Source organism: Vanellus vanellus, assembly GCF_965231255.1.
Source record: "Vanellus vanellus genome assembly, chromosome: 8".
Classification (NCBI taxonomy): Eukaryota; Metazoa; Chordata; class Aves; order Charadriiformes; family Charadriidae; genus Vanellus; species Vanellus vanellus.
In genome coordinates, this window is record NC_138913.1 from 18643649 (window position 1) to 18932006 (window position 288358).

Consider the following 288358-nt stretch of genomic DNA (forward strand, 5'->3'; position numbering starts at 1 on the left):
CTTGACATGGGCAAGGCCTTTGGCATTGCTTTCCACAACGTTCATATGAACAAGCTTAGGAAATTAATAAGAATATGTTTCATAGAGTGGCAAAACTGGTTGGAAAAAAACAAAGAATAGTAAGTAGTGTTTCAATTTCAGATTGCAAGAATGTCTTCCAAGTTCCTGGATTTTACTGAAATGGGGCATTTGAAAATGATCAGTAAAGAAAAGAAGATGAACTGGTCTGGTAAGTGCAGTAGGGTGTTTTGTCTCAACGTGGGAAGGGCTCTGATGAACAAATATTGGTAGGAAAAAAGTAACCTTAAGGACAAGACAGTTGTGAAATAAACAATTTAATTCAAGTGTATATAGCTAAGATTGTTTTTTATTTGTATTACCACAGCGCCTATCGGCTGTAGTAAACATCAGAACCCACCGTTGTCTGGGATGGGAGGAAGTAAATGAGATCAGCTTGAAGGAAGGAGTCATTCCAGAGCTCGGGAGGCAGCCGGAGCAGCGGCAGCAGAGGGAGCCGGTGCGGCGCGGAACGGGCGGCTGCTAGGGCGGGGAGGGACAAGCAGGATCGTGGGGTGGTGGAGGAGCAGTGACGGGCTGCTTCAGCCTGGGTACGGGGATCGAGGAGTGTGTTCAGGCTGCTAGAAACCCCGATGAGTTTTCAGTTCAATTAGCATCACCAGTTATTTCTGCCCGTGATACAGGTTTCAGCCGTATGTGAAGTCCAAAGGTTTATAAAAAGTGTTAGCACGCTGCTGCCATCAGCCCTCCTGTAACTGTGAATGTGAGAAGTCGTTAGAATTAAATACTTCACTTTTGCAGGAGCAAATGAATAGGAGATCAGAGAATGTGGATGATCTTCCTGCTGTCCATTAACTAATTTACAACCATGTATCTTAGTTCTAATCAAAGGCAGTAAAAAAATCCCACAAAGACTAGCAAAATACAAGTCGATTTTTTAAAAGTCAGCCGTAGATATAACCTCAGCTGAGAAAACACACAGCTTTTTTCGCAATATGAGAAATGACAGGCTTCGTTTTTGTTTTCTATACTTTGATCTTAATAGAGCTTTAAAGCTATCAGCTTTAATAGAGCTTTAATATCAGCTTAATAGAGCTTTAAAGCTGTCAGCAGCTTACACTTGTGAAACAGTGAATCAGAGGCAGACGGTGAATTCTCCTGACCACGGAGTTTGCCTTTCAGGGTGTTTGTCCAACCCCGGGCAGTGCCATTCCGTCGGCATTCGCACCCCTCAGGCGAACTGGAGGCACCGACAGACCAGCGATGCCCGTCGGGATGTTCATTAACGCGCCGCTCCCGTTATAAACCAGGCTGCTCGGTGCCCAGCGCCGCTCCCCGCGCCCGTTCTGCCGCCCGGAGGCGATGGGGCACGGGCGCAGCTCCGACCGGAGCTCAGCCTTGGCTCTAGGGACGGAACAACGCCGGCCTCGCTGCACCCCGCAACATGCCCCAGCGCCGGCCACCGCCTCCCCGCGTGGCCGTGGCCGTGGCCGGGTCCCGCGGCGGGCGGGCGGCTGCCCCCTGCCGGGCGGCGGTGGCGCGGCTCCTCCCCGCCCAGTCCCCGCCCGCCCGTTGCCCGGGGAACGGGGGTAGGGAGCAGCCGGGCGGCCGCTGCCTCCATCCCCTCCTTCCTTCCCTCCCTGCCGGTGCCCGCAGCGGAGCGGCACCCGCATCGCACGCCTTGTCGCCATGCCCCGAGCCGCCCCGCTCCTCCTGCTGCTGCTCCTCGCCCTGGCCCAGCGCCGCTCCTGCCTTCCCGTGCCGGCCACCGCCGCGCCCCCGGGCCGGGACCCCTGCCTCAGCCAGCCCTGCCGCAACAACGGCACCTGCTCGCCGGTGCCGGCTCGGGGGCCCGCCGCTCCCCGCCGCCTCCAGCTGCTCCTGCCCCAGCCTCCGGCCGCCTACAGCTGCGCCTGCCCCGCGGGGATCACCGGCACCTTCTGCCAGGTAAGGTGCGCGCCGAGAGCGCCCTTGCGCGTCCCTCACGAGGTGCCCCCGCCTCAGAGACTCCCTTCCCCCCCGCCCCGCGTCCTTGTGCCCGTCCCTGCCCTTGGGTGTCCCCGCTCGGTCTGCGGCGGGCTCCCTCCCGTCCGCCTCACCCCCACTCCGTCTGCGGGCGTCTCTCCCCGTCCTGCCTCGCTCCTTACCCGATCGCTGCGGTGTCCGTTCGCCGGCCCGTCCGCCCCGGGGGGCGCTCAGCGGCCGCTGACCGTTCCTCTGGCGGGCGGCGCCCCCCGGCTTCTCCCTCCCCCCCTCGGCGCGCGGCCGCTCCCTCCCGCCGGCTCCTCGCGCGGCGGCCGTTGGTGCCGTTAACGGTCGCCGCGGGCACCCAGGGCTGCGGGCGGCCTCGGCTCCCTCCCGGGCTTTCTGAGGGGCCAGCAGCGCTTCGTGCCGGTGGACGCCTAAAGCCGGTGCCGGTCGTGCGAGCGGCGGGCTTGGAGTCGTGCCGTGGGCTGGTGCCGGGCCGAGGGGAGAGCCGTTATCCCCGGGCACGACAGGGACAAACCTCCTGCGTGAGAGGGGCTCGGTTAGAGGTGAATGAGGGTGAGACTGGGCTCAGCCGGCGCCTTCTAGGTTAACCTCGGTACCAAGGCCACCCCCACCGTCCAGTCCCCGCAATTTACTGGGTATTGACTTATTTTAAGGTGAAAAGGATGGTCCTTGGAAGTGGATGCTGTATTGCGCTGAATACTAATCATTAAATTGTGTCTCCAGTAGTCGTTGTCATAAGCTAGGTGTGCTTGCTCCCATATTTTGGTTGCTGCTTGGATTGATTTTGAATTCTGAACGGTCAGAATGCTCAGAGTAGGGATAATGATCTAAAATATGGAGAGGCAGTAAGTCATATCTTTCTAAGGTGCTTGGTTGTATCGGGTTTTCATGTAATAATACAATCTAATTTAATTATTGTCACGTGAAGATCGTAATTTTCCCTTCTAGCATTAAGGATGAAAATCTTTGTTTTCATGTTCAGAAATTCACAAAAACTTAATCTTCTATATCTTCAGATAAGGAAAAGCAAGCACAGGGACAAAGAGGCTTGTTTCCTGCATATGCATATGATGCTATGGGTTACTTTCTGTGACAGCAGTGTACAAAAGGCTACATGGATTGGCTACCATTTCTTTGGATAATGCTCTCTGGTTTAAGTGGATTTGACATAGAAGCAAACGAATTCAAGTAAATGCAGTCTGCTTTTTTAGGTTTTTGTTACTGTTTCTTGGTCAATAGTACCCAAACTATACTATTGAATAGATGAAAGGGATAGTACGTTTACTGGAGACTTAATGTGTGAGTATAAAAGTCTTCGTAAAGTAGGAACACTATGCACGTAGTTCTGTGCTTGCCTTGAAATGTCTCAGTTGATTCAGTTGAACAACGAAAGTGAAAATATTTACACTAGTGAGAGTCTGTAAAATCAGTGATGAAAGTGGATTAGATTTCTCTGGCTAATTTAAGCTGTTGTCCTCTTAAGAGTTTACTATGTTTCTATCACTACAAAGAAAGAGAGCGCTGTGTGTTTGCTTCTGCTTGTTGCTGTTAGACTTAAGTGTCTGGGATCCATGACTGAAAGATTAATGACCTTTTTAAAGACTTAGTAAAATGTAACACTTGCTGGTATCATACCTTCTGTGAAGTGTTGTGCCTGGGGAACTGGATTTAATTGTTTTTCTAATAAAAAGGAGAAGCAATATTTTCATAGCACTTATGCTTTCTGTTAACTAATAAGAGGAGGCTTACAGTGTCCTAGCTCTTGTTTCTTTTTATAAAATACTGCGTGATCACCCTTGCAAGGGAATCTGACAAACAAATGGATGCCACTTCTAGCTATCATGTTAGCAGTTGAAGTATAGGTGCCAGTTAACTATGAAAAGTTAATATGTTTTTGAAATGTAACTTCAATTAACTAGAGAGCAGGCAGGTTATTTAGAGGGGTAATATAAACACAAAGTTGAGGCTTTGTTCATTTTATCAAAACATGCAATGAATAAATATTGCACAAGTGCATTAATTCTTGTGTTGCACCATTGTTCAGATGTCTAATGGCTTAAACTTCTACAAAGAAAAGTAAAACCAGTTGTGTTTTCCAATTGAATGAGAATAAATAACTGTAAGGCTTTTGAAATAACTATAGGGTTTTTTTTTCTCATATCCCTTAAGAGTTATGAGAAAACTCTGGGCTAAATTGGTGGTGGATCATTGGGATATACGTAGACAGGGGGTTTTCAACTTACTCCCCTGATTGCTATTGAACAGTTGGACTTGCAGAGGGCAATACCAACAGTGGAAAAAAGAACAGGAATTCTTATGCTTAAATACCCAGATCATGGAGGGTAAATTTTCATTTTTTTGAATTTGTGATGGAGCTGGAATTTTTTCCCTAAAAATATATATTTACTTTCACATTACTTCTTGTAACAAAGACAACATTTTGCTAATTCTGCTCAGATATGCTGAGATATAGAATGAAAGGAAAATGTTCTAAATGTGTCTACAAGTCAACTGGGTATAGTGAAGTTGATAATGTAGAAGGATTGCTAACAGTTAAAGTTGGAGATTGCCCACAAATTTTTACTTTAACTGGTTTTGTTGCACTTGAAGATGCTGGTGCTGGCATGGGAAAAGTGGCAAAGAAGAAAGCGGACATCACGTACACATGAGACATTTCTGAAAGCCCAGAGCTTTCCTATTGCCAAGTGAAGTATTTAACTTGGACTTAAGCCAATTCCATGATCTTACGTTATAATTGCTTTAGTAACTCATTATTTATTTAACAACAGAAATTACAGGTCCTCTTAGTGTATCAGTCCCATGAATTATGCATGTGTATATAGCTCACATTACTTATGGTTTGAATACACTTTGTTTTGCAAACTTCAGGTTTGTTTTGTTATGGATTGTCTGGTTTCACATTGCAGGACATTGCTCTAATCTAACTCCATTTCTTTTCATGGTTGTCAATTTTTTTCCCATTTGTTTACCATATTTCTAGTCTGTGCAAAGAAGAAACAGAATTGATGTGTCGAAGTGTCTTTAAACTTTAGTGCGAGCAAGGAAATCACATGTATTCCAAAGGAGATGGTACAAAAATTATAGTGAATTCAACTGCTCTTCTGCAGGAATTTGAAATTGCCCAGATCTCAGCTTTACACTGAGAAAATTTGATGAAATAAATTGAAATGAACTAAGTGACAGATATTAAAGTTCCCAAAGCTTTATGCTCCCTAAATTTTTACTTATATTTTACTTTGAAAGGTGAATGTTAACCTTTATTGCTAACGACTGGTCTAATGACTACTCTGTTATTTCTAATGACACGTATAATCCAATACAATTGTTTTTCTTGATCAGGGAAGTTTTATGTAAAAATTGATTTGTGTCAGTGCCCTATGAAATAATTTTATAGACAGAAGGTACTAAATAGGAAATGAAAAATTTCATGTTAGGCTGGGTCATTTACTTAAAAATACAGAATCTGAACTTAGTTAATTGCATTAAATTGCCTGATGTTTATTTGGTTCCATGCTAGTGCTAATTTCATTAAAAGACTACCATCTGATGACAAATTAATTTATTAATGCATTTTTAAATACTGGCGTACATGCTTTTGTTTCAGGTGCTTCTCTTGGTTTTGTTTGTGTGTTTTTTTTTTATTATTTTTTCTTCTCTCCTTTGGTTGATAATTTTCCTTCATTCTTTTACTTTAGTGCATTTTAATATGCTTTTAGTTATTTTATAGATTGTGATAGTAACAAAAACTAGAAAACAAGTGGTGTCCAAGCATAATAAACCAGCATTCTGACTTCGCAACAGTTATCTTCTATATAGTCTGATTAGCGATGACTGGATGTTCCACTTCTGAGAGTGATGTGGTAGCCACTGATGTAATAGCATTTTTGAGTTAGTATTGAAATTATTATTTTAGTAGAAAAACAACCTCTTTGGTCTTGAGTAGGATTTGTTGTGTTCATTTTAGTGGCTATCTTTCCACACCTATCACTGAAAATGTTTTTTAAATGTAATTGTGGATGGCTTATTTAAAATGGAATTTTAGAAATGTGTAATCTGAGTTTAAAAAAGTCAAGGAAATAACTGATATTAAAAAGACTGATACACATGGTCAGTAGTTTATCCTTTAAATTTTGTTCTTAGAATGATATTCCCCCCCTGAATTTTTGCCTGATCATGTTTTTCTTCATTCTCTCCTTTTTTGTACTTTTGAATACCGGGTGAATTTATTCTTGTTTTTGGTCATGGTATTTGAACATTTGTAGACTGATGCAGTGATTCAGTTTTTAATTCTGTGCCCCCTGCTTCTATTTTTTATCCTGTGTTGGGGTTTTGTTTCTTTTTCTTTGAATTTATTTCTGTTCTCACTACATTTCTGATAATGTGCTGTTTAATGCTGAATGCAGAAATCCAGGGTTAACAAACTGCTACACAAAGAAGGATTATTGTTTCTTGAATCAATGGTCTAATACTTCAGAGTAAGTGGTACAAAATTTCATTGGCCAGGTTATTTCAGGTTGCATTGGACAGGACATCCTTTACTCTAACTGCAAAATCACCTTCATGTGAGTATCCTGATTAATTCTTCACAAGGTCCTGTTTTATATTAAGGGCTGACATCCCTTCTGAAAGGTCTCTAAATAATCCTTGAATTCACAATGAGTTCTCTAGCATATTTAAAATGCTAATTTTTTCCCATTCTTTACTCATTAATGAAGGGTATATACTTAGATTATGTGGTTATTGTGATACAAGTGTTTTGTTACGTGACTATTCTGTTTGCTGTTTTATCTTTAATAAGAGTAAATTGTATAGTTAGTAGATGGCCTGGAGTTTTCATGTTTTATTTGGATGTAGTTTAGCTTGAGTTCTGAGGTACCATGTCATTTCATGCTGTCTAACTCTGCTAACTCTTGTGGTGTTTTAAAGTCACAGAATTTAAATATTTGCATTGGTGCATATACTGTGTGTGAGAAGAGGCTGCGAGAGCTCAGTTTGTTTTTCATGGAGAAGAGGAGTCTAAGGGGGAACTAAGTGCCATCCTCAACTACCTAATGGGTGGCCATAGAGAAGATGGAACAAGACTTTTCTCACACATGGTCAGTGAAAGGTCAAGAGGTGACATGTGTGTTAAAGTAGGGGAAGTTGCGGTTAAATCTAAGGAAAAAATTCCTGACAACGTTTGTTGTCAAACACTGGAACAGGCACTTAGAACAGCTGTGAGATCTCCATCCTTTGAGATTTGGGGCTTGAGTGCCCAAGACCCCAAGTACATTGGCTTAGCATTAGCCTTGGCCTAAGCAGGGGTTGGACCAGAGAACTCCCTCAGGTCCCTTCCAGCCTAAACCATTCTATGATTCTGTTCTGTGATTCTATATATACACACACCTGTATATATATATTTTTTTTTTTTCCTAGATTTTGCATTTGCCTGTTACTCTTGCCCTGTGCCTGCCTCCCCTTAGCTGGATATTCTGCTAAATTATTTCCATGTTATTATACATTTATGTTTTGCTTCAAATTTAGACTGTACCTGGAAGCTGACAAACTTGTGTGCATTACAAACAGGAGTTCTTAAGATGGCAATATTACTGATAAGATATGTGAAAAATCTTTAGTATGAATGTCAGGTCACTTTGTGTACAGGTCACAAATTAGTATACTCCCATTTCATAGTAATTGCTGAGCTTTTTTCTTCAAGTAGCAATTTTATGTCCCACAGGATTGATAGATATTATTTGTTTTCCATGAGTTTTTGTGATCTGTAAGTGAAGTGTTCAGGTACTCGATGAACTTTGATCTCCGTGGTCACAGTGGAACTGATGAAGTTCCACAGTATGGTGATGTGAGGTATCAAATACGGGGAATGACAATACAGAATAAATGAATATGAAAAATAGTTTCTCCACCCAAATTATTTTAGCTGTTATAACATTTTTTTTTTCCTCTAAGTGTAGTACAAATATATTTCCAGTCAGAAATTTAAGCTTTTTAAATTAGCATCTTGCTTTGAAGCATATCATGTGAAAATTTGTGAGCAAGACAACTATAATTCAGCAATTTCCAAAGCAGTCAATGAAGAATTGTGCTGTGATTTTTGCCGTGGTTTCTAATCAAGTTATTCTAATTTTCTGTAGAATAAAACTTGAATAATGTAAAAACCTAAACTGTCTCAATTATGTAAGTGGTTATTATTTGGGTATCATCTGCATGCTAACCTTTGTGAATCGTTGTATTCTCTCTTTCAATGCCTTGAAATACTCCCTTTAGATCTGCTCAAAATAGTTATTTTTAAATGCTAGTCAGGTCATTACATAATGCAAATTATTTGGTTCTCAAAAGTTCCATCATATAAGTGGAAGGTTTAAGTGTTGGTTTTGTTTATTTTTTGTTATTAAAGATTGCAGAGAGGCAAATCAGGTGTAAAGTAACGGAATAATAGTAGAATATATGCTGTACTAAGATGCTTCAGCTTTTTCATAAGTAATATTTCATTGCAGTTTATGTTGATCTGAGAGAATCACTTTGCAATTATATCAGTTTTAAAAATAGTGTTATTTTACTTTCCTTTGAAATACTTAACTTGATGTTGTCATTTGTATACACATAGCTCTGGAAATCCTCTTAATTGGAGCAGGTTCCCAATGTACTAGAAGAATACCTTATCTTAAATACAAGACAAGAAATGACAGAATATGGATGGGAAAAGAATTAAACAAGAATGTTACTTAAAACACTGGAATTACATGACTTGATTCAGTATTACAGAAGGTAGAAATGCTCTGCTCTTTTTGAGGGCTCTCATAGAATCATCTACATGCTGCCCTTCTGAGAAGTACTTGCTTGAGATCAATAATTTCAGAGGTGGCATTTAGCAGGATTTCAGCTTGATCATGGGATCATGAGACCAGAAATCTTAGAAGATGATGCAAGAAATTCCACTTTAATAAGCAGACATGAGTCTGAAAATGGTGTGTACTTAACCCTAAACATAGGTTGGTGGGTTTTTGGTTGGGTTTTTTTTTTTGATACTTGCTCTCAGAGTTCACTCTGTTCCTGTTAAATATCAAATACCTCATTTATTCCTGGTAACTCTTTTTGGCTCTGATACGTTTGTGCTCCAATGAATCCCACGGATTAATTGCACGGAAAACATAACTTTATTAGGTTTTATTTTCTGTCTTTCAATTTAATTGAATTTCCCTGTCATATTTTTTTCCCTTTTGAAAGTGAGTTATTCTGCTCTTCCCTCCCTGTGCATGTAGTGAACGTTGTTTTTCTTTTCTGCAAAGTCCTGTCTGACCTGAATAGATTGAGCTAATAATAATATTCCTGTTGGTTACTGGTTAATCTAAATATAGTCGGTTTTGTACAGTGCTAAATCCCATTTTTTTATGTATGCTGAGAGGTTACCTGTTCTTTTGACAACTGCATTAGCAAGAAGGCTTCAATAATATCAAAATGTTTTTATTTTTTCTTATCTTTTGGTTGATACAGGTGAACTGAGCTCAGTAACATGTCCAGAGGTGTCTGATTATGGTGTGGTGATCCCAAAATGAAAGTATGCATATTTAAAGTGCATCCATGTCAATTGAAAGCACGTTGTTTGGCAAGAGTAGGGTTAATTTCATCAAAAATTTCTTAGTGGCATATAGGTCAATATCTGAAGGTAAAAGCAGTTTAGTATGTGCATTTGACATTATAGAGCATAATTTATTAAGTCTTTAATGATTTCTCTGTTTTTAAAGCCAAAAAATAGTTTTGTTCAACTCTCTGTTTCTGTATGTTTTTGTCAATTTGTATTTTACGGGAGTAATGCAAACAATGGAATAAATGTCCTCTGCAGGGTAACTTGTCACTCATCAATATGAGCTACACAAAATGTAAATTATAATTGTATTATTACAAAAAATATCTTAAAGTGCAATACAACTGTTGCAGTTTTCAAACAGTTTTGTAATAGTGGAAATGCACGTCAAGATATACATTGAGAAAAGAACTCTTTAATTTGTTCTACTGGTTAAGTGTAAACTCCTACAAAGAAGCACTCTTGCATTCAAAAGCTGATTTATATGCCACATAAGTAACCTGTTTCAATAATACGTATCACTGCCCTGTATTATTTTTCATGTTTGTCTTGGTTTATTTTGCAATTATACAGGCCATAGTAAGTGTAACAATTATGCTGTATTATTTAGTATTATATTCTGCAGTAAATCTGAAATAATAGCTGTAAACTCTGCAGAGAAGGGTCTGAAAGTGATACATCGTGACTAGGAATGGGAATATCAGGGCTTGGTGCTTGGAATTCTCACTGCCTTGCTGAGTCACGGTGGGCAAAACTCTTAGACCTCCTTACTTGGATTTCTCCTCTATAAATGCAGATAATTCTGGGTGTTCCAAAGGTTAATTTGTGAATGCATAGAAAGCTTTAAGAATGTTGAGTGAAAATCACTTAATAAGGAAGTATCATATTGAAATGCCAGATTCAGAATTACATGTCAGTGGCTTATCTGAATATATAAATTGTAAGGGAAAAAAGGCTTCTTATTAAAAAGAATAATCAGCAATTTAGACTACTTTGGCAAATATTCAGGCTAGCAGTCTACAGCTTCATTTAGTTTTGTAATGGTCTTTCCTACTGGAAGGAGGGGCAATAGATCAATGATCAGTATTTCAAAGGCTTCTGCAGCAAAGGTGTTTGTGAACAAGCTGCTCTTGAAAAAGGTGAGGACAAGATTCAATTTGACTGTGAAAATAGGGTTGTTACACTGAGGTAAGATCACTGAATGTTAATGATTGTGGGAACTTTGTTGTACTTCATGTATTAGTTACAACAGCAACTGTATTGTGAGTTTGAGAAGACTATCTTCAGGAACAGTAGCTGTAAAAAGAGTAACAAGATATGATTCCTTTTACTTAAAAGTCTCATTTTCAGTCTAGGTTGCCCTTATGTTGTCCTTTGTACCAGACCTAATAAAGCTGAAGCTTGCTGTTGATAAATGCACAAGAGAAGGAATAATTTCAGCTAACCATGCATATTCTAAATAAACTGTGGTATTTTGGGAGGACGACCCATATGTTATGGTGTTGGTATGTTGAATAATCCTCACTGAGCCTGGGTGCTCAAAATGCAAATAATTTAAAGATGTGCAGATAATGTCAGAAGAGAACAGAAGGTGTTTTAGAATGCTGTTCCCTTCTATGAATGAATAGTACTTAATCCCCTGAAATCAAGTTCAGGTAACTTTACTCAGAAGTAGGAGAGGGCAGAAATAGATATGACCAAGAGAAAGGGCAGCAGAAGTGATTAGTAGATGTGGAAAGATTTTAATAACCTGGGAGAAAAAGCTTATTCACTTTTACACAGAGACCAACAAGTAGAATCTGAATAAAAGGTAATCTTGTGACAAGGACAATGCTTTTAGCATTAGCATTAGACAGTTAAATTCTTCTGGGCACCAGCTAGTCAATAAATAAGGAAAATATATGGACAAATTTCTGTAATTTTCTGGACCTGATACGTTTCTGTGATCTCCCTTTGAAGTATTTGGCAGTGGCATTTGTCAATAAGGACAGTAACTATCACCATGAACTGCATGGTGATTCTTACATTTTTTAATTAATTCCTAATGATTTGTGCTTTAAATTCAGCAAATCTGTAAAAATTAATGAAAATTTTATTGTATTTTTGTTTTAAAGTTTTTAACACATGTATGGTTCATTCTGCTGAAGAAATTAGACAAATTATTAAATATCTTTTATCAAAATCAAATTAATGAATGAATCTAATGGCAAACTAAAATATGACTTAGATTTCATACAGACTTAGTCTATTAATAACTTGTGATCGCCTATATACATGTACTTCTATTATTATCTAATTTGCCTATATACATGTACTTCTATTATTATCTAATTTTCAGGCATGTATAACTGAACATCATTAAACAGAAGGAGGTAAAGATGGCCACGCAGAAGTCTGATAATTTATGAGTTAAGTGCCTTTTGCATTGAGAGTCCTAATTCTGCTGTCTGGTTGCAAGAGAGTTGTTTTCCGGCATTTATTCTCACTATGGAACACCAAGGTTGTGTTCTTGTGTGTAGGGATCTAGGAAACTTTCTCATTTCAGGATGCCTTTGGATTTCAGTGAGTTGAATTACATGAGCTTTACTGACATCTGTAAGACCAGATGCTTGATTAATTCTTTTTAAGGCTACAGCATACTGTGTGATGATGGCATATGTGACAACCGAAGAAAATGGTGTTGAGACCTCTGGGAAATTAACATGTTTAATTGAAGGAAGGACAAATTGACTTAATTTACATAAGTGTAATAGGACTCCAATGTTAAAATTTGGCTAACTTGCCTCTTAAAAGTAATGGAAAGATACTGGGTTGATGTTACAGAAATTCTTGATAATCTTTCTGAGGGTGTGGGGGGATCTGGCTTGTATAGGGCATGCTAAAAATGTGGAGCATCTTCTTTAAAGGCCTGCTTGAGATTCCACTATGACATCTCTTAAAGGCGAAGTAAACTGATAGTAATTTCTTTGTCTATAAAAATAATAAATGTAAGTTTAGAACTAGTTATTTTAGTAACCGTTTGAGCCTGGGTTTCTTGGTGCTTCTGAAAAGTAGCAAAGAAATTCTCTGAGGTGAATGAATGCAGGAGAAAGGTCAGCTGTGCCACTGCTTTCAAAACAATTTTCTCCCCAATTAAACAGCTTCCTTTGCAACACCAAATTTTAACTCTTTCTGCATATGAGTGAGAAAGGACAGATTAATAGTTACAGTGATTCTGCTTTTTCACAAAGGCCTGCTTAAGAGCAGTATGATGGATTTATCAGTTACAGGTGTGCTCTCTGATTATCAAGTCCTGCTAGCAGTAGCATGGAGCAAACCAGGTATGGGCCAAAACTCCACTGTATTTGATTTAGGAATATGGATGATTTTCTGTTACTTATTAGTGAGTGAGTGATTTAACCATATTTTTTGTTTATGTGAGATCAGTTGAAGGATACTCTGGAATGACAGCTGTGCTAGCTTATTGTGTAACAGATATATAGCAAACACAAGGGTAGCATCGTAGTTGATTTCTGCATGATGTATATGTTTTTCACTTTGTAATCAGTACTCCGGCAGCTTCCAACTTGGGATTTCTAGTTCTGGGGATGATATTTCTCTTTTTCAAAATACACTTACATCCAGTTCTATTCCGTATTCTCAGATTTTCTAAGCTTCTTGCCTAGGGTGTGAAAGTAGACACCACTTGGAGGTGGGCCCTTTACTGCAAGCAGCTATTGAGCCCTAAGAACTGCTGGATGGTAGAAGCTCTTCCAAACTCTAAGCAGGGCAGCCCTGTGAAGCTGATAAGTCTTGAGAGCTTCAAGTTACCCTGGCAGTCTTATGGCTTTTAAATTCTCTTCTGTGACTTTGAGAGCAGGGCTGCAGCTCAGGGCTTCAAGGTGCTGTGGTCCCAGACCTTCAAGCAGAGCACTAGTGCTGCTGTAGAGAGGGTAGCTTCACCAGAAAGCTTCCATCAGAAACAGATCCATGATTTGGCCTCCTCTGATGAGAGGTGCCAGCACAAAACTCTCTTTATTCAAGAAACTGTCATTTTCTGATAACCCCTATGTTCAGTCAGAAGTTTCTACTAACTGTAAGAAGTGTGGTACAGTGGTGTCTAGTGGGAAAGATTCCCACGTATTTAATTATGTATTGATTTAGATGTTAACATTGCCATTATCTAATCTAATTTTGGAGATAACTAAAACTTCCGAGTATCAGTTGTTGATGTACATAATTTCTTTTTCTCTGGCTTCTTAAAATAGCAGAAGAGGTTCTCTACGTTTTTCAAGAGAATCATAAAGGTGTTAGGTTAATTTTGGAAACCTTTAATATATGGATACATAAAAGCAAGGCTGCAAAGATCAGGGTTTAATTTTGCTAACTATGTTGTTGTGTTCATGCTATTGATGCTACTAGTGTTAATGCTACACTAAATAAAGTTGGATTGAGATGGTTTATGTGTGTTTACTGTGGGGTACAACTATGTAAGCATGGGCACCTAAGTATGTGTCTTAAAGTAGCTGATGCTCTGCAAACTCATTTCCTGTTTTATCCTGTAGTATCCTTGCCAGTTTGATTATGGAAATAAACATCAATGAAATTAATTCATAAGATATAAAGATGCTGCCAGTTGAAGGCAGTATGAACAACAAATCATCTTTTTAGCAGTACTAAGATGATGTAAGTTTTGGGTATTTCTTATGTTAGAATCTGTGGTTTATTTTGTTTAATAAAATATTTAGTTACCTTTTTCCATACTCTAAATCCAAAGCATCTTTCTTTTTCATTGCACCAAATTCTTTTTTTTGTCTTATAAATCTCAAGCTACCTTAATAATCCTGCTGGTTTGCAGTTACTTCAGACCTTCACCGTTCTCTCTCTTTTGCTCTTCCCCCCCTCTCCTTCTGGTCTTCCCAGTGTATTAGAAAAGCCGCATGGGAAAATTGCTGATGGAGCTTGTATCCCTTATTTTAGGAGAATTTACTTTCTTCCTAAGGACAATAGTGTCAAACCTAGAGAAAACAAAAGTTGATGTAGGGATGTTATTGAATTGTGGTATGAGTAGAATAAGTCATTCATTAGTCCCTTTAGCCCTCATGAAATAAGTGGGATGGAGAAGAGTATAAAATATGATGCTGTGTGTTTGCATTTCTTTACTTAAGACATGAAATACAGCCAGTGACAGGAAAAAAGCACTACTTAAACTTTATGGGTTGAATATTAAGCTTGTATAACAGATAAACTGAAATATTTGCCATAGGTATTCGTAATAGAATGAGGAAATCAATACATTCAGGCTTAATTACAGCACACTTGTAGCTGTGTTCTGGAATTTGGCAGTTATAGAAGCTTTGATTTAATGTGCAAATATACTCTAAGCAAGGGAAGCGTGCATTGCAGTGTTTGCTAGTTTAGAAAGGAAGAACTGGGCTGGGGTCCTAGTCTGTCATCCACATCTACAGCAGAGCTGCTCCCGAATCACCAAGCTGCCCTTGCCTTTGACCTTCGTAGTGTTCGGAATAGTCTTATGGATACTAGCTAGACAAGTAAATAGATACAACAAGCAACCATTAGAAGGCAATCTCTTTGAAATAATTTCTATGTATGTTTTTCTGGTTTTGTTCTACCTTTATAAGAGTAACATCTGTTCAATTCCCAATCTGTTCAATGCTTTGGCATCTGTTCAATGCTTAAGACTTTTTTCACTGTAGTTGCAGGAATGTAATTTCTGTAGCTTCTGCTGATGGCTTTTAACTTTGACTTGCATAAATAAAGTTTAAACTTCTAAAAATAATTTCTATTTTCTTTTTAGACAAAGAGGATTCAGATGCTGAAAAAGCCTGATAGCATCTTTTCTTGCTTGAATTGCATTTCAATGGCATTGTGGGATTTTCATTTCAGTACTGACAGTTCTTTAGGTATAAGTAAGACAGTTCTTTAGGTATAAGTAAAATGATAGTTGGTTTGAATTTTCCAGGTGAATTCACATAATTTATCTCAGAGAATTTGACTGTTCGCCTTATCTTTAGCAGCTGCCTTTATTCCACGTCCGAATAAATGCATTAATAATGGTGCATAGTGTTCCAGGTGTCTTTCTCACTCTCACAGGTATGAAAGGATTATGAATTTCTGTATGCCTATTATATGTTATGTACCATTGTTCAAGTGGATGCAGTAGCCCAAATTACTTTTACAGTTGTCTGTATGGATTTCTAAATTTTATTTCCTCTTAAAAGAGCATTGTTCAGTAATACAGAAGCAGACATAGTTAAACATCTGCAATAGGATTTCACAAGAATATAAATAGAACTAATTTTTGGCATCAAGGTATGAATCAGAATATACAAGAAGCAGATAGTTTAGAGAGAAAAGAGTAAATTTTCATTGCTGATGGCTTTCCAAACATAATAATGATATTTTGTTCTCCTTGCCTTTTTTTCTGTAGAAAATGTGATTTGCATTTCCATGGTGAATGAGAACTAAATAGAGGGATCCAGTTAGTTTTCATTTACTCTTATTAGACAAATTATGGACTTTTCATAGGTAAAATATTATTGCTTAGCAGTAGTAATTACAGTAGTGACTTAGCACTGTTAGAAATACTTTCCAACTTTTCAATTCTGAAGAATTTAGTAAAACTTGCTAAGCACTTGACAAACTTAATAGGTTCCCTGCCTTTGACTAACTACTTAACCCTGTCAAATTTTAAGTAATGCTTTTATTTCAGATTGGTTTTTGGATCTTAATCTTTTTGAGATATTATATCCTCTTTGGCCAAACTAATGTAGAAGTTGCGTACCTCTTTGGTAAGGTCCTAGTGCATAGTCATCTGCATCAGTTTGGAAGTTAGAGTGGATTGCATCTATTCTTATTCCAGAACAAATGAGATGATTCTTCTAGAAAAGAAGTTGTTTCTCTAAAATTCCTTTCTGTGAATACTCTGGGGTTCAGTCTTTATCATTCTTCAGTGCCAATAACTTTTGGTTTTATCGATCAGATTGAGGTTTCTGAGAGATTAAGGCTGTTAATAAGTTTTTCCAGATGTGGTTGTTCTACTGTTTCTGTTTTCTTCTGGAAAAGTATTTCTGGAGCAAGTAGATGGCTTCTGTCACTGAGTAAGCTGAGGAGGATGGCTTGTATGGGACAGTGGGAATTATACCTGCAAATTCTATGAAGCACAGAGGCATCATTGTGAACAAATTTGTTTTCAGTATTTTACTGTTAAAGTACAAAAGCTTTGTGGAAAATCAGATGACAGAAGTACTGTGCATCTCTTACTACTGTCGCAATTCAGCTTCTTGCTCTGTTTTAACTAACTAAAGCATATAGCAGCTTCCTTTTCTTTCTATACTTGAGATAATTCAGTGCACCTTGGTAGTGTAAGTAAAATGTGAGATTCAAATTTTGTATGGTTTTTGGAATAGATTTTTGAATAATTGTTGGAGCTGTGTGACAGTAACTGCTTCCTAGCAAGATTTTAAATAATTATCTACAATGATACATTTGAGCTTGGCAATTGTACTAGACTCCCATAACTCCCATCATTAATGTGTGTGTATAAATATACTAAAAATGGTGAGGAAACTGTGGTGTAATTTTTTGACAATGGGTAGGGGTCCTGCTGACATTCTTAAAGAAGATTATTTCTCATTAACAATCAGTTATGTGTAGGTTGTTCAGGTACTCTGAAATGACTTTATTTCAGCAGAGCAAGCTCAGAGGCCTTGCTCTGAAACCTTGAGTCATTTGTTGTGCTATGCTGTATAGAAGTGGTAAGCACAGTTTGTTCTAGCTACCCTTGTCTTTTATGCTTTCACTGTGCATTGCTATAGGGTGAGTTCTGTGTCTGATTCTATGTGAAGATAGAAGATTTGATATGACCTGAGATGAATGAAGGAAGAAAGAAGAGTCTGTTTTGCAGGCATATCTGAATTCATAAAAACATTTTCCATTGCTTTCAGCCAATAGCAGATTGGATCAATAGTCTGTGATAGTGATCAATATCTGCAAGATCACATTATTGGTCAATTCATATAAAATAGTTCTGGCTACAAATAATTAATAGAGGTAGGAAAAAATCCTGCCTCCACCCTACTTTTTCTTCCTTGCCTCCTGCCTTATCTGTTAACATTGTCTTTTTGATCTAAAGGTTTTGAAAATTGGTATTGCAAGGCTTGGCTTATAATCTGCCCCTAGAAATTTTCTCAAAATTTTCTTCAACATCAAAAGTTTCTGTGTCTCTATAGTGTCGGAAAGAAAATATGTTCATATTTCACTCTGCAAATCCTGATATTATGAGAAAATCGTAGATCTTCAGACCACAAAATGGGTTCTGTAATTTTCATTTCAAATATAGTACAAACTTTCTTGTACAATCTAACGATATGGTGACCTTTTAGAGCTCTTAGAGGTGCTCTTCAGAGCTGGTAAGTACTATAGTTTTCCCCTGCTGATACTAATTTACTTTGATTATAGTCCATTTCAGATTTATTCTTGAAATTTTTTAGTATATGATCTAGCAATCTGATGGATTTTGCTCCTGTATTTAGTTGAGGCAAGGTCTTAATCTGGTCCCTTTTTTATTTTTACTTTTCCCACTTTACCTTGTCACAGGATGTTATTCTAGCGAATTGTTTATCTAGTTTGGCTTAATTTCTGTGGAGTGGTTCTGCGTCCCTGTAAATATTCCCTTGTGTAGACTATAAACTTCTGGAATGCTCAGTAATAGTTAAAAGTCTTCTCATTATAGTGAAACACTTTCTCTCTGTAGTAACAAGCACACCAAATGCACATTTTATTTTTTATTTTATTGTGGGTTTTTATTTGTGCACCTGTGACAATGCAAAGGATCTGCTTTCTTCAACAGGTCAGGTTGTTTAACCTTCTCCTTTCCTTGTATGTGTTTTGGGGGAAAGGAAGTGTGTACAGAAGGGCTGCAACTGGAGTGGGACATCTTTGGACAAAATCTTTCTTCTGCTAGTAGTCACTTTCCATTATCTTTATTATTGGGGAAATAGCATACTCCACATGGAAGAAAACTCCAAGGTACTGATGAGGATCATGTGGAGTCACCTACATTTGTCTGTATACAGCTGAGCTTTATTTAGAATGGCTAATGCTGATCAGGAGCTAACAAAGCTCCTGACTCCCTGCCAGCTCCATGCACAATTACTCTGGTCCCTGGAGTGTGGTGCTGAGGCACTGCAGCTGACTAGTAATGCAGCATCATGCCAGAATTAACCCTGCTGAGCCAGCTCCAATGTTTTCCCCATCTGTAGTCTGCTTATTTTCCACCCTGAAAAATCTGCTAACTGAAAGGCAAATGTAGTCATCAAATTGTCCACATGATATTCCTCTTACTTTGTATAATGTGAACCAGTTCTAATTTTGTGTCCTAGGAGATTTCACAGAATGGTCTTTACTAATTACAATAACCTACAGATGCAGAAATCTTTTTCTGCTTGTTGTTTCCTGGTTGCCAGGTCAGCTCACTAGAAAGTTTGATGCACATCCAGCTTTCTCCCAGGTGATTGCCTACAAATTACAAAAGTCAATATTTGGATGTCAGCAAATCACATTTTATGGACTTGGTTGAAGTCAAGGAATTTTTATTGGGAGTTGGGATTCGCAAATAGTAAATAAATATTTTGGAAATAAGAATCCATATTTGTGTCTGTTTCTCCTTGCCCCCCTGGGTCCCGTGCCATCATTGACTTCTGTAACTTGGTCTGCTACACAGAATGAGTCTTTTTCAGGAGATTCATGTGTGCATGACTTGCAGATCATGTGTGCATCATATGGAAAGAAGTCAGTCTTGGTGTTTGACTACTCTAAAAGCTTCATTGTTGGTAATTAGAGACACAGCGCTTATCGAAAAGGTAGACCTTGTTCAATTCTCTATTCCTCTGCAATTAAACTTATTGTAGGTATCTTGATTGTTGAAATGTTTTGGAACAAGAATTTTGAATGAGCTGTGAAAGCTATCATTTAGATTCACAAAGTGTATCTTAGCATTTGTTCATTAATTAAGAAGTTAGAAATGCCTCACAACTTTTAAACAAAACATGCAAAAATGATGAATTAGAATATGTATATGTAAGAAGTAACTAATTAGACAAACAACTTTGTATAGGTATGATGGGTCTGTGTTGATAACAAAAGGTTTTAAACATGATGTAACAGCTGTAGTAATTAAAAAAATGATTCTTAATGGTTATCAGCCACTGAATGTCATCTCTTATTTATGAAAACATATCAAGTCTTATGAGGAGCGGCTGAAGGAACAAGGGTTCTTTAGTCTGGAGAAAAGGAGGCTGAGGGGAGATCTTGTCACTCTCTACAACTACCTGAAAGGAAGCTGTAGAGAGGTGACAGTCAGTCTCTTCTCCCAAGTAACAGGTGGTAGGACAAGAGGAAATGGCCTCAAGTTGCTCCAGGGAAGGCTTAGGATGGATATTAGGAAAAAATTCTTCACTGAAAACGTTATCAAGTATTGGAACAGACTACCCAGGGAAATGTTGGAATCACCATCCCTGGAGGTATTTAAAAGACAGGTAGATGTGATGCTGAGGGACATGGTTTAGTGGTGGCCTTGGCAGTGTTAGGCTGATGATTGGACTCAATGATCTTAAAGGTCCCTTCCAACATAGACAATTCTATGATTTTAAAACTAGAAGCTAAAAATACAGAATCACAGAATGTTAGGGGTTGGAAGGGACCTTCAGAGATAGAATCATAGAATGGTTTATGTTGGAAGGGACCTTGAAGATCTAGTTCCAACCCCCTGCCATAGGCAGGGACACCTCCCACCTAACCTGATTTCTTAAAGCCCCATCCAGCCTGGCCTTAAACACCTCCAGGGATGGAGCTTCCACAACTTCTCTGGGCAACCTGTTCCAGTGCCTTACCAACCTCAGAGTGAAAACTTTCTTCCTAATATCTAATCTAAATCTACCTTCTTACCGTTTGAAGCCATTCCCCCTCGTCCTATCACTACATGCCCTTGTAAAAAGTCCTTCCCCAGCTTTCCTGTAGGCCCCCTTTAGGTACTGTAAGGCCACTGTAAGGTCCCCCGAGAGCATTCTCTTCTCCAGGCTGAACAACCCCAACTCTTTCAGCCTGTCCTCATAGGAGAGGTGCTCCATCCCTCTAGTCCAACCATGCTCTAATCACCCTCAAAGTAAAGAAGTTTTTCCTCGCATTCAGAATGGAATTTCCTGCGTTCCAGTTTGTGCCCGTTGCCCCTTGTCCTGTCCCTGGGTGCCACTGAAAAGAGTCTGGCCCTATCCTCTTCACAGCCACCCTTTAGATATTTATAAGCATTGACAAGATCCCCCTGGACTCTGTGCCACTGAGCAATTCAGCACAGTTTTAAAATCATGGTTTTGTAACTGCAGAGTTTTGCAATTGATGTCTTTTGATTTAGACATCAGTCACTGTCATGGCACTATGTCTTAGACTACTTTGACAGGACTTCCTCCTTCACCTTCTATGTCAGTTCAATCCTTTGTCCAACTGGTAAGACCAGTAAAAGTGGCCATTAATATCAGTTTTGAGGCTGGTGCCCTGACAGACTTTGAGGTGTTTATCTAGCAAAATTACCCTCACATCTCAATAATTTTAAGTCTCTATAAGATTGTGCTAAAGTATGTCCTACTCATTAAAGTTCTTTGTGTCCTTAAAATTAACCTAAAAAATTTGGGTAGCTAATTATTTACAAGTACTTCTGTTTATCTGGCTTCTAAAATGTAAATGATAGTATTAAATAAAACTGTTGCATTACAGTGAAAAGCACTGATTGAAAAGCATTGTTCAATTTATCTTGAAACATAATTAAACTGTTCATTTTTCCATTTTGTGCATATATATAATTCTGAAAACCAAAGTATTTCTTTTGTTATTGGAAATAGATCCATATGGTGATAAAACATGTCAAAACCAATTGGATTTCTCCAAAGAAATCCTTCTGCACTGGACAAATAAATAATGGACCCTATATTCTTGCCTCACACCAGTTTTCTCTGGGGAAATTATTGGTGCTGTCTCAACTGAATGGTTGAATGCTTAGCTGATATTTTAGGAAAGAAATAAACTTTTTCAGTTCTAATTCATCATTTGGGAGAATTGCTTATAAACACTCTGGTTATATAGCTCTCCATAAAGTAACCGTTCTTGCATTCTTAACACATGCTTAAAAAAGCATTAATTTCATATTGATAGTCCAAAAGTATAAATGTGATGCTTTGTTTGTAGGTGTATTGTAAACCCCCCGATCAAAGGAATGTTGAAAAGTAAGTTTCACGTGCTTGCTTTATTTCAGAATACAGACTACATGATTTCAAACTGCATGAGTCCAGCTGAGAATCATTGCTTTATTTCAGTAGATTTTCCTGGATTCTGAAATAATGGAAACTAATCAGCACCTCTGGGTCTTAATTGTTTGAATCATTCATGTGTTAACCAATGCACATGCAAAGCAATTAAATGCTATCAGTGTGAAGTCTGTTTATACAGCTTTGTTGTAAGATCCAGAGAACCTAAAATAGTAAAGTCTAATAATAGAGCACCTGTAATAGAAAGGCTTGATAGTGTGGATCAATTCTTTACAAAGAGGGATTCCCAAACTGCACACAGATATTTTAATATTGCATAAGATAACTGCTAAATTCTAATATTGAGCAGTCTTCCATCACTTTTTGTAGACTCACCTTTATTTAAAATTTAGTTAAGCTGTGGTCCTTGATGCTCCTCTGGTATGGCAGGAGCACCAGTCCTGCCTGAGCTCTCTGAAGTGAAACTGTTACCAGCCTGGTTAGCAGCGGACCTTTTGTTCATTCAACAGCAAATTAATTTCCATGGTTGAATCTCTTACCTATGAGGAAAGAGGATCCATGACAAAAATTCCACCGATAATGGTTGGAAAATGAACTCTTCCCATCATCAGAAGAAAATTTCAGCATTAGGAGCACCATCAATTCTGCACCCATCAAGCTGCCCTGTCCTGTTCTCTTTGTCCTCCAGCCCAGGCAAGGCTGCTCGTTGCTAAGCAACTGTGGGTGAAGTCCTCTAACCTTGTGCTGCTGCTGCACAGCTCCTGTCCCGGGGGAGCTGGAGAATCGGTGGGGATAAAAATACCTCGCTGATTGTAATAATTCAATGATTAACAAAAGGTCTCAGTCTAGGAAATATTTTCATCAGTAGCCACAAATTCTAATCTCATTGCAATGCCATCTGCACACTTTCTTTCCAGTTTCCTGAAATATCCTTACCATATTATTTGCATTTTACAGCTGTTTGAGATGTGCACTATTAGTAAAGCAAATTTAATGTGACCTCTTATGTTAAAATAAAATGGAAAAAGGTTTATGAAATTGGGAAATTTTTAGTTAGATCTGATGGTTTCCTAATTTGTCTGTGAGTAGGATGAAACAAGTGTTTTTGCCAAGTTTCTTTTATTGTAAAAACAGTAACAATAGGTCATTCTGATATTGCTGTGTGCAGGGAAAGAAAAAAGTTATTTTCCTTTTACAAATGGGTGAATGACTGAAATTTCGAATGTTTAACCACTTAATTTTCAATCTGCTGATTTCAGCAATGACAGAAGTCCTTAGCATATCCTTGATTCTGTACAGAGAGTTTATTTCAATCTTCCATTCATCTGATGATCTCTTGCAGCAAAGAAAGGAAGGTGGAATTAAAAAAGAGAGAAGGAAGTTCTCTTACACGAAGGCCTTGCTTTACTTACTATGGTATTACTGCAGCGGATGATAGCAGTCAAGTTAGACAAGGAAGAAATGTCAGTTTAAGAAGTTATATTGACTACTAAAACTCAAACTATTGATTAATTTCTGCAACAGTAGTTTGTATGCATTTCTGCATCTGTGTTCAAAAAGGGTAAAAACTGTTTATGACTTTATATTCAGACTTACCTTTATGAAGTAAAATAAACAATTTTGGCAAATAGACACTAGCGTCTGCTTTGGGCTAGAATGCTAGGTTAGCTGTCCAGCTTCATTGTCATGTTATCTGAACTCAGTGCTGCCATTAAGCGTGAGTTATTTTGCTGGATTGCACAATTTCAGGTAATAGTGGTAGTTTCTGTTGAAAACCATCAACTGTTCCAGATTATACTGTCCATTATCAGGAAATAAAGTTTTCTGGCTTGCACTTGTCTCATGAATGCTTAGTCTTGCTCAGATGCAGATATGTCAGTGTTCATTCATTGATGTTGTAATGAACCAAGCATGTGTTTCCTAGACATTTCTAAAAATACGAAATCTTTGAAGTTTTATCAATGTTGTAAGTAAAAATTCAGGGTTGCTTTTTGCCTGAAAGCTGCAGTGCTTAATGACTTGTGTGCTTGAAATTGTTTAAAAAAAAAAAAAAAAAAAAAGTTGTCAGCAGCATACTCAGTGACACAATTTCTATTCCATTGCATTTCATGTGAGACAGGTTTATATGTAAGGTATTACATCTAAATGGTTTACATCTAATCGGAACAGGATTATGTTTTTAAAAACAGGCAGGCTTCTTTCCCCGGAATTATAGGAAAGCCAGTCTTTCTGATTTTGAAACCTAGTATTAAGGTTTTTCTAGTTCTGAAATGTACTCTTCTATCTTGATGACTAATTAAGGATTTCAACCTTTGCTTAGTTGGCAAATTATAGCTTACTTTTATAGCTTACTTTTTGACTGCTGCCAAAAGTGTATGTACTACTGCACTCTACATTATCTTTCTTGAACTGAAACGATTTATATCTTGCATCTCTTATAACATTAATTCTGTGGCCTGTTCTTGTTTGCCCATCTGACAGATAGGTACTTTTTGGTCTCCCTACCTTGTGACTGGAGGACTGAGCCATAATTTTTTTGAACTCTACTCACTGAACATGGATGAGGCATTCTGAAGTGATATGACACAGTTCGGATGATGAAGTTATTCTTAATAATTAATAGTATTACCAAATAATATAAAAAATATTAAACTGGGGGTGTATATGCATTACTTTTACTTATAGTTTCAAGATGTTATAGTCAAAGTGTACTATGACTGTCTCTCTTTTGTGCCAGTGTGGTGGCACAGTGTAGTGTCCCTTCTGATATCCCCTACCTTGAACAATTTGTGAGATTTTGTTTGTTCCATATCCAAGATGGTGTTTGGTGGTAATTCCTTGTTATTCTCAGTTTATTTCTGGATTTGTTTATCCACTTAATAATAATTCTCAATCTTGCTCTATGTTATATAGCAAATAGAAAATGCTAAGAAACGTTCCTTTCTTAGTATTATAGTAATGATGATAATTCTAATAATTCTAGAAGTATATTATTTTACTCATCTCTTTCTGCCCCCAGAAGTATTTGACTCTCCTTTTTGTAATAGATGCCTCAATGTTATTGAGGTAGTAAAATTTACATTTTTTTTTGCAGTTCTAGATGGCTGTCACTGTCTTGATTGCTTCAGGCTTTTTGCTTTTTAATAGGTAGGCATAAGATTAAATTTTGTCAAATTTGTCTGTTAAAGAATGTTAAGTGAGGAAGTTAATGAGATAGTAACAAATGCTTTTAATATCTTCTTAACAAGGTATTTACATGTGATTTGCCAATTACATTAGACCTGATTTATATTATATTTATAATTAAAAATATAAGTTTAATGAAGGTATATTTGTAAGCTGGGGAACATTTTCTGCTGTGGTGTTTTGTTTTGGTTTCATTAAAAAGTAAATGGTCCTACACATAAGATTCAATAGATCATGAATTCTCAATTATGGGTTGTAATTTGAATAGAAATGGGGAAGTCTGGCATTATAGTTTATGGAGAAATTGAATCCCAATGTATGTCAGTCATGGCTAGCCTATACTCAGTTCAGTAAAATGTAAGTAGTTACCCTTAATTATTTGTAGTTAAAGAAAAGAAAAAAAAAAACTCCCTACTTTTTCACACCAATCTGCTTGAGAGCTCATTATTGAAAAGAAACTTTGTGCTGACCAAAATACTGCCTTTTAGATTACTTTTGCTTCTTACATAATATTTTTAGTACCAGTGAGCATTATTTCACATTGAAATCTGGATAATATTAATGGCATATATTTTTTCATACTCTTAAAAAAAATAATGAACATTTGCTTTGCATAGAATACCAGCAGCTGGATAGACAAAGTAGTATGCTGTAGTGAACAGAGAAAGAATTTTATTGTCAGGATGCAAATGAGAAAATTTAGATTCATTTTTTGTGCCTTGATTTGACCATCATCGTATGGATGACATATGCGTTTATGTTTATGCAAGAATTTGAGTTCAAGTCTATTAGAGAATTCCTAATAAATGATGTATAATATAATTTTTATAATTTTTTCAAATCTTTTGTGTTGGGCCTATTTATTTCTAGGAGAAACTAATGGGATGCTAATTTTAATAAAAAGTAATCTTCTAAATTGCTTTGTTTACTAGAAGATATCTGCTTGACAGACGGTGAAAACAAGTACATATAGAAAGATCTTTCTCCAACATTTTTATTCTTTAAGTCATACTGTCCCAACAAGAAACTAAAACGTCTTTCACCCGGTGATTATTATGTTGCTGTTACTGCTTTTTGCGCACAGTTCCACAAGTGCTAAAACAACTTTTAAAGTCAAACAGTTTTGTTGCTGTCCTTTTATGCAACCTGTTTTTGGGCAGGAACATTACATAGTGTCCCAATCCCAACTCAAACAAGTGGCACTGAAAAGACAAATTGGATAATGGATAAACCCTATAAAACACCAAACAGCTTACAAATAATATATTAATATTGGGCTGGTGAAAAATTAATTTAGAAAATTAATTAGCATTATGGTGATTAATAATGTTGAATGTTTGGATAGGAGGCTAATATAGTATTGATATTGCAGAAGGTAATGTGGGACAGGACTGAATAAGTCGCCAGAAATCATTCATTAAAAAAAACCTTCAGAAGAAATTGCTTTCCAAACTCTTGTTGCATGCTGTCATAACAAATTCGTTTTCATTTTTATTTTTTCAGAAGATGTATGCACGTTTTAATTTTTTTGAAATGGAATAAAGTAGCATCTTGTGACATAGCATATTTTCTGAGAAACTAAGCTCTACTAGAGGGGAAAAGCTAATGAGAATTTTCTGGAGCTGGTAAGCTCATGACTGGAGGCTGTTGTCTTGGGTTGTTGTCTTGTGCTTGCTCACAAAGCATGCAGATGCTATTAGGAAAAGTGTGTCTTCGGTTACCCCTTTTATCAGACTATCAGGATTTGATTTCTTCTACATGTATGGGTTCATATAACTGGATCAACTAATTAACTGAATGGTCTAATAATGGAAAACCAAGCCCTCAAAGGAATATTCCTTGGCTAATGTTGGCTAGAGTTGTGGTTGTTACCACATATTAGTTGAAAAGTAGTAAAAGGAGGGGTTATTTTGTGGACTTTCAGCCCTCAAAAAGGAAATATAGGCGTTTATCTACAAGAACTTAATGTGACAGCAAAAATTTTGGACCCTTTTTTTCCCAACCTGCGTTAATATTCATGTGTACCTTTATCTCTTTTTGCCAGCTGGCTCTTTATTCTGGATATCCATATAAGAGTTAAACACTGTTAAATGTAAATAGAGAAATAATTTCAATTAGGTAAATGATTGGCTGTAACAAAATGTGCTTTTGACTGCATGGTTACTTCTGCATTTCATGTAGGCTGCAGGAATATTTGGTTTCAAAATAGGATTCATTTTTTATTTTGCTTCCTAAGCCACTGACTTTTTTTCCCCTGCAGACTTTTCATAGGTTACCTGAGGTAATTCTTGAGACATTTAAGCTCCAAATATAGAATGGCCACAATAGAATTCTAATTGAAAGCTCTAAGTGTGTTCCTACATGTTTTATTTAACAGCTTCTCAATTTAGGGTCACATGTTTTGGATTCCAGCTAGTTAAATTTTTAGCAGTCTTTAAGGATGTAATAGAACATATGAAGCTCTTGAATTTAGACTTCCTTATGGTAGATATTCTCCGGTATAATAGCTGAAAAGCAAAATGTAATTTTTCCTAAGCTACCTTCAGATAGAACTTTTGAGTTATTAAACTGTTTCTATTGGATGTAGATTCCCTAGCAAATAATAATCAGAGAAGTATATTCTTCTTGGGCTGGATAGTTTTAGGCAGGCAGTATAAAATATGCTCTAAAACTCTTATGCTCATGTTGAGAGCTGTTCAAGATGATTTATATGTGAAGGGGTGGAGTTTGCATAGCCTATCAAATTTGTGTCACTTAAGCTCACTGCAATAACCTCCCAAATAAGATTCTAAACTTGCAGCCGTCGTATCAACCAAGACCATCATTTGGTAATAATCCTGCTTGTAATAGTTCATATATGTTGTTGTAGCATCTAGAAAATAACCCAAGAATGAGGAACCTGCTGTACTTGTATAAACACAGAAGGAAAGAATGACTCCTGTGTGAAAGAGATTCCAGTTTGTCACAAAAGACAATGGATGGTGTGACATGGAGACCTAGCCGTGTTTGCTTCATGGCTGGTATATCATGACAGTGCAGAAAAAAAATGCAGTTAAAGGCTTGGTTCATATGGCACAAACATGAAATATTTTGGTTTGTCTTCCAAAGTTACTGGAAAAACTGCCTGTCTCCAGTCTAATAATCCTCTTGCCCTATCTCCCCTCTCGCTGACTTCCCCCAGCCATAGAAGCATAGGATTTTGAAGGCAAAAGTTCTCTTTTGTAGGATTATATAAAATTCTCATATAATTTGAATGGCACAACTTTACAGACACAATTTAAGTTTAAATAACTATTTGAAAACCTATTATAGAAGAGTCCTTGCACAAAAAATGTATTAGTAACAAAACCTATTTCAGTTAACCTGGCATGACTTCTGAGTATGGCCAGTAACCAGATTCCATGGGAATTGCATGCATTCTGCTAAGCCTGTGTCAGAGATTCATGGTTGCTGTCTAAATGCTGTTTTCTAGTTAGTGTATTTTTTCAGAGTTGAAGTTGCTGGTTTTGGTCTTGCTAAACACTGAGGATTACATTTAATCCTTTCTGGCTGTCTGACATGTCCTCACATAGATGTGTGAGGTAGCCCTTTGCAGGTGCTTTCTCTGTCTTTTTACCTTTTACTTAAGTGAAATAAGACTTGGTTGCTAGATTTATTCCATATCTTAATACAGCAAGTGTAACTCTCTTTCCCAAGTGTCTGCTCTTCATTGTCTTACTTGACCTAGAACTACTTTTCTACAACTACCTGAAAGGAGGTTGTAGTGAGGTGAGTGTCAGTCTCTTCTCCTGGGTGACAGCCTTAAGTTGTGCCAGGTGAGGTTTAGGATGGATATTAGGAAAAAATTCTTCACTGCAAGGGGTATCAAGCATTGGAACAGGCTGCCCAGGGGAGTGTTTGAATCTCTGTTCCTGGAGTGTAGATGTGGTGTTTAGGGGAACGGTTTAGCGGTGAATTTGGCAGTGCTAGGTTAACAGTTGGACTTGATGATCTTAAGGGTCTTTTTCAACCTAAATGCTTCTATGATTTTATATTTTCCAGATAAATAATACTTGATAGGTTTTATTTGGACTCTAGAATTGATCCTAAAGAAGAATCAACGGATGCAGTGTCTCAAGCTACCTGTTAACTCTGCACTCTTTCAAAGAATAATGGTCTGGTTTGTGGTTTATTACTAAAATGCAAGCGTGAATGTGGGATTGTGTGTTAAGAAAGCGTGGGGTAAAGGAGGCTTTCCACTGTCTGTCAGCACTATTTTCTACCTGTTTTCCTGGTTGGAGGGATTTTTGGTCCATACTTTACACACACAATGCAATATGTTAGATTAGCTACTTTAATAATTGAGTTATGAAAATTATGATTATTAATTAATAAAAACTAACAGGTTAGTTTTTTATATTTCAGATGTTATATAAGTTCATCTACAGTATATTGCTCCAACTACATTCAATTTCACCCTGTGATCCCACTTTGTATGTTGATGACGTGAAGACTGATCCAAGTTTGTGAAGGGAAAAGCATGTTGCTATCCGGGCAGAAAAAGATATAAAAGTTTGCTTTTAACTGTAAAGAAAGAATTTTTCAAGTCACTGTGTGTATGCTGTCCTCAGAGTCATGGGATCCTGGGCTTCAGGAAGAGTGCAGTCTTGTATTCTGAATACTTAGTACTTTAGCTAGTAATGTGTGTATGATGCGGAGCTATCTTATTTGTAGCCCTGAAATGGTTGCAGAAATACAACTTGTACTGAACACAATTCTTTAATTAAAATATTGGAGGCAACATATGGGGAAAAAGGACTTTTTATAGATAGAATAACCTTTTCATTGATAATGCTAATCCAAGTTGGTATAGACTGCTAAACAAATTTTGAGTAAACACTTCTCTTAAGTTTCACAAAATTAAAGTGTGTTTTATTTCTTGTTCTTTGGTACTTTTTCATTTTGTAGTTCCCTTCATTTGGTTTCTTTAAATAATTTTCAAGCGCAACAACATCAAAAGCTGTCTATATTAAAGATTTTATATAAATGCATTTATTGGCGTTATTGTCTGTGTTTTGACTTGCAAAACACAGAGCAAAGTAGCTGGTCCATTGTAAATGAGCATCCTCTTTCATTATTTCCTTATTCAGCCCATTGCTTCCTTCAGTATGTATCCTCAAATGAAACTTTTTGAAAGTATCTGATTAAAAGTGCCAGTTAAAATACTTGTTTTATTTAAAAATACACATATGCTTTTTCTTCTCTGCTTTTGTAAAGTGTAGAGGTGTGACTGCTTTGGTTAGTTATGGCAATGCAGAGAGACGTGAAGTCTTACAGGGACATGAAATAAGGAACCAAATTGCCCAGCCTTGAAATATGACAAGGCAGACTTATTTCTACTGTAGTAAGGTAAAATCTAAAAATCAAAACCCAGAATCCTTTCTTTTTTTTTCTTATGTAACGGATGATATTATTAACTTGGTAAACTTTCTTAAACCCTTCAGTAAAAATTTAAGGAAATTTTTTTTTAAGCAGGCTGAGCTTTCATATATTACTGAAAATATTACTAAAGAGGGCAGCTGTAGTTTGTGAGGCTTTTTTCATATTGCCTACTTTTTAAAACTCGAGTGCTTTTATCTCATCTTTCTTACACACACTTTTGGTGAAAATCATCCCTATTTCTGGATCATGATAGCATCTTTGTTTTGGCCACTGTTCTTGGGCTAATGTATGTCTTTTCTCGGAAGTGCAGCTCTTTCGGTACACTACCCTCGCAACGTGAAACACACTTTTGCCGCTTTGGAGGCGAGACACTGTTCAGTAAAGATTACTAGTGACTTTTGTTCCATTACTACATTAGAGTATGTTGAGACAAGGTATCTCCAAAATATGCCATGAACACAAGGAAATGAGTGAAAAAAGAAAAATGTTAAGATTCCCGAAATATGATATAGAAAATAAAACCTTTATTTAAATCCAAATACAATCAGAGGAATATGTCTCATAGAGCAGGAATCAATCTGCATGCTGTCAGTAAGGTTGGTAGTAATGAACTGAACTTACAACATTTGTCATCTTATCCATTTCCTGCTGTCAGTTAAAAGATGAGGAGCCCTAAAAGAACTGATTTACAACCACTGTTGTTAATTTTGAGCTGTTGTGTTTTCTGCTTTCCACATGGAAACCTAATGAACTGCATGCAAACTGCAGTATTGCTCATTAAATTTTAGGAATGTTCATTTCTTGTGATAACTCTATGTATTTATAATAAGTAATTCCTGTTTATAATACAAGACAGTGTCATCCTCAATATAATATTATAAGGCAACATGCAAATATGTTTGAGTGTCTTCTAAGGATATGCCAATTTCCATTGGAATATGGTTTAGGCATTGTTAGGAAAAGTAGTCAGGAATGTATTTGCTGCTGAAATCAGTGGAATGGAGCACATTATCAAAAAAAGGTACATGCATTTTTTCCTGAATTAGGGCTTTGATGTTTGTTGCTAAACAGGCCATTTTTAATGAAATAAAAAAAAAAAAGGGTGGTGGTGGTGCAAGCTCCAGTCCTGAAAAAGTTCCTTCCGCATTACACTTAAGTATTATACTTTTATGTCTGCAAATGAACTTGGAGGCATTGGTGTATAAATATATTGGTAAATATCTTTCTTTCAGAAGGTATGTATTTCTGAGAATTATATGCAGAGGCAGGAGGGTTACAGCTGTAACTACATTTATTTATAAATTATATGTACTCTGTCCTGTAGTTATTTTTGTAAGTGTATGGATACATTTTTTCGAAGGAAGGAGGAAAGATTCTTCCCATGTGTGGGTTTGGTTGTTTTTTTTGTTTTTTTTTTATTTTATTTTATTTTATTTTTAAACACTTACTAGAGTTAGAAAGGGTGCTGTGTTTGTGATTGCAGCAAAAATAAGGAATAAACAGATTTCTGGATTAAGTTAATGAATTAGCCAAGGTTAATTGCTGCAATCTAAGATGCTGACCAAGTGGATTCTAGTAGTGTTTTTAAAAATATTTATAGCAATTAGAAATTACATTTTGAGATACAGAAATACCACCATCTTGTTTAAGCCTTCTTTTCTTACTCTGGAACTACTGAATCATTGTAGTCCAAATTTTTGAAGGGTTTGATACTTCTAAGAACACTATTAAGGGAAAAAAAAATAAAAATCACTTCTTGGTTAAAGAAAGTAAGATCATTTTTGAAAGGTCATTTTCCTGGACCAAATTTTTATAACTGTCAGTTCCAAGTAGTAGCTATACCTAGAACAATTCTTCTAGGATTTTTTTCTAAACCCTCCCCCCAAAAAACCCCTATAGAGTATGTTATAAAACCTTTGTTTTCATGACACATGCAATTTAAACTGAATCAGGTTTTCTGTAGGCCAGCTTAATAATATTTTATAAGCAAAACAGCTTTTAAGTGGGAAAATATAGATAAAATTAATCTAATTTGTTTTTTTTAGGCACAAAAGCTTGGTTTGCAACGTTTTATAACAGTTAAAGTGTAGATGACATTCGTATTATCCTAAGTTTTGTTCACTGAATTACACAAAAAGGAAAATTATCTTTGGGGTGGCCTATTTCAGAACTCTTTAGGTTGAAGTTCTGTCAGTATGGAGAGAAAACCAAGACTGAGCGGTTGTGGTATCATAAACACTTGAAGATTAGCGTGTTAGATACATCCAAGAAAGTGTTTATGCGCAACACAGGTCCCAAGGATACTCCAGATTTCAAGACAATAAGGGAGGACGACTGAACTATTGTCTTCCCACTTTTCATTCAGTTAATAAGATGAAAGTACTGCTTAGAGTTTTCAGTCTTGCTGAAATTTTCTGTGCTCTGAGACTGAAGTATTTTGTATTGTTCTTTCCTTGTTCTGCTGATCAGTGTTGAGCCACTAGAATAGAACATCTTGTTACAGGATATGTCGAGTAGTAATCTAAGATCATTACTTAGCTGGTTTTTGGATGATGTCTGTGTATGTCCTTTCTAGAGTTCTAGGAATTCCATGGATTTTCCATAAGTAGACTTACTAATTAATTTTTTTATACGGTGTATGAAGCGTAACCTCCTGTATTCACAGGCAGTGTCAACAGAAGTTACTTCCCCCCACCCTTTGTAAGCACATGAAATCTGTGAGGAATGGTGCCCGGACTTTAAGTGATTTTTCCTCATTTGTGTGGACAGAAGAGGTTAGGAGGATAAAAGTAGCGATTTGAGATTAGTTTTTTTTTTCTAAATCCTCCTTATTTCTGTTGAGTAGAACTTCACGTTTTTACCAACCCATGTTTTCGAAGCCTTGGTGAGGACAGCCCATTTCTGTCTTATTTCAAAGGAACACTTTCCTGCTTGACTTTAAAACTACAGGCTCTTGCTACAGCTGTGGCTTCAGTTCATCAATTGCAGCCAGTTCTGAGTGCTGCAGAATTCTGATAATGAGAGTTTTTCATTTTATATAGGTCACTACGAGGACCCAAGAACAGAAATCAGATAATGGGAAGCAATTGGAAAGAAAATGTGAAAATCCAGTAACTGTGTCTTTTAACAGAGAGCTAATTGGGTAAAACTTTCATTCCAGAAGTTTGATTAGCAAAGCCTCAATTATAATTTAAGACATTATAGTCTATGGCCTTTCATTTCTGGATGGAAGATATTTTGTGAGGTTCATAGATTCAAGTCTTTTAAAATGCAGAGATTCACTGTATATGCCAGGATTTTTCATATAATCCAGGTGAAAACAAATGTTAGTGAATTTTTAACATTTTTGCAGGGATAATTACTATACAGAAGACTGCATATTGGAAAGGTACTCTCCTCCTCCCCCTAATTTTAAGTATCTTCTGGTTGACTTAGAAATGTAGTAATTTGCAACCAAGGATATCCTGCAGTGTATGAAATCTCTCCGGAGAAACAAGGGTTTTTTGAGTAGCAAGTGGATTAGTATCATTCATTTGTATGGTTTTCTTTGATCTTTGAGGATTTCCAAAAGTATGATGATCCACTTAACAGAGGATCCAAATGTAATTCAGCAGATCATTAGTAAAATAAGTATTGGTAGTAGCTCTAAAAGGCCAAGTCAGGCTAGTATTAAACTATGACTTAGCATTATATGAATACAAAAGAGATTTAGAACGTAGTTCAGAAAATTAGTCAAGTGTAAATTATAATTAGTTGATATTCCAACAATGAGGGAGATTCTGCTAAGTGCATGACCATGTGAATAAAACTTACAATTAAATGGTTGTGTTCATTCATTGAAAACAAACTGATCTGAAGAAAGCACAAGATTTCAACAAGGAAATGATGGGGATGTGCGTCTATTGTGAATATCAAGTTTTGGTGCAAATGTTGGATGCAGGGGCCCTCTATCAAGTTCCTACTTTGCTTTGTTTAGACCTGTAATTAAAGAATGTATGGCTACCTACAAAGCCTATGTATGACTGTCTTTTCTGTAGGAACATTTCTGGTGCAATAAAAAAATATCCTGCTGGAGACTGAAGAATGGGAAAGGCACTTGCCTGGGATTTGGTAAACTTACTTTAAGTGCCTACTCAAATAAATACATAATGACCTGTCTGAAATAAAAAAGTGTTAATGGGTGAAGCAGAGACCTGCTCCAGAATACCTGTTATGCTGAAAGCCAGGACACTAATGTAGGGTACCTGAGTGGGATTCAAGTCTTCAGTCTCAGACCTTACCAGCACAGTAGATAATGAGAAGATATTATTTTTTGAAATCTAGTTATTCTGGCTCATCCGTCAAAAACTTACTGTAGCTTCAGAGTAAGAGAAGAAAAATGTAAATCCACTTTTATTTGTAAAGAAGTAAGCATAAAAACTCTTTTATACTTCTTGTGTCTTGAAAGATAAAAGGGGTCTGAGTAAAAAAACGTTAAGTTGAAAGTATTTTAAAATGGAATACATTTTGGGAACAGATAGACAAAAAAAGTATAACTGAATATTTCTGGTTTATGTGTAAAGTTCTCATAACCAATGTGGAATTTACTACTGTTCTAGCTTATCGCTAAGAAAATGCTTAGAAAATTTCTTTAAAAGAGAAATGATGAATGTAATCTTTACATTTCAAGGATTAATATGATGAAGTAATATTGTGCCTAAATGTTATACAAAATCAAAATTTGTCATTATTTAGCTGTGGAGTTATAGCAAGTATGTAGAAAGGTACATATTTCTGCTAAGACATAGTTTAAGAATATAGCTTTGGATGGTAGGGGAAGAGGAGAGTGGGAAGTTTTTATCTTTTGCTAAAATAGGACAAAAATTGTATAGTGAGCTGCAGTGGAAAGTGTCTGAACTGAAGATTTCTGAACTCAAGAATGAGTTACAGCAGCCGTTGCTTGAGAGTTACACGTTCCCTAATTACCAAGACATGCTATAATGTATTCTGCTGATATCAAAGGATTGTGAATGGATTAAATTCCTGTTTAGTTAAACAAGCACTGGAGTGAAATGTGACGTTCTCCCATTTGATCAAGGTGGGAAGGGAGGGTGAATACAACAAGGGAAGAAACACGCTGGAACAATAAATGGAGCAAATGCAGAAAAAAGCCAGATGTAAGATAGGTGCATCTCATGCTGAAGATGTCTCAACTACTCTTGACCCTGGTCTAGTAGACAGCCCATATCTGACATTTATGTGATTCACCACTTCCATCTGCCACCCCCCACTCCCCTCCACCCCTCGGCCCTTGCATAAAGCCACATTTCTAAAACAGATTAAACCAGCAGATTTTTACTGTCAGAGCTTTTATAGGATGGACCTACACTCTAAATCATAGAAACGTGGCCCATTTCTAAACAGTCTCAGGCTGATGGCGTCGTTTTTGAGTGCCACCTGTGTAAAGAGAAGTTCTTTTACTTTGTGTTATATAAAAGTAGAGAGGCTATTTCACCATGGGTCAAACAGGCTATTTTTCTCTAATTTAAAAAAAAATCCCAAACTTGCTATCTACTGTGTTAATATTTTGGAAATTACCAGAATGGTGGTTCTAAGACTCTGAAATACATTGCTGTAAGAAATAACAAAAAGGTATATAAAAAAAACAGGGAAGTTTCTGATGCATTTTTGAAAATGCTTGCAATTTTTAAGGGAGGTGACAGTGATAAACACTGAACAAACAGGAACATTTTATTCAGTAGAAAGTGCAATCTTTTTGTTTCTAACTAGGTTATTCACGTATCTAGTATTTATACAAATAACTTATATTTTGACTGTTTCTCTTTCGAATTTTGCTTTTACTATCAAATATTTTTTTTTTGAAACAACCATAATTGTTATCTTTCAGTTTGTTTACTCCTAACCCTTCCATCCCTAATGCCGTTTCATGATGCCCATGCACACTGTCTGGTGCTTGGCTTTTGGCCTGTGGGTAAATATCAGTTGTAAGAAAAATGAAGGATGATGTCCTGTTTGGTTCAGTTTTTCACTGCAGGGATCAGAGAATCTGTAGTATTAGCTAAGTAGTGAGCAAACTGATACATTCCAGATGAAAATTTCTGTGATTTACCAGGTTTTTTGACTTTTTCATATCAACTTTAGGAGACTGTTACTGTATTTAAAGAATATGAAATGTATTTACTAGGAGTTTTTTCCTCAGCCCTGGGGGAGTTGCTTGCATTGTTAGATCATTTCTGTACTACTATCTGCTACGGGGTGTAACTTGTCATATTATTGATGCTTCTGAAGCACTGCTGTTCATTTCTGAGTGTGTACTAATGATTTATCTGTGTCAGAAGTGCTTAGACTGCCATATTAAAAATGATAAAATGTACAAGATGTAGACAATCTAAAAAAAATCTGCTGTTTGAACATTCATGCGTGTGTATATATAAATTAAATTAATTAAACAGAAAGTTTTTTAAAGTTTTCATCCAAAATTTATTAGTGTAATAAAAAAAATGTGGGGAAATGACTTTCAATGCTAAATCAAGAGAGTTTCATCTATTTATGCAGATGCTGGCATTAAGAACGTAGGTGTCATGCATTCCTTCAGTTGAAGAGTGTCAGTATTTCTTAAAGATTATAAATGCTGCTGTCTTGTCACATCATTAGGTATCTTATTACTTGCTTTGTTATTGAATAGCTTATTCCGTCTCAGGGCTTGATTGTTTTTTATAGTTATTAACTAGTAACTTTATTTTAGCTTTCCTTCAATGTAAAAATACTTGATACTAGTTGAGATGGGGTTTGTAAAGAAAAATAAGACATTTTGCTAGGATTGATACAGTTGGAAAATCCAGACAAGTTAATAACTGCATCTAATAATAATCATTGAAAGGATAAATCATATAGTTAATTTATGTGTAATACGGAGTAATATGCATTTTTTTCCTCCGTCATAACTTGGAAAGAGCTCTTTATGATAAATAAAAATTGCAAGAACAAAAGGCTGCAGTCCTCTTTGTAAGCAGAACAGGGAGTTACACGATTAGTGTGAAAAAGTGTTCAGCGCACTGGATTTGCTGGTCTGGGGTAATATAGCTTGGCCATAGGATGACTGATGAAGATGTAGAATGTGTCTACTGTGATGGAGATAAAAAGATAATTCTATTTTTGGAAATATTTCTATAATAAACAGAGCAGGCTTAACAGGTGGAACAGATGTGGTGGATTTTATTTAAAAAAAAGAAAATGAATGAATCCAACCCCAGTGTGATAGTCAGTGCTTTGTTTTGCAAGGTTATTGCAATTTGAGACCTAATAAAAATTGGTGATGAAGAGCAATAGTAAATCAGCAGGCAGAATTTTCTGCATTAAATAAAAGAACAAGTACAATTGCAGTAGGGTATATCCTAAATTGTGAATATAATTCTATTTTCAGCACTCTGGAATGCAGTTTTAGTTCCAAGCTGATTATATCATGGGACAAGAAAATATGAGTAGTTATCAACATATGGAAAGTTATTCTAAAGGAAACAAAGTAATTATATTAGGCATTTTAACAGATGGTTTGTCATCCAAAAACTGCTTTGCTTTGCTTTGCTTTGCTTTTATTTTTTTGACTTTGCAATCAAAGTGTGGACAGAAGGAATGTATCCTAAAGAAATTTAGGATGGGATAGTGCTATGCTTCAGTATGCTTGTAATACTGGCCTTCCGGGTTCCAAATATTTACCTGGTAGATCTCTGTACATGTTTGTAGTGGAATACGGCTTTGTTTTTTATGTGGCAGATGCCACAGGAAGGAGTTATAGGCACACCTACAGCACTACTTGCTGTAATTCTACTGGCTTATGAGGTAGGCGGATTCTGTGGTTAGTTGTTCAGTTAAGATAGACAAATTTTTTTCAGTTGTATTTTCACACACAAATACCATTGTGTTTCGCATAAGACTAAAATAATTATTTTGCATGATCTGTTTCTGTGGTGTTAGGAAATATGTAAATATTTCAGTTCTTTTTTTACAAATAACAATGCGATGAAGTTATAATTCAGGCAGTTTAAAGGTTGTTCTTTTCCTTTTTATGTTTTCAGGAGAAGGATTCCATGCTTTATCAAAATTCAAATCCTGTTGAGATCATAAATTAAAATGAAATTGCTAATTATTTTGTCCTTACTCGTCATTTTTGTGTGAAAGAAATTATTCCTGAATGTTTTCATAAAGTATGCAGTCTGTTCCGGTAAAGGCTAATAGAAAAGTAACAGAAGTGTGACAAATCAAGCTGGAAACATATTGGCAAAGCGATGTGACAAAGCTTGTGCAAGAGCTGCCTGCTTTTTTCTTGCCTTTTAGTCTCTCACTTTTTTCAAATTCAATACTAATATACAAGCCCAGGAAGACAAAGATCCCTTAAAAATTCTCTCACTTGCGGGCTTCTCTTTACTCTCTGAATCTATTGAGGGCCAATGTGATGAGCCATAGCCGAACTGATATTTAACCTGATTATACCAAGTCACTAAATTCCAGTAAAACTGTCTTGGGCACTAGTTCATTCCTGGTAAGCTGTTTTTTGAAATTAAAATAATTAAATAAAAGTGAAGCTGTTGGAGAAGTGACAGCTTTCAGTATAAAGTATTACGTTTTGTGTATACCTGTGTTTTATATACATTTGTTCTGGCTAATTATTTATGCAGGTGTTGACACTTTGAATTGAAACAGTACATTTTACTGCATGCGTTGTGTTAGGCTTTCTAGTCATCTGTTCCTTTGTTCCATTTGATATGGCAAAAGCAGATAGTGAAGAAGAATTCAATCTTGCTGAAAACAGTAATGAGCAAAACGGTTTATCTGATTTAAATGGGAATTTAATGTTTCATTTACTCTTTTTTTGCTGTTGCTGTCAGAGAAAGTCAGTGATTCGGCAGAGGAGACCATAAGAGTAAAAGTAACTTTTAATGTATTCCTATATCTCTCCATCCCTGAGGCTTTAAACATCATTTCAGTACCATTTCACAAATCCAGACCTATTTTTTTAAGGACAAAGACCATGAAGATTAAGTACATGTCTGGTTGTGGTAGTCTTCTTTTGATTTTAAGACCATAAATAGTATTTTGCTTCTGTCTTTTCTTTTTTTTTTCTTTCGCCCTTTTTTTTTTTTTTTTTTTTTTAACCTACTTTTGGTCCTGGAATTCCAGGAGGTATTGACCAATGATGCATGTCAGGAACAATTAACAAAAATTGACTGGAGTTTCTCCTAACCAAATGCAGGAACGTTAGGATAATGAATTGTTTACTGCCAAGAGATATTGTTCCTTACAGATGAGTAGCAGATTATTTGAGCAGGGAGAGAAAACTCTATGGATTTGGTAAACTAGCAAAGCAGACTGTAAGGTTGTAAAGGAGGGATACTGTATCAGAACTGATCAGAACTGTAAGGGGGGTATCAGAGTTGTTGACAGATTAATTCCTAACGCCTGTTAGGCAGAGTAACAGTATTTTCTAAGATATTTATTTATTCTCTAATTCTGAGTCTTATTTTGATGTTGCAACTGACACCTCTTTACTCAAGGATGCAAATATACATAAATGCACATTGCTCATTAGTGGCTCAGTTCCAACATATGTTATATCATCAGTAGGATAAAAAGAGATAAAAATAGGAGGGTCTAAAAATCTGTAGTCCTTACGGAAATAATTGGAGAAGATTTCCCATGATGGTACTGCAATTATAATATATTTTAGCATTTCTAGAGAATTTACAGAAGATTTGAACAAGAAGCAGTATTAGTATGCTGGTGAGTTTCAGAAGAAAGCTTTTCGGAAGGTGAGCAACAGCCTGATTTTTCCAGAACAGGAGGGAGATGGGACTAGATCATTATCAGATTTTTCTGTTCCAAACCATAGGTCTCAATAGTCCTAAAAATTCTTTCTACTGTGTGCCCTGCAATAGATGGATTTTTGTGTTCCTCCTACATATTTACCTTGTAAGGAAAAGTAACAGTGGAAAGCTTACATAGTATACGTGCATAAATAACATTTTTGGCTTTAATGGTTTAGAGTTTAACTTTTTTTCCTCTTTGTCTCTTAAGACTAACATTTCAGAAAGTAGTACTTGTGCTACTTTACTTTTTGTTTTAATGTAAACGATTGATAATGTATGAATATTTTGCAGCTGAATGCTTCAAGAACACATCTGTAGGTGGATATTTCAGGTTAACAATACAGTTCCAAGACTAGCAAGTATTTAGTGCTGAGTAATTTTTTAAATGTTTGCATATTCTTATGTAAAATAATTGTGGTGTTCTATCCTTGCAATACAAATCTATTTTGGGGGGCTGAAAACTGCGGCACTAGCCATATCTCTCCGTCCATTTCATCTGTAACTCAGTGTCTTGTTGCAATAGAGAAAAGAATCCTGAACCCATGATTCATCATCTTTAATATTAGAAAATCAGGCTGATTCTGCGACTAGATGTTTTGATTAATTAAAACTTCTTTCTCTTGTATTGTTCAAATACATGTTTTGGTTTCCCCTGGTCAACTCCTCTTAGCTTCTTTTGTTCTTGCTGTAGACTGTCTTCCCCGGTATTTATTTCCTATCCTATTTCAGAGTTGTCCCCCTTCTACATCAAATAAGAAACTACTTGACAAAATAACTTTTTATTTAGATTAAAAAAATAATCTTATTTCTCAGAAAACTATTTTAATTGTGTCTTTAATTCAAGAAGAATTTCTGTTAGGCAAAAGGCAAGTATGTTGGAAGAGGTTTACCGGGATTGTTGGTTGATCACCTCATGGTTTTAAAATTTTTTTGACTTTCAGTGGAATCTTGAAGGAACACTCTAAATCTGAAAGGTTTCCTGAGTGTAAGGAAGCAAAACGGATCCAAGAAATATGAAGAGAAAATTATTTTCATTTTCTTGTCCATATGTTTGTTATCCTTTAACTACTTGTCTTAATTAAAACAATTTTTCAACCAACTAACAGTCAGGGAACTGCGACTAATCACAAAATTTATACCACAATGAGGTTATGCTGTGTTTTACCATTTTGCAAATACAGCATTAAGAATCTTATCCTACTTCATTGCACTTTCCATCCTCAAAGGGAATGGCAGTTGTGTAGTGTCTTAAAATATCATGTAACCTGACACACTAAGATACGTAGGATATGGCACTGCAGGGATTTAATGAGCCATTTTTTTATCCGTCACAGAAGCTTTCTGCAAGGCATGCCCATAGCATTGGTTTAAAAATGTTACATTTTTCCAATCTTTAGGTTTTTTTTAAAGTTTGTTTTAGTATAAACATATTTGCTGAAGGTCAAGGGCAAAATACTGATGCAAGATGTGTATGTGTTGTTTTCAATAATTTTAACAAATATTTGACATTTGTTAAAAGGTGCTATCTCATACTGTGATGTAAATACATGCATGTACAAATTGAATTTTATGTTGAGTTGGATGGGCCCCCAGAGATATACTATTGTGCAAAGCGTACTATACTGTTTTGCTGTTTGTAGACTCAGTGTTTACCTGCCTGTTCAAATGTTTCCTAGATCACTATCTTTCAATACAGTTACAATAGGAAAAGTAGCAGTTTTAATATTGGGACTAATACTTATATCAGAGCTAAGCATTATGAGTGACGGTATGCCAGTGCCTCACTAATGCACGTGACCTGGAGGCAACGTGCTGGGTGATAACCCCAGAAATAACCTAGTATTCTTTTATAGGAGCAGGAAATATTTCCTTGAGTTCTTGTAGCTGTTTCAAAAGGAGGTAAGTGCTTCAGCCCCTAAAAACCTGATAATCTGAAGGAAAAGAAAACACTTCTCCTTACCTCTGGACTGCTATCAGACACTCTTGTGTGTCTTGCTACCTATTATATCATACATCATTATGGGAGAGTACCTTTCAAAGGCCCTGGTGTTTGCCATCAAAAAGGAATGTTTTGTTGTAAGAGTTAATGGAATCTTGCAAAAAAAAATTCACAGACAAGTATTAAAAATGTGAGCATACATACAGGACTTTAATTAATAAAAGGCTGGTAGAGCTATCTGCAGGAAATAGAATTCTGATGCCATTGTTTTAGTATTCAATACAAAGCTGCCCAGCATGATTGTGATTGGATCTGCAAATCCTTACTCTCCTGATTTGTGTGGGTAATCGCCATCGTGTATCACGTGTGTGCTGGAGAATGGTGATGTACAGAACCTCAGAGGATCTGCGTCTAAACCAGTAAAGGCAATCAATTTCGTCCTTGAATGGAGTGAGTAGAAAGAGAGTTATGTGTCATATAGATAGGAAATGACATATACTGGCAAAACAAATGAGGATCCTTGTAGGAACTGGTTTTAATATTTTCATTACTATGATGAAAGGACCAGAGAAAAAAGCAGCTAATATCACTGCACCAGTGTATAAATCCAAGGTATACCCACATCTCTGGTACTCTCTCCTCACATCAAAAAAGGTCAGTGAATGATAACAAGGTATATGAAACAAGTTCTGAATATCTAGGACTTTTCTTTTTCACCTCTTTTCCAGACACAGTTGTGACAGAAGTCTCTCAAATCACGAGCAATGTGAAGAGAGCAACTTACTTGCTAAATATCACAGGTTAAGGAGTAGGGACATAAAATTACCAAAGAGAAAACTTAAATCAGATGAAAGGAGTATGTCCTTGTTCAGCACAGAAGTTCTACAACTTAGTTATTGCTGTAGAATTTTATTAGATGCCATGAAGTATTGCTGAGTTCAGAAAGTGATAAATCTAATTCATAGCATCAAAACATTAAGGGACTGGGCCAATAGACATAAATTAGTATTGGAATTATTAGCAAAGACAGTAGTCATTCAAAGGGAGTAATAAAGGGTTTGGAGAAGTAAAAACATATGGGGAATGACCCGTGACAAGTTTCAATTTGTCTGGACACAGACTAATTAATGAGGTTAAAGCATCAAAAGAGAAATTTGTATGAGTGAGAGAAATTGTAGAACGGCATTGCTTAAAAAAATACTCTTGTTTCTAAGGTTTATAGTGGACAGCAAAATGACAGCATGTATAGAGTGTCATTTGATGACAGGTATAGGGTCATTTGATATATGACCTTGTGAACAAAATTCATAGGAGAGTTTATTTAGTTCACAGCCCTGCTTTCTACAGCACTAGAAAAACAAGCTTTTAAATATTGTATCTGATTTTGTAGATTCCAGTGCTTAGAGCAACTGAAAGAGAGACTTAAGCAAAAAAACCCCTATAATAATTTATGTCCTAAATGGACAGGGCCCTTTTGTTTGTGCCGTTTTGTCTCGAGGGGACACAAATCCCGTAATTTCTTTCAGGAACTGTTCATTAATATTGTAATGCATTTGGTAACAGCTATGGTCTTTAGGGCAACTTTAAAATTGTACATGATGAGTTTATTGCTGAGCACTAGAACTGAAACTTGACTCATTTTACCATTTCTACATGTATCTTTTATCATGTTGAACAATGAGTATACATGGCATCCTGGAGACGCAAGTAAGATGATCTTACAATAAACAACTTTCTACTTGTTATCTCTGATGTGACAGAGAGAAGAAAAATAGTAAACACACTGAGGAGTTATTCTCCTATTTGTAATGACAGACTCCCTATAAGTTGCTGCAGGAGACCTGAGATTGCATATCGCTGTCCCAGAGACGTGGGCTAAACACCAAGTTTCTATTTCCCTAGACCGAGAGATTTTAGAGGTTTAGTCTCCTGTTTGAATTGTCCTAGCAGGAAGGCTCAGTCCTCTGCACTAAAGAGATGAAAAGTCTGTGTATATAGCTAGAAGTAGTGAGAGCAATCTAGAAGCTGAAATTACAAGAAAATAATCAAAACCTGACATAAGAAAAAATGTATTGGCATAGGCTAGAAAGATAAAACCATGAACAACTGTTACTGTGTATATCATGGGGAAAAAGATCATCCAGTTTATTTTAATACAAATTTTAGGAGGTCTTTTGGACCACAAGATAAATTTGGTTTTAAAAATTAGCCCCCAAAATGTTGTTCTACTGACTGGGCAAAACAGCTATTTCAGATGAGGTTAAAAGAAGCACTGCCTCTAACTGTTGAATATAAAGACCTATTTTATGCATCTGGCTTGTTCTTGAGGTTCAGACATTTGCTGCTGTTGTCATACCTTAACAAGTTACTGTGTGTTAGCTGTCATGAAGTAATTGAGTTCACTCTTAGTCTGTCATAAAATGTGAGATAGAACGTTGTAGTTTAAACTGCTTTCACAGAGCAAAAATCACAGGGGCAGAGAGTGTGACGATGGGAATGATTGTCAACCGAGGGAGTGATGGTGTTTAAGCAAGGAGGAGCAGAGAAGTTTTGGGCTTTTATCTCTGTTCCCAACATTATTCAAATATTTATTCCAATTATTTCTTGCAGTAAAGTGGTAAGTTCTTCAGGGATTAGGAACTGGATGTTGATTTGAAACTCTTTGGGCATGGCTCATTATGTGCAGGCAGGTGCTTTGGTATGAGATAAAGATGATGACTTTTCTATACTGCCTCTGACCCTGTCTTAAAAGAAAAAATTACTTGTGACCAGAAAACTATTTAGGTTCCTCATCCTAGAAGGAAGGCTGTAAGTCGTTGTCTGCTGTAACAACTAGGGAACCAAAGGCAGCTTCTTCACACTGTCATCCCTTTTTACTGATTCTCTTTAGACGTCAGTTCTGCTCAGTGTGTTGTTTATACTAAGTACTTGATGTGTAACCCCCAATAACTATATTAAAAATGTAGCTCAGTCTTGGAATTCTAATCCTGAGCTTGAATGATTAAAATCAAATATATATTAATATAGAGAGGAAAGAGTTTTTAAAATAGCGATCATGGGGAGTAGCTTAATCCAACACAGCAATACAGTGCTCAACTATTTGATCAGGTGCATAAGCGTTTTCTGTTTTATTGATTGCCAAAGGTCTCAGCAGGCAAAATGTGTCCTTTCTAATGTATTGTGGCTTGAAATTATAACAACTACTTCTTTTCAAACACCACAAATTGTAATTGTTTTTTCATACAAATATGGCATCAGTGGACTGCTGATTATATCACATCTCCTAGATACCTTATGGATGTGTTTATTATCTTTTTCTGTTTTCACAGCCTCTTGCGGGCAAAAAGCTGTGAGAGTAGACAGTTGTCACATCTATTGAATTTTTCAGGATTTCATGTGGTGTTGATGGTTCAACTGCGTAGTTTTACTGCACAACTTGCTGTTAATTCAGTCGTCCTCTTGTTCTTACAAGAACTGTGTGCCTATTTTGCTGTATCTCATCTAGAAAATGTCTGAAGCCTCAGACTTCTAAATCAAGAAATGCCATGAGTACTTGAACTAATGAAGTCTTGTTTTATATGAATTTGTGTCTTGAGGTTGATTGAAGTTGATGCTAAATAAAATGAGAATGCTGTTGCTGTTCCTGTGGTTGAACTTTGTAAGGGTGCTCTATCTTGTACCTAGCTCGCTGGATAATAAAGCGTGAGCTTATGCTGCGTTCTTTTTGCTAGTTAGAGTACTTATACAGGCTTGATCCTCTATCTGGTTGCTTGTTCGTGCAATGGAAGTAAAAGAGGTTAAATTAATTACTTTTGAGATATCTAGAAAACTATCAAATTTGGTTTATTCACTGGGGTCAGAATTGGTAAGGATGGACAGGCATATAGATTCTGTAGAACTTGGCATAACTGAATAGAGGCTATAGTATGCTGTGTTTTAAAAACAGATAAAAATTTAGGAATTCAAGATCTTCTTACTTTCAGTAGGATAAGTAATTTCTTTAGTCAGGTTTGAAAATCCCAGTAGCAGATTGTTTGGGATTTTTGTTTCATAAAGATATTTAAACTGTATTCTTCCCTGGGCAAGTCCTGATCTCATCATAACTCAGAGTATTCTTGGTGAAACTTTAAGATTTTGAAGTAATATTATTGGCCTTGGATTACAATGTGACCCATATGCTTAACATCAAATTCATTAGAATTAATTAATCTTTTGTTTTAAAAAAAGTCTTTTAAAATCTTTTGCTTGTAAGTTGGAACGTTTGCTTGTTTGTTTTTTATAGAATACTAAATGCTTTTAGGTCAGTTACTGACTTCTAGAATAACATAAGGGAGTATATTTACTTAATTTCAGCTTCTTGCAAGTGAATAATACATTTGAAACTAGCAGAAAGTTCATTCTAGAAATATGTTATGAATTTTCATATCATTACATAGTTTAATATTTTGTGCACCCTACTGTTTCTTGAGAAACAATGCTTCTAAAAAGGGAAAACAATATTAAGAATAAAGACATTATTAACAATTCTTTCACTGTGTGATGTTTTCATAATGAAGTAGTAGCATAAGATCTAAACAAACAAATGTATTGTGTTACTGTAACAAAGTTAATGCTTTGTATTCGGAATTACCCCCTAGTTTTACCACCAGTAATGAGAGTGCCACTGGGGTCCCATTTAACCAATTATATTGTAGGTTGCCAACCATCACCAAGACTAAAATGAGACGATACTGAGGTAAAAAACGTCCTTGCTAATCTTCACAGATCTATTGGTACATCTTAGCTCAATTACTTATCAGAAAGGATCTATCTTCAGGATGGATGTTCTGACATAATTTTGTTTTTAAAAAGCATCTTTGCTAAGCATGGGTGTTGCTGAATGCCACAGTAGGTTGGCTTAGTTTGTCTACTTGAAATGTAATATTAAATCCACTATATCTAGACAAATACAAAACAATTCAAATGCCTTTCCTAACAGGATAAAGGAAAATATATATATATATATATATATATATATATATATATATATATATAAAAGGTATTGAAAATAATCTGGTGAGAAAAGCTGAGAAAAACTCTAAGGTGCTTCTCAATAATTATTTATGCACACGCTTGCATCTAGCAGTACTCTGTGGTTAGTGTGAAGTAGATATTTTCCTTTGTTGAGGGAGAGGGGAAGTGATCTCAATTTATTTTGTAGTTATTTCAGTATGGCTCTAGGTAAGAATGTGCCTGGGGATAGGTACAGCAAAGCAGTTGATATATGGTAACTTATTATGCAAGGGTAACTTAGCTATTTGCCAGAACTCTGTTTTTAAAATCTATCATGCTGTTTAAAATTTGCCTTGTTATGTTTGCTGGTTTTTCAAATAGATTTGGGCAGCCATGCTTTGGTTCTCAATTAAACAGACAATTTCTTTAGGCATTTTTTTGCCGCTTCACTGAAGTAAAGAGAATGTTTTATATCCATTTATTACATTCACTGGCAGTTTCATTACTCTGAATATTCAAAACTCATAGAATGAGAATGGCAGCTTGGAAGCAATCCAAAATGTTTATGGTTAACAGTGTTTCAAAGAATCTTGTTCTGAATTATCTGATAAAGGTTGCACTTCTTTATTAGATTTATTGATGCCTTTCCTGATGGGCTGCAGCATTGAGTGGAATTGCTAAATGAAAACAGTAAATGTTTACTTCTAGAAAGAAGTTGCTTACATTGTAGTTTCAGTAAGATAGAGTTCTTGGCATTAGCCTTCTAAATCTTGATTAATTCCAATTCTGTGTTGCAGCTTGCAGTTAGTTTCTAACTAACCGATGGAGCTGCCATGTTAATGTTTTATGTAATATATAAATGTTTTGTCCTCCTTACAGTGTTTTGAGTGACGGGAAAGCAAGCCCCGATTGCTCTGGTTTCCAGGGCTCTGCATACAGCATTTGCTGTTATTTTGTGGCAAGGCAGTTCTTTGAAGTCCCTCCTGCTCATGGCTCAAATTGCTGTCATTCATAGCATATGGCTACTTGTTAATACAAAATGGCACTGTGCTGGCACATTTTTTTTCTTCTGACAAATTGTGACATTCCGATTTGTGCATGGACTGGCCAGTATCTGATCAAGGTGTAGGTGGTCACTGCACCCTGTGAGGCAGTGTTCCACTAGGACATAGCACTAGTTCTCCACATGTGGTGGAAGAATTACCAAAAGTGTCCTTAAACTCATACACAAAAGTAATTGCAGGCAGCTTTTCAGTAACAGCCATTTAAGGTAGAGATACCACGGTGCTCATACTGGTTAATTTTTACATTCTCATGAGACTAAAAAAAAATCTCATTCATCCTAACTCTCATAATCACAGTGTATTAGCCATTCTTTTTATTTCTCTATTTAGTCACAACTGGAAAATTAATTTATTCTCCAATCTACTTGTTTTCAAGCAGATCTTGCTTTGGTGAAGAGTATAGTGTCTAAACATGCAATATCAATATGATTTTGCTGTCTTATGGATTAATTAGAAAAGAAAATATAACTGGGAATGTTTCTTAACTTTTTTAAGTTCTCTGAACACTTCTGTTCATCTGAGCAAAGAAGTGTTCAGAAACAAACTGAATAGCCACAGAAAGAAACAAACCTAAACCTATGGTAAAGGGAAAGAGAGAAAGAAAGAATAAGAAAGAAACAAACCTGAACAACCACAGGTTACAGATTTAGCCTTGCTGTGCAGAGATTTATTTCTTTACTGTGTTAATTTACATTTTACTGCTGCTTGAGAGTTCCTATCTACATCTGACTCTGTGCTTCCCATCCTGAAAAAAATTGCTTTCTAACCAGACAACACAGGCAGTGTGAGAATGGAAATGTGTTCTCCATTTTATAGTCAGGAAAGAGGCAGAGAGAGAGTCTGACTGTTCTCAGGTCACACAGGATGTCCCTGGGAGAGCCAGAAATTGAACCCACACATGTTGCTTGAGTCCCACTGAGTCACAAGACTGTCTGTTTTCAAAACAGAAGAAAATGTATTTGTTCAATATACTCATCTCAGTGCTTTTTCTGTGGATGCTTTTTGGGACATCTTGGTTTTTCTTCTATTTCGCTTCATCCTGTTTTCTTGTCTTTAGTTTCCTAGTTTCCATTAATATTTAATGTGCGATAGAATGGGATTTAAAACTTCACTGTGTGAAGGATTGAATGAGGCTGAGTTTAAATAATAGTTTGAACATAATTAAACCATTCTTTCAAAGAGATTACATTTCTAGATAATCTTTATTGCCTTTGCAATGTAAAAGATTTAAATCTGTTTCCATCTCTTTGATAAATTGATGCATATGCAAAGATAGTACAATATTTCAGATGTGCTTGTAAGGAAAAGCTTTTTTTCTACTTAGTGTATTAAAACCAAACTGATAATAGTTAGACTGCAGGTTTCAATTATTTTCTTTCTGAAGTATTCAGAAGTTGATAAATTTTAATGTACTATGCATAGCTTGAAATTGGTGTGTCTGATCCTTTTTCTCTGCTGGTGATATGTGGTGGATCTTCCCATGATCTCTTCCTGGAGAACAGTTGTTTGCTTTTGTGTTGGGGAATTTCTTTGGCAATGTAGGTGCAAAGCCAGTTTTTTACTGATTTAAACTTCTTCCAAGATCTGTTTTTACCAGAGCTAATGAAGAAACTAGCTATCCCAACCAACTAAGGTCACTTTACATATTTGAAAATGACAACATTTCATCCTGTAACTGGAAAAATTATCCCAGGAAGCCATTGAAGAGTTGGAAACTTTTGGACTGTGTGGGTTTTAATATCTGAAGGCTGTTTCAGAGGTTGTGAGTGCTACTGGACACATGTAAAATATCAGCCTTTGACATTGTTGTGGCAGCTTGACTTTGTTAACAGGTTGACATTCACTATGTAGAATAGATTTTTAAACAATCCACTGAATTAATAATATGAGGACTGGATTTACTGTTTTTTTCCATATTTTACTGATGTTGCAAGCTGGTATAAAGTTTTCTGTGATTGTAGGTAACAGTAATAAAAACTGAGCCAAAAGCTAGTTTTTTACGAACATATCTAAGAGGAGAGTTGCAGGTGGAAGACAGGTTTTGCATAGTCTTTAGGAACTTATCTATAGCCTTCTCTTTAGGCTCACCATTCTATTTTTTGAAGCTCTCTGGAGGATCCTTTCTGACTGTCTCCAGGTAGAACAAGTAGAACCACTCTGAAGAGATGCTGAATGAGCACTAAATCACAAATTGGTGTCACAACGAATAATACTGGCAGAAAGATCTTGCAGATTTACATCTTGCAGTGTTTTATCATAAACTGAAACCTTAGAAAACAGTTGGACTGGCTGGCAAAAAATCTGTGTTTGTGAGTGTGATTCTTAAACAAGCCTAGTAAACAAGCCCAGGGTTACACCCTGTAACCAGTGGTGTCCCCCCAGGGGTCAATACTCGGTCCAATTTTGTTTAATATATTCATTAATGATCTGGATGAGAGGACAGAGTGTATCCTCAGCAAGCTTGCTGATGATACCAAACTGGGTGGGGTGGCTGACACCCCAGAGGGCCGTGCTGCCATCCAGCATGACCTGGACAGGCTGGAGAGCTGGGCAGAGAAGAACCTAATGAGGTTCAACAAAAGCAAGTGCAAGGTCCTGCACCTGGGGAGGAAGAATGATAGGCACCAGTACAGGTTAGGGGCGGACCTGCTGGGAAGTAGCTCAGAGGAGAAGGATCTGGGGGTTGTGGTAGACAGTAAATTATCCATGGCCCAGCAATGTGCCCTTGTTGCCAAAAAGGCCAATGGAATCCTGGGCTGCATAGGGAAGAGTGTGGCCAGTAGGTCGAGGGAGGTCATTCTCCCCCTCCACTCCGCACTGGTGAGGCCACAACTGGAATACTGTGTCCAGTTTTGGGCTCCCCAGTTCAAGAGGGACAGGGAACTGCTGGAGCGAGTCCAGCGAAGGGCAACTAAGATGATTAAGGGCTTGGAGCATCTGCCTTATGAGGAAAGGCTGAGAGAGCTGGGACTCTTTAGCCTGGAGAAGAGAAGGCTGAGGGGAGACCTTATTATGGCGTACAAGTATCTAAAGGGTGGGTTGAAGGAGGATGGAGCCAGGCTCTTTTCAATGGTTCCAAGTAACAGGACGAGGGGCAATGGGCACAAGTTAGAACACAGGAAGTTCCATTCAAATACACGGAAACAGTTCTTTACGGTGAGGGTGACAGAGCACTGGCACAGGCTGCCCAGGGAGGTTGTGGAGTCCCCTTCTCTGGAGATTTTCAAGACCCACCTGGATGCAGTCCTGAGTAATGTGCTCTGGGCAATCCTGCTTTAGCAGGGGAGTTGGACTAGATGATCTCTAGAGGTCCCTTCCAACTCTGAAAATTCTGTGATTCTGTGATTTGTACCATATTCATGCTGCTCAGTCTGCCTTTGGAAAGTTAACTGCAATATGAAAGGCACCTTGGTATGCATCAGTCTTAGGATTCTATTGGAAAAATACTCCAAAAATTATAGCTGTCCAGACATATGAAATAATAATTACATGCAAATACATTTTGTGGTTTTTAGCTCAGCTTTGTCAACTGCAACTGCTGACTGTGCCTATTATAGTCACTGAGTGTGTTATGAAAACAAAGAGACTATTAAATGGAGGAATTGGAATGAAAACAAAAGACCCAGATACTAAATATGCTTTCTTAATCAAGATTATTGCAATTCTATTGTGTATATTCTATTGATTATTCTTATTTAATCATGAGCTATATGGATACATATTACTTGCTTCCTCCTTCTGCTGTGCAACAGCATTTTAAAATACTGTGAACTTCACAAGGAATGGCTAAAAAAAGGGCCCTTTTAATTGTGTCCACAATATAGTTATGTTCAGCCTCAGTTATGAGACCAAGGATATTTTTTACTTTTTTTTTTTTTCTGTGAGCTTCAAATGTATCTTGAATATTAAGCCTTGAAATTTTGCTACCTTTTAATTCTGATGTAGCCATGCTGTTCAATGTGTCAAGATGTTTCTCGGAGCCCTTGCTATAACTATTGCTGCTGCTTTGGAGAGGACTAGAGGAACCACAGAAACATCACAAATCAATCAATTTTGTTTCCTCCTCTCTTTTTAACTTCTAATCAGAATGAACATTTTTAGTTCAACAGAAAAATTACATGCGCAAAGAAGTATGATTTTTTTGATAGGCTTACTGAAAGAAAAATAAGCTTTAGAATTAATAGCAGCTAAGAAAGGGGAATGATAAGTTAAAATCTTGTGAAGCACTTCATAAAACTAAATTCTGAAAAAGTGTGTGGCTGAAGTTCTACATCTAGACTCATCTTTTTTTTTTTATTTATTTTATTCTTCATCTAAATCAAGGAGTCTTGATTATTTTCATTTCCATTGTGTGTGGAAGGTTAGTGGCGATTCATAAGGCACAAGGTGCATTTCAGTGTGTGGCATGGGCAGCAGGAAGCAGTGCTTGTCATGAAGCACATCTGTTTCCAGTCAAACAAGCTCAAAACAGTTCAGAGCAAATAACATGTATCACAGACCACTTTTTATTATTTTTGCTTGTAAAGTGAGTGGATTCAGTAAGGGGAAAAAGTGCCCTTTCATTGTTTGAAAATGTTATTTTTTCTTTCTTGTTACTAGGTTTGCAAATAATAACATTTCAGGTGTGACAAGAACAATTAAATTTCCTCAAAATAGAATAAATACTGATTTATTAATCAAAAACGGGTTAATGTGAATTTGGTTTAATTGGGAAAGAATGAGTAAAGATCTTATGCAACAACAGGATAGCTACATGTCTCAAACTCAGATCTAGTCCAAGCAACTAGAACATGAAAAAACTGTTGCAAACAATTTTTGAATTGGGCTTTGTTCACACTTCAACACTTTTTATCTTCAACACTCTTAAAGGAAAAGGAAATTTCTGTGAAAATCTCTACTGCTTGGCAGTGGGAACAAGCTTAAAATGTAATTGACAAATTATAGAACAGAACTAGGTTTTGTGCCTTCCTGGAAATTGTTCTTTTCTTTTCTGTCAGTTAAATATTATTTTGCTGAGAAGCCACCTAGAAATTGTTGTTCTTTGAGAACTTGTATATTCTGTTGATTTGCAGGAGAAGGAGACTTGAAGGAGGTAAGGCCACCTGATCATAAAAATCCGTATTTCCTTGATACTCGATATATTAAGAATACATAAACTCAGTATGAGTTGTGTCCCCATACAAATTAAATAACATTCAGAGCTGTAGCAGAACCACAAGGTAAAAGAGTAGACCATATATTTTGGACTGTCTTCTGTGGCCTTTAACTCTTCTGCATCACTCAGTACAAAATCTGACATTGATCGTTAATTGTCTCCAAAGTTAACTTTCATAATAATGTTGCCTCTGTTTTCTGTCCAAAAAATGTTACAGATGCTGGGGTATACAAAAATTCCAGCCAAAGAAATAATTCTAGCTGAGGTAAACAATAGTACCATTTTCTATAAGAAAGCGTAAGATTAGGATTCAGTGTCCCTGACACCAGGCCTTTGAACGGATGGAAAGGTAAAATTCCCAGTGTAGACCCAATACTTGTTTTTGTGACACTAATGGTATATAAAGCTTATGTAACTCTTATGATAATTGAAACAAATGTGTAATTATAAATGACTGAGGTGCTTTATTGAGAAATATAATAAGCAGCACTGCTTATTCAGGGAAGGACTGGAATATTGTACAGGGAAGAACTGGGTAATCTTTAGGACTGGAGCACTTGGGTGAAATTTGCATTTAAAGACTGAGAAAATGTCTGTTTCCAGTGGTGGGTTATCACCACGATGTGAAGACAAATTGAGGGAACTGCCTGGCTATCTTAGTTGGTCAAATGATGATAGTGAGTCAGCAGTGTGATTTAGGCCTGACTAAGGCAAACATTTCTTAAGTAAGATCAAGGAAGCTATTTCCAGGACAAACAAAAGTATTGATGCATTTGCAAAAGGCAGTACTAAACTTTGGAGTCAGGTGTGCACAAATTAGCAGGTGAACCAGGGCTTGTCCTCCGTGAGGAGACTGAGCAAGAATGGCTTATTTAGTGTGTAGGCTGAAATTTGAGAAGAGTTTGTAGATGTATTTTATATATACATTATGGACGTAAATATCAACATAGAAGAGGGAAAAGACGTTTAATCTGAAAGTCAATGATGACATAAGAAACTGAGTACAAACTAGGCAAATTTAAGTCAGAAATTCAGGCAAGCATCAGACACGATTTTTCGTACATCATTGAGCTCAGTCTTGTGTTATACTACTAGAAATGCTGTTTTAAAAATAAGCACATTTCCCCCCAAATTTCTAACTGCTGTTAGAAAGTTTTCAGCACCAGAATGAGTCAGATTCTGCGACTGCCGTCCACTAAACAAAGTGGGGGCAAAAGGCCCAGCTGTTTTAAAATAGAAGTTGTGTCTGTGACTGGGATTGTGACATGTGGTTAACTGACAGCACAGAGCTTTTTCTAGACCTGGTGATCTGTATGAATTCTGTGCCCTGGTCCTTTTTCTGTTACTGTGCTAAATTTCTAGATGTTTATTGTTTTCCCTGGATAGGTTACTCTTTTAAGACTGTGTTTGAAAATTCTTGATTATAAATAGTGGCCATGTTCATACTTCATGTTTATCACTTTGCTTGAATGTGTCAACAGTGAATTAGCATTAAATGATCTGAGAAAAGTGTTTAACATAATCTATACTCTTTAATCCTTTGAATTTACTTCCTTGAAGATACATCAAAGATGAGGTCAGTTCATAAATATGTTTAGAATATAAATACAGGAGGGCAAATTAATCCTGTTTTATGGGCTTTGTAAAGCTCAGAAATAAATACTTTATATGTAGTAATACGTGCAGTTTATATGCATTGACCTATACGATATGTTTTTCCCAGTTTGTTTCAGATCCTTGTGCCAGCAACCCCTGTCACCATGGCAACTGCAGCACTAGCGGTGATGGCTACCTCTGTCTCTGTAGCGAAGGCTATGAGGGAACAAACTGCGAACACTCATTTCACAGCCTTCCATCCTCTGAACGGACAGAATCAACGTCACCAAGACAGAGCAGACCAGTCTCATCCACCTCGGAACCTGACATTGTTCTTCCTCATTCAAGAGCGACTGTGATGTTACCTACATGGCAGCCAAAAGCGGGACAGAAAGTTGTAGATCTGAAATGGGATGAAATAGAGGTGAGAATACTCTGTCTAAATGAAAGTGCACGGAAAAGAACTTTTAAGGGTTATCTTTGTCAGGTTGTCATTTGTGCATGATTTCATGGATGTCTACGTGAGAGGACTCATGTAGATACGATTACTGAGTTAATATACCAGTAAAATTAAACGCAAAAAAAAAAAAATTGATACTTATTAAAAGTAATGGGCTTAAGTTGGCCAAATTGTATTAGGTATTTCTTTGAAACGGGATAATATTGCTCCTTCTAATCACCCATCTATAATAATATCACGTATGTGCAAAATGCATCCCAAAGAACAGTCTGCCATAGAAGTGAGTGTCTGTTTTGGGGGTAATGGTAGTGCCTTTTCTTTGGTTTTGTTTGGATCAACTTAGTACGAAACACTAGGGGTAATGAAGCCTGGTGAAGAAATATTATTTCAGCAGGCAAAGAATTAAAATCTTCGTGACACCTTTCTCTTAATGAAAAATGCATTGTAAAGTAATTTCATTTGAGTTTATTCAAGAATAAATAGGTTAAACATCAGCTGTATCTGTTTTTGAAGTGTTTCAAGGAGTGTGATTCTTCTGAGGTGTTTTCACACACTACATAATGAGAAAGTGAACAGGCATGAGTTTAATAGTGGAAAAAGTATATTTTTCATCATTCTTTGCTAGCCCAGACTTGTTTGTTTTTACTGTAACATTGATTTAAATCAAGTTTGAAAGTAAAGTCAGCATATGTGAAATGTCTGTTTGATGTGTTATGAATCTCAGATTATATCTGAGGTAGAAGTAATTATAGGGCTGTATCCTATTTCATTGGAAGTTCTGGTGGGCAATGTCTGGAGAAAAGAGCTTTATTTCTTGGAATTCCATCTCCCATATCTATTATTTTACAGTAGAACATATGCCAGGCACCAAGTATGGAGTTTGGAGAGATCACTGAAGCAGAAACAAACAATGATCTGTTTTCATTACTTAGTTTAAATGCTGTGTCATCTCTGCATGGGTGCTCCATGTGTCCTGATCAATTAAGGGCATGCCCTTCTCTGTACCAGATTTCCCTTCTGTGTCTTCCTCAATCTGTGGTCTGGTATTGTATAAGTAATATTTCTGCCTGGTTTGCATTTTAGGTAGATTCACTAAGCATTTCAGCCAAACAGATCATTCAAAAGTGGGTATTTCAATAGCTGAAATTCACCTTTCTCTGTGTCTTCTGTTAACTGAGAAGTACAAATAAGTTATTAATTACAGCTGCATTGTTAACACTAACATGGAAATTACTTGCTACCCTATTATGAAATTACTTCTGTTATTATGTTTTTAATATATTCTGATGGGTCTTGTATTTTTCACAGTCTGTCTAGTGCAGCATGATGACCTTCTGTTCTTTGGAATTCACAGTGAGAGAGAGGCTTTTCTGAAAGAAAGATACTTCAGTTGCTAATTCAAGACATTGTCTCTGATCTATATTAAAATAAAGTGAGTTGATTTGCCTGAAGGTCGGTGTTCCTAAGCCTCTTTGGTGGAGGCTTCAAGAGTAGAAAGTGAAGTGTTAAGCAGCAAAATACTCCCTTTTCTCATAGCTTTAAAAGCTTTGCAAAGCTTGATCCTTTCTTGCCCTCTTAAAATGAAAAAAATAAAGTAACTGTAGGTTTTGTATGGCAAAAATCTACTGTTTTGATAGTCCTCGAGATTCAGAGGCTACAAAGGTTGCTATTATGTTGTGGGTTTTTTCTTTCTTTCTTTCTTCCCCCCCCCTTCTTTAAATCTTCCAAGTCAGCCTGTTTTTCACACTATTCTATACTGATACCACAAGTGAACTAATGTTCTTCATACTCTTTTGTCTGTCTAGTCAGACAGAAATTTTGCCAGAATCTCTCCAAATGCGAAAGCTCTCACTGTCTTGCAAGGACAAAGTTTCCATGGAAGCTTTTTCAGGAAGTTTTGGAGACTCAAAAAATGAACACACGAACACTCTTTTTGAGAGTGTTATGTATGGTTACAGTCGGATGTATTTTTCTGTATTCCTTAGACACTATGGATATACTTGGCAATGCTTGCTTGACTGAACTTTCTTGGTAATGTCTGCACCAGTAGACAACATACAGATCTCTTTGGATACAGTTTCATTTCTTAGAAAGCTCTTGCTCCAAGAAATTAATATTTTCCTGATATGAAGATTAAAGGCTACAAACACAAATCACAGAAAAATATTCAAGTCTCTTGGTTTCTTTAATATAATAGGAATTTATCTTTGTGTTCAGTTGTTGAAAGAGAACTTGTTTTCCTACTTTGGGCAACTAACTTGTTTCATTTGCAAGAGAGATACATCTGGCAACCCACATTTCCCCAGTCCAATGATCTTTTGTTTTACAGTGTAGAAAAGATATATATATTAGCCAATAATAGAAGAGAAAAGAAACCATCTCATTAATAACACTCAAATAACAGATTCGGCGAAGGTGTCTGTGTAGAAAATCAACTGTAAGAACAGCAATGACAACCCTACTCTTATATACTACTTTTCCTTATTAGCTCTCAATTTTTTTCAAAGGAAATCAGCAGTATTATTCATGTTTTACAGGTGGACACACTGAAGCGCAGACCAGTAAAGTGATTTGCCAGGTGCACAACCAGGAATTAGAATGCCAAGCACATGAATCCTAGTCTAACCTGTTATTTATGCTGCAATGCTACTGCTCAGATTCAAGCTTTTGGAACTAGTGATTAGAGGCTGCAATAAACTTGTAATTCCCCTTGCAATGGGGACAGCATTTGTTTTACATGTGTTCTTAGTCAGTAAATTATAAGACTTTAAAAAGAGTATAGCTGAATCAGCTAAAAAATCCTGAACGAGAGTGGTCCTGCTCTGCAGCAATGGAATATGCTTAAGGAATAATTCTGCTTGAAACAGAGACCTTTGAATGTTTGACTCTTTTATGTGTTGCTAAATGTTTGTGCGTTTTTCGCCAAAGTATGCTATGGGTGTGGAAGGAGCCTGAACAGAATCCTGGAGGAGAGATCCATTTGAGGTTGCTAAATACACAGGAACTCCATCCTTAGAAATAACAGCCTAGGAAAATCTTTGACATGGAAATGGGTGGAGGCTGGAGGAAATATGCTTGCCCTTTTCTTATCCTATTTTCTTGGGATGCCTTCTTACAATTGCTGTTGGAGTTAAAGTACTGGAATAAGTAGACTTTTGGTTGACTTAGGACAGCTCTTCTTATACCTGTATATGAAATTTGTTTCGAAAGCCTCTATTATTTTTCTGTATGTTGGAGTGGGGTTTTGTGAAAGCTGCAATGTCACTGAAGTTTCAATGGCAGTTTACAGGAAAGAGTAGTCAACTGGCTCGTGGGGTGAATTTTTGCTCACAGAATCACAGTGCAGGTGAGGTTGGAAGAGATAGCTGGAGATTGTCTAGTCGAATCCTTTTGCTGAAAGCAGGGTAAACTAGATGATATTGCTCAGAACTCTGTTCAGTTGAATCTTAAATACCTCTAAGGATGGAGGGTCCACAAGATACCTGGGCAGCCTCTTGAAAAGTGTCTGAAAGTTATCTGTTAGTCTGCAGAAATATTCATTAATATCTGCTTAATAGTGTAGTGCGGAATTGCTAAGGTTAATGTGAATTTAGTCATTACACTTAAAGACCACTTTTAAGTTTGAGGAAAGTGTGGCCTTCTGCAATTCTTTAAACTCAGGGGCTGAGATATAGAAGAAATGGAAACATGTAACGCGGTAGCAGAAAGGCTGTATTTTGCACTGTCCAGGAGTAGTCTGCCAGTGTTGATAAGGCCTTGTAGAATTACAAATATCTGGTCAGCTTTCCAAGAAACATACTATGAAATTTCATATACAACGAATATCTTCAGAGAACTACTTTCAGTAGTGAGAGGCTGCGTATGTGTATCCTAGCATAATGTAGGCTTAGAGTTTGTATTGTACTTTTCTTAGACTCATTGAATTAAAGGATAATACACTTAATTTACCAAAGTAAGAAAGGCACTCATAAAAATTTTGCCTTGGGATCTATGTCTGTATTTCAGCACTTGTGGAATTAAGTGTATATCTCTTTATTCTAGTTGGTGTGTAAGGCAGGAGAGCACCTGTACAATTCACACTATTTAATTTTTCAGAGAACTTGTAATATGGAAGAACAGTCTGTCATTCTCTTCTTAGGTACCACACCTGATTTTCCTTTGCAATCTCATCTATACTACTGCTATGGCCTGGTAAGGTAATCTTCTAGCCAAGTCACCTCTGTCTTGGTAAGGTCCAGGTAGACACTGTAGGAATAGGCACTCTTCTGGAGATGTCACTCTTGCTTTCTCAAATAATGGTCATCTTTTACCCATGTAAAGACTCGGAAAGTTAACACTGTTAAAACATTTCAAGCAGAAATGTAGTTTTTATATATTAGGTTCTCTTCTAAAAAACAAGAACATGATTTAGATGGAAAAGTATAGATGTATGTCAAGAGGAATTCTGTATTTCCTATCAGCAACTTTAAGCATTTTAAAGTCTAAGTAATATATTGAAGAGCAGCTTTTAAATATGTTCTGTGCTTTTGTAGGAGCTTATCCTTGTAAGCAGCTCCTAAGCATACTTTGGGGTCTGGAAGGTGCATGAAGATTTTGTTTTCTTTGGTGACTATTTTTAAAGTAACTGCATCATTTGTGTTTTATCTATTAGTCTGTTCCCCAAGGAGCTTCCTTGCTGGCTTAAAGGTTATGTACTATCGAGTGCTTCAGAGGAATTTTGGAGGAGTTTGATGTCATTGCAGTTATAAGTAATGTTTTTTTTTAAGATTGTCTTTAAATGACTTTAGATGGTCATGGAATCACGGAATTTTCAGAGTTGGAAGGGACCTCTAGAGATCATCTAGTCCAACTCCCCTGCTAAAGCAGGATTGCCCAGAGCACATTACTCAGGACTGCATCCAGGCGGGTCTTGAAAATCTCCAGAGAAGGGGACTCCACAACCTCCCTGGGCAGCCTGTGCCAGTGCTCTGTCACCCTCACCGTAAGGAAGTGTTTCCGTGTATTTGAATGGAACTTCCTGTGTTCTAACTTGTGCCCATTGCCCCTCGTCCTGTTACTTGGAACCATTGAAAAGAGCCTGGCTCCATCCTCCTTCAACCCACCCTTTAGATACTTGTACGCCATAATAAGGTCTCCCCTCAGCCTTCTCTTCTCCAGGCTAAAGAGTCCCAGCTCTCTCAGCCTTTCCTCATAAGGCAGATGCTCCAAGCCCTTAATCATCTTAGTTGCCCTTCGCTGGACTCGCTCCAGCAGTTCCCTGTCCCTCTTGAACTGGGGAGCCCAAAACTGGACACAGTATTCCAGTTGTGGCCTCACCAGTGCGGAGTGGAGGGGGAGAATGACCTCCCTCAACCTACTGGCCACAGTGGTCTGTTTATATTTTTTACTTTAGCCATCTCACTTTTTAGTTTTTAAAGAGGAATTAGGATAGAAATGCTCTTTATTTTACCTTCTGAAAACCATTTAAGCATATCTCCCAGTGAGTTCTGTTTTAAATATCTCCTACCAGTTCTAGCTTTTTTTTTTTTTATAAGAGTGACACTTACAGATCTTTTTCATTTGAGTTTCCTTTCTTATTGTAATTGTCTTTGCCCTTATTCTTCATTCTTTCAGTTTTGCAGAGAGCTCTGTTAAAACAGAAAAGAGACACACTTAAAAATCTTTATACAAATTTCCCACAGCTGTGGAAAGACTGTGTAATTTGTTTCCTCAACAGAGGGATCTGGACAGGCTGGGTCAATGGGCTGTGGCCAATGGTATGAGGTTCAACAAGGCCAAGTGCAGGGAGAGATTTAGATTGGATATTAGGAAAAAATTATTCACTGAAAGGCTTATCAAGCGTTGGAACAGGCTGCCCAGGGAAGTGGTTGAGTCACCACCCTGGAGGTATTTAAAAGATGTGTAGATGTGGTGCTGAGGGACATGGTTTAGTGGTGGTTTTGGCAATGTTAGGTTGATGGTTGGACTCAATGATCTTAAAGGTCACTTCCAACCTAGATGATTGTATAATTTTGACTTCCTAGATTGAAAAATTGTAATGAATGTTATCTTTTTTTCAAAATTTATTTGAACAAATACAATAAAATTGCATCTCACTTTATTTTCATAAACTACATGTATTCATATTACATGTAGCGGAGAACTCAACAATGAATTGAGTATTGTAGACATTTTTGGGAAGTGTGGATACTGAGTATTTCTCTTGCCCGAGTCAAAATCATCTGAGTCCTAAAAATTATTTGCATCATATGCTGGACTTGTGTTGTTCAGGTTTTCAGAGGTGTTTCATAGTAATGTTTAAAATACAAATTTGAATTTTACTTAAACTTAAAAATTAGATTCTGGCATTTTCTTTAATAGATGATTAATTAACTGAAGTGTGTCAGCTTGCATTTTCACTTTGCCAGTAATGTTGATGTAAAAAGGTTGCACACGTATTCTAGATAACTGAAAAAATAACATTGCAAGATCTGTCTCACAATTTGAAGAAGCAACTGGCTGATTTTTTTTTTTTTTTAGTGTGATATTTCATAGGCAAGCTGATGAAGATACCTGAGAACTACTTAATTAAAACTACTGATGATGTTAATGTAGGCAATATAGAGACTCAATTATACCACATAAAATATTACTTATTTGAAATAAAGGTATCACTGGAAACACTAATGGTTTTCAAACTGCCTTTATGAAATTACTGCTTCACAAGATATGAATAATTAAGGAGTCTGTCTGTGATTCCTCTGTGTTGTATGTCATCCTCTATGGTGTCTTGATCTAGTTAATACGGTAACTGATTTCTATGCCTACTAGGCATCATAGATTTGGCAAACACATCCTTTCACTCTCAACTATGCTTGTAATTTTTTTCCCTCTGAAAGCACTGTTGTCCAAGCAACTTTTACTTGGAAAGCATAGTTATAGACAAGTGGGACAGTATTTTTTTAAAGTAATCTGTGTTTGGGAAAAAAGATATTTCAATATAGTGGAAAGACAATATCCATATTTGCTATTATAAATCCTTCAAGATTTATGATATGATTTTCTTGGATGTGGCAAGTATTAAAGCTTTAATTATTATTTTAAAAGACCAGAAGCCTATTCATCTTTTTCTAAACGTGATCACTTTTAAACAAAGATGCCTTTAGAAGTTCATGCTTATGTGCAGGAATTTTTTGTTTAAAAAAAAAAACCCTAAAAGGGTGTTTGTTGATAGCATAAATATTTTGGTTCATCCTGACGACTTTTAAAAGATCACTGCTTGACTATTAGTGTTATTTTTTAAAAATTCTTTCATGTTTTCTTTGGTCAGATTTTCTGGTTTAGTGTTAAATAAAACTATTTTCATTTTCAGATAACACCAGATGTGGCTTGTGGAAACGCCAGTTCCAATACCTCTGCTGGAGGCCGGCTTATATCCTTTGAAGTTCCACAAAATACATCAATAAAGTAAGAATATTTGTCATATGTGATGAAATATAAAAATGCTTTTATTTTAATTTGCCTGGAAATTTAAGATAACAGTTTTTCAGATAGGCAGAATTGTCAAATGGCTGAAAGTATATGAAAGAACCTCTAACAGTCTTCAGGCATCTAGCAGTGGCACGACAGCACTTTGCTTGGTATAATTTTTTTCCCACATACTTAAATGTTTTAAAAGATGCAAGCATGTAAACTGTCTCTGGGCTATCAGAATGCATTAGAAATTAGGGCAGATGTGTTGAAGATGTCAGTTTGGAGAAGATACGATATTTCTGTTCTCCTTCATGCAGTGAACACTTACCTTCCCCCCTTCTCCTCCCCTTAAATCTCAAGATGCACTTGCTGGTAAAGTGTTATTGTTGACTATATAAATGCATGCATTTTGTGCATTTATATTTGATTTCTGGATTATTGCTTTGGGTGTCATCATCAGCTGTGAAATCTTTGTGTATGTTCTTCAAGCCACATTTCTCAAAAATTTGAATTTATTTTGTGTTACTCACTTTTCAAACTCATGCTTTTTTGATCAAATACTTCCTTTGTTACTTTTAATTAACAGAACCTGACTTCCTAGAAAGATCTGATTCTGTCAGCTGTGATGAGGCATTTTCTTACTGGAAATTTTATTTCAAATAAAAATCTGCTAACGTAGTTCTCTGGCTCACAGCTTTACTGCAATTTTAGACTTAGGTTTTCCCAAAATAGCCTACTTTTCTCATACTGTCATCTTATCTTTCCGAATCCCAGCTTTCAGTTAAAAAAGGCCATGCTCACAGGAAAAAACAAACTGATACAAGCAGACAAGCTGCAGACAGTTGGGAGCAGTAACTGTTAAACGTGGAGGCTGTCCCACTCTTCCCACGGGACTTTAAATTGTGCTCATTCATGAGCGTTAAGTCTAAGTCAGAAAGATCTGTGAGTGTGGGTGCTCTGGCTGGCTGGAATCTGTAAGCAAACAAGTGTCTTTTCTTGAAATCAGCAATGAGCTGGCGTTTGACAGCTGTGTTTTAGACCCTTAATGGAGGGACCCCTTTTTAAAGGAGGTTGGAGGGTGCACAGTCATTTTTGGTCATTTTTTACACTATATATCTGTAGTAGCATTTTATATCTGGGTAGATTAACGCAGGTCAAGGTCTATCTTCGTTTCATTGTATTTCCTGTGTTAAAGGCCCAAGTAATGCCTCTGGTTCAATGGCTATTCATGAAAGGAAAATAATTTCAGTTTAATAATTTTATTTTGTTTTGATTGCTAGGTATGACCTAAACTGTGAAACTTGTTGCTATCCTGTTCTAAAAGTGAGATGATCAGCTTTGGGGGTAGTGGTGAGGGTTGTTCTTAAAGAGGACCCAAAATACTGACAAAAATTTGCTTCTTATGATGTCTAGTTGCAACATTTTTTCAACTTGTGTCAAACATGACTACAAAACTTCGCATTTCTTCTTGTTTTGAACTCAAATAAGTAGCGACAAGGGAGAAACTGCCTTGTGTTTTTAGCAGGATTGAAACAGGAGATTGTCATCTCTGGGTATTTGGAGGCCTGTTTGCAGCAGGAGAGAATTGTCAGTTTTCAGCAGCTGGATGCAGTTGTGTTTGAATTTTTGGAGGATTGATCAAACTCATTTGGGATTCCATTAATGCAAATATGGGGGAACTGGCCAGAAACATGACAGGCTTTATTTTTCCTTTATGGAGGTGAGTAGGGGAAAAAGTATCCTGAGAGGAAAGAAAGACTGACATAGATACAGTGCTTCCTAATGGAGCAGACTGTATATATGCAATTGTAGATATTACTTTATCCAACCTGTCAATATTCAGGAAGGCACCGTGGACTCAGTGACCTTGGGAGCATTACATGACTCATTTGATTTACAAGAATAAACTGTTCTGAACCTTCGATCTGGTTTGTCAAACACATGAGGATTTCTACTAGGATCCATCTCCCTGTATTGAATGAGTATTGAATGTTCCTCAGTAAACAAGAGGGCTGGATGTACTTCTGTTACAGAAAATGGTGGCATTGTAGATGTAGAATGGAGGTATTATTCAAAAAGACATAAATATAAAGGCTGAATAAGGATGCTTTACTATCATACAATGTTTATGTAAAACTCCTCTTGGGAACTAAGATGGTGTCCTTCGACTATTAGAAATGGAGACTCTGTATGGTTAAATCTGCTATTACAGATACTATTACGCAAATCTTACTATTGAAGCATTTTTCTTATTTTCGTGGATATGCTAAGAAAATTCAGGCCTTTTCCTGATTCCATACTTGCTACATTTAAGTTTTCCTTCTTTGTTGATAAGCTTTTCTTCTGCAGTGATGTACTTCCTAATAACACCAATTTCCCTCAGTGTAAATATTCTTATAATTTCTTTTCTTAGAATAAGGCAAGACGCTACTGCTTCTCTTATCCTGCTATGGAAGGTCACAACCACTGGATTTAAACAGTGTTCACTTATTGATGGCAGAAGTGTCACTCTTCTCCAGGCACTGGGTGGACTTGTTCTTTCTGAAGAAATGCTTGCATTAGGAAACAACTACTTTATCGGTGAGTAATGTGCTGACTTTCTGTTTATCACCTCTAGGTCACAGCTGATGGTTTACCCAACAGTTAGAGAAACAAAGGTAATTCTCTTAACTTGAGTCCTGCTGAAAGATCCAGATGTGATATTGGGACTGTGTTTTAAACATTGGTTCACTGAAAGCAGACAAGAGGTACACTAAATTCTTACATGAGCAGCATCATTCAGTTTAAAAATTAGATAGTGATTTTTGCCTGATACCTCTAGATGATGCAATGTATTTTATATGTTCTATTTTAACCAACTGTAAAGCTTTTGGTAAATGCTACAGTAAAGAACTGAATGTTTGAGGTGTTTGTCAGGTAATGTATGAAGGGATACTTTGTAAAGAAGCTTAAGTCTGTACACAGTAAATTTGAAAAAATATATTAAAATATAATAGGAAATCTGATCTTCTAACAGTGTTTATTTGCACTATTTTTTCTTTTCTAGTTTTATCCCTGTGAATATGAAAACTTAGAAATATACTATATGTTTCACTGGGCAATTAAATATTAAGCATCCTCGTGGAAGGGGTATAATGGAAATAAGCCGATAAGTTATTTTTAAGCGTATGAGAAATAATACTGATTTAATGCAATATTTATACATAGACACAACAGACAATTAAATTGAGCTTTCTGGACATATGGCTTATTATACCAATGACATGAAACCAAAGTCATTATACTAACATCGTTTATTGTAATCTTCTTGAAATGCTGTATATCTTATAATGAAGTATAAGCTGCCACAGATTGGTATTCAGCAACTTATCATGCTAATAAATGTAAAATTAAAAACATTCTGATGCAGAACTATGGGCCAAATTCTAAGTTTGCAGGTAATACAGAAAAAAAACCCAAACACAGTAATAGTGCTATGTTCTCTCCTTTTTGAGGTGTCTTAGCAAAGATATTGCTTGAAGGTTGTCAGCATAATCATTTAATTACTATCAGCAGTGGTTTCTTTTAGTGACTTTTTTTTTCTTCAAATAATTGTCCATTTCCTTATGTTTTCTTTGTTATTTACTTCCTTCCAAGATACTTAGTTTTAGCTTTTTTTTTTTTTCTTTTAATCTAGTTTTGCATTTAATTTATTAGAGTTAAAACTCTCCTCATGTGTCTTCTCCAGGAATAAATTTTTGCATTTGCCTTGTGGTAGTTAATGTACAATAAAAGTAAATAAAAGCTTGCTGAAGACAGGATAATTTGTAACTTTTATGCAGTCATGAAAGGACTTAAAGACATAGCTTGGTCTATTGTAGGCCAAAATAGAAATAGAGGGCCTAAGTTGTTCTGTGAAGGCTCCACTTGACTGTACGTGCAGTACAGCATAGGCTATTAATTTAGATAACTGAAACGAATATTGTCTTACTCTTTCATAGTTTATCTTCTCCTACTTGTCTCTTTGTAGCTGTCTTTTTCTGTCGCTTGGATTTTTACATTGACTTTTTACTGTGTGCTAGGTAACATGAAGTGAAAGTATACCTTTTCCCTGATGAATATAGAACAAAGTTTAGATCATAAAAATTTCCTAATGATCTTATTTCATGCAGTACAAGTGAGACCTCTTTTTTTACTTCCATCTGTTTTTTGATATTTCTTTGGTCTTTCTTCTTAATTTCCTGATACTGAAATTCTTCGTTGTAGTGTAATTTGATGAAAATGAATATGAAGCATTCTCTCTGCATATCTTTTAGTCCTGAGGTGTTGCAACTCTATACTATGATATAATCAAGTAATGAGATAACTCAAGTGTTTTCTGGCATAAATTATTTTTTGACCTTAATATAGTTACAGATTTTCCCAGACTAATTTCCTTTTAATAAAACACTTGAGCAGGAAAAGGGTGAAATACTAAAGAAAAAGGGAAACTGAAACATGAATTTGTTAGTTTAAAAGTGTTTGTGACGTATCAACATTTATTGTGAGAAAGAGAAAACAGAGTAGCCTCTGGATTTTCTTCTCAATTGTATGGAAATATTCTGCTTACTTTCCATCATCAGTTCTCATCCAATAACGCATAAATCTTGGGTGTAAAACTTAAAAAGGAACTCAGTCATTTTGTGTGAAAAATGCTGTTTTTTTTCTGAACTCAACTGAAATCCATAATTCAGCTAAGGTCTATATAAAAAAAAACCTAAATCTTTACTTCAGATTTGGTCCAGAGGTATGGAAATGGTCCATGAATCTGACTCACCTCATCTAAGTTTTTAGTTTTCAAGAGTTTAGTTTTGAATAAGATCAAATGAATAATTTTTTTCTTATAGACAATGTTTCATATGTGTTTTGATATACATGACAAACTTATTCTAAGGTACAATAAATTAAAGGGGATTATTTTATGTAAGAAGCAATAATGTGGCGTGTGCTTTTGTTGATATGTAAGCTAGAACAATCATGAGGCCAACAGATACTGTATGATGCTGTAGGCATAGTAAGGCATCACAGTAAGGCTGTGGACCATGCCAGTCAATGTATTTACTTCATGTACTTTCCCCCTCCTTCCCCCAGTCTTTTTCCTGTTTATTCAAATGAGTTTTTAAAGGATTCTTCTCTTAATTTGTGAATTATGTACAATGCAATTTTTTTTGACCTTTTAAAAAAATTCTAATTAGAACTGTAAAAGAAAAATGGGGAAGATCTGAGTGCGGGGAGTTATTTTGTGGTTTGCTTTTGTGTGTGTGTGTGTGTGTGTCTTTTCATCTACATCTTATCTGAGTCACTTCACTGTGTTGTCTACAAGTTTGTTACTCAGCAAAATACTTTAATTATCTTTTGCAAATCTTTCTGAATAAGATGGTTATGTCAAAGGTAAAACATTTAGGGAAATATTACTTGGGTCACCATGAAGTAACACAAAACAAGTTTGAAATTGTTTAGACAAGATTGAAAAGACTCAAAAGTTGGCAGCAATGTACTGATTTGATGGTCATGTGATTCAGGGCACAATGTCTAGAGGCTGGAAAGAATTCTGTCTCTGAGATCTAAAAATAGATACCTTGATCACAGTGCTGTTTACCCCAGAGACAGCACCTGCACTGTATGAGAATGAAGGGTTTGAAGAAAGAAGAGTGTAATATAACGTTAAAAAAAAAAAAAAGAGCAGTCTGTTTTCTATAATGTGATCTATAAAATGGTTGCTGCATCTGCAAACTGTCTTTTGCAGTGCAGGAAAAGTGTTATGATACTGTGATTATGCAGCATGATTACATTGTTAAATTACAGCATTTACCCCATTAAAATAAGCCCCAGTAGAAGGGAAAGAGTACTGACTTGAAGACCGGCTTGTACCTTCTGTAAAACATTCTTACCATGACTGCTTTGCTTAGAGTATTTTTAATGAGTTTGTCTGTAAGATTTGATACTACACATTTGCCAGTCTTCTAAAATAATTTATTGTGTTTTATTAGAAAGTATACTTACTAGCCAGTGGGAAAAAAGACCAATATCCTTCAGGTTTTGAAGTGAAAAAGCCCCTGAAAGTACTGATTCAGTCAGTAGGTTAGGTGGTCAGTCAGTAGGTTAGGTGGTTTAAGCGTAGGATGAAGCACACGGCCTATCCCAAGGTGCTGGTGGCTTTTAATGTCAAGTTATTACTAGACAAAGGTAATCACTAGATAGATGATCTGTAGTACAAGCCAGGTGAACTGTTTATCTCTGCCCAACTGTTTGCAACAAAAACGCTTCATTTGATGCCAAGAGAATTTCAAAAGTTTTGTGGCCAAATCCAGGGCTTTAACTTTTTTTTTTTTTTAAATAAAAAAAAGTATTTTATTGAAGTCATTTCTGAATAATAAAGGTTTTAATATCTATACAGAAAAAGATCTGTTCTGTGGAGTACTATGAGTGGATATCAAGATTTGCCAAAGAGATAATTGGCAAGTGAAGGGAGAGGGAATTAATCCTGTTTCTAAATAAGAGATGGCAATAAATGGATCAACATTTAAAACATATTAATTCTGGCTTTTACTTCAATAGAGTTGTAGCTTCACACTATTTTTCCCAATGTTCTTTGAAGTTAATGAGTGATTCTTGTATATACCATTTATCATATTTATAAAATGTCTCATCAGTATTTGTTTTAATTCGGGATCTTCATATCTTTCTGCTATCAATAATGGTAATAGAATATTAGAAAATGTGTAACTGCAAAACTTAACCTTGTTACAGTCACATACCTATTCTTCATTGCAATACATCTTGAAAAATTGAAATCAGATTAAATGCATTTTACAAGTCTGAAAAAAAATGAGATAAGAGTACTCTGATGCACTGTCAGGTTGTGCACAAGTCTTTCAGACTGAAGTTCTCATGAATGTTAACAGATTACAGCTAAGGATCTCTGTGGTGAGTTGAAAGTGCTGCTTGTTCTGTGTTTTGGGGGGAATTGAGTCCACCCAACATTGTGCACTTCTCTCTTTCAGGGAGAATATACTGGATTTGGGAACATGTACAGGAACATGTATGTCTTTTTCTATACAAGTTTGTTGCGAGTGCATAAGATTTACTAAATTGATTAAATAATGTCTCTCTTGAGAAAATAAGGCATTAACATTTTGCTTTAGAAAAATAAAAAAGGCCTTACTGAAGGACTTTGAAGGGCATTTTCAGCTTGTATGGCAGCTGTCTCAAAGATCTTCTATGATCTGTTGCGTGCATCTTTTTATCCAAACTTGCAATCACACACTGATGGAGAACTGGAACATTTATCCAGAAAACACAGTCTGCTATCAAAATAGCTGAAAAATACCCCAAACCAACACATAATAAAAACATTAAATTTTTTTTTTTTTTTTAATACTCACATTTTAGAAGTTTTACGGTGACTGTATACCATCTGTTTCTTCATGAGTCAGTTAATTTACTCTGGCACTAAATTAATACACCTGCTCACTAAGGCAACAAATCTCTGCATCATGACTCGAGATACACCTGTGGATGTGAGACTTAGTTGTAATTTCACACAGTTTCCAGTCTACTTGGTAAACTAGTACAGTTATACCTGTAGTGGTATGCAGTTAGAAAATTATATTTAACAATCCAATTCTGCTAATAATCAAAACTCCCTAGCTTTTTTTTTCGTTGGATGAATTTGGAAATTGGGTAGTAAAATTGTGTATTGCGTGATTATCGTTTCAGTTTTAAGAAGTGTTTATTTTGAGGCTTTGAGCACAGCGTAGAGCATGAAGTTGGCAGTGCTTACTTTGTGCGTGCAACCTATTTCCTTCCTTTCTCTTAACAACATAAAAAAATGCAATTATGTTTTCAGGTCTTTATCATGGTTATTAGGATATTAACTCTGTTGACAGAACTTGCTTCTCATCAGCTTCAGTGATAAAATGTTGGAAAAATTGCTTTTCTGCCTTGGTGTGCCTACTGCTGAAGCTGCAATGATGGAAACTGCTTCAGGAAAATACTAAAACAGACAGTTGGGGGTTAGTGTTTTGCCACCATTTCTCCATAGGTAATATGATAGAAAAGTTTGTATATCTATAGTTGTTAAAAAATGCTTGTAAATAGCTTGAAATGACTTGCTTTTTGACTTTGTGCTTTATTTAGTAATTCCATGATGCAGTTTAAAAAGCAGCTTTCATGAGGTGTTGCTATGTTAGTTGTATAGTTTCTCATCTGCTTATAAAATAAGAGGAATAAATTTGTAAGCAAATTTGCAATTTCGCAGATAAGACCTTACAGATAATAAGGCAGAAGGTTTAACATTTAATATGATTTTTTTTTATTGGAATGGAAAATAAATCCTCCGGCACAATCTTTAAATTATAATGCTTATTTTCATCACAGCAAACAAAAACTGGTATAGACCAGGTGTGTAATATGTTTTTCTGCAAGATGCCCAGCCTTTTAGATTAATACAATTTAACTAACTGGTTTAAACTATAATTATAAAGTATTTCAAAAGTATTTCCTTAAATAAAATTGGTAGCTGTGCAAACTCACTTGAAAATGGACGCTATAGCATCTTTATGGTGAGATGAAGAATACCGATGCTATTCAAATACCAGCACCTATAAGGCAGCTTGCTTGAATTCCACACAACTTTTTGAAGTTTTGCTTAAAAAGGAACATTAATGGTTGGCTCCTCAAGCACAAGAGATCTGGTCCATTTTAAAAAGCATGTGAAGCATATGTATATATGTACAGAGAATATAATATTTTCCTATGCAAAATGCTGTCCTACCTTTCTAATGCAACAAAGTATTTTCTTTAATGTCCTTGCCCTGAGCAGTTATTTGCTGTCTTGATGCTCTTTGGGTTATTTAATGAAGCTCCTGGAAACATCTCATCATACATTAACACGTGGTCACCACTAATAAGACTGCAGGTATATTGAACAGGCAAAATGAAACTTCATGTACAAAGTACTGTATTAAAAATAAATATCTAGAGAGATATTTTGAAACAAGTCAGTCTGATTTTCTAGCTCTTCTTATCTGGCTGTAGAATTTGAGATTAGGAGGCAAGTTGTAACTGTCTTTTGGATAGTGTGTTTTGTGTTCTTACATTTATTAAAACCACACACATTTTTGCATCGAAAGAAAGCAGTTTGCTGCATGTTGAATTGTTTTTACTTAAGCAAAAACGAAATAGGACAATTTTATTTCATAATAGGAGATGTGTGAATTGAATTCACTGAAAGCCACGTAATCAAGTTACTCAAGCTTTAACAAGTCGCCATGTGTCAGCTGAGCATCTGTGTGAGCTCCTAGCCCATGGCATATGCACAGTCATTTGACTTAACCCTCTTTCACTCTGGACTAAATTAAGTCACATTGCCTTGCACATTACACGGTTGGAGCCTTCCTGCAGTTCTGCTGCTCAGCCAACGTGCAGTAACGTGTGTGTGTGTGTGTGTGACTATTTAGTGACTTTTGTGCAAGTCAGCCTTGCTGGTGGGAGAATTCGGTGACAACTGCTCGAGTTAATGGGGTTTTCATTTTTATGTGTACAGTTTGCCTGGAAGGGCCCTATTGTAGGCAGTATTGAATATTGTGCTCAGCTGTGAACATTTCCCTGGGGTTCTGGGCGTAAGAGCTAACCTTGCAGAAAATGGCCTTTTCATAAACAATAGCAGCAGCAGAAGTGCGAACAGCGTAGAAAGTTCAATGAAGTGTTAATTTCAATGACTTTTTTAAAAGATGGCTTTATAAGGCAAAAAGTTAAGCATTCAGCTGAAATCCAAACCATTCTGAAGAATGCTGTTAGGCTATATAAGAAAGGGTATCTTTATGATGATAATCAATATCCTGCCCTGCCCTTCATTATTGAGTTACTTGTACCTTGTCTTACATATAAGTAGATGAAAACATTAGACTATTTACTTTTTTATACATTGTATTATGTTCTAAGCTAGCATCTAAATAATTTTTACTCTTTAGAGTAGTCTTTAATTAATCAGTAAATTATGCAAAATTAATTTTTATTCACTGCTACTTCTAGCAGTGGGAAGTTATTTTTCTAGTCTGCCTTTGGAGGTTCATCTGCTCAAATTTGTAATACTTGGTGAAATACCTTTTGTTTGTTCATTTATTTTTAAGATTTCTCTTCCTTCAAGTATGACTTTTGTAACCGGTTCACAGTCAAGATATTTACATTCAGTTGATCACATGGGGGTTTGCATTGTGAGATCTTGGACAGACTGCTTAACCTGATCTGTAAAATAAGGGTACTAATGCATAAGTTAAAGGAAAATGTGAGGCACATTTTAATAACGCTTGTAAAATGCTTTGAGATCTTCAGCTAGTAGTGTAACATACTGCACAGTGTATTTAAACATAGGGTAGCCACTCATAAATCTTGAAGTTAAACCCGGTCACTATAGATAAATCCTAGCTAACCTTGCCATCCAATCTACCACAGCTCCCCTTACCGCAGTCCCAGCTATGTCATTTGTATTCCACCACCCTTAACTGCTTTTGTGAAGTGTGGTATCAGAGATTCTGGTGCTCCACGTTTGTGCCCAAAATCGTTCACTACCAGCTTGGCAGCATTGTGGAGATGCTGATAAATTAGCACATAATAGGGAAATTGCGATACAGGAAATCTATTAGAAGATTAGTCTTGTCACCTTTCACTGGGCTTTCACAGCAAGCCATGCTGTCCTTGAAGCCATGACAGAAGGTCACACTCTAAGCTACTGTCACGTCTCCTTAATAAGCTGTACGCAAGTAGTTTCATAAGTGTAAGTGTACTCTTGCTAGCTGACTATTGCACAATCCTATCACGGGTTTTGGTCCAGTCAAGATATTAAGTTGGGTAATTGTTTGGTAACAGTGAAATTCAGAAATTGCCATTTATTATAAAGGGAATGCAATGGAACATGTTTGGGGATTTTTCTACGCTAAGTGAATCCAGCTCGTTTGCTTGGTTCATAGATACATTTTAACTGTCAATCCTGCAAAACTGAGTTCCAGCTTGGAAGTCAAGCTGTGTGCTATTTCTTCCCAAAGTTTTGGTAACAATTTTCTGACACCCAAAGTTTTCTTTGTTACACCTGTGTAACGCTATCATTGTCAATCTGCCTCTGATAGAAATGCAATAGTGTTACTGAGAATATAACCTGACCTGCAGCACATTTATCTTTATTGCTGTAATGGTGATTATGTCTGAGAGGAAAGCATAGGTTTGATTTGCAGAGCCCAGGATGAGTTTTCAGTGTCGGTAGTGAAGGAAGAAAGCATATCTATTTTTAAACTGAATGTGACTATGATATCAATTTGGAGAAGAAAAAAAATGTGATGAGAAGTTTTACTATCACTTATCAACAACAACAAAAAATTCTTTAAATTGCTGTTTCATGTGACTTTTTGAAAAATGAAGTATTTGAAACAGTTCTTGAACTGATTCTCACTAAAATCTATATATACTTTCAAAAACGGTATCTGACCGAGGCTTCTGTGACAAAGCGCAGTAAGTATGCTGATCTGTATAGAATTTGGGAGAGTTGTATGACTTACAAATAGTGCTATTTGTGGGCAAAATAGCATTTTTGTTATTGCAGCTGTATTTTTGTATCCCCAGATGCCATGTTGCCTAGCAGTATCATTAGAGAATGATCTCAGATGTTCTGTACAAGTATCCTATAGTACTGATGGCATGGAAGCACAGCATCAAAGATTGTGAATGTCATTGACTACCTGTTTCTCACTTCTTGTTTTCTGCTTATGTATGATAATCATCCTAAGGCAAACTAGGGAAGCATTCCTGACCCATTTTTTTTTTTTTTCAAATTCTGTGGAACAGTATTAGTGTCAGGGCCCTCAGGGTATTGATAAGCCTTAATGACCCTGCCAATTAGGGTCATGGAAAAGGTGATAAATGATGTCTGTTTGTGAATCAAAAGCATGCCGCTACTATTTCAACATGTAAAGGTAATTTTTCGCAATCAAGTGCATCATCAAAACATCTTGTTATGCTTGTTCATTTATTAGGTGTCTAAAATGAGTTGACCATGACTTCCATGAATGAGTGGAAAGATTGAGCACTTACATTTGCTAGATGAATAACCACTATTTGAGATTGTGATACACAATGCCATGAGAGGTAAATCAATTTGTATAGTCAAACTGAATTTACTATTTTACGCTTAGATCAAAAAAGACACTTGTGCATGGTGGTAACTTGACCCCTAGTCTTGAATGTTAGCTATACCATGTGATATATGGAAAGTGTGAGTGCTATCAACATGAAATAATCTTTGGATAAAATTTGGACATAATTTTAGGAGAAAGGACTAGAATTCAAGTCTACCTTTGTCCTTTTTCTGGCAAGTACTGTAATCAAAATTTAGTTCTTTTTTTTTCTTTTTTCCCCTAGCTTCCTTTCTTGAACTTATTCTTATGTCTACAAAGTTCTATGGCCACAAAAGAAAGGATTGAGCATATTGACCCCTCCCGTTTAGCTTGCTGGATAACATTTTCTCCTGTGATGAGAGCTGTGGTCAAGGAGAAAAATCCCCTTCGATCTTTTACACTTTAGGTTAATTCTATAACTTTCTGCTATCTGTGAATGAAATAGCAGACATTATTATGTAGCTTCTATCATGGGCTCCTAAGTCTTATAAGTTATGGTTCGATGTACCCTGATAGCACTGAAATCGTGTCTGGAATTATTATAGCTTCATTATGTTACTACATGACATGAACTGAAGATGTGGTTCAGGCATACTCAATATCACTGCTTTGCTCCTGAAGGATTGATACTGTCTGGTTTTCTTCCATTTGTATGTATCCCACTTTCCTGTTTTCCAAATAACAAATAACTGACTGTACTGTGCACTGGGAATAGGGTGGAGAAATGACGTCACCTTATTCTGGGGTCCTTTTTTCGTTTTCCTACCCATTAGTGCCAGGGTTATATACTGTGCAGGGAAGCTGTAGGCACTTAGTGTCTTTGAGAAATCCACTGCTTTGCAAGATGTTGAAGTTGGCTACTGACCCCAAAAGCTTTTGGTGTGGGAAAGTGTTGAGAGAGAGAAAGAGAACAGATGGAAACTGATAGACATCCCACTGCTGTCTCATTTCCTTGGGAAACCAGGCTAAAAATAAGTTGAAAACTTTCAGGGACTGATGCTTCATTGTAAGTGAGTGCCCAAACCCCTTGGCAGTCATTCTTTCTTATCCGAGAAACCTTCAGGTTGGACTAAAAGCCCTACACTTTTGTCAATTGGAAATGTAATGTATGGAATTATTACTGTATTTCTGCTGTAAAATGCTAATCTATTCTTTCAACCATAGCTGAGTATATGTTAAGATTGGAATACAGAAAAATACATTTGGGGCAATTGAAACAGGCGAGTGTTTGTGTGTGTAATAGCATTGAGTGCATACCAAGAGTTAGTTGTTATTTGTAGTTGAGTCTTATTCCTTCCATTAGCATGATATGCAATAGGATAATGTTCTGAGTTGGTGGCTTATTAGCTTCAGTGTTCCTTATTTTGGCAGTCTACTATGGACCAGCTTTCTGACCTCAGTCTGCCGTGCATAGGACAGTATTGTTCAGAAATGGGGCTTGCAAAGGGAGCAAATCAGTTTGTGTAGTCTAGGAAATCTACAATCAATCAACTAATGTTTGAGAGGTGGTAATCTAAATGACATGATATGATCTTGCTGAAAGCACCTGGACACAATGCTGACACCTGTCATCTTTTATTTTGACTTTTCTCTTTATTTTTCCTTCTTAACTTTCTCGATGTAAGAGAAACAGCACCATGCATGCTCTGTGCTCCTAGGCATAAGTAGGTGAAGCTACCAAGGTGGAATAAGCAGTAGTGTATTTTACCATGCGTACTGCCAATGAAATCGTTCAGGCGTTTCTCAGACTGCCGACTATGTGTGCACAGAGCTTGAAAATACCTCCTCTGCAACCTAAATGACTACTCACATCATATTATGATTTATTAGGTTTTCAAATTGTTTCCATGATATTACTGTAAATAGTTCAACCCTGAATTCTTCAACTTAAAATGCTCTGTTGTCTTTGTGTTTTAACTAGCTTTAGAAACTCAGCAAAATTAAACTGAACAAAATTACCTTTTGCCATAAACTGCTGTAATGTTTTTCTCCAGACCTTAGATGAAGGGAGCTGTAAACATGCTTCTGAAATTATTCTTCTACCTGGAAGTTAAAATTAGAACTTAAAACTCACTCTAGTTCCATTGCTGTTATGGGAATTGGAGAAGAAATTAATTGAAGTGCTATGACCTGAGTTAAGCAGGGAGTCATATTTAGATGATCAGACAAGCTTCCTTTAGCCTTAAAACTTAGAGATCTCAGAAAGTTGTACGCAACTCACAGACTGAAAATAAATAGCCATGTTTTTATTTTTCTAGTCCTTGGAAATTAGGTGAGATAATTAGAAATTACAGGAAAATATGTGGCATTCTAGTGAGAATAATGATTTTTTTCAGTGGTTTGCCTAAGGGCTTTTGATACCAAAATAGTAACAAGACTCAAAAGAAGGTTGATTTAATATTCCTTTAGGGAACTGTCCTGAAGAATATGTAACAATCTGCTTCAGACAAGCAAATGTGAACCCAAAGACTAAATAGCACATTCTTCTAAGCATTCACATATAATTGCATGACCGCCAGTGACAATTGCATTCAGTTTTTAAAGAAAATAATTCTGGCTGCATCTTTGAACAGATGGGTAAAAATGGAGTGTTTATTAAGGCCAGAATAAATTGGCTTGCTTTGAAGAGGTCAGCAGATTACAATAATCTTCAGTAGCCAAAACAGACCATTAGACATTTGGAACTATACCCAACACATTTTTCTTTTTAATCTGGTCTTTTAGAATATTCAGCTAACTTGTAGATGTTAAACTCAAGCTGATGACATCTGTATTGGACATGAAATATTCCTGCTTTGAAGATATGGTTTAGGGATCATTGTTTCTTGGATAGACAAGGATGCAGCATTTTAAAAAGTGAAATCTAAAAATGAAGAACAAAGAACAGAAGTCTTCCATAAGATTTTCTATGGAATTTGTAGAATTAGTCATGCTTGACACTTTCATATGCAGAGTATAAGTAACGTTTAGCAGCTGTTCTGGAAAGAGAATTCACCTGTTCAGAGTGTTTCATGAAACTTTAGTTTATTACTGTTCATTATAAATATTTTGTACTATATTTTTTTTTTTTTCTGCTTGACTAAATATCATGCTATCTCCAGTCTATAATGCAAGAAGCTAGACTGTGCCTTTGAAGGTCCTTTGAGGTTTAGGCTGTAAATGGATTCTAGAATTTAAAGTGGAAAATATTAGAAAAAACATTCTATGTCATAGACTTCCTGCATCTATTTACTGTCATTCTTTTTAAAATTGAGGATAATTGGATTTTATAAAAGCATCAATTTTTACTTAAATTCTCTCTCTATTAATTTCTGAAGACAAGTATAATCCTGCAATGGCTCTGCGTCTGTAACTTTCCATACTGATACTACAAACAGTCTTAGACCCTTAGAAGTCTACCTACATTAAGGATAGTGAAGTCAAATTTGACAATTTATGGAAGGATCTTTGGGGTTTTTTTATGCATATATTCTGCATACAGTATATACCCTGTATCAAACTGTCCTGGTTTGAGGTAAAACAGGACCAATTTTGTTTAGTAACTTTACTTCTTACCTGGGCCTCTTCTAACTACTGAAATTGGCAGCATATTGTGCAGACACTGTTTGCTCCCAGAGTGATCAGACCTATGTTTATAGCAGATGCTCAGGCGTGATATGCAGAGAGGGTCTTGCTTATACTTACTGCTGTAACATCCGAGGCCAACTGACTTTATGTGCCCCATTGGAGGGTTGGAAGCAGAGAAGCGTAAAGGGGTCCCACCTGCAGGGAGGAGCGGACAGGACAGGTGACCCAAAACTGACCAACAGGGTATTCCATCCCATCTGCCTCATGATCAGCATAAAAGCTGAGAGATCTAAGGGTCAGCCCTTTTTCTTCAATAGCTGATGTCCGAGAAGGACTCTGTTTGTCTGCCTGTGATCCCAATCCTGAATCCAGACCTGGAATCCAGTTCCCATCCGTCACTGAGTCTGGGACTTTCCCAGTGCCAGCTGGTGAGGTGATTGTCACCCTGGGAGCTTGACATATTCATTATTTCCTTTTTATTTTATTGTTAATATTTCATTAAAGTAGTTTAGCTCCTTTTAAACTCATAAGTCTCTCTCTCTCTCCTACCTTTCTTTTTTTGAAGAGAAGTAGTGGGGAGTATCTGTCGGTTGCCCGGTAGCTGGTTCCACTCAAACCACGACACAAACTGATGCTTTTTATGTCACTGCACGTTTATTCTGCCACAAGCTCCCAGAACAAAACAGCTAACTGATGTCACATGTGGAAGGGCTGTAACCCAGGAGTCTAATTGCTGTGGTGGAACAATGCAGTTCATGCACAAGTGAAGTATAGGTGCTGGCTATATGTATTTTGACACGAACTCTGACTTAATTATGTATGTCGTGGGCTGTGTATGTGCCTCAATTTATCTTTCCTGTTGTCTTTCATTTTATTTTCTGGGTATATCTGTTAGAAATAGGGGTGATAATGATGTTGTTATGCTCCAGCGTGATTTAATAGCTTCCAACCATTTTTTTTTAATTCCATGCAGTTACAGGCACTAGCCAGAGATTCATGAATTTTCATATTCCTTGTCAAATGTTCCCATATTCATGTTTTGTTAGTCTATACCTAGTATATCACCTTACAGAGTGATCAGATCATTCAATAATACTTGTATTGCAAATATTCGTAAAAAATGCAGCCAAAGGGATTGTCCGTCTGTCACCAGTGTAATGCAGTTTATGATCTGTGTGCTTTTTAGCTCTGAACTAACTTCTAGAAATTCACTTAAACATTTTCCTCCACTGACTTGATTTTAATATTCCTTGTCATTAAAAAACATAAGGAAATATATTTTTAACTTATCAAAAAGATAATAGGCAAAAGCATTTGATTATTAGAGACCTAAAATACGACGGTGGATTAGAGCTCTGGAGGTAGATCTGTTTCACCAGCCTGCCTTCCCTTTGTTAATCAATATAATGAGTGTTTGTTTCCAAACGGTATTCTAATTTGTATGTACATGCATTAAATTTAGATAGGTATGCATGAAATGTGAGCAATGATGTTCTTAGTTGACAGTTTCTTTCAATTCAGTTTTATTTATTTGTCTAGCAGTAGAGCATTAATATGTATTAGTGTATTTTCTCATATGGTAAGAATAATTTATTTTTTTTTTTAAGGTTTTTTGAACGATTCAGTTACTAAATGCATTGTGGCTCTACGCTTGACTGTGATAGTGAAAGTCAGTACCTGCATGCCTGTGGGAAGCCATTCAGATAACTTCCAGTGTTCGGGGAAAGGAAAATGTATCACAAAACCAGAAGAGGTAAGGTGAATCTATCAAGACCTTCCTGTAGTGTGAAAATTCCTTGATAATATAAACGCAGGATAAATTGTACTTGGTCCTCTGAGTGTGTGTGTACCTTGCTGTTGTGTAATGTGCTTCAAAAACTCACATAAAATCAATTATGCACATTAGGTATAAGCCAATGTGTACTGCATCTTACTGTCACTGTACAAGAATACTTCTTTGTGAGATGAGGAGCATGTGGTGGGTGCTTGGGATCCCCAATCTCCAGACCAGTGTGTTCCAGTTTGTGAAGTCTTCAACCTTCTTTTGGTTTTAGGTCTGACTTAATCTAGTACTTATCTCTCCATGTCTCAATAATTGATCACTCAGAAATCACCAATCTGTGCAGTGGAATTGTCTGAGCATAATTATGAGAAGAAACAAAATGGAGTAAATGTTTGGAAGCTTTCCTGTGCGGCTTTCCCCTCTACATGATACTACATCGAGAGATTATAACAGCGACAGCAATTCCACTGGCCACTGTGAATTATTTGTGCCATCTAGTAACATGAGAAAATAAGAACCAACTGTGTCAAATTTGCAGTGTGTATACAGCTTTTACAAAACCAGACTGAGATCCTCTCTTCTCAGTTACCTTCTGTACGTGTGGATTTATTTCATGGATTAAAAGTAATTTACAACACAAATAGGCACAGTTAATCTTTGGTTTTATTAATATTCATTAGGGAGATAAAAGCAATAGTAACTGTTGAGTAAATATTAACAGCTGTGAGCCTGCTGTGAGCACAGAAAATTTGGCATATTTAAGGAATTCACTGTTAGTTCATCTACTACCATTTTCTGGTTTAAATTCTCAATAAGCATGTTTGATAGAAAAATGACATTTTGAATTGTAACAACAATAATTAAATTGCTACGGTAATCTATATGTGTGGCAGTGCTAACATCTGGAAGAATTAAGCATCTACTTTATTTCTCAAAAATGAAATTTTAAAACTCTCGAGGTAATGTGTGAACACAGTTACTGCAAGATATGTTTAGAAGTAAGTGCTACTCTACCACACCAGCTGGCTGGTATACAAATAAATTATTCATTCAGGTATAGTGTCCTATTTCACAGTCCAGTTTAGTTTTTCTGCTTTACTATATTTAATATATTTATTTTACAAAGTCAGCATCTTGAATTTGATTTATGTAAATAATATGTTCACATTTACTATATATAACAGCATATCAAAATTTCTTCTTTTTCAAAGTTTGTCAAGTTGAGAGTTAAAAACCGATAAATAGTCTTATTTTCTTTTTTCATGTTGTTTGTCCATTTTTATGACTCTAATGTCTTTCTCTTATTGCATGTCATATGTCACAAAATAAAAATGAATCACTTCTATCTATGCAGAAGCAATAATGCTTTTCTGTATTAAGGAAAATGCATATATGGCCTTTAAAAAGTACCCATGTTTTATAAATCTTTGAGACATGGCAAGTAAAAAAAAAAAGATTTTTAAAAAGAAAGACAAATTGGCTTCATGGCAAGAAAGAGGAGCTATTATGTCCCTCGAAAAAAACGATTAATCAGTACCCGTGCATCCCCACCTTTAATCTTGACATTGAAAGTTTTCTGTGTTAAAACTAGAACTATTAGTGATAAATGACCTTTCCTCATGCACATGTAGGATGGTGCTTTCCCTGGAAAATTAATAGAAAAATTTAGAGTTATTCAGAAATATGTCATGTTGTCTGTTTGTCCATGGTGTTTTTTAAAATCAGTCCATTTTCCTTACTCTTTAGCTTATTAGTTACATACTAGAACTGATTCAAGCCCAGCATAAGCAACACAGGTTAAAACAGAAGGTGCATATTTCATCAAGCAGGGTGTTTTTGCCATTGTTTAACTTACCTCAGGTGAGATATGCTCTAAAATGTCTTTGTGATTTCCCTGATGATGGAGCAAACAACTGCCAAAATTACATGCTTGACGTGTACCAACCGTTGTGTCGGTTTCCCACAAGACACATCTTATGCACTTCTTTCTGTAGAACTGCAACTTTAATTTTCTTTAGGTTTACAACATGCCCTTTGTGATTTGCTGCTTGTTTTTATCTATAATTCATTCTGTTTTGCACAATCTAGTCTTGCAGGATGCAAAGCAACTTCTTAGAAGAAAGCTTATTCATGGTATTAAGCCTTTTATGAACAGCACTCTGCTGGCTGTAGTCATTGCTTCCAGTGCCAAGAAGATTAATGATTGTCTTTGTGTTTTTATTTACTTCATATTTTTATTCCAGATCTAATTTAATGTAAAAGAATGTAGTAGCACATCTGCTTAATGGGAAAGTTGAATGTAATTAACAATCTGCAGTGGTACAAGTGCAGTAGCATACTGTTATCTATGGAGAGCATAAAACCATAAACAAATGCATTCTGGTCTAACCTGGAAGTCTTGGCCAGTTTTTCCTCATTCCTTACTGATACGTAACTTAGCTTTTATACAACTAGATGCTTTTTACAGAGTGTGGATATGAAATGGAAAGCTTTTAATGGCAGAGTTTCTTTTTCAGTTATTGTTGTTTTGAAAGGAGCATAAAATTCACCACTTTGAACAAAGTTCTGTGAAGTGAGGTGCTGCTAAGTCAGTGATGCCTTTTCATTCATTTGTGTGAGCTTTGTTACCCTGCTTTGCTGCCATGCTTGCCATTCTTCCACAATGGAAGTAGGAATGTGTCAGAAGGGTAATAGTTGTCTTGGCATCATCACAATATAAATACCACTTTCACATTTATATACTCAGCTTTACACCAGAATAAGTTGTGCTGTGTCATTCACAGTTAGCTGTGAACGGAAGAGGAAAAATCTTGGTATCTCCCCAAAAATATCTTGATCTCCCAAAGAGGGAGATCAGAAATTTGAATTTCTGTTTCTGTGTAGGACTTTAAAGTGAACTTTGGCCATCCATTGGGTTTGAGAGCCATAATTTTGCTTACATGTGGGGATAAAACGGTTTCTTTCACAGATTGCTCTGTTCCATAACTTTGGCTTGCCCATGTAAAATACAGAAGAGCTGACTGTGTAAATATGAAATTTTGTTGCTAGAATTAGAACTCTTGAGATTTAAACAAAAATAACTGGTCTGTGCCCCCACTGAGAAATAATGTATTGAACTGAATAGTGATGATTTCCGTCTTCTATCTGGGCTAAAAGCTTTGGGGTAGATCCACTTGATTATACTTGTAGAAAGGCTAATTATAAAAAAGCCTTATGTATACCTAAAGGCATGCTCTGCTGCATATGGACTTAGTTTCCTAAGTACAATATACTCCTAAATACAAACTATGTAATTATCACACAGCAATATTTTGCTCAAATACCATATTTTTTGTAATAAATACCGAAAGTCTTTCTCAACAAGAGAGAGAGTAGACATTCATTTTGTTCTGGTCATCTTAACAGCTTCTTTACCATAGTTTAGAAAAAAAAAAAAAAAAAGAAAAAAGGTGAGCTTTTATGGTCTTTCTAGTCTGAAATTTAGAATCTGATGAGCACGAGATTACTCTGCTTAATTAAAACAGGGAAAAAAGTACTATATTCCAACTATATTTATAATATGATACTTACAGACAATTGGGTTGGGTAAGAGCAATTTATTTTAAAGAATTTATTTTATTGCCTTCCAAATTGATATATGATAGATTTGCACTCCCAAGTAAAATAAACAGATGAACCGTCTATTGATAGTAGATGGTTTTGGAATTCTTAGATAGTGACTTTAATACTAGCATTATGGCACCGTGTAGTTTCTTCTTGACTTGGTTTGCCTTAAATATGCTATTACATGTCATCTATTCAGAAAAAAAATATTAATAGTATCATTTGGGAAAAGGGAAAATGTCATGCCTAATAAAAACGATGACACCTAATCTTCTCTGCAGAATAACGTGTTTGCATCTCAGAACTGTTATCTGTCATTAGCCATTTCAGTTTGAAGTGTTACCATGCTTTTCTTTTCTGCTTTCAAAACCCATTTTGTTAACTACACTTTATGGTAAATTGATCCTTATATCATTCTTTTAGAGAGGTATGAATATTATCTAAGCTTTTCTTAACTTCCTAATTCATTAATATTGTGGAAGCAATGACTGATTGTTGCATTGTTTCAACATATTAATAGTTACAATATAATAATCAGCTTTGAATCCATTGCTTTGAAATTAGATTTTAGTGCAGGTAGGGCCGTGCTGTTTGTGCCTGTGTGGACAGTACAGGCATTCCCTTCGTCTCCAATGAATGATTCGCGTAGTGATGTACTTTGCATCGTACTCTCAGATCTAGCATAAAACAACCAGGAACCCGAGCCTGCCTGACAAACACGGTACCTCTCTGTTCTGACAGAGTTAACTTTGATGGGATGTTAGACTCCTTGGTTCTCTTGCTTAGGCGTGTTTTTAGCGTCAGATAGACGCAGATAAGGCTGTTCTCATTTCCAGTGCATACGCGAGGACCAGAAACACATTTAAATGAGATCAAGACTCCGATCTCGTCAAACGGGATACAGAATCTAGGTACAGTGACTATATCTTTCCCGGTGATCCATTCTTGTCTATTTTAAGAAAAAATGCCATTTTCTCATAGTATGATAACTCACTTTGTTCATATAGAACAGGTGAGTTACTGAGACAGGCAGCAACCTTGATTTTGTATTAAATCTAAACTCAACATTCCATTCCAGGAATGACAACAAACACTTTAAGTCAGTAACATGATTTGGTATCAATAAGAGTTAGAAAAGCTGTGAAGGAAGCTGCAGGCAACAGGTTTACCTGGGTCCCCATCCTATATATGCACAATGGTACTGCATGGCTCAGATGATAAGAGATGCTGAAGACAACGCTAACTTTGAATCACTGATCACTCTCGTCTTTAGGCCCCGAAGTGACTCCTGTGCTGATGTGTTTTCCACCAATGCTATATAGAAATGTGGAAATACTTACTGTGTATTTAGTTAACTTACTTCGAACTAAACAATTATTGTGCTATGTGGTTATAATGATTTTTGACTGTGTTTCGTTTGCCTATCTTCTTTCTGCTGAGCCACAGCCTTGTTTGGAAACCTGTCATTGCTAATGTGTGAGATATTCAGAGCTCTTTTGTGAAGAGGCTTGAGCAAATATCAGAGCATGTATAGATTGTACGCTTAGCAGGGACTTCTGGCACTCCAGATAAATAATATACTGGTCATTTTGAGTTTTCGAGATGTGTGGTATTAATCCTTGTTTAAAGTCTACCAGTGGAATATTTTTAAGGAAGAATAAAATCTGGGGTTTACTGAGTAAAGTTTTTTATTTGTATGAAGATGATTATTTTCTTTCCTACGTAGGTCACAGCTGTTTATTCATATGAAGCAAAGACGAGTAAAAAATAGAGGGCAAAATACTAACCACGTCTCTTTGTTTCTAGTTCCATGCACACTCTGTACTTTGCATTACAATGTTTGTGCATGGGACAGCTGCGTTCCAGCCCTAATGATCTGGCTTTGAAACGTTTGAGAGTGAGTGATGTTGCCATCTAGTGTTTAATGAACAAAGGAAGTTAGTTATTTAATCTAAATGTATACCCCAGATAAGAATGCTTTCCTTGCTTCCGTTCTTTGAGACTTCTTTGGCAATGCTGGAGACCTAAATTTTTTTTTAAATCTAATCTTAATTATTTTATTACTAACAAAAATGTACCATGTCATGCCTACTGTAGGTATTTAAGTTCTTTAACAGGTCTAGTGTTCTTGATCTGTTATTAAGCAGCAAGGTTTGGAGAGAGCAACAAATACGTTCCGAAGAAGAGCTATTTTAACAGAATTGAAGGGGTGTGTCACTACTGAAGTACCACTGAAGTGAGCCCCTGGGACCCCGGCCCTGCCCTTCACGTAAAGGGTGCATTTTTGTAGTAGAATTTTGTTGCTGTAAATCTGCACATTACTTATTCTCACAATTATTCCAGTCTATAAATTTAATTTCTGGAATGGAAGAAAAAATTTATAGTGATCTAGACATCATGGATCCGCTCCCAGCCTCCTCATCGAGCTGAAATTCCCTGACCGCATTAAAAAGTCTAGCTGAAGAATTGGTGCTGGTTTAGTATTTCAAAGAGTAACTTTATGCAGCTGGTGTATTTATGGCAGCTGCTGTTGTTACGAACAGGGAAACAACAAAAACATCTTTGCTCAGTAGAGTATTCAATGAAAGCATAATCTTTGAAAATTCATTGTGAAGTACATATCCTGTTTGCTTTTAGGCAACTTTTTTCTGTGACTGTGAGGCTGAGTATCAGGGTTCCCTGTGTGAAGAATTTGATGCTTGTCAGAGCCAGCCCTGTCAGAACAACGCAACCTGCACTGATGTAGCACAGAAACACGACGGGAACAATTTCACCTGCAGCTGCCCGGCTGGTAGGTTTTGTGTTACGCTTTGAATAATGCATTTCTGTTTTAACATTCGGTGCATATCTTTTGCAGAGCAGTGAAGTGTGCAAGTATGGAAGAAGGAAAATACAACAACATAAAGGCTGTTTTTAAAAGGCTGTGGAATATTCTTCATCAGTGAACAGCGCCATTGAAAGCACACGGCTGAACCATAGCCTAATGAGTGAATTATAACTAATAGAACTTCACCTACTAAGACCAAAATCTAGTTTATGTCAGCTTTTTCTTACTCTGTTTTTTTCTTTTTACTAGAGATTTTTATGTATACATTATAAATAACCTTTCGATAAGCATGCTTTCATTTTAACTAGTAAACTCTTTTCTTCAGTTGTACCAATCAAATGGAAGAAAATACTCTCCACACTATGTAGTTATTGCATTGTTCCTCAGAATTAACTTAAATTTTGAAAACTTTTAAAAAAATCATCAACTAAACTGAGTAACTCGTGGGTTTGATTAATGAACAAGTGTCAGTTCTCTGAAGTTATTTTAAGAACATTTGCTTTAAAAAATTTGATCAAATGAGTATAGAAATCTTAATTGAAATTAAAATTAAACTAAATACGATGATAATATGCTGCAGGGTAAATTAAAGATACATGCTGACAGAAAAAACCTTACTAAATGGCAATTATAGCAAACTTTGCTATCTGAAATGTACATTTCAAACCCAAACTCAAGTATCATAATATAACAGTTACTTCAATATATATTTTCCAAAATTATTTAAAAAATAAAAGTTCACTAAGATTAGGATCAGTAGCAGACAGTTTATTTTGCTTCCTACAGACATTTTACTTTACACTTTCATTTCTATAATACTGGTCAGTTGATATCAGAGAGACGGCGGATTTATCTGAACAAGAAAAAACCCAGAAAAATTAAAAAAGAACAAAGATGCTTCCAGAATAGGCCCTAAGTTCTGCAGAATGTAGAAGCTATATCATAAGAAGCAGATGGAGAAATTAATGATTTTGTCAGGTTTCTAATGATTGTGTCTAAATGGTTATTGACTGGCTTTAATGCTGGGTGGGTATTTGCGTGCATTGAATATATGAAAAAGGTAAACGTAGCAGTATTTCCTTTATTCTGGTCCAAAGCAGGATCATGGAGTGGGTGTTCTGATATTTCTTTAAAGATGGGAATATTCTTATTCTTTACCCTAATGCATGGCAGCACAGACTAGAGAAACTTCTGCCTGGGCTAGATTATGCGTAAGTACCAGCCCAAAAATGACAACGCCAGAAGCAGGTGGATGCAAGCGATGCTTTAATGTGGCCGCTATGTACTATCCTCTGAACTGTTTTGTGAACTTTGCAGTTCAGAAAATCAGGGATGGCAAATTATTAATGCCCGTTGTTCTCTCCAAAGGCCAAGATGTTTCCTTTTAACTATACTACTTCTGCCTCTAGGACTTCCACTTTTTCTCTCTTTGATTAAAGCCACTATAGCTAATGTGCAGCAAGAAAGGGATTTATATTTGTATTTTTACATAATGCCCTGGATTTGCACTGCCCTGAAAACAAGATGTGAAGTTATTATGCAGGTGTACTCTATTCTATTTCATAAATTTGCCAAAGGATCAGCTGTCACTTTAATGAGATATGTAAATACAGTTGAATAATGATTTAAATATAAGAAGAGAAAGATCAGAATAGAACAAACTTTGAATGTTTGAAAAATTCCTACCATTAGTGTTATGTTGAATGTGGTTCATTCAGAATTCTTTTGGATTTTGACAAGCAGTTTCCAATTAGAAAAGAAAAAATATATTAGTTTGTTATGTTTGTGTTGTTCGCTTTTATTGGGATAGCTATCTTGGAAATTGTTCTACATCAAGTAAGATTAGGCTAAATTTCTTTTTTTAAATTCCCTACCTCAGAAGAAATATAGGAATGATTCTAAAAAAAAAAACCAGCCCAAATTTCATGACGTCAAAATTTGTACTGGAATATAATTGTAATAAAAAGTATTTTTCAAGTACTTCAAAATTCTTGGGTTTAGTTGTGTAAAAAAAAAAAAGCTTTAGGGGGAATATTTATGATAATTCTGATGTGCTTATTGTAAAGCCTAAGAGCGTTTCCACTAGGGAAACTTGATATTTTCAAGGTCTACAGCTAAGTTTTGCTGAGTAACATACATATAATTCCCACTTATGTGCAAGACTCCAAAGGTATCACTGCTGTTGTTACACTCAGTCCAAGTCATGATGGTTTGTGCTTCTCTTGGTAAGTTACATATTATATTGCCTTTGTAAGCAAATGTTATTTTATTTGTGTAATGATATAAAATCTTTTTTTTTTTTTTTTTGTTATTATAATCCCAGATATCTGCATCAATTGCTTATGTATTTTTTTTTTTTTTTAAATTTGGCCTCTCCATATTTGTAAAAGCTCCCTATGAGTTAAAATTGTAGTTACTATTAGGGAAAGGCATTTCAATTTCTTGCTTCATAACATGTTAACTCAATTGTAGAAAAATTGATACCAAGAGATGCCAGGAAACAATGACTAAGTTCATGACTATTTCTTGAAGAAAATGTATTTCTCTTACATATTTTGGAAATATAACATGTTTCTATTAATGTCTTTACTGTCTTTCAACCTTGGATTTTAGCCTTTCAATGAAAAAACTATTTCTCTGAAATATAATTTATGCCTTGTTATTTTCATAACTGTTTCTTCTCTTTGTCTCTAGAACAACTTTTAGCTCCTACTGGGGGAAAAATAATGTCAAAATTCTAAATATCTTCTTCTACAAAACCCCTCCTACTTCTCATGGTATAAAACAAAGCTTACAATAGATAGAATGAAACTTTTTTTTGTTTCCATATGTGAAGGATTCTCTTCTGAATGACAGTGTAATCGCGTCCCTCTGTAAATCCTCAGTAAGCCAAATATACTTAAGTTCATTTATTTCATTCTGGAACTTGCAAGGTTGTGCTCAGTGGCCTTCACACACTATGTTTAGGTTTAGCTTTTAAGTTTTTTAAAACAATTTTTCTTATTTTTTTTTAAATAGTAAATGTGTAAGGTTATTCAAATTGCTTCATCATCGTTATCTTCAGCGGCTAGTGTTTCTATCCATAATTTTTTTCCCCAAAATTTGTGCCCACACATCAAAAAATAGTCAGGCAACACTAGCTGTTTTTATATAATTATGAATATTCCTTGCATATGGAAAAATACTAAAGAAAATTGTAAATAAGAATTTAGTTATAGTAAATGTCTTCATATGCAGGTTTAAGAAACGTTTCTATGTGAATAGGATCATGTTTTCCAAATCTTGATAGAAGAAAATGTTATGAAGATAAGTATCAGCACAAAATGAATAGGTGTAATGATTCTTAAAGTGTATCTCACCAGAAAACCGCTTCCCCCAACCCCCCCCCCCGCCCCCCCCCGGTGATTGCTTAGCACCTCTTATTTTGTAGCACTTGTGACATATTTGCTCTGAATTTCTTGAATCGTATTGTCTTTCAGATGGACAAAACATGCCCTCTAGATAATAATAAGATGGGACGTTTATTTTCGTAAAGCTGACATAAAATATTTTCTCTGATGAGTTTTCCTGTAAGCTATAATGACAATTGCAGGAAGTCAGATTCTTGTAGCAAGCTGCAGAGCAACAAAATCATTTATGCCTTTCTGTGCCAACATTCTTTTGGATACATGTTGAATTCCAGGGTAATTTTTAGCTTTCACAAACTTGGTAACAGTTTGAAGATGGAAAAATGTTTAAATGAGTTAAGCATATGCAATACTGTGGTATTATTCATAAAAAATCAGCTAAATGTGAGAACTTGAAAAAATATGAAGCCTATCTATGAAAGAGATCAGTTGATGTAGTCTTCTCTGATACTTCATTGCTGGTTTTGTTAATTCTATGTTAATTTGAGACCAGTCAGAATTACAGAAAATCACTAGGTATCCAGAGTGAGGCTGATGTCCATAATCCAGTCCAGAGGAGCTGCCTCTCGAGAGCACAGTTCCGGGTTTCAAACCACTTATTTTTCTCCAGTTTAGGTGATTTATGGGCGTTAATCCAGACACAACATACAACAAAGTTTCTTTTCTCAGGTTTTGCATTGCAGAAAATGGGATCATAATATAGCATATAAAAGCAGTAAGGTACACAGAGAAGAAAGTCTTATACATCCTTTTCTATCGTAGTGCTCTAGCAATTCCAAATATAACAATCTATGTTGAGAGCTATTTTATGGTGACATCAATAGATTTGAACAAGTATTAGCTTGCCCAAAAGACTTTTAAATGTTAATTTGGATTACATTAAAAAGAATTATTTGATCAAAATAAGATATTTTTTTTCTTTCCCTTTTCTCCCCTGCTAAGCAAAATCCTTATCCAGGCATGTCCTCTATCTCACCTTGGGGTCTTTACCTTAGATACCTTTTCACAGAAGTGTATTAACAGTGTCACCTAGTCATAGCTTACTGGTCTTTAACACTAGCCATTGTGTTAAACATGCTTGTTATGGAAGATAGTTACAATTTTATGTTGGGTTCCATTTAAAAAATAAAACGCCTCTGTGTGTAGTTGCTTCTTCAGTCACGCATCCAAGAGAGATTCTTGGAGGTAAATAAAAATTAGAAAGGGGATTGTGTGGTATTTATGAAGGAATTTAAGTTTGGAGTGTTTAATCACTTAGATTGTATTTTGTAAGTGTGTTCATTTTGGGGGGATGTGGTATAGACATCAGACATATGGAAAAAAGCAGACTTATGGTCAAATAGTACAGTACACACAATCTGTAGCTTGTGAACTTATAGGAGCTTATTTGGAAGAGTTTGCAACTGTGCTGAGCAGTTCTTCACAGCTCCCACTTAAAATAAACACTCTTTTTGAAGCCCAGAAGTAAGAGCAAATGACAGTCATTCAGCATATGCACAAGTAATTCATAATGTCAAGCCTTGTTGAAAGTCTTGTTAAAGATTATTGACTTGAGATTCAAGATGCCTTTGAAAATAATTCAAAAATTACTTCTGTCTTGGTTATATGAGGACCCAGTACTAACCTCTATTATACTAGTGTTGTCAGAATATTGCTGCTGGTAAAATACAATTGATATAATCTGTAGATATCCACTACTTATATATGTTTCTCCAGTGAAGTATACGTTCTAATTAAAATTCTCATTTTATAAGAAATTAGAAGATTGTCCTGGATTCTATTTCTCACTTTGTTTAATTTTATTCAAGAAAACTAATGGTACTGGTTGAATGACCATTAATACACTTAGTGATAAAACATCGTTTTCGCTATATTTTCTGGATGTTGTGTGCTGTTTTGTAGGTTACACCGGAGAGCTGTGCCAGTCAGAGATTGATCATTGCATCCAGCAGCCATGCCAAAATGGAGGTACCTGTTCGTCCAACATCAATGGATTCAGTTGTCAGTGCCCAGAAGGTAAACAGCAAAGACCTATCTAGTACCTCATACAAATTGGTGTTCTGTGCAGTATACCTAGCTTAAATTTGCAGTTATATTTGTATGTATTTTTAAATATTTTTAAAATTGTGCCTTAGGCCATAGTTATAAGCAGGGAAAAAAACCCCAACCCAGACAAGAAATCTTTGTATAATCAGCAGTATTGTATAAAGTATGTCAGGAGCTTAGTGTTTCGGTGTATGTGGCGCAGAAACGTTCTCTCATTCTCTGGCACCTCTACAGAAATCAGGCTCCAGCACTGTGAGAAAGGTGAATCTGAGGATACTTAGGGTGTTGTCCAGTAAATGTGTGAGAAAAGATGCCTCCCTTGTAGTATTTGCATATTTCTGCATAGGGGTCAGTTGGCTAAAATGTCTGTAAGAGCAATAAGTCAAACCTAAAGGAATGATTTCAGTACCCCTGAGTTTTATTTTGTTCTCCTTTCTTTTTGGACTTATTTCTCTCTCTACATGAAAGCCTTTCAGTGATTCTCATTGGTACACACTGTAAATGTAACAATGTGAAATGAGGACACTACGATGCTAGTGTATGCTTTTGTAACTGACAGGAATGGCAGATGACTAAATTGCTCATAAAAAAATTATCAGGAGTGAAAGCTCTCAATTATGAAACCTTCTCTTAGTTATTTATAATTAAGATCAGAACCTTGAACTAATTATATTTCTGTTCTTACTTTATCTGTGGATGTTGGCTTTATTCTGTCAGGAACTTACGCTTGCTCTAAGGGAACAAGTCTTTGATAAGCGTTTTGGTAATATACACTTGCTTAATAATGGAGATTATTTGTGATTTCTTTAGATTGATTCCTTGCTTTTCTAGAGTGTCATGCTTTAATGAGTGACCCACTTAACAGCCGTGTTGAAACACAGACACCCACCTTTTGACAGCAGTACAGATCTTCCATTTGGAAGAATTTTGAAAATTGTTTGCCTTATAACTAGTAGCAAAATTCAGTGGGAAAATTGTTAGATGTTAGACTTGGTCAATAATTTACTTACATTTTTCTTAGGAAATCTGTTCAAGTAGCTTTATGGATTCTTCGCAGGAAATGATCTTTACAATAACAACTGCTTGGAAAAATAGCTCCTGGGATTTTTGGTTGGTTTAGAACTGCCACATTTGTGTGTGGCATACCTTAATTGCTTGCTCCCGATCACCTATGAATCAATGGGCTGACCACCTCTCAACTTCTCTCCTGCCACCATTTGAGACGCTGGCCATGGGACAGGGTGACTGGTGGGCTGAGGTGCCTAGACGGCCGCGTCGCCCATCCCCCGCTGTGGGTGTGCTGTCGTGCTGTGGCTGGGGTACGGTGCTTGTAGCGTAGCTCTTCGGTGCCCTGCTGAAAGGCACTTGTGCCTCGGTTGCTGTGCGGGGTTGTGGCTGCCCTCCTGCTCAGGGAGCTCGCGCCAGCGGCAATTAGCCTGTGAAGGGAGCGGGACAGGCTGCCAGCTCCGCCTGGCCTGCGGGCCCTGGCACAGCAGTGATGCTGCTCTTGCAAGAGCACCAGCTGGCTGTGCCAAGGGCCCCGCGCCATTCCCCTGTGCCGTGTGGGAGATCTGGAGCACGGGAGAGGAAAACCTTCCCTTCATCTCCCTCCAGAGGTGTTTTCTCCAAAGAGGGTGACGGAGAGGTTATTTGATGTGCCGCTGCTTGTTGTGTAGCATTCTTACTTATAGCAGCTTTTCTGCTGCAGAAGAACCAAGTCACTTGCACCTCTCTTTTCTCAGTTTTACTTGTGTTTGGCTATCTCCGTGTTGTGCTGCTTGGTCCCACAGTCTTGTTGCCTGCTTTGTTTCTTGGATACTTGTCTTCTGCTTCATTCTTTGCCACTGATCCATATTTGTGTTTGATAATTTTCAATTGTTTCTGTTGTGTGCTCTGCTTTAAGTAGGCTTATTTTGGCACTGTCATTCTGCTGTCTTAGTATTTAGGTTGTATGCTTTGCTCTTCTTTCTTCTGGGCACGTTGGTACCATTTTCTTAGTATTCTGGTATTTTTGTTTGTTGGCAGCTCTGTTCTTATTATGTGTTACAAACCTGTGCTCCTTTTCTGCTGAGGATCCTGAGGTTTTCTCTGATTTCTGTTTTTTCCTTAAAGAAACAATGTGCTTTTTTGACCCTTCCACAGGAAAGAAAAAAAATAATACTTAGCAACTTCAAGAAGTACCTCTCTGCTCAGAGACTTTGTCGATAGGCAAACATGCTTTTTGGGTCACCTGTTTGAAACTTTCTATGCAGAGTTACCAGTTGTAGTCTCTCAGTGTCATGTCTGTGTTTCTGAGAGCAGCCATGTTATAGAGCAACGATAGAACTGGGGGAAGAGCTGTTACTCTGATTGCTTATTTATGTGTCTAACACGCTCCATGGTATAAATGTTTTCAAAAAGTACTGGGGCAACACAGGAAAAAATTGTACTGAAATACATTTGCAACTCATGTTAGAATCGGTTTCTGTACATTGACCTGTATTATTTCCAATGGAGAAAAAGCCTGTGGAGGGGATAGAAAGTTTCGGGAATCACTGTCTGGACTGCCCAGGGCTATTTCCCCTAGAAAGATTAGTGTTGTATGCACCATGTCTGATTCTCAGTCACTTGGACATGACAAAGTCATTCTTAGGTTTGCAGGAACAAACACCATCTTGTGTGCACGGTCCCTGTTCTTGAGTGAGGCTGTGATAACTCAACAGTAGCCCAGAGGTTCTTCCGGACTCCCTAATAATTACTGTTGTTTCAACGAGCGAATGCTTCCCATGAAGTTCCGTAGCTGTGCTTCCTACCCATGGCCTCACCATAGTGAGGGGAGAGCATTGGTGCAGAAGTGACACAGTGTGCCTGCAAGGGCCAGTGCTAGTGCTCTGGAGTAGCCTACTGGGCATTTTAGGTAACAAGGTGTTGCTTTTCCATCTTTTTCTGGAAGATCTACTCATGACAATGAGCTCAGGAATTCAGATATTTTGTGGAGGGAAAGAAAGGGTTGATTTAACAAAATATATTGTCTATATAACAAAATATGTTGTCTAAATTTACTAATGACTGCCTTTCCCATGATTCTTCTTTCTTCTTTTGAGGTATTATTCTCTTGTAGAGGCGTATTTTGAGAGCTTTTGTTTGGGTTTTGAAGAGATTTGGTTATTTTTGTAAATACAACAAAAGATAGTTAATTGAAAATCGCAAATGCAGTCACTTGCAGATTTGCTATTTTTAGCATGTCCTCAAATTTTCCATTTAAAAAAACCCTACCAAAACCCCACGATAGGTTTCTAATTTAAGTGAGGTCTCTCGCTCTGCTGCTATTCTCCTGCTGTGCTTAATAGTAATTGCTTGTTGAGAAGAGGCCTTTCTTTCTGTAGTGCTAATTCAGCCCAGTGGGGGAAAGGTAGCCAAGGAGCTTGTATCTGTGTAAGAACCAAAATACTGGAGATATAATGCGATTAGTCAGAAAAGGATAAGAGAAGATGGAAAGTATCACAAAGGGAAAAGAAAAAGATGGCAGAAAAAGGAATGAGATGGAAACAATGAAGAATGATGTCGAGATTGTGCATTTCTTTTACAAATGAGATCTGCGGTTCATGAAGAAGTGTGTGATAACTTACAGAAGGTGAGTCTCAGGCACTGAAAAAGCAGCCTAGATCAGATATGAGCATTTCATGATTATTCTTTAGACAATTTTACTGTCTTAGGAGGCCTTTAATAAAGAAAAGTTCTTTATGCTTGCAGAACCCATTTTCTGTGCGATGTAGATTTTCATGTCCCAAATATGTCAGAAAATAAACTGCTATCTGAAGTTATTGAGTCAACTTGTATTAAAGAGAAAATTGGATTTTATACTCAAATTTATAATGAAGAAGTTTAATACTAAGGACTGAAGAATTTGTTCAAAATTGTGACTTTGTTATTGTGAAGAGGATGTTTGGGATGTACTTACGATGGAGTAGGGATCTTTGATCATCTTTGAAACTTCATCATAATAAACATACACTTAGCAAATATTACCTTCAAAAGATCATGCAAAGAAATTTCTAGACATCCTAAAAACCTACTCATAGTAAATATCTGTCAACCTGAACCATGGCTATTTCAAATTTATATTTGGAATGATTCCACAAATATCCATATCACTCTTAAATATCTCCTCTGCTTTTCTTTCACTTAGTAATATGTAACAAAGTACTGTATTCACAGTAACATTAATTCATTTTATTTGAGGTACTGCTCATCATTTTATAAATTCAGTTACTTCCTTTTCTTTAAATCAAAGAGAAATTATGTACATTCCCAAAGCACCCTGAAGTGGAATTCAATATGCAGATAATAGAAAAAGCTGGTTGGAATAAGCAAATGTAATTACAGTAAGTGTTTTAACAATGGAGAAACTACTTATCCTTGCTTTTATAAGTATTAAGTTCATTGAAAACTTTGTCAAAAGTTAAAAAAAAAAGTGTATGGAAACAGTCTGATTGTGTGATGAGGAAATGCAAGTTTCACTAATCTGTTTCTTACACATGCAAATTTTGTAAAGTTGATAGAGAAAGGCTTGGTACTTGTGTATATATACGTATTTTATATATATTAAACATTCGTAGAGCTTCTGCTAATTTTGCCTGTAAGATACTATTAAAATAAATTGGTTGTGGAAAAGTGGTAGTTTTGAACAAAGGCAGATAATAGTGAACAAAGTGCAGATCAGTTATTATAACAAAGAAATAAACTTCTGTTGCAAGATGTTTCTGAAGTTCTGTGACATGCAATTTTAATGTCTTGATGACGTGTACAGATGAACTGCATTCAGTGTTACAGGGAGATATTGATCTTTGACAAAAATAGTAAGCATTCAGCTGGCTAACAACGTGAAACAGGCTTGGATTCCTGGGATTTTGCTACTTTCTCTACGCTGAGTTCACCTGCTCTGACACAAGTGGCAGAAATCTTTTCAGTCAGATTAATATATTTTCGAAAAATACTCCAAAGCAATAATGGATTTCATAGCCATCCTGTAGAAGGAGATAGAGAGAAAACAATGTTATGATTAGAAGTTTAACATCTAGATTACTTGAAATTCACATTTCAGGACTGATTTTGTTTTACTATTGACAATTTGATTTGACTAGCTGAGGGAACTACAGCTAGGCAACATGTTGAGCAAAAGTGCCCCGAAATACCTGCACGTCTTCCTGGAAATACTGGAAAGCAGCAAGTTTATGAATGCTCTTATTGTGGTTTCTGTGGTTACAAAGCTAAAGTTTGACAGCTATAGAAGATGCGAAGTTGTGATTCATATGTGTTGATTTGCAATAGCAGCTAGAAAATGCACATTGTCACCATGAATTTTAATTGGCTGGGAGAACAGAAGTTATTTGCCTAGATTAAGAATAGGTTAAGTTTCAAGGTCTTCACTTTTTCTGGGCTTCATTGTTCATGTAAAAGCCTTTTTCTGTATTGTATTTTGCAGATTTGATTCTAACTCCTTTAGGTTTATGTATAATAATCCTATTTATTATCTCGATTCCAGGAAACTAGGTCACACAGCTGTTGCGTATGGAAGTTTTCCCAAGGTTACTAGTGATAAGCGAATGCAGAATTCTTCATATTGCCATAAGAGAGTTTAATTTACCTGAAGAACATTTTGTTGTTAATTACATTTTTTTATGGCTGTTTAGTTTCTGGTACTTTTTGCTAATCTAATGTTTTTACCTGGCATCTTCCCAAATTCCTCCTATGTTTAATAGACTTCTTCTTAATGCTTTGACGGGTTTACCCTCTGTTCTTCTTTATCTGTTAAGACTTAGCTAGGGTGAATTTCAATCAAAATCTTACAATTATATTTTAATGATTTGTTTTCTTATGAGGAGTACCTTTTTTTCCCCTTTACAGAATTCCAGTGAAAATCCATCAGACATCTTGTATTTCCTCATAAAACAATTTTCTAGGGAAAATAATAAGTTGCCCATATTTCTTTTAGTATTTATCCCTGTATTTCAAACCTAAGCTTTTGTAATCCCTAGCACTAGCAATTCACAGGCTTAACTTTTCACATTTGTGTAATTCGTGCAATTAGGTCTAACATAACATTCAGGCAAGTGGGTTGTTCTGCAGACTGTATACAAAGCAGTTGTGCAGTATCTTCAGAAAATGTTTAACTTCATTGATTTGTACATGGCTCTTTTACTTTCAATAGCCAAGTAATTAAAATCCCACCACGATGAAAATTCTGGCTTTTATCCAGAGCTTTTCTATCTCTGAAAACACGTTCTGATCTAGTTTCTATCATTGCCCTGGAGGACTGCAGCAATATATGAAGAATATCACCTGACGTGATACTCTTATTCTTCTTGACACCTTGCCGAATGGTCTAATTCGTGTAAGCACTACTATTGTATTGTGGTTTTTAGCAGTATAAATCTTTTCTAATCTTGCTTTTCCCCTTTACTTTCTGCATTATGCCTTTGCTAAATTTTGCATTCAGATGTTTCAAATCACCAGTAGTCTTTACATTTCAGTCATGTCCTTGTTACACCAATAATGACCTAGATGCAGGGTTGGGTTTGCACTAGCTGGCTGAAGAACAGTTCACGGGATATTTATCTGCAGATAAATAATCCCGATGTTTTTTTTTTCTCCAGCATTGGATTCTGTTTTCAATCAATACACCTCTGAATTTGATTTTTGAATTTATTGATTGCATTATTTGTTTTCAACAATTTTATTGATATGGACTTAAATGTATATTCAGAAATGCCAAAGTAATAGATCTTCAATTCAGATAATAGATCTTCAATTCAGATGTGTAACTACTGTTCCTTTGAATATTTTTGGATATTTAACTCATACATAAGATTTAAACTTCCAGAGTCAACTAAACACATTTCACAGTGCAGTCAAAGATAGCACAAGGGCAACATGTTTTAGCGTATTTTAAACCTGCATATGTTCTTGAAGTGCTTTGTCACTTGAAACATTAGCCATCTGGCAGTAAGCGTCTCTTTGTAGGGAAGATTATTGCAAAGGTTGTAGTGGAGCAGCATTAGTATCATTGTGTGACCTCAGACCTCCTTGAGCCTTTCTAATCTGGTTTCAGAGTTAGTGTAGAGATTTCACCAGACTCATTGGCTCATCTCCTCCTAGTAATAGTTAAAAGCCCTTGCAGATTCTTTCAAATCTGTCTGTGATTTTATGATAACAGGCTTTTATAATTTGTCAGCAAACCATTGCTGGAATTAGATTCTTGATTTTAGGGTTTCCATTCTTTTCAGTTTCTGATGGTTATGCAGTTATCACCTACAGGAGGGACTTCTAATACAAGATCCCATAATATCTATTTTTAAGCTCTCCTCCTTCAACGCTGGTTTGCAGGTGGTCCTGATAAAGCCCATGAAGCCATCAGAGCCACAGGATAGCCAAATGGAAAGAACAGAAGGCTCTTGCCTGTTCTTTGCCTGTGCCCTGCCAGACCTGCTTTTCTTTTCTGGTCTATTGCCGAGTTACTTATGACTATACTGTTAAAAGTTCAATCTGTACGTTGTTTCCTTTTTATTACTTTTTTTTTTGTTGTTGTTAATTTGATTATTTTTTCTTTGTTTTTCATTCCATAGCTCTGGCATAAGATTTATGAATGTGTGAGGGAAATGTGGCTTTTTAAGTCGTTTGCCCAGTGCCTAATATTTTGAGGATGCTCCTAAAATCCTGCTGCCAACAGTGCCCAAGAATATCCTGGTTTTGTCTGGAACTCACAGGGCAGTTGTGGCCTTTCCATTTTTTTCTTAGTTACAATAGTCTAAGTTTTGTTAATTCTCTGAGTAGATCCCCGTAGTACACTTTGTGTGGGTTACTCATCTTTAATATCTATTTTCCTTTCTTTCTGTAGGAGTTCACTGAGTTTTTGTGGATTTGTAAAAGATGGAGTTTGTTTCCTTGAAGAAGCCCTTAGGATATTTAAAATTAATTGTTGGTCTCCTTTTTTTGTGTGTGTGTGTTGGAAACTTTAACATCTTTAGGCTGATTATCTCAGCCCTCACTCTTAAATCTTGGAGCTCAGTCAAGTTGACAGATAGTGCTCAGTTCCCTAGATCTTTCTGGCCCAGGTTTTCAACAAATCTAACCGATCAAGAGCAAACTATAGGATTTAAACCTTTTAGTAAATGTTTGGGGTTTTTTGTTATACTTTAAAATGTAAATTAATCTATTTCTTATGCACTTGTTTTCAGAAATGCCAACTCATGATTACAGTGCTAGAACTACAGTTAAACAAAGTTACAGTTTAACTCACCTGAATGTGAATTATGAATAAATAGAAAAGAAAATCAAAATGCCCTGAAAGTAACACATCTATCAAAATAAACTCAAAACTATTTCCTAATGAATTGTACCTTGCTGGAAATGTGGAATGACATTGTTTAGAACAAAAATATTTACCGAGTCAGTAAAAGATAATGAGATGCTGTAAAGTATGTATTGAATGCGGTATTTGGTCTCACTTTTGGTATTCATCATGAGCTTTATACAATATAGGGATTCACTTCTAATATATCATCTACTTTTAATCCAGCAGCAAGACTTTATAGATAGGAAAACTGTAGAAGTAAGGCCAAAAATCTGCTTCGTTCCAACAGGGATAAGATTTCAATATTAAGCGTTAATCCAAAGTGTCACCTGTCATTGTTTTCATGCTCTGAGTTGCTGGCAGGCTGCTGTATAACTGAAACATCTCCTCCATCTTGATCCTTTCTTTCACCATCGGGCACATTTTGTGTTTTGTGGGTTTGTTTTTGTTGCTGTTTTTTGTTTTTTAAATTTGTCTTTCTGTCTTTCTGATGGAATATTTTCCAAATCCTAGAATAGTTTTTCATGCATTTACTTATTTTCTTTGGTGTCTGAAATGTTGTTACACTCTCCTGGGTAGCAGTGCCAATGTGGTCTGTTCTTTGTCTTTTAGATTGGCACAACTGCAGTGGTTTACACTTTCTATTGGAGTCGATTGGTAAAGTTGGCTTGATGGGTCTTGAGTGGAGGCTGGCCTCTTTTGCTCCTAATTTCTCATTCCCAGTGATTAGTGTATTGTAATTTTACGAGCTGCTTGACAATGCAAGATATTCCAGGGAATTTTGAGCCTGAAAAGTGGTGGTCTGTATGAATGCACCAAATACTCATCAAGAAATATTAGAGTTGAATCAAAAGAACAGCTTGCTCTTTTATTTGGAGGGGTGCTAGAATGTCAATGTTCTTTTCTGACTTGCTTTCGGTACAATAGCCATGCTTCACATGGCTATATATGTGACCTACATGTATGTGATAAAAACTATAGTTAGTATACTGCAATTTGTTTAAATGTTACTATTTTCTACATCTGATCAAAACAGCTCTCTTGCAAGGATATCCTTTTCTTTATGTTTAATTTTTACGTGGTGTTGCTTCAATAAATCGTTGTCTCCCCTGCTAATAAGAAGAATGTTCTTGTAAAAGGTAATCTTTTAAATTATTGAAGCTCAAGTAAAGTCATGTGCTGCTTTAGAGGTTGTTGTTATTAACAAATGCAGAAAGAAAAATTAAAAAAAGGACAGTTTTGGTTTTTCTCTTTTTTCCAGGCTAGTCTGTTCCTGATCTTTAGAAAATGTCTTCTGCTTTTCTAGCCGGACACATTTCATAAAGTGGATAAACACTGTCAGATTCAATATTTTTGCACTTCACTGCCTTAATCGTGTGATAGCATGATTCTACCTAAAACATCTTGTATCATACCTTGTTAATGGGTAAAATTAGAGTTTAATTTATATAGAAAGTCTGTATTTTTGTAATTTTCATAGAATAAAAAAAATGGATAGATATGTCAATGGCTTACTTTAAACTTCCTTTAGTTATTAAAATTGTATACATACCAGAATGTTTACTTATCAAAACCATTTACTTCTTTCAGGGTTTTTAGGAACCTCTTGTGAAGACAAAATAGACCCTTGTGCGTCATCTCCCTGCCAGAACAATGGAACCTGTTATGCAGATAGACTTGCCTTCTCCTGCAGTTGTAGTCCTGGATTTACAGGCCCTACATGTGCTCAGCTGATTGACTTCTGCGCTCTGAATCCTTGTGCACATGGCATTTGTCGCAGTGTTGGAACCAGCTACAAATGCCTCTGTATCCCTGGTTTGTACCAGTTACATGTTTTGTAAATCTAGTATTTTTATATGTAGAGTCCAACATATACTTCCTTTTTTTCTTTTCAGTATATAAAATACATTAAGCAGATGTTCTGTCTGTGTAGAGTAATGATAGGAATCTACACATTACATTTGGAAAATCAAAAATTGCAGATTGAGCACTGAAAATACCCACTGATATCCATATGGCTTGGTTGATATTTACAGATCTATTATAAAACCGTGATCTGCAGTATATATCTTTTTAAGGTGATGTATCAATGTCACTGAAATTACAAAATTTGGTAGAGAGAATGGAAAACGTGACACTGATCATTTGGGACAGAGTGGAAGAAAACAAGGTAGCTGAACAAAGGAAGAGAAGGAAAAAAGAATTGGTTACCTCAAAGGGTTTAGTTCTGCCACCCATGTTTACATAAATTGTCTCTTTTCAGAAGTTCCAGTAATGCTGTGTAGGTGAGCATAGTTAGTAGAATCAGCTGATAACTGTTTGATAATGAAGCCTAACAGTGCATGCTGTCTGGCTTATAGTTTGCTTAGCTCTAGATTTTTTGCTTGTTGTACCAATGTAATAGAATATTGGGGTGCTTATAGCTCCCTTTATACTTTTCAGCAATGGTAATTAATAGGTGAAGCTGCAGTTAGAGTGAATGATATCTTGTGCTGCACATCCACTACTGCTTTAACACAAAGTGAAAACCAGTAATTTTTGTTTTCATGTGAATAATTTTGGCACTTCTTAAAAAACGTCTATTCCTATGAAGCTATAAACTTGAAAACTGCAGAAGTTAAGGGGAAAATAAATCCCTACTGGTAGTACAAGGGATAAGCTAAGGAGTGATATTGGATAGTTAGTAGCTCTACATATACATAACGCTGTGACGTGCATGTTGTTCTGTGCAGTTCCTGCTGTTTGCCTTGCCTGTGGGAAACCAGTTGCAATTCCCCTGCTCTTTTTCCTTCCTTCTCAGTTAGCAGGATGTGAGGATGTGGAGGTATCCTATCAATCACAAGGGTTTCGCCTGAAGTAGGCAAGCACTCCTATAGGTGGTGAGTCTGAACATTAGTGACACATCCAGATGTTTTCTTTTTGGCCTGTGCATAGAAAGAAGTCACCTTCATTCTCTTCCAAAAAGAATTTTCTCCTTTTTCTCCCTAGAAAGAAGCCCACAGTCTGTTCTTAGAACACTTCAGATTAGGCTAGTCAGGCATAGGACAAAAAGAGAGTAAAATAACAATTTAATTTTACTTCCATGTATTATTGGCATTTTGAGGAAGAAAGATGTCACTCCTTCTGCTTCTTATAGCTTTAAAGCAAGGTGAAACACAGAGAATGCTTCTATTTTCCTTGAAGAGTGAGCTTTTATCTAAGACTCTGTAGCCCATAAAACTGGTATCTCATCTGAAGAGAGATTCCTGAAGACACAAGAGTTACCAGCTAATGTCTTTGTCTTGGATGGGATATTAAGTGCACACTTCAAAGCTTTGCTTTCAGTAAATGATGCATGCGATCTTCAAGAAAATTCCAAATGTTGAGAGTAAAGTTTGAAACTGCTTAAGGATGAGAGCATTCATCACTTCGTAGGAATAATGGATTCATTTTTGACAACAAGCCATCACTCATTAAATCAATAAATGTGGGAAGAACGGGTTTCAGCATTATGAATACCTCCGCGTAAGGCATCATGTTGTGTGTAGCAAGATTCTTATGGATATATGCTATCCTGAGAGGGAGGCCACAACACGGTTTTGTTGTTTCACAGTTTTATTGAAATTTTCTTCTTGCAGTGTGTTTTGATTTTTGAAATGAAGATGCTTTTGATAATAGGTTAGACAACTGGCTATATAGTACTTGGCGCAGTTAAAAAGCTTGTGTGCATATAATACAGTTGTCCTGATCCAGAGAATGATATAAGAGCGAAGCCTGTTTTGATGAAATTTTATAAAGCCTGTTGAAAAAGGTAATTTTTGGAACTGAGTTCAGTGAGTAGTCCTAACTTTTCTAGGCGGTCTAGCTTTCTTACATTGATTCTGATAGGTCTGAATTTAACTGGTATAGAAAACACTAACCTTCTGTGCATTTTGTGTTGAGTTGTTTCTCCACCAGAACGAATTAGTTTTATTTGTGGAATGGGGAGTTTGTAATGAAATCTACTAATGCTGCACTTTTAGAAGGTGTGAGAATTAATCGCTGCTATTTAGAGACACAAAGGACCATGAGTTGTTGTTGTTTTGGAGTGGTACTCACAAATAAACAGAAGGTAGTGGAAATTTATACTTTGGATTTGACAGATTTGTAATTAAATTACATACCTCTTTATAAAGGAGAAAAATATGAAAGTAAAATTCAGGTAATACCATAATACTGTTATCTCATAAATCATTTGTTGTCCAGCAGATGTGAATTTATACATACAGGATATTAAGAATCTCATGTAGGAGCTTTAACCATGGAGATGTATTAACTTATATAAAAGAAAGAAAGAGCTTCCGTTTGACGGACAGGTTTTCGGGAAGCATCCTCAATTATTCTGCTTGCAGCTTTTCAGAAACCAGAGGGTAGGTAGTTTTTTTGTGGCATGATACGTCCAGATGTTTAAGTGACCTCAAATGTTTTCTGCTCAGATGTTTGTGGGAATGGTGTGGGCAGTTTGCATCTGAACCAGAAGAATGGCATTGTGTAGTATAGAAGAGTATTTCCTAACATGTGGTTTGTTTTATATATTTCAGGAGGTGAAGATGATAATTCTTTCATTACAGATTTTCAGTCTTCCTTTTTGAAGTGTTTAATTGCTTTGCTGTTCATTTGCATAATAGAGGAATCCTTAGAGAAAAGGATTGGGTATTGAGATGAAGAGTAACAGGCCTAATCATATTTAAATAGAGCTAGCATATCCTGTCTTATCGAGAGCACAAACTAGAATTCATATCAGTTGATAATTAGTTTCATGTCTGACAAAATATCTTTTTGATTGCGGGTAGTTGAAATTGCCAGGTGCTCTTTTCCGAAATTCATTTTTAGAACTGAGAATTTGACAGTTTAATATTTACACCTTCATTTTGGATATTCTCCTCACCCAGCCCCCAAAGGACTAAATGGCCGAGGGAGTGAACAGGGGAAAAAAAGTTTGAAATTAAAAGCACTCATCAGGTAGGAATATGAGAGTTACTTGGCAGCATCAACCTATTCCTTGACTGGCTAGCAAGTATTTTGTTAACTTGTTCAGATTCATGAAAGAAAACTGCTGTTTTTCTAGCTATTGAATGGTACAAGCAGTTTGGGCATGGCCAAGAAAATTCTCGACAGAGGATGGAGAAGCTATTCAGATGAGGAGCTGCCTAATGATGGGCAAGAAGGAAAGCGATCAAAATGTATTGATGTGGTTTTGATCTTTAGGTGGTTTTAAATATACGACTGAAACCACAGTTGACTGCAAAAACCAGAGATTGATGAAGAGCTTTTTTTTAAGATTACCAATGCTGTGTATGCTCTGGGAAGTTCCAAAAAGAACTGTCAAGATTCAAATGCTTCGAATTATAGAAATTGGAACACAAAAGGAGATATTCTACCCTTGTATACATGATGGGAAGATACATCAAGTCAACAGAAACTTGAATTTCCCAACTAGTGTAAAAAAGAATTTCTTCTACATTTCTAGTATAAATAGGGATCCGGTTTCCAAAGTGGAGTATCAGGAGCTGTCCAGCGTGAGTGCCCGTTCCTAAGTCGTCCATGCTAGGAAAAACTGGGCATTTCTTTTTCCAAGTAGGCCAGGGAAATTTTAATCTTCTTCAGCATGTTCTTTGCCTGTGGTTCAAACAACAAAAAGCTGGTTAAATATTCTTGGGCAAATAAAAGCTATTTTTCTGAAATTTGTCACCTTAACTTGATTAGAAGTATTTGGTTAGCTTTATTCAAATTAATTCTGTGTCGCACAGGACTTAAAAGTAGTCTCACATGTCTCATGTTATAGAAACTTATTTTTATTTAAATAATATTTGTGTATTTAAAAGTTAGCCAGATGAGAAGCCCTAGAGGTTGTATCTGAGACCATATATGGTACTTCCTTAACTGAACTCTTTTGTGTTGCTCCACGTGTAAAATTTAATGGGAATTATTTAAAAAAGCAAGTTCTCTTTCCAAAAAAATGTGTAGACTACTGTAAACTTCACTTTTGAAAATGACAACTTCTTTTAGAAGGACTTGTCTCCACAAATAATATTACTCACTTCATATCAACTTTGTCATTAATCTGTCAGTAATTTAAAAACTTGGATAACTCATTTCAAAAGATCATTAAAGAACTGCACCTAAGTGGTAGTAAGGTAGGAATAGTCAGAATTGTTTGTTTTCTTCTGTTATGCCTTTTCATTGTTATGAACATACCATTATGGGTTTTTTAATTTTTCTTTTTTTTTTAACCTTAGTAGCAGGATTTGGACCAATTACTTTGAGACTTTGCTCATGACTTAAAGGCATAGTAGACAAATAGGAGTCAACTTCTTAGTAGACCAGCATTTAGAAGGCATCATAATAAACACTTTGTCAGTGGTTTGAGTACTTATTTGAGTACTTATTGCGTGTAAGGCAGATGAGCTATTAAACTTGTTCCAATTCCTAAAAAGCCCCCTAAAGTAGTGAATACAGAGCATGGCCTAACACATTTTTGGTATCTTCGTCACAAAGCAGTTTGATAGGGTGGATGAGTTACGTCTCTGATATATTAAAAAGCTGGAACCTATTTAAAATTTTGCCTGCAGAGACTTTGATGGTCTCTGTTACAATTACTTGTAAAGTGGATGAATAAAATTTGTGTGCGGTTTAGTAACATTATTAAGGACTAATAATAAACATACTGAAATACATAAAGATATTACCATACATTAGGAGGAAAGAAATGATTTCTGCCACTTGACCCTGAGGCTTTCTGGCTTGCAGGCTTTCAGCATCTGTGTCCCAGCTCCTAGACTACTGAGTTCTTTGTACAGGAGTGTTTCATTTTCAGACACATCCCTGAATTCATATACATTTTTTTTTATATATATGTTAATGGTAAGTTTATTAAATGACACTTTAGAACTCTCTTCTATATTGATTATATGGTGTATCTGAAACATACTGCTTTAAAAACTTTAGAACCTGCCACTTTTTTTTTTTGTTTTGTTCAGTTCTAGGATGCCATGTTCTCTTTTTTTGAGGTATTTGACAGAGGATATAATTTCTTATTACAGAAGCAAAGTGCTACAGAGTTTCACTTATGTGTGACCTGAATGCCATCTTTCCTTTACACACTGTTTCTACTAGGAGGCATAATGTCAGCTGGATTTTCATCTGTGGTACTTCTGCCTCAAAAATTAAACAGGAGAGGAATTTTATGGTTCCATTTAGCCCAAAGTCTGTGAAAGTCTCCTTGCTTGGTGGTAGGCAGTTTGGTTTCCATGCTTTTTTGGCCAGTACAGATTTGAAGAATGATAAATAATAGTTATTATACTTGTATGTCTGCACAATTTGTGGAACACACATAACCAGGCATTTACTACTGATTTTTTTGTGTTTTGGCTTTCATTGTGAGCGTTGTTAAGGATAACCTACGTCATCTAATAGCTTGTATAGAAAAGCTAATTTGTATAAGTTAACTTGGAAAGCAGTCTAATACTTTTGAATGTTCCCATTTCCAGAATGGAGGGAAAAAAATGTGCAAGTTATTTCTCAGTTGAATATGCTTATTTTTCAAATGTGTGCTAAGAGGGCTCTGTGGAATTCAAAAGTCTATGCAACAATACCTACTTTGTGTTATGTGTGTGATTTTTCAATTGCACATGAAACTTTACCTTTAAATCTTTAACTCTATGCTTACACACCTGAATTACTAATACTTATCACCTGGCCCTTTACAGATAACAAAGAAATACCCAGTATTTGGACACTAGATTCATCATTTGTGATATGTTTTCATGCTTAGCCCATGTTAAAGAACTAATCTTGATAAAAATTCTTGTGTGTATGTGTTGGATTTCTCATCTAGAGGACGGTTCATGAAATCAGTGGGATCCCATTGTGTCTGTTCATAGAATGTTTATTTAAGCCCTGAATCCCAAAGCAGTTTCTTCTCCTCTTAAACTTTTCCCCTCTTTAGGCTCCATTATTTTAATAGAGCTGCTGTTATCAATTCCAAATGGAAATATTTAACATAGTCTTTTAAATTTTGTCTGGTCCCAAAAGAAGAAATCTATCTAGAAATTGAATAACTTAATATCACAGCAAACTTCTGCATTTGGCTTTCTTCAAGGCATAGGGGTATGGAGTTTGACACTGCAAAGCACATGTACAGACATTAACACCTGCCCTCTACTTTATAAATATATATGACAGCACATATAGAACATTGGGAAGGGGGGGAAGAGGAGTGTCAGAAAAAATTCCACAGGGTATGAAGAGTGGTGTCAACTTCAGAGGCAGTACTGTAGAGTATGTTTCCTCTGCACTTGATTTTTTGCTCATGTAGCTTAATAGATGGTTATAGGAGCGCAGGTTTATCTCAGTGCCTTTGCAGAGGCAAGTGCAACATTTATATGTAGCAGTAGCAATTTTTCTTTTCTCTGTCTCTTCCCACATTTTGGAACAGGGCAGGAAATGCAAGCTCTGGCAGAAGTGGCTTTAGGTTAATTCCAGTTCTAAACTGTCTGTGAGCCCTTTATTGCCTCTGTTTCCTCATCTTGTTTCCACTTCTACGTTAAGACAACCCTCCACACAATCTGGCCGTGGCTGGTAAGCATGCCTTCCTACCATCCTGCCATCTGGAGCAGCTCTTCTCTCCCTTATTTAATTGCTGTATAAGCTCAGACTTTAACTGAACACATTTACTTCTTGACTATATAACACGCAACTGTTTTAGTGAGCAGCCATGTATGAACTGATGCTGTTCCCTGCAAAATAGAGCTCTCTTGCATTGTATCCCATTATGCCTTCCCATAAAGATGGGATTTTTGTCCTGCTGCCTTGATTTGCCAAAGTGTTAAGTGTGGAAAAGCCTAGGGAGTCACTGTTGAGGAGCTAGAGTCTAAGAAAGCCTCAAAAGCTTTCAATTTTGTTTTTTTTTTTTTTTTATTGATTTATAAAGGGAATAGTAAGCTTATCCCTCTCTCTCTCTTTTGTTAACCTGATAGTTCAGATATTCTCAAGAAGGTGACAAGCACTGCTGTGTCTTTTGCTCTGTCAACTGCTCTCAAAGGCTTTGACATAAACCCATGGCTTCTCATCAGCCTGGGTGACACAGATTATGTGTTCTCTTTCATGTTTTCTCCCTTTGCAGTTTTTAACATAGCCCTGTGCAAAGAGCGACCTCGGCATGTAGCTGTCTGAAGACCACACCAGAGAGCATCTGGCAAATATCCTGGCCTCTTCAAGGCAGCCTCCCTGTTGCTTAAGAAAGAGAAAGAAAGACTTGGGAATCCAGAGGAGAGTGGCAACAGATCTGTCCATGCCCTTGTAAAGACCAGGCAGAAGGACAGTCACATAGAGGGAGGATAGATAACATAGGGACATCTTTATTTTAGTTTGGTTTGGGTTTTTTTTTAGCTTCCCTATCTTCCCCAGTCTCTGAAGAGAGCACATCAGAATGGGACCATCACTGGCAAGTTCTGTTTGAGTTCATGAAGGTGATGTTATTGAAGGCATATCCAATTTCTAGTGACCTGGAAAAAAACAGGTTTGATATATTAGTTACCCTTTCTGAAGCTGCAGTGCCCAATGTTTTGTTTTTTTTTTTTTTTTCCCCTGCTCAGAACAGAGCAGCTGGAGAAATGCTGTTAATGTAGGTATTGTTTCTTTCTTTCTGAATATGTCCACAGAAATGTTATACCACAAAAGATGCAAATAGCTGTATTAGGCGTCGCTTGTGAACTTAAAAGCAGCAGAATCATAATGTTAGTAGAAAGAGAGGAAGTGACTACACTAGAGTCTGTTATTCTGAAGTTATCTAGAAAATTCTCCTGTTTCCATCTAAATTCATTTATGAAAACATAAAAGTTATTTATGTGGTCTTGAGGATATATATATGAATTCAGCATAATGCATGGTTTATATGTGAGTATAATTCAAAAGTAGTAATACAAAGAGAAACGCTTGTTAAGAGTGATGTTGCCTCTTGGCTCCATGAGAAGACCCGCGCCGTTCCCTCGGGACCTGCTCCCCCAGCAGAACCTTCTCCGTCGCAGCAGTTGCAGCAGGAGGAGGCTGCTGGCACAGGGGTGAGGACGATGAGGGTGAAATCGTGTGTGGGCGAGATCTGCCCTCTCGTGGAGAGAGAAAGTATCTTTCCCTCGGTCTGTGCAGCGTCTGGCAGCGTGGGCTGTCTTAAACCTAAGGAGGTGATACGATAGTTCGTATTGATTTTGGAAAGCAGACAACTATTCAGTGACAGATTTCCCTCTGCTCCCTTTGAAAGGTGAGAAGCGTGTAACACGTGGAAAACTTCTTTTTTTTTTTTTTTTTCTCAAAATATCTAATTACATCTGTGTTCAACACAGGGAATTCCCATCTATTTTTCTTTCAAGTTTTCTGATTTTTGGTGATTTCTATGTTGGCTACAGATGTCACCGCATAAGGATATTTACCTTCATTGTAAGCGAGAGAAACTTCATCATAGGCTAATAAGAAACCCCACAACATTTAGCATAATTAATTAAGTATTGCCTGGCTAACAGCTTTGGAGAAAGTGCTTTGGAAATGTTTCTTAAGAGGCTACTAGTCCAACTAACTATTTATTATGAAAAGACATTTTTTTTTGCAAAATCAAATGGATAATATTGCATATAAATCTTGTGTAGTACTAACATCTGTTATATCTTCACACAGTTTTATTTTTAATTGCCCGTTGGGGAGGGAGGTGGAAATGATGTCTGGAGGTGCCATTTGTCCATTTTTTCCTGGTTCTGTGAGAATTTAGGGGAAAATCTAGACCAGGAGAGTGAATATAGGTTACCACTTACTAAGATGAAAATCTGCACCTCTCTTTGGTTCTTTGTTTATGAAAGATACCCTCATTTCATGTCTGTAAGTTTTGCTATTAAATAGAGATTATCTGAAGAAATACAATCACACTGCAGAATCTAAACTTTGTATTTTAGATCTTTTTCCTGGCATCTTTATTCATGCCCATGGCATCTTTGTTCATTGTATGCTCGTTCATCTATTGCTTTTATAGCTATATGTAATGAGTAAATAAAGATTTTAAAAAGCACATGAACACTCTTCTAATGCACAGTATTATATTATAGATTACAAGTATGTGTTCGTGGTATTATATCACACTAGTAGGAGTTCAAGGGGAGTAACAGCTATGATAAAGAAGGTTAAATATTTAACTGATTTAACCAAAATTAGTCCATGGTAGGGGTGTGGGATGAGTGTTCTCATATATTGTTAACATACCATGACATATCTTCTCTGTATGACCGTTCTTTGTGAAACAATATTTTTAATATGAAAGCATATTTGAAACTGCTTTTCTAAATGTGTAATATAGACCTTCATCAGAATGAAATTTCAAGAACATTGAACAAAGGTGACAAATAGAGGCAAGATTTTGTTTAAAACAAATAACAAAAATTCCCAGTCTACAGTTTTCAGTTTTCTGCGGACAACAGCACAGGCTAGATATTCTATCCTCACCTTTTCATGGATGGGTAAAAGAGAGATTGTGCTATAGTTTCATGAAGCCAAACCATTTACTAAAACATCTGAAGCACTGATTTGTGCTAATTATCTAGTCAATTCAGTTGATGTTAACTGTGTGGTCTTTGGTTTGCTGGAGAGGGAGGTAGGCTGTGTGATGCCCCAGGTGGGATGCTCTGACTTGCAGTGATTAGCAGCACGTAGCTACCACTGAAGGGATGTGGAAAATGCAAAAGTCTGCTCACTCAATTATTTGCTGTAATTTCCAAGAAGGGGGTAAACATTATGAAAGATGCATGTTTTAGTAGAAAGAGATGTACTATTTCTATTTGTACTTTCAAAAAGCTAAGAACATATTTCATTTAATATATTAAATTCTGAACCCTCCCCTAAAGGTAATTTGGCTAGTTATGAAGCACTCCCTGTGCCCCCAAAGAAGGGGGAAACTATTTAGAAAGACTCAGGCAAATTGCCTGGTTCTTTTTTCATTGGTCAAACACACTAGCAGTTTTACAATTCTTCTGTGCTAATGCTGGTCTGTCAGGCTGAAAGCAGTGCTTATGGTGCATTCAAATGCATTATTTGTACTTACTAAGCATTATGACCAATCTATTCTCTTTTTTTTTTTTTTATTGTTGATGTATTAATTGCCTGTAAATTTAGACATTGTTTCTGGAGTTGGAAAGCCCCTACCTTAAGAAAGAAAAAGAAAAAAAGAAAGAAAAGGGAAAAAAAGTGAAAAAAAGTGAAAAGAAAGAGGAAGCTGTTAAAAAAAAAAAGTAACCTAGTAATTAAATAAGCTTCTTGGTATCAAATATAATAGTCTTCAAAATGACCAGGCATGTGATTCTTCATATTTAATACCAAGTAACCAACATGATCAGGCAAACATATTTTAGCATTACAGCTAGTTTATTTCCGCTGCTACACTATACCAATTTATGCTTTTACTTATTATGAGTAGGTACTACTTTGACCTGATACACTATATCTAGAAAGTAATTTCAACTACTGTTAAGACTGATGATCGTATGACACGCTAAATAATGAGAAAAGTGCTATTTTAAGTGGATTAACTCCTTATTTCTTACCTCATACAAATGACTCGGTGGCCATTAGTAGATCTCATAGCTTTCCTGTGCTTCTATTTTCTTTGTCTGCATAATCAGACCATAATACCTGCCTACAGCTTGGGAATATGGTAAAAATTAAGTATCTTAATGCTTCCACAGTGTTTTGACATTGTAGAGCATTAAAGTTAAAATACATTGTCATTCTAACTGCTGTTATACAATTATCACCACTTAGATGAAAGGTGGCTTTGATGCAAGGATGTGAGGCAGCTAGGAGATACGTTGACACTAGTTCATTCCTTTTTACGATCAGAGAGTGGTTATTCACATTGTTCCTGGTGGGCTTGGTCGCCAGCCTGGCTGTGGTTTATCTCAGGGGCTTCGCTCAGAACATTGTGCTTCCGGGATCTTTTCTGTAATTTCACCTGGGGAGAAGATGTCCTTAAAACCAATGTCTTAACAAGGATCTGTCTGCACAGGATATTTCAGTTAGCAAGCATCTGCCCACAGTCTATAGTTGCATAATTGTTAATTTTTACTGGGATGTGTTTCATAGCTTGTTTTATTTCCTCTTGGTGTGATTTAGGTTACCACGGCCTTTACTGTGAAGAGGAATATAACGAATGCCTTTCTGCACCCTGCCAGAACGGAGCCACCTGCAGAGACCTCGTCAATAGCTACGAGTGCGTGTGCCTGGCTGAATATGAAGGTAGGATGGGGTTTGGTTTTTGAGTTGCTCTATGTAGTTGTCATGGCCGGTTCTGTTACAAACAGAGATATACAGTATCCTCCACTGAGCAGAAATAAATCCCACAACTAAAATTCATGGAAACAAACTTCAATGTAGATCCTGATCCCATAATCTTTGTTCAAACGAGTAGTTCAGATTTAGCTGCTCTGTGAGGAACGCATGTCCTTGTCCAGGGACAAATGGCTTCTCTCTGTTCTGGGGTGTACTTTTTTCCTGCTGTTTTTAAGATATGTTAGAAAGTGATGAGTTTTTAAAAGAAAGCATAACTCTTAAATAAAATTTTTCATCAGTTATTGTTAGGAGCCATTACATGGAGGCCCTTTCAAATAATTTTTTAATTTATTTTCTCCAGTGAATTGAGTTAAAAACATAGTAATAAAAGATTAGCATTTGAAACAGATTAGCACAAAGGAGTAAAAATGGAAGTTTTATGTTGATTGTTCTTTCAGAAGACCATAAAACCCAGATACAGTCATAGGTCTGTGACTGCTTTCCCATGCCAACTGCAGCTATTCCTACATATGTTCAAATGGAATCGGTCTTTGGAATTTCTTTAGTAATTTAGAAAATAGAGCAGAAAACGTGTTTAGCTACACAAAATCATTTCCCTTGCAGTGGATTTCAGCTTTACACAGAGCAGCACGTATCTGTTGTCTGTGATGTGTCCCTCTGTGGAAGGCTAAAATGATACTTTTTTGTGTATTCTGTTTCAAATCATGCTGTGAGAACATGCTCACAGCATAATGTTAGTATTCAAAAAAATATATATTTTACATAGCATGACTATGTTTTAAAGAACATTACCCCAGCATTTCCTCATTAAGCATATCAATCCTTATCTGTGTTGATAAGTAACACTCACTTAACATCTGCTTGAGGCTAAATATGTATTTCATGCTGGTGATTGCACTGCTCTTTGACAATAGATACAGAATTCATCATTTTAGAGGCCTAGTGAGGAAATGACCCTCAGCTTTTCATGACAGTTTAAAGAGCATTTAACCATAATGTTATGACTTCATGTTCTGTTCTCATCCGACCTGAACATGCAGCTGAAAGCACTGTGTGTGCAGCACATTTTGCTTTAAATGAAAGCAGGGGACCTGGTCCTGTAAGCAGTTTTTGCTGATTACTGAGCTTTCTTCATTCCAGTACGTAAAGTATTCAGTGCTTAAAGTATTCAGTATTCAGATGCTCAGACTAGAGTGCTCTGCCTTTCTGCTACTGACAGGCTGGCCAAATGACTGCAGCAGGTCTGTGGCAAGTGAGTACGCGTGTGTGTATGTGTATATATATAAAATACGTACATATTTAAAATAAATGGTTTTATATATTTTTTTTAAATTATCACTATTAACTTGATTGTTTTTATATAACTCATGTAAGCTTGCATTGCTGTACATAACTGCAGAGTTGAATGCTAGAGAACTAAGTTCATTCCTTTTAATTGCTCAGTCATTAAATAAATTTGCTTGTATACATACATCTTATATTATTTGTCCAATTTCTTCCTTTTTGTATGGATTGTTCTTTCTCATACTCTTTTCTCTAAAGACTCTACGTTGTCAGTAATTTTACCTCTGTCCTGCTCTTCAGTTTGTTGAAATTCTTGTAACAAGTATAAGAGTGGGAAAACCTAAGTGGTCACTTTGGATTCATTCCCAAGCAAAAAATGCTAATAAGACTTAAATTTAGACTTAAACCTTACGTTAATGGATAAATTTAACCAGGTATTTTAAATGGAAGCTAATTTCACTGTAGTAGATATGTTATAAATGAAGTCCCACCAATCATTCAGTATTTACATTTGTATATATATGGCTTGCACTGTCTTCTGCAAGGCGAAGCTGCTGAATTCACATAGCCTACACCTGAGAATCAAAGAGCGAAGGTAGTGGCATGAAGTTGAGCAGCCCAATTATTTACTTTTAGCTATACATTTGAGTAAATTAATTTCTCTTTTTATTGCCTTAGTTATACTCCTCATTTTCCTGCAAAAGTCAGAGAGGCATCAGAATGCTTAAATATATTATTAAAGAAGTTATTGCATAAAATTCTTACTGAAGACAATTATAATTTACAATTTATGGAAGAATATTAGATAGCTGATCAGATTATGCTTTATTATACCATTGGTTTTTCAAAGATACTCCAGCAGTTCTTGTTAGCAGAACTTGCCCTACCTCTTTTATTCCAAAGAGTCAGTGGGTGGGAAGAGCAGAGAGGAGGCATATGTGTAAAGTTTAGCCACCATAAAATATATGGCTTTAGTCTTATGACATTAGCCTAATGGGACAGGTTTGGAGGCTGCACATTGTGCTCATCCAGGTGAAGTTATTGCATGTGCTGATTTCATGCTGTCAGTACAGTCCATGTTAATGGCAATTACTAATTTTACCTTTTCAGGAAGGCACTGTGAATTATACAAAGATCCTTGTGTTAACATCAACTGTCAGAACGGTGGCACTTGTGACAGCGAAGGTCTAAATGCGACATGTATTTGTGCACCTGGATATACAGGCAAGTAATTTGTACGTTACACAGAACATCTAGTTGTCAGTGTTCACTGTGTCCAAAAGATGACAAATACCAAGTAAGACTGTGTCCCTTCAAGGAAACAGATTAATTTGGACTTAGCTGAATTGTAATCAGTTTAGGGAGAATGAAAAGTTCTTGTTATTACTTGCAACTGCTTTGAATTTTAAAAATTTTGCAGCAAAAAAGCTTGTTACTAAAGATAATTCACTAAGCTAACAGCTATTTAACATGCCTGATGACCTTACTGCTTGAGACTAGATCGCATTTTAAAAATAACATTTTGAAGACTTCCAGGTAAGCCAATATACTAATTGGACCCTGTTGAAACTGGAAAATGTTTTAACGCTGACCTTAGTTACTGCGAGCTGAAGAAACAACTCATCCCGTTAGCTTAATATGCAATTGCTAAAAGCCCTAAAGTGCTTGTTATGAATCAATTTACACTTTCAGACTCATGGTAAACAGCCCATTTAGTCCTTTGGCCTTGTATTTAAACTGACATGATTGGTGTAATCCAAATACCTGCTGTCAAGAGAATTTACAACCTGATGCTCTGTGAGTCATGTAAGGTAATAGCCAATGTGATAGTAATAGATAATCCTATTCGTAGCTGTTTTGTAAATCAAATCGTGCTTTTTGACTGGTGCTGATTGAAGGGCATTTTTTGGAAAAGAGTTAGCTTTCCGTTGTACAGTGGCTGTTTCTCAGAGGCACTGATTATCTAAATTACTGCATAAACACTTCGGAGTATACAGGATAAATTGTTACACCACATTATCTTGGGATGAAATTTATATTTAAAGAAATGATACATAATCTGGGTGAGGTTAGTCAAGTCACTTAGCCCTCAGACTTTGTTTTCACCTGGTTGAATGAGGATAATGTTTCCTTCTTGGAGGCTACGCGAGACTTATTTCTTGAAACAGTTACGGAATACTTTTGATGTTCTGAGAATAAAGATGCTATTGAGCTATAAGGTGTTTTGCAGCAAATTAAATGACTGATGATGTACCTGCTCCATGAGGTACCTGCTATATAGAAGTTTGTGTTTTGTTGTTTGTTTGTTTTTTTTTCCAATATAAGGTGAAGACTGTGAAATTGATGTAAATGACTGTGACAGTAACCCATGTCACCATGCTGGAACCTGCATAGATCAGCCTGGTGGTTACACCTGCCATTGTCCACATGGATGGGTTGGTGCAAACTGCGAAATACGTAAGTTTTGCAGCTTTCTAAAAATTTCTAAAAATGATGCATTATAATAAAGACATTTATATTTGTCTTTACCTATCTGCACAAATACTCTGAATCATCTGTAAATTATCAAAATTCTGTTAAAGGCATTTTAATTTAGGCCATAAGATTTCAAAAGTGGCTATGAAAGAAAATTCTGTTTCTGGGCATGCTACTTTGAGATGTGTTGGGCTAGAGATGCTATCTCACAGCAGTTTGCCTTTTAATTGCGCTTATGCTTCAGAGCTTACTTTCATACTCACCTTGGGTAAAGTGTTCTTCCATAGTGCTATAAGCATGATCCAAAAAGACTTGTATTGACTTCTGAGTTCTAGTGAAGTTTCAGCAAAACAATTTTGAACTTGCTTACCTAAGGAAACAAGACCTGTAGGATTGTGCTGTGACTTGTGTATGCATGCATTTACCAACTTTTTCAGGAATAACATTTCCAACCATAGGCCAATTTCCACCAAATTTCTTAGAAAGGTAAAGGTGTCCAAAACAAAATATCTCCTAAGTATTTAGTGAGATTTAGAGAGGTTCCATTGGTGGGTCTAGTGAAAGAAGCTGTTTCCAGTGTTATCTCGCTTGTTAGTACTGAGAAAAGCTTCAGTATAAGTGCACCTTTATGGAGCAGTAGAGAGTCCATGAGAGGAAGAAAGTATGAAGCCCAACTGTGGAAGAGCTAAAATGGAAATTAGGCTTCATTAGTTCTGCTGCTCACGGAGCTACTTCGTATTTCACTAATGTCTTGTTCTTGGGCTACAGGTGTTGTCTTTACTAGGGAATTTAGCTGTGTATTCTGCTATGTGTATTTAGCTATGTATATTAGCTTCTCTCTGGGCAGAGAAGAACCTAATGAGGTTCAACAAAAGCAAGTGCAAGGTCCTGCACCTGGGGAGGAAGAATGATAGGCACCAGTACAGGTTAGGGGCGGACCTGCTGGGAAGTAGCTTGGAGGAGAAGGATCTGGGGGTTGTGGTAGACAGTAAATTATCCATGGCCCAGCAATGTGCCCTTGTCACCAAAAAGGCCAATGGAATCCTGGGCTGCATAGGGAAGAGTGTGGCCAGTAGGTCGAGGGAGGTCATTCTCCCCCTCTACTCGGCACTGGTGAGGCCACAACTGGAATACTGTGTCCAGTTTTGGGCTCCCCAGTTCAAGAGGGACAGGGAACTGCTGGAGCGAGTCCAGCGAAGGGCAACTAAGATGATTAAGGGCTTGGAGCATCTGCCTTATGAGGAAAGGCTGAGAGAGCTGGGACTCTTTAGCCTGGAGAAGAGAAGGCTGAGGGGAGACCTTATTATGGCATACAAGTATCTAAAGGGTGGGTTGAAGGAGGATGGAGCCAGGCTCTTTTCAATGGTTCCAAGTGACAGGACGAGGGGTAATGGGCACAAGTTAGAACACAGGAAGTTCCGTTCAAATACACGGAAACAGTTCTTTACGGTGAGGGTGACAGAGCACTGGAACAGGCTGCCCAGGGAGGTTGTGGAGTCCCCTTCCCTGGAGATTTTCAAGACCCGCCTGGATGCAGTCCTGAGTAATGTGCTCTGGGCAATCCTGCTTTAGCAGGGGAGTTGGACTAGATGATCTCTAGAGGTCCCTTCCAACTCTGATAATTCTGTGATTCTGTATTTAACTGCTTGAATGGTCAGGTACTGTGGTCGTAGATCCCTTCAAGTCATTATACAGATACATGTTTGTGTGAGGGGATTTACACCACTTAGCACAGCTAATGTTGCAGGCATAGGTGATAGATTAAAAGAAACCCCCCAAAACAGAAGAAGGGACTCAAAAAGCTCCTGTTGTACATTCATGAGAAAATACCTACACAACGGCTGGAATAAAAAAATGTTTTCTATATCTCATTTACACAAGGAGCATATGGAACTTCTCTTTTTACTCTCTTTTTACTTATATGAAACATTGACTGCTTTTTAAGTTGATTTCTACTCTTGACGTTAGTCCTGACTTTAACACAGAAGACAACTCTCTTCACACCTGGACTGACACACAAGTTTTATCTTGACAGGTTTATGACCTCCTCTCCCTGTAATTGTTGGTTGCGAATTCAGTTTCAGTGCTTTCTGTTGAAAGCAGAGACTGCAGAAGAGCATTGCTAGCTAGTCCAGAGATGGTGACAGCACTGCCTTTTTGTTGTCTCTGTGAATGGCACACACACTTCCCTGTGTGGTACAGAACCCTCATGACGGTGGGAGCACCATGTTGTGTGCTCTCTGTGTGCCATACTGCTCGTCCTCAAAGATGCTCAGATGAGCTTTTACTGACAAGGCTGTTGTTAGTGATACCTGAAACACGCACATCCAAGTTGATCAGCAAGGCTGTGTAATTCCGCCTGCCTTAGCTAATAAGTAGTGGGTTGACAGACAGATGAGTTTAGCTCTTGGAGAAAGCAATAATCATCCTGGAGTGCCTCCATGTAGTAACAATTGCGTTTCTGTTATGTTATGGAGTGGGTAGATGCCAAAGGGCAACAGACGAGCTTGCATGCTTTCTGAGCCTTGCAGATGTGCTGGATGAAATCAGTGATGCTTGTTCTGGAGTCCTCCTTTGGCTGCCATGCTCTAGTCACTAGGATTTTGGCTGTTTGCACCTCAGATACATAGTGAGGTGCATATAAACACATGGAAAATGAGAGAAGCACAACAGAGGGTGGAAGGAGTCTTTTCTACTGTGCAGCTACTCAATTATTCCTGCTTCCCCCTGTGAGGGACACATGCCCCTAAGCACTATATGTGACAGGTAGGTTTCAGCTCCCATCTGTGGTTGGTCAATATTAACTGTTTTCTGACCTCGTTTGTAAGTGTACAGGAGAGAGTGGATAAAACTATGCTTAAACCTTCTTCTCTTGAGCAAGGGGATTGTCTCTGTTTAGTGCATATTTCTCTACACGTAGCATCTGTTTATGATTGAACTGCAGTGGCCTTGCTTGCTGCTCAAGAACTTGGATTTTCTGCTCGTATTACACATTTGCAAACTGTAAGTTAAATGATGGGAAGAAGCAACAGCACTTTGTTGCTGCTGTTTCAAGCCTTTTACTGACTGGTTTGTTCTTTTATCTTGTGACTGCTACGACAGGAGGCAGGGATTTATCTGAGTGTTAACTGGAATTGATAACACTGCAAGGCTGATTCTCAACTAGAAATATTAGATCTTTTCCTTCCTTCTCAATATTTGGAGAATAAATCATATAGTATTGTTCATGGCAATTGTTCTCAATTGAACAGGTTGAAATTACTGTATCCAACAAATCAGGATAGCTAATAGCGTATATATATGTAATAATAATATAGGAGATATAAAAAATGCGATCTAGACAATTCCAGTTTGGTCTTGAAGGAATGAAAACAAGAAAAAAGATCTTTTCATAGTCACATAAAGATACAGTTTAAAGAACAATGAAGTTTAAAATTTGAGGGTTACCAATAGTTTCTTCAATGAGCTTAACATCAGCAAATGTCTGATGTTCCCTTGCTATTTAAAGTCACTTTGACAGATCATCAAAGTAAAATGATGCATTGTTGTGGGACACCATAATATTTCACAATAGTCAGATATAAGTATGGACATGCAGCCTCTCTAACCAATGCAGTGGCTTATAACCAAAGCTGTGGAAGCTTTCCTAAAGCGCTTGGATTTGAACAGGTATAAAAAAGATTATGCAAATAGGGAGGGATTGAATTTTGAAGAAATCACTTTGCCGAAAGGATTTAGTCATTTGACTAAATGGATCACATTTTATCTTTTGTGATTTTCTGTTACCAGCCATGAAGGAGGCTGTTGGTACTTAGTCTTTTTTGTAGAACAACTCTCTATTTACTATTAATAATTCCCCATTTTTTCACCAGCTGTTTTATCTGCTTGAAGTGACTAACTTAACAGGATTTCAGGGTTATCGTCTTGTCAAACTGTACTCTTTAATTTTCAAGTGCTATATATACAACAAACTAGACAGGAGATAGATGTATGTTGCCTGGATGAACTGTGGTATTTATTATATCATTTAATGGTCCTTACCAGTGATAGCAATTCCAATTAAATAGGATTAAATCGTCTTAATTATTAAGAGGATCTTTTTCCTTTCAAAATTAAATGTATTTGCATAAAAAGTTAATGGAGCGTTCACTGTAAAATTGCTTACAAAATGTCTCATCTAATGCCTGATGGTTATTTGTTAATATCATTACCTTTGCCACTTTTGTAATTATTAGTGTAGTTACCAAGGTAAGCCAAACCATGTGGTTACTTGAAAATTAACATTATGAAGTACTTGTAGTACAGACCGTGCAGTGCACATTGAAATCTAATTTTTAATTAATTTTATGAACATCACTATGACAACAATACTGTGGTTTTGAGCTGTCATATGTTCTTTCTAATCTTTGGAGTATAAGCTGTTAATCTTTGTATTTTTATCTGGTGAGGAAGAAAGGAGGAAATTTCTCTCATCCTTATCATCCAGAGATGGAAGACACGGAGTCTAAATCAGAACTGTCTTGCCATATATCTGTGCACATTATATCTGAATTTGGCCTAGTCTGACAACCTGACAGAAACCACTGAGTGTGACGAATGTGCTGCAGAACAGAAATAGAAACCCATCCCAAACTTCACAGAGCACAGCTCCCTCATATCCTGACCGGGCAAATTGCAGTAACAGCATTTTAGATACATTAAATCACTGAACGACTCAGGCTGATCAAAACTCTACCGATCTCTGAAGCAGATAACACAAGCAAGCAGTCCTGTAAACTCAGCTCCCGTTTGCAGACAAAAAGTCTAAGCGGGCCCAAGATCAGAGACGCTCCAGGACAACCTTTCCTGTTGTAAACAAAGAGCAACCATTCCTTCAAACTCTGCCCAGATGAATCCCACGTGTTACAGCTTCAGGCTTTCTCTCTACCTTCCTCTAAAATGCACCCCCTCCCCTTTGTAAATTCCCCTGTATTTCTACCACCGATGGAGATGATATCCACAGATGACACTAAACTTGTGATTTCAGCTTAGGTGCTTGAATCAATTACCTGACATCATCAGCATTCTTAAGAGGTGGCTTCTAAGAATATCTTAAATTCCCAAAGCACGTGCTTGATAGCCCCGTTCCCAGGCTGCTTGTGGTTAAGTAAAGGGAGTTTCTAAAACAGTGCGAAGCAGAAGTCCATTTGAAAAAGGAACAGTCACTTGCTAGAAGTAACTTTAGCAGTGTCAGATTTCTGCAGCCAGAATGATTCAAGTCTGTTCTTGATTTGAAATAATTTATGAGACCATAGGCTTAAAAGACTGCCAGAAATGAACCCTAGAGGGAAGTACAGGTTAATTAGAAATACTCTGACACATGCTAGAGCAAAACAGATCTGAGGACACAGGCTATTGATAGACAGTCTGTTTGGCATCGATAGACAATAGTTTGGGCATCAAGAATATTTATAAAGAAGATCTGGAATACATAAATACAAGAAACCTCTTCCAGATTGGCTTGGCTTTAAGGTCTGCTTTGAGAACTCTCAGGGAAATTATGCCTGAGAGAAGACAAGTGGTCTCAGTACTGTAGCACACTGGTTTTGTCCTTGAAATGCTGGTTTTGAAGCCTCCGCAGTCTGGTGGAGATAGGCATAAGAAAAGCCTGTGTTTCAAATTAAAAACCAAGCATGTTTAACACATATTAAATCACACATTTTAGTAGAAGGGTTCATTATTAGAACAAAATGCACAGAGAACTGGTGGATTACTAGAAGCTTTTACATAAGACCTGTCTGCCTTTAGAGAACATACAGTATAACATAATGCAAGAATAACTAGATGACTTTCTATGACTTGGGTTATGCAGGAGATCAAACTAGGTAAGTGTTCCTATATGATCTTAAAAATCTACAAAAATGATGCAAGGATCAAGATAGTGCTATTCAAATTTGTTGCATGTTAGGCATGGTGACATACCCATAACGGAGCCTGGGAAGGTTCAAATTACACATCCCCCTAGCTTCAAAAGTCTCCACAGAAATATTGAAAGTGAATACCATAAAATAATTCTATTCAGCAGGAAGGATGTGAAATACTAATTAATGGTAACCTTTTATTTCTCATCGGCAGATCTGCAGTGGAAGTCTGGGCATATGGCAGAGAGTCTAACAAATATGCCTCGTCACTCCCTCTACATCATAATTGGGGCTCTCTGCGTAGCATTTGTCCTGATGCTGATCATTCTGATTGTGGGAATATGTCGCATCAGCCGCATTGAATATCAAGGCTCTTCCAGGCCAGCCTATGAAGAATTTTACAACTGTAGAAGCATTGACAGTGAATTCAGTAATGCAATTGCTTCTATCCGACATGCCAGGTTTGTTCTGGGGATGGTAATTTAAAAGAAATCTGTTACAATGCCTAATTTCAGTCCTTGCACAGTGCTTCTAACTGCTGTTGGCAGAGAATGGGCTGCTTTGCTGTGAAAAGACAGGATCACCGGCATTGCTCGTTGTTCTTTTTTGATCCCTATTCTGTTCTCCTCTAAAGTGTGATAATCCAGCACAACTCCTTGGAAACAGAGACAGTTATTCTGAATTTATTTGGTGTAACTGGTGAAGAGGGACAGATGCAGAATTCTTAGACTGTAAGATCTTCTGTTTGGGATGTATATATCCTTTAACTGATACATACAAGTAATAGATAGCAAAGGCACAATGATTTTTGTGACTAATTTACCAGATTATTTAGTGACACTCTCTTCAATTCACTCACTTTTGTGCTCCTGTTTGCCTCAGAATTAGGATCTTTCTTGCTTGCTTTCCTAGAGATAGTAATCTTTTGAATTTTAATCTTAATGGAGCACTTGCAAGCCAGGGCATTGAGTGTTAGACTAATACAAAAGTAGGACTGGAAGGGATCCGAGAGCTCAAGTGTAAGCTATTGCACTGATACAGTATTAATTATACTTAGCTCACTGCCAACAATTGTGTTTAAAAAACTCCAAAGCAGTTGAAATGAGTTAGAAAGGGTTTTCCTAAAATCCAATCTAGATTTTCTTTGCTATGAACTAGGCTGCTTCGTTCTTACTGCTCTTCAGGTTGTCAGGAAACATAATTTATCATGGCTCCCTTTACACTAAGCTGACCCATTCTTTCAGTATCTCTTCCTGGATCATGTCAGCCCCTTTATTGTGTCTCTGGGACACGCCCCACATTGTCTTTCTCTTTTTTTGAAGATCCTTTGTGCCATTTGCCTTCCTAGCCAGTATTGGTTTTTCTGTATTTGACATCCCTCTTAATAGGGCAGAACTTTTTCCCATTTCTTCAATTTGTCAAGTTCACTTCAAATTCCAACAAGAGTGTTCGTGTATGTTGCCAGTAAAATGCTTTTAAAAGAATGAAGACATTCCTGTGCATTGACATGCAGACATGCATGCATATTGGTTGGTGATTGCTGGTAATTCATTTTCCGAATGCTCCAGTTCTGTTTCAGTACAAATTAAACAGATTAATTTGTACCACCACTGAAGTCGTCAAAGTTATCTGAAATGGATGAGGACATCCCACAGACTCCGTTAATCACATTGTAGCTTTGGGCAGTAGCTCTTTAAACTGTTCCAACTAGATTTACAACAAAGCATTTTTCCATTGTCATAATATATTAGTCAGTAAATATTTTAAAAAGAAAGATGTGTACAGGTGATTTAACATAGCAACAAAATCAGTGTTCTTTTAAGTTGTCCTTTGCCACTTAGCCTCACATTTCTTCCAGTAGGAGCTCAGCATCTCCACACCACACGTATCCTGAGAACTCCTTTTTCCTTTAGTAGTGTAGTGGGAAAGGAGGGAGTTGCTTTATGGCCCATAAAAAGCTTTATAGTTTTTTATTATTTGGCCTTTTGAATGTCTACTGTTATGTACTATACATCTCCAAGGGTGGAGACCAAGGTGCAAAATGATACTGTTAATCTTCCAAATTGAACACCTCCCTCCTGCTACTGCAGCAGTGATGAATGTGTCAATCCTGTTCAGTTACTATTTGCTGAAGTGGTACTTCGCGCTTCCCCAAGGACTGGAATTGGTCTTCTGAGGAATAGTGTGAAACACCTGGGTTTTATTTCTTATTTCTTAAAGCAAATTGGGCAGCTGTCTATCTAAGGGTACCAAGGGGAAGTGTGTCAGCAAGGCAGAATCATTTTCATCTGATTTTTCCATCTTTTGTAGTTTCACCAGCAGGTAATGGAAATGGTAAAAGATTTCTTGTATGAAACCTTTCAAATCTTGGAAGCTGGGCTAGTTCAGGTCTTTATTGCTGCGGTATAGATTACTCTGAATGTATCTCTGTTTATTACTGAAGGCAGAAGTTTAGAAAAACAGGTTTGCATCAGGGTTAAATAGCCTCCAAAGAAGTTCTTAGATTCGGATACATTCATGATGTTTTTTCAGATCCCTATTATGTAGTTAAAAATTATATTATTGGAACCTGTCAGTAAAGGGTTTCCCTATCTTGGGAAAGGTGTTTCTACTTAATGCAAATAAATGTTTTCATTCCAAATAATTCTCTGTGCCTCTCGGAGAATGGATGCCTTATAAAAATCCAAGATAGAGCTGCCAAGTCAGGTAATTCACAGAGGTTTAGTGGGAAGATTATTGTGTTTATTTTGGTTTCAGGAAGATATAAACCACTGCTTTGGTCATTCCAATCCTGGAAAAAGAGCACATCTTTTATAGTTATTTTTGCTTAAAGTCTTAAATCTGTATATTAAAAATACCAAGGTCTGAATTTTCAGAATTGCTGTATTTAAGAGACCTAATTTCAAACAACAGATTCTCAGTATTTTCTTAAAATCATTCCTTTCCTAGTTAGATACTTAACCATATTAGCAATTTTGGAAAACGGAAGCCTAAGGAATAGTGAATAGATTATTTTCTTTAAATGTAAGGTTTTATGTTAAAGTCACTAGGTGTCCTGGGAGTGTGGATTCCTATTGCATATTCAGTAAATGACTTTAAAATTACTTGTTCATGTTTCTCAGCAGGTCTTTTTCTTGATAGCTTTTTCTAATTTGATCTTTGCTAATCAAGGTACTTGCTGCAGGAGAAAACAAATGTGCTCAGGGATCACTACTAATAAATGTCTACTTCTAGGGAATGTTCTTAGAGTCAGCAGATCAGAACTAGATAGTTTTATAACAAACACAGCTCTCTTTAGTATCCATTATGCAGAGACTAAATAAATACTCCTTTTATGTTAAAGATTATACATTTTAAAGAGAAGACTGTAATGAAATAGTTGACCGTTGGCTAAGGCAACCATAAGACTTAATTGAAATGGAACCAGGATCTGTTGTTGAAACTATCTGGATCGTTCACTTTAGAAAAGCATCCACACTGAACTCATAAAATAGCTGCTTACAGAGGCTGTACATTTTTTGTATGTCTAGATATCATTAGCAGTAGACTTCATGCACTACTTACAGTGTAGATTCTTTAATTTTAACTTTCACGTGCTGACTCTTCTTCTGTCTATGTGCAAGTTGAAGAGTCTGCTTCATCAGACTCTGATTAAGTCATCTTGTCACAGCAGGGTAAGCTTCTCTTCACTGTACATTCTCCATGTTCCTGTGTTTGAGTCGGCTGTGTTAGATTGCAACGTCCTAAGCTTCCAGAATGGGACGAGTTTCAGCACATGCTTATTTCTTACCATTTCCTGACATAGATTTCAGTCATAAGTTTCAGTCAGCTACCTCTTTGAAAGTGGGATCACATACACAAGTACTCTGAGCTCTACAGCACGTGCCAATGGCTTGGTCTTCTGCCAGAGTCTCAGCTTTGTGGGAACTCTAGGATGACACTTCAATTATACTAAGGAACTCAAGACCATGTGCGCAAGTGCTATTTTTTCTCTGAATAATGCAGAGGAAATTATTCTTCTCATTATTCTCCTCCTGTGGAGGCAAAAATAATCCTTTCCTCCTGTAGGTATGCCTTTAAAAAAAAAAAAAAAATTCTGGTCTTGTCTTTCTTTTGTTTAAACGTTATTTGTGTACTTCTTCCAGTAGTTGCTGTTTTAGAACAGAGTAGTGACACGTGGTTTCTTTATTCTGCTTCTGGGAAAACTCCAAACTCCAGCCTATGCCACAGAAGTTGGAGGATACCATTTCCTTGGAGTTCAGCTGTTGAATGTTCTCAAAAGTCTTCTACTTGAATAGAATTGTTGAGGTTAAGGACTCTCTATGTTTAGCCATCTGTAGAAATGTCCTTCTAAGGAAGTGGAGGGGCAACCCTTTTCCACATCTGAAGTAGAATTCGCAGTCTCTCTCACACATACATATATACACATGCATGAGGCTGCCTGTGCCAAGAAGAATTCCTACATTGAATATATACTGTCCTCAAAACTATCATGGAACCCTCAGTCTCTCCTAGTCAAGATGCACAGGTTTCTCTTATTCAATGTTTCATCACAAAGTATATTTTCTAATTCTCATGTCATTTACCTGACTTTGTGATCATCCCTACACCACTGAATCATTGTCTCTTGCAGATTGTATTGGCAATTGTTTTATGCTTTCTTTTATGTCATCCATTAAACGATAAAATAGCATCCTTGTGCAATCCTGCTAGATACACGCCCATTGAACTAAGATGTCCCATTTAACAATTCTGTTCTGAGTCCTCCGAGGTTTGTGTTAACTCTGTTTAGTGTTACTAGCAGGGACTGGCTTCTGAACTGCCTGATCAAAGCAATGTGGTCTACCAGCTAGATGGTTCAGCCAGGCCACAAACAGCTAGCACATGTGCTGTGGTCTTTTCTCAGCATTTTCTAATTAGCGGCACATATCAACCCTGACCTACACAAGAGAACAGCTTTTGTACCGCTTCGCTGTCTGCAAAAAACCCTGTGTTCTCTACCTGTCAGAAAGGGCAAAATTTGACATATCATTGGTGAGTGTTCATCATTTTTTTGTATCTACGCAAAACTCTATTTCCATTGAACCCTTGAGAATCTCCTTGATGGAGAAAAAGGGTGATTCAGAAATAATTGTTGCTTCTGATTTAGTAAGATGCCATAACTTGATTCCTTCATTCAATTCTTGAAATTTTGTCTCATTTACAGAAAATCAGGTTTATCCATCACGATGCTGATGAGCGAACAGGGCCTGTCTGTATTTATTAAAGTAAACTACAGAAGAAAGCAGACATTCATACATGGAAATGTATCTAGTGTGTCCTTATTGACCGCTGAAGTACTTTGAAAAAAATGAAATTTCCACCATATAGATCATAATGCTTCCAGTCATTTTAGTTTTGTCAACAATTCTAGATCACTGAAAACAGTGACGGATTAAATTGGAACAGTAAGGAAGTTGCATAAAAACCTTGAAAAAAAAAATCAATTTAATTTTGGTTTGGTCTAAATATTATCCTCAAAATCTTAATTTTCTGAATCTCACCTTCCAGTATGCACAACTTAAATTAATATAGACTTAATATGGTACATAAGAAGGGGATACATAGAATCCTTAGTGTGAATCACTACATAAATAAGTCTTTCTGTTTCTGTGTTAATATTTTCTCTGATCATAAGGAAAGCAGACTTGACAATTTTTTGCCCCATTTTCCTGTGATTTTTATTTTATTTTATTTAAAGCTCCTGCAATTGTAGTCAGAACACTGTAGCAATTTTTCCACTTTCAAGTTGCATTTTTAGCACTATTTTTCTATCTTAATAAATGATCACAAGGGGTGATAGACTGTCTATGCGATGCAAAGGCACCTAAAGGAGTTCTGGATGTGCCAGCACTGGGGCCACAGCGGGTCTCTGCACAGGCAGGTACAGCCTGATTCTTACGGTGATGGTTGACCAGGAGGAGCATGCTATTGCTGGTGAACCTTTGCTAGATTAGTGTGTTTATGTGGCATTGCAATATCCTAACTGCTATTAATTTTGCCAGTGTTGCAAAGAGCGTGCAGCATGTTGATAGTTTAAACGTGCTTCTCAACTGGATGGCAGGTGAGCAAAGACTTCAAGTTCATTTTTAAAATGCTTTGTCCACAGCTTGCAACTCAATTCCGTGTACAACTGTTGCATTTCCAAATGCAAATGTGACGTGTTCAATTTTGGGCGCCACAGTATAAGAAGGACATTGAGGTGCTGGAGAGGGTCAACGAAGCTGGTGAAGAGTCTCCAAGCCTTTTATGAGGAATGGCTGAGAGACTCAGGATTGTTTAGTCTGAAGAAGAGGCTGAAGGGAGACCTCATTGCTCTCTACAACTACCTGAAAGGAGGTTGTGGAGAGGCGGGTCTTGGTCTCTTCTCACAAGTAACAAGTGACAGGACAAGAGGAAATGGCATCAAGTTGCGCCAGGGGAGGTTTAGGTTAGACATTAGGAAACATTTCTACACTGAAAGCGTTATCAAAGACTGGAACATGCTGCCCAGGGAAGTGGTTGAATCGCCATCCTTGGATGTATTTAAAAGCTGTCTAGAGATGGTGCTCAGTGACATGGTTTAGAAGCGGGCCCGGTAGAGTTAGACAACAGTTGAACTTGATGATCTTGAAGGTCTTTTCCAGCCATAACAATACTATGATTCACGATAGTTGTCTGTTGTTTGTTTATTTTTTGTAAATATACATGACTGGACCTTAATGCTGGTTGTTAGAGCAGGCTCTAAAATAAAATGCTGGCCTTGCTGAAACTGTATCAGTTTCACTCTCGCCTTCCACAGCCTTCCCATATTGTGATACTGCTGAATTCCGCAACAGAATTCCTGTAGCCTTTGATGAGGAATCTGTTTCTTGTTTGCAAGATATTTTTTTTTGATATACACATATGTCAAAAGTCACAGTTCAGATATTTAAACTTCTATACTTCTGGTATGTTTTGATACAATTTAAAATTTACCTAGGCTCTCTGGATTTGTTTCTGACTGTGTATCATAACTCAGTGGTTTGTTGCCATTAACTCACTCATACTTCTGTTTGTCACCAAAAGCTTTCTTTTGTTTCCAGGTTTGGCAAGAAATCCCGACCTGCAATGTACGATGCAACCCCCATCGCTTATGAAGATTACAGCCCAGATGACAAACCTTTGGTTACACTGATTAAGACAAAAGATTTGTAATCTAGTGTATCTTTTTTTGGATTATTTTTCAAAAGGATGGGCTACTAACCTAATTTAAATATTTTTAAGAAGAAAGCATAAGTAATTTAAACCATTAGATGCTTCAGAATTTTCTGTAGAATATTTAAAACCAATTTTCTGCAGCTTTTAGTTTGGAAAAATATTTTAAAACAGAATTTGTGAACTTCATGAATTACATTTTAATGTACCTTAAGCTCTATAAACTATAAGCTTATGATAGTGTGTGCTTTTTTCTTGGTAGACACTATTACTAAACCCAGATGAGTTTCTTGTGGTTGTTACAGAGCAGAAAACAATAATTAATGAGGAGTTCTTTATGACATGTCAGTGCCAGCTTTCTCAGTAGAGGTAGGAAAAATGTGAAGCATAATATGATATATAATATATCCATTAATTAAAAAAGTCTAAAATGTTTGTGTTGTGAAAAAGAAACTAGTAAAAATTATTATTCCTAATCTGAATGAATTAGCTTTTGCCTTATTCCATGCATGGATAGATAATCTATTTCTCCATTATTTCCTGAAAGTTGCTGAAACATACTCTTGAGTTGATGTTTGACATTTTTGTAATAGTATTCAGGCTAGGCCTTGTATAATAATTAAAGTGCCTCTTGAGGCAAAGTAAGGGCATGATCCTTTAAACATTGAAATCAATGAGAGAACTTCCATTGACTTCACTGGGCATGGGATTGGATCCTACAATTGGACTGAATCTATATTTTTCTTTAAAGGTTAAAGTTTTTTATATTGTGAGTAAACTAAGCATATGGTTTGGGTTGTTTGTTTCCAAAGGTTGTTGATGTACAGTATCGTTTCATGAAATATTGTGTATTTCTCATAGTGCTTCTTATTTAGGATCAGTATGGGGTTTTTGTGGCTGTATTTGACTGCTTATGGGCTTCTTAAAATTCTTGCTTATTTCAGAAAATATTGAATAAATGTTATCAAGTGAAGATTGCAGCTGTTTCTTTTGTTTTACTTCATTTGAAAGTGCAATGTTATCTATAAGGTTGAAAGAAGACATTCCAGCTGTTAATTTGAAAAGGATAAAATTTACTTTGTTAACAAGGTAATCTCTCAAAAGTGAGACAAATATAGCACTGGAGTAACGATGCAGCCCTGCAGGCCGGGCCATATGAACCACAACCTGTTCCTGAGTGGATCGACTGCAAATCCCGGCTCAAAGTTGTAGCAAGAGTAAGTTTTTGTTACAGAACAACTTGTTCATGTGAGTAGGCTTGATCTGACTTTGTGTTTCAAAGAGGCCTGCCATTGGGGAAGCCACGACCACGTGGCATAGGGGCAAATTGCTGTGGCTACCTATAGATCCTGCTGCGTGGTGCTCTGCTAGGGCCAGTCAGCACCGGTATGTTACAGGCTGATAAGCACTGAAGGGCTAAGCTCTGCTTGACCTCTTAATGTCGGGAAATCTTGGAATGCATCCAAAATCTTCGCATTTCACATAAATGATGTTTCTAGACAGAAAAAAAAGATGTTCCCAGGAAAACACAAGCTTCTGATCCACCTGTGTGAGGACAGCTGTTGTCAAAGGCAGTCCTTCCCTTTCCGTGCTACTGCTGACATCTCCAGACCTCAGATCGGCCACTAAAACCAAACATAATTAGGAACTAAAGATAAGAAAGTTGCTACTGGTTTTACTGTCTTTTTTAGGTGAGCAGTGTGCATCTCGTATATTGCTTTTAATTTTGAATTTCATTATTATTACTGCTTCTGATTACAGTCACAGCAATTGAATTATTTTCCACATCTTGCACAATTAGTGTTGACAAAAGGCAGACAAATTATTGTAAATCAAGTTGTTAGTGTTGCTAAAATTTAATTTTTATTGTGATATTACATTCTAGTTAATAACTTAACCCCACCCCCCAAAAAAAAATGGAGAGTATATGCAGCAGATATAGACCATATTTGAAATGTTGTAAAGGAAAGCAAATGAAAACATCTTTCAGTGGAACTGTTACCTGTTAGAGAAGCACTGCTCAAAGAGTCTCTGACTGTTGGGAATGGCTGGATGGTGAATAAGCAGGTTTGTAACACCGTGCTGTGTGGAAATGCCAAATGCATCTCAGAAATCCAGAATACCTTTCCTGATATCCTGTATCTGCTACCACGGGCTTTCAATGACATTGGCCCAAGGCAATAATTACTAGTAAGAGACATAAAAAACCTAGATTCAGGCCTCCCTTTCATCCTTCAGGCACAGGTTTTTTTACGACAAAGGTTGTGCAACTGCATCTGGTGGCTGCCAGACCAGCTCCTTTCATTGGTACAGTTTGCTGCTGCTGCTTTACTCCAGGTATGGAAACTTTTTTGTGGTGACTTCCAGGAGTGTTTTAAGAACCCCTTAGAAAGAAGGGCCGGGAAAAAGCTATATCCTATGCTGGTTTTCGTAAATTGTTTGGAACAGGGGCAAATACATTTGTCTTATAATTGATTTGTTAATGGGATAGAAAAGAAATACTAATTCTTCAGAGTTTTCAGCCTTTTCGGTGGTAAAATATTGGTTTATCTTTGAAGATCTACGAATCTATATAAAGCACGGAAACAAATGACACTGTTCTAGGGAACATACATATTCATAGTCCATATTTTACAAGAGAGTCGTTGCAATGAACAGAAGCCCTTCTGCATATAAATCACACCTTGGTAGTGATTCTTGACCATCCTATATTTCTCTCAAGTGACTGACCTGAAAGATAAGTAATTTGTGAGGAGCTATTTTCCTGTCAGCTTGCAGCCTCTAGCTTCTGTAAATCATCCTGTGCTTCCCGTGAATTGTGCTTTGAAAATTACGTTTGCTCCTTCCAATTTATTTTATTGAACTCTGATGGCGTGTTATGCATGCACTATGCCTGTATCCGCGCACTTCTGAGATACTTGTGAGGCACTGCACTGCCTGCCAGATGGAGCAGCCCTCAGATCCGAAGGGAACAAGCCCATCCTGAGCTTTTACCCCACCTCTGAAGCTGCTAGAACAAGTTGGTTACTGCCTTTATATGCCAGACCATGTCTTTCTGAGGATATACATGAATGCAGACAAAGGACACTGGTTGTTCCATATCCTTTTCCCATTCCAGAGGGGGTTTGTTCTGTATAGGGAACAAATATAGCTATATAGCAAATACCACCTGCTGGTAATATACTACATACGGGGGTTTTGCTGTAAATAATCCAGATGCAGAAATGGACAACTGCATGTGCTCTTCCCCCTGGCAATGGACTAACAGCCTCCAGCTCCTCCTGCAGATGGGGACAACTCTCTGGGCTTGTCATTAGCCCCCAGTACTTGTGCACTCCCTAAGTTTGGCCCTTTGTCGTGGTTTAGGCCAAATCCACCACTGGGGACCCGAGGGACCCCAGACGGGACCGACAGATGCTCCCCTCTACCCCTCTACAAAGAGAGAGGCAGAGGAGGAAAAAGAGACTTACGAGTTTAGAAGAAACTAAACTACTTTAATGAAATATTAATAATAAAATAAAAGGAAATAATGAAAAATATATACAAAACCGTATCAAGCTCCCGAGATGACAGTCACGTCACCGGCTGGCACTGGGGCAGTCCCAGGCTGGACTCAGTGGCGGACGGGAACTGGATTCCGGATCTGGAGTCAGGATTGGGATCACAGGCAGAGAGAGTCCTCCTCAGACGTCGGCCATTGAAGGAAGAGCCCGTGACCCTTTGATCCCTCAGCTTTTATACTGAGCATGAGGCAGATGGGATGGAATACCCTGTTGGTCAGTTTTGGGTCACCTGTCCTGTCCGCTCCTCCCTGCAGGTGGGACCCCACTATGCTTTTCCGCTTCCGACCCTCCAACGTGGCAAATAACAAAGTTGGTTGGCCTTGGCTGTTATGACAATAAGTGTAAGCAGGAGCCTCTCTGCATACCACGCCTGGGCATCAGCTATAAACAATTGGCCTTATCACTCTGAGAGAGTGAACACTGTCTGCACAATATGCAGTTAATTTCAGTTGTTAGAAGAGGCCCAGCTAAGAAGCGAAGTTACTGAACAAAATTGGTTCTGTTTTACCTCGAACCAGGACACCCTTTTTATTTCCTCTTCCCTCTGGAAATAAGAGAACTCCCTGAGTGTTTTTCTCCCCAGCAGCACAGACGTATTCTTACACGCTTCTTGGGGTGGTGCGAAACTTGCAGTTACAGCTCAGAGTTGTGTTACATGTGCTAACAGGGAAGCGCCGTGATTTACATGGATTCTGGATGGAGTCAGTCTGAAATGATGAAGACAGCATCCCTGACCACGGGGTTGGGCTAACTGCAGTATGATATAAATACAAGGCCTAAAGGAAGAGTTGAGCACAACAGGTAGAAAACACATGTTGACTAAAACCATAAAAATTATCTCCATTAAAACCTAGGGATGCGACCCTAACTTTAGCTAAGAAAAATTAGAGCATTGCCACAGCTTCAGCCTCTCTTTGTACCTTGTCTCTGGCAGGTGCTTTGGGCATTGGCGTGCCACCTCTGTGGGCTCCAGAAGGGAGGGTGTAGCTGAACCCTTGGGTGACCATGGCTGGAAGAGAAGCCCTGGTCCCCCACCAGGACCAGTTTTCAGTAGCAGACCTTGTACTTGGGAAGAAACTAGATATCCGTCCTTTCATCTTCTTCCAAATGGTGAAAAACAGAGTTGCTGAGGGGCACAGGCAGCTTGTGAGGCAGGCAGGGTTCCCCTGTCAGCGCGGGAGGCCATGTCCCCATCACGGGGGGCTCACTGCGGTGTGCTGCATGTCCCTGTGCTGCTCCTTGGGCGAGGGGCCACGGCCTTTCTGCCCTCCGGTGCCCAGCCATCCTCCCGCTTTGGAGACCCATTTGAACCCTCCGCGATGTGTCCCTGTGCAATGCAGTGACAGCCCGGGCCGGGCAGGCGGCAGCAGAGGCTGGGAGCAGGCGGTGGCACTGCCATTCCCCGGGTCGTGGAGGAGTCTTGTTTGCTCTCAGCTTACCCCGTTTCTGTTAGCAGAACTGTCAAATGGGGGCTCAGGGGAAGGCTAATGGCCAGAGAAGAGCTGGGGGGGGGCGCAGGTGGTCTGTGAGGAGCTGGAAGGAGACCTGAGGCACCCCCTGCCACTATTAACCCTGTGCGTTGTCACTCCAGGCTGGGTAACGCCCCGCAGCAAAACCACCCATCTGATTTTGCTGCAAATGTCACCAACTGGTACACTGGTGTGAGGGAAATGAGAACCGAGAAGAGATTTTAGCTCAGTAAAGCACGTCTTCGGATGGTAAAAGTCTCTATGTGCTCAATTCCTTTGGAATTGAATTTGAAAATGGTATTTGTGACGTTTTGGGGGAATTTGGTTTGGTGTCTCTCTGAATCTGAAAATATATAAAAAAAATCTGACCATAGGAGTATCTAGCACTACAGCAAACATTGCTTGCTTCAGCAAAGTCTCATGAGGTGAAACTTCAATCGCAGCATTGGTGTTTTCATCTTAGCTCAGCTTTATTTCTGGAAATGGCTTGGCTTTTCTCCAGCCGGGCTTTGTTGAGAAATGCCTCGACAGATATGACATTCCTGAAGATGTATAGTTTCTCTTTTGATAGCAATAGACACCTGATGAAGAATAAATTCAATGCCTCTGAATATTATTCTCTGTTGTTGATGGCTCAGAGGAATTAAACAGTCCTTCCTCACTTGTGTTGCCGGAGTTATGCTTACTGGGAACTCCTTTGCCCCTTCATGTGGCTAAATTCTTCTGTGTCCAGAATTTCTCTGAGATTCCCCTCTCATTTTGCCCAAAACCGCTCAGCTTTTGCAGTACAGACCAGCACACTGCATCAGAGTGAGCCGTGCCCCATCCTTACAGCTGAGCAAATCCAGCCCATTCTCCCCTCAGGTGCCCAGTTTCTGTGCGAGCTGCTTGTTGCATGGTCAGCTTTGGGAACCTGCTGTCGTGTTTCCAAGCTTTGTGTGCTACTCAGTACTGACTGGGCTGAAATCTGCTATTTGGGTGTCACTCTGCTCTCATACTCCTGATCTCAGAGGGAGTGCAGAAGTACAGGCCTCCCATGGACCGCTTCTTCCCACTTGAACATGGGAGGCAGATGAAAACCAGTTTAATTCAGGAAAGGGTTTAGTCTCTCAGGCCATTCCATTCTATGGATGTATATAATCATATACCTATATTATCATAATATATTATAATATAATAATGTATTATAATGTATAATATTGTAATATATTACATAATAATAATAATAATAATAATATATAAATAAAGAGTGTGTTACCAAGAGCTAATGAGTTCAGATGTGTTCCTAACATAAGAAATGGGAGCCTCAGGGCAGTCCAGTGTGTGCCCAAACCTTCTCAAACCTGTTGGCTACTGTGAGGGGATGCACCGTGTTACGGCTTTCAGGCACCTTTTATTTTATAACAAAAAAAAATTAGTGTGAGGGATTGTTTGTTTAAAATATATTTTATCTCTTGGAGTTTATGAACCCTGTGAAATGCTCTGTATGAGCAGATGAACAATGAGAGAAAGGCAAAGCACTTGGTCACTTCCAAATGAGAGATATGGAGCCGATCTGCTATATCTCCTCTTTACAAGTTTATCCTCCATTCCGGAGATTTTGGCTGAGCATCTGCCAAAATACTGTAGTTGTGTAGGGTCAGGAGGGATGGCTTAAGGCAAATTTTACTCTAAGCCACCTTTATGTCCATCTTAAACATCTCATTAGAGAGAAGGGACTGGCCCGAGTCTGAAATCAGAGCAACCAGAATACTGCTGCTACCTGAAATACCTGGAGGTTGTTACAAAGATGGGCAGAGTGCAACGTGCTCTCAGCTCCCACCAGCTCCTTCTCAGTCTGACGTGCCGTTCGTTGGAGAAGAATCGCTCAGAAGTCATCTTTGTACTTCTTGACTCTTTCCTCTCTGCTTGCACTAGAGGTGATCCCTCTTGTGCAACTTCTGTGCTGCAGAGCACTCGCTGTGGGACCCTACATCTGAATTCTTTATATCCATTTTCCCCCCTCGTATTTTGGAAAAGCTCCAATTAGGTGAAGGTGATTCCTTTTGATGGGAAGTGGGTCAACCAGTGAAAACAAACAACACTTCAAAGTGATTATGCCACATCCAGCCCCATCTGGGCTCAGTTGGCTTCATTCCTTCTACAGCGCAAAATGGATAACAAAAATGGTCTCTCTGGAAAAGTCAGATTTCTCTGTTATTATGAATTCCAGTTCCAAATCCTCCTTTTAAGAAGTTTATGATAAGATGACTATTGTAAATAAACTTCCCCTTTAGCAAAGAATAAATCATCAAATAGGCTTTGTTTGGTGAGATCTTTGGCAAAGGAATGTAAATAAATAAGCTAACTGAATAAACTTCTTTATCTGATGTGCTGAGCAGAAAAGGCAGCAAAGTTAATCATTTAGGAAAATAAGCCGGTCTGCTGTGCTCGCTTCAATAACAGACCAGGAAGAGTCTAAGGGAAACAATCTGCTCTAGCTTGCTGACCCTGGACTTTTTGCTAGAGTCCCACAGACCAGGAAAGATCATGTTTATGAGTCTGGAAGCAATGCTGCCTCCTCAAGGAGATGCCCTTCAGTCTAGATTTTTTATTTGCTTCTTTTCCTGCGGACTGGTCTACTTCTTTTCGGAGGTAGCTGCTTGCAACAGAACGGAGTTCTCTTATGAAGCCAGCTGTGACTTCCCTTCCACCTCCTGGGAGTAGTACACACACGGACAATAATCTGAATTTGCAGTGTCTTAAACTTCAGACTCCATTCATGTTTTGTGCGTGTATGCATGTGATCATACATGGATGTCAGTTCACCAATGCTCAAAGAAATCGGAGTGTGACTGTTCTGGTTTCACCACAGTTTTTTTATTGACTTGCTTGAATTTGAACTAATCTGAAGTAAATCTGCCCGGAATCTGAGCCTATAAGCCAGATACAAGTTGTACAAGTTAACAAAAATGTATGTAGCTGCTATGGAAAGAGAAAACAGCTTAATGCAATTTAGGTGATTTTGGCATGTAGCAGCTGGAACTATGACTAGTTTGTTAGCAGAAGACTTAGTTCTCACCCCCAATCATAATGGTTTGAAGGGTGATCACTGCTGAAAGGTATCTCATCACCCTTTGCTTTCTCCCTTTGTTTGTACTGTATCTTCTGCCTTGCCACTCTAGGGCATTAGCATCTTATGGAGAAATTTAATCATTGGCACCATAGATGAAGACAAGCAAGAAAAACAGATGAAAATTGTTCAATGAAGAGTTCTCAGCATTGAATCTCTTTGGCAAGCCAGACCGGGCTGGGTAGATTTTTGCTGAGTAGATTTCTCCCTAACCTTATACAATTTTTATTGGCTTTGTCTCACAGTGGGGAGTTTATACATCTATTCAGTTTTCTTGTTTTGTTTTGGTTTGGGTTGGTTTTTTTTTGGCCAGTGTGACTGGATTTTCTTTCCATCTGTGGAAACACTCTAGTCTTTGGGAGATCTTGGTAACCCTAAAGTCTTAACGCTATATATGGCAACAAGTCAGGCAGGTCAATTGTTTGCAAAGGTCAGTTGTGTTCCGTGGGGAGCAAAATAGAAGTACTCTGCCTAGTGGCATTTCCAATTTGATTGGATCCATCCCTGTTATCTTTAGATTGTATGGAATACATTTTTTAAAAAACTCCTGAGAAAACTAGCTTTGAAATTAGTATTTTGGTACAAATATGCTATTTTTTTTCCAGGGAAGTGAATGATTCTGTGTATCTTCAGTGTTTTCCAGTTTAGCAATTTAAGTATTTAAGTGTTTTGTGAGCCCTGTGACACTCTCTTGACTCATCTATCTCTGTAAGTCTTTGATCGGTTAAACCTCTTCTTCCCATAAATGCTTTGGTTGATGAAAGGCTGCATCCGGTATTGCATCAGGACAGCAATATCTCAGCATGACATTGCTCAACCAGGACTGCAGTGTTTGGCGCCTAAATGATGCATTAATAGAGGTGGTGGTCTGTAGCCTGTGTGAATGCCCCTTTTTGTCCTCAAGCCATGGCTTCATATTGTTTCCTTGTTTCAAAATCTCAGCATTTGGCATAGTTGCATTTTTGCCCCTTCTGGGTTGTTTGACATAAAAAAAATAAAGTGGAACTCTTCCTGAGGGGAAAGTATCTACCACTTCTAATAATAACAAAGATAGGACATGTTTATGTCAAAATACCAGCGCAAGATGCTTCTGATGATAGTCAGACCACATGGATTTGAATGTATCCGTAAGAAAAGAAGCAGCACAGCCTTGCTCCTCGGGCTGGTGGCTTGGGACACTTCCAAGGTTGGAGTGAAAGCCTTTGCAAACGCAGCAGTGGCATTGAGCGCGCTGTCCTACAGCTGTAGGAGGAGGAGACCACAAAAGATTCACAGCTTCTCACCATGAATCTCCTACTGATTATCAGCATAGCCCTTAAATCCACAGGGCAGCGATTTGTTTAAATTCAATTTGCATGTAATTAAATTCATCTCCTATGCACTAAGAGAGGTAATGATTGTCTCTGAAATGTTCCGAGATCTTTTCATGAAAGGCTTTTATATGTCCATGATTCTAAAAAAAAGTTTCCCAAAACTTCCCATTTAGCTAATGGCTTACACTGTGCTTTAGAGCCTGTGAAATTTATGAATCTGTATGAACTCTAACAAATAAAATCTCAGCCAGGTTGAAAAATATGATCAATGCCTTGTTGAATCTGGAAATAACATTTATGACAGACCTTCACTGCCAACCCTTGTATATTCTTTGCTTAGTGTATCTACCTTTGACAACCAGCAATTTATTAAAATACTATCAGGAAGGCTGCTTATAAATAGCTATCCCATCTGATGGCTTAGCATATATTCTTGTTTTAAAAGAATTGAAATATAATAGAGTATTTACCTGCAATATCTTTCCGAGAATTATGTGCTATGCCCTCAAGCCTATGAAACCAAGATGTAGAAACTCAGTTCTTAGCCCCTTTCATCTGCATATCTGACCCCTACAAGCTTCAAAATAATGCTTTGGTAATGAGTATTAGGGCAATTTCATGCATGATAAAGCTCCGTTTACCCCAGCCACCTTCCAGAACGTTGGCTTTAGCTTCTCTTTAGAAAAATAATGGCTCAAGTGTACAGTTTCTTCAGTCTCCTAAAAGTCAGCTTATTTTCTATACCGTGCTGAGACAGAGGGAGCATGTACAACAGGTTCCAGTTCTGACTCTTTCTCCAAGAGGATAGAGCAACACGTGGATAGGTTACAGAGAGCTGAAATCAGTTTTAACTTGCTGAAAACTTTGTGTTTGTAGATTCTATTATATGGCATTGGTATTTATTCTACAGAGCTGTTTGACTCCCTATATTGCATCTGTCATGTGAAGAAGGCAAGCAGGCAATAACTGTCATGGTACAGAATAATTTCTTTCAAGGATTTTGTACCTAAGATGTGCTGTCCATAATGTCTTCTTTGTGATATGTATGTGACACCAGTACCTCCTATTAGTTTAATTTGAACATATATTTCAGTTGTTTTCCCTTTGTATGGCATTTGCTGGAATGGTCTGTCAAAACAAAACTGGCAAAATGTCATGTAAATAAGAAAGGATCTGCTTTCACATATGCTTATTATGCCATTCCACTTCCATCTTCCCATGAATTTGAAATTGCAATTGTTCTACATATAAAAGATGATGACCAGTTATTTTTATCTCCAGTACTCAGCATGCTGCTTTCCCTCTTTACCCATGCCCTGTGTTGTCCTGCGTGTGATAAGGACAAAGCCGTGAGGAGATTTTGACAGTGTTGAATTAGGTGCAGAGTTTATCAGTTTTCCTCTGTCTTTCACCCATTTCATCCCCACAGAAAGAATATTTTACAATTCCATGAAGATGCCTTAATTCCTGATAGCTTTGAACAGTTGTTTTATTTTAATACATCCGAGATTTAAAATAGGCTAGTAAAGTAGCAGTATTGACAGGCATGTTAGGTTTAAATCAAAATGTCGCACAGCTGTGATTTACTTCGTGATATATGTTGCTGAATTTTGAAAGAAATAATTTGGAATAGATTATTGAACAGTAAATATGGTGACGCTTTGATGACATTTTAAAGTTTCATGCAACACAGTACAAAATTTCTCTACAAATTTGTCAATATTTTCTATTTTTTCTCCACTTCAGGGGACGTGAAAAGCAAAATCTCCCAACAAACCCACTAGCCTACCCTGGCAGTAGGGCTGGCCCTACCCATGCTTTTTCAATTGTTTTTCGAGAAGCTCTGATTTTGCATGAACAATATAGTTGTCTTCTCTTTTTCCATCTGGCAGCACCTCTCAAGAAGGGCAGAAATTGCGTGCAGAGAAATAATATCAGACTTCAAATTACCAGTTAAATGTGCTCTTCATTCAAAAGCAACTCAGCCTTGAGATTTCTGAGAATTCATTGTCTCTCTCTCTTTTTCGTTTATGTGTCTTCTCTGATTTACATCCCTCTTCTTCAAACTTCAGTGTCAGGGGTGATTTACGAGTGCAATTTTCTGCGTAATATTCTGCAGCAATAGTTGGCAAATCCCTTCCCTCAGCGTGGGGATGTATTCCTCTTTGTTACAAATCAAAGAGGCACACATCCCCTAAATTTCTTTAAAAAGACAATGCTTAATGAGCTTTCCGAAAGGAAAAATGCAAATCCCATCTCATAATAATCCATCTCATAATTACACATAGATATGTTACTTGTACAAAAACTGCTCCAGCTACGCGGCATTGGCATTTTGGGTGAGATCCATTGAGCCCCTCTGACTGCCATGGGTCAGTCAGTTTAACCCGTGTCTTGCTTTTAGCTTGAAACAAGTTCCCGGACGGGGCTGCGCGAAGCATGTGAGTCCGGCTGCATTGCTGTACCGGGGACTGCTCATGCAGAAGTGTGAGCATGAGCTTAATGAAGGACTTTTGAGGTTTGCTAATTTTCTGTTACATATTTTTGCCTCTTCTGGGGTTGAAGACATTTTACATGTTTATGGAGTTCTCTGAGTTGCAAAACTTGGTAAAATCTTGTATGAAATGTTGACAGCATCAGCCTTACGCCTTCAGTGAGGGCTCTGCATTCACTCTGGTTCCTAAAAACTTAGAAAGGACTTGAGTCCCACTAAATTATTGTGCTTAAGAGGGTGATTCTTGGGCTTGTCTGGATGATTTGTAAATCTATATTTATAACCTCTGCAGGTATTTGCCAGCAAATTGGTTCACATCCACCCAGCAGCATACATGTTAAATATCTTCCCAATAATCAGTGCAGTGCCCAGGTCATGGACCAAGAAGGAGGCCCACCACAGCCCACTTACCCATCTGTCTTTTCTTAATTAGGACTTAGGTGAATTGAGCATGGTTTCATCCCTGAACTCTGCCCTCTTTCCTGTCTCACACATTTTATAGTCTAGAACCACTGCACAGCAGGGAATATGGTGTCCCTCATCCTACAACGCTTTTGGTTTTCTGCCCCTTTATGTGCTTTGACGTAATCAGACATTAATGTTTTGTCGGTACCAGTTGTTGATTGTGGAGGACAATGAGGTTACGTTAAACAAATGACACTGTTACAATTACACATCCTATTACACCCTCTGCCACAAATGTCTCAGTAGTGTAATGTGAAAATTATTTGTTTTAGCTGTGAGAGAACCTTTGTATGCACAGATGTTTCCAGGAGAATTCGGGCTGTTTTAACAGTGGCTCTTTACATCCCTCTGCTCAAGTTGGGGAAGGAGAAATGTCTCCCAGATTGCCACATAGTTGACCAGTCTCCTCCTTATGCCTATGAATAACTAGTGGGTACGTGTCACTGAAATAGGAAGTGTGCCTTCTAGTAAACTTCCTATTTTTATGGATAAATTTGAGTAGTTGGAAATTGTGAAATCTAGATGGCAGATTGCCAAACCTTTTCATCGCTATAGTGATGCTATGCAAACAAAAATTTTGATTGTAGACTGTCAAAAATCTCTTTTCTTGGTAAATTTTCTTACTCTGAGGGAATATCCAGTGCATATAAAATTGCTCCAATACTTATTTATCATCTACGATTATTCTTTCCTTTTTATAATTCCATTGTCTTCAGTATTCTCTCTATAGACAAGTTTCTCCTCTTGCTTGTTGTTAAAAATGAGAAGTAATTCAAATTAAGTTCACAGAGTCTCATCTGTGCAACTCAGAGAAGAGTCATGGGCAGGAGCTATAAGAAGTCGTGGATTTAGTGTGGTGTAAAACTTATGTGGGATGATCGTGACCTCTGTACATAGTTTTGAAGGTACATATTTCTCTCTGTCACAGACAAAGTATTTAATATTCATCAAGGGTAATTCATGAATAAAACCAATACAGTCAAAGTTGCACAGAGCTGACAGGGGTCTTAACCGGTCTTGTTTCAACTTCTTCTGGACCTAGGAGAGAATGAAGACTTAAGTATCTGGCATGTCCCAACCCAAAGATTTTGTGCTGGTCATTTTCTGCTGCTTACAAGATTAATTGGTGCATCAAGAGTGGAGTGGGTCTTGAGCTTTTTTGGGTATGTTAATGCAAGATTTGCTGCTGCTAGAGGCTGTCTGGGAAATGTCATTGTCCCTGCAAGGAGGTGTCTGGCTACCAGCTGTGTCACTGGCGCCACGGTGGGAGCACTCCCGGGGGAGGCAAGGACTTCTCCTCCCATCCCATCTCTCTGGTCTTTCCTCTGCCCCCAGCATGTCATCGCCACCCCCAAACCCCGCTGTCCTCTGGCCTCCTCAGGCTCTGAGCCTCTGGCTTTTCCCCGTCTCATCCTCCCTCCTCCCAGTCTCGCTTCCTCGCGGGGATCCCTCCGGACACGCACACATCCCGTGCTTGGAACCCCATGCCCTGGGCTACCTCAGCCTTTCCCAGCACTGCAGATGGAGGCGGGTGACTGCCAAAATGTCTCCCTGCGCCTGCCCTGCCTTCCCCCCATCCCCACGCCCGTGTGCCCCCCGCCTCCCACCGAGGGACCGGTGCCCGGCCCGCAGCCTCCCACCCGCATCCACCTCCTCCTGCTTTCTCCAGGCGCTTTTCTCGCCGCCTCCGTGGCCCAGATTCGTTCAGATGGCCTGAATTCCCTCGGCCCGCGGCTTCCTGCTGGCTGGCTCGAGGCCGGCATGGCACGGGGCCAGGAGGCCGCCTTCACCCGGGGAGACAGTGCGGCCATGGCCCCCGAGCCCCAGCCCACCTGCCGCTGCCAAAATCCACAGATTCGTCTTTTCTTTCCTGGTGCTGGTTAGCGAAAAAGGGGCATGGTGGGTGCCGAGTCGAGGGGGTTGGCAGCTCCGGAATGTTGACTTTGTGTTGGCCGGGAGGCTGATCCCCTCCCGCTCTGCTCGCTCACTGGGGGCTCCCCTGGCTGCACTGGGTGTCTTTATACTATGAATAAAACTCTCTTGTCCCTTTATTATCATATATTTCATCCTGTGCAAAACTGATGCGGTGTTTTAAATCCATGTAAGACCTTTGCAGCAACCTCCCTCCCGCAGTTGTTGGCCTGCCGTGGCTTTGGTGGTTTATTTTCATAGCTGCTGTGAGTAGGAGCAGTACGGGGCCAACACAGAGGAGAAGTGAGACCAAACATCTGCCTTTCTAAAGGTGAGGCCAAAAGGTGAGAAGAAAAAAAGGATATCACATAAATATGGCCAAATAGGTCACTCACTACCTGTGTGCTGCATGCATTTATTTAGTCCAGGCAACTTCCAAATCAACCTCCAAGTTATTTTTGGTAGAGGAAGAGAAGTAGCTATCCTGCTACTCAGGGAAGGTGGTGGGGTAGTTACAACTGAAGGGGTAAGCAGAAACACAGCCTCTTTTGACACCAACACAGATCATTAAAGACACCTGGTTGCAACGGGAACCCCAGCAAGAGCTTCTCAAACAAATTGGAAATTGGGACTTCAGTACACCTGCCAAGCCCAGCCTGGATGGGCAGGAGAGTATGGCGTGTCCGAACCAGGGTGATCTCCCTTCCCCGGGATCCTTACTCCTGCCTCGCAAATCATTGATGCCACATTGCTTCAGGTTTATAGCATTTCCCGGTGCCATTTTCAAATACTTGCAACGGGGATAATGAGCCAGACGCACTGCGAGCAGATGCGGCCTCGGCTGAACCACCTTTGGTGAAGCTGCACTCCCGTGTCTGCGCAATCACCCCACTGCACCTGCAGAATCAGAATTAAAATGAGTCCCTAAACAGCGGTACTGCACCACAGGGATTATAGAGTAAGCGAGTATGTAAATAAATTTCCCTTTCAATTTACCAAAACACAATACTGAAAGGAAATCAAAGACCCTTGGAGATAGATATGTGGTCTGCGTTGTGCCAGTATTTGAATGAAACATCTTTGCTGTTCAAGTGCTGCTACTTTAACAGCAACTGTGCTTTGGGCAGCTCCCAGGTAAGGAATGCAGAGCCAGATCTTTGGATGCTGCTGTACCTACCAAAGGGCGGGTATCTGCCACTTAGACGTAACCGTAATTTAAGTTGCTTCTCAATAGCCCCTGGACCCTGCAGATGATTGAATCCCTTCAAAATCCAGGTTTCTGTTGCCAGCATTTGCAAACTGCTGATGCTCCGACGCTGCCCTGAACTACTGCTTGTCTCCATCCCAGAAGCCTGGCCATGTCCTCCCCGAGCACTGCCCGCACTGCGGCTCCCCCACACCAAGTCTCCAAAGCACGGCACTGCCATGGGAGCTGGGAATCTCCAACCTGGGTATTTACTCTACCCTACTGATACGACATAAAGTTGAGATCATGCCATCCCACCTTATTTTGCCATCTGCAAGAGATTAAGTTCTACATAAAAAACATTTATTGTTAAATTGAATGTTAAAATAGGACAGTTGTTAAAGAAAACACTTTGAATTACTTGGATATTTTGGGTTGTTTAGGCACAAAACATTGTTTCAGAAAGATATCAGAAAACTCATACAATGTGTCTGGTGTCCTTCATCTATGCAAGGATGCTGCATCTGCTCCGAGAGAGTTGATAACATGTTTAAGAGTAAGAAGCACTGGTTTTAGATTTAGATTTTGGAAATATGATATTAATTTCAGCACTTCACAGAACATTAAATTTGCTAACTAGGGAAACCCTCACTCTGCAAAAGCAAATCCAAGGTAGACCAAATTCTTAAGGGAAAAAAAAAAGAGATGTGTTTAATGACTTGTGTACGCTTTGTAAACTTGCGTAATCAAAAAGAGGATCTGGGAAACAGGACTTGCGAAGTCTGCACAATATTTGGGGAAGCAGCATTTAAATAACTGAATGACTCTTCTAGTCATGATTCAGTGAAAGCTGAAATGGAGCTTCTGAAGTCCAATAATTCATCGAGATCAGCAATTAGACAATTTTAGTTAATTAGAAAGGCAATGTCTACCGTTAAAAAAAAAGTAGTTTATTTTTGTTTTCAAATGCAGAGGAGCCATGTTGCTATAAATACCTTACATTAGGGCATGAGATGGTGCAAAAGGAAGAAAAACTAAATAACTGTGAACCATTAAGAGAGAAAATATCCTGGAGTTGCTGGAAATGCTTCAAATTTACTATGTGAATGAAAGTGAAATAGGTCCTATTGCATCAAATATTCCCTTTTGAAATGCAAGAGCTCCCCCGGCTCCAGTATTTCTGCCCTGTGAGCACAGAACTGAAGGAGACTGAGAGAAGTTGGACCAACCTGTGTAATGTGTTGCAGTCTTCGGAAAGAATTGTCTTAATATTAACTCATTACATGAAGAGAAACTCCACAATTTGGCACAGTAGGAGGAAAATTAATTGAACACCACTCCCCCCACCCCCCCACCCCTGTATCTCCTTACAGGCACATTCTGGAACACAGTACATCCTGGAAATATGAATTTACACTATTTATTTTAGCAAAAGCAAAAGATCTCTGACTGGCTGGGCGCAGGACTTACCTAATGCAGCACAGCTTAGACAACCAATAAAAAATGGTACTTGGATTAAAATATTAGAGAGTCTAGGTAAAAATGACCTCATCTTAGCGAGACTGACATGAAGTCACTCGAGTTTAATTGATTGTTTCCTGAGCTGGGCTCTGGCTGGTGCCCCGGCCACCCCAGCAACGCCCAGTCCGGCCGAAAAGTAAGTTTCCCGCAGGGGCATTGCGGGGCAGGTCCAAAAAGGCAAAAGCAGGGCTGAATGTCCTGACACGGCCGTAGCCCACGTGATGGTGGAGTACTCCTGGAGACTAACCAGTGCCGCTCACTGTCTCTGTGAGGGGTGAGGCTCAGGGAGGGTGCTGGTGGGGCTTGGGGGGCTCACAGATTGCTTTCTAATCAACCAGTTTGATTTCAGAAATTTGCAATCAAGCTGCTCCTCTCCACTCATAAGCATATTCCCACCTTCCTCTCATACAACCTCAGCACAAAGCCTACAGCATTCATTTTCTCTGTTTTCATATCCTTTTGGAAATTGAGTAAGCAACTGTTTCTCCTTGTTTGTTCTAAGAGCATGCCACCCATTTCACAGTAAACACAGATCTCCCCCCCAGTTGTTTAAGTTTGTATAAAAGTCGTGTAAACTCAGAGAGTCACAGCCTGCAGCTGGAGGGTTGGCCTCTCTCTGCTAATTGCAGATCCTGAACTTCCTTTGTGCGCCGCTGCTGCTGACAGCCCGGGCCGTGCCTGCTCCCGGCTGGTTCAAGCAGCGATGGCGGGTGGATTTCCCCGGGTGGGAAGGATCCATGAAACCGCTCCAGAGTTCACTTGAGGAAGAGCGAGGCTTTTAGAAAATGCCCTTGTGCGGGAGCGTCAGCATCAGCCAGAAGAAACCAGAGGGTGACAGGGACACTGCGTTTGCTTGGCGAGCGGGAAGGGGAGAGCTCCGGTGGGGGTCAGGAGCTGGTGCAGGGTTAGTGCGTCCCTTCCTGGAGAGAGGAGGGTGATGCATCCGTAAATGAAGCTGCAAGACTTGAATCTCTTTAATTAGGCTGTCACTGCTAAGGGACGTATTGGTGAAGTGTTTTCAGAAATAATTTAAAAGTTCACGTTCATTGATGCCTCACTCTGACCAGAAGCAACCTCGCCTGGGTCCTGAAACGCGTCTCAGGCTGTTGGTCCTCAACACTAGCCTTACGGCAGAGCCGCCCTGCAGAGGGTAATGGCTTCTTCACAGGTGAACCTGATGCCTGGCTTTTTGAGAAGATGCCCTTAAGTATTGCTTTGCTATTTAAAGCACCGGCACCAAAATGGTATCACGCTTGCCCCTCGGGCTTGCGCGCCCACAGCAGGTTTGGGAGCCTGGCTGGCAGGCTGCGGGGGGTTGGTGGGTGATGCTCGGGACAAGCATGACACACACTCCTCTGCTTTCTTAACAAATCTTGCCGGCACCCAAGTGTGAGGTGCTGCCCAGGCGGCTCCAGGTCAGCAGGGAGGGCTGGAGGCAGCTTCTGTGCCTGGAAAAATGTTCTTTGTTGCAGTTCAGGAGCCTGCGGAGACTTTCCCTTTTCTGTGGCATTTCTGATCTCTACAGGGAAGGGCGATGCCTGCACGTCCCCGAACAAGCCAGGGGCAGAGCGTACGCGTGTCCTTGTGAGCGCTGGGGCAGAGCCATGGGAGACCACCCACCCCACCGCCCCCACCACTCCCCTCAGGGTCTGTGGCCGCACGACGCTCCTGGCACTGCTCCCTCCATTGTGCGTGGCAGCCGGGATGCGGCTCTGCCATGTCTTAAAACATGGCCCAAGCACCGAAGTCCTTCAAGCACTTCTGGAGGTTTTGCCTTTAACCTGCTGGATAACAAAAGAGGGCTCAGGTCTGGCTTTTTTTCCTTTTACCGCTTAAAGGGACGTCCCGTGCCGGCGTAGGGTGCTGCTAGATGACAGCTCTTGGAGCCAGTAACAGCATCACCCCCCTCGCCTGGCAGGTGCTGCAGAGCAGATCCATCCAAGGAGATGGAAATACCAAGTCAGATAATTGTGAGGGTGACGTGAACGTTGCAATTCATACGTTATTTTAATAACACTGACAACAATTTTCCTTATACGTCTGTGTGGCAGCTGGAGCTGAGAGCGGTTCTGCCGCCGTGGCGTGGCTTGGGTAAGCTGTGGTGTGGGTGTACCCCAACAGGCCTGGGGCGAGGCGGGTGGGTGCCGCGCTCTGGGACAGCAGGAGATGAGTTTTGGCACCTCCGTGTTTGGAAACAAATCTGTTGACTGCTAGTGCTGTGCCTTAATCTGCTGCTCCCTGCTCTGCCAGACTTCGGGGGTGGAAATGGTCGGTGACTCCCGTGGCTCAGGCCTCGCACAGGGTGGGGGGCAGGAGGAGCCCGAATTGGGCTGGGGCCTGTGCTGCACTGCGCTCTGAGGCGAGGGCGAGCGCGATGCCGATGCTGCAGCTTCCGCAGGGCTGGGGCACCTCCCCAGGGCGCTGTGTCCCTGCTCCGCCATCTGCACCCCAAAAGCAGCACCAGAGGTTCAGGCTGGTTATGGGGAAAGGCGGTCGAGATGCTCCATGGGGTATTTTTCCGCCCTGTAAGAGGAGGAGGCAGAGCCCAAAGCCTGTCCTTGTCCTGCCGGAGCCGTCGATGTTGGGTGCTGTCAAACAGTGGGGCATGGCCTTGATGCCAGCGTGGTGCTGACCCCTCGGCCACCCCGCGACTGAGAGGACAGGAGGCATTCTGACCCCGACCGGTGGCTCCCCGTGCTCCGTGCCAGCAGCAGCCCGGGCAGGGGCAGGGGCAGCGCCCTGCTGACTCGGCAGCGGCTTCAACCTCCTGCAGAACAGGAGGGAAAAGTTTGAGCCGCTGTGAGGATGGCGGCCTCGGGGGAGGGCTCTCCTGGGGGCCCCCCTCCATCCTCCCAGCCCGCGCACGGCCAGTGCAGGCGGCGATTTTGGCACCTCTGCCCGCAGAGAGCGGCGCCGGCGGGGGGGGGGGGGGGAGGCGGGGGGCGGCGGGGTGCGTCGGCGGCCGGGGGGCCCCCGCGCCGCCCCCCTTCCCTCGCGTGTCCCCGTGGGAGCGACTGCAGGTGGCGGCCACCCCGCGGGGGACGCTGAGCCACGGCGAGCTCCGCGCCGCGCCCGCTCCCCGCGCCGGCCGGGGAGCCCGCGCGTGACCCCCGCCCCCGCGGCGGACACGCGTGGGCGGGGCGTGGGCGTGGGCGGAGCGGCGGGGCGGGGCGGGGCGGGGCGGGGAGCGGCGCGGCGCGGAGGGGAGCGCGCCCGCAGAGAGCCGCGCTCGGCGCCCGCTCGGCAGCGCCTCCCGCCGCCGCGGCACCATGTGGCAGCCGGCCACGGAGCGGCTGCAGGTAGGGGCCGGGGGGGGGGGACGGGACGGGACGAACCCGCGGAACCGCCCGGGGAGGGCGGGGGGGGCGGTGGAATCGGGGCCGGCGGAGCATCACCCCCCCCCCCCCCCCCCCCCCCCCCCGGTACCGGGAGTTTGTTGCAACTTCTCCCGCCGCCTCCGCGCAGGGTGGGTGTGCGGGGCGGGGGGGGACGCGGGACGGGACGGGACACACGCGCAGTGCGGGGGATGGAGGCGCTGCCCCGGCGGCATCCCGGGTCCCGGCTGCCGCTTCCCGGCGGCTCCGGGGCGCTCCCGGCGGGGTTTTGGTGCCGGCAAGCTGCGGTCACCCCGATCCCGGGAGGCGGCGCGGCTCCGTGAGGTTTCGGTGGGGGAAGCGCCTTTTGGGGGCTTCTTCCTGCGCACCCCTCAGGTGAGGGGGAGCCCCGCCGGCCCGGCCGCCGCCTGCATGGGCGGTGTGGGACGGGTCCCTCCCTGCGGAGCGGAGCGGAGCGCGGGGGACACACAATCCCGCGTGAGCCATTTGCCACCCTCAAATCTCCAGGGCCGGGTCGGGTTCCCCCGCGCCGCCTCCCCGTGCCCCGCCGGTGGCCCGTACCGTCTTGCAGCGGGTCGGGCTCTGCTGGCCCTGGGCTCTCTTTTCTTTAATGTATGCTTTTATGCATATTTCATATTCGGGATGAAATCTGAGATAGGCAGGGAGCAAGATGAAATAAAACTCACTTTGTAGTTCTGCTGTGTCGACTTCATATAGTTTTCCAGAGCAAGTGTCTGGTGAGAGAGAACTGGACGTTTTAAGTAAGGATCAATGGTCTTAGCTGGTGACGAGAAAAGGTTATTATTGCTTTTGCAATTCAAATCGAGAATTTGCTTTGGTATCATCAAGCAGAAAATTCAGTGGTTTTATTTGTGTTGATAGTAAAGCTGAGCAGCTCTGTGAGCTTTAATCCGCAGCAGCCAGTAACGGGAATAATTCCTGTTCTTAAAAAGACATACTTTTCTCTGCAACGAGAAACTTGATTTTCAGTAGATGGGAATGATGTGATTCATAGTTCATGGATTCCAGGGTAAAAACTGTGTCAGCGTGTTATTATTTATTTGTTTCCCCATGTTAGCCGGAAAGCTCTCTGTATTGAACACAAGCAGGAAGATCGCCTGTGTTAAGAAGTTAATGATCTTGGGCCGGTTGTGGAGGCGCCTCTATCGCCTGTACTCTGGAGCATGGTGTCCCCTCGGGAGGGGTCCCCGGGGCGCAGGGGAAGAGGCAGGGCTGCCTGGAGGGGGGATGCTCGCTGGGCCTCTTGCTTACCTGTTGCAGCACAACACAGGCTTGTAGCGAGGGGAGCCCACGCTCCTCCCTGTTACAGGAGGGGAGCCACGAGCACCGAAGTTCTCAGCAGTGGCCACTGACTTTGTGCAACCTACTGTTGGTCACCTCTAGCTGGAGACTTCAGGCATCCTGAGCCTCCCAAAATGCTAAGCGCCCGTAATTGTGTTTCTTGCCAACAGGAGTTGCTGGGGAAGCGTATGAAGAGCTGTCGGTGCTCTAAAAAAACAAGTTAGAGGGATGCAAAATTGCAGAATGAAACCATGCTTTGGCCTTGTACCAGGGGGTGATGCTCCACCAACTCCTAAAACGGGGAGAAGGGGAAAGCCTTGGAAAATCCACAAGAAGCCCATAATAATGCTGTGTTGACCCAAGAGTTTAAATAACAACATAGTGAACAGCAGACAAAATGAATGCAGTGAGTGGAAGGATGCTGAAAGTAACTAGGATGTGATCCTGTAGTTGGGAGCTGGATCCTAATCCATATACACACGAGCCAGAGTTGCATGGGAAATAGACTATCTAATATCCCCAACTCCTTTGAATTTATTGTTTTTTTCTCTGGAAGGATTTTGAAACGTGGTCACTTCAAGTAGCCTGATCTCCCCCTCTGTCCCCAAGAAGTGTATGTTGTGCATTGGCCGGAGCTGCTGGCGGCGCTGTCTGGCCTCCCCTGAGGAGAGCTTGTGCAATGCAATAAATACAAGTGTTTTCCCTTCTTTCTCCCCCTCAACATCTTAATTCAGTTTCAGGTGTCCCACGTTGCGCTCTTTGTCCCAAGCTCCCTCTTTCCTGGTACCCAGCTGCTGTAAAATAAATCTTGGTATCATCAAGGTGTTGAAGGGGGGCCCTCTGCTTGTCCCTGGCTGGCAAGCATGTGTTGGGAGGGCGCTGGGCATGGGATTTTGGTTGTAGCAGGGGGGCATTTGGTCACTGGCTAGAGTAGATGACATCTTGTGGTCTGTATTCGTGTGTTCTGTGATTATGGGTTATGCCAAGTCACTACTGGAGGATATTTGGGGAATGTATAATGGCAAGTCCAGCCCTGTCTTTTATAGGTTCTCCTTCAAGCTGATGTGTGGGTGCGGAAATTGTGGAGCTGGCACAGCTTTCTTAATGTTTTCATGTGTGAGCTGTATGTGGCGTAATTTTGACCCAGATGCATCTTGCATTGATATCCAGTCATGGTGGAGCGCAGCTCTGTCCTAAGTAAAACGGCAGTGAAAATATTTTCATCTTTCAGAATATTTCTTTTGGCCTGGTTCAGTAAGGGAAAGTATGAACCAACTTTGGAAGTGACTGCCTGTTGGTGTAGGTCTGTCCTGCCCTCATTGCCAAGGGGAGCTGCATGTGTTTAACTGAAATGGGAGCGAGCATCGTGGCGTGAAGACTTCTGTTGTGTTCCGACATGGTCATCTATGGCTCGCGGGTCTCCTTTCCCAGTCTCGTGCAGTGTATAACAAGGCTGTGTGTTCCTGGTCTGTGGCCATTCATGTAAAAGCTAATTTTGTTCCAAATGTGCTCGGTCCTGTCAAGTTTCACAGTTTGTGCTGAAATTTTTGGCATTGACTAAATGGGTACAATTCCAGTAGTGAGGTCAGCAGCAGAGCTCACGCATACGCAATAGGGATGAAGCGCGATCAGCAGCTGGGTTACAAAAATGCGGTGAGCTGGGGCATGAGCTGGACATCTCCTCACTGCTGTCTTGGCCACTTGCTGCTGAATTGCAACCTGAATTGCTGAATTTTGGGGGGCACCGGTTTCTGACTTTGCTGGAATTAGCTGTGGTCACTTGTGTTTTGGTTTGGGTGAGTTTCCCCCCCGCCCCCTGGTCACTTGGTTCTCCACTTTACTTCTCTGTGATGGAAGCTTTGCCTGTTACCCTGCTGCTTAATGAAGAAGCCTCGCTGTTTCTGGAAGATAAGTTGAATTTAATTCAATGGATTAGAGGAATAAGATAGAAAAATGTAAATATCCAGGTTTCTGGAATTTCCTTGAAAATATAATACGGGGAAGCCTGCTTGTTCTGCTGCTGTTCCTTTCTTTTCCTTTCCACTTTTGTGATCCTTTCACCTATAGTGATGTCATAGTTATGTATATTTTCTCCAAAGTTCACGGGGCAGTCAGGTACATGGGAAACGGCACAGCTGGGACCCTGCAGGAATATACCATAGGGATCAGCGAGTCTCTGGTGTGGTACTCAAGAAGGTTGTGATTTTACCGGTAATACAGCCATTAACATTATTCATGCTTAATGTAAAAGAGATGATCTGAAGCTGTGTCTTTTTTGAAGACTTCTTCCCCTGTAATTTCTGTGGCAGCATTCCTGGTTTGTGGTCAGTAAAGTGTGGGTGAACGTACCACACACGTGTGTGCCTCTCCGTCTGCTTCGCTGGAACCGCAACCAGGGGGTGCTTCAGGTATTTCAGGGTTGTTCTCCCTGCTGGGAAGGTGGGGACTCCAGCCCGGAGCTCCCTGTACCCGCTGGGTATGGTTTTCGTGTCTGCGTTTGCAGCAGAGCTTATCGATGGTTAAAAGCAGTGCGCTCTGATTTTTGGGTCGATGTTTGTGGCAGCGGCACTGGTTGAAATGATGCCAAAAATCTTCTGAAATTTTCCTTTAAAATTATTTCCAAATGTGCCCTTTGTGCCGGGTTCGGGACACGAGGGTCGGGAGCCCTCAGCGGCGCAGCTGGGATTGTGGAGCCGCCGGCCTCAGCGGTGCTGCCATGAGGACTCTGAAGTGGTTTTTGCAAACAAGGTCTGCGTGCAGTTTCGTGTGCCTGTCTGAGAGATGACTGCTCTTTGCGTTGAAACCTAAATTTTCCTGGAAGCTTGATGCCAGGCATTGTTTCTAGATAATAAATCCCAGTGGGTGCATAGTTTCCGAGGTCGTGCTGTTTATAAGCCCTGTTAATACGTTTCCCTGCTTCCCTGGGCACGTGTGGGTGATGGGGATCGCCACGTCCAAATGCGTGTGCCCTGGAGCGGGGATGCAGCGGTGCTGGCGGTGCCTGGCCGCGCGCCGTAGTGCCGGGCCTCCCTGAGCTGAGCCGTGCCCACGAGCCCTCGCTCTGGGGAAGCTCTCGCTTTTCTGCTGGGGGTGGCGTGGCTGTGGGCTCGCACAAGCAGCGGTCGGGTCGTGGGGAGCAGACAGGGGTGCCGTGTCGTGGAGCCTGCTCCCATCCCGTGTCCTGCCCCTGCCTGTGGGTCCACGTGGGAAAACGCTGCTCTTCCAGATGCTTTTCTTGAGCACGCGGTTGCCTCTTGCTGAGCATTCACTCGGTTTCTGCCATCATCTGGGCCTGCCCCAAGGCACTGGAGGCAGCAGGAGAGACCCCATTGCCGCCCACCGCCTCCCAGCCCGGCCGGCTGCCTCCCTGCTGCGGGGCTGGACATCGGGTGGTGAAGCGGCTTCAGAAGGACGTGCAAATGGCCAAGTGTTCACGGTAAGACTTCAGTGATTCTCTGTCTGCTCATCTGGAAATTCGATATTCTTAGCAATACCCACAGTTTGGGGCCATTTCTGGGCAACGATTTAATAGCGGATGGCTGTAGTGTATTCTCCTGTGGGTAGACTATATTTCGGTCATAAAATACAGTTCTACATCTTTTTTAATTTGCTGTGAAATACGGCAGGGGAGAGCTGCAGGTAGGCGAGATGAGATGAAGTGAAGTGGGTGGTGGAGCATGGGAGCCTCAGGTTCTTCTTTACTGGGGCAAGTTGGATTCCCTGAACCCGGAGGCTTCATTTTGCCATCATGTAACTTGTGCAGCCCCTGTGAAGTCCGTGGGAAATACAGTTGTGTAAGATCAGTTTACCGTAGTCTTTGAGTTGCTGGTGTAAGTCACCTCCTCATCATTAAGATATAGCAGTAAAACCACAGTGCAGGTATTGATGGAAGTGAAAAAAGTGAAAGCAGCAGTACGGGGGGTGTTGCTGCCCACTTTCTGGCCTACTTGCGAGCACTGCCCTCCGGGGCTTCATAAACACATCGCTTGTTTTGCTGGGATTTGTTGCTGTACCCCGTAACACTGCATTTCGAATTTACTGATGCTTTTAGATTTGGGGGTGATAGACGCTGTTGCTAAATACATGCATATTGCGTGCATCCGTCACCCCCTGGTGTAGACATCAAACACCTTTCCCATGTCAGGAACGGTGAAACTCTTCGCTAAAGAGAAGACAGCTCTGGGCAGCGTTACCCGTGTGTGAACGCTTCGAGGTAGTCATGGGCGCAGTGGTTTTATGACAATGTTTGTTTGTGTCTGTTCAGATGTAGTGTGGTTTTAGGTGCTGTTGGTGCTTTCAAAATGAACTTCTCGTCTTTCTATTATATGCCTGGTGTTCAGATGCATACATCTAATAAAAAGTGCGGTACAGTCAGTCGAAACTATAGTTTTCAAATTTTTAAAAGCATATGGAAAAACTCTTCTTTAAACCAAACACAAACAGGTTGCAAGCGTAAAGCATGCAAACAGCGGTCGAGGCAGAAACCGCTGCAAGACATGTAGCAGGACCAATACTACTACTGAGCTCTGGTTTTATTAAATATTATGTCAGAAGGAAAAAGTGAAAAGTATTTGAAATTTAAGCTTGAGTCACGTGGATGCAAATGTCCGGGAGGTCTTTCAGCCCAGCGTTTTGGCACTATATAGCTTCAGGATATCTTTCAAGGCATCAAAGTTTTTGCACTAGTTTGCTGCTATGACTTTACAGCAGTCAGAGATCTTTAAAAGAAAGCTCTGTGATTCCAGCAAGCTCATCTGGCACCACTTAGCTTGGGCAGTTCCTTTTTTCTACGTTATTTATTCTTTGTAGAAAATGAATGGCTCTGGAAAAATGCTAATTTTGGGAAGCATTCTATGACCAAAAGAATCAAAATCAGTGACTGCCTTGTGGAAAGCCCCCTGGGAAATGATCTTAAGGGTTCGTTTATAGTGTACTGCTGGTTTCTGTTTGTGAAGCTGACAGCCTGTTTGATGACCAAGAAAAATAAAGTAAATAAAAAAAAAAAAAAAAAAAAAAGAAAAAGCAGTGATTTCCTTGAAGGAAGACAATCTAAAGCATTCAGTCCAAGTAGTTTAGAATTTTAACTCCCTGTTTCTTACTTTCTGTCTGTCCCTGGTGGCAGCCAGCAGGACAGTCGGCAGTGGTGTGTCCACAGCGTTACCGTTTCCTTCCAAGCGTGGTTGTGTTCGCAGCAGACAGACCTTGAGCTGGGCGGTGGGAGATGTGCTAGGCTGCTGAGGCTTTGTGCCAGCCTCCTCTCACGTGGCTCAGTACGGCAGTGACTTCGTTTGCGGTGTGGCTCTGTGTGCAAGCGAAGTGGGAGTCTGGCCCAGAGACGTGTAGATGTTTAGATGAAAAGTCCCTTTAAGCAATGTCCAGTACTTGGCTCCCCCCCACTCCCTCCCCCGTGCTTTCATGTATAATAATTGAACTTATTTGCACTTCAAATAATGGCTGGGAAGGTTACAGGTTACTGTCTTCTGGGCTGTTCCTGAATAAGTGCATCAGAACTCTTCAACCAAAGGTTTTAAATGCGGGTGATGGTAACTGTGTCCGGAGAAGACCTAATACAGCTTTTCATGATTCATTTTTCCTGCTGAAATATTGAAAATACGGAGTAGCAAATATAAATCTTTGATGCATAGAACCTTAAGAGGAAAAAAAAATATGTTGTGTATTTCTGGTATTTGATACTCTCTTAATGATGGCTCTTCGACCAAATTCCCTCGCAGTGCTCTGTTGTGCTGAGCACTTCAAGGGAGGGGGTGGGAGGTCTGGAGCAGGTCGGGGGACTTTTTTAGGCTGTTTCACTCCCCTCTCGCAGCTTAATGGCTGGTTGTGCTTCCAGGGAATGTTAGCAACTACATTTCTGACCTGAGTTACTAATAATGAGTTTTACTGACCAAGCTATGGTGCGAATGCAGTGCTGTTTGATTTGGGATCTCCGTGCTGTAACGTGGGTGCAGTCGGTGCTCTTGTGCCATACCCCTTCATGGCGCTGGGTCTGTGTCATGCCAGACAATTTTCGAATGTCTCCTCGTGTGAAAACGTTTTCTCCAGTTATATTTGATGGGAACTGCCAAAAACACTGAGAGCAGGTAGAAAGTTAATTAAATGTCCTGAAGCACAGATTTGTGGCCACCTCTTTCTTCCCGTGCCAGGCTCTCTCTGGGTTTGAGAGATGGTTATTCCATATGTTTCGCATGAAGCTTTCAGAATGATCCTGGAGTCCAAGTATTCAGAGCTTCCATTTAGGGCTAGGCTTTTCCAGAGAGCATTTTACCTGGTGGACTGAGCTCTTCTGAAAACTTGCCCGCTCATTCAGTGCCTGGAGAAAAGAAGTGGTGTTCGGAGTCTGGTCCCACTGGGGGAGTAGCTACCCTGAAGATCTTGCAGTGGGATCTGGTCCAGGCTCCACTGTGGTCAGTATCAACCTTGAGCCTGATGGGATTGTGGAGCAGGGCAGCAATCCCGCCCATCTGGCTGTCACAGGAGATCCAGAAAGTTTGTACAGTCTCATTTAAAACAAACCTTTCTTCATGCTATGGAGCTTCTTCCTGAAAGTGTCTGCTGGCTGGAAGTCAGGGCAGGGGAGTTTGGAGTCTGCTGGGGACCACGGGCATGGGACCTCCGTGGTGATGGTGGCATACATCATCTGAGCCTGCAAGTTTCTAGCTCTCCATTCCCTCCCTGAGCCTGGGTGTTGAGAGACAGAAGGGATGGGCGGACTCAGCGTTTCCTCTCCGAATGGCTGCAGGGGGAGGCTCTCCGGAGCCAATCTCAGCGGCTCTGCGGCTTTCCTAGATCTGGGGACGAGCTTTCCTGCTGTCAGGAATAATCTGCGCTTTCTGAGCCGACGATGGTGATACTGACCTGAAAATGGTATAGTTTCTTGGGGCGGGGGAATTACCCCTCCCTCCAGTCATTCTGGTTAAAAAAAATATGCTAACAAACCCTCTGTTATTATTTATTAAAACTATTCAGTCCAAATTAATATGCTGAACTCTGTTTCTAGTGTTATGTTAAGAAATCTTGTCCTCGGTGTTGTGGTATTCCCTTCTGCTGGCGAGAGGAGCACCATGAGAAGAGTTGTGTCATGGCGTGCTGGTTCTTCCGGCTCCAGCTTGGAGCTGGAGACTGTAAAGACAAGCTGCAGAATTGTTCGAATAAAATACATCAGACTTCAAAAACAGGGTTTTAATTCCCCCCCCCCCCCCCCCTATTTGAGACTACTTTTTATTTAACAGAACCTTTTGCCCATTTCTAGTTTTTCTGTCTGGATTTCCCCCCCCCCAGTTTTTGACCAGAAAAGTACTTTTTGAACCTGAGCGAGCACCAAGCTGCGGCTCCCTGAGCTGCCTGGGCGTCCGGGCATAGCGTGTACCTCTCCCGCGGCTCGCCGCGCTGCGTGTCTGCAGAAGGCAGCAGTGAATTTCTTTCATCTTCCAGAAAATTGTCAGTTTAAGCATCAGATTAGCAGGAGTGAGTCAATACAAAGATTGGAGAGAGGATTTTGGCTGCGCGTTGCTTTGCAGCTAGGGATTTCAAATTGTCTGAGGGGCTGAGTGATGTTTTTCGTGGGATCGCTTGTGAGGGGACTGAGGAAGTGTTACTGCCAGGTACAGAAACAGGCAAGTTAACAGATTTCTTATATGTAGCTATTTTAAGGCAGAGGTGAATCCATACCTAGAAGCATTTGCGTGTGTGTGCAGAAGATAAAGTGAGATATTTCTGTGGCTGGCTTGCTTAGCCCATAGTGTCCATATTGCTTTCTGTGCTGCCAGTTCCAGCACTGCTGAATGATATTGGACCAGTTTTAATGTGGGGTGGTTTTTTTTGCTTTGTGGTTTGTTGTTGTTTTGTTTTTATTTAATTTTCTTTTATTTTATTTTTTTCCCTGGTCCACGGGAATTTTCTGTGCCTGACCATAAACTTAAATCAGAAAATATAGAAGCTTGAATCTTGTCTCAGTGCTTTTAAGAGGGAGCCTGTACAGCGTGGATCTGCACAGCCTTCAATTTTCACAGCTGTGCTCTGTTGTTTGGATTAGAATCCAAAGGAAGGATATTTTGAAAATTTTATGCCGGTCCTCTCGATAGTTTGCCTGAAAGGGCCTACTGAGCTTGGTACCACGTCTTTGAGAAAATCCCGATAGTAAAGACAGCTTTGGTGTTTACTGCTGAAATGAACTACTGGAGGGATGAGCAATGCTGTTAAAGAGTGCCGAGAGGTTAATTTTTCTGGCAGCCAACGAAGAGTGAACCCAACAGTGATTCTTGAGACACCCGAAGCCCAGTAATCCTCTGGCTGAGGACATGGCCAAGGGGTTGGCCCCGGCTCTGGGCAGCACGGCCACCAGCAAAGCTGCCCGCTGGGAAATGTGGTTGGGATGGTGGAGAAAGCGGAGCCCTCTCTGTTGTGTTCTTGTTGGGGGAACATCAGTGCTGAGGTCTGCAGAAGGGATGTTACGTTGTATGAGATTGGACACTTCACTTTGATAAATGTATGTTAAATCACTCACATTCAAGAATGCAGTTTTATCTCCTTTGAATCCATTAACTTTATCTTGCCATTTGAGATGGCAATATAACTTTTCAGTGGTTTATAAGGCACGTTAGGAAGCAGTTGTCTGTGAGTGATTGTTTTGTTTTGATCTAGTGTTTAGAGGCTCTTTTTTTCATTAAAGAGCCTGAAGCTCGGTGCTAGGACGTGTAACATTTTCAAAGGGCAATGATTTAATCTTGTACCTCTAAAATACAGAGTTGCTGTAGAAAGAAGAGTTGCGCAGTTTGAAAGGTTACAGGAGCCCAGGTAGGTCCTGCTGTTGCCTTTTCCCACAGATCAGTGTTGCAATATTCGGTTCTTTCTCTTTCCTGTGGCTTCGAGGTCAGGTGTGGCTCCTTGTGCCTCCCCTTCACAATCCTGCTGCTTCTGGCTTGGTAGTGGGATGGATGCACGCTTCCAAGCAGTTACCCCCCTGCAAAGACTTGGGATTTTGTTTTCCTCAGCAGCTAGCACGGATGGAGTTCAGATGATTTCCCTGGGGGTGTCCAGTGGGGGCTGGGGCCGCCTGCTGTAGGGAACAGCCCCATCAGGAATAGCGGGCTTGCCGCAGGGTCTGCGGAGGCCAAGGGTGGCCTTTCTGTGCGTCACGGCGAGCCCGGGACCAGTCTCTAAACAACCCAGACGACTGCCTTTCATGGTCAGGGGTGATGAAAAGCTCTGGCACTTCAGGACAGTGAAAAATATTCACTGAAGTTGTAGTTAGTCACTGCTTAATTGTCCCTTTCCTGAAGCCGCTCTCCCACATCCTTCTCGCGTTTAAAATGCTGACAGGCTTCAGGCTGCAGCCGCGGTGGAGCTCATCTGCCCTAAGGAGAGTCACGTTTGAAGAGATTGCGAGCGCTAGCTGAAATGAGCTAAGGCAAGATCTTCACCTGGAAAGAGACATCCCAGAGCTGCAGCGCAGGGATTTCACCCCGGTGGTCGGACAAGCTCCCACTGGTTTCCCGCGCCTGGGACTGGGCTCCAGCAGGTCAGCGCAGGGGTCCAGCTGCGTGGGGCAGTGAGGTCTGTATAGGTGAACGTATCTGGGAATGTTTGCCAGAAAGGTGGAATCTAAGGAGGCTTTGGACTAATGTAAAATGCTTTGTAGAGATATAGAGGTTCTGGGGGTAGGAGGAGCAGTCGGCAGCTGGGGCTGGACCAGTGAGGTCCGTGAGCAGTGTGGGGTCAGGCACAGCCCGGGAGCTCCATCTGCAGAAACCTTGCACTGAAACAGCTCACTTCTGCTTGTTTTAAATTATTTTCAAGGGGCTTTTTTTTTTTTTAAGTTAGGATTTTTATTTCTCAGCATCAGAAGTTATTCATGCTGCTTATGTGATATTAGAAAAATAGGCGCGTGCAGTGGGCAGCACTGACCGGGGAAATGCCTGTACCTTGTTTGCTCTGAATTTTACTGTGCCGGTTCTGGAAATAACAGCCTGACCTTTCGTTCCTCTGTTATGGTCTGAGGGTGTTCTTACATGGATGTGGAGCTTTCCAAGATAAACGAAGTGAATGTGGTTTGGCATTGAAATCGCCAATGTTGTATCAAGCTAGAGAATTTCAGAAACCATTAATGTCTAAAGAGATGTCATTTTGTTCCCTTGGGGATAAACTTTACCCCAGTCTATATGCAGGTCTTTTTTTTTCGGTCCAAATTCAGATCTTGATAATGGTACGAGTCTAAGTGCCATTGCTAATGCCAGTGGAGTTACTCTGCATTTCTTTTACTTCATGTGTTTCTAAAGAGTTCAAATCTTATCTGATTTTTTTCTTTTTTTTTTTTTTTTTCTGAAAAGTAGATATATGTGACAAGATTTAAAGTCTAAGAGCGCTGAACTGAATGTTTCTGTATTACTCTTTTTGGAATGCATGTGTTATTGTAGTCATTCTGGACTGGGCCCTCATGCTGTTTGGGTAAGGGGCTGCTACGGATCCGACGGGATCCGGCGGTGAGCTCAGAGCATCACTGGCTGTCGGCCCCATGGTGCCCGGAGCCGCCTCCCGGCAGTGTGCAGCCTGCGCCCGGCTTCAGCAATTATTTTCAATTTCCAGCTGAAAACCCTATTTCTCATTTGTGAATCCAATCTGTTTCTGAAGCCTTTTCTTATTTTTGTATTTTCTCGTGAAAACTTATTATTTGCTTCTTCAAAGGGTTTAAAATGCCTGCTCTGCTTTTTTTCTTTCCTCCCCCTGCCCAGCATTTCTCAGGAACAGAAAAGTGTTTCTTACCCTGCAGCTGTCATTACAGAGCTGAAGTTAGAGTAGTCTGCCTCATCCTGGGAAAAAAAAAAAACATTGTTCCCAACATTTTCTTAATCTCAAATCCATATGTGGGACAATAGGAAACCGCTGTCGTATTCTTCCCTATTTCCCCAAAATCTACCTGGTAATGTTTTTATTTATTTTCTTATTAAACTGCTTTCTGGGAGGTTTTTCAATCTGGTCTTCTTATGGAGTTTTACAATTTGGTATACACCTGCATAAAATCAGACTGAAACATTTGCTTTAAAAATGACAGTCCTTACAGTGCCGCACATGACTTCCCATATAGCTAGTAAAGTGATGTTGTGAGTTTGAGGAGTCGGATAACAAAGTTAGTCATTGTTAATCATTGCAACTGTGCTGCAGAGCCATCAATGCAGAGCGATTACAGCTGTGTAATACAGTTTTCAGAAAAATTACAGTCTTTGTAGCATCCCAATTAGAAGGTGTCAACACGCAGCAGTACGGTTTTGTTTAAGATACGGTTTTATTAAAGCCCTTTTATTAGGGCTCTCCGGCTAAAGGAGCAGGTAAAGAGTCCCTTCGCAATGCCACCTCGTACCTGACCAGCGGGGTTGGGTGCCCAGGGAGGGAGCAGGGATGTCAGGACCACTCCAGGGGATTCGGTGATTATTTTGCAGTGGGAACAAAGTGGCACGGCACAGCTTGTCCATCTATTATTCTGCCTGGATGTGGAGGAATGACTTTCAACCATATCATCACCCCCTTATGTAATTAGTTCTTCCTCCTGGAAGAAGGTGATTGCAGTGCTAGTAATGCCGAGGTGACGTTGTGCATTAGATCGTCTAAGCTGTGCGGTGACATTTCCCTGGTGAACAGAGGGTGTGATGCTGTTGATGCCGGAATAACGCCCCGTGCTTTGCCCGGGTGATTCACGATACTTGGCAGCCTTAGTCACTGTGTTTGGCCCTTCTAATCCTTCCTGTGTGTGGACATGAACAGGGTACACAGATGCTAAAGCCCTGATCTCCAGCAGAGCAGGGAGTTTGGGCTAGCAGCACGCGCCGTCATAGAGAATTGGGCTGTAATCTTGTGCTTTGTAAAATTCTCATGTATGCTGCAGTGCTTTGTACGGGTCCAGCCTCCAGACAAGTCTCTGGGACAGAGTTCGGAGGCAGGAACCTGCTTGAGAGCGCTGTCTTACTCAGTGCCTCCAGTTGCTCACCTGCCTTGATAGGTCTGACCAGGAGCAAACGGGCTCCATAGCGAGAGCGAGTGCTGTAAATGCTGCGCGGTGATTTACTGCCGGGGCTGGTTATCCCATGCGGTGTTTTACTACACCCTGCGTATAGATCCAAGGTGCTCTAGGAAATATTTAATGCCCTTCTGCTTTGTACACCTGGAGTTCAAAAGAGAATGTGTTTTTTTTTTCTAGCTAATCGTTCTCTCTTGCAAACTAATTGTAAGTAGAACAAAGCAAAAAGAAAATGTGTGGAGCCTGGCCAATTCTTATTAATGTCTGAACCAACTAGTGCAATGCAGTGTTATTTCTCTGACTTGATTTTACTGAACTTTTGTGGGATTTTGAAATTTTACCCTGACTAGCTTACCTTAATTTTCACTGTGTGGCTGCTGTTTTTTGTGTTTGGTTGTTTTTGTTTTTGTTTTTTTTTTTTTTTTTTCTCCAAGCCAGTGGGTCAATAAAAAGAATTATTTTAAACAGTGGATGTGAGATAGCTTTAAAAAAATAATGGGAGTTGCTACCAGCATTTACGTTATAGATACTCCACTGGAAGTTGATAGTGAAAGGTGTAATTGGCAGGGTGCTCACTTAAAGGGGTCGTATTTACAAAGATTTGGAATTTATCTGCATTTCTGGGCAGTTTTTGGTGCTGGAGGGATGTGTCCTTCTCCTTCGGAGCTGGCACAGGGCAGGGCATGTTGGCTGGTGGGGAGGCTGCCCAGGTCCCCGCCATGCGAGAGGGCATTTCCTTGCTTGCCTCTCTTGGCTCTTTTGCCCTTTCCTCCCAGAGCAGTCAGACCTCGGAAGCTGTGTGGCCATCTGCCGGGATACTGGATGGCCAAAGGCTGGGTCCTCATCCGAGGAGCTGAAGAGTTACAATGGGGATTGAGAGGATTTCAGTTTCTAATGCGTATGTTTCCATTAACATTTTGTTAACCCTGTGTTAACCCTTAACACTATGTTGATTACTAGTATAAATATTTATTCTTGGTACTTAGCTACAGATACGTGGTAGGATTAATGCTAAATTTTTAGTACTTAGTACTCAGTAGAAGTAAAATCAGTTTGTCAGATTGCTTCCTTTTGTGTGCCTTTTTAATTTTATTCTTATATTTAGTTGGCAAAAGAGTATGCATAAACAGGGTTCAGATGGCCAGAGCCTCCAGAATCTCGTTATCTTAATTGAAAACTGTCAGCCTTTGACATTAATAAATGATTTAGCCAGGACATGATTTAGTCACTGGGGAGAAATGGAATCGAATGTTACAGCCATCCTTCACTTCTAGATGATAATGATAAGCTACAGCCCACAGCTCTTAACAATTAATAGCTCTGGGCTTAGGACATTGTTTTCGTATATTAGAACATCTCATTTCTGTCATACTTGGGAATGTTTTATTCTGGAATACCTTCACTTAGAAAAACGGGAAGGCGCACAAAGGACATCCTCCTGTATCCTCTAATGGTGCTCTTCAGCTTTTTACTGTCTGCAGATGTATTGCCAATGCTCTGCCTCTGCTTTTTTAAAAATCAAACTGTCTTGTTTCTGTTGACCATTCTTCACTTACTGGAGGAAATAAGATGTTTAGACAATGTGTGGGGATTAGCTGTCTATTAAACTACCACAGTAAACAAGTAATTAATTCTCAACAAAATGTACGCTGTGCTCTGTGCATGGATTTTATGGAGTCTTCTGGAAAAGAAAATATTTTTCTGTCTAAAAAGCATTTCCTACCCAGTGACTAGCTGTAAAAGAAACAGCTTGAAAATATTTCCTGGCCAAAGGAAAGGATCGGTACATACTTTTAGTTTGCCATTGTGGTTAACATCACTATGTGTTTTTCTAGCACTTCCTCAGTTTTTCTCAGTTTTATGTACCTAAGTGCTAATAAACATAGGTGCAGAAATAACAGTCCATCTGAGCCAATCTGTTTGATCTTTTCTTTTCTTTTTGTAACACCAATGCTGGGAATTTGCAGAGGATAATCTGAGGATTCAGGCTTGGCTTTGCTCCTGTTTGAAATCACTGTTAAAATACTGCCGACTGCTGCTGGATCAGAAGCCTGAGGGTTGTGCCTTGGGTTTTTTTTTTTTTTTTTTTTCCTTTTTTAAAAAAAGAACTAGATCAGTGGGCAAAACACAGCATTGGTGTATCGCAGGAGATAAGTGGCCGAGGATGAGCGTTGTGCGTGCTGGAATGTTGTGCATGGGGTGTGCGCCACACGCAGTTGTGCAAGCGGGAGTTTGCCATGAGACGTGTTTCAGAGCACAGCCTGTGACGGACGGGTTTTGATGACCAGCTTTTGCCTTTAGAAACAAAAGCGTAGTGTTCATTTCAGCTTCTAAACCAGGTTAGCGAACAGCTGTTCGCAGCACTAGGCGATGGTTTGCAGAGCTTAGAAAGTGTGTTTTATGTCATCACCAGTCTGCAAAGAAAGTTGGGGTTGGCAATACTGGTGTTTCCAGAAAAGGAGAAAGCAAAGGTGGCAAACACATATGTCCTCAGCATTTCTGCTCAGCCTCCCTGTCAATGCGGGGTTTTTGCTGTTGTCTTTGGGCTGTGCCAGTTGCGTTTCTCCACGGGCCAGCGCAGGGGCTTCCGCCGCTTTGCCGGCGGTGTTTCGCTGTCATCGCTGCCCCTTAGCAAGCCGCCCTGCACGTACCCCGAGCCACCTCTGACTCAGCACCATGAAATTATTCCAAATTGTGAGTACCCTTTTCCCTCGGACCTTTTCAGGCTCACTCCCTTGTTTTCACTCCTGCCCTCTCCCGGCCATCGCTCAGCAAAGCCATGCGATGTGCGTTTCCTAACTGGGCTCTTCTGGACGGCTCCACAGCGTGGCCGTCTTCTCGGGTCTCCCGACATCGACGGTTCAGTGTCATTTTGCTGTTGTGTCGTACTGCAGATGACTGTTTAACTTCCTGCCCGATTTCCTTGCTGATTCCTGGCAGAGCTGTGTTTGCCTTCTTTCAAATCATGTATCGCTTGAGCCTGACCCTCACAGTCTGGGATTTCTGTAGTGCCTCGTTTTCTATAGATGTGTGATTACGTGTGATTTTCTGCCTTAAATTGTTGTTGTTGCATTTTTTTAAGTTGCCTTTTATCTGTTACTGTTGCAGACGATATCTAAAACTGTGATTCGGAGATCCTCAGAAAACCTGGAGGCAAATGAGGAGATTCCTAAATTTATTCATCCCTTGCACTCTTTCAGCCGTGACGGTTTCCGTACTAACAGATGTGTTACAAATCTGGGAGATCAGGGCTGAAAGCGAGAACTGTTAGGGGTGGTGACCTCTGTGGTACCAAAAACCAGGCTAGACAACCCCTGTGGTTCTTCGGTAGCTGCGCTCTTTGGCAAAAATAGGTTTGAAATGTTTTTGAAGGCTGGGTACAGAGACAGACCATAAATAGATCCTGTTAACTTGCTCTCCTGAGTTGCAGAACATCCCTCAATAGGTCAGACCTAAAGACCACCAGCTATTCATGCCGTATATATACGTGAGTGTACTGCAGTGAAATTATTGCAAAACTGGAAATAAAGCAAGTGGTAAATGGAAAAGCTGTGCCAATCAAAATAATAAAAAGAGGGGGCATGCCCCTAATAAATGCTGTAATGTAATTGCTGTAAAAATGTGCACGTATTTCCAATAACAAAGGTCTCATTTCTGCAAAACTTCAGCCATGCGCGTATTCTTACCTGCTGCGAGCAGTGGCCGGTGCCCACAGGCCCGTGAGCTGCGCGGTAAGCAGGGGTCTGATTTCTGGCGGGACTGAGGCCTTGCGAAGCGTTCAGGGTTTCAATGCACATGTGTCTTTTCCGGAATTGAGAACAGCTTTTATTCCCTGGGCTGAGCTGGCAGCCGGCACAGAAGGCAGTCTGCTTTATGTTTATCAGTCCAGGGAGAAGTCCCCCTCTTGCGAGCGTACTTCTCATCTGCCAAGAGCATCAATAGAAAGTTTAACTATCTTCCACTCTTTTTTTGTTTTTTTTTTTTTTTTTGGTATTTGTTTTTAATTACTTAAATATGGCCATTCAGGGAGGCATTTAATTCTTTAAATATGGCGAGGAAGGCATTAGTGAATTAAGGGCAGAGGGTTTAACCCTGTGATTTCCGAAGCCTTGCTGGTGGCCGCGGGTGCCGGTGGCTGGCTGCTGTGTGCCGATGCGTGGTCTGTCCCGGGAGGTGCTGCCGGAGCATCCTTTCTGCTGTGGACCAGCCCTGGGCAGGGAATCCCGCATCCCGTCCTGCCGTGTCCCCCATACCTCTGGGTGTGGGGATGCTGTCTGTGTGCTGGAGCCTTTTTGGGGTACCTGCAGAGGTTTTACCCCGGGGACTGTGTTTTTTGGGGAAACCCCGATTTAAACTGTTGCTCTGTGCTGCCATCTATGCAGTGTATTAGAGAGAATAAGCAGCCTGGTCCTGATGCATTTGTTAATCTATTCTGTTCATTTTTAATTAGTCCAATTTAAGCTGTGATGTATGTGTGTAAAAATGGGCCTTGATCATTTCAGGGCTTGGCTGAAACCCTGTGATCCAGGGCTGTAAATAAACCCCTGGCAGGGAGTGAATACCGAAGGGCTTTAGAAGGGTCTTTTCAGATGATTCCTGTGCCCATGTGTGGAGAAATGGGGATGTGTAAAAGGTTTCCCTTGTAGCCGAGGAAATTTTAAAAGTCTGTAATGGCATATTTAACCACCGGAGTTTTTAATTATTAGAGTTCTCGCAAGCAAATTTCTTCATAAATTGTGATGGCCCATTTCACTAACCGAACGTCAGGTTTATTACTATATGAACTTGATAATTAGTTTGTAATCCGTGCATAGGCATTTCATCCTGGCGGTTTTCTTGCAGAGAATAATTTGCCTTTGATTTGTTGAGGGTGTTTTTTTTTTTTGTGAAAACAGAAGTCCCATTCACGATGGGCACAGCAAATGTAGTAAAACACTATCATAGCTGGGATTTGTTGTACGCTATGGATTTATGTCAAGAATGTTAATGATTTGTTTATGAATAAGCGAGCCTGTAGTATTGTGAAACAGTATCTGGCAGGTCTGCTGAATGGACATTTTGAGAGCAGAGGATTCTTGAACTGAATAAGCTGTAGATATTTGTGTGTCTCAAACTAGTCATAAGTAGGCTTATGGATTTTAAACAGAAGTGTTTATTTAATGCATTATTGTCGTTTACAGCGCTCATCTGGCATGTGTATGGGCCACTCGATAGCAAGCAAAGAGGTTGTTAAGTATTTTTTAAGGGCAGTTAATCTCCTTCTAGTGGGCTTTATTTTAAATGCGAGGTTTTCTTCCAGAAAGCAACACGAAGCCTTAAGCAGAGTGGTGTGATGTTTGCAGAGTCTGTGTGGGTCAGGAAGGTGCTCTGGATTTGCAGTGTCTCGCTTGGGTGTAGCATCTAGTTTAGCAGAGCCACCACTCAGGTTTCCTGATGGCATTATTACTTGGCTGGCAATGTGTTGTATGGTCCCAGACACACGTCTTCCTAATGAGGGCTCGGGAAGGGTTTACCACTTTCTTCTGATCTCTGCTTTCTTGGAAGGATACCTACTGATGAGTAGGAGAGGTGGTTCATTCCCATCTTAGGTGAGTCCAAAGGCGGATATCCCCTGTGTGTTGGGGGGTGCTTGTAAGGAGTGAAGCACAGTCCCCCAAAAGAATAATTCGGGGACTAGATTGAACCTCATCCCAGGTAACAATTCCTTGCTTTGCCTGGTATAATTTGCATGGCCCAGGTGGGGGATCTAGCCACTGGGATATCAAACCAACTGATCAACAGCTGATGTCCAGCAGCATACAGTGAGAGCTCTGTCATTGTTCTGGACTCAAGTCCTTAAATTAATGTGTGAATTTCTGTGCTTTGTAAATATCTTAAAGTTTCAAAAAAAATGATTGCAATATTTCTCCTTTCTCCAACCATCCTTCCTGTAATGAGTTTTATACGAGGTTAAATGGGTGCAAATGCTTAACGTGAAGAAAGGGTTGCCGCCCAAGCGGGATTCAGGCGTTTTTAAACGCAGTGAAGCTACTTGGAAAAACTGCAGGTAGAAGATGATGCGTTTATCGCTGTAGTAGGAAGCTTTGCCGTGTGACTTCATGCACTATGGGCAGCTGAGCCCAAACCCGAGGGACTTCAGTGCTGGATTCGGGAGGTGTCAGAGGCAGTTGGCGTTGTGCATCCAGGCTGCTGTGTGGAGCGTGACTAAACTCTGCCCGATAAATTATGGCATTTCTTGAAATAGTGCCTTGTACTTTTTAATGAGCTGGGCTATCAGCTCTGCATCAGTGGATGGTTAAAATGAAGCAAGAATTGCTTTAACATTAAAACTGTGCCTGGAGGACTTCTCTGAGAAATTGCTTATGATTATTAAGTGAATATAATACGGTAAGACAACCTTGCTTCTTTGCTGTGCTTTTTTTCATACTGAGTGCAGTTTTGAAAGTTGAAACATGTACAGATGGAAAGTAATGTTGAAATGGGAATGGCTTTGGAAGCCGTGCAGTGTTCCCTCCCTTTGAATGTGGGTGGGGAAGAGAGGTAAGACACAATTTATTGAGATGCAACTTTTATAGAAGAATTGGATTTCCTCTAAATACGGTTTGATTGTGTGCCAAATGGAAAAGAGGCTGAAGCCAGAGCACTTCATGCGCCGAACTAGAGAAGAATCTCTTCCAAACCGAATGGGCTGGGGAAAAATGAGCCTTGTATTGCTTGTTCCTTCTGCCGTGTATGCATATGTGCAACTAAACAAATGGAAAGACAGCCTCCCTCTGTGACAACTGATGGGGATGACGGTGAAGCAGCTGTGGGGGACAGGCGGGCTAGCTACAATCTAACCTACTATGGGGCAGCAACACCCCGGGAGTGTTTTATGCAACCTAGGGCAGGTGGTGTGGGTTGCCGTGGGTAGCTCTGCCACGCTACCACTGAGATTTACCCCAGCATCCTGTGTGTGTTATTTCTTCAACAGTATGTTTGTTGCTTAAGCTACTTTTCAGAATTGTCTCCTGTTTCTTCCCCAGAATCGTCTCGTCTGAGACGGTATTTCAGCAAATATCTAGCCCACAAGCTGCATGTTACTCCCTTTCTCCAATACAGCAGCACACGTTCAAGGAGGAAGGCAAGGAGGGAAATGGTACTGGAGTTGATGAACTAATTTGTTCTCTAGATAGATGCTTGCGCCCTTTTCCCGCTCAGAGATGTACCGCACCATTAAACACTATTAAATATTGGCAGCTTCGCAGTAAACTGCATTTGTGATTTGTCTACTATGTAAGCAGAAAAGGCAATTCCAAATCTGCTTCAGGGACGGCTTTACTCTGTTGGGTTGGGAATATCAGTGATAGCCACCAGAGTCTGTTTATTTCAGACTATAATGGTTATAAAACATGAAAGTGGAAGTGCTCGTGTCGTAGGGCAGGGGTTGGAATTAATCACTTTTCTACAGATGCTACAGGGAAAACAGATTATAACCACAGCCCTGTTTCACGTGCTGGCTGAAGCTGGGTCACTTTTAATCTTTATAGTAGCAATGGAATATCATGGTTTTCAAATGATTTCTAACCTTTATTTCTACAAAGTAATTATTTTTAAAAGTTGGTGTTTAAGCATATGCACTTGTATGGTTTCTTTCATTGTGCCACAGTCCAAACCCATGGCTGTCCTTTATGGGTAACTACTGCCTACGCTTGCTTGGCTTGAACAGCAGAAAATGCTGGTAGTTTGTGTTCCTGTTTCTGCAGGGAGATGCTGTAGCTCTTCAACCTCTGATTTTCTCTGTTGTGCTTATTGTGGTGTGGATGATGCTGAGATGCACGTGACACCCAACCAGCAGTTAGAGGTGGGAAACAGCAAAACTCGGGGCACTTCAATTGTGGCGGTTGCTGGGTCTCACCCAGGAGGGAACAGGCTTTGCTGAATGATCAAAGGTCTCCTACGCTCCTCAGCTGCTCAGAATGGAGCAGACAGATGTTTATCTAGCTGATTGTCTTGTAAAACTGTAGATTTAGCTTGTGCAAATAGCTGTGCATGCAAAACTTGACTGCTGTTATTTCGGAAGCTTTTCTACTGTCATCTGAAAATCTGTTCCATGCAGAGAACCTGGGATCCAAAATTGAATAAAAATCAAACAAGGATACTTTCTGCTCCTAAAGCCATCTAAGACTGAAAATAGTGTAGTTGGATTAAAGGTTGGCATATTGAAGGTGAACTAGTGGTGATTAATTGACGTGGAGTTAAAGTTCCCTCTCAAAATCTGTGCCTTCAGTTAACAGCTTGTCCAGAGTTTCCGGTTTTGAGGTTATCTGTTTCAAGTTTTGCTTCTGGACTGAAATTGCATACTTTTTTTAAAATGAAAACATTTGGGTTGTGGTGATCTCCCAAGTAACTTACCAACAGTACAAACATTTTTACAGACTTTCTTTTAAATACTGCTAACACTTGGAAAGCAAGAGAACAGCCCTCCGTCATCTAGCTCAGAATCAACCCTGAGGAAGAAAATGTCCATTTTGAGCGTTCGGCGCTGACTGCCCTCCGAGTTCCCAAGTGGAGACCTAGAGGCAAAGCCTTATTTTGTGCCCATGTGGAACCTTTTGTACTGAATGTTCTTGACTAGTGTGTAGGCAGAGGAGCTTTGCAGTGCGCAGCCTTGAGGATCTCGGCAGCTGTAATGAGAGCTCTGATGGAAGTGAGTGGCGATAAGGCTGAAGTCTTGCGTAACTGTTGCGTTGTTCCCCGTATGCTGTATAGCTTCACCAGTAGAAACCCTCCGCTGCGGTTCAGAGTGCTCCATCGGAGTAGCTGGCCTTGATGAGCCTAGCTCATGGGTTGGCGTTTGCTTTAATTGCTTTCTAAAAGTAAGAAACTGCTATAAACACTGTGGGCTAGGCAGTTACTTTTCCTAGAAGTATTTGGGGAAGAGGCCAAGAAACTTAACAGATTCCCTTGAAAAGTCTTCTGTGGATTCTCCTTCCACTGCAGAATTGGGGCTGACCCATACAGAAGCGGCACTGGAGATTCATGTTGAATCCCTGTGTGCGTGCATCCATCTGCCTCGTATTTGCAGTCTACCTGATTATTGCCATATCAGTAAATGCTCAGAATTGGGCTACCCCTCACCCCACCTTTTTCTTTTTGGCCAGATTACTGTCATTGACATCACTTAGTTTGGCTTGGAGATTTTTTGAAAGGACTGTATGGCCATTATACATGCAAATAGCTTAGATAAGCACAGTTGAGAAGCCATTGGTAGGGCTGCAGCATGAAAAATTTCAAGTATAAAAAAATGAATTATAAGGTTAATAACCCTTGTGCTTAGTGGTCAGAATGCAAATAACAAAAGCCGCAAATCTGGGTGGAGAGACATGCTATAAAAAGCATTATCACAAGATTAAGCTGTAGAAGACACATTTTTGCATGGTAATCTACTGGATTGATTTTGACAATTATTTATTTGTGGCAGTAGTGGTTGTGAAAGTGGACTTTTTAGCAGTCGCGGTATAATTATAGAGGACTGAATTTGTAAAGCTGCTCAAACATTTTGCATCACAGTCGTGTGGGTTTTTTTCAGCCAAATACGTGCCTTTTTTGATTAAAAGAAATATTTGTCTTGAAACTCTCTTTCCCCAGAGGAATGACTAATTGGTATTCACAAGATTCAATACTTTAATATTTTATCAGAGGCCCCTAAATTCTTTCACTCCCTTCCCTTTCAGGGTAAATAATTTAGACTTCAGATGCATCAAGTTTGATAAAAGCCACCTTGTTAACATCTGTAGGACTACAGCTCGATGTGCTCTGAGGGATGCTGGAATAACTACATCAGTAATGCTTGTAAGTTAAATTGAATGGGGCAAAGGAAAAAGACAGTGGGGAAATGCTGGGCAGGCAGTTCATTTATTTTAGTTTTGTTGGTTCTTTCACATCTGTTTAACTAGCTGCCCAGCACAGGTCCACTGGAGACTGTAAATGTCATGAGTATTCAGAATACTTCAGTCTTGTTGTATTACAGGAATATATATTAGATCCGCATCTAGAGAAGCTCCGGGCTTTAACAGCCCAGCCCCTTCTCCCTGGTTATTGATGTTCTATATTATTTCATTTCCCCTAGAGCTTGAAACATGTTAAAATATTGCTTGCAATAATTGACACTGTTTGCACCAAGAAACATTTAACAAAAAAAACCCAAAACCAAACCCAAACCACCTCTCATTTACATTCCTGTTTCTTCTGCAACTTCATGTCTTAAAGTTGAGCTAAAACTTGCAGATTCAAAATTGATTGGCTCTTTTCAATGCAAAATTATTTAAGTTGTAAAGTGTCTGAGAATGGATGCTGTTTAAGGTGGTCAGCATCGATGGAGGGGGGAAGAAATTGAGGCTGTACTGAGAAAAAGGATGTTTGTCTGTTGCTCTGCGGCATTGTTTATTCTGCAGCTGTTTTCTGTATAGAAAACTTGCAAGTCATTGCTCTGTCGAACAAAGTTTGGAGCAGATTGGGCAAAAGCGAGGGTATAATTACTGGAAAAAGAGAATGTAGCCTTCGCAACGTAAAGAGGTTGAATGATGACCCTTGTACAGGCCTGAAGTCTTCCAGTTCTGCTGGTCTTGCTGGAAGGGAACGTTGGATAGTTTTGTGCTCTTCTGTTTTCTTTAGTTAATTTAATATTTCCATCATTCAATGATCTTAATTTCATTGGGGATGTTAAATTATAAGACTAAGCAATTTAGTTACTACTCTAAAAAGCAGTAATAATTCTTCATGTACATACATGTGGTAGCACTTGTAAAGCAGCAGTAAAGATGGGGACTAGTTTTGTTCATGTTGAACTTCAGGTTTGTTTTGCCACAGACTTCTGTGGAAGCAGGGATTTTATTTATTTTTTTTTTTTTTCCCATGGCATATGGGATTCCTAAAGACTAGGATTTGAGTATGAATGAGCACGTGTTTCCAGAATGGAATTACTTGAGCTTGTTTAATCAATTGTGGATTCCTCCAGAGTGATGCTGCAGCGCTTGTGTGAGGAGTTAGCTCTTTTTAATTGGTCCCATATGTACTGGCGGATAGTATATTAACCATGCCTTGGGGGGATAAAGGCGTCTGGTTGAATATTATGGTGCATATTTTATTTCTTTTCTGGAGGGATTTGCCTTTTTTGGGGTGGGGTTTTTTTTTGGTTTGTTTTATTCTAAGAGCTGTAGATATGTGTATAATCACTAGTGTTTTGAAACATAATACTCGGCTGAGGGATTAGTTACACTTCTGCAAAATTATCTGAACTGCGCTGACAAGTAAAGAAGAAGAAACTGAGGTTTTACAGAGAAGCTGGAGTTTGAATCTCTCTGGGTTTGGGTGCTTATATTGTGAAAACTTGGAAGCTTAATCTCCCTTCTCGTCGAGTGATAAGGACTTGTCCTTTGAAAATCAGCAAAATGGAAACATCAGAAAAGATTACTTTTGGAAAACCTTGAAAACACCGTGCAGATTCAACCTTTATATCTGGATGACATGGATATGAGAGGGCTGTCTTGTCCGTAGGTGCCATAGGTTAGCTCCAGGAAAGGGGAGCACTGTCCTGAGCTGCTTTACTTGACTGATTCTGTACTGGAAAAGCAGAGTAATTTTGCATTTGGCTGTTCTGGCTTAGTTTAACCAGTAAGGTAGTTGCAGGAGAAACAGGAATGCAAATGCATTGGTTTGGTTTTCTTTTGTAAAGGTTTTTGGTGCAAATCCATCAATTATCCAACTCTAAAGCTTTGCTGAATTAATGAGATGCTTTGTAGAAGGGTGCATTTGATCACTTGCTTTAGACTCCCTTATTCCTGATGTAGGCTCTCTGGTGTGCTGCTCTTACTCATGGCTTTAAGAAGCGGGAAGACCTACTGTGTGAAGTCCCCCTGAGGACAGAGGTTATGCATTTGCACTGCTGTGGGACTCAAATTTTGTCTATATTCTGCATCATCTGCTTAAAGGTTTGCGTAGGCATAAATCCTGGCAGAGTTCCCCCATAATGAACAGATGAAATGCCTGTGAGTGTAGTTGGTGCTGAGGACCTCTCCTCGGGAAGGTGCATGTGATGGGACCGCAGTGCTAGCCAGACGTGGTTCCCTTGGGGGTGCTGTGGAGCACGTACTGATGGTGCTCATGGGGATGTGTGGAGAGAGGGAAGGCTAAAGCCACCAGGCTGCTTTCTTTGCCCTCTGCAGGGCTTGGGCAGATGCACCCTGATGGGGGCTTTCCAAAAAGGCTGACTCGCTGAAGAAGCAGGTCTGTTCACTTGGAGATGGCTTCTGTCCATGGGAAGTAGGAGGACCCCCTCTCAGAGACCCTCAAGAATGCCAGGCTTAAATGCTGGGGGTGTTCAGGTCTGGAAAAGGCAGTGCTGTAAATTACCATCAAAGGAGTCAGTGATAAGATGGACAGCTTTAGAGAAAGGAACGGATTCTCATTATCTTGTAGCTGTAAATACAAGAATTCATTAGACTTATCCCAGAAGTTCATTTGGTTTATGTTTAAGCAATACATAAACATTTTTGGCAAGAATTTGTACCCTTTGTTTCTGCATAGTATTAGGCACAATGTTACCTCTAGCAAATAATTGGAGCAAATTGCCTGTTTGTGGCAGGCATCTACGTCATCCAGTCTGTATCCCTGTCTCGGTGAACAAGCCTTAGAAAGACAAGAGAGAGGTCACTGAACTACATAACTGCTTAACAAGTTATTGATTTATTGCAAAAAAAAAAAGAAGGAGAAGAGTGAGAGAGTGAAATACTGGTTTTGAAAGGGCTGTGTTGGGGAATGCAGTGTCTGTCTGGCAGGTATTGTATGAGACGGGCTTGCTCTGCCAGGCAGTGTGAGGAGAAAGAACTTTTTAAAGCATCCTCTGACACAGAAATTATTGGAAAGCCTCCAAGAGCAAATTGAAAAAGCAACAGCCGCCTTCATGCTGCAGGATTCCATTGTTTTAATATTGGGCCAACTATACCGAATAATACATCTACTGGAAACTCATGTTAGGGAAAAAATATGTTGGAAAGCAGCTAAGAGGTCAGCTCAAAATCAAAGTGAATGAACTTGACATATCTATGCTGCTGCGTGTCCTATTTTGTTCTTTCTCTTCTTGTCAGCTCCTATTTCCTCATTTAGTTCCACTCTTCCCTTTTTTTTTTAAAAAAAAAAAAAAAAAAAACAAAAACAAACCACAAACAACAAAACAAACCAGAACATACGAAAAACCAAACCACCAACATTTGTCTTGTCTTGGGCTTGTGTTCTGGCTGCCATTTGTCCTGAAAACTGCCGGGGCTGATAAATACCTGTGCTTGCACAGAGAAACTGTGGCCTACTGATACTTTTGAAATTGTAATCTAGCTTGAAATTCCAGGCTTGCACACAGACACGGTGCTTTTGGGGAGGTACTGCTGCTCTGGTGATGAGCAGATGAACAGCAGATAACTGGGATGACTTTATTTTCCTTCAGTACTGTGTAATGGAGCTATGCTTCTCAGGCTGGTTTTGTTTGCTGGACTTCTGAATGTAGTTTGAAGGCCGACGTCATCAGGGATGGGATGGAAGAAAAAGGCAGAGTTGTTACTGCAAGTGTAAATGTTTTTTACAATGATTGCATTTAATGAAATATACAACACAGCTATCTGTTAATGGGTTTGGGTGTCACGAGAGCTAGTTCAGTCATGACAAAGTTATTAAAACTTGAAAGTTAACAGTGATATATGGGGCCTAAGGTTTGGGAAGCAGTTATTTATGAGAGCAGCTCAGTTCATACATTGGTGAAAGTCATTATGCTTTATTTCTATTGATGCTAATAAAAATGTTGTTCTGGTATAAAATATATGCCATGAACACAAGGCACTGGAAACGACAACTTATTCCAAAATATGTTTAACACTCATCAGTAAATAATAAACTGTAAAAGCCCAAATCCAAACAGACATATTTAGATGTTCATCTTCCATCCGCGTGCCTGATTTCCACTGGAATAATGAACTAGGAATTCAGGTACTGCAATGTAGAGACTGATCGAAGAACTTTTTATTGTAGTACTGTGACTTTTTACCTTCCTTACTGATGTTTTAGGGACGACTTATTTTATTTTCATGGTTATGAGTGTCCTGAAATATCGACTCCTTCCTACTCTGATGTGGATCTCTATACTGAAACTTCAGGTTTTGAGCAACGACAGCTAAACTGGGAACTTAGTCTCTGAATATCCTGTATATTCAGATTTGCTTAGGTTGGGGGGGTTAGTTTGGCCCAGTGTAGAGAGATGTTAGAGGATCAGTCATGAAATTCTCATCTGGCTCTGAAGTTCCCTGCAGTTTGGAGGGTGTTTGTATCTGGGATTGTGTTTTGTTTGGGCAGCGATCCTGCTGATCGGAATCGCATAAGCTTGGCAACAGAACGAAGGCATCCAGCCAGAGCAAACTCAAAGTACACAGGGTCTGAGAACAAAACGTTTCACATGAATTAAATTGTGAGGAAATAGAAATTCTTTAAACTTGTAAGAAAACAAGGCAATGTGAACCTCATCGCACAGGCAGCTGTGTGATCAGGGCTATTGATAGGGAGTGACAGTTTTATTTATGAAATCTTGATAGTTGTGTGTTTTTAAGAGATATGTCTCATCACCGCAGGAGGAAGAATATTCCCGGAGAAACTGGTATTAGAGTGAGATGGAATAACTCTCAGTGCTTGCTTGCAAAGATCCAGTAGCATCTTTGCTGAAAGGCATTTTGACACTCAACTGATTTTGGTTTCCTCTGTACCATACACTGCAGCCGGGCTAAAAAGGTTTAATCCTGAAAAGGTTCCCTGTGTCCTCATCCTGAATTTCTGTCTGCAGTCCTGTGTCCCCCTTCCCTTTCATCCATCCGTTTTTTCTGTGTATTACAGGTTTTTCATCAGAGCTTTACCCTTGACTCCCTTGTTAGGTTCAGCAATGGCAGGAGAAGTCCAGGAGGGTCTCTGTGCCTGGCAGCAGGGAGCATTGCCGGGGGCTGCCTCGCCTGGTGCTTTCCTTTCCCCAGTCTCACGCTTTGCTTGCTTTGATGCCGTCTTCTGCTCTGTGTCTGGTCATACAGATTTGAGCTTACCCTAGTAAATGCAGATGACGCTCTTCCGTGCCAAAATGCTCCCTGTCGCCCCCGTCTCTACGTTATCTGGCAAGGGGACATGAGAGGGAGAAATAGTGGCCGGCACTGGTTCGGTTTCTAATGCACAACCATGCAGGGTGGCATGTTCCCAGATGCTTTGCCCCCCGAGATCGTTAGGGGTGCCATGCCCTCAGTGTGGGCATGCTGAGTCACGCCGCGGACCTGCCCAAGCTCCTCTACTTCCAAAACGCGCCACAGGGTGCCCGCAGGCAAGTCCGTCGTCCCCTTGTGCCCCTTGCCATTTCTTTGCAATTGAGAGATGTACATTCAGACATAGTTATCTGCTTTTCACCTAAGGAGTGTCTGTTATCTGAAAGAGATTGAATGGATTTAGTTTGATAGGCTGGCGAAATATAGCTCTCGACATGCTAGATGAAATAGGCTTTTAATAACCAGATTGCTGGAGCTGGATTGGTTTTAAGAAGATTACTTGGGCCGGATCTGCTTGAGTATAGAGTCGTGACATGATCTTGGATTTGTGCGTGCCAGTCGGTGTTGTGTTACAGAGCAGGCTGCTGATGGGATGATTTCTGACTTTGATAAGCGCTTCCATCCCCTCCATAGAGGGCTTTATTGTAGTGTTCAGTACAATGTTTAGATGAACTGCTAGTAAAGAATAAATAAATACAGCACAGTAAAGTTTAATATGGGGGAGGGGAAAGTATTTAAACTGTATTAGAAATATTTGTTTAACGAGAAATGCATCAGATGTGACATTTATCTGTACTGGATAGCATTTGCTTTTAAACAGAACAAAACCTTGAAGTGGATTGGTTTTCATATGAACAGTATCAGAATTCTTTTCTTGCCAAAAAGCCAGAGGCTCAGGGTGGGGTGGTCCTCAGGTGACAGCTGCGCTCATGTCACTGATAACCATATGGCTGAAGGACTACTGTGTTGTGATCTCCTCTGACCATGAGTAAGAGAGTGGAGTCTTGTATCTACAGACTGGATATGTTGGTAGTCAAATTCCACTGGGGATAGGCAAAAAGGGACATTTAGACTTTCTAAAATTCTCTTGCAGTTTGTTGCACTTGGTTGTGTCTTTCCCCTACTAGGCTGCTGTGTCTTGCTGTGGGATGCTGTTGAAAAGTTTTGGTTTCATTCCAGAACTATATGTATTTCAAAGCTAGAAGAAGTACTTGAACTGAAGTAGTAAATTATAGAGGTTATGTTTGAATTTCCCAGCGACTGATCTTTTGCTGATGGTCTAACGTGGATTTCACCTGGGAATTCCTTTGTAGGTACTGTAGCAGGATGCGTTGCACAGAGAATTGCTTCTCATTCTGGCAAGCCCCTCTTTCAGAGGCTTTGAACTTCTAGAATAACTCTTTTTCACAAGTTAACACCCTATCATTTTGGGGTTTGCACTCAAATGTGTGTCTTTGGCAAAATTTGGCCAAATACTGGTCATGATGCCAGTTTCTGCAGTCATGTGTTGGTTGTAATGCCGACATTAAGAAATAGTGGGGGCTGAGGGCCAAGGTGCTGAAGACTTTCTTACATTCACCATGTTGCAACCTGATTAGCGTGTAAACAGATTGAGTTACAGTCCCCTCTTTCTTGACTTTTTTTTTAATATTCGCATCTAATGTATAACTCTGTCATAGATTTATTGAATCTGACTCTTTATTTCCATCATGAAAATGAAGAGATCCACTAGCCCAGGCTTGACTGCTGAGTACTCAATATTGTGAATGGCAGTGACTCTTTAATTAGGACCTGAAGATGAAGAGCTGTACAGAAGTGATAAGCATTATTATTACAAATTGTCAGTCCCTACTTTTCTCCTCCAAGGCACGTTTAGTTGTATAGAGCCACAGTTGTTTTCTCCAAGGCATTTGGCCTGAGTTGTGGAAGTCACTGTATTTTTGCTGAAAAACTAAACCAAAACCAAAATGCTGTTAATTTTTAGTTTTAACAGCAACAGAGATTGTGCTTGGACTAAATACATAGCATCTAAAATTTGCAAATTGAATGTTGTGAAATAATGATTTTAGAGCTAATGTGCGACTGTTGAGCTGGTAACAAAATACATGTTGAAAACAATTTAGAAGTTCTTGATTCTTATGTTCAGTTAACCTGTAGCTAAGAGGGTTAGTGATGACAAGGTTTTCATTGAAATAGGGAGCACTTTGAAGGTCACCAAGAAGGAAAGTGTATATTGTACCTCTGTAGTGACAGTCTTGGCCTGCTAAGGGTTTGGGCTACCAGTTATACACCCTTCAGCTTTCTTCTATGGGGGAAAGGATGCTGTCAAGACTGGTAAACAAAGCAAAAGGAAATGTTGGAACTTGCTGCAGCATGCTTAAAGTCTTATGTAGACGAGCCAGGAGCTCCTGGGGCAACAGGCGGTGTTGCCTTATACGTCAGCGAGCAGCTGGAATGCATGGAGCTCAGCCTAGGGATGGATAAAGAGCCAACTGAGAGCCGATGGGTCAGGATTAAAGGGAAATTGGGAGCAGGGGACATTACACTGGGCGTCTGCTACAGGCCACCCGACCAAGAAGACCGAGCAGATGAAGCCCTCTATAGACAGACAGGGGCAGCATCACATGCACAGACCCTGGTCCTCATGGGCGACTTCAGCCACCCCGACATCTGTTGGAAGGGTAACACAGCCAAGCATAGGCAATCCAGGAGGTTCTTGGATCGCATTGATTACAACTTCCTTCTCCAAGTGGTTGAGGAGCCAACGAGGAGAGGAGCTATGCTGGACCTTGCTCTTTCCAGCAAGGAGGGGCTAGTAGACAGTGTCAAACTCAAGAGTCGAGTTTGAGATCCTTGAGGCAGTGAGGAAAGTGTGCAGCAAACTGACCACCCTGGACTTTGGGAAAGCTGACTTTGGCCTCTTGAAGAATCTGCTTGGTATGGTGCCATGGGATGAAGTGCTGGAGGGAAGAAGGGCCCAAGACAGTTGGTTAATATTCAAGGATCACCTCCAAGCTCAGGCGCGATGCATCCCTACAAAGAGGAAGGCAGGCAGAAAAGCCAGGAGACCTGCATGGATGAACAAGGAGCTCCTGAACATGATCAAAAGGAAAAAGGAGGCCTACAGGGAGTAGAAACAGGGGCAGGTAGCCTGGGAGGTATACAGAGGAACAGTTCAAGCAGCCAGGGATCAGGTTAGACAAGCTAAAGCCCAGATAGAACTAAATCTGGCCAGGGACACTAAGACAAAAAAATCCTTCTTTACGTATGTCAGCGAGAAAAGAAAGACTAGGGAAAATGTGGACCCTCTTTGGAAGGAAACGCAAGAACTGGTTACCTGGGACAGAGACAGAGCTGAGGTACTCAATGACTTTTTTGCCTCAGTCTTCACTGGCTAGGACTGCAGCCACACTGCCCATGACGCAGAATGCAAAGGTGGGGATTGGGAAAATGGAGAACTGCCCACTGTAGGTGAAGATCAAGTGCGAGACCATCTGGGGAGCCTGAAGGTGCACAAGTCCATGGGACCTGATGAGATACATCTGTGGGTCCTGAGGGAACTGGCAGATGAAGTCTCTAAGCAACTCTCTATCATATTTGAGAAGTTGTGGAGGTCTGGTGAGGTTCCTGCTGACTGGAAAAGGGGAAACATAACCCCTGTTTTCAAAAAGGGAAACAAGGAAGACCCAAGGAACTACAGGCCAGTCAGTCTCACCTCTGTGCCTGGCAAGATCGTGGAGCAGATCCTTCTGGAAACTTCTAAGGCACATGGAAAATAAGGATGTGATTGGTGACAGCCAACATGGATTCACCAAGGGCAAGTCATGCCTGACAAATTTGGTGGCCTTCTACAAAGGGGTTACAGCGGCAGTAGACAAGGGAAGGGCAACCGATGTCATCTACCTGGGCTTGTGCAAAGCATTCGACACTGTCCCACACAATATCCTGATCTCCAAATTGAAGAGACATGGATTTGACAAATGGACCACTCGGTGGATAAAGAACTGGCTGGACTGTCTCACTCAGAGTTGCGGTCAACGGCTCGATGTCCAAGTGGGGACCAGTGATGAGTGGCATTCCTCTGGGGTCAGTACTGGGACCTGTACTGTTCGTCATCTTTGTTGGTGACATGGACAGTGGGGTTGAGTGCACCCTCAGCAAGTTTGCCGATGATACCAAGCTGTTTGGTGAGGTAGACACGCTGGAGGGGAGGGATGCTTTCCAGAGGGACCTGGACAGGCTGGAGAGTTGGGCCCAAGCCAACCTCATGCAGTTCAACAAGGCCAAGTGCAAGGTCTTACATCTGGGTCGGGGCAATCCCAAGCACAAATACAGGCTCGGCAGGGAATGGCTGGAGAGCAGCCCTGAGGAGAAGGACCTGGGGGTGCTGATTGACAAGAAGCTCAACATGAGCCAGCAGTGTGCGATCACAGCCCAGAGGGTCAACCATATCCTTGGCTGCATCAGAATAAGTGTGGCCAGCAGGTCAAAGGTGGTGATTCTGCCCCTCTCGTGAGACCCCACCTGGAGTACTGCCTCCAGCTCTGGAGTCCCCAGCATAAGAAGGACATGGACCTGTTGGAGTGTGTTCAGAGGAGGGCCGTGAGGATGATCCAAGAGCTGGAGCACCTCTCCTATGAGGAGAGGCTGAAAGAGTTGGGGCGGTTAAGCCTGGAGACGAGAAGGCTCCAGGGAGATCTTATTGCGGCCTTCCAGCCCTTAAAGGGGGCCTACAGGAGAGCTGGGGAAGGACTTTTTACTAGGGCGTGTAGCGATAGGATGAGGGGGAATGGCTTTAAACTGGAAGAGGGCAGGTTTAGATTAAACATTAGGAAGAAATTTTTCACTTTGAGGGTGGTAAGGCACTGGCACAGGTTGCCCAGAGAGGTTGTTGAACCGCCATCCCTGGAGGTGTTCAAGGCCAGGCTGGACGTGGCCTTGGGCAACCTGGTCTAGTGAGAGGTGTCCCTGTCTATGGCAGGGGGGTTGAAACTCGGTGATCTTCAAGGTCCTTTCCAACCTAAACCATTCTATGAATCCTTGAAAAAGCAAAACTATGGCTTTGTATTAAGATAATTTTCTGATGTTCTTAGAGGCTTTACTTAAATTTTATTTTGAATGGTTTCATGTTCAGCAAGTAGGAAAATACAATGCTGATTACAGCTCTGACCCTTTCTTTAGCAATACAGCTATTTTTCTTGCTCAAGGAATTTTAAAACTTGCTGCCAGTTTCTTACTGATCTGTTGCTTCTTGCATTTCTTTCAAACGTAAAGTCTGTATCAGTAGCACAATCTGAATGGATAAAGGACGAATGATGTGCAGTTTTGAGCTGCTGTTATATTCATGCCAGTTAAGAATCTCTTCTTTTGATGATTTTAAGTATAAGAGCTACCAAATGAACCTAGTGGTTCTGGCACATGAAATGTGAATGGTATAATGTTCCCTGAACCTTTATTGAGTGAATTGCCAAAGTTATGCTTTTCAAGAACTTTGTGAACTTAAAGCACTTTAAAGAAATATTCTGGGTTCACAGCAGTGGAGAGCTAATGCCTCTTCTCAAAAAATACATTGGCTACTGTTATAGGTCAGCATTTGCCAACAGTTTCCGCAGGAGATGCCAGGTTGGAGTGGAAACTAAGAAATGGGTTCAGCGAAGCACTTTATCCTGTTCTTGGCTTAAAGCACATGAATAATCCCATTGACTACCCACGTGTGCTTTACTGGGACTGCTCACACAGGGAAAGTTAGGCATGTGTTTAAGTAACTTGCTGATTTGGGGGCTCACTGTGTGATGTCTCCTGGCAGGGACTTGATTTTCTTATGGCAGCCATCATATGACCCGTGTGCAGGGAACACAACGATGTCTCCGTTAGCCATGCAATCCAAAGAAAAAGGCTATTTCTGTGTCCACCCCCAATCCATCCTGCACTTCTCTGGCAACTAATTATCTGTTTGCTGCCAATTGTGCTGTAGTGTTTTTGGCACCCAACCACTCCAACTTGCTCCTCATACAAGTATTGAATAGCGTTTGCAAGGCAGACAGTAGTCTTTTTCTTGTTTAAGACTGTATATGTGGTGGTTAAAACATGAAAAAAAAAAAAGTAGATAATTGTCATAGCTTTCCTCAGTTTGAGTCAAATTGTACTCTCTCTGTCAGTAGTCCCACTGAAGTCGATAGAGATGCTAGCAGAGGAGAAGAACCATTTCAAAGATGCTAGCAGAGGAGAAAAAAACATTTCAAAGGTCCAAGCTCAATACTCAGAGGGGCTAAATGGAGCTTTTTCATCTATTGAGTATCTAATGGAAGCACCGTTCTTTATTTGTGAACTTCTGTGAATGGATCATCTATGGAAATGGAACTCTTTCAGCACACAGGGAGGGAGAAGTAAAATGCTAGGATAGGATCTTCTTCCACTTGATATTTCATAAACATTATCTCTGGTTTGATCCAAAATTGGTCCACCAACAAAATAGTACAACTTCAGGTTAAAAATAGATTTAGATAAGTTTTCCACCTCTGCCTTCCTCTTCCATCTCCTGCATGCCCAAGGCAGCAGAAGACCTTGGAGACAGCAGTTCCCCATGCTTGAAAAGGGGCCGGTCACAGGCAGGGAATTGCTGCGACCTGCACACAGCATGGCTTCAGCACCCTCTCCCTTCTGCATATTTTTTCCTCCAGAAATACCATATCTGCAGTAAGTTAGCAGACCTAGAGCCTATATATAAAAGCAAGTCAAGCTAATAGACAGATCTACAGTTGTAGTAGACAGCAATTAATTAGTGGGATCCAGCAAGCCCAGTGCTGTGGTTGGTAATCAGTGGTGCTCCTTCAAATTCAGGATCTCAGACTTTGAGCTTGCTTTACACTTGTCATGGCTGGTTATCTGCTGTTTCACCTTTGCTAACAACTTTACCAGAGAAGCCTAAGAAACTCCAAACAAAAGGCTGTTAATTGCAACTGAAAGGCAAAAGGAAATAGGTTTTCTCAGTGAGTTTAGTAATCCTGGCTGCCAAAGAGCTCTGCTATCTACAGAAACGTGTCAAAGAATATTCTTTAACGTACAGTCATCTTAAATGGAGTATTCTTTTGCTGGAACTGTGTTTGGAAGAGTGAATGGGACAACGTGTAATATGAGCTAGATGAAAAATAATATGAGTAGATTTCTTCACTGGGATGGAAACTTGAATGCTTGCACAAACAGCACGGAGGCCCTAAACTATTGCTGTAACAGGCTGTAACTTCATGTGCGAGGTAGGAAAACAAGTACTATTTTCACAGACTATTAGTGTTTATGCTTTGAATATACTTATGAGAGTGCTTAAGGTGCTGTAGATCCAGAACTGTAACAATTAGTAGACCTAAAAACTGATAAGCTAAGGATTAAACTGTTTTAGAAGCGTATTAACGGTCTTTCAGTTAGCTAATGATGAAGTTTTTATGAATTATGTGGAAAGTTTTTTTCCAAGAAGTTCTCATGTATTTTCAATGGAATACTCAAATCCACAAAAATCCAGTATAGTATCTATATAGTTGATTCATCCCCTGTGTATAAACAGAATATTAAATAGGCACTTTCCTCACCTAAAGCACAGGACTGAAAAGCAAGGACCTGAGTTGATTTTCTAGCTCTGGTAGAGACTTCTTGTACAGTTCTGGGAAATCACTTAGCATCTCTCTTTCTGCAAGCCACATCCCGTAGTGTTTGTCTGACTTGCAGAGGTGAAGGGGAGGCTGAGGAAAGTGGTGACTGCAAAACAAGTTCAGAATCTGCTATCAAAAGACAGAACAAATGGTTTGGTTTTGATAAAAGTAATCCGGAGTCATTGCACATATGTCTAATAGCTGCTGATTTATAAGAGACAAGTTATGAAGCTTTAATAAATGTGTATTTTTTTTAGACAGTGCTGCAGTGTGTTACTAGCTGGGAATATTATATTAATTTGCTTCATATCTGCATATTTTCCCCCTTAGTAGTTAGCAAAAATGTTCAGCTTCTCAAATGAAGTTCAAAGAAACATCTGAATGTTGAAAAATTTCTCTGACCCCCCTGATTCCACAAAATTGATTTGGAAATCTTTCAAGGATTAGCTTTACTCACTCTAAGCAATTGCTAAGAAATTTTTCATTTGGCAACATTACTGTTGACTTGGATAGTTCTTCACCCAGGCCTGGGGAGTTATTTCTTGTCTGCTACAGCAAGTGACAAGTTTTGAATGACATCCGTTGGTTAGTACCAGTAGTGGCATTTACATTGGAGACTAGAGGAACTATTGCTTACAAAGGAAGAGAACTTAAAATTCACATGCTAAAGGCAAACTGATGAGACATTCCGCTCAGTAGGAATGGTAACATCTACAAAGGTCAATGGGATGTGATTTAAGTACAGAGGAAAAACAAGAATGAATGAATCCATAGTTCTTTGAATGGGTCTTTGATCCCCTGTTCTTCCCTCCATATTGTCGTTAATCTATGAATAGTTTTATAATATGCCTGGGAGTGATCAGAGGTTGAATTTAGACCCTTCTTGGGATATACGTGGATTCTAGTGAATCGTCTCATTTTGTGTGTGTATATCTTTTTAAATTAAAAACAGTTTCCACATTGCTAATATTAATAATGGATATTCGCTGTTTTAAGTTATAGAACTTGTTAACTCTCCCCATGGAAACTTCCAAGACACTGAACAGCAAGTGAAACATGCAGACGTGTCCACCTACTATCTCTCATTTTTCTGTGCTAGAACTGGAGATAATTGCTTTTCTTTCTCTGTTTAGCACTTTCAGACAATGTTAAAGACTAAGTTGAATGTCCTAACTCTTCGGAAAGAGCCTCTCCCGACGGTGATCTTCCACGAACCAGAAGCTATTGAGCTGTGCACCACAACTCCCCTCATGAAGACCCGGACTCACACTGGATGCAAGGTACTCGGGAGTGTAAACTTAAGGAATGAAACCATTGTGGAAGTGCCCCATGTATGTGTGAGGACTCTAAAGAGCCCAAAGTAACCAGCATGGTCATTGTTGTTGTTCTGGAAACCCCATTAAGTGCTACTATTACAATAAGGTTGGCAGATCAACAATGATACTGAACATTTCTGACAGAAATTCTGGGCTTCAGTAAAAAAAGGTTTGGCTGCGTGGCACAATGCAGATCACGGAGAATTTCTAACAGCCTGCACTGAACATCACTTGGAAACACCGTCACTGTTTCTCTCAATGCTAGTGCTGAGATAGGAGGTGAAGGGCCAAATGCTGTGTACTTGCATTTAGCAATCTGTACTAACAGAGGTATATACCTACTGAAACAGGGTTGCAGCTGAAAATTCAAGGTTAGTTTTTTGTTGGTGTTTTTTTTTTTTTTTTTTTTTTTTTAAAAAGGGGGAGGTGGAGACTGTTCGATCTTGATTTGCTTAGGCAACAAGATGAATTTGGCCAGTTACATCAAAGCACAGCTTCTGAAAAAGTGCTTCTTCAAACTTTAATGGCTTAAGAGTTTCAAGTGTGTTCTGCGGTAAGAAGCCATATAAAAATAGCAAACAAAACTGCTCTATTTGCATCTTCTGGTAGAGCTGTTTTCCTTGGTCGCAGAGCTCGCCTAGCCTTGCAGAGCCACAGGCAGCCTTGCAGACTGAGCTGGGGAACAGTTTGGCTTGTGCTGCCAGTCAGGACTTGGTAGCCAAGTCCCCTTTGCTTGGCCCAGCTGTCAATTGTAGGGAGTATCCACCCACCCGTGAGGGTCTTGGTGAAAATGGAGATAGAACTGGGCTTCAGTCTCCACTGATCTGTAAAGTGTCAGCTCTAGGAGTGCCGTTGCCTGCTGCTACATGTACTGGATAAGGTCCAAAGCGCAATTAAATGTCCTAACCCCCTCCCCTGCCAGTGTGTCTACACACACGCGTGTGCACACGCTCTTCCCTGTTGGAGGATCTGATGTGAGTGAGATGAGGTTGGAAGAAATTGCTTCCTGGTGTGTTCCCTTGCTTCTCTTGGCATGCTGTGCGGATGGCAAGGGCTGTGGGCATGCTGTGAAGGGCTTTGCTTGGGCACCTCCAGGTCTGGCACTCCCTCAGCAAAGTTTCTTCTTGAGAAGTATAATTTTTGTTTGACTTTTTGCCTGTCACAAAAGCCAAGAAACAAGATCGGTGCTGGGTGTTGAAGCAGTGCTGCCCTGTGCTGATGCAGAAGAATGGAGGGCAAGTGACCCTAATATGCTTTGTACAGTAGCTCATAGCATCTGCTCTTCTGTGGTGATGTCTTGTCCTTTGTGTTGACATCTAATGAATTTTTAGAGAATATTAGCTATCATAAAAATGGTTCACAAAGTATCTGGCTTTCACCCCTAGTGAGAGAGGGTTCAGATATAATAATGCTTTCTGAAATTGGTTTATCTCTGTGAGTGTGTGTAGAATTTAAATGAAACTTTTCACTTAACCTACAGTCCTTCAACTGGAAAAGATGGATTGCAGAGAGATGTTGACCCCCTCAGTGAAGAGAATCTCATTCTATATTTAGAGATCTCTTTTATTTATTCATTTATTTTCCCTGCAATGTAACATAGTAGTGGTGACTAGGGAACATGTGCTGCCACAACGCTCTCCTTTTCTTGCTTGCACTGTTTCTCCTTCTCCCCTTCTCCCTGTAGTTCACCTCCTGCCAGTGCCGGAATCTTACAGTGCTGTGTTTTGGGTGGTGGCCAGCCCATCTTCAGGTGATTCAGCAGTTGTGATTTCCAGTACCCACCTTGGGAAGATGATTCCCCATATATTTTGTTCCTATGGCTAAGAAATCCACTCCAGTCAGTAACTGAAAGGCTATAATTTTATCCGTTCTCTCTAGTCATGATATTTTTCTTTTTCCCCCTCTTTTTTTTATTTTTTTTTTTTGTCATTCTTCTCTTGCTGGGCTTGTATCCTCCAGCTGTTTATAGGTAATTAGCCTTCCTCTCCTCTTTCCCCTCTGATTATTAGTTTCTTGCTGAGTGATATGATAATAGTGTTGCCATAAAAAAGCCAGTATTTTATAATATGAATTTTCGCTCTGTGTGGTCTGATCTATCATTGTTGTTCCAGCTGTAAGGGGGGAGATGCTGTGATGTCGCTGGTACCACCAAGCCTCTCTGGTTCTGAGACATGGGCTTTTCGGCAAGAGCACAGCGTCCAGATTTTACTTTCTTTCATGAGTCACACTCTTTTGATCCTTAATCGTTTTATTCCTCTTGACTGAAATCCCTCCAATTTTTTTATGTAATCCCATTAATGAGATAGCATCATTCTTCTGACAGAGGCTCCAGACATCTAATTTTATTGCACAGTTTTAACATAAGCCTCAGCTGGCACCATCGTGTTATGGGAACTTGACACATGCAATTGCTTTTCTGTTCAGAGGTCCGGGCATTGGTTTTCTTATGCGATTGCTCTTTTCCTTGTCCTTTTTTCACAAGACAGGCTTCTCTTTTTCTCATTCATTTGGTGTTAGCTGCTGAATCCTGAAGAAACAAAACTCTTTTGCTGAAATCCAATCTCATTCTGTAATTGAATGGGATGGTTTTAAGAACAGCAGAGAAATATCTTGCTTGAAGGAATCTAGGGGGAACCCCCCCAAAATCTGGAAAGTTAAATAATTGAACAAAGTCAGAGATCTTCTCTTTCCCACACAATTCTAGATCTGATGCAACTTTGTTACTATTGTGTTTCTTAAAATATATTTTTTTACTTACAGCAGAAGGCTTAAGACTGGTTCCTCCTGTTACTGTGGGTCTACGCCTGCCTGCTCAGGCTGGCTATGCTGTCGCCGTTCCTACTGTTCTCGACTCGTAGGCATGATTTCACCAAACAGGAGAAATAGATAGTATTTGCATTGATTTGCAGCACAGATCTTTAGGTGTACATGTTTTGGAGTTTGCACTGCTGGTTGGGTGTTGAGACAGAGGTTGGCTCAGAGGCTCTAGTTTCCAAGGGGCACCTTCTTGCCCCCCTTCCCTTCCTTTCCCCACCAGTCCTGTTTGCAAATGGGGAGCGACAGCCCTGTGCCCTGGGGTTGGACTGTCGCAGCCCCACTCAGTAGACAGCCTAAAACAGAGCAGGATTGCTGGGTACAATGAAGCACTCGGACTCCTGGTTTTTCCTGAGGGTTCATTTGATTTCCTTTGAGCCATGGTGTATGTTAGGTGAGAGGCAAGTCTCTGGCCCCAGAGGTACCACAGCTTCTTGTCCTTCTCCAGCTGAGGCTGCTGGAGCAGGGGAGGGGGATGCAGTGCCCAGAGGGTTGTCATCTCTCTGGCAGCCATGGTTGCGTCTTGTCTCTTCCCTGCGACAGATGTAGTGTTTGTGAATGCTGGAGCACCAAGTGTTGTGTTCAGTAGCTGCTTCGAAGAATGAAAAAAAAAACAAAACAGCTGGCTTATATTATACCTGTAAATGGCAAGTCTCAGCTTAAGCTAAATGACCCTGTACTGGGGAAGGACAAAAAAGAGTGAGAGTAAGTCTTTTGTTCTTCCTAGCTGGACCACACTTTCAATCACAGGTTCCTCATTTGCTCTTATTTAAATAGAGCATGTTTCTGTATTGCAGACATGAGTGTGATTTTTGTGTATATAAAAAAGTATCCATCCTTGTTCAGATCCGAAGGATTTGATTAGACTGTGGCTGTCCTGCTTGTAGGTCTTTCATGTCAAATGTTGTGTACTCTTGTGTTTCTGCTGGAAACCTCCTCCTCCCCTATCACAGCACTAAGTGCCACCAGATGGAAGCTGAAAATCTGAAGTATCTCCAGAAAATAAGTTGGTCTCTAATCAGAAATGCGTGCTTTCTCTGTGCCTTTTAACAGATTTTGTTTAAGTTCGGTGTGTTTTATTCTTCCTTAATGTTCTAACCGGCTTACACTGATTCTAATGTTTCTTGATTTCTGTCCCTTTGAGCTATGGTGGTGGCATGAAAGGAACTGCCTAAACAACTCTCTCTCTTCTGCTGTAGCTTTTCCAGGCACTGCTGCAGTAATGCAAAAGGACAGAGGTTAAAAACGCTGCCTGCGATTTTTGAAGTGGTGTCATAGGTTTAATTTTTTTTTTTTCTATTGGAAGGCTCTTCAAAGTGAAGTCAGTGCTGAATAATTGGTAGCTTGTTCTTATCCACCTGGGTCAGGCGATCTTATTCCTCCAGTTCCCAGCCGTGGACAAGTTTTTTGGAGCAGCCTGGGAGGCTGAGAGGAGCATAAAGAGTGCAAATAATTGCATTCTTAAGAACATGCTTTTATTAAATGGGAAAATATATATTAATGATATGGTGTTTGCAGGCGTGATACTTGTTGCGTGCCTGTTTTATTGGATTGATTTTATTAATTCAGGCTTTGTAAAAGGTATGATGTTGAAATTTCTATGATGGTGTATCTTAGTTGAAGATTGACAGAAGTCTGGTTTAGTAGTTTTTACAAATGGCGTTAGAGTGGTACCGGCATTTTAAAATCAAGTCTGGCACATATTGATAGAGATTTAAAAAATAGCCAAGAAGTCATATAAATAAATGGAGCTTGGTCTTTCAGAATAGCTGAATTGCTTCACTCACAAAGCAAAAAGAAAATGGTTCTTGTACTAAGCTTGCTGCCAGGAGGTGATTACGGCAGGGTTTATTCAAGGTCTGTGTGGCAGGAAGGGGCCATGGCCACAGTTGGGCCTCCCTGGCGCAGCGTGGTGTTGGCAGGTACCCACCGAGCTTGACTGTTGTGACCCTGGGACACACCTGATGTTGTTACGCCCATTGACTGGGTCTGAGGTGTCTCCTGTGAGAGCGGGGCAGTGCCTGAGCGGCCTTGACCTGTGCGGTGCCAATGGCCTGGCCCTGCATTCCCGCGGCCGACGGTTCCCGCAGCTCCCTGCCCTCTCCCCGGGGCTGCCTGCTGCCCTGGCTGCTGCTTTTCTCCTGGCCGGGCTGGCTGCTGCCAAGGGTCTTCATTTTCCCTTTCGTCTCTCTGTCTTTCTCCCCAAAGTAACTTTCACCGTTGGAGACAGGCGCCATCAATGGCGGGCCCTACTAATAAATCTCTGTGCGTGTGAAACTGCCTCAACGTGCTGTGAGCAACAGGATTTGCACCAGCGTGGAAGAGACTGGAAGTTAGTCCACAAGGCAAAAAGTCATATTAAGTTTATAGGATGAATAGCGAGTAATATTGATCATGATCCGATTATGATTCGTAGAAATAAAAAGTTTCTTATTGGGATACTTATTAAATAAATAAAACATTGTCTTAAAATTGCCCTGCTAGGCCTGATTCTGATTCCTTGTTTAAGAGAGTCATTTAGGAATAACGTCTGCTCAGATATTACTGCCTATTTTTGGTTTTCTTGCCTTTTAAATTTTGATTGCAAAGGCCTTGCAGCAGGACTGTCTTGCAAAATACCACATTTCTACTCTACCCTAGATGCCTCTACAGCAAATTTATTAATGTAGTGTTGCTGCTTTTATTGGTCGTTTCAGAATAGTGTTTTTGCCCAGCATTTCTGTGCTATGCAACCTCTGCCGCTTGTGTCCCATCCTAATCAGCTCACTCATGGCGGTGGCCAAATACATTACGGTTTTAGCCTTCAGGACACAGTGTGATCCCCATTTCCTGGGCCTGGTGGCCCCTCAACATTCAGAAAATGCCCAAATTGCTGAACCATCCTCCCAGCTTCATGCAGCCCAGCAGCCCACACAGCGTGGTTTTAGTGATGGCAACCACAGCCTTGTGCCTCTTCCCCTTCATTGCTCCCCAACCCCAAAATTTTTGCTCCCACCAGCTAAAGAGTAGGTGAAAGTCTCCCCTCTGCTGCACTGTGACTGCGTGTGGGTTGGTTTTGTGTGTCTTGATATTGAATCAGTCAAAATTAATGCAAAGAGAACATTGTCTCTCATTTCAATACACAGAGACCAAGGTGTTCTTTCCTGTTTGTATCGTCCTCTTGGCTCAAAAAGGCTGAAAATGTGTCCGAAGACTATCTGAGATGGGGAAACACAGATGACATAAATGGGTGTTAACAATCTAGTGTTTTACTTAGATTTCCATAGATAATTTAAAAACCTTACTCCTCTTGAACATTCATTGCTATTTTGGCTACTGAAACTATCTGTTTGGAAGCTGCTCATATTCTTAAAACCACCTCACTTTATCCTTATAAAGCTTAATAAAAATGTTCTCTTTGCAGCTATAGCATGATCATGGTTGTTTTGACTGGAGGCTTATCCAGCTGTAAATACAAGTCCAGCTAGCTGCCTGGTCTTCATTACCATTTTGTAAGCCTGTAATATTAAGATGGCCATTAACTTTAATAAAGAAACAAATTAAACAAGTGAGACAAGCTAAACTGTACCATGACTCCCCAGCCTACTGTTTTCCACCATTTTTAATGTGAGTGTGAAGCACAGAGCTTATTTTCTTCTTGCTTCATTAAAGGCTTTCTGTTGTTATCCTTAAGCGTTACATATTTTGTACTGTGAAGTGAGAGCTTGTTCTTCTGCTTCTTTCTCCCCTAATCAAATGAACCAAAAGGATGCATGTGAAGTCTTGCATGGGGCAAATCTTAATAGCTTCAGTATAGTTAGATATAGTGCTTGTTGGTGAGAGAGAGAAACTTTAATGATGTGTTTTCCAAAAGTGAAGTGCACCAAATAAACTAATTCCCCAACAAGTATTCTATGTGAAGATGGAGTATTTTGTTTACTTTTTCTTCGTGTTACAGAAATGGAAAAAAAAAAAAAAAAGCTTAGTACTGAAGTTAGGGAAGTGTAAACTGCTTGCAGAAGCCTTGCACATGGCTGTATCCCAGAGTGCTTTAGAGAATTTGCCTGAGTCTTGTTCCAATATTGAAAATGGAGACTTGCATGTGCTCCTTTCTTTCTCAAGACATGACTGTGGTAAGGTCCTGTCCTGCACCTATGAAGTTAATGAGAGCTTTCCCGTGAACTCCGTTGGGAGCATGGTGGGATATAGCCATGCAGGATGGCAGCTGCCTTCAGGCAGCACACCCTGAAGGGTGTTTGGCACTGGCTACTCTCAGCTTTCAGCTTCAGAGAGGATCTCTCCTGCATATGGGGTTTTTTTATTACATGCATGGGAAGCCCATTTACATCAGTGAGGATTTATGCTTTAAATGAGTGCAGAGGAGCTAACAGAAATATGAAGGGTAGATGCAAGCGGAGAATGTTGTTAAAGCGTTGTAATGCTTCATTTCCTGAAGTCCAGGAGTCTTAGGTGGAGAATATAAATTGGCTAAAGCAATTGAATTAACCTTAAACTGAGCCTGCTTTAAATAAGGCCTTCTGCAGTGCTCAGTTTTGCTGTGTTGGATGTATTTTGGCATAATTTTATTTGCTAAACTGGTAAAGTGGCATTGTAAGACTAATGGATTCTGAGAGCGGTGGAAGTTATGTCCTGTCAGATATGTTGGTGGGTTGTTTCTTTTTTTTTTTTTCTTAGCATTTGCACCGGTGACATTTTTCAAGCCATGGTTCAAGTAAAGGGCATCTTGTTATTCAGGAAGTTCTTACATCCCATCTAAAAATGGTCATGTATTTCAGTCAGCTTCATGTTTCTGCTTTAACTACCTTTATATGGTTGTTTTCTACATACAGTGGAGTAACTTTGCTCTGAGTAGAAGTATATTAATTAAATGAGAACAGTTTTGCCTATTTCTGTTGACTTTTGGATTTTCATTAAGGATGTCTTTCCCAAACCATTTTAAAGAGTTCCATGAAAAGAGTAAGACTGCCACCTTGGTGGGAGAGTGCTGGTGACAGGGAGGACAGGAGGATTTCTGGGAGCTGTCCTCCATGTTGGTGGCCAGCATAGGACTTGAACTGCCCTGGGGGCAGGGCCTTTACCCTGTGGTGCCCCTTGGATTTGCTTCAAGAGGGAGGGAGCTCAAGGCTGAGCATATTGTGAGGAAAACAGGGGGGAAGCTGGGTTTCATGAAGAGATTTGTAATGAAAATAGCGGGGTGTGTGCGCATGCTCAGGAGGACTAGAGGATCGTGTTCCCCACTCCTTGGGCTGGGTAGGAGGCTCCCAGTTTTTAAGGACTGTGCAGACGATGCCCAGACCAGTACCCTGGGTAGAGAGGTCCCCCCCAAGTCCTGACAATTAGAGTGCCAGGGGTCTCCTCGGTTGTTGCTGGGAGCGAGGCCCAAGGTCCCTGGTTTTGTGTTCAGAGTGACCTGGTCCCAGGGCTGTCTTGTCTTGCATGAAGAAATAGGAGCAGAAGTGTTGCACCAGGTACGTCAGTTGCTCAGATATATGTGTGTTCAAGCCCATTTTCCTTGGCATTACGCTGCAGAAAATATCCCCTAAACAACAAAAAAACGCTGAAAAATGCAAGGAAATAAAAAGTCGGAGCATCCATTAGCACATTGTGCTTTACTCCTCCCCTTGGTGCATGTATTGTATTGCTTGCACAACTATTGTGTACCTTACATTTCTTCATAGTGCCATAGTTTTGTCCCTGTAGTGGATGGCGGTGAGTGAAGAAAATGGGTGACGATGCATGATATGGAGCCTGGGAAAAAGAGCTTTTAACATAAACAGAAGTCTCTCTGGCTGGAATCAAGCACTTCCTTTGGCTTCAGAGCTTTGATGTTATTAGTTGCCTTTGATTCAACAAAAGCTTGAATTGGAAGTCATCAGCCCTTAATTTTGTTAGCAAATGGTATTTATCAGCAGAAGTAATCTAAATCAAACCTCTTAATGTAAAACAAAGCACTAAACAGTTTATATTTCAATTGGTTATGGAAGAGAGAGTGATTGACATTCAGAGAGCACTGTGTAAAATGCAAATATATAGAAATTAAAAATGCTCCCTATGACTTGGTTGAGAATGAGCACTGTCCGTTCCTGAATTTTGCCCTTGCTTGTAAAAGCAACTGAGAAACTTGTGAGGTACCAACGAGGCCAGGCACTGTGTGCTGGTGAATGCTCAGTAGCTCTGTACTATGTATTAATTGTACTTCTGTAGTATTTCTCACCCAGAAAGATCCCAAAACTCTTTCTAAAGCAGCTCTGTTGTCCCCTGCTGTTCAGCTGCCGTTCTCAGCTGGCAGCCCTGTTTGCGGGGATCGGATCAGCTCAGCTCGCCAAAGCTCGGGGGGAAGGCTGCACGGGCACACTGTACTGCGGATAAAACATGCTAAGGGAAAACTAAAAAAGATGCTGAGAATTAAAATGCATACTTCTATCAAGTAGTAATGCATTGAAAAAAGGTACAAAAAAGCAATATATATTAATGAAATTCCCTTGCATAAAAAAGCCATGGAATACTTTTGTATCTTGAAACCCACTTTTGGGTTTTGTTTTTTTTGGTCAGTCCTGAAATCACACTTTTCAGGGTACTTGGAGCTGTTGTCTAATTATAGCTGTCTTCGTAGGAGATAGCATAACAAAATAGTTTTCTCTGAAATAATATTTAAAAACAATTTAATCTCTCTACAGCAGGAAATATTTAAATTTTGAAGTTCTAAATTTCCAGAATTCCTTAAGACATAATCTTCAATTACACAAATATATAATGCCATATAGTACATGCCAATATGTTCTATCTTTTGCAGTCTGGCACAAAGCCAAGATACCAGTGTAAAGCACAGCGGCAACTATAAGGTCCTAGATAGCTACAGATGTGTTAGGATATTTATTTTTTTCTGCCGTAGAAAATAACGGTGCTCATCACAATTGCTTAGGCAAAGCCTTCTGGTCATAGGAGCTAATTGCTTCCATAATAATTAAGGTTCAAATAGCTAAGACCTAATAGATTTTGACATCTAAAAATTAAAATGAGATTGAAATTTATTATGGTGGTTACATTGAGCAGATGCTGCAGTCAGTGTCGATTGTTTTGTTCTAGTGTGTCCTTGAGAAATGTTTCCATCTTGGTGCGGCTGTTTCAGTGTAAGGATGGAGCTGTGATTGTTTTGCTGGTGAGCACTGGGATGCTGGTACTTCTCCATGGCCATTAGGGCATATGGGCCCTGCTGTGAGCTGGCTCTCAGGAGGAGGAGGCACCCTTCCTTCATAGGACATGAAGTTATTCTTTAACAAAATCAAAGAACTTCTGGCTCTGCAGCTGTTGTTCCCTCATATTATTGCAGTGGACACCTCCTGGCTTAGCAGCACGAAGTGCTGGGACAGGTGCTGGCAGATCTTTTTAGGTTGGCTTTTTTGCAACACAGGCATGCGTGCTTATTCTGTGAAGGTATTCTGTGTAGTTCTTCCCCTGAAGCCATGGATATTGTTTCTTTGATTTCCATTAGAATACTGCAAAATTTGCATTTGGCAGTGGGTACCCGCTGCTCACACTAGTTTGAGCCAACACAAGGAGCCTTCTCAGGAATTTGTAATCTCTTCTTACAGCTGTACTATGCCCAAAACCATCAGTTCTTATTTTGGGGCTCATCCTTGTGCTGAAAGCTTCCCACTGAAGCAAATGACATTGGCAAAAAAGGAAGCTGAAGTTGGATTACAGATCCATTCTTCTGCAGGTGAGGTATCGTTGGGCATGTTCGTAGATGCACAGGCTGCCGGAATGTAGACTAATGTTGTAATCAAAGAAATATCACGTCATCAGAGAAAATGTCCTGTGTGTGCCACCTCTTGTTTCTGTTAATCCCAGGAGTAATCCTGTTCTCCTTGTACTATTGCAATATAGTCTGCAATGCAGTGTGATGTATAAATACATGAACTTGGAAGAAGAAAGAAATTTTTCCATTCCTGGGGTTTGATGTCAGTGTCTGAGACTAATAACTTTTTTTTTGTTTCATTAAAAGATATTTTTGCATAGTTAATTAATTTAAAGTTCATAACAATAACCATCTTTAGGCAATACTTGTGGGCAATTTTAAGGCTTGATGTATGTTATCTATTCTGATCAACTACCTTTGTTGTAATCTATTGGAATATTTGACTTCAGGCTTGTGGTAATTCAGTAAGCTTTCTTCTCTGAGATTCTAGGTTGTATAGGAATAACAAGTGCAACAGAGGTATGATTCTTACTATTTTTCCTTCTTAAAATTCATGTCTCCCCTTTCTTAAAGTTTACAATCTGGTTTGGAAAAATTGGTATGGAAAATTCTAGGTTAAGAACTTCCCTTGTACTACTAACCCAAGAATCTCTGCTATTCACCTTTAATCATTTCACAGCAAGATTCTATTAAAATGATACATATTGTCGCAGAAATAATATCCTGTATTTCATAGCAACGTAAATTTGGAATTAAGTTTATCAAGTTTTATCAGTGAATGAAAAACTAATGTTGAATTGGTAGTGTCCTGTTAAATTTGACAGAATAGGATACTCTCTTATACCCACGGAGAGTATGGTCTATCCCCTTTTGGGAGCTGATGTTCATTTGCCTGATAGATATCAGGGTTGCTTAATGATTGCTAGAGTATAGCACACTGGGGAAAAAAATAATGAGTTAATCAGCTGAAAGATGGTCTTAATTCATTATGCTCTTCAGTTTGTTTTTTTTTTTTTTTTCACCTGTAAGGCCATGATGACATGATCTTCTGATTAAAGTGCTCTCAAGATTTAAATGGCATGGCAGTGACCTGCACTTGATAATAACAAACTTGGGACGTGGATAACCTTACATTTAATAGGTGCCCATACACAAACATTTCAAGTAGAAGGAAACTACTTTAACTTAAATGAGCAAATTTTGGGACGAGAGCAAATTGAAAGTGTCTTTATAACTGTACTTTATAAAATTTACTGAAGATTCATTGAACTGTTTGCTGAGAAAGATTTGACAATGAGTAGCTATTTGGTGGGCTTTTTTTTCATCCTGAGGAACTTGTTTTATTTCAGGGTCTGTTGTGGTTTTCCCTGTGTCCTCAAATTTATTTTTCAGTAGCAGAGAGGGGAAAAAAAAACAAGTTTCAAGTCAGAAACAGATTTAAATTAATATCTCCAAGATCAAAGAAGGATCTGTGTAAAGATTGGTCTAGTTAAGTGGGAAAGGTGATAAGGAAAAGACAAAATAAAATAAGGTAAAATAGTATGTGTATTGTGATTTTTTTGAGAATGTCATTGAAGTTGATTCTGAGTATCCTCTGGGACAGGATGGGCAGAAAACAAACTGGTTCCAGTTCTCTGTAGAAGCTGCTTTTCTGACTGAATTATCTATAGGCTGGGAGTAATTCCCCTGTGCTGATGTCTGACTCATTCTTACAAATAGCACAATAACACACTTCAGCTTTGTCAGCTATTTGTAACCACAGTGGCCAGAATCCCTATGGGAATTGTTGTTAATGGAATGCAGGTTTTGGGTTGGCTTTGCTATGGTATAAATTGGCGTACTTACTTTGACTTGACTGCCATGCTAAGTTATATTGTCTAAGAATTTGGCATTTTAGCTTGACATGTGGCTTGGAATTGGCTAATGATTGAAAGCAGTCTGTTAAATGAAATCAAAGTAATTGAGTACAGTATATGTGAACCAGTGCTGTTTGTCAGTTGTTATTAGGCTGAAGTGTTAAAAATAATAAGTAATTCTTGAAATGGTTTTTATGAAACAGCTTGATAGTGATTTAAAGAAAGGTGTGTTTTCACCCCAGAGCTTTGGCTTGAGTTGCTTTCAAAGGTCTTCATACAAGGCCAAACAAGTTGTATGATTCTGCATTCCCAAGTGGGAAATAAGATATACATCTAATAAATATGTTGTATATATAATTTAGTTTGGAATAGTTTACAGCACTTCCTTAGAAATACTGAGGATAAACTGAATGACTTTAATTACCAGTGACTTATTGATGAACTGCTCTAAAGTTTGTGTTCTGCATGACTTTCCTTATCTGTGTATATAGTTTTTTGTTTAATGTTATCACTTTTATGCAGACAGTGCGTGTCTCCAGGGTGAAACTTGTACCAAAGCGAGAGACTAGCGTACAGCTATTGCTGTAGCTGTGCTCCAAAGAGGGTTTGACATGGGGTGGGTGGGTGAGTGTTGGCTGGAGTGGGAGGCATGTCTCTATCGACAGCTCCGTGCTGCTCCTCCGAGGGAGGATGCGGTCGTGTGGGCACTGGCCACCCCTGATGTCCCGGCTGTCCCATCCCACAGCAGCTCCCCTGTGCAGGGACACCATCAGGGGCAAGGGGCCTGAACAGCAGCCCAGCAGCTGCCCAGCGTTTCTTGGCTGGGTGGTGCTGCATGGCCTCTCCATCGAGTTTGTTTGAGTCATTACAGGAACTCGCTTGCCTGACCTCCAGCCAAGCCCCGACTGCCCCAGGCATGGCTGCACACTGACACTGGTGTGTTGCACGACCAAATGCTCTTGTGCATATTTTCATAAGGTGCAAATGTGGTCGGGTTGTTCTTTTTTTTTGGGGGGGGAGGGGGGGGGGGGGGGGAAGAACACACTAAATAAAATCTGGCAAGTAAAACATACAGTAGGATTTCTGTGGCCTAGTCCTGCGCAGCAGCTGTAGCTGTGTCAACTTTTTGGGTTCTGTGTGTGGTAATGTCACAGGCAAGTGAGTCTGGGTTTAAATAAGTAAATAAATAAATGGGAATCACACAGACCCCAGATCTGGAATTTCTGTGGGCATCCCTGGGATGGTCCCCCCACCTGCCAGGGTTGGGCCTGCCTGTCATCTCTGCACACCCGGGGCCCTTTGCTGGTGTCTGCCTCGGGGCTCTGTGCGGGGCGGCTGTGTGTTTCTCAGTGGCTGCTGGCTGTGTCAAGTGGAGCTGGGCTGGTTTTTGTGTGTTCTCCACCTTCAGGTGGCCCCATGTTTTAGGGCTGGGTAGGTCCCTCCTGCCATCTGGGTATGGAGGAGAGTGAGGACATGTCCAGCCTTGTACCCGGCCTCGAAGACCCGCACTGGCCTCTGCACTCTGACCCAGGTTTCCCCAGGCCTTGGCAATGCCCCACAGCAAGAGGCCAGGGCCGGTACAAGTCCTAAGGCTACCGTGTGTGCTCAAAAATGTCTTGCCATCTTCAAAATGAGTAGTTGCCTGTGCCCGAGGCAGTGGTGTGAGCACCTGCGGCTTTTCTGCAGCATCTGTCATCTTGATAACTAAAGTCAACAGCAGTAAGCCCCTCCTAAGCCCAGAAAAGAAACAAAAGAAAGCCCTCTGGGGTGTCTTTGGGCGGAGGGAAGGCCAGAGCAGCCATCCCTTTACTTAGATCCCCTTTGTTGGCCCTTTCAAGGAGGCTTGCGCATCGATGTGGGCCTGAAATCAGATGCTGGTAACTTGTGGCCATTTGAAATACTCTCATCAAGAGTTTATGCAGTGGGAATTAAATTCCTATCATTTCAGACAACAGAGTTTCAATTTGAGTCCTCCACTGCGACACTAGAGGACTCTCTGAAAGTCTATTGTGAAACCAGAGGAGAGAAGTTTAGGTAATTTAGCCCCTGGACTTTGTAGCATCAGCCTTGTGAACAATCATGAGGCACTCTTCCTGTCTCTTTTAAATTTGTTAGTGTGCCCTCATTTTGCAGTCGAGTTGGCATCTTCTGCTGTGTGACTCAGTATGGCATGGCTGATGGGTGTCTTGCTGGGGACGGGTGAAGAGCATTGGGGCAGGGGCAGGCTTCTGATGGTCAAGAGCCCCACTTGACATTTGTGCTGAAAGGCAAATGGCCAAGGGAGGTGCATCTTTCAATTAAATATTAAAATACTACTCTGCAACATACTTCATAAGATGATTTTTATTCCAATTAGCTCCTCAGTAATGTAGTGAATTTTATTTTGGAGTTAGACATAGAGATTATGAATACAGAGATCCTTCTGTATTTTTTCCCCCTCTTTGAATTAGGTTGTATGTTTGCTCTTGGTTAGCAATTACCTTCATGTCAGTATGAGTGCAGGAGGTTATAGAAGTGCATGATGTTTCTCACATTGTAGCAGCTTTCTGCATACCAACCCCTTTGCCCTTTTGACTACATGGAAAACTATAAATGTGTCATGCAGGAAGATTTAAATGAGTGCTATTAAGGTCCCAGACACTCATTGCAGAGCTGCAATTTCTTAAGAGCTGTCTGAGCTTTACCTTACGTGCAGCCATCACAGTCATGCCGACTGAAATCCTGCTAATTATTTTGGAGACATTTTTGTGTGACATGTCTTGAGAAAAGAGTCTGAGCATCTGTGAAACAGATGAAGTGAAAATTCCTCTGGCGTCTATCAGCAAACATAAGCAGGTGGAGCACATCCAAGTTTCTGCAGCTGAGGGAGGGGCTCCAGAAAACACTGTCATTTCCAGCACAGAGGGAAAATCAAAAGAAAAATAATTACTTAGATATCTTAATTTGATGGTGCCGTGTCATATAAGGCCAGTCCAGGAACAGCAGCTTTCTGCTTTATTTCAAGAGCTATTGTAACTCAATTGTCAGGTTTGTATAGGAAATTAACAGGACACTGCACATCCTCTAAGATGCAAATTGCTGAATCTAGAGCTGTGCACTGCAAAGAGTGCTCATTTCTCAGTTTGAAGGGTATTACAATGTTTACACTTCTTGCCTGTCCAGGGTTAATCAAGGTAATTGCTGAAGTACATTGCTGCATCAATCTCTTAATTGTAGTAGTCTTGAAAATCACATGGTTCATATGTTTTAAGGCAAACCCCAGGAATTTAGAAATAAAAAATACGCTGTTGGTGCCCAGTAAAGGAAATGTGTGTGGTAAGAAGGTGTTTAGGCTGCTCAGGATGAAAGGCCAGCTGGCATCAATTAGCACTTTATGTATATGCACTTTTATGAAAATAATTTTTACTGAGCAGGTCTCAAAGCCCTTTGGTGTCACTTCGTTAATCCTCATAACAATCCTGTGCAGAGCTGCACCATCATACACATTGGCAGGCTGGAAATCGGGGAGGTTTAAGTGACTAATCCATAGCTGCACAGTGAATCAGTTCCGTCCCATCCAGTCTGTCTTTGCAAGGCAGCAATACCTTGGCTCAGAAAGGAAACCAAAATACAACATAAAAGTTCTAGCAATGGTAATGTGGTGCATTTTAGAACATCCTTCATGAAGCAATGCCTTTAAACAGTGTATGGGATAGAAATACGATTTGTTTATTACATGAAGGACAACTATAAATTGACATTAATTGACTTCTCTACTTCAAGTGCATTGTTGATGTACTTGGATAATTGCATAGACAAAGAATGACATTTCCCAGTACATGAAAGGAAGCCTTGCCTTATTCTCAAGAAAAAAAGAAAGACTAGAATTTATTTTTTTTTAATAAATGCTTTCTTCTTCTAAGAGCATGACTACGCAAAAATGTGAGTGTGCCAGATTCAACCCTGTGTGTGAAATGAGCAAGTGTCCTTCACTACTTTCTCTGAAGTTTGCACCCACTTAAAATGGTCTTCAGCCTGTTTTTCATAGTAGTCTTTAAAGAAAGTGCAATTAAAATACACAACCATGAGATTAACTCAGTAGTTCCTCGGTGGCATGATCTGCCCCTTGGATAAGAGCTTGGTACCTTGCTCTATGACTTTATGGTGCTTGGGTTGTCTGTCCCCACCACACGTGGGGTGGGGAGGAAGTGTGGGAGACTGCAGGCTGTAGTTGAGAGGGAGGTGTCAGAAATGTCACCCCTAAAGTGCAGGGCCTTTCTCTATAAGATTCTACAGTGATAAGGAAGAGTGGTTTTGGTTTTTTTCTTCCCCTGGAAGGTAGTCATAAAGGGAGCAGGGAATTCATAGAAAACACTGCCTAGTTCCTAAGTATCTCATGATACTGTTGAAGTCAGACAGTATACAGACAAATTATCCTGTAGTCATGCCTGATTGTACCCTCAAGATATGAACAGTTTTTCTTTATTTCCAGCTGACAGGAGGTATGACTGATGGTATAAATGAGGATCATCATTGTGAATGAGCTGGAGATGCCCTGTGGTTTAACCCTCGGGTTTGGTTAAGCTGGTTTCTTGGTTCATGTCTCAGGGCTATCTTTCCAATTAATTCTCCCAAAGCTGATGAGCTGAATGACATAAAATGTATTAGGGTGCTTGTGTCAGGTGATGGTGAAAGTGCTGCCTGATTATACGGATACGAAAAGATGTTTTTAATAGAGCACTGTATATTCATAAGCAAATTCCCCGTTCATTTTATGGCAGTATAACACCACAGAAACTGCACTAAGCTCATAGAATTGCTCTGATATCCCACCACTGCAATATAAAGCACTGTTTTAAGTTCCTCCAAGATGAGAGGAGTGTTACACCCCCCCCCCCCCCCATTGTGTAATATAGGAGACATATTGTTCATATTCTACCAAGTGAAATCTGTTTCGTATTTCTTTTGCTGAGCGTCCAGATCATATAAATGATTGTGGCCATTGCTATATAGCACAAGCCATGGTCTTTTCACGTCTGGAACAGTTTGACATAATCAACATGTATCTAAGATATTTAAGATGCTTATTCAGCATCTAAAAAAAGCTATGGCTCAGGCTGCTGTTCCCAATTGTAAAATTCAGGGATCCTTAGTAGAAAACAACCCCCCCCCAAAAGCCATGCATTCCTCACAGACAATATATATTAACTTAATCCAGTGTTTCATTCTCCCACTTCTAAACATACAAGAAGGGTAAGATAGTGTTGGCCACTGTTGTTCTAATCCCCTTATAAAGTGTGAATAATGCTCAGATCCCTGACTTGTCCCTGTGTCCAGTTACCTTGCACACCCAATGATTGGCTTCAGGCAGGAGATGGGTGTGAGGGTAGTTTCAGGTTTCACATCATTAAAAGTGTGCCCCTACAAATCTTCTGCTCTGACCGCTTCTTGGTAAGGGCAGGCAGCTTCAGGTTAGATTTCAGATTTTGCATTGAGGATACAGGCCCTGGCCATATAATACTGTCCATCTGAATTATTTTGTAGAGGCCACACAGAAAAATTAGGAGAGTGGTTATGCTGGATATATACTCTGGTATTGGTACTATGACTAAATCCTCATGGTTTCTATGTGGTGAAAAATGAAGTTACTTCACTTTACCAAAGTTTCGGTGAATCAAAATTGGTTTACCTGTTTCACTTCAACATGGGGGGATGACAGAAGTGGCCATTGCCTTTCCTCCAGCCCTTTGCTTTGTTTTGTTTTGGTAAGACAGGCACTGCTGTATTTACCTTTGCCTACATCTAAGCAGGCATTTAATCAGGTTTCATGTATTTCCTGGGGCAAAGGTATACATGCAAAAGGTCATATGCACACAAGAACAATTGCAGTTTACTATGTGATTTTCTTAGCATCCTTCAAGACAACTGAAATGGGCACCAAGGCGGTTTTGCAGGACTGTGAGCTATATGGATTTGTCTTAGACAAGTAGCATTGGCTGGAGATGTTGATTTCACATTTATGAACAGTCCTTTAACAAATTCTCCAAAAGATTGGTTCAAACAAACAATTTTTCAATTGATTTTGTTTTTTAAAAACAACGAAAGTAAATTACGAACATTATAAGAATCGCTTTCCTTTTTTTCTTTTGAAGCCCACAGAAATAATCCTATCTTGGGGCGCTTTTGTTCCTCTTTGCAGAGTGCCATGAAGAAAATCAGTTATTGTCTTTTTTTCTTTGTCACTTTCTTTAGATTGAATAGAGATTGATTGCTCTTCTGAGATGATAAAAAACAGGCTGTGTCATTCTATGATATTCTGCACTAGCAGCAGTGGAGAGTATGAAACAAGCAGTTTAGTGGTGATCTTGATCATCAATGAATGTAGATTCAATTAAATCAATTTATTATATTATTTCCTGTTCATACAGTCAGTTCTGCTCTGTCTAGAACCTGCTTTTTAAATTATAGATTTAGATACAATTTTTAGTCCTGTTTGCAGTTCATAATGAATCTTCCCTTGATGTTGGTAGTAGTTAGATTTAGCTGAAGGGTACTACTGCATTTTATGACTCCTGTTTGTTTTCTTCTTTTCTGTCCATTAAATAACATACCTTTGACAAGCAGATGCTGATCTTGGCATTTTGTAGATACGCAGATACTAGAAGAAACAAAGATAAATTGCTCATTAAAGCTATTAACAGAAGAAGCTGAAAAGCAGAGGAGGACAATTTGAAAATTCACAGTGATCAGACACTTCTCATGATACTTGTTTATTTTTTGATATTCACATATGCAAAGAGGCCCAACAGGCACAGTAGTGGTTGTTTACTGGTAGAAATACTCCCTTGCAACCACAGTTGGGGTAACTGCATCTGTAGGCAGAGCCCACTGATGTTTGGTGTATTTCATGTCCTGAGTAGTCTGTAGAACAGAAGTTATAAAAATGGCTTCTTAGGAATTTGTTTCCAATGGCTTCTCTCACTATAAGGAAATGTTTTTGTTCTTTTGTTATGTATTTTTATATTTATTTGCTTCTTGGCATTCAGTTCCCCATAAAATCAACATCTATGTTTAAAAATATTTTTAAAGGCAGGCCATCATAAAACACATATGGAGGTGATGGTATTAATTTAAAATTATATGTTCCAAAAAAACCCACAGAGGTGAACTCATTTGAGAAACAGTCTCTCTCCATACAGCGCAACATATGTTTATGTAAAGAACGTTACTAACTATCTCTAGGGATATTACCAATGAGAGAGGCAGCAAAAGTGAAGGCTCATTCACATGTTTGGAGGAATGGTTTTAGTTTCATGTAATCCTGTGGTATGTGTTTGAGGTACATGGAGAAGTATAACTATTTTGGCTAGTCCAGATTTGCCTCCCCACTATTTGTACATGCTGAGATATTTGTGTCTCATCCACACCTTGCTTATATGGGGTAAACCAGATGGACCTGGATCATCATCTTGTTCTGTATTTGACCTCCAGCAGTGGGTGCCTTGCAGAAGGAGAAACTGAAAAGCAAACAAGGCAACGGTGCCTGCACCTGGCTGATTGTTCAGTGTCTAAAAGGGTGTGGGATGAAGTAGCTTGTGTCTGATCTCAGCTGGTGATCATCTTATGGGTCCTCTTATCCTTCAAGCATGAGATTTGATTACCTCAGGTCTTTATTTTGGTTCTGTAAATAAAACACCTGCTGTGTTACCTAACTTTGTAAAATTACCCAATTTTATAACCCTTTAACCAAGGAAGTACACTTGGTTAAAAGAGGGGGCCTCTTTGTCTCAGCCAGTAGTATTAGGCCAGACGAAGTAAAAGTGATTTTTCCATCTGATCTTGGCATTTTGTAGATATGCAGATTCTAGAAGAAACAAAGATAAATTACTCATTAAAGCTATTAACAGAAGAAGCTGTTATATATAACAGCTGTATATAACTGTTATAAGCTGCAAAAGCTTATAGACCTGCCACACACAACTCCTCAGGTAGAGGTGTCCTGCTCTGCCTGTGCTGTTCCCAGTATAAAATATGATGCGTATGTATATTCAAAGTTAAACGGACCGAAATGACTGCACCTGGTGGTGATCTTGTAAATGGTTTGGTCATGCGAATCTAGAGGGTAAGTCTGAATGAGAGGTGCATTCAGATCAAGGCTGAGATATTTGAAGTGCCTCTGAATCCTTCATGTTAAGCAGAACATTTAGAAGGATACGGTCAATCATAGGAAATAGCTGCAGGTTTTTACTGAGTGCTTAAATCATGGGTTACAAAAAAAAACATCAAATCCTGTGCATTTGTAACCTGATTCTCCTTATTTCTTCTTGGATGTAGTTCTACAGAAAATGTGATTTGAAGTACAAGGGGAATTAAAAAGTTTTGCTTGCAGAAGGGAATATTGTAAATTATTGATAAATGACTGGGCCATAGGCATAGCAATCCTTATTTCCAGTGCCAGTCCTGAAATGCAGCAGCACAGTTCAATTGTATTCTGCAGTAAATTTATGCAAATTAATTGTCTTTCATACTGATGAAAGCTGTTTTCACTCTGGGCAGGATGAAATGACTCTGATGTCTCATCCTGTTTTTTCCTCCCCTTTTTCCTCCACCCTGATCTCTGGGCGCGCGCTCTCATTGTTTTTTTCTTTTTTTCCCCTGCAGTTCCTCTCTGTATTCCAGATGACGAACCTGGTTTTAATTTTCATGTGTCATGTCTGTCTCATAAAACACACACACTGGATCATATGACTGTTGTGCAATATTAGAGCACTGTTGAAATGAATATCGCATAGAAGGACTTGTAAAGTCATCTTGAAATAAAATGTACTAAGTTTCAAATTTGAAAGGGGCAATAATTCCATACAGATGACAGAAGTAAAGATACACTGACCATGAATAACAAGTACATTTAAAAACAGTGCTCGCGGCTTTGGCTGTCGTCACTGTCACAACAACTGCCCCACGCGGCCCTGCTGAGCACGGGCAGGTGCGGGTGGAACTGTCTCAGCCCCTCGTGTGGGACATGGTGGGACTGTTCTCACACACTGCTGTGGAGCCATGTTCAGTGTGGCAGTGGCCCTTGTGTTGTGCATCGAAGAAATCTGCCATCCAGCATTGACCCAAAGCATCATCTTTGGATCGCAGTCAGTGTCCAATTATGAAACAGCTACAAATAATTTAGTTATGTTGTTCTGCCCTGTCCTAAGGCTCTGTGTGACTAACAATTTAATAAGGTTTTACTTTGCACATGCAGGCATAGCTCTTTGTCCAGTGTACGAGTTCGCGAATGCAGTTTCAAGAAGTCTGTGGGAATTAGGCAAGGGAAGAAGATCCTTCATGGATGTGGGCTGTAGACTTGAGTGACCGGTTTCTCTGTAAGGCTTGTGAATCAGGGACATCACGATGTTATTCATTCTTTTTTGCAGTTGGTGCTGCTTGTTTTTTGAATATGTTGCAGCAGGAATAATTGTGGGAGTTTTAAAGTAAGTAATCCAGATGAAAACATCTTTTTGCTCCCAGTCATTCAGACAATAATACACTTCCTAACATGAGACCACAGAATGGGGGTTGTACAGGTAGATAAATCTCCACTGATTAAGTGGAAAGATGTGGGGATTTTAGTGATGCATGTTGCTGATGAGTTGCCAAGCTGATCTGGAAAGAGCTTGTTTTCCTAGGACTCCTGCAGCATCAACTCCACAGCACGTATTGCAGCAGGACCCAAACTGTTTTCAGGCTTGTTGTTCTGCGAATGGTGAACTGGAGCCAAAACCAGACCCTCCTCCTCCATCCTCTTCCCCTCCCCTAGCTGAAGCAGCACAGCAAAGAGCCAAGCTGATGATGATCTGAAGGGTGAAGGAACAAGGGAAACTGTAAAACATGCAGGATGTTATAGAAGCGTGTTAAGAGACCTTGCCAAAAAAAGCAATTTTTTTTCACGTAAGTATGAACCTTTAGACACGGTGCAAAACAGAAGGAGAGAAGCTTTTGAGTGCCCACGTGGAGGGGAAGGGCTGTGCAGCTACATAATGACTGACAGGACATGATCATTTCAGGCTGACTGTTTCCTTCAGGATAATTTTGTATTCCTGTGTTACAGAAATAGGAATAGGGGCAGGGAGGAGTTCACAGAGAAGTCTGTTAACCTGGAGTACTTACACAGAGTCTCCTCATGTTACTGCTGTTGCTACACACATCTGTCTTAATTGAGAAAATGTCCTTTGCTTTTCTCTTGTGTTGTTTCTTGATTTGCTGTCGTGTGGGTGTGTTAAATTATAGATAGCTTTCATGAACTGAATAACAAGGAATGGTCAGCAAGGGCACCCGCACTGTCACATTGCTTCATTTTTTTTCCTGAGTTGGCTTTCATAGGCATGGGTTGGGCCAAGGCATGAAGGGGCTGGAGCTGAGCAGAATATGCCCTTTAGGTCTGACATGCCTGCTGAGTTTTGGTTGCCCCACACACTCTTACAAACTGCTTATTTGATGAAAACAGCTGCTGACCACCCAAGGTTTTGCTTGCCCCTCTCCTTTGGAGCTTGTCCCTTCTCCATTGTGTTGCTTTCAGGTTTAGAAATCACTGGGAGCAGAGGTGTGGAAGTGCCCTGCAGGGCTTTGCTGCTTCTGGACATGCAAACCAGCAAACGAGAGAAAGATCATAGCCTTCTGAATTTGTATGAGAGATCACCCGTTTATTGCAGAAATGCAGCCCTGCGATACCAGGGGGTGAGAGCATCCCACAATGACACAGCTCGGAGAGGCGGAGGCTGCCTGTCCTCTGGCCATGGTTGAGGGCTGCTGCTGCCGTGGCTTTGCCAAGAACTTTGAGGTATTTCTTCCTGGCACACGCCAGCTAGGAGGGCTGAGCTGTTTGTCTGCACATCTGTCCCTGCCCTCTGCAGTTGCTAAGACTGGCACCCAAACAGACTGCTGAGCCAGAGGCAGGAGGCTTTTAAGGTCATATCTCATGGTCCTGAAAACCTCTAGTTTTAAACCACTTAATTTTTGGTATCTCTTGCAGGACAGTCTCCTAGAAGAAAACAGGGCTTGGTGAAAAAATCTTGTCTGGGCAGAAATGCTGATTAAAATATAGCTTGCTTTATGGAGGTGCTTTAATAAGTAGGAGGCGGTCTGGTGTAGCACGGACTGGAAGCAATCTTTGTAAAGACTAGGAGTTTTCGGTTCTTGACATGCATCTTTGGTTTTTTAGAAAGACTGTAGTTGGTATGCTGGGCTCTGAAGAGCCAAAAGCAAATGGAAAGGTCATGGCTCTGTCTTCTCCCTCCTCTCCAGGTTTAGGAGAGGAGGAGGCGGCAGTGCAGCACACAGTTTTCCAACTGACCAGAACAGGCTACGGCAGCAGCTGCAAAGGCTTCTCATTCGGGTGGAAAGGTAATTTCAGCACTTCTGTGTGCTGATGTTTTGCAAGCTGCACTTGTTTCAGAGGCGCTTTTTCCACATGTGCATACTTGGATAAAGCAAAATATTTTTGCTTGGGATTCTTGGACTCCCCTTTGCACCTCTCTTGTTGTACAAGGATTCTTGGAGTTCTTCAGGCTTTTTGTAGAGTTTCTTTGCACTGACTCAGAGGAGGATTTCACATATATGGTGGCAAATTGTAGTCTGACAGGCTGGTGTAAACCTGGAGTCATTCCAGGACAGTAACTGAATCAAAATCTGGCACGGAGTTACACTGCTATTTATAGATCCTGAACTTTCCATGGTTTTGTTCTAATTTGCTTTATCTTGCATTGCATTATGTTTTAATAATGCTGAGAATAAAACAGATTTGTTTTTATAGTGAGCCTATTTTTAGAAAAATTGTGACCGTCTGACTATTTTTACATCTGGGTCTGTGTTGTGTACGGGCTTACTTTCTCCATGTTACTTCTGTATATCCAAGGATAGGAGCATGCCCATGGCACTGTGGACATGGTGACAGCTAGTGGCAGAATTGGCTGCCCTATGTGACAGAGCATCATCCATGCCTATTCTTGGGCCTCTTCATCCAATTTCTCTTGATGAGGATTTTTGCTTTGCAGGATAAATGGCTATCGCATACCTAGAAGAGGTGGTGTTTGCAGGCTGCGTGAATGTAGAATAATGCAAACCTGCAGAATATCTTCTTTTAGGATGTCCTGTATTACTTCTATTTCCACATGTTCTGGCTGCTAGGAAATGCAGGTTGCAACCACAAGCAGTTCTCTGTGTGGCATGCAGTTAGGATGATGGTAACCAACTACAACCATATTTAGAGGTCTGTCTGTGTGTGTCATCTGTCCATCCTCCCCACCCCCCCTTTCCATTTTCTATTACCAAGTTTACTCTGGGTTTGTTTGGTCTCCCTCCTGCTTTTCCCCCCAAATTAATTTGGTGTCAAATCTGTTATGAAAATATCCTTGTACTTTTTAACCAGTACATAAAATAATGAATTGGTTTTGATTAAAGGATTGCCCTCATTAGGGTCACCCTTTAGTTAGTGATTCTTCCACACAAAAGTCTCCTGCTGAAGACAATAGAAATTCTGTGCACAGACCCACTAGGGGCCTGGGCTGCAGCAGCCTCAAGGAAAAATCCTAAATTCTTTCATGATTACGTGTTTTGACTATAATGTTTCACTGTTGTCTTTGTAATTTAGCCATTCTTACAGCAAGTTAAGAATGTTTTTTGTTTTTTTTTTTTTTGCTTGGATTGCTATAATGATTTCTGCAAAGCTCATTGAATTTGCTTTCCTATGTGGTTATGTCCCATGTGGGGTTTTTAATTTTGCCCCAAGCTCAGCCTAAACTTCTTCATTTAAATGCATTTCACATCAAAGTCATGGCAAACACAAATGTTTTCCTTGGTTTTTAATGACATTAAAAAATCGGCAAAACGTTATTTAACCCTTGGCCTGGGTTCCTCACCTAAGGAGAGTTACTACCAAAGTTACCTGAATTTGCAAAGCTTGGTGGATAAAATGATATTGTTTATGGAGTTGGAAATAAACAAATGATGACTTGGGAGAAGAAATTCATCAGGGAAAGGCTTCAAAGCGTTCTTGAGTCAGCTCCTGGTTTTCTCTAATCCCCTCTACCAATAGAGGTCCTTTTGATGCACACTGAATGATGCTTATCAATTGAAATGGAAATCTGTTATTTACGTTAGGGACTGATGGTTATCAAATAAGCATCCTTGATGAAAGACCTACACTTCAAGGAGCTCATCCCCAGCAGCTTAGCAGCAGAAGCTTGATGGTTTTGTCCCTGGAGGCAGAGAGGACCAAGGGTGTTCCTGAGGGTACCCCCACCCCTGTTAACAGTAATCTAACGTGTGCCTGAATTTTCCACCTTTGCCAGAATGGAATCAATTACTCTTTCTGTCAGTGCAAATCCAGTGCTGTTTGAAGGGCGCTTGGAAGATTTGTGAGGCATTCGATAACTTCGAGGATAAATTGCTTTCCTGCTTAGCTGGGGAATCCTTTAATTATGCTGTTGGAGGCTTTGCATGGCAAGAGCAGAGCATCAAAGCTGGGTAGAACATCAGCTGGTGCTTGGAGGAGGAAGGGATACACTTTCTTCTCTGTCCATATCTAACTGTGTGCAGTCAGTGCTCTGGATAGGCAGTCACAGCAGGCGGTGGGGAAGTAGGTAACTACAGTCAAACCAAGCCACATTTTGGTTGGCAGGTAGTAGAGTGTAGGAAAAATCTTAATTTCAGCAGATTTCTGTGTCAAACCCGCCTTCAATATTGCATAGGGAGTAGGTGTGAACAGAGCATCAGGAATGCAGTGCACATGGTCTGGCTGTGGTCCTTGCCTGCTGACTCGTCCCAGCACCCCACTGCTTCACGTCACCCTGGAGAAGAGGGGGGAAGCCTGGGGCTCACCTCTGAAAAGCAGTTCCTATAGCAGATCATCAAGCCTGCAAATGAACAGGCTGGCAGTCTGCTGCTTCGGCCACCGTCCATGGCAGCATATATTCCTATTTCTGTGCAATTCTTTCTAAAGGCGTTATCTATTGAGCACAGTTAGTTTCTCTCAGTGGGAGCCAGAGGTTTTTGGTGCAACTTCTGTAGTCTCATGAGGAAGACAAAACACGGAAAGTATTTTCCACCACTTTCTGCAGAGTTTCTGTCAGCATGCGATTGCTGGTATGCAGCTCTCCTTCCAGTTTTCCTGCAGGTTGCCACCTGGGTAGTTCCCCTCTGCCCCGTTCCACGTGGCAGGGGGAGCATAGAGGATGTGACCATCCTGTGATCCACCACTGAGTACCTTGCAGCCAGATTTGTGGCTATCCAGCCAGCGCAGGCGGGACGCCGTGCTGCGGAGCAGTGAGGTACCCAGGCGCAGGGCTGCAATGCGGGTGCTGGTGGGCAGGAGGGGAGCATGCGACCTGCTCATAGCAGTTTTCTTGGCTGGGTGTCAAAAGCTGGGCAGAGCTGGTCAAAAACCATGAGCCAGGCTTATTTCAAAAAGAGTTTCTATTGTTATTTAGCTATAATGTATGTTTTACTGAGTCATAGCAACATTATGATCTAAATTAAGTCATCAGCCCACTTGGAAAATGCCCTAGTATTGGTTTTACAATATCCTCAGTTTTTAAATTCTTATCCATAGCTCTCTGGGGAAATCCCTGAGGAATCTTTGCAAGCCTAGTTGTGAAGTCACGTGGGTTTTATTGATTTCCACCGGATAGATCTCTGATTTCCCATTTTATGTACTGTATAGAACATCTTCACTTACCTGTGCTGTCGGGGGTGTTGGCCAGCAGTGAGATAATACACATTTGTGGAAACAAAGATTTATTACTTTAAGTTTTGAGAGCAGGAGGCAACTATATTAGTTGCTATGATATAAAACAGCCCATACCAAAATGTTTAGGACTGCTGTATGTTCTTTACAGAATGTATGGAAGTGAAGAGCTGGGCTTAATGGCAACTTTGTTCAATAATCGCAGTATGACTCATATTTAGCCAAGGTGAATCAAATAACCTGTAATGATGAAATAGGGATAGGACCAATTTGTGACAGTTACAGCTTTAGTTTAACAGGTTATCATGCATGAAATTAGTTAAATAACTAATGGGTCTTCATGCTACGATAACATCTGGTTTTGTTTTCTCGGCCTACAGTTCTTGGCTTTATCCAAACAGAAGATTCACCTTCTCGCTGACAATCAGTTGGATTTTCCAGCTGCCAAGTCACAGAGCAAGCTCATTTCAGGCCTTAGCTTTCTGGCTGTGAATCCAAAGTAATTCAGCTGATTTCAAAGAAGTTATTTCATATATGTCTGCATATATATCTGACGGAAAGATTCATCCTTTCATCCCATGTAAAGAGATCCGCCTATCTCCCCATATATTGTACCATATGAGCTAATCTTGGCAACGGACATTTTATCTGTTTCAATGCAGCCTTAGAAAATGATGACTCCCGTGATTTTTTTTGTAGTTATCTTTCTCTTTGACTTTCCCTCAGGCATCCAAGTACTATCTCTCTAGAGGAGATTTGAGCAGCAGACATTAGGAATGGGGAAAGAATCATATGATATGAGTCATTAAATAGCAATAAAGAAAAAAGATTATAAACTAGAGCTGTCTCAGAACAGGAACCACCTATTGTGAATTTTCAGGATTTTTGTTTGCTTTTGGTAAATGTCTGCTGCTCTGTCTAAATCAAAAGCTGAAAAATGGTCTCGTGTATGGGCACCGTGCACTTTCAAAATTAGTAAAAGCTTCAGTCACGTCACAGAAGTGGCTCAAATGTCCCTATTTCATTCCTTCCCCATTTTCACTCATCTTGGGTTTCTCGCTTACCAAGATACTAATTGCACTTTGGAGGGGAGGAAGGACTGTATTAGCAGCTTGTTTTGACAGCCAACTTCAGTTCCTAGAGAGAAAAAAAAAAAAAAGGAAAACAAAAACCCCTTAAGATCTATCTGTTGCAGTGAATCATTTCTGCTGATTCGGGAAGGAGTTGCATCCGGTTCCCGGTTGGGGCTGCTTAGAGGCACTTGAGGTGGTGGCTGAGCTTTTTCCTGGGAGGAAAAAATACAGGTGGCTTATTTGCCAATGAACTTGAGGGGTGGTTTAGGCAGAAGGTAGACCGTGGCAGCCTGTTTCCAAAGCTGAGCCCCTGCTGTGAGAGATGCAGTACAGCCCTGTCCTGTCTGTAAGATCTCCATCCAGCATGCTTGGAGCAGCCTCCACAGAAAACACTCCTTGCTGCATGTCAGCCTGCAGAATGTAAATATTTAAGGGGTCCTGTTGGAGAGTAAGCTCTTTCAAGAACCTTCTGTTTATAATCATTCACAAAAGTAAATGTTTTCTATCCTACAAAAGCATGCGGTAGGTTCCTGTACTTAAGCACTTTGCTGAAGGCGTATGAAAAGCATAAGGAGCTGGTGAGCTCAGCTTGCCGCTGCTGTCGTGGTTTAGCCAGAGCTCATCAGGCACTCGACCAGTTGGGCACAGCTTTCTGTCCCCACGGCAATGGCCTCTGTGGGCTCTCCCCAGCTGACCTCTGCCCTCTTCAAGCATGAAACTGGTTGGACTTTAGCCTCCCTGAAATGTGGTTGTGATACATGTCACATCTCAGGTGTGTAGCTCACCTGCTCTCTGCAAAACATGTCCTTTTTTTTTTTTTTTTTTTCATTTTCAAGTGCTGAATAACACAAGATGCAGCTCCCTACAGAAGTTCACTTGTGGGACCACATTTTTTATTAGGACATAGGGATTTGAAGAAGGTATTGGGAATATACTGCTTTTGATACCTTTGAGGGCAAAACCAGATGATGGCTTCGTAGCTGATTCAGGCTTTCTTCAGAAAGATTGGCATCTTTCAGGGCTCTGCTAGCACCTCTGCGGAAGGATGATGTGGTTTCAGCACACTGTTACTCTTTGTTTCTAACCTTCTGGTTTAAGAAAATGGTCCTACAAAGAGTCTTCTGCCGTTCCAGAGCTGCTTCTCATGGCCCCTCGTATGATGAAATAATAGGGAACAGTGAGCTCCCAGATTTCTTACAAAAATTACGTGGGTTTTGTCTGATGACTTTACCTTGTTTCTTTTTTTATTTTTTTTTTTTTAAAGAAATAAGTTTGTGCTGCCACAGTGCAAGCACAGTTATAGTGACTGTACTTTGTCTCGCTGTAAATGTTTCCAGCATCCCAGGCTGCAGTTGAAGTCAGCAGTGTAAACACTCCTTCCAGTAGGTCCTGAGCCTCTGAGGTTTTCCCACGTGGGTACAGGTCTCCCAGGCGGCAAATTCTGGCTTTACAGGCAGTTTCTTGTTCCTTTAGACTGATGCCCATGTATTAGTCATGTCAGGGCAGGAGCCTTGCCCAGTGGCACGGATGGATGCAGGATGAGTTAATGTCTTGTTGAATTAAGGATTCATTGTCTTTTCCTGCCTTGTGTTGTATTTGACAGTTGTTTATGGTCTGACATCAAGTTATAATAAGGTGGGTTTTTTCATCTCTGTAAACCGATGTGGATGCGTTATTGGAGAAGGCTGAATATTCAGCTAATTTGATCTGATTGCGATTTATTCGGATAGTAATATTTATCACAAAAGTGCATTCTGATTAGATTTGTTAGTTACCACGAGCCATTTATCCTTGAGAGAAAACAAGAGGTAAAAGTGTTCTGGGAGGTTGGCCAGCAATTTGGAAAGCTCGTAGTAAAAATATGAATAATAATGGATGCTTGACATTGTTTGATATAATAACACCTCATTCCTATAGTTAAGATTCTTCATCCAAGATATTCACTGCTGTGAATTTCCATATATTGTCCCATTTCCATATATTGTACTATCCAAGAGGAAAAGGAACAGTGCAGGTAACTCAGGTAATTGTAAGGAAGCTATCAAATTTTTGTAATATTACTTGAAATGCTTCTTATTCTCTGAAGGACCAACTATGTGGGTCATGCATAAACTAATTTTCTCCGTCTTTTCCTTTACCACCTGCCTGCTGCGTGGTGCCTGTGCTGAATGAGTGCTGCTGCTGGTGGGTGCAACACAAAAATCCCTGTTGCATCTTAATGTCTGGGAGGCAGCTGAGTAAGAGGCAGCGAAGGTTTTCTGATGGTACAGGGGGTGCTTTGCCCTCAAGACTGGCCAGATCAGAGTGATGCCAGTTCAGCTCTGGCTTGGAGTTATGAGGTACTGCAAGTAAATAAATAGTAATTTATTCCCCCGTGATGGCAGTGTACAAGTGGTACCATAATGAAACGTTCCCGGCTTTACAAGCTGCTGTTGGCATGCCCTGTCTTAGTTTTTGACTCCTCCTCTGTTCAAAATAGGTGTATTGGCTTATGGGAAGAAACTGAGTGTGCAGGTTAAAATAAATAAACAGTGCTACAAGATCCAAAGTTACCCACTTGTGAGGGTGGGTTACAGGTCCCTCTGTGTACTCAGTGCACAGAGGACATACTTGTTACAGCCTGGCTCTGGAGCTGCTTTTTTTGCACGAGAGGTGAGAGATTTGGCTTCTAGAGTTGGAGGTTCTCCAGTTCACCAAGGGTTGTTGACTGTCACCAGAGTCCTATGACCTGAATTTATGAGGAAGAAAAATGTTTCTTATTGTGTTAGGCTGTCATGTAAGCACCTGTAGAATGATTGTTTCCAAATCTAGTATACCCCAAGCTGTAGACTCTGAGACTATGATGCACTTAACTGGTGTTAGATGGGTGTCCACTACAGCCACCAAGTGGCACTCCAGACCCAGCAATCTAACAGGGGAGGGGTCTGTTTCTGCCATCAGGTTGCAAGGATCTAAACAGCAATTATTTGCAAGTGTGTAGACACCATTGAATCAAATTGAATTGCTGAAGGTTAAATTACTATCTTCAGAAATGTTTTTATAATATCCAGCTTGACATTTCATTATCCCAGTACAATATAAATATCAAATTTGATTAGCTGTGAAGCAGCAACAAAAATAAACCAACATCTTTTCATCGTTTTTACTCCAGAAAAATAGTAGGAGGAATTGTAAAAAAAAAAGCTGGTTGCCAAAGGTGGATTAAAATTTAGAAATATCAGTTGAAAATGGTATTTGGTTGGGTTGCTAGAGCATTTGTTTCCCAGAAGGTGCCATTATGAAGAGTGTTGGTGTTGGAGGCAGATGTTCAAGCTGCTGCATCCATTGCTGGGTATAACCTAGTGCTGTTTGGGCAGTGCTATTTTTTTTATCCAGCTTTAGTGTTGCTTCCAAGATTTATTTTTACTCTTTGAGATTACATTGTGCTTACAGGACCGAAACCTCCCAGTAGCTTGCCCAATATTTGGTTTTTAATCAAGCAAAATTTGAATAAAACATCACATTTAATTGACCTTGATGGCAAAACCATTTGTGGGCAACTGGCTGTATCTGTATTTTTAAATTAAGATAGTACGGGTCAAGCAAACCTCTAGTGTGAATCAAATTTGAGTTACCCTAAATTTGAATATGGTCGTCTGTGCTGGAATTTAGGCGATGCAATATTTAAAACATTATTCAGTGTCATAAAAAATCATCCATCATGCTCTGTGGATCTAGAATTGTTTATAACCATTTTTATTACCGTGAACAGTTTCTAGCTCATATTATAATTACTATTCCAACTACGTGACATCAATCTAATTCTCTTTTGTGAGATTAATGGGTAACTCCAGCCTACTATTTTACATATGTAATCACGAAGGCAGCTGTTGGAAGAGGAACTTCAGCAATATTTCTGAGTAAATGCACTGAATAGAGCTCCAGTTTCTAATGAAGATGGGATATCTCTGCAGCTAAGAAAGAATTATGATTCCCTATGGAGCGTGTCTGTCACAGAGCATTGTTAAGTTTAATGACTTTTTGAAAAAGAGGGAAAAGTTGGTCCCATCCACTGCAGGTTGCTTCCTCATTTTGCATCATGCCTGGTGGTGATCACGCAGCCCTGGGTGGGATAAATGATTGCAGCTTCACTGACATCTGTGTGGCTACAGATTTGCACTGGGCATAGACGTCATCCAGCTTTCTCTAAACAGTCTTTTAAATGTCAGCTTCCCGTGATGGGAGGCCGTATCAGGCTAGGACTGAAATTTCAGAGTTTCAAAATTCTTTCTTACAGGTTTTTTTTTTTGTTTTGTTTTGTTTTTAACTGCAAATGCCAATTGTATTTTCTGTTGACTTGATATTTTCAGGAACCTTTAATTCCTTTCAAGTTATTTGGGTTCATCTCACAAATGACTGTGTCCTGTATATGGATACCCATGGGGGCTGTCATCTTGTGACACTTAATACTCTTGGAATTAGTATGCAAACACTTTAAGAACAAAATCATTATATGTTTTCTGTCTGGTATTCAAGTTGCAAAGGTGGCTATTGCTTAATTGAGATAAAATTAAACGTAATTAGCTGAAGTTATAATATTTTATAAGGGATATGAGCTGTATCCTTAATAATTAATAATTGAAATAATTTTGAAAGTGTGATATTCCTTTTTCACAGTATTAGAACTATGGAACAGGTTTAACAGCAGTGCAGCAGAAGCAGTTTGTCCTTTAAAGGGTGAAGGTGGGAAGCCATTCTTCATTTTTATCTTAACAAACGAGGAAAACGCTTTATCTTTTCCTTCGAAGTAGCAATGGACTGTCATGGGAAAGAGCATGAATAATTTCTCTTTAGTTTCTGTTCTTGAACCTTATTTCCAGTGAGGATATAGGAATTGAAAGAGGCATTCAGGAAGTTAATTCAAACATTTGGGAACTTTTAGTACTCCACCCATATAACTTGGTGGACTCCTTCACCTCTTTATCGTGAGTTTCCATTGGTCTGATATGTGTTTAATATGTGTTTCCATGTGGCTGATAGTTACACAACAGAAACATACATTTACTTTTTAGCATATATTTATGTTTTTAGCATTTAGCATATGTCAGTTATAAAATGCTGTGTTGTTACATACTTTGATCACTCTGGATTTGGTGTTGGTTTTTTTTTTTTTTTAAACAAACAAACAAACAAAAGGTCTGATTGCCTGCCCCTGATCTGGTAGAGGTGCTCAGACTTCCAAAGCACCGCTGAAGGAGCTGGTGCTGCTCCAAGCCCATGTCCTGGTGACCGAGGATACATGGTGACAATTGGTGTTGGGAGATGGGATAACAGTGCTTGAACCTCATCTCTTGCTATCTGGGTGAGCACCCTCCTCACCACCCAGGAGTAAGGGTGGGTATGGGGCTACTCTTACTCCAGTCGAGTTTCAGTGACGATGGCAGCAGCGTGGGGTGCTAGGGGAGGGTGGGGGTGGTTGGGGTTGGTCTTCCCACTGCCATCATGTCTGCCTGGGGTGGTGCTACCCACTCACACCATCCCCCCCAACAGGCCAGCCCATGGTAGTTTCAAATGTTTTGTGGGGTGTGAGTGGGAGCTGGGAAGGAGGTACACTGGTACACTGCAGCTGTAGCAGTGCTATGGTGGTGGTAAGCTCTTAATCTGAGCTCTTGGGATTTTCAGATGCTGTTCGTTGCTCTGTTTTAGGATACAATGTCCTTTTCCCTTCTCCTTGTCTGTCAGCCTAGAGAGATCACGCATGCCTTGCACAATAACTTCTCTGCACTTAACTCACTAACCTAACTCATCCAAGCAAGTGTGTCATCTCCGTATGATTATAAGCTTTCCTTCCTAATAGGCTTGATCATGCCGGAAGACTTTATAAGCCAGCAGAATGGATTTTGATCCCTCTTTGTTTTGGTTTTGGTGCAACACAGCTGTTACAATGGTGCCTCAGCTACATTAAGGACAAGCGCTGTGTTTATCTTGGCTCCTGGTTCTCATTCTCCATATGGCACCATGTCTTTGCTCCCATCTGTTATGGGAGACGCTGTAGTAGTCCTGCGTTTCCCTACGTGACGTTGATGTACTACCACACTATGCATAAACCTGGTGTATCAGGCATCTAGTTGTATGTACTAAACACAGATTTCCACACTGAAAACACAGTTTATGAAGCCTTTTTTAGTATTTTGTCAGGTCTCTGTGAGCTTTCCAGATTTGCAGCTCAGTCCAGGTCCTTTAATGTGAGTGGCCGTAGACTGTGCAGCTGAAGAAAGAGGTGAAGGAGTAGACATGAAAAAGGCTTCATCATTAAAAAGTGGGGATTGCTTCAAATGACAGACATCAGTGCGCAAGAGACTGTGCTGGCCGCCACGTTTCTGCTTTCTGTGCTCTGTGCCAGAAGTTAAAATCGTATTTGTTTCTTCCACTTCACAACCGCTGGTGACCAAGTGCAGAACGGGTCAAAGCCCAGACAACCTTCCTCTTAGGCAATGGCTAGAAATAACTTTGGGGCAGTATGAAATACTTCAGATAGACGTCCATATGACAACTTGGTATTCAGGCCATGAACCAGAGCCAGGGCTTTGCAGTTGCTTGAAGTTGTTTTACTGGCTAGTTTATCTTGGTTATGATAGATCAAACAAGACTATATCATAGGGCTCATAAAGTTTGTGGAAAAGTATTACTACTGCTGTTGCTGAGGAGAGGACTGTTTTCCTTCTGTGGCGTTTGCTAGTGGGAGTTGCCTCATGTGTGTTACCAGGGCCCCCAGCTCTGCCCTTGGTTTTCTCCCTGGCCCTGGTATCCTGACCGGCTTTTATGTCTTTTCTTGTTCAAAGGTGTCGTCAAAATCACATTTTCCTTTCAGCTGTTGCTCTTTTGCATGAAATCGCTCCGAGGGGAGTGGGAAGAGCATTTCTCTGCTCTGCTGCCGAAATGCATGGTATGTTCTCATGGGCCGACACGGGGCACTGGAAAGCCCAAGGTCATTTTTCCTCTGTGAATTTGGTGAGTTCTTTCTGTCTGTTGCTTTCCTGTCAAAGGATTGGATACCAGTCTATCTTTTTAATTAAAAAAAATAATGAATACAGACAGTTCTTGGTAACTTAAAGCTAATCAACTGTTGGAAAAGAGAAGAGCAATAGCTCCTTTTAACCAGGAATTCAGTGGGTCTTCAGAATAGGTTGTGTTTGGTTTTCTGGCAGTGCTATGTCCTTTGGGTGTGATTAGGGCTTTGTTCATCTGAGAATCATCTGCTGAGAAGTGCACATGAAGTAGAAGAAACTTGGATTACAAGAGTTTGCATTCCCTGACAGGTTACCTAGTGATGGAGGACAGAAACTGTACATGTACCTAGGTCGGTCTTTAAGTGTTATGAAAGCCTCTGTCTGTGGATTTATCCATCCAAGTGGAAGGATTTCTGTTAGTCTCTTGTTGATTCTTGCGGAATTTTTCCAGGCCTAAGATGATGATTGTGCCATCTGGCAAAGCCCAGAGCCTTATCTCCTTTTCCACACTTGCAAGACACCCTTGGATACAAATTTTTGTTCTGTTCTTTTACACAGTGTGTGTGTTTACTTCATTTTACTTTTTTTAAAATGAAGTGCTAGAAGTTGGCAGCTTAGCTGCTGGAATTGGAGAAGAGCACAAGCAAGATGAAACCTGTTCTTGCCATTGCATCCTTGATTTAATTAGTTCAAATGCAAGATCTTGGTTATACCTGACATTGTGTTGTGTAAGAGTTTTACGTGTTAGTTGGAAAGGACATGATGTTTCCTTTGCCTAAAGCATAAAAGGAAAAGGCCATTTTACTTTTAAAAAGAAACTCCAGAGCAGTTTATGCTCTACATCAAAGAGAAATGTTTGGTTTCCTGATCTCTTCCAGACAGTTTATAACACAAGTCCAAATCCAATCTATAAGTAGTAGCCAAAGTGATTTTTGACTTCTCTCAAGTTCTCGCTTGCTAAACCTAATCGTGCTGGTTATGTATTTTTTCCAAAGTGCAGCAGCCTTATGTAATGGAGGGTAGATTTTACTTTGGAATGTGGTACTGTACCATCATCCTCTTGGACCACCTCCAGGACAGCACAGGTGGCAGTTCTGCTGGGATCTAACAGTCTGTGTTTTTATTAGCCTTTCTGGCTTTCTACAATATGACCCACCCCTGAGATGCACTTTTTTTGGACCACTCCATGGAATTTCTTCTGTTCACCTTCTAACATTTCTTCCCAATATCTTCAATTAAAAATGACTGGGTAAACCTTTCAGTGTTCATTCTAATCACTGGTTTATGATCAGATTAACTCCATCTGAGTGGCTATAAGGAACCTGAGATCCTTATGGATCATCCAGGGACATCCACACACTACCCTGTGAAGGGTGTAGTCTGGTTTGCAGTCCGCCCTGGAAACAGCTACATATCCAGCAAGAGCTTTCTTGGGGTCATGTCATAGCCCTTTCCCTCTCCCACACAATTCAGTCTTCCCTATATAAAGTTCTCACTTGCTGTGATTTTCATAGCTTCCATGCGCTCCGAAGCAGATGCAGCTCACACCTATTTCCACTGGCCGGGGCATGCTGGTGGGGCACTTGCCCATTGCCAGGATTGCTCTTTCCTGGGAGGGAAGGAAGGAAGAAGGGCAAATGGCAGGCAGGAAAGAAGGCAGATGCAAGAAAGTAGTGAAGTTACCTTGCTTCATGAATACCTCTCCTTTGTACTTGCTGATTCTTGGGTGTTCATGTAGCCAGGACTTGCTCTGCAAAGTGAGCAGGAGTGTAGCAGATGTGGTGTAAAGGCAGCACTCCCCCATGCTGTTGGGAGACACTGCTCCTAACGATGCTGTGCTGTGAACAAGACAGACAGTGACCTGAGCGCTGCAATCATTGGAAAACTGCATCCCTTTTTGCAAGGGTAGCACTCTGAGCAAGGCTGCTAGAGCCCGATTTCCATTTCCATTAATTACACTGCTCCCTTGTAAATTGCCCTTGCAGTTTCTCTCGGTAATACTATTCATCACCACTGCTTCTAGACTCTGGAGTTGGGGTATACAGGGACATGTAGGCAGCTGCTGTTATATTTTGATACAGCTTGCTAAACGCTTCTTTGAGAAGAAAGGTGTCATAAATAATTCAATGGAATTATTTTGTAGGACATATATGTGTATATCATATCCTGGTAGAATAGCATAGTGTCACTTTATGCATGCAGATAGCAAGCTGTCTATGTATATTGCTGAACAATTTGGGACCTTAGGAACCTAAGGCTGTGACAGGCATTACGATATGATGCGTTAATGCCGTTTCTGGGCGTTGGTGAGTTTGCTCCCAGAAGGGCTGTGCTGCAGTTCACCAGTGCGTATTGTGTGATCTTGCTGTCATGGGAGGGACTGCCTTGTTCTGCTGTGGCTGTTTTAAATGTGGAGATTTTTATAATCTCTTTGGTGCTTTTGTGAGAAGGGAGATGCAGTTGTTTTGTATCTACGTTTTTTAAATTAAAATAAAAATCTTACCTTGCTAATGACAAAACGTGAAGACAAATTATAATCTATATTGTCTGCCGTAGTACTTGTTTTTTACAGGTGGGGACTAAGGTCTATTTCAGCTTTTTCTCCTTGCCAAAGAAAAGGTAAACAAGATCCTCCAAAGACAGATCATGTGCTGGCTGCCCTTGCCTGGAGTAAGAAACACTGGGGGGAGGAGAGGGTTGTTTTGTTGTTTTTTTTTTTTTTTTTTTTTTTTTTTCTGGGTTTTTTTTGGTGAGTTTCTTGTAGAAGCAGGATGTTTTCTTGTAAATAAGATTCCCTCACAGGGATAGCTACGTTGGCCTGTTCAGATTTGATTTTTGCATACATGGCTTGAACTATAACGCTCTTGTGGATTTGCACTGTAATTAAAGAATCTTCTACTTTGTTTTGGCCCAACAAGAGATACCAACTTGTTTTGGTGAGGTGGCAGCAGAGGAAAAGAGTGGAAGGCTAGAAACAGATGACAGGGGACAAATAATATAGTGTGTGCTTTGACAGAAAAAAATCTACATTTTTAGCATAAAGTAAATCTAAAGTAAATTCTATGTTACCCAAAATGCTGTTTTCTCTCTATTGTGCTGTCATATTTAAGATCATGCATAATTAAACCTAAAGTGTATGTTATTTTCTATTTAAAAGTATTTAACCAAAATAATAACAGCTTTGGTAGGAAACCAGACTTGTTAGGAGAGATTTAGCGAGGGCTCTAATCCTGCGAGTAAAAGTACAACTTTGTCTCATTCCAGCATTGTATCAGGCTCCTTAGGAACAGGAGCGCTTTGACTTTGCTTGCGTCAGCCTGGATGGGGAAAGCTACAGAATTTTAAAAGACAAGTAATTCCTCATTTGTTAATGCACACACCGATCTCTCTGGCCAAATTTCTGTCTGTATTTCTAGATACTGAAAGAGTGGTCAGCTTTTCTTAAAATGCTCCACACGTGTTGCTGTCTGTGCTCTTTCAAAAATCTCTCTGCCAATATCTCAAAGCAAAGGGAGAGAGCACTCTAAACCCATGGGCTTTCTTGAAATGCCTTGAAATATTTGGTTCCTGCTGTTTGGGGAAGGGAAACCTTCCCCTGCGGGCAGTTTATTTCAGTCTTGGCCATTGCTTTGTCCATTCAGACCCTGCTTCTTTATTCTTCCCTTTCTTTCTGATACTGGAAAGTGCTGGAGAAAGTATTATGCGCTGGTTGGACGCTTAGTTTGATATGATCGTGAACTATTAAGCTCTTAAAAAGATCTGCTTATTCTATTAAATAACTTCAATAACTATATGGAAAATTGTAAATTTAGGTTGATGATAAATGTCTAAGACTAAGTATTTACTTATTCCAGAGCTGTGAAACACCTTGTTAATGGAAAGTGTTTGAGTAATTGTTTGTGTAGAAAACAATAATCAGACTTCTGAGACTTTTACCAGATATATATTGCAGTCATAGTTAGCAATATGTTAACTTCTGGGTGGTGAGAACTCATTGAGCTTATTATGCTATGGAATGGCCTGTGCTTCATAGGATGGATGTATTTTGCTTAGAGACAATGTCATAGGCAGCCTGCGCTGAAGAGCGATTTCAGAGCTACTGTTGCTTTATGGAGAATTGACCGTCCATCCCCAGGTAGGCCAAGCAGCAACTGGAGTAAAGGTGTCTGAGCTTCAGTGGCAAAGCACCCGGTAGGCTCTCAACTCCCTACGGCTTGGCTGTGTGGTCCCAGCAATGGCCAGACTGTGAAGAGGAAGACAGAAAATGCAAATGAGGCGAACTGCTATTGTATTTCTTTTACCCTAACTTCTCGTAAAGCAACTTCGGCTATGGAGAGTAGATGAATGCGTTGCTCAGAGTCAGTATTGATCCCACCATTGCGTTTTGCTACTGTATCTTTATATCCTTTCTTTCTTACTATTCATACAAATACAGAAATCCTCTGCAAATATAAATTGAAGCAATTTTTTAAATCCAGATGGCAGTTTTGCTTGGCTGAGAACTGCAAGAATGAGGCCTTTTTATAATGTTATTGATTATTATATTTTTAACTGCAAGTATTTATTGTTGCACAAAGACAAGAAGTGTCAAGAAAAACAGTGAAGGGTTTATTTATTTCCATCATAAGTAGTTTATTTTTTTTCCTTCATTCCCTGAAATTTGCACTGGTTTGTCATTCATCAAACAGATCAACAGCAGGGCTATGCACTATAGGTTTTGTCTTTGCAAAGTCAGCTTCAGTGCCAGTGGAAACTATGAAAATGAATTTTCTGCCCTTTGTAAAAGCCATGGCCTCTGTAATACCAGAGAGATGAACTGTGGATATGAAGGGAGCACCTAGAAGTTTGCTGTACAACTGGTGTGAATAGCGACTGGGTCTGACCTGCAGCTGTCTGAATCGTACTGGGGGCAAGCTGCTGTAATTGGTGATCTAAATTACAGCAGTGGTAAGTAGAGCTGTCCCCAGAGAAGACAACCTTTGCCCGCCTCCCTTCCTTTCCTCCAGACAGTCCTCCGCTTTGGAGTGCTGCCTTCCAGGCTCTCCAAACCAAGGTTTGGTCTTCCCTTTCATCTTGGCTGAAATTAGCACTGCAGAAGTCTCCATGTCTCGGTTTTTGCTCCAGGTGGTTAAGGACTGTGCTTTCTGGCTGCTATGTACACTCGTCGCCTTAGAGCAGAAATACATGCCAAGAGAATGGGTTGGAGGCGATGTGGCTTTTTTGGAGAGGTGGACAGGTGATGCTGTGATTAAATTAAGCAGAAAAGGAGGGAGGCTCCCTCTGTGTCACTGTAAAAGACCTCTCGCTGCCTGGAGAAATTCCCTGGAGGTGAACCTCTCAGAAGCCCAGATAGCCTGCATGAGTACCCAATTCACTAGATGCTCGTGGGGGCTAAGGATCACTTTCAAATCTTTCTGCACTCTTTGGAAAGATAATATCCAGATGGAAAGTGACTCCTGAAGGCACAGGCAAGCACTAAATCCATTGTGAAAACAGGACCTTGGAGGCACTGTGAACCATGGCTTTGGAACTGAATTGAAAACTGTATGGCACCGTTGTCTTCCGTCATTATACTCTGTGGGACAGATTTGTTCTTTTAAAAATCTTTTGTTTAGTCTGCTAACATACTGTTGCATTGTTGAGTGGGAAATTTCTGGTTAAATTGTAATACAGCGTCATAAACCTTAGAGGCAGCAACGTTGTATTCTTTGTCTGCGCAGAGCCTGTGTTGCTATGGCCCTGATCCAGAATTTGATAACACAAATATATATGATAAATCACGCATATTTATCTAAGGGCTCATTTAGCAATAAAAAGAGCTGTTTAACTATATTTTCTTTTAATAATGTATTTAGTGCTTTTTATTAAGTTGAAATATGCAAGGTCTGTTTTTCATTGCTGTGCTGCAAGAGCTCCATCCCAGTGTAGGCACTGTATTTCTTCTTCTCCAGCCTTCAAATAAGACTTTTCCTGGAGATGCTAAAACTTGTGAGAGCTGGAAAAATCTCTGAGGGTTTTGCTAAGTCATGGAACTCATTTCACATGGTGATGCATGAAGGAGATGTAAAACTAATGACTGAGTATCTTAATAGGAGACTTTGCAGACGTGAGTATAGTTACATTTATATGGGGGGTGATATTGCTGTGTTCCCCCGTTCTCTTCAGGAAAGGCATTTCATTTGCCTCCATTGTGTGGAGGACAGCAGAAGGAGTAAGTGCTGCCATTTCTAGGAGTCTCTTGTGTCTGTTATTTGTTATTTGTTTTGTAATTTTTTCTTTTTTTTGAATGTTACTGGTCTTACGGCACTCAGGGGGAGGAAGAACTGAAATGGTTTAGTTGTCATTATTTTTCTTCTCTTCTTTCTGTGATATAGGCCTGACGCTTCTCTTGAAATACAAACCCAATTTGTAGTCATCTTCAGTGGTCCCTGGAGCTGGCTCCCTTCCCTTTTGCTCTTAATTTCAGGTGTTGTCAAGTTGTGCCAGGAAGCAAGTGCAGTTGAGATGTTTGGTCTCCAGAACTGAATGTCTTAGTAACACAGGCTTTGTTCAGTTTTATTACTTGGCACCTTCTTTTTAAAAGGAAGAACTAAAGGGGAAATACAAGGATCTCGTGGGGAATGCTCAAAGAAGAGAACCTCGAGGACGGATCTCTTAGCCATAAGAGATCCTGAAAAATGTGCACTCTGCATGGCTTTCTGGGAGTATGTCAGTGTCCAGAGTCTTGGAGAGTGTGTAAAATGCGCATGTCTCAGTGGAAATGGTGGCCCAAGTTACATAGCCATTCCTGTACTTGCTCTTTGCATGCTCCATTAAGTACAATTGGAGAAGTTTTTGTAGGACTGGTGCCAAAGTGAGCTTTCTGTGAGTTGGAGAGGAAGGGGAACGAAGTAAAAGCAAACAGCCTGCTCCCCTTTCTGCCCGTGGGCTCCCTCCCTCTGGTACAAGAAAACAGCTGTGAGGAGCCCAGGACCAAAAAGCTTTCTGAAACAGGGTGAGTTGATTAATCAAATTTCTGTGCTTGGCTTCAACCTCATGTAAATAAAGAATGGGTAGGGAAGAAAACTTGTGTGTAATTTGAATGTAAACGTCAAGGTAGATTTCTATTTGGAGGGAGATCATGATCATGCAAACTTATGCCACTTTCTCCTGGCAGACGGGACATTCTCAAAGTGAAGGTTTTGAAGTGGCAGAGGAGAGGTTTTGGAAGGACTTTGCGTGAAGGAAACTCCAAGCAATTGCAACTAGTGACTGCAGCGTGGGTTAGGTTTTCTTCTCTCTTTCCTGGCTGCCTCTGCATCTCTCCTCACCCTGGGAAGACTCCTGAAGGACAATGGGAAATGAACTGGCTTATACAAGAATTAATTTCAACCCAGTGGTAACTGGGCACAGAGAAAGGAAGTTATGTGAGGCAATGAAGAGAGACAAAGGAGGAAAGTGATCTAGATAGCAACATGAAGAAAATACTTGGGAATAAAAGTAATCATCAACTGGTATGGTAGGGTGTCCAGCAGCCCTGCTGAGGTTGTGTATGATCGATTTATTTGTTCATTCAGTTATATCTTGCAGTACAACATTTTTAAATCACTGCTAGAGTTACATTGATTTCTTGAGTTTTAAATAGTGCAGCGTAAATCTCCCACTCACACCAGGACCCCAGTGTCTCTGACTGCAAGTTAGTTGCAGTTTGCCAGTTCCACTTGATTTCATTTCAGACTCATCCCCGCAAGCCAAACCACAAAAAGAGCTTCCTGTCCAGTGGAAAATGAAATGCAAGAGGCAGTCCTTTTGTTGCTAACAGGAGGTTGTAGGGAGCAGAGCTGCCTCTTGCTGAGGTTGTGTTTGGGCTTGGTTAACCATTTTGCCAAATAGGCAGAGACTCCTGGTCGCTGGATGTAAGTTAGAGGCTCTTAGGTCTAACTGAGGACAGTAGTTTAATACCCAGTATAGTTTATAAAAAGGCTTGTTGAGCAGCAGCCTGATGTAATGAACGGTGAAAAGCTCAGACCATTGCGTTTCTCAGGGTTGTGTTTCCAGAGGAGAGCTCTGCTTGCTGCCTTATTTATCCTGCACTGGCTGTTTGGCCGCTGGAGCCAGTGGGCTTTTTCTTGTTTGCTTTTGTTTCTCTCGGAGCTTACAAATTAGGCCCTCAAGGGGAAATTTTTTCTCTTCCAGTACACTTATTTACTAAAGCTTAAACTTGCCAAATGTCAATGTTCCCCCCCCCCCCCGACTCTCCCCCAGGCAGTGTGGGCTGGTGTAGGTGATGGGGCTGGTTGCTCAGGGTAGGGAGGGCTCCACTCCTGTAGGCACCCTGCAGAGGTTTTTGTCGTCTTCTCCCTTCCCCAAGTGCCATCAGCAGAGGCCTGGCAGAGCTCTGCTCTGGGAGAACCGGGGTTTTATTTGGCTGGGAAGAGGGGCTCTGGGATGTCTGTGTGCTCTTGGGTGTCTTGCTCAGAGCTGGGACAGGATCTGAGAGATATGCCCTGTGTCTGACATCTGTCATCCGTGGTCCCTGGAGCATTTGTCCTTCTTAGTGTCTGAGGAATGGAAGGTCCTTCGTGGGTGAGTTCTACCCTCTTTCAGAAAAGCCGCATGCTCAAGATGGCAGATGCGGGACTGGACGTGGGGACACCCACCCCAGAGCACAGTAATTCACCTGCTCTGCCTGCTGCCACGTTAAAGGGCTTTCCTACGCTAGCTCAGAAGCAGCAGTGAATTTGATAATGATTTTCTTTCTACTGGGGATGAGTGTTTTTCAAGAAAAGGCATTTTCACAGTACTCCAACTCTTCTGCCTCCTTCACCTGCTACAGCTACCTGGAAGCACGGAGACTGTAAAACCTGGAAGAATAATGATGGTTTAAAAATAACCAGAGCTCTTGTGCCCTTTAAAGGGATTTAGTTGGGGGATTGAGTTATGTCCAAAGTGACTGCTCCCCGCTATCACTTTACACCTTACTTGTGTGGTGAACCCTTCTTGGGACTGAGCTAAGGCAGGATCTGCTGCACGGTCACAGCTGAGAAACACGTGGGAAAATAAAGGCACCTGTGAAAGGCTGCTGAGAGCATGGCTGTGGGGACAGACGGATGGACGGACAGAGGGAGGGAGGGAGGGGAGGAGCAGCTGCTGCCCAGCGGTAGTTTTTCCAAAGGAGTTCTGAAGATGTAGAGTTGAATGCATTTCTTGCTGGGCTTGTTTATTATTGTTGTTTTTGAGGGGGAATTTTAGCATTGTTTTATGACTTAGGTCCAGCTTTGTTCCCGCTAAAGGAGTCAGATGCTGGCTGGTGACTTAACTGCTGAAAAGGTGCTGACACTTCCTGCTTTTTCTGGAGCTACTCTTTGATTCCTCGGAATAAATTAGACATTAACTACTGGTCTTTTTTTCCCTCCCTCCTAAATTGGAGGGCAGCTGTCAGAGTAGATGGTTATTTTCCAGTAAACGGTTGCCCAGTTAGTCTGTTCTCCCTCTGAATTTCGTCTCCAAAATAAAATGGTTCTTCGCATATTTCTGTAAGCCACGTTACTGCATTTACTTAGTATTTCTGTGTGCTGAGGAGCCCTGCGGTTCCCACAAAGACCCTCGTGTTTTTGCTGCGAAGGCTTTGGCTGGATGGGGGGCAGTGTGGGTGAGGAAGCAGTGACGGGCAGAGGGAAACTGTGCAGCCTTTTTCCTTAACTGAGTGAGTTTGTTGGGTCTTAAGCAAATGTTGCTTGAATGCAATTCACGGTATTTGCTCAGCGATCCAGTGGAATGTCTGGGATATTTTTGTTTTTCCTCCAGAGCCAAAAAGCAGTTCTTGGCTCTAAATCCCAAAGCCGCCAGCCTGAGGCAGAGTCACTGCGCCTGAGGGCGAGGAGAGCTGCGGTGGGACGGCGAGACGGGCACCCTGGCTGGCACGGAGCGCTCCCTCTGCACCAGGAGCTGGGTGTGTTCATTAAAGATGTTGCAAATGACTCTACAGCTAAATTTGCTTTTACTGAAATGAAAGATGTGCTATGACGGACTGAGCCTGCTGCAGGCCTGTCCCACTCATATCCTAGCTCTGCTGTGGATAAAAAAAATCCAGTTTCAGCGCTCAAAGCTGTGCCACCTTCCATCAGGTAAGCCCTGATGCTCCCCGGCCACCCACTGTGGGAGGCACTGTGGGCTTTCTTCATGCTGCCAAGGCAATGAAGCTCCCCGCCGGCCACCTCATCTCCTGGCCAGCTTTTCAAACGCTGTACTGCGTCCCCTGGCCCTGAGGGACCGGCAGATGTCCTGGTGGGTCCTGTGAGGCTGCCCAGGGCCCGTCTCGAAGATTCTTTCCAAAGCTTTGTGACCAGGGACAGGAGGGTAACATGCTGCCTCAAGGGGAGGTATTGCAGGTGGCAGTGGCCATAGGGAGACAAGTCCTTTTAACCTTATCTTTCCTTATATTCTTATTATGAAGTGATGTTTGGGATCCACCAGCACCATATCTAATGCAATCTTCTGCTGCCTTTTGGAGGCACTGGAGGATGTGGGGCTGTATCCAGACGGCTTTGACTTCACCAAGCCTGGTGCCTGGTGGTGTGGCCGGCTCCTGGGCCATGGGATGGCCCGAGCACAGGTTTGCTGAGCAGCAGCTTCTCATAGTGTTTTCGAGACCTGGTAATGATGTGGAGATCGAACTTGCCTTGTTGTGGCCTTGACAATACTTGCATGGAGGCTGGGTGAAGCTTGGGCTTTATTGCCCTGAATGTGCTTTTGTATTGCTAACCCAGAGAGTGTCTGCATGTTTGTGTTCCAGCAGCAGTTCATAACAAGGCATGCACGCATCCTCCCAAACCTGCTTTTGGCTGCTTCTTTCTTCAATTCTCCTCTGTATTCCTCTTAAATATTTTTGCAGGATTACCCGATCTGTAGGCTGGTGCTTCTTGTTTGGCTGGGACAAGCCGACCAGAGAGTCTGTACCTGTGTATCCTGACGCAGACCCTTCCAATCGTTTTTTTTTTTATTAACAAATACCCTGAATTTGCCACAGGAGAAATTCTTCTGATTTCAGGAAGAAAATGTCTCATTACCTCTGCTTCCCTCACCTTTAAGTGAGGAATATCTTACCATCTAGGATCAAACATAATCAGTTGTAACTAGACCAGATTTGAGACTAAAAGGATGTTTATTTTAAAACACAGATTGACCAAAGAGACAGTCACCTATTAGAGTCCTGTGTGCATATGTGTCCCTGTGCCAGACTCCTGTGCCAAGAGAGCATCTGCCCTCATTTAATGTAATAATTATGGATCTTTACAACTTGGATCTGCATCCTTGGAGCAATGATAGTCTGCGGACCAGAGAGAGGGAACAGAGGGAGAAAAAGAAGTTGGGCTGCCTAACTTTAGGTGCCCAACTGAGTTAGGAGCGGTGAGGACTTAAGGTCCATGGGGGAGTCAGATCTGAAGTCAGATTGACACATGCAGGAGCTAAGCTGTTCTTTATCTTGTATGAGCTGAAGTAAACAATGTGAGGACAATGATAAAAGAATTGAGTATAGAAAGTAACACCCCCTTGTTACTTCTGACAAATCATGCTGTGCTAGAAGTGAAAATGTCTATGGTGGCTGCTATATTGGGCTTTTCAAAGTTGGTAAGCTCTTCAGCCTAGTTGTTTAAAGGTATTTTCACTATACATGACTGAAGGGGTTGAAAACAACAATGTCAAAAGACTCAGATGTGTTTGTGTGTTCAGGACAGTGCACGAAAGATGACATCGATTAATCTTCATGTCCTTTGACACGAGACATGTCTACATGTCAGATGGCTGCAGCTGTGTTATGAAGGGGCAAAGGCTCAGCATTTTTCTTGAGGAGTTTTGTCATACTGTCACTGGTGTTGGCAAGTCTCTAGGGTGAAATAAGGAGCTCTTCAGAGCATCTTGGCTTTTGCTAAAGGTTTAAATGTTTGCAAGCACAGAAGTGCTGAAACCACAAGTGTATTTTATGTCATGTTGTCATGACAGTGGCTTGCCAGGGAGTGAAGGATCAGATGGAAAATGCCAGTTTGCCATAGAAAGGCTGGAAAGAATGTGGATAATTTTTAACATGCACAAGAAGTTGTTGCAAGTTGTATCTTCCAGAAATCCATGGGAAAGATGGAACACACAACCCAAAGGACTGAAAGTGCCATAAAGAAATACATTACTACCCCTGGAAGAAGATAAGATATGAAATGCCTTTATTGCTTAAGGTTAACATAGAGACATTGAGCTGGCTTTTCCATTTGTTTTCTTTTAAAATACAGTGTCCAAAACAAGTAAAGGCTGCAACAGATTGCTCATAATAATCACAACCAACCTGTGGCTACTCTGCCTTGCACTGGGACTAGAGGGGAGGTAACACAGCTTCTGGCCTCAGTGTGTGTAGGATGACACTTGCTATAGCACATGCCATGCTGTCACAAATAAGACATCTTCCTGGACTGATGTTTGCTGCCAAGTGACTTCTCTCCAGTGTTTCAGAGGAAGAAAAAGCATTATTCAGTCCTGGTGAACTTTGGCTGGTGGTCAGAGCTGTATTATCACAGATGCGGCTTTCAGCCTAAGCTGTGGGTGTTGCCAGTCCTTGTCAAGGATTACTCTGTAGTTAGTAAGGCTATATAGCTGATTCTGTTCAGGCACTTCCTCAGTCTGTGTCTGCATGTGCAATAATAAGAATGATGATAATAATGATGTCTTTCTGTGCCCTTCACATTTGGTTCTTATGAGTATTAAAGATGAAATTATTATTATTTTTTTTATACTTCTTGCTGGCTTCACACTGCTGAGGAACTATTGATTTTAATGGAAAAGACCACCAATGGGATTTTTTTCCTCAAAATAATTTTCTTCTCCATCTGATAATGGAAGGAATAATTTGTTCTTTGATCTTTTGTTGGAGAACTTGGACATTGGAAAGAAAGATGGTGGTACTGTAATAGCTTTACTCTAATGATAAGTGTGGTCAGTGGTTTCTGGGCATTTAAATAAAGGTAGGTTTGCTGTGAGACATGATGAGGTAGGAGCCGAAATGCAGGGAGCATTGCTTGTGGAATAACATTGTAAGAGAGTTTGGGAGAAGTGCCCTGTAAATCTATTTTTTGCCAATTTTAGTTCATACTGGTACCATGCCTGCAATTATGCAAATGTTAATGTCTAAGTTACTAAATTGGCCAGTTCCAGGTGGATTAATATGTAACGGATAATGTGTAGGTGATACTTAAAGATGAAGAAAACTTTGTTCTGAACAGGATGCTGCCTTTTTTGTGTCAAATATTCGAGGTGTCTCGCCAGCCTGTTCTGTATTTAGCAGGGGACCATGAAGCGATGAAATGTTAGACATCTGTCTTCACTAAGAGCTTCAGTAATGCTACTCTTGTGAAATGTTTGTATCTCAACTAGGAAAAAAATGATCACTTGTTTAAAAAGAAACAAAAAAATAACAACATTAGTAGGTGTTGATGTTTCTGTGTAAGACACAGTGCAGGAGAGAATCTAAACCAGAGGTTTAGTTTATTCTCTCTCCTGTGAACTCCTTGTTGTAATGTATAAGCACCTTATAAATATTTATGAATGTGTCCTCATAGGAAAACGAAATTTATATAATGGAGATGCAAAGTGGTGTTAAAGGAAGCAACTTTCAAAGGTTCCTACCGAGTTATACTGTGACAGAACTGGGACAGTAAATCAGACCATTACGTCCCATTTTGGTAAACAAGCCGTCATGCCATCCTTCTCGTTAATTGCCTTTGCCTTGGCTGCTTTCAGAGTAATTCACTGCTTTTCTTCGTAAAATACAAATATTTTATTTGTAAGGAAATACATTATTTTTTTGTAACTAGACACTTAGGCAGGCCGCGCACAGATTGATGGCCAACAGGGGGTTGCAGCTAGCAGCAGGGGAGGAACAAACATGAAACTCAATTTACACTCCCGTGTGACAACCCGCTCCAGTCTCGCTCCTCAGCTGCCGGAGGTGTCCCGAGCACCACCTGGGACTCGTCCATGCTGAGAAGCTGATGCTCTGTGTGCTGGGGGTGAATTTGCAGCACGGAGCTCAGCAGCGCTAACTGCCTGGGAAGACCCGTAGTAACGCCTCCGAAGTGGGATGTAGCTGCCTTTGCTTTCCTCTCCTCTGCCATTCTTCACGCTGTTGCAGCAGGGCGGCTCACGTGCTGTCAACAGCTTCCTCTTGCAGACAAGCCCCTAATGAAACAATTCCCTGCATTTGCTGTTACGCACTAACAAGAGGCGCTTATTTCTGCGTGCTCCAAGTGAGACTGGTCCTCTCCAAACAGCAGCTGGCGGGATGAAATAGTGCAGTGGTGGCAGCATCTCTCCTGCGGCCAGGGATTCAAAACTGTATTTGGGCAGTGCAAAGTGCACGAGCAAGGCAGTAATTCTCTGTTCCTCAGGGTTTAAAGGCTTTGTGCGAATCTCTCTGAAGCCAGTGAAGGACTTCTGCTACTGCAATGGGCTTTGAATCTAACCCCAAATGCTCAGTTAATTCACAGTGTCTGTTAGTCTTTTGTTAGCTGGCTTATGAATATGAAACAGTGCTGAGCGAACCTTTGGAGAATATATTGAATGTGCAAATTTGCACGCTGAACTTGATCTTTTCAAAGCACGGCGATATGACTGTGGATATATGTTGAAATACCCCCCAGTATGTTGCAGACACATTCCTCTTTGGTCTTGTATGTGGTGTTTGTATGTGTTTAGTTGGCACTATGAGCTCTGAGGTTTTCTTTTAAGTTATTCTACAGTACTTTAGGGAACTCAGCTTTCATCACTAATAAAATAAAATAAAACAAAACACTGGTAGGTCTTGCCTTGTTAACTGTTCTAGCTGTTGTGTTTCCCACTGTTCCAAAAAATAAAAAGCTTTATAAGATTTAACATATTCCCAGTGCAAAGCATGAATATTTATAGGCACAGAATAAGACTTCCCATTTTGAAATGTCAGTGCTATGAAATTGCTTTTTTGGCAGGCGTGATTAAGCCACACGGACTTCCAATAATGTTTTGTAAGCTTTTTCCTTAATTACAGCTTAATTTAGGTCTCTGAGTTTAGCAAAACCTATGAAGCTTGCAGCAAAATATTTTTCTTGTGGAAAATTTTGTTTGTATGAAGTACAAATCCTGTATTCCTTGCGGGTATAATTTTTTTTTAATGTGTTTAAATGTGGAAATCCCAAATTTTTTCTTTGCGTTTCTTAAAGCTTACACAAAATAAAAATAGCCGATAATCTGTGTTTAATACAGAATTTTGAAGAAATTAGTTTGGAAAGTCCATGTGATTAATTTTTTCTCCAAATGCCTTGAGTAAAATGCACATGAGGTTGTAAGTCATCAAGCAAGAAGCACAAGATTCTGTCTCAAGCAGTTACTGCTGCAAGAGACAAATTAGAAGCAATTTTGCTTTCATACAGTTCTTAAATGCACTGTTCTGACAACAGCAATAAATAGAATAATCTGCATAATTGTATTTATGTGGCGTTGATCTATCTTTTCCAGAGAAAATACCTTGTCCCAGATAAAATAATCTTCCATTCAGCTGTAAGTGGAAGAAAGCCTGTTTAGCAGCTGCACAGGTTTGGGGGAATGTTTCTGCACAGGCTTAATCAGAATTTTAATATGGCCCACTCAGTGAATTTGATTTTCAGTGAACAAAATACAGTAGGGGCACTAAAACATCCTGTTTTCCTGTGCAGATTGGATAACAGGGTATTTACTCAAAAGAGCTAGACAGAAAAGCACAGAGATGATGTGATTAAACTAAGGTAGATTTATTACTAGATCTTTTTAACAGCATATTTTCTTAAATAGATGTAATAAATGTCTCAGCCCTGCTCAAAGATAGAGTTTTGAACAGCTTTGAGCCATTCCTGGCTTAATACTTAAGTAGAAACAGCAGAAGTGGTGGAAAAATGGGATCATTTTGATAAAAAAGCATTCAAAGTTTAAAATCCTCTGCCACGATCATGCTTTTCTGACCCCTGCAGCCTTGTGTTATCAAACTGAGAACATCTCATTCTCCCTAATATTAATGTTTGAAATACGATATAAATAAATAGTCTGTATAAAGTAGAAAGAAAAAAAAAAGTGGTTAGCATCACAGCTACTTGTGGCCTGCTCCACTGGCACTTAGTCTTGCTAACAAGCGCTTAGAGGTACCATCGTGGGCTCTAAAGCTGGGCTTTCAGGGGAGCCGAAGAGAGTGAAATCCCTTGAAACTCAAGAGACTGAACGTTTTTAACATCTGTGTTTAAACGGTGAAGTCAGCATCTGAAAAAGCAAATACCAGGAAAGCAGTTTGAAAACAGTTTTACTGAAGATGATGGGGAAATTGGGGAGTTTGCAGGGGGTGGGGAGCATGTGCTTTTATTTTCCAGATAAAGGAAAGTTCGCTGGGATGGCAACGTTGAAAGCGACGCTGGAGTCTGCTGTCTGTGTTTCACCTATCTTTGCTCTTCTTTGCAGGTTACGTATTTGGGTAAGGTTTCCACAACAGGGATGCAATTTTTGTCAGGCTGCACAGAGAAACCAGTCATTGAATTATGGAAGAAGCACACGCTCGCCAGGGAGGATATTTACCCAGCTAACGCCCTTCTGGAAATTCGCCCTTTCCAAGTCTGGCTGCATCATCTGGACCTCAAAGGCGAGGCGACAGTCCACATGGATACCTTTCAGGTAGCACGTATAGCCTACTGCACTGCTGACCACAACGTCAGCCCAAACATCTTTGCTTGGGTCTATCGGGAGATCAACGATGACTTGTCCTACCAGATGGACTGCCATGCTGTAGAATGCGAGAGCAAGCTGGAGGCCAAGAAGCTGGCCCATGCCATGATGGAGGCCTTTAAGAAGACTTTTCACAGCATGAAAAGCGATGGCCGGATCCACAGGAACAGCTCGTCAGAGGAGGTGTCTCATGAATTTGAATCTGACGATGGCTGACTGAACTCATTCATGGTTCAGCAAAGGCAGAAATGGCCTAGGGAATGAGAGCTGATAGATGAATAAGCAACAATTGAAATTGGGGAATGAAAGGACTGCCAAACACTTGTCTGACCAGCTTTTTAAATCAAAAGAGCAATTCAGTACCTACAGATATGCATTATTAAAGTAATCACGTTACATTGAAATCTGCTGCTGTTGTAAAAGTGAGAAAAAAGCTCCCTGCCCCATCTCTCCCACCCACCCATCACTGCCCCTTCCTCATCTCTGTAGTTCAGGTGCATACCATGAAGTAGAGTCGTTCCTGTTTGTCTTATAAGACTGGTCAGGCAATTTTATTAGTTGCTCCTCTGGCATTCCTAGCTGGGGCTGATACTGATGCACAAGACCAAGTAGACCTGGAAAGCCCTAATGGTTCCCGAAGAATCTTTTTCCATGATGCATCACAAAAATCCTTTGACCATACGTAGGCTAAGACAGCCGTACATAGCCTTTTAGACTAATGGCCTGGCATTCTGCAGTTAATTCACATTTCACAGATTAAAAAATGAAAGAAGATGCTTGTATGTACACATTATATCATATGCTATCCTTTATTTTATTCATTGTACCTATTTTCTTAATATACCTGCTGCCACGTCTTTCACCCGACACCAATAGTTGCAGTTTCAGACTACATATTGCAGGATACCAAAAAGGGGCGGGCAAAAATACTCCACGATGGCTGGGGGTACAGCGAGCCAGCACCGCTGTCGGCGCATTTTCCAACCCTGATGTGCTCTGCGGGAGGGGGGCCCGCTGGTAAGAGCTGAGGGACGCTTGGGTCTGTCGGTGTTTGAACTGTGACTTCTCATCAACCTCAGGTCTGAAGTGATATGAGCATGGTAGCCCCAACTCCGCGTTAGCGGTCTCCGCATTGCTGGTCGAGTGGCCCTGGTGGCACGGCGCTGGTAGTGCCTCGTCGCACAGCCAGGGCTTTGTTACTGTAAAGATCAAAGGAAATGGTCCCTTAGGAGTCAGGTTTGAACATCTGTTCTGCTCGAGAAGCTCATGTTAAGATTCCCGTATCTTTCCTTGTTCACAGGTATACAGAGTCATGCCTTTCTTAAATGCAGATGTTTAATAAAACTCAAATAAAAGGAAAAACTTGTTTCACTTGATATTTTTTAAGGCTGAGAGCAGATCAATAGATTGCAAGTAATGCTGCTCCTTTATACAATTTTGTTTGTAATTATGGTAATGTTAGGGGCACTAGGGCACCTTACAGAAGCCTTAAAAGAAAGCTAATCGAAGCAGATAGCTCTATGTCTATGTTTTGTGGGTCTCTCTGTTTGTATGTGAGAGTGTATGTGCGAGTCCAGTGTTAAAGCATGTAGATTGAGCATGGAGACATATTGAGGAGGGCCCACACCTGTTGAAAATATGCTTGTTGCTTTACAATGTATGTAAACTATTCTCCAGCATAAATGCATTCATACTTTAATAAAAAAAAAAAGTGTTTTGAGTTAAAGCTTGGGAGTTTTAAGCTGTCTTTCCAATGCAAACTCTGTGGTTTTGTGTTATATGTGTGGGTTCTGTGTTCATTTCATTTAGCGGAATGAAAATGTTTATTTCCCTTTAGCATTACGTCAGTCTCCATGAGAATTACCTTTAGTATTTTAAAATTATTTTCTTTTAAAGAAACTATTGCTGTGAGATTCTTTTTTTTAAACTTTGCTGTGTGTGGACACGATTTATAATTTCTGCTTTGCAGGAGGTGGCAGAGGTACCCCCCCACCCACACCTGGCCAGCTGAAATGAGCTCCGCTGAGTGGGAGCAGTATCTTGCCCTACTTAGAGAAATCGCAGAGCGGCTCTGGTGTGGCATTGGATGGTGGGATGGGGAATAGAACTCCAGGCCGGCAGCTTCCAGAACTGTTTCTCTCTGAATCTTTGGATGATCCAGTGTTTCCAAATATGGCTCTGAACATGATCTTTTTTTTCCTTCCTGCAAGGTTCATTTGGAAGTGGAAGGACATGTACGGGCTATATGTTGGTCAGAAAAAAAAAAATATAATCTGAGTCCTGCTACGTATGTATCTGTCTTTTTGACCAAAGGCAAAATAAGTCAAAACTTCCTTCAACTTTTGACAAATTACAATTTTTTTTCCGCTCAGATCTGTAATCCTGTGTTAGTTTCTTTACTTGTTTGGATGCTCTGCCACCAAAGCTGCTGTGAATCAGCATGCGAAATCCCTTTGCATCCTCTCAGCCAGATGTCTCTGCTGACCATGGAGAGGTTTGACTGCTACTCCCAGCTCTTAACCGAGGGCTGCTTGAGTGTGGGAGGAGAAGGCAGGCACCAGCCCTCCTCACACACAGGTGCCGAGCTGCCTCCTGCCTGCACTACAAAGGACTACGGTGGATGATTTGGGTTTGGGATTTCCACTTCTGGAGCAAATATCTAGAAGCGTGGGGTGTGTTCCTGCTGTGGGAGTGGGTGCGATCCTTCTGACTGACGCAGCCTGCTCTTCTCACCAAGCAGGCCGGGCCAGAGCACAACTGGACATAAATGTTGTCATCATTTTATTTTTAATCATGGTCTTTCTTCTAACGCGCTGGGATCTGCTGAAGAGATCCTGTCTCCCTAAGTCACCTGCAGGTGTGAGTTATGCAAAGAATACCTTTGTTGGGGTTTTTGTTGTTGTCTTTTTATTTGTTTGTTTATTTATTAAGGGCAGTGTGAATTTCTGTAAACAGTGCTGGATTTATTTGGGAGCAACACACAAAAAACATAGACAGAAATGCAAAGGGTTGCTCCAGTGTGCTTTTACTCTACACCCTGAAGTTGGTGCCTTGCTGCTCCCCTTGTCACATCTGTGACTGGCAGCATCTGCCAGCAAGAGCCCTGGGCTATGGCGTTACTACCCCCTGGAGCCCACAGCCATGTGGTGCTACGCAGAACAGGAATAATCTGGGAGTGTGATTTTTAAGCTGATTTGTCTGCAGGTCATTTTCTAAGGTGATGCTCCGTGTCAGGGCACGGCATCATGCGTTGACATTGGCAGCCCCGCGGTGCACTCGCTCAGTGATGGGGATGCAGGTTACTCACTTGTGGGTTTGGACTGTTGTATTTCATGGCTTGGTGTCAGACAAATTAATGCTTTTGGGAACGTGGGGCTTGCTGGTTGCTAGTTGCCCAAGTGTGTTTGGAAATCTGTTCCTAGGTGCTGATTAGGACCCTGACGGGACCATTACGTGAGGTGGCTGCCGTGTGGGCAGCCTTTGCGGACCTTGCACTGATTTACAGTGGGTTGGGGAGTTCTCTCACAGGTATTTGATATTGTGGCATATGTGACAATTCCTCAGCATTTTGAGGCTGTGGATTACATGAGAATTTTGAATGATAAACATAAAATGCAAAGGAGAAAATTCTAGTCCTTGTGATTAGAAAATCAGACCCTTTGAAACACAAACCAGCTATTTTCTAAGGGTTCAGACATGCAAGGGAATATGAGGGAATGTGAATTCCAGCTTGTCTTAGAAAACATGAGATTTGAAAAATAATCAGTATCGTGAATTTGGATCCTCAGATAATTTGGAATTCAGGCCAAATCCCTCTGCATTATCAATACCAAATGTGTGATGCCATTTGCATGAAGGAGAAAAGCTTTTACTCCTAAATCGCAAGTGTATCAGTTATCACTGAATATCAGTTGCCAGTAGATACCGGAATGAAACAGCAAGTTAAAGTTTTCCTTCAATTAATCTGTTGGAAAAGAAAAATCATAAAGTTTCCATCAGAAGTCACTTCCAGTTGGCTAAAGACTTTCCTTTTCAACTACAAAGAGCGCAGTTTTGGATCTCACTGCATCCCGCTGCGGGTTGACGAGTTCCTTCGGCGCCAGCCAGGAAAACACGTAAGGGATTTCTTTTCCTCTTCTGTTTGTAAAGGAGAGTAGAAAACGGTCGAATATCTAAGTGTGTTATTAGAACTGCAGAAAAAGTAGAGAGTATTTAGGTCATTACACCTCAACATCAATATGCAACATCACTGGTGTTTTGTCAAGGTGATTTTCATAATTTTTCTAACTACCTTAAAAAAAAAAGTAAGTAAGTGTTTTTCTATATATAGTAAGTTTGTTCAGTTTTCACGCTCTGAAGTCTAAATATCTTCTGTTCAAGTCTTCTGTGGAGCTGCGAGTGAATGATTGTAGCTGAGGAGCAGTTGTGCTATGGGGAGAGCATCACACCACACTAGCGAGCACAGGTTGCTCCAGAATTGCTTAGATGTGTATGAGGTATTTGCCTCTGGGGAAGGAGAAAAGCAGAGAGTCATTTCTTTCATGTTTTAAACTCAAAGGCCCCTAAGAACATCTTAATGTTTTGTTTAAAAAAACCAAAACAAAAAATCACCCAGAACACAACCAACCAACCAACCAACCAAACCCCTCTGCAGCTGGTTCCACTCCCTAACTTTCCGGTAGTGAGTGGCTTCATTTTTACATGAAAAAGCAGTTGGATGTTGGCCATGAATTGTATTTAATTTTCCTAAAACCTGCAAATAAATGGCATTTAATTGAGAAGCCTTTGATAGAGAGGCAACCCTATACCAGTGTCTTAGAAAACTTTACATACATATGTTATTCTTGGAAGCTTCAATATCTGTGTGTTCACAGTGAATTTTATTTGAATTGTAATATTCTCTGTATATATGCATAGATATCCATACACATCTACACACACATCTTGAAATGTGATGCCTGTTAATAAGTATTTTCTGTATGATGGACATATGTAATGGTAGGTGTGTGTGTGAAGGCAATCTTGTGTGTTACTGTTGAGATAAATGGTTTATTTCTTAAAAAGCCCTTTTTCTTTAGAAGGAAGCAAATTAACTTGTCTATCTACATGCAAAATTTGATTTACTATATGCATTATTTACCATTTACCACCAGAACTGGCCCGCTCCATGCCCAATTAGCTGCTGTAAGAATGATGTATGATTTGGCTCATTTTTCCCTGTGGCAGTGAATTATTAATTTGTGTATGATTGGGAAGTGGTAGCTTAAATGTATGGTTGTTATCCTGTAGACTAGAGTGTTCACTCGGCCAAGAGTTTACAGTAAGAGAATATATCCTTTTTTGAACATAGGGACATTCATTATATCTTTTTTGTAATGTAATTTTAAACAGATACAGGGTGTTCTTGAAAAGTTCCTTTTTTGTTGAAGTCCTGTAGAATGCTTCCTTCCCTTCGTTGTACACTTGAGCATCACTGGCTGCTTTCACCCATTGCCCCAAGGCTCTTTTACCTCCACGATGATTCCTGCGCTGCCCTGGGGCCAGGCTGGGGGGAAGCCGGGGATTGTCCCTCCCGCCCCAGCAGGGGCACATGGGGCAGATGCTCATGCCCCTGTAGCTGCAGCCGCAGGCAGTGCGTGTGCCTGCGCCAGGGGCAGGGTGATGGCAGGAGCCTGGGCTGGGACAGAGGCGTCGCTGGGCAGCTGCAGGAAGCTGTAAGAAAGTTGTTGCTGTGAATTTTTATCGCGAAGTCGCACAGGCTAAGCTTGAAGTTTGGGAAGAACTCTCTTGGATGGCAGTAATTTGACTCTAAGTGCCATGACAATTTCTTCAGCTAAGATTGTAATTAATTTTGATCAGGGCTGTTAAAGCAGATACAATGATTTATTGAAAATGGTTGTATGTTTGGAGTGATGTTATCGTGTCTCCTGCGGTGCCTTCTTTGAAAAGGGTTGTGAAATATGTTGGAAACGCAGATGCGATGCACGTGCTGACCATGTGCTGCAAATGGGAGTAAAGCCGCAGGCTGTTAAAGCTGTGGGGGGAGTGAAAGGGCACCAACAGGGAAGTGTGTATCTACGGGACAATGGAGCGGGGGCAGGCTGAGATCTTTGCTGTCTGAGCATGAACTGGATATGTGAAAATCTGGGTAGTTCATCGTTCTTCAAAGGGCTTCCCCAAACCAAAGAGTTCAGTGAAGACTGAGGAATGAGGATAAGCTGTTGGAGAGCCTCCTGTGACCAGTGCAGCAGAGAGACCCAGAGGGCTGAGTGATAGGAGAGTCTTCACTGGAATGAATAAATGTGATGTGCTCAACTTCCACGGTGGTGCCTGGGTTAGGGATGCTCTGGTACGGCCAGTGCCTGGAGGTAGTTGGGTTTGTTTGGGTCGGACTCCTGCGCGGTGCAAGTTACTGCGTTGTGGTGGGACGTGCCCACGGCAGGGTGCTTGGCGGGCTCCTCAGGTGGCACCGTCTCTGTCCGTCCTCCTTTTCTATCAGTTGGTTGATTTCAAATAGTTACATGCCTGATTTACCCCGCTGAAAGAGAGAGGAGCCTCGAATTGTGTATCTCAGCAAGCAATGTGGGTTGCTGCAAGCTCTTTTCAGAAAAACTGGAAGTGAGAAAGTAGTTTTTCAACGTACAGCTGAGGAAGCATTAAAAACACTTGGAGTAACAACCTCTACCTACGGAGCAGGTCCTGGAAGTGCAATTGAAGATAATCCCGAGGCTGTGCTAACAGCCTGAGGAGACGAAGCCTGAGCCTGGCACAGCAACTGTTCAGCAATAGGTTGTGTGGGCAATAGACGTGGTTTCCAGTTATTGCTGGTAAGATGGGAGGGGGCGTCTGGGGGGTGTTTGCCTTGGATTTTTTTCGTGTCTGTGGTAGAAGGTGTATGTGAAAAGGCCGTTGATATTTTCTCATCAGGAGAAAACTGTGCACGTATTAATGCAGTGACTTGTTTGTGTGCTTACATTGGCAAGGTGGAGACATCTATTGAAAACGTGCCGTTAGAAGTAGCCCAGCTCTGATGGCAGAGGAGTGCCTTTTAATTACTGTGCGTGTCGTGTGGTACAGAATCCACGCGTCACTTCACGAGAGAGCTATTACTGTGCAGACTGGAGCATCTCTCTCCTTTCCCGACTTCCACCATAGAAGATAGTACTAGATAACTTTTCTCTATTATGCTTTCGTTTGCGTTGTGTGTTACATTCTCTGTTATTTTCCTTTAAACCGTATTGCTCTTGGAATGAGAGGAAACATTATAATCCTGTGAATAATGCGTAATGTGGCTGGTATGTTTTTCTGTGGGCAGTATAGATTTTCTGAGAACGAAGGACAGGAGTGGATTTCATTCTTGGAAAGCGAGTAATTTGTCAAAGTTGATACGGGTCACGTACATGTGAAAAAGTAAGTTATTGCTATGTCAAATTAGTTACCTCGTATTTAGAGGTAGTCAGAATAGTTTTAGACATAATTACTGAGGGTATAATTAATCAAGGTTTTCTTGCACAGTTGGGTTAAATTGTTGTGGCTGAGAGCTTAGTACCATGCCGGTGCTCCCTGGCTCGGTCTCATCTTTAATGGATTCCAGATCTCGTGGTTTCAAGTAACAGCAGCTTTTCCAGATCCCAAGACAATAATGAAATACACAGAGGAACTTCAAAGGAAGCTCCTCTAGAAAGGAAAAACGAGGTTAAATGATGATATAGTCAACTGTGGGGTATTTTTATATCCATAGAAGATGTCAGGCCTATCTCAGTGCAAGAAACAGGTGAAATCTGAAACTGTGCTTGACTAATAGGCCGCGCTTCACATCTACCCAGGCGCTTCTAAATGGTTTGGGGCCTGATTCTTTCTGGGGTTTCCAGGTGGATTGCTTTGTGCTTTTTCAAGTCAGCTGTGGCCACACAAAGAAAAGGCGTTTGTGTCTCCCTTCCCTGTTTCTAGTAGTCTTTGCTATTCAGTAGTGAAGGAATGGCCCGGGACGAGCTGGAGTCGGCTCTCCTGTGAGGAGCTGCGCAATCCCTGTGCCGCCTCCTCTGCCGCGGTTCGGCCGTCCTGCGTCGCCTGTCCTCGGCGTCCCCGGGAGGACGTCACTGTCACTTCCCATGAACCCTGTTGGGCTATCACAGTGTCTTCTGCAGGTAGCATGCTCTGATTAAATTTGTGTGACCTGTCAGAAAAATACATCTTTTCCTACCAGTGCTGTGGAAGCATTTGTATGGTATTGCGTTAGTCTGTGCTGAGCAGAGGGGGAAAGGCCGCAGTCTCCTTCCTGCCGTTTGCAGAAGGATGACCAACAGTAATTGCCCAGTGTTGACTAATTGACTTGTTACCGTCTCTGCTGGTGTGCATGCAGTAGGGGAACCATGGCTGTGCTGCCTCAGGCGCTTGCAGCTCGGCCGAGCCGCCGGCCGGGGTGCCCGGCAGGATGGGGCGCTTCATCTGTTTGCGGGATGAAGCGATGGTGAATTGTGCCGAGCTTTCCTGAGGCAGCACGGTCTCGTGCAGCAGGTCGCCGCGTTCCCTGTGCCTTACTTACAGAAATCCTAATTTATGCCATTAGAAACATTAAGAATACGGAGTTTGAGCGCGGTTCCCATTTTGCCTGCGCGCTGCAGTGGGTCTCAGCTAATTCATCAGCAGCGGTTTGTTCTGCTCGAAATCCTGGAGAACGGCTCCTCTCCCGAGGTATTTCTTCCGACTTAATTGCCAAGTTATAGTGAAATATGAGGTTCGTTGTTGTCTGCTGGAGCGCTGGGGATTCTGTTTTGTTGGCACATTTTTCATGACCTCGTGTCAGCAGCATAACTAGGCTATGAGATAATTTGTATGCTTTAGATGAGCAGCTGCATGCATCTTAGCCGGAGAGAGAAGTGAGCGTGATCAGTCCAGTGGAGTTAATTAGGTAAAACAGAGAATTAACTCTAATCTGGCCGATTAAGTGATGTCAGACCATGCAAGACGTATGTAACTTTCATGCAAGTGAAAATCAAATGGCCTGTATTGGTATACACCAAGATTTAATAAAAATGAGTGAAAGAGTAGCTGCAAATGTGGAAAAAAATCTACAGCCATTTAATAGCTGCAAAGGAAAAAGTGGTGTACCCTTATTTCCCTATGATGCTTTGGTTCTGCAATGGCTTTCCGCTCATTTCCTAATTAAACAGTTTTGAGGTTTTAAGGAAGGAGGACTGCTTTGCAAGCCCCGTTCCTCATCCTTGTGCTGTTGCAGGTGTCACACGGTTATCACGGGCTTTTGGAAGCTATTGAATTTACTGACATTTTTTTGGCAAGAGGGATGAGGCTTAAGTAGTATAGGAAAAACAGAAGAAGCAAACTTGTGGTGTCTGGTAATCCTTAAACTGTCTCTCCTGTGGAAACTGTGTGAGTTGCTTTGAGGAATGAGGGAGGACAGATTCTGCACTGGCTTTTGCCCTGCAGAAACCCCCCTGCATGGGAGGTAATCAGTGCTTTGACAGGGGACCTGGTCTCTGAGATGTCACCCTGAGGAGACAATGGTTAGACATTAGCACTGTACTGATAGTCACAGCATTTTTCTAAGGTATTTCTGATAAAACTCGATGTATTGAGTGTGTTTTCAGTGTGTAATATTTGGGTGGAGGAGTCTCAGCTGTCTTTTGGAAATCTGGGAGTTACCATGAGAAAAAGATTTAGGACTATTTAGTATCTGTAGTTCAGAAAAGCAGCAAAAGCATGTTATTAAACCTGCTTTTATTGAGTTTTATAAAGCCACAATATCTGTCATCCTGGGCATCCTTGGCAACTTATGTGGTTTGGGTGCTTCTTTGGAGGAGGATGAAAAATACAAGAAAAAAGTCCCTGTAGTTTATTATAACAATACAATTATTATAACTTCTAGCGTGTGATGAGGTGTGACCTCGCCAGGTCTTTCTGCCGCCTGCTCCCAGGGGAGGGCGACACGCTGGGGGAGGCCAACTCCCCATCTTCCTGCCAGAGATGATGCCATCGGAGGTGGCTCTGCTGTCAGAACTAAGCCATGGTACAGATAAACATGAGCATAAAAAATAGGTGGGAGACTTGTGGAAAAGCCTTACCTTGGTGCCTACTGCACCTGGTAAGTCTGCGGAGCTCCACCTCGTATGTTAAAGCCCTGCATCAGCGTGAGGTACCTACCAGATGTTGGCAGCCCCAGTCCCTCATCTGACTGATGGGTTCTGGGGTGCTGTACTGTGGCACATTACCTAAAAGGAAAAGGAGGGCCATCATTGCATTAGCATGTCATTACCTACTTGAAAATTTACCCAGGATTGTCACATCATGAACACTTTTACACCAAGTAGGGATTGCAAGGTTTTGTCCAACAGAGTGATAAATGAGCATGTGGTAGCAGAGAGCATATCTCTGGAGAAAACCGGCAGAACTTAAAGTCTCCATTCCTCAAATTCTCATTACTTCATTCTTGCTTGTTGGTACCTGTTTCTAAATTCAAGGAGTCCCACAGTGAAGTTCCAAGATAGGAAAATCTCATGATGCAAGCAAAAGAAAATGAGTTTAATGAGTGCTGCGTCTTCTACATCCCATAATTTTATCAGTAAGCTCTCAGACTTCTAGAAATTGCTCTGAAATTGGCAGCCCAGACTTAATATCTTCTACCATTTTGCCATCACATGCAATTTTGGTTCTCAAGTGACTCCAATTTTGAACTCCCAGTGATTTAAACAGCTGCATTGTGCAAAGGCAGGAGTGAGGACATGCTTTTGTAATCAAGCAGCCCAACGCTAAATTTTATAGCATGATGGTTACTGTGCCATTCAAACTATGCCCCATTACACAGAAGTGCATTCCTTTGATTTTACCAAAGAGACCATAAATATAACAAAAAGCATAGCTGGAAAACATGATTTCATGCCTGGATTTTTCAGCTCCTTGCTACTGCAAAGACAAAATGAAGTGGTCTCTGAAAGGGGCATATCTTTGCAGTGAATTATGATAGTATTATTTGTATGGCTAGCAAGCTCATCATTAAGCTTACCAGGAAACATATGCCTGCTACAACGTTTAAAGAAACAGGGAAGTCTGTTTTCAAATCAAAAGAATAAGAATGTAACTTTCTATTTCAGGAGTTTAATACAGTGGAGGCTCAGGGTGTGGGGGGAGGAGGTTATTATGCTTGATATAAAAATGTAAAAGATGTTCCATAAATGCATAAATGAAATTAATCGTCAGCAGTCATATGCCTGGCAAACTGTAAGGCTTATTTGCCTTAAAATTTCTTATTGTATCCTTTCCCTTTCCCCCCAAGGTGATGTAATGTTTTCATCTCTGAAAACCTGGTTTCGAGAAAGAATTGGCTCCGAAATAGAAATCTGCTTTTGATTCAACGTTAGGTCCTAGCAGACAGCATTTTTCAGTCCCATTTGCTTGATCACCGCAGCCTTTCTTCAAAAAAAGTCCCAGTGCACGTTGCCAGCCGTGCGTGGCAGTGTATAGCCTGTGCGGCCTCTGTCGGTAATACTAAAGCTTAACCAGGTTCTATCATTAGTTCACCGCCACTGCATAAATGCAATCAAAATTTCAAAATAAAAATGAATAGCTATACCATCTGGCATTAGTGAAGCAAAAAATAAAACAGCGTGCACAGGTACAATAATTGAGAATTTAATTTGGGTAATTAAGTTTAGTACATAATAAAATTTTATAGTAAACATTTAAAATGCTCCTAAAAATATAAGGGCTTATTTGCTCAACATTTTATAGAAAGGTACTTATTACAAATGTATCTATTGGGTAATATTGCCCTGTGAGTTTTTATATAAAGGACTGACTTACATGAAAGCCCAAGTGCAAGCCGTTGGCAAGTTGTTTCAGCTGGCGTTGGAGTAGATCCAGTGGGGCAAAGGGCAAGCTTTATGCCAGCTTTAAAAACATAATTGCCCTCTTGCAAACCTCAAATCAAGTATTTTTCCTTGCCAACATTGGTGATTTTTTTTTTTTTTTTTTTTTTTTTTAATGTGCAAAAATAGACATTACTTTCTCTCCCCCCACTTCCCTTCCCACCTTCATCTTGTTTGGTGTATCCCTGAGTGGTGAATCTGGTGTCCAGGCACGTCCCAGCAGTGTTTGCAACAGCCAAAGGCAAAAGAGTACTGAGCCGGCTCCTGCCCTTGTCCCACCAACACCGCTGCCCTTGGGACCGTCAGCAGTCCTGCCTGCCACTGCTGCGCCACCTTGCCAGGGGCAGGTTGGATGCCATCAATGACAAAGAGGAGATGATGGAGAGATGAGCCACGGCTGAGGTTACAGTCCGATGGACTGATGGGGCTGAAGAGGGACAGGGTTAAAGGCTCCTTGCAGATCTCCATCCCTGCTTCCTTCTCAAAACGTCTTCGGATGGGCTGCTGGCAGTCCTGGTGTCAAAGGACGTTTGCTAAGGAGGTCAAAAGCAGCCCATGGGCCCCACTAAAAGCCTGTGAATAAATGGGCTTCGAGGCACTGAATTTTGGATGTTACCAGAGATAAGGTAATAACAATAATGCTGCAGATTAATGCCTTTAGAAATGTTGAGACAGTGGTAGCAAATTGCTAAATTGTTTATGGGTTAATCACAGCTCCAAGGCTCAGTGTGCTGTGCTTCACCATCAGCTCACTCCAGAGAATCAGGAATTCTTGTCTGGAAGCAGCTCAGAGGCGCCAGGCATGGGCAGGGTAATGCCAGTAGAAAACCCAAGGCAAATTGTGCAATTTTACATTTATGTGGGTAAGCAGCCAAACATTCTTGTGTGCCCTTCAAGGATAGCAAATACTATTTTTTTCTCAGATGTAAATGTAAGAAGACACAGTAAAATGTAATGTGAGTCCCTTTGGTAACCGGGAATTACCATACCAGGCAGAGCAGCGGTCCGTTTTGTGCATTGTCAGGACTTTGAAAGTGGCTTGTGCTCCAAGGCTACAGACGATGGTCCTGTAACGCTATACCTGCCCACTGGATGACTTTTTTCTCCAGTCTCATGAGTCTGCCCTGACATATAAGTGGTTACATCTTTTTAAAACCTATTTACCTCATTCAGGACCATCTGATGTTCTCGTTTTCTGTGGAAATGCCTAATTCGTATGTGAACCCTGTTGAGCTATTGAATGCAATGATAACATGTGGCAATGAGTTAATAGGTTATGCACATGCTCTGCAACTTTTTTTTTTTTTAAATTAGTAGTAAATCTTTAAAGCTCTTTAAAATCTGTTTGCTCCCCCGTGCACAATTCTTCACTCTGATACAGCGATAATGGGTAAAACCACTCAATTATTTCCTGTTCTGTCATTATTTATGCAACTGAGTATGTGACCTTGTGCTTGTGCCTGCCCCAAACGAAAAACTTAGCCTATCATGGCTGATTTTTATTTCCTTCCTATAGGTCTCCAAGTTCTTCTCTGTACTGTCTGCAATAGGGACCAACCACTCAATCTGAGTTACAATAAAACTCTCAATATTTCTCTTTGAGTGGTGCTTCCGTTCTGGGCACATCCTCTGCCTTGGCACTGGAGAGACTGCTATAGACTTGCACCAGCGGTAACATTTAAAATCATCCAGAGCATTTGAAAACCTGGTGGTTTGTTAGCAGTTTCTCACGCTTGATGAGCATCAGTGAAAGAAATATGGCCGCAAGCACCTGGAGGCAGGTGGGCAGCACATTTTGGGGCCATGCTGGTTCCTGAGGCTGGCTGAGGATTATTCCTAAAAACCTCCCCTTGGTGACAATTAGTTTTATCTTCCAAGTTTATTTACATTGGCTTTAGGAAGCCAAGCACTCCAAAGTTCAGAAATGTCAAACATGAGGCTGTCTGGACAACTTTAACTCAGCTTTATTTTGCTAGTGAATGGCAGACACATTGATTACACACACCTCTGGTGGGTGCGTGGTATTACAGCACTCACGGAATGTTACAGGGCTTTGCATGAAGGCTCCTGCTGTCTCTGTAAGCCCCGCTGCTATTTGGAAAAGCCAAAGGCAGGTAACAAATAAGGGAGTCAAGATGTGGCCGGGAAAGAGAGACCAGATTGATGATGGAGATATTTGAGTACCAGCCAAAAACATAATGTAACAGTAGACCTGGCTTGAACAGGTTTGTGTCAGGGGCAGGAAACCCTAAAATTGAGATAATGTAAGAATGAGTTGAGCTGGTGCCCATGTCTTTGCAGAAAGCTGTTTTCTGGTTGATATCGTTACTTGGCCTGTTGACTCCTCCATGGTTTTCTCACCCGAGTTTTCTGCATTTGGGATTGTGGAGCTTGTTCAGTTTCCTTGCTCAAACGCAGGTGTCGGCATCCTCTGCAACTGCTGTGTCCTCTCACATCCGCTGTTTTTTCTCCCTCTTAAGCTGACCTTTCCTGTCAAACAAACCAACTCTTCCAAAACAGATTTTCTTTCATTGTGCTGCTCTCTTTTCCTGCACACGACACTGACTGTCCCACGTGAGGTCTGGGCTCTCCATTTGGATGGTGGGATTGTGGCCAAGAGGCCGTTGGTGTTTGCTGTGGGACACACAGCAATGGCACTGCGCTTTTCACTCCTTCCTTGGACACTGCTGGGTATTGCTAGCACCTGATGGGAGTGTGGTTTGAACATCACCTCTATGCTTCAAGAGAAAACCCCTCCTTAAAATCTGTATGACAGTGGGAAATGGGAAGAGTTTTATCCTCCGTGTTGGTGTGCTCTTGGGTGCCAGCTTTCGACACACCAGCAGCTAGAGCTGAGATCCTGGAGCCTCGAGTTGTGCCCAGTTCTGAGGATGGTGTGACCTGTTCCCAAGATTATGTTATGGAGAAGGTGTGCAGGTGAGCGTTATCCTATGGGTTGTGCTGGAAAAAAAAAAATTAAAGCAAAAGGTCTTACAGGAGAAGGTCAGAACAGCTAGTCCCCTGGTTTGTCTGTGCTTCATTCAACAGCTGGATCCTTTCAGCCAGGAATGTCTCATCTTTGGCTTTCGTCCAGTTGCGTGAAACCTTATCAAAGCCATAAATATTACCTCAGCCCTTGAACTGGACCTGAAGGGGAAGTGAAAATCCTTCCTTCCACAGGCCTCGGAAAGGGAGGATTTGCAAATAGGTCTTTTCTTTATGACTGTGAAACAAAACCCTTTTACCAACTACAAAACCGGGTACACCTGAAATACAAATCCAAAATGCAATACTTGAGCCCTGGTCCTAGATGATGGAAATAATGAATATGTGACATATTGGTGAGTATTGTCTATGGTACGGTAAATCTGTCTAAAATTTTGTAGGAGTTCCCCTACAATTCACTCTCTTGGCAATAAATCATCTCAAGTCATGAACAGGACAAAGCAATGAAGATGCCATAACTGAACTGTAGAGCAAAAGCTAAAGAATTTCCAATAAGTATTCATCTTATTTAAATATATATGCATAGTACACATAAAAATACATATCATTTATATATATTTGTGTAAAATCTTATTATAGGGCATGTCAGGTACCCAGGTTTATGTGTAGAGTACAGCTTCTTTACATAACTACAATGTTCCACAGTGCTTTGTTGCTTCTAACAAGTCTACTCTTAAAACCACAGTTCTTAACCTTGAATATCCACATTTTGAACTGGAATGTTTTATAGCAGGTTTTTTTTTTAAGGTAGTTTTCTCACTCACAAAAATATCTGTATGATTGACATAACTATGAAAAAAATATTTATGTCCATTGCAATTGATAATGGGTATTTTTTCACTAATTGGCAAGAGAGCTGTTTGGAATATATTAGTTTCAATTGATTTGGCAATTGTTTGTGATTTTGCGCTGATAGAGCAGTTGTGTATATGTATTTTGCATAGCACTATAGATACGAAACCTCTCCCAAGTTGACTGACAAAAGTATTCTCCTTATTTTAATCTTAAATTACAGCATTGGTATTAAAATGGACAAGCTTGATAAAAACAAGCCACAAGGAGATAAAACTGCCTTTGAAAGGAAATATGGTATTCAGTTAAGCAATTCTTTTGTCTATGAAATATTCTGTGTAGATTCTTGTATTGCTTTGCTGGACTGGGTTGCTGGGTGCGTAGAGGACAGTTTGACAACTACAGAGGTACCAGAAGGAAATGTCTGGATGCTCAGTATCGCAGAAGCGTTTCCAGGCCATGCCTCTTAAGCAGACATGTAGATCTGCAGACAAATCTAAATGAGGCTTATTTGGGAGATTTAGAATCTGTTAAAATAACATCATATTGTCAATACAAGTCTTAACCCTTCTGTTAGGGTTTCCATTTGATGTCAAGTGTGCTGTTTGAGATACGAACTCCTCTCCAATGTGAGAGGGTGGAAACTTTCAACCCATTTCAGAGCTCTGTAGGAGCTGGTAGACGATACTCATTTTATTCATTGTTGCAAAAGCTGCAGCTACATTTTACTGGCTCAGTGTCCTGTTTGTGGCCTCTGGTCCAGCTCTGCGGTCAGCTTCCATACCCAATGCTACTGACAGTAGCGAGGCTGCCCCAGCCCACAGCGCAGGAGCGACCGCTTGCCGTGATGGCTTAGCAAAGCGCTGGGAAAAGGCAGGCTTGCCCTTAGAGGCAACCCGCTATTTGCGAGCAAAGAAAACCCTCGCTTTCCATGGTAATTAACAAGCAGCATAGCATCTCGCCTGTGAGTCTTCCTGGGACTCGGTGGGCAGCTGCTCAGCTGACCGGCCCCGCTTTGTTCCGTGGACTGATAACTCCGTTATTTAGCACTGTAGGGCCAAGCGAGCCCTTCCCTGCGGCTGCATACTCCAGCAAAAGTATTTGCTCTGCAGCTCTATTAATTACAAATTGAAGGCATGCACATATTCAGGATAACTGCGACGTTTTTCCCGGGAATGTGGGAGATATTTGTCATTACTGACTTCAAAGGGGGAGAAAGGGAGAAGGAATTTAATTCTGCTTGTGTATGAGGTAATGTCAATTCCTTGCAGTCAGGAGACTGGGGCTTAATTGATATCATATGGCTAACAAACGTACTCCAAAGCCAGCCTCATTTGATTGCTTTTTAATAACTAATAACTCTCGGTGGGAGTCCAAAGTATGTATGTATGAAAAAGCACGCTGGAGCTGCCTCTGTCGCCTGCCAAGATCGCTGTTACTGAAACAAATTTGTACCTTTCGCAGTCCTGGAATAGATACCAGCAGTGGCTGGACACGTACTCTCCCGCCAGCCCCGGCCGGGATCGTCTGGAGGAGCTGCAGGGAGGTTGCCGGGTACATCCCCGCCGGCGGCAGTGGCTGTCTGCTCTTGCTGGGGCTGTGTCCGGCGGTGGCTGGAGCGCCGATCGAATCCCTCCTGGTATTCTCCCCTGCCTGCCCGGGCCAAGCTCCACCTGAGCGCGCCAGCCCACGGCTGCAGAGCTCGCGAGGGCCGTACAGAGTCACCGACTAATATTTTCCATCACGAATCATTATTCCCATGGCGTTCATCGCCTTGTTGAGTGGTAGATCTCAGAGCAAGGAGTTGTCCTCTGCGATGGATCAGGAGATCCATCCAGGGTTCAGTTCCCCAGCCCGCTCTGGTAGCCGCCGTGCCGCCTTCCCCAGGTGCTCAGAGCCTCCGTGCTTGCTCCCGAGCAAGAGCAAGAGCAGAGGCACCGGCAGTGTCCCTCAGCCCCGATGCAGCTGCCTACAGTTGGATTTCCCTGATGATACCGAAGCTGTGCCCGCAGAGCGGGGTCTGGGTGCACGCAGGCTTTTGCAGAGCAGGTTGTATGCAGAAACATGACGTATTGATCACAGCTGACAAAACCAGAGGCCAAGTCCCACTTCCTTCCCTGCCCCGGTGGGGTGGCTGAAGGGGAACAAGAGGATCTGACGGTGTCACTGCTGTGTCACACAGTGCCGCCTCCTCCTTCCTGCCCGTCCTCCCAGCAGGTTTCCTCATCACTTATTTACTGGGTGCGTGGCTAGGGCAGGGCCACGTAGGACCAGAAGTCCTGGCCACTGGCTGGCTTCCCAGGGCATCCCAGTGGCTGGAAGCGGGCTGCGAGGCGGCGGCTGTTCTGGCCCTTGGTGGTTAAAAGGCAAGTGGGCGAGTTACCTGAAGGCGCCATGACCCAGAGCGGTGTGGAGGATCCCGCTGTTGCGGGAGACGGGCGGCTGCAACGGGCAGGTGGCGCCTGGGCAGGAGCAGCTGCCACGCTGGACGCTGGACCTTCTGCCTTATGGCATTTGTGAAACTCCTCAGGAGATGCTTCCAGGCTTCAGTTTGCGTTTTGAGCTAGGAATGACTGTGGGGAGGATGGCTGGTATTTCTTTCTTTTTCATGAGGTGCCCTATGTGCAATTTGGAGCACCTACAGTACTTTCCTGCCTTTTGTTTCTTTATCTGGACTTGGTTTTGTTTGTGTGTTTTTTTTTGTTTTTGTTCTGTTTGTTTGTTTTGTTGTTGTTTTGGTTTGTTGTTGTTTTGTTTTTTTATTTTTATTTTTTTTTTTTGTCCAATGGCCCCAACCTTGAAAAAATGCCGATCCTGTGTGTCTTTCATTCTGCCCATGGTCAAAGACTCTCCTTGCTGTGGTTGCATCTGGGTTGGTGTCAAAAGGAATTCGGATGGCTTGTGTCTATAATCAGAGCTACAACTGGGCAAATTATGCTGGGGATAATTGATATGTATTTGATTTCTATTGCATAACAAGAGGATGCAGGAGCAGGATTAATTCAAATGAGTTTGCAGGAAGGGTATCAAAATCCAGACACTGCAAGCAATTAATGAGGGACCTCTCCTGGGATTATTAGAAAGACTACCAGGAAGACAGCAAATTATGGCAAATTAAAGATACTTGATGCAGGGCAGAAAAAGGAAAGCAAAAACCAGGCTGGGTAATTAATGATGAAAACAAAATCATAGTCTATTTAGGACACGTTGAAAAAGTCTAGAGATACTTCTGTGAACTGAGACTGATGACTGGGGCCCTTCCTCTGCTTCTGTGGAGCACAGGCACTGTTTTAAAAATGGTAGAAAAATGGCAAGCTTTTAAAATTACTCCTCAGAAAAGCAGAGGTGAAATGCTAAAAATGCCTATTTTGTGTTGCAAAAGGGAAGAAAAATTACTGCATTTTCTGTTCCCTTACTATTGCTCCTTCTCCAAAGCAGCAGAGATAACACCAGAGCATGTCTGCCCTTCTCCCCCCTTCCTATGTCAGGAGAGGTTGTGGACTGTTACTGTTAGATAATCAAAGGGCACTGTTATTTCATCAATGCCCATTTAAAAAGCCCCCAAACAACAGAGAGCTACATTTATTGCAATGGAATATTAGCATGTTGTTCTGAAAATGGACACTTTTCAACTTCAGTAAATACAGCTCATCAAAGCTCACAGGAACTGGCTTACAGCTCTTAAAAGCAAGGGGGATTTTATGCAAGTTAATGATGAAGCAACTTGTGGGTACTTGTAGCAGATGATTTTGAGCTGCTTCTAGGTAAGATTCAGTATATACAGTATTTGTAGACTTAAGAAACCCAACCAGACAAAAAAACCCCAAACCAAATACGCCGACGTTGGTCCCCTGTTAAAGGAATGGTGCTGCTGTAGGAAAGAATGACAAGAAATGAGGTTGACCTTCAGGCCTTTTCCATAAGGCTTTGGCTTTACCAAAGACTGAAGATGCTCAGCACTACGTGTGACTCGTTCCTTATGCTGTTTAAATGCGATCTCCCAGCCTCCTCGTCTTGATATGAGTGAGTTTTTTAACCTCTAACATTTTAGTCTCTGTCCCTTGTGCACACTACTGGTAATAGCAATAGTTTACTGCCTCATGGGAATATAAGACTCAATTATTAGGTTTTATATAATTAGACGTTGCGTCCTGCACTGTTTGCTGTTACCTCCCATCCCAAAAGGTGCAACACATAATTTGTTTTTTCCCTGCCCTGTCTCTGCACTTTCTCAACACCACCACAACTGCTGCAGACCCAGACCCTAACTTTGGAAAACCGAGGTGATTCCTTGCACCAGCTTACGGACCTGCTCCATTGATGGTCACTGTGAGCAGGTAAAGCCACTTTTACCTTCGGTGAAAGCCGTGCCTGGCTCCAAGGGCAGAGTCAGATCCATGAGGGGTTCCCCTGCCACAGCCCTGTTCTCAGTGAGCTGTAGTAAGTCTTCAGATGTGGGCCACTTCACTTAATTGTTTCCATTTCTACAATAAGATGATATAAAAATTCTTGTGACTGAGCATGCAAAGGCATTCATAAAAAAGTCTATTAATTTTTATGCCTCGTAAATATAAACCATAGTTCACTTTAAGTTTGCTGTGAAAACATTCCTCTTAAAATCTGACTTTATAGGACACAGAACAAATAGGATTTCAGAACAAAAGTCTGGTTTCTATTCTCTTGAGAAATCTATTATTGTTAATTAATAATTCTGGTTTGCCTTTCTTTGTTTTCAAGGCTTTTCAAGGAAAATATTTCTGAAGCTCTGCTGTTTTACTGCTTTTCTTTGATGAATATTTTATCAAATAGTAATCAACATCTTGGAATGCAGTTGTACGGTTTACAACAGTTATACACTGAAACCTAAAGTGACTGAGAGAAGCAAAACCAGAACACGAAATTATCAAACCTTTACACTTTCAGAAAAGCTGAGTGCCATAATACTAATTTATCCTGAAGCCAGGCCGCGTGTTGCTGTTTTGCTACTGCCTGCCACTTCCCTGAGGGTGGGATTTGGCTGCTGGCATCTAATCGTACTTTTAATCATAGCTTTGGAAACGTGGGCACAGGAAGCAGCGGTGCTGGCGAGGCCACCAGCTGCTGCCTGAGCTGAAAAGCAGAGTCCTGGCAGATGCAGATGTGTGCGTGCACCTCTCACAAGGTGGGCCATTGGTCTTGGGGACATTGCAGCCTTCTACCCGCCTGAGGGTTATGGCAGCTGATCAAATAGTAGACTGTCTTTGTTTAAGTAATGAAGAGCTATTTGAAAACAATGTGGTGGTTTTACGGTCTGAGCGTATGGCCGTTTCCCCTGGGCGGCTGGGCCAGGCGCCGCACCACCGGCTCAGCACACAGACCCACTTCTGATGCAGAGCATCACTGCGGGGTGAGAGCGTTGCTAACAGACATGATTTATTTACAGGCTGACAAAATGTAGGCCTTAAGGCTGAATATTAATGTAATAACCCTAACTGCAATAAAACGGCTGTTTTTCAGAAGTGCTGATCTCCCACAGCTTTCAATGGCCCTAATTATTTTCCCCCATATTCTTCAGTGCTCTAAAAATCAGAGTTCTTTCATTTCACTCTCTAGATGCAGTCTGGTGTCAGGCAGCCTTCAGTGTTACCATTTTGTTTGGGGATTGATTGCTGTGTTCCGCTAAAGCCAGAGGCTTGTAAACTGTTTGGGGGACTGTTTTGAAGTTTTTTGTGTTGATTCCCACCCACCCCACCCCGCCTCCCCTTAAATATTCAGAATAATAGCGCTATACACAGCGCTCCCCTGAACGGTACGCAGGAACCACGGATATGCTGCCACCATTAAATGACACCTCCAGGGAAGTTTCAAACAGTTTAAACACAGGAAATCTTTCTGGTGGAGGATCACTGGCATGTTTCTGTGGTGCGTGTTACAAGGATGCATTTAGACCATTGCTGTCGTTAATATTTTAAGTTATCCGGTGCAGACAAAGTGCTAGGAGAGCCTGTGCCCACCCTGACAGAAAAGCTTCCTTTTCTCTTGCCATCGCACTTCTTTGTTCAGCTCTGATTTCCAGCCCTGTGGGCGGCACCACCTTTCACCATCCCTCCTCAGGTCGCAAGCTCATTTCTAATTGTTTTTCTTCTCCAAGAAATGGATGGAAAAACGGAGGCCGCTCTGTGCCGGGGGGAGGCACAGCCCTGCTCGGGGGGAGCCCCGTCCGGAGGGGAGGCTGAGGCTGAAGCTGGTGGCTGCAGCGCTCGGGGCAGGGTGCGAAACAGCAGCACCGAGTGAGGTCTGGAGACTTGACCCAAATGTGATGCTATTGCTTAGAATTTATTATAAAAAAATGTACTTAAAACCGTGAGAGCTGTTGATCTTATATTGATGTCCCTCCAAATGATGATTCTTGTACAGCAAAGCCCTACCAAACTTTGCTCTTCTCGTGTGGTCCTGGGTTGCTGATATAGTATTCAGTAGGAAATAGAAGGCTAAAACCAATAGTTGTTGTGGAAAGATGATCAAAAGAAGGTGACTGTTTCTTGCCCCTAAGGAGATGACGGGGGCAATGGCACGAGGAATCTTTGTTTTTCTGTGGCTATTTTCATGTCTGTTTCTACAAGTATGAAGTAGGAGGAACTGTGATGAACATTTCACAGGAGCAAATCCTGTTCAAGATCAATACTAACTTGCATAAGCTTTGGCCCAAGTTTATGTACTTTGGAGTGGAATTTTAAAAAAAATAATGCCAGAAGCAATATACAACTCTGAGCAGACAGAGGGTGTATCATATTCCTATTTTATGATGTTTTTGCTAGAGGGAACCTTTTATCATAACGCTGCTGGTATTGCTGCCTTCATTAAAAAAAAAAAAAGGTAGGGAAATTATATTGCTCACCCAGTGTTTCATTTCTGATGAGTGGTTCCACACACCACAGGAGCTCAGAGACAGACACATACAGGAAAGCCCTCTGGACTCCCCATGGCACTGGCTATCCTCAACAGCACGAGGGTGATACCCCAATGTAGCCATCGCATGCGTGTTTGAATGGCAAAGCCGGGTGGTGGCTCTCTGCTGCTCTCTGAGGCATTTTTAGGGGGTTCAGCAAGGAGGCGGCAGCAGGAGCCGAGCTCAACTCGCTGCCCAGAGCCTGAATGGCTGCAGATGCTGAGCAGCCATAACCTGGCAGCTCCGCTCCAGGATGAGCCTGGGAGGAGGGTGAAAAAGAAAACATGGTGTTTTTTTTCTCGGTATAACAACCCCTTTTCTTCCTCAGATGGGCGCTGTGCACAGAGGAGTTGCTCACCTGAGTACATTGGGCCAATACAAATAGCTCAGTGGTGGTTTTTACCCCAGCTGAAGAGCCAAAGTTTAGGATTTTTTCGCTGTTTCTTTAGCCTGAGTGTGTCCCCACCTCTGCCTGCTGCGGGCTGCTTTAGGCGCAGCGGGCCCAACCAGCAGGAGCTGTAGCGCATCTTTCAGACTAGGTCATGCTGGTGTTTATACGGAGTAACAAGAGGATTTAAGGCACAACCGAGTGAAACATCCAGGCTGAGTGTAAATCCCCATCAGATGGCATGTAGTTTTCAAAGTGATAGACGATGCGTGGAGAAAATCCATCCATGTATCCCCTGAGGCAGTGGGCGAGAGCAAACTGTGGCTGTGCTCCCCCAAATCCCTTTCAACCGCTCTTGCATCCATGGGGAGCTCGAGGGCATGGGAAGCCCGGGACAGCGGGACACTGCTGCTGCCAGGATGGGCACATCAGCACTTGCGCACCAAGACCTTTGTTGGGTGGGGAAGCTTTATAGGGCGAGGAAAGAGATTTGTATTTTTTTACTTTTTTTTTTTTTTTTTAAGTTGGAAGGATGACTGAAGAATTTTGTAACTGTTTCATCTCTCAAGAAACTGCAGCCCTCCTCCTGCCTGCTCTGTGTGAGTGCTTATACTCTATGGGCATCAGACAGTTGGGAAGAAATGTGGGTGGAAAGAATCTTTCGGAGCATATTGGCTTTTAATGAAACAAACTATTTCTGGGATAATCTTTAATCGTCTCTGTGTCCTCAGGGTGGTCAGGAACTAGCCTTTTTATGCATTGCTAAATATTTGGAACAGAGTGTTGCTACACCCTGCAGCTGAAGCCAGGTTTTAAAAAATGTTTAGATACCTAATTCCCTCTAAAATCAATACTTGCTAATTAACACATGTTTAGCTTCACACACATACATATAAATTGCATATTACTGATGCCCTGCACAAATATCTGCCTTGGTCTCCAGACGTTATTTAGAAAGATACATTAGAGGAGTTGAGAAGGTGCCTGCAGATCAATTAGTATCTCAAATTACTAGTCTTGGATGCTGGTTGTTCTAGGTCCACACACGGCTGCGCTTTTCCAGGTGAAGCTTTGCCCCTGCTGTAAGGTGGGTAGGTGACCCTTTCCCTCTTCAAATTTGATCTTTACAGGGTTGAAGACGTATTTATGGGATTGGGCAGCTTGAGAGTACTTTTTTCCCTGTAATTTGTTGTGGTGCATAAGGGGAAATGGAAGCAGAAAAGGCAAAGAAACCAATTGTCCTTTCAAGTTTCCTCCCACCCCTGGGTATTTCTAAGGGAAGAGGCAATCATCATGTGAATCATGTGAATTTTCCCTTTTCTAATGTGGAGAGGAGTAGGGGCCGAAGCCCTCCCTCTCCCCAGCTGAAAGGAGGTGACCTGGGTGTAGTTAAACATCAATGTATAAAGCCTTGAATTATGTGCTAAACTGAAAAAAAAACAAACCCAAACCCAACCCAAAACCGAAACCAACTGGAGATTGCTCGTAGTAATACAGAATGGAAAAGAAAGAATGCAAAATGCCAAAGATGTAATTCCCTTCGAAATGTGAGGCTGAGAAACCCTGGGGAGGGGGTCGGAGGCAGGAGCAGGCAGATGCCTGCGCTGGTGTGGCAGGAGGTGACAGCTCGCTTTGTTGCTTTGGATGCTGACATCACCGCGTGCCAGAGCGCTGAGATGCCTGTCCTCGCTGGCCGTAAAAACCCAATCCAGCGTGAAACTGCTTGAACCCCTTTCTTTGGATTTAGGTGAAAAGCCCTTTCTTCCTTCCATGTTTGGCAGGTCTTGGCCCTGGTTCCCAGCTCCAGCCGGTACGTTCTTCTCAGAAGGCCTTGTGCTAACTCTGAGTGCTGCTTCTCGGGGCTCTGCTCTCCAGCTGAAGTGCTCTGTTTTGGAGTAAGATGAGGGCAGAAGAGATGTTCAGGAAGGTGTGGGATGACATACGGTTCTCCCTGCTCCTTAGGTGGGCAGTAAATATTTGTATTCTTAACGTTACCTATTTAAAAGCAGCTTTGTTGACCAAGTACACAACATGCATATGTTTACTCTTTTCTTTTTTCTTTTTTTTTTTTTTTGTTGTCTTTTCTGATAAGAGAAAAAAAGAGCTCCTCTGAGGCTCCACCTACTTTTGGCTGACTGGTGCTGCTACACTGCAGTTGGTCTTTTTTCAAGAAATACTGAAGAGCCCTCAACCCCCAGTGAACTGAACTGGGATGCTGGGAAAGGAAACCTGGAGCATCTGTGGGTGCTCGTGCAAACTGCAGGCACTCAAAATCAGGACTGTGTTGCTAAACTTTGGTGTGTCCATTACCTCCTCTTCTCTTCCCAGCAGGCACTTTACACTATGAGTTCAGGGCATTTATGAAGGAGGTGAATTCGTTGTGTGTGAGCAGTAAGGACAGAGCTGCTCAGGGGGCATTTGGCCACTAACCAGGCACCTGCTCCTGTCCATAGAACCCATGCCTGTGAGTAACGCTGATCTTCTTTTCCCTACATATATTCATATGTATAAAAGTCCTGGTGCAGTGGGTTTCTGAGCAATATATATCTGAATTCACTATGAAAAAATGTTCTTGCTAAATTTTCTTGTAATTTGATGTGAGATAATAGATTAATGATTTTAATTTTTTACTCTGTTACAGTAAAAGTCTGAAAGAGTTCTTTACTTGGTCTGTCAAAGTAAGTAGACATAATTACCAGTGAGTATTCAATTTTCTAGTGCTCTCCGTGCGTTGACTGTTCTCTCATCAATAAAGGAAAATAGCGAGGAGGCTGTTTGTAAGCAGTGGTTCTTGAGGATTGTGTTTTTAAAATGTTTCTACACCTCTTTGATGTCCAAAATAGCAACAAAATTAGAATGAAACTAATGCAAACAGAGTCTTCAAAAACGTGTATTTTAGTGGTGTATACAGACTAAGAAGAAAAATCTGAGCTTTTGCCCTTCTATCCTTCATTGCACGTTTCAGATCAAATCCAGCACTGGACTCATCTTCGGAAGCTCCTCAGAGTTTTAAATCTGGGATTTCAACACATTTCCAGCAAGGTAAGCAGCTTTTTATGTGCTAGGGAAAGGGATGGATGATGAAAATAGCTGGATTTTCTCTTTTCATTCAAGGTGATGTAGATTAAGCTTGACTCCTCTGAAGCTGGTGCAGGACCTGCGCCGGGGGATATGGGTAGATGTAAGATAGGGCTGATTCTCCCCCGGTGGTTTACATCTGAGTGAATGGTTTGGACACAGAGAGGAAAACTGGGGGAGTGCAGGGTTTTGCAAGGCAATTCTGGCTCAGCTGGTAGGACGCGGCAGGATGCTCAGAAGCTGTGTGCTGGGCACTTTGGCTGATCCAGTGTAAAGCTTTCCCTGAACCGCTGAGGTTTTGTGTGTTGCTCATGTCCACAGCACGGGAAGCCGTATTTGCCAGCTGACCTCACACGAAGCAGTGAGGATTGACTGTGGCTGACGTGAGCTCTTATGGTTGTTTGCTAGGCCAGAGCTTTTCTTTGCCACTTGGCAGTGAACCCTGCTGCTGGTGATGGATGGCCTGGCCCAAAACCACAGCAAGGTCCAGACTGGATTGCCCAGGAGACTCAGACTTGCTCCAAGGGGATGGAGTTACCGTTCACTGTGATTGCTTTTCTGCTGAAATTGTGCTCTGCAAATTGTGAGATGCAAAAAATACATGGGGAAGTTTTAATTGTAAGGCCAATTAAATGAGAGTATGACTGTGTTAAATCCATGGACCTGTTTCCCAGGAAAAGCAGGCAGGAAAAGCAGGAATACAGGACAGCAGGGCTGGGTCTCTGCATGGATGCATCTGCCTATTTCCATCAAAGGCAGTCATTTGTCATTTTACGCTTATGCAGATTTTTGCCCTGTAAAAAAGTCTCTTTTTAGGGTGATCTTTTTTCCTGTTGAAAGTTGGACCACTCCTAAAGATGACTATTTGTGACAGCTGGGAAGATTGTCTACCCTTACTAATTTTTCAGACAAAGCATAAAACAAAGCAGTGACTGGGGCCACAGCTTGGGTGTCTCTGTTCCAGAAAGGCCGTGTCTGCTCTTGGGGTACAGCCCTGGGAGGAGACACGCAGGTACACAGAAATGCATGAAGGGCCATCAAAATGGTGTTCACCCAGCAACTTCCCAGAGCACAGCCCTGCAAGGGGCCGGTGAGGCATCCTGAGAGCTCACCATGCCTGACCCGCATGCTGAAATACAACCGGTCTGGTCCTAAAGCCAACCAAATCGACAAAAGCTGTGTCAGTAATATTTTGATGGGCTGTCATCTAGCTATGGCAAGCTGCAGTCTGGCCATGCCAGGGCTGAGAGCCCGGGCTTGTCTGAGTACTTCATGGGCTCAGAGCTGACTGCCTTCACCTTCGTGACTGGCATCCGGAGAGGAGCTTGTTGTCGCAGTCAGGTCTTGCACCTTTGTGGAGTATGGAAGAGCCATCACGTGTCTTACTGGGGAAAACCAATAGAGCTTTGGGTCTTCTAATCAAGGTGCTACTAAAAACAGGTGTTCTAACAGGATGCTCCCACTTTATGCTGGACCATCACCTTGTACAGGTGCCTTTTTCATCTTTAGTTTCAGGAATGACAATACTGTGCCCCTAAAAAAAAAAGCAAATTATAGGTCTATGATTTCAGTGCTGTGAATATCACTTATCGTCAAGGTGGGAGTTTGGAGTCGGAGACCAGTGCGGGGAGCAGTGTGACAGCCAGCCTGCTTGAACTTCGGTCCTTCTGAACCAAGAAATACTTTAATTATTTTGTGCAACACGAGGACTTTTGATTCTGGCAAGCAGAGGCAGAAGAGAAAGTTGCTATGCAACCAAGCAAGCAGCTGCTGAGCTGAGGAGTCCAGGAACTGGGAACTTTTACAAACAGGAATTGTCTTGAAAAATACAAACAGGCAGAATTTTATGGTTGCTTCCAATTTTCATGTTTGTCATCATCTTGCTTCTGAATGTATTTAGCCAATGTTGGCGAAGGGTCATAAAAATGTTGCCTCAGGTGCAGTTGGCAGCCTGTTTTGGGGACTATAAAACTATGGGAATTTGGCTTTGGTGACAGTGTCATTCTGTACATGCAGCTGACGAGGGACTTTAATTATTTCAGTCTAGGCTTGCATTGAATCCAGAAAGCTCCCCCTGTAACTGTAGGGCTAGCTCGGGCTTGACTTCCCTCTGGCAGTAGTGCAGATTCAACATGAAGTTGAGCCCAGAGCTGGGGGCTTGCTGGATGTGCTGTGAGGAGGGCCACCATCAACTTTGTTTCTTCCTAAACCCAAATGAGCTACAGGGTTAGTGCAGGGACCTTCACCACGGGGTGAACATTTGTTAGGATGAATGGCTGAATTTCTCTCGTGTTGCCTGAAAAAATAAACGTGGCTGTCTTCTTAAAGACCGGGCAACCAGAAAGCTCTGGTGCTACTCCTCTGCTCAGTTACAGTTCTGATACGTGTTGCTAGCAGGGAGGCCTGTCTATCATCAGCCTTTTATTAAATAAATAAACGAATAAATTGTAGTGAAAAACAAGCTCCCTTTTCTTCCCTCAGATAGACACTATGAGCTAGAAAAGGTTGCTGACAACCTTGTCAGTGGAGTTAGGACTGAATTACAACAGGACATAAAATACAAACTCTGACTACCGCTTGTGCTATTTAACTGCTTAATAAATTCCAAGGGAAGTGGACATTCAGCGCTGTAAACAAGCCCTTTACTACCATCCCTTCCCATACAGGCTGTAGACACTGACTTAGAAGTAATGTTTTGGAATAATCACTTCTCCCCCTGCGCCATAACATAATTCATGGGGGGGTTAGGCGAAGCCCCTGCACGGGCAGATCGATGGTTAAAGAACTGACTAGGAGAGCCACAAATCCTCCATCAAATTACAGCCAGAGTGTTCAGGCTGCCTCCTCCTGATCTTATTGATAATATCTAGACAGCAAATTATCATATCAAAGTATAAATTCAAAGCAACAAAGTGATAATCATCTCCAATTCCTGGTGGATAAGCAACTAATGAGAGATTTAATGTACTACAAATGCAGGAGATAACGAAATAATTAAAAAATGGCAAACTGTTGAAGACTTTTAGGGAGAAGGCAAGGAAAAAATGTTTTTCAAGTGCTTGGTATAAGGAAAAAATGTATCAACAGCCCATCTTTGAACAGATGCATTAGGGAAATTAAACCCAAATATGTCCACTTGGCTTGTTTCCCTGTTCTGCATGTTCCTTAAATTGTGTTCCACCAAAAGACCATTTTTATTTTTTATTTTTAAAAATAAAGCTCATTTCCCTGGTTACAGGAAATAAGAGTCTAATTTCTCTGTTGATGGTTTGGGATGTTTAGAGTACATACAGCGAATGGGTAATGGTGCAGGCACCCAGGAAGCCTTTCAACCCAAAAGGCTGTTTAAAAGTATTTATTATAAGACGTTAAATCAACCTGAAGGAGCTGAATGGGAAAAAAATCACAGAGGCTTCTGCCTGTGAAGCTGCAATGTGTGTGCCTGGAGCTGGAGTCGGTGAGTGATGACAGTGGGGATGGCTGGGTTTGCCGGTGGGTGGTACATGCCATGCAGCAGCCCACAAACGGTTCCTGAAAGGGGATGAGCAACAGGATTGAGTTTGTGAGGCAAGATTGTATCAGATGGGGGATGTATTGCTGGTCAAGTTTTTTTTTTATGGCTGAATGTATAAGAAAATTGCATCTTACAGATATTATGCAGCAGGAATCTGCAGAATGAAGCCATGCCCTGAACCTGGATGGGGAAGATGGAGACTATGGTCAGGTCCTAGGTCTGTCTGCCAGAGGGGACTGTGCTGGCTGCAATGGAGACTGAAGCAGGTAAGGGAGGTTTGGAAAGGGGGTGGAAGGCGGACTTGGGCTCTGCTTGGCAGGGTTGTGTCTGTAGTGAGGAGAAGGCACCAGGAACTGCCGGAGTGGCTGAGAGTTTAATCTGGGCAGAAATGCAACAGTCGAGGAACAGCAGAAAGGTGGTTAGGAGTTGAGTTGTGCTTTAGGAGTGAATGAGGGACCTTATGGTGGGTGGCAGCTCAAGAACAACAAACCTCTCCTTGGGAAGAAGAAAGCACCGTTTCACGTGTCTGTGATGCCATCATTGGTCTCCTGGTGAGTGCTGGTGTGAAGGCTGATCTGTGGAGACTCTGGCCTTTTTCCAAAGGCTGGAATTAGTGATCCCTGTTCCAAAGAGCTTACAGTCAAAACCAAAAGAAGACAAAGACTAGTTCAAAAGAAACAAAGAGAAGAGAAATGTAAGGGTGTACAATCTTCAAAATGTCATTAATTGTAAATAATTATTTGCTTGACCTTGGCACTACTCCCAGGAAGTCACACCAACCTCAAGAATGTAACATGATGACATGCAACTTGAAAATATTGTCAAGCACCACCTGGTTCCTGTTAGATGAATGCCTCATTGATGTTGCTCATTTGTTCTTCACTCGATGGAAAACTCACGGATGGATGGAGCTTTATTGAACTGCTTGGCAAACTTTAATGGTTTTAAAATGATAAATAAATTAATAATTAAAGTAGGGTAAAAATCAGAGCTCAAAAAAGTCTGCAAAAATGTGTTTTTTTTCCCCCCAATATCTTGTAAATTAAGTATTTTAAGTTGATTGACAAAAACTTTTTTCTTTTTTTGTCTGCCTGTGGGATGTTTATGGAAACTACTTTGATAGGTATGCCCAAATACTGACAACACTCCTTATCTCTTCCTCAAAGACCTTGGTATTGCTTGTGAAGATATGATTTCTATGAAACCTGTAAGTGAATCACACCAATTTGTTTTTTGAACTAGAGCTTTGCAGGGGTGCCCTCTCAAAGCCCAGCTGATAGGAGATACGGCATTCACGAAGCACTGAATATCCATCTTGTGGTTTAACCCTAGCCAGCAATGAGGACCATGCAGCCTCTCACTCAACCCCCGTTTCCTCCCCTAGAAGGGTAGGGAGAAGAGGGGCCGAAGGAGGGGAAAGGGAAAAAAAAAAACTTGTGGGTTGGAATAAAGGCAGTTTAATAGAACAATAACCGAAAAGGAAAATAACAATAATAATAAAGGTAAAAGAATATACAAGACACAAGTCACTCTCACCGCCTGGTAAATTGGTTGCCCAGCCTGACCCCAGCAGAGATCATAGATTCCACCCCTGCCAACGCCCTTTTATATACTGAGCATGACGTCTATGGCATGGAATATTCCATTGGCCATTCCATTGTTCTGTCTATGCTCCTCCTCAGCTTCTACAGGAAGCTGAAGAAAGTCTGTGACTACTATAAACATCACTTAGCAACAACTAAAACAATATGCATTACTGACATTCTTTTAATACCAAAACTGAAAACACAGCAACCATTAGAGAGAAAATTAACTCTATCTCAGCTGAAACCAGGAGAATCCATAATGTTTTTGGTGGAGTATGCATTGAATCATACCTCTAAAACAAATATGGAGAAGCATTTTAACTGCTGGCACCCCTTTTAGCCTCCTGCAGACTAGGCTGACTCATCTGCGTTGCTTGCTGTTGCTGCAAAACTCAATTTTAAATTTGTGGAAGAGAAACTTTGGGGTGACCATAGGGAAGATGCCCAAGTGGAAGATTTCAACTCATGGATTCATGTGCCTTTTTTTCCCCCTTTTGAAAACGTAGTGTTAAATTTCCTAATTAATAGTGAGATGATGTTTGCTCTTATTTCCTTTCCCGATGGAGATAGCTTTTGGGTGTTTATAATGTATGCGTATGCGGTGTGTCTGTGCTTATGCAAGTCATGCACATGTGGATATTCATATCTATACATCTACCTTTCTGTCACAGATTACTATGATTATTTTATACTCCTGGTTGAGAAAGCAGGGCTAAAATGAAGCTTGAACAGATACGGGAAGCTGGAGAGCCTGGTGGTAATAATTAGCCTCTCTTGAGGAGTGACTCCGTGTTCTTGAGCTGACCCCTGAGGAGAAAATCTCTACTGTTAAGTGGCACATGTTTTGCTAGATATCCTCTGATTCAAGCTTGTCTCCTCCTGTTGTGCAAATGAACTTTGATAATGAAGCAGTTGTAATTTTTAAGATTGAGATTAACGCATCTAATGAACCTCTGCTCATTCAAATTTGTACTGAACAGCTTCTCCATGTAACACGTGAATAAGAGGAATGTGGTTCATCAAGTATCTTCCCCCCATCCTGTTTCCTGATAATATAAACAAACCTTGCCAAGTTACTTTTTCGAGAGAAAATATAATACTCTCTGGCTCTCAATGAGCAATTGTGAAATCAGCTGCTTCCTCTATTCTTTAAAAATGCCATTTGTATCTAATTATTCAAATCAGAAATATGAGGAGGACCACATAGTTCCTTCTGAGGCCCGAAGAGATCTTGCTGTGACTTCAAAACCCCAGCAAACCTGGCAACATCAAAACAATCCTAAATAATGACAGCTGAATGGAAAAGGGGTGTGTGTGTTTCTTCTTCTGAACGTCTACAATTCTACAGGAATCGATGTTTCTTAGTCATCTAAGATCCCATATTGGTAAGCAAAATAACAAAATGGAGAAAATGTCTGGAATACCATATATAAGAAGACAAGCAAATCATCAGGACCTTTGCCAAGGTGTAACTCAGACAGGCAATTAAACAGGGAAAGCATTCCTGTCTTAATCTTGCTGTGTGTCCGTTGGTCTTAAGATAGAATTAGAACTTGTAGATTTAGGTACTGTATATAAAATAAAATAAAAAAAAATCTCAGCAAGAACACTTCTTTTTGCATAAAAAGTAATGCTTGACAGAGAGGATTCTACACTAGAGGATTTGGCTTTCAAATATTCTCACAAGTTAAAGCAATTTCTTGATGAACTAGTTGAACTATTCTGAGCACTGAAGAAAAGCATCTGCAGGTGACACAAACTGAAACCTGAATCTGAACATCTGCAGCTGAAGTCCTATTTGTGTTGACAATTGGAATCCCTTGAGCCAGGCCAAGCATGGCAATGGTAGCAAGGCTATCTAACAACAGAAATACCTTAAAACCAAGCCAACCCTTCCCTCCTCCTGCCCTTAGGAGACCCTTCCCTCTAGATTAGCGTTTCTCCTATATGTTCAAAACTCCCTATTACCTGTAGAATTTCTCCTCAACCAGGTCCTACCCCCATTTTTTTCATTTTATAAGCTTGTTTCACCTTTTGCTACTGCAACTCTGCCGTTCTCCCAGAGAGAGACTGACAAAGCCTGGGTCGGGAAGATTTTGTTCAGTTCATAAAATTTACTGACTTTTCACAGGTGCCGTGCACCCAGCTGAGGGTAGTTCAATCTGCTGGACCTGCCAGAACCTGCCCATGAAAGAGCCAGAACCTGCCCATGAAAGAAAGATTTGGGTGGCCAAGGGGAAAGGGCATTGCTGATGCCTTTGTACAGCTCTCCTGCGCTTGATGTTGGGAAGTTTCCCTGGATTTAGTTTCGTTGTTGCTGGAGGCAGAAGGGCAGGGACTTTTCACAGTGTGCGACAGCAATGAACCATTGTAGATGGCTCTTGTTTCGGTTCTGCGTGCCATGATCTACTGCTAAGCCAAAGATAATATTGCTGCTGGTAGAGAGGAGGCTTCTCCAGTTTTGGTAGCCCTAACTATATGCCATTCGGAAAGGGAATCAGAAATGTTGAACGTTACACTGAGTGCCTTTGATGCCTCTGCTTGCTCCTGAGCCATGGGGGTTGCCAGGGCTTAGCAGAGATGTGGGCTGAAAGAAATCTGGACTCGTGAATGACCTTCTACTTCCAAACTTCTACAATCACATGTGAAAATAGCAAAAAAGCACAGTAAATATGGGATCCACAAAGCTCTGTTTCTAAAGGCAATTTTCGAAAGAACATCATTTTAAGGCAGCACGAGCCCTAGAAATAACTTATTGCACTTATTTATAAGATGCTCATGAATAATTTACGCTACATTAACTTGTAAATGTGATAGCTTTTGAAATCATTAAGCTCCAGTAGCTTGCTTTGTAAATCCATTGGCTGGGTCTCATTATTAAAAGCTAATTAGCTCATTCAGCTGGAACATATTTTGTAAAATAGCTATGCTAGTTTTCTCCTTTATATTTCAACAGATTATATTAATACTAAAAATATTCCAGCAATGGCATAATGGAAATATTTAATAATAAAGATATAAAATTCTATACAAACGGATAATTGCATTACATTTTTAACATGTTTTCCAAAACCTGGTAAGTGAGGTATCAGGATTATGGTTGTATTTATGAACATTTATTATGGTTATGTATTTATGATAGTAGAAAACTCTGAGATATACGTTATTTAAATATGAAAGATTATCGTTTATACATGGGAGGGATATTTTCAAAGTGTTAATTTGGGTGCATGAGAAGCCGGGGTCTTTGCTTAAAAAGTTATACTCCTACAGTTAAATTCTATGCCACGGTTGGCACTAGAAAGGCTGCAGACCACGAGTGAGTGTGAGCAGCCTGCCCATGATAGCAGGGACAAGAGGCGGGCTAGTGCCTGAGGCTGTTCTCACCCCCACTCCCAGGGAAGTGCTGTGGCCATCAGCCCATTGCAAAGTCTCTTTTTCCACGAAAAGTGTTTTTTGTTTGCCGTTGAATTCTGATGTTGAGAAAACACTGCATTTTTCTTCTGTGTTGTTCTTCCTACGGGTGTTATTCCTGCCACCATGGAAAGAAATAAGAGGAGGAGAGGAAAAATAGGCACCCACCAAGCACATTGCACCTCCAGCACCAGACCAAGAGTTGCACCCTACACAGCTCCACAACAAGTGCCAAACCCGGGTGTCAGAAACACCCCATGAGCCCCCAAGCACCCGCCTGGGCTCCACCACAGGGAAGCTTATCTTTGCGCGAATGACTTGTTCCCGAGTCATGCCGTGCCACCCTCTCGATCAAAATAATCACAGTATACCCGTCCAGCACAATATCAGAGGAGCTGTTTTGTAGAATGTTTTTATTTCAGCATGAAGTAAAATGTTGTTTAGGTTCATTTATGCTGAAGTCTTGGCTTTGTAAGGAGAGACTCTGTAGGAAAATCGATAGCCATTGGGCACAAAAAACAATCCAGCTGGTTTGATAGTAATCATCTGTGTTGTATTTGAAAAGTTTTTGCTATGTAAAATGTTGCAACACATTTTTTTTTTTCCCAAATATTTCGAGTTTATGTTTGTTTCTCCTTCAAATTCGAACATTTTTAAACTTCAGTACTTTTAAGTCCCTCTTACCAACTTTTAAAGGGATTAGGGTAAATGGCTTTTATTCTGCAGTCACAATACTAATGCTTTCAAATGCATCTTCTTGGATTTCCTGTTCAGAAGAAAAAAGAGGAGGAATTTAAGTAATTCACAGCAAAGCTACAACGTCTGCTTCTGCACTGATGAATGTTTCCCTTTAGGAAAGGCAGATCTCTTATTAATATAACATCTGGCTTTCATCTTGAATAAATACAACAACTCAAAAGCAGGAGAAAAAGAGTACAAAAATGTGAATTTTCCGGCATATCAAGCAGCCAAAAGGCCTAACCAACAGAAATTATACCTGGCAAGCAATGCTGCTGAAACTGCCATAAATGAATGTTCTGGGACACGACTTTTCAGAGGGACCACTGGGTCACCTGGAGAGCCAAGAGGAGTGGGCTGGCGAGAAGAACAGAAAACAGCAGGGATTTACGATCCTCTACGTCAAAATGGCTGTTATCAGTGGGTCCTTGAGGGAGCCTTCGCTGTATTAACTGCGGCAAGAAAGCTCTATAGCCTCACTAGCGGCTTTGTATCCTAGCTGCACGTGATTTGGTGGTGTGCAGCCACCCTTTGCTGCCCTTTCCCCTTGTCGGGCAACATGCCTCACTCCTGCAGGACCCGTCTCCAGGTTCTCATGCCTTTTGAGCTGCAGATTTTGAGAATCAGTCCTAGTGTTTAGAGAAAAAATAAAGAAGATATTCAGCCATTTTAGACTTTTATCATTAAAAAATGGGGAAAAAAGCCGAACCCAAAAACACACAGCAAAAAAGTCCTTCAGAAAACCAGCGAGGAGGGCAGAGATTTGACAGGCATTCCAGAGATGTTTTATTTCTGTGGCTGCAGTGTGGGGCTGTAGATGTGTGCACATGGTCCTGATGGAAGTACAAACACAAATCAGCATCTGCCAGTGGGGAAGGTCTCTCTGACTCGAACCCAGTTCATATTTTTTGTCCCTCTCCTTTCCTGTTGGGAGTGCATTGATTTGCGCTGGTCCATTAATGAGCAGACCAGCCTGGCGAGGGGGGGGGGCAGGTGGTTATTTATGCACGGACAGTTATCAGCCGTTTTTCCCGCGGGATGCGAGCTGTCCGGGGGTACCATGCACGGGGCAGGGAGTGCTGCTCTGCTGGGACGGTGGCACGACGGCAATACCCCAGACACCTCCTCAGGGGCTGGCAGGTTCCTGAGCAGAGTTTGTTGCAACTTAGAAAAGCATCGTGTTCACGGCAGCTGTTAACGGGAAGCTGAGCCCAGCCTGCAAAGAAGGAGTTGGCAGGAGGGCAGTTGACTATAAATGCTTTTTTTATTTCTGTTCTGTTTGAGCTACTGCGGTTTGATCTGAAAGCTCTCATAATTTAGAAGTTTTGAATTTGATTTGATGACTTTGAGAGGTAGCTAATCTCACATTTAATTTTTACTGAGTTGCCTTTTGTTCTTTCTTTCTGTCTTTTTTTGTTTTGTTTTGTTTTGTTAAATCCTTCTGGTCTTGTTTGTAAAATGCACTGTAAGGGCAAAGTCCTGGGAAATACGGCTAAGGGCTGCGTCTGCCTCAGGGACTTGTATCTTCTCCCTTTATTAGGTCTGCTCCTGTCAGCCTTAAACTCTGCAGCTTCACAGCATGCCCCTATAAGGTAAAATTCAATTCCCCCTTTCTGTAGAAGGGAAAAATGATGCACAGACCAGATAAATTACCTGCCCAAGGTCAGAGCGTGGCTGAGGGAGCAGTAGCACACTGATGAAACCATCGCTATCCCATTTTGATAAGCCTGAAAGTGGCTTTTGGTAGGAAACACTAGCATGGGATATCTGTAGCAATGGAAAAAATATGGGGTTTTTTCCCCTTTTCCATATTTTTTTTTTTTTTGTCCTTCAGCTTTCTGCAGCAAACCTTCACGTAAGTCTTGGTGGTAAATTTTGTAGTTGAGGGATGACTTGGCTACTAGTGGGTGACTGTGAATGAGCTGAAGTTTTATGGGGAGCAGGCAAAATGTTACAAATAAATTTGCAAGAATGCACTATCTTCTGTCCTGCAAAACCACAGGGACCAAGTGTAGCCCCAGACAGCCATACTCAATTGCCACTCACCCTGATTACCGTCTTTCAGCAGTTTCTGAGATGAATTAGACCAGGAGGGTACAGTCGGGTTCTCTTGTGATGGCCTGTTTCCATTAACTGGAAGCAAAGACCTTACATGTCACGACCTTACGTTTCAAGAAGCCATTAGCTATTGACTTGATTTTGCTTGGCAAGTACAATATTGTCAACGAAAAGAGAGGAGACACTTTTTCACTACAGTGAAAATATAGAGACAGATTTCTGTTGTGGGGTAGACTCCTGTTTCCTGCTGAGAAAAATCAGTATTTTCATTCTTTTATGTCTCTTCTCTTCCTAAATGTATAAACACCATTTTCCTACAAAAATGGCATCAAAATGAAAGTAGGCGTTTTAGTCATCCATGCCCACACATGGAGGCAGTTGAATTTTCAGTACTCTATTCCCCTAGCACCTGATTGCTGGGGGATTTACCCCTGGCCCCTGAGAGCCAGTCGGGTCACTCACTCATCTGCGTTTTCACAAGCACTTTCCTTCCCCGTCAGCTCTTAGAGCAACTTAGTGGGCTGGCTCTGGTACTTCAATGATTTTTTTTTTTTCTGATAATTTTCATCTGGTGACATGTTTTAGTGCACTAGATTGCTACGAACAACTCTTGGTGAAATATCATACGATTAAAACAGTGATTATTTGAAAACTCTGTAGAGAAGGAAATTAGCTTAACAGTGATTCACGACTCCTGCCAGAGCCCACTCTTGTTCCCACTGACACCCAGGGGGATGCTGTCACAGAACTGCAAGGGAAAATGGTGAGGTGCTAAATGTGCATCGATATTGAGTGCTGCTGAATACTTAGGTGGGACTAAGGGAAGAGAGATGGTCTCAACAGCTAATTGCAGCTATGCAGGGCTTGTGAAATTAGAAGGAAAATGCATTCCCAGGTTCAGATACAGATACTCTGAGATTTATTTTTTCATCTTGAAAGGCATAAAGATCAGGACAGTGGTTTTAACTGAAACACTTATAAGTTGTTTTTTTCTCCCACTCTTCCTGTATGTTTGCAGGAAACTGCAGCCTGGAAATAACCAAGCTGTGATAACTCCATCGCTGTGAGCGTTCGTCTCTTGCTGCCTTTAGCTCTCCGTTCTGATGGGTTTGTCTTAACCTGCTCTTCTCTTTCCAATTATGGTGCTGGACCTGGAGCTGGGAGCATCAGAGCTGGCCCCTGCGGCACCGACTGGCCCTGCAAGCGCCACTGCAAGATCAAATAGCCCAAATGATGATAGTGAAAGCAGCAGGAGATGTAAGGAATTTTCCCCGGTCATGGGACTTTCTCAGCAGCATGTCTTATTCAGTCTTTCCATTTGTAATCATCATAGAGTGAGTATTTCTTTACAAGTAAGAGAGGCACAGTTCTGCTGACATTGAAAGCACTGGCAGAGGGCTGTAGACATCAGTGAGAAAAAGACCAGTCCTTAATGGGTTTTGCCTCGGAAGTAAAACCTCGAATTGAATTCTTTTCTTCTTGTGTACAACTTGGTAATCTGAAAACTTTTATTTCTGTCATAGTCGTTCTGGACAATAAATCACTTCTCCCTTGACGGGGAGTGAATCGATGTTCATAGTCTGCGGGGGTACCATTCTTTTTGGAAAAAGGAAATCTCTCAGGCATTTTTCTAAGTGGTTTGTGGAATCTTTTTAGAAGCTGAGTAACGCCTGGACAGCCCAACTGCACTGAGGTGTCACCTCACTCAGGGGCTGCCCTGCCACTGTTTCGAGGTGGGCATTAAAAACCAGCTTAGCATTTACGTGTAGCTCAGTTAGAACTCATCTGTTGCGAAATAGTGTGGTTTGCTTGTTTTGCATGATGCTCCTCTGTGGCGTTTGGGGCTTTACAGCAAAATATAGAGCTGGATATTCTCATGACATTAAATGCTGTTGTAACGTACCCAAAAGACTTCCCTGCCAGCATCCTGGTGTGATGGACTCCAAAAGGAGGTGATGGCAGACTACCTTCACCAGGTCCCTGTAAGCGAACCTTGTGTATCGCCCTGACTTCTCTTTCTGCTAGTGCAACCGACGCTATGGGGTAGTACGAGTACTGCAGCTCCATCAGCAGCAGAAAGGAGGATAAAAAGTGCAAAGAACGAGTCTGACCCTCCAGCTCTGGCACTGGCCGATGTTTTCAGTAATGTTGGGTGCGGTGGAGGAGCAGGGCCAGCCTCGCGCACGGCTTCATTGTCGCTCCTTGCCCACGCGTGGTGACCCTGTGCTTGCTATTACGGATCAGCCCTGGAGGTTTCCAGTTTGTTGGGAACTCTAGGCTGAAAGAACGCAAGTCTCCAGGGAGATATTCTATAGGTGTGTTATCTGGTAAAGAATGCCACTGCTCTTTAAATAATTTAAAGAATAATTAATTTTTCTGTATGTGACCATATCTGTAGCTCTCCAAAAACTGTTCATCACATGCATTATTAAAAAAAAGCCAACCCAGCATCATCATTCCTGAAATTAATTATGCAATAGCCTTTGTGATTATTTATTTATTATTATTTTTTGGACTGTGTAATTTATTGTACATAAATAAAGAGAGGGAGGTGGGCAAAGAGAAATCTTTGGTAGTCTCCTTTGCTGCAGTAGTGGAAAGCAGTTTGTATAATGATTGCTTTGTACTTGGTTAGTGGTTCTGTCTTCACATGGAAAAGGGTTATAAAAAGCTGCTTTTAAAACTATGATGTAATAATCTTAATTTTATTGCCAGATTTCTCAGGACAGGAAGATCTTGATCTTTACAGTAACTTTCTCTTCAGCCTTCTGGGGAAGGTAGAGAGAGCAGAGGGTGGAGCAAATTCAAGAGCGAAACATTTTCAAATGAAGCTCTGCGGAAGTTCTAAAGCACTGTGGCTGAGAACGGCTGCAGCCATGGGCAGTGGGACCGCCACCGCCTCGGCTGTTTTCTCCAGCTCCAAAGGCATCCGTCACGTAAAATCTCTTGCTCTTTCTTTGTGCATGGTTTGGAATACCATGGAATCACTTTCCACTGAGCAGGAATAGATGTACTTTATCAGTGCTTGTGTCCTCATTGGAACTCATTTTGTTTCAGATACCTATAAATGGGAGTGAAAATGATAAAGGTGAGACGAATCAGTGCAATGAAACTGTTTTCAGTGAACAGGCAGACACTCGACATTTAGTATTTTTCCCAATCTGCTTAATAACAATCCCTTGTAAAACATGGTCTACTTCTGTCATTTGTTAAAATCTGTGATTTGCGGGGAAGAAAAAAAAAAGCAATATATTTGAGCCTCAAAGGGTTTTAGCAGGGTTCAGTTTGTTTAAATTGTCAAATGTTTATTATTTTCTTTCAGAAGAAAATCCTTATGCTTTGTTGCAGAAGGATATTTTATTAAGTTCAGAAAAACTGGACTGGCTTTCAGCAAATGGCATTTGGCTCTTGAATCGGGAGGAAATAAAATGACTTGGTATGGTGTCATCATACTACAAAAGTGATATTATGGCCGCAGGTCAGAAATTGAGGTGTTTATTCATTTGTATTGAGTACATCATTGAGTTTGTGATACATTACTTGAGTCCCTGCCAGTGTTTTTCTCAATCAGAATTTCACCATAATCCAGAAAGAAATGCAACCAGTGCGTGGTCTGTGTTCCTAGAAATAAATAACTTTTTAAAACGCCCGTGTCACTGTGCGTGGGTACTGGACGCGCAAGCTGAGCACATGGCCAGCCCCACGCCTGTCCCGGGGACAGCGGTCTGTGTGTTGCAAATGGAGGCAGCTGCTGCCCACTTCCAAATGGGTGAGAGTGGCCAGCAGGAATTACAGACATGTCCGTCACTTTGGGACAGCCTCTTCCACAGCCTCCCAGGGAAGACTCTTTTTCCCCATGGTTAACATTTGCCTATACAAAACCAGACCTCCAGTGGGCTGCACCGGTTAGCTTTTCCTCGTCGTGGCTATTGGGTTGCTGATTTTCTTGATGCCACCACTGCATGTCCCACTGGGGCCATTTTGTTGCTGCTAATCTTCCTCACTCATTTAGGTTGGGAGCCTGCGGGTGGCCTGGGCGCACGGCCCTGGCTGTGCGTCGTGCGGCAGGAGGGCAGTGGCTGCTGCATGTATAATAATGGCTTTTCTGGCAATGACTTCTTCCAGGTCAAGGAGAGCACGGCACGCACTTGAGTCCTGCAAAATGGTGTCACTAAACCATGAAATTCAAATAACCTGCTCATCTTCGCAAGCCTGACATTTTCTCCTCGTGTGGTGGAAAGGTTCTTGTGTCGGTTTGCTGGCAGAGGTGAGAACATCTGCTTCTGCTTCCCACCCCTAAGCACCAGCGTACGATGAGGCAGGCTCAGCCAGCGGTATTTCCATGTATTTCTGCTTATCCTTTCATTAATGACAGAACAATCTCACGGGCAGGGACAAAGCAAGGGGAAGGAGGAGATAACTGAATAATTCTGGTTGGTAACATTCTATTTCCTTATATAAATATTAATCATTTCACTAGGAGTTGCAACTGAGTGCAAACAAAGTTTATGGGATTTATTTATTTTTTTTTTAAACCATATTAGCAGAAGCACAAGCGGGGGAATCTCTGTGACAACTGTGACCAACAGAAAATTAATTAGGATTCTGAATCTCTAGTGCTGGTGTCTTAGGGCTCTTTGCTTCTTTGGATTAAATTGCATTAAACTCTTTATTAAACAGAGCAGGCAGCTTGGCACTGGAATCAAGCCCACATCTGCACCTGGATTTTCCTATTAAAAGTGGATAGAGTAAAAAGAATATTAAATCCTTTTATCCATGATTCAAGACATAGTAGGGAGGACATAGAAAACGTATTTTCTTTTTTAAGGTTTATAATTTGGGGTATTTACCTCCCCTGGGTTTACAGTGGGGTTTTTTCCTGTTTGTTTTGGAGTGGTTTGTGTGATTATTTTTTTTAATGCTTAGAACACATCCTTTTGTACCAATTGCCTGTCTGGGATCCCAGGATGAATGTTTTTCTTGTATTTTTAATGAGGCTGAAGTTAACATGGGCATGTTTGTTTAGCAACAACAACATACACAACTCTTTGCATGTGAAGGCGCCTTTGTGTACCACCATCGTCAGCTCTTTCAGTAGGATCAGGGAATAAAGCTGTTAGTTAACTTGTGATGTGGATGGAAAATTAAGCATTGAACCTGAATGTCCTCTCCTTTATGTCGTTATAAAGTGCGAGTAACTCCCTCTAAGTCAGCTGAATTATATCAGAAAGAGGGAATTTGGCTAACGTTATTCAAGGTCTTGCACAAGTAAGAGAGAGATTTGAATCTGGTCTAAGGATTGGGTCTTGACCCTGGAAATCAATGAACATTGAGCAGTAAGACTTCAGGGAGCAATAACGACGGGGTAATTTAAGAAAAAAAAAAGAAAAAAGAAAGTGTTCTTCAGGTCCCAGAAGGTGTTGGATAGCACGTCACCCTTTCTCTCTACTCAAAAGCTAATTTATTCCTGATAGCAATTTCAGTTTTTGAAAAGAAATGAAGTAGTGTATCAAAACCACCGGCAGCTCTGAACGATGGGCTGTGGTTTCTGTCCCTTCATGCTCGCTTGTGAAAGCCAGACCTTGAGGTTGGCTACTTTGGTCTCAGGATTGAGACTTCAGAGGTGGGGTTATGATTTTGAGCTCTGTCACAGATTTCTCCCCTGTAAGCCACTCTGCTTTGATTTGCCACATAGGAAAGAAGAGTTTGCTGTCACCTTCTCCCTCTCTTGGTTCCTCACCTGTTGGTAAAGGACAGTGATACTTTGACTCGCACTGCCTGCTTCCACTGCTACCTAATCTGGCAACATTTCAGGGTAGGAGTTACCCCTTGGTTTTCATTATCTGGTGCGCTGGCTCTTGATCCCATCTGAGGTTTTGGGGCACCACCTTGACGCAGACGAATTTAACGGCAACAACTGTGTTATCTATAACTCAGCAGAGGCTGACCATCCTCCAGCCCTGCCCAGAAGCACCGGGGAGCCTCCCTGTGTGGGAGAGTACATATTTCTTGATCTCTGTGCACTTATGAAAAACATTGTTTCTGTGACAGAAAGGTGATCGGCTTTTCTTTTAAAAAATTAATATAAAAATAATATTTCCGAGACACATGCCTGAGAAGTGGTTATGTGGTCGTTGCTAATGTTTGGACGTTAAAGTGTTTGTCTGAGAACTGTCTTCATTCTTCTGCAAAAGTAGCTGGATGTGCCTCCTGCTTTCTCACTGCACAACTATGCATCCTGCCGTAAAACAGAATGGGGAAAGAGCACTGGCAGCTCCTGCGCCCGCTGAAGCTTCGCAGCTGCTGTGGGCTACTCTTCCTCATCTGCTGCCGCTGAGCCAGGACAGCCCGAGAGACACAGGGTGGGAGAACAGAGAGGTAAAACTACTGTACTCCCGTGGTGATCAATAATGTCTCTTTTCTCTTTAGATTAATGTCTTTCAAGCATAACCCACAGTTTTGTATTGCCACGTAGGGGGGCGTCAAGGAGCTACGTGGTACTGAGCGCACCAAGCAGTCTGATTAGCAGAAAGCAGGGACGGTGCCTCTGGTGGACTACTTCTAAATATTAAGGGGAATAATATGTGGTTTTGCTGGATTTGAGGAAGTTTGTCACCCGTTTTGTGAATAAAGGTTATGCAGAGGCTTCCAAACCTTGTAAAATCATTTCAGCCAGTACAGGGACAGATACAAGATAAAAGCCTCCGAATGTATCTCTACAGCCAGTGAGCCTCCAGAGGCCCGGACGAGGAGGCTCGGGGGGTGCCAGCCCCCCGCCTGGCAGCAGCTCCCGCAGAAACACCACGCACATGTGCCAGCGCCCGCGGCATCCTCTGCAGGACTCCAGCTGGTTTTAGAAATGGTTTTACCTTCAGAAAGCATCAACGTTTTTGCGTCTCGTTGGCAAGCTCTGCCTTCTCGTGGAGCTGGGCTTTTGTTCCCAACGCAGTGAAAAGATGTGAGAAAACACGAGCGTTCCCAGCTGCTTCTGGCCTCCTTCGTATTTTCTTTCCCGCTGCTATTTCTTCTGCTCCACCACCGAGGAGCGCGTGGACTTGCACCGCGCCAGTTCAGGGAGGTGCACGCTCAGCACCCACGTGCACGCCGGGGGACTGTCCCCGCCTGGCACGTGCCACTGCAGCAGAGACTGTGACTAGAGGTCGGTCTCTGGTGTATGCTCCCACCCAGCCCTCGTCCACAAAGCGTGGAGAAGACCTGATATGCTGATGACATCTCTTGCACTTGCCAACTGAGAAGGTGACGTAACAAAACCGTTTGAATTTGGGGCCACTTTGTAGTCTCCCTGAACATACTTCTCAAAGGTGTAAGTGACCCCATAACCACACAGCAGTAGAAAGCCTGCATTAAGATTTAAACCCCACACACAGATCTGAACAACACAATGAATTAAAGCCAAAATCCCATGCTGTGCATTTAATCAAATGAGCACTTTTTCAAGGAAAGCTTTGATTTTTCCTCTATAGATTTTTCTGCATTTTGTTTAAATACGCCCTGGCCACAATCTGCCTCTGGTTGCTACAGTGTGATGCACCCTTTGGATAGACTTTTGATGTTTTTTGGAAGCATTTATATATTTCTGCTCCTAGTTCTACAATTCAATAAATATTTTAATTTCTGATTCACTTAGGGCTGGCTCTAACCCAACCCGAAAGTCTCTAGGCCTCAGGAATGACATTTAATTTTGAAAGCATCCCAGACTTGGCAAGGTAGGAAGAATGAAGCTCTCATTAAACATAGGAAGGCAACATGTTGTTTGGTTTGTAGTTTAATGTTATTCTTTCCAAACAGCTTCTCAAGGACCGGCTTTGGTCTTGTATAACGAAAGCATCCCTGCTTCTAAGCACAGTAAAGCTTTGCATGAATAAAGCAAGAAGTGTCATTTACAGTAACCTGGAAGTCCACAGACCTTATACAGAAGAAAGCTGCATAATTTACTGAAATACTGTGAATTCCTTAAGGTGGTCAAGGAACTTTACTCACTTTTCACTCTCTCAGCAGTCCATCAGGGCATGGGAAAGAGTAAAGACAAAATGAAAATCAAAATTGAAAGGAAAAAGATTGAAATGCAACAGGAAAGGTATGTATGCAATAAGGCAGAAGTAAACACTACATTAATTCTTTTGGAATACCCTTTTCACCCCTGTGCCTGGTTTGTTGGGTACCTGCCCCACAATTACCTGCATTCATCATCAATAGCATTTGACTGGTCATGGGAATTCTTGCTTTTCCTTCATTACTGTACGTAAAGTACTCTTGCCTTGGTCTCCTGCTGCTCATTATCCGATTTGATGGGGTCATTCATGAACACTTCTCTCTCTTTTATTTTTTTTTAAAGACAAAATATAATGCTTGTTAATGCAGTAACTAGAACAGTAAGCACATAATTATGCAATTTTTTTGTCTTAAAGTAATGCTCTAAGAAACGTGGCTGCACAGCACAGCCAGAGCTACGTTCTTCTGTGATAGTTTAATGATTAAATGAACTATCTGTATGGTATCCTGGGAATTTGATCATTTATAGGTGATAATGTTGAAAACAGAGGGAATAACTAAAACCAGTGGATCAAAACAAGCAACTTGAAACTCTTTATTCCCCCCAAGTGCATTTTATTTTTCTATTTTTGTAGCAAGGTGTGGGTACACATAAACATTATTGTCTTGATGCAAGCTGACCTAGTGTTAAAAGCAGTTTAAATATTGCACAGGTAATTTCTTCTGAAGACTTTCCTGGGCAATGCCTTCTGATCTCGGAGTCTCCCTTGCCACCAGTGCAGCACTCTCCCGTGAGGATTTTGGCTGTTGCTGAGAGGCAAGAATGACTCTGGGCTGGTTGAAGCCCAGCTCGCGAAGGCTCCTTCCCAGTTTGCAGAACTCATCCTTCTTCTTGCTGGTGCTGCGTCACACCAGGTTCGTTTAACTCATTTGTTCATGATGAAAGCAAGGTCGTGACAGTTCCTTGAAAGGATATAGTGCATGTTTTATGAGTGCGTACCCAAAAGTAGACGATGGAGTTTTCTCCTAAGACAAGAAGAGGACAGGCTGCTGAAATACTGTCAGGTGCTAAAACAGACAGAGGCTTTGTGGGGTTTTTAGAGATGGTTTCTGGAAGCTGTGATAATATGGTCTGAACATCTTCAGAGAACTGGTTGCATTGTTGTTTTCTCGGAGTCTCAGATACCCCCTCAGGCATTCTGGGCATCCCGGGGTGGCACTGAGATCGTTCTTTATCCCTCCGGGAAGTGGTGTGATCAGCTCGCACTCATCTGTCTCACCTGAAGTTTCCTGCCGCCTGCCAAATGAGCAAGTCTGCTTTGAACAAAAAGTGATAGTTTGCCAGGCTGGAGAAGTCTGAGGTTGTTACAGAGAATTTTGTGTCATCATTCATTATTTCACTGGCCACGTGCACCCAGAAACATGATTTCATAGACTTTATTTTACGAAGTAACCAATGCAAATATTATCAAAGAAATTATACTGAAAAGCTTGTGGGGTTTCCACAGGATCCGTATGGCACAGAAATCCTGGCCGAAAACTCTGCCAGAGAGAGGGAAGCCCACTGCAGAAGTGAGCGACTCCTGCCCGCATGCCTAGCGCTGTTTGCTGGCCAGCACTGGTGCTTTGGGGCTCACAGGGGGTATTTTGCCAAAATGTAATGGAGAACATCATGAGAAACTACAGTGACATCTAACATTACCTGGTGGCACAGATTGCAGTTGGTGTTAGGTCCTGTTTTCCAGCTGTGTCCTCATTCACCTCTAACACAATTTGTCCGAACAAGTCCTTCACTCGCTGTGCTTCAGCTCTTGACAGTGATGTTTCATTAACTCTACTCCATTTTCCTAAAACTTCCTCGTGACATTGACATACTGTAGAGCTACCTCAAAACTATTTTAACTATATTACTTTAAGTAATTTCTGCTGCTAATCGTCTTCAGGTACTTTCTATCATTTAAATATGTATGGCTTAATGAATGACAGCAGACAATAAATTCTGCGTCGCTGCTGGTACCAAAACAGTCACCTAAGAATTCAGTATATCCTTCAGCTGCGGATGCGCTGCTGAAATGTGCTGCAAATGTCAGAAAATATTCTTTATTGTAAATATTACCAACTTAATGAGAGCAGATGGGTTTACTCATTTAGCTGCATAATCCTGATGCCAACAGCCTCCAGTTCCACAGTGGTTTCAAACTCATCCCAGAGGGTGACCTCCTCTAAGTGAGCAGGATTGGTGCAGGGTTTTTTTCCCAGTAGTATCAGTAAGGTACCTTCAAATTTGATGGACCATGA

The 288358-nt window shown here is 40.6% G+C and overlaps 2 protein-coding genes across 3 annotated transcripts; both read left to right on the plus strand.

The window, feature by feature from the left end:
- Positions 1–1707: 1707 nt before the first annotated feature.
- DNER (delta/notch like EGF repeat containing) lies at positions 1708–131026 on the plus strand (the record flags this gene model as incomplete). Of its 2 annotated transcripts, none has more annotated exons than XM_082487091.1 (13): positions 1708–1970; positions 55228–55573; positions 62961–63055; positions 65475–65641; positions 80421–80566; positions 86837–86990; positions 92336–92449; positions 102402–102626; positions 113976–114098; positions 116547–116660; positions 117762–117893; positions 124026–124272; positions 130915–131026. In XM_082487091.1, 13 exons carry the CDS (start codon positions 1708–1710, stop codon positions 131024–131026), a joined length of 2238 nt encoding a protein of 745 aa, XP_082343217.1. The 2 variants fall into 2 exon arrangements, with proteins under 2 accessions (XP_082343217.1, XP_082343218.1); XM_082487092.1 differs by having other exon boundaries at positions 1708–1965; positions 55277–55573.
- Positions 131027–151280: 20254 nt separating this feature from the next.
- PID1 (phosphotyrosine interaction domain containing 1) lies at positions 151281–242389 on the plus strand. Its single transcript, XM_082487035.1, has 3 exons — positions 151281–151359; positions 188600–188746; positions 240403–242389. Exons 1-3 carry the CDS (start codon positions 151330–151332, stop codon positions 240877–240879), a joined length of 654 nt encoding a protein of 217 aa, XP_082343161.1. The 5' UTR covers positions 151281–151329; the 3' UTR covers positions 240880–242389.
- Positions 242390–288358: the final 45969 nt, after the last annotated feature.

Coding starts and splice junctions, on each gene's coding strand:
- PID1 (XM_082487035.1), top strand. CDS start 151,330: ATGTGGCAGCCGGCCACGGAGCGGCTGCAG. Junction 151,360..188,599: donor CGGCCACGGAGCGGCTGCAG/GTAGGGGCCGGG, acceptor TTCTCTGTTTAG/CACTTTCAGACAATGTTAAA. Junction 188,747..240,402: donor GGACTCACACTGGATGCAAG/GTACTCGGGAGT, acceptor TCTTCTTTGCAG/GTTACGTATTTGGGTAAGGT.